The sequence below is a fragment of the Daldinia childiae genome (genome assembly GCF_008694065.1).
Source record: "Daldinia childiae strain JS-1345 chromosome Unknown Scaffold2, whole genome shotgun sequence".
NCBI lineage: Eukaryota > Fungi > Ascomycota > Sordariomycetes > Xylariales > Hypoxylaceae > Daldinia > Daldinia childiae.
Window position 1 is genome coordinate 3,966,804 of NW_022984643.1, and position 226,415 is coordinate 4,193,218.

At 44.0% G+C, this 226,415-nt stretch overlaps 55 protein-coding genes across 57 annotated transcripts; 32 read left to right on the forward strand and 23 right to left on the reverse strand.

The window, feature by feature from the left end:
• Positions 1-5,397: 5,397 nt before the first annotated feature.
• Positions 5,398-7,409, forward strand: GL218_01971 (Protein scd2/ral3; the record flags this gene model as incomplete). Its single annotated transcript, XM_033578459.1, has 3 exons — positions 5,398-5,562; positions 5,671-6,408; positions 6,471-7,409. The coding sequence occupies 3 exons, from the start codon at positions 5,398-5,400 to the stop codon at positions 7,407-7,409; spliced, it is 1,842 nt and encodes a 613-aa protein (XP_033438255.1).
• A 1,814-nt stretch (positions 7,410-9,223) lies between these two features.
• On the forward strand, positions 9,224-10,321 carry GL218_01972 (CENP-B like protein 2; the record flags this gene model as incomplete). The annotated part of the gene is made up of 1 exon (XM_033578460.1): positions 9,224-10,321. The coding sequence occupies one exon, from the start codon at positions 9,224-9,226 to the stop codon at positions 10,319-10,321; it is 1,098 nt and encodes a 365-aa protein (XP_033438254.1).
• A 1,552-nt stretch (positions 10,322-11,873) lies between these two features.
• On the reverse strand, positions 11,874-13,624 carry GL218_01973 (uncharacterized protein; the record flags this gene model as incomplete). Its single annotated transcript, XM_033578461.1, has 2 exons — positions 11,874-12,420; positions 12,474-13,624. The coding sequence occupies 2 exons, from the start codon at positions 13,622-13,624 to the stop codon at positions 11,874-11,876; spliced, it is 1,698 nt and encodes a 565-aa protein (XP_033438253.1).
• Positions 13,625-16,270: 2,646 nt separating this feature from the next.
• GL218_01975 (Calcium channel YVC1) lies at positions 16,271-18,753 on the forward strand (the record flags this gene model as incomplete). Its single annotated transcript, XM_033578462.1, has 6 exons — positions 16,271-16,407; positions 16,466-16,600; positions 16,770-17,593; positions 17,660-17,995; positions 18,050-18,229; positions 18,284-18,753. 6 exons carry the CDS (start codon positions 16,271-16,273, stop codon positions 18,751-18,753), a joined length of 2,082 nt encoding a protein of 693 aa, XP_033438259.1.
• Positions 18,754-19,371: 618 nt separating this feature from the next.
• On the forward strand, positions 19,372-20,358 carry GL218_01976 (uncharacterized protein; the record flags this gene model as incomplete). The annotated part of the gene is made up of 1 exon (XM_033578463.1): positions 19,372-20,358. The coding sequence occupies one exon, from the start codon at positions 19,372-19,374 to the stop codon at positions 20,356-20,358; it is 987 nt and encodes a 328-aa protein (XP_033438258.1).
• A 363-nt stretch (positions 20,359-20,721) lies between these two features.
• GL218_01977 (Pisatin demethylase) lies at positions 20,722-22,518 on the reverse strand (the record flags this gene model as incomplete). Its single annotated transcript, XM_033578464.1, has 5 exons — positions 20,722-20,859; positions 20,974-21,466; positions 21,533-21,658; positions 21,721-22,270; positions 22,335-22,518. The coding sequence occupies 5 exons, from the start codon at positions 22,516-22,518 to the stop codon at positions 20,722-20,724; spliced, it is 1,491 nt and encodes a 496-aa protein (XP_033438257.1).
• A 2,970-nt stretch (positions 22,519-25,488) lies between these two features.
• On the reverse strand, positions 25,489-28,669 carry GL218_01978 (DNA repair protein rhp42; the record flags this gene model as incomplete). The annotated part of the gene is made up of 4 exons (XM_033578465.1): positions 25,489-26,117; positions 26,179-26,289; positions 26,339-26,376; positions 26,427-28,669. 4 exons carry the CDS (start codon positions 28,667-28,669, stop codon positions 25,489-25,491), a joined length of 3,021 nt encoding a protein of 1,006 aa, XP_033438252.1.
• A 519-nt stretch (positions 28,670-29,188) lies between these two features.
• On the forward strand, positions 29,189-30,112 carry GL218_01979 (AN1-type zinc finger protein 1; the record flags this gene model as incomplete). The annotated part of the gene is made up of 1 exon (XM_033578466.1): positions 29,189-30,112. The coding sequence occupies one exon, from the start codon at positions 29,189-29,191 to the stop codon at positions 30,110-30,112; it is 924 nt and encodes a 307-aa protein (XP_033438251.1).
• Positions 30,113-30,412: 300 nt separating this feature from the next.
• Positions 30,413-31,370, reverse strand: GL218_01980 (uncharacterized protein; the record flags this gene model as incomplete). The annotated part of the gene is made up of 2 exons (XM_033578467.1): positions 30,413-31,091; positions 31,153-31,370. 2 exons carry the CDS (start codon positions 31,368-31,370, stop codon positions 30,413-30,415), a joined length of 897 nt encoding a protein of 298 aa, XP_033439320.1.
• A 1,456-nt stretch (positions 31,371-32,826) lies between these two features.
• GL218_01981 (uncharacterized protein) lies at positions 32,827-33,163 on the forward strand (the record flags this gene model as incomplete). The annotated part of the gene is made up of 3 exons (XM_033578468.1): positions 32,827-32,874; positions 32,938-33,062; positions 33,115-33,163. 3 exons carry the CDS (start codon positions 32,827-32,829, stop codon positions 33,161-33,163), a joined length of 222 nt encoding a protein of 73 aa, XP_033439321.1.
• A 1,357-nt stretch (positions 33,164-34,520) lies between these two features.
• GL218_01982 (DNA damage-binding protein 1a) lies at positions 34,521-38,083 on the forward strand (the record flags this gene model as incomplete). The annotated part of the gene is made up of 3 exons (XM_033578469.1): positions 34,521-34,615; positions 34,675-37,726; positions 37,784-38,083. 3 exons carry the CDS (start codon positions 34,521-34,523, stop codon positions 38,081-38,083), a joined length of 3,447 nt encoding a protein of 1,148 aa, XP_033439318.1.
• Positions 38,084-39,491: 1,408 nt separating this feature from the next.
• Positions 39,492-40,444, forward strand: GL218_01983 (Cytochrome b-c1 complex subunit Rieske, mitochondrial; the record flags this gene model as incomplete). Its single annotated transcript, XM_033578470.1, has 3 exons — positions 39,492-39,771; positions 39,913-40,152; positions 40,263-40,444. The coding sequence occupies 3 exons, from the start codon at positions 39,492-39,494 to the stop codon at positions 40,442-40,444; spliced, it is 702 nt and encodes a 233-aa protein (XP_033439319.1).
• Positions 40,445-42,673: 2,229 nt separating this feature from the next.
• On the forward strand, positions 42,674-44,345 carry GL218_01984 (uncharacterized protein; the record flags this gene model as incomplete). The annotated part of the gene is made up of 4 exons (XM_033578471.1): positions 42,674-42,806; positions 42,864-43,517; positions 43,578-43,643; positions 43,711-44,345. The coding sequence occupies 4 exons, from the start codon at positions 42,674-42,676 to the stop codon at positions 44,343-44,345; spliced, it is 1,488 nt and encodes a 495-aa protein (XP_033439324.1).
• Positions 44,346-45,444: 1,099 nt separating this feature from the next.
• GL218_01985 (uncharacterized protein) lies at positions 45,445-46,670 on the forward strand (the record flags this gene model as incomplete). Its single annotated transcript, XM_033578472.1, has 3 exons — positions 45,445-45,672; positions 45,745-45,863; positions 45,923-46,670. The coding sequence occupies 3 exons, from the start codon at positions 45,445-45,447 to the stop codon at positions 46,668-46,670; spliced, it is 1,095 nt and encodes a 364-aa protein (XP_033439325.1).
• Positions 46,671-46,861: 191 nt separating this feature from the next.
• Positions 46,862-47,929, reverse strand: GL218_01986 (uncharacterized protein; the record flags this gene model as incomplete). Its single annotated transcript, XM_033578473.1, has 3 exons — positions 46,862-47,098; positions 47,217-47,470; positions 47,599-47,929. The coding sequence occupies 3 exons, from the start codon at positions 47,927-47,929 to the stop codon at positions 46,862-46,864; spliced, it is 822 nt and encodes a 273-aa protein (XP_033439322.1).
• A 1,013-nt stretch (positions 47,930-48,942) lies between these two features.
• GL218_01987 (putative proline-tRNA ligase C19C7.06) lies at positions 48,943-50,690 on the reverse strand (the record flags this gene model as incomplete). The annotated part of the gene is made up of 2 exons (XM_033578474.1): positions 48,943-50,188; positions 50,257-50,690. The coding sequence occupies 2 exons, from the start codon at positions 50,688-50,690 to the stop codon at positions 48,943-48,945; spliced, it is 1,680 nt and encodes a 559-aa protein (XP_033439323.1).
• Positions 50,691-51,266: 576 nt separating this feature from the next.
• On the forward strand, positions 51,267-53,094 carry GL218_01988 (T-complex protein 1 subunit alpha; the record flags this gene model as incomplete). The annotated part of the gene is made up of 3 exons (XM_033578475.1): positions 51,267-51,354; positions 51,422-51,507; positions 51,565-53,094. 3 exons carry the CDS (start codon positions 51,267-51,269, stop codon positions 53,092-53,094), a joined length of 1,704 nt encoding a protein of 567 aa, XP_033439326.1.
• Positions 53,095-54,266: 1,172 nt separating this feature from the next.
• GL218_01989 (uncharacterized protein) lies at positions 54,267-55,493 on the forward strand (the record flags this gene model as incomplete). The annotated part of the gene is made up of 1 exon (XM_033578476.1): positions 54,267-55,493. The coding sequence occupies one exon, from the start codon at positions 54,267-54,269 to the stop codon at positions 55,491-55,493; it is 1,227 nt and encodes a 408-aa protein (XP_033439327.1).
• Positions 55,494-56,281: 788 nt separating this feature from the next.
• Positions 56,282-58,929, reverse strand: GL218_01990 (uncharacterized protein; the record flags this gene model as incomplete). The annotated part of the gene is made up of 5 exons (XM_033578477.1): positions 56,282-56,947; positions 57,074-57,315; positions 57,374-58,198; positions 58,249-58,285; positions 58,372-58,929. 5 exons carry the CDS (start codon positions 58,927-58,929, stop codon positions 56,282-56,284), a joined length of 2,328 nt encoding a protein of 775 aa, XP_033438315.1.
• Positions 58,930-61,348: 2,419 nt separating this feature from the next.
• On the reverse strand, positions 61,349-61,795 carry GL218_01991 (uncharacterized protein; the record flags this gene model as incomplete). Its single annotated transcript, XM_033578478.1, has 2 exons — positions 61,349-61,613; positions 61,677-61,795. 2 exons carry the CDS (start codon positions 61,793-61,795, stop codon positions 61,349-61,351), a joined length of 384 nt encoding a protein of 127 aa, XP_033438314.1.
• Positions 61,796-62,643: 848 nt separating this feature from the next.
• On the forward strand, positions 62,644-67,245 carry GL218_01992 (putative rho guanyl nucleotide exchange factor protein; the record flags this gene model as incomplete). Its single annotated transcript, XM_033578479.1, has 2 exons — positions 62,644-64,921; positions 64,973-67,245. 2 exons carry the CDS (start codon positions 62,644-62,646, stop codon positions 67,243-67,245), a joined length of 4,551 nt encoding a protein of 1,516 aa, XP_033438317.1.
• A 1,229-nt stretch (positions 67,246-68,474) lies between these two features.
• GL218_01993 (Importin subunit beta-5) lies at positions 68,475-71,991 on the reverse strand (the record flags this gene model as incomplete). Its single annotated transcript, XM_033578480.1, has 6 exons — positions 68,475-68,851; positions 68,902-69,020; positions 69,072-69,643; positions 69,758-69,907; positions 70,007-71,522; positions 71,660-71,991. The coding sequence occupies 6 exons, from the start codon at positions 71,989-71,991 to the stop codon at positions 68,475-68,477; spliced, it is 3,066 nt and encodes a 1,021-aa protein (XP_033438316.1).
• An 879-nt stretch (positions 71,992-72,870) lies between these two features.
• Positions 72,871-73,720, forward strand: GL218_01994 (DNA polymerase zeta processivity subunit; the record flags this gene model as incomplete). The annotated part of the gene is made up of 2 exons (XM_033578481.1): positions 72,871-73,458; positions 73,526-73,720. The coding sequence occupies 2 exons, from the start codon at positions 72,871-72,873 to the stop codon at positions 73,718-73,720; spliced, it is 783 nt and encodes a 260-aa protein (XP_033438319.1).
• A 281-nt stretch (positions 73,721-74,001) lies between these two features.
• On the reverse strand, positions 74,002-75,205 carry GL218_01995 (uncharacterized protein; the record flags this gene model as incomplete). The annotated part of the gene is made up of 2 exons (XM_033578482.1): positions 74,002-74,960; positions 75,019-75,205. 2 exons carry the CDS (start codon positions 75,203-75,205, stop codon positions 74,002-74,004), a joined length of 1,146 nt encoding a protein of 381 aa, XP_033438318.1.
• A 12,840-nt stretch (positions 75,206-88,045) lies between these two features.
• Positions 88,046-90,130, forward strand: GL218_01996 (uncharacterized protein; the record flags this gene model as incomplete). Its single annotated transcript, XM_033578483.1, has 1 exon — positions 88,046-90,130. One exon carries the CDS (start codon positions 88,046-88,048, stop codon positions 90,128-90,130), a length of 2,085 nt encoding a protein of 694 aa, XP_033438321.1.
• A 3,387-nt stretch (positions 90,131-93,517) lies between these two features.
• Positions 93,518-94,228, reverse strand: GL218_01997 (uncharacterized protein; the record flags this gene model as incomplete). Its single annotated transcript, XM_033578484.1, has 1 exon — positions 93,518-94,228. The coding sequence occupies one exon, from the start codon at positions 94,226-94,228 to the stop codon at positions 93,518-93,520; it is 711 nt and encodes a 236-aa protein (XP_033438320.1).
• A 2,795-nt stretch (positions 94,229-97,023) lies between these two features.
• On the forward strand, positions 97,024-98,146 carry GL218_01998 (putative serine/threonine-protein phosphatase C22H10.04; the record flags this gene model as incomplete). Its single annotated transcript, XM_033578485.1, has 3 exons — positions 97,024-97,039; positions 97,138-97,371; positions 97,434-98,146. 3 exons carry the CDS (start codon positions 97,024-97,026, stop codon positions 98,144-98,146), a joined length of 963 nt encoding a protein of 320 aa, XP_033438323.1.
• Positions 98,147-98,610: 464 nt separating this feature from the next.
• On the reverse strand, positions 98,611-99,834 carry GL218_01999 (Rho GDP-dissociation inhibitor; the record flags this gene model as incomplete). The annotated part of the gene is made up of 3 exons (XM_033578486.1): positions 98,611-98,741; positions 98,795-98,843; positions 98,908-99,834. 3 exons carry the CDS (start codon positions 99,832-99,834, stop codon positions 98,611-98,613), a joined length of 1,107 nt encoding a protein of 368 aa, XP_033438322.1.
• A 2,768-nt stretch (positions 99,835-102,602) lies between these two features.
• On the forward strand, positions 102,603-103,982 carry GL218_02000 (Bouquet formation protein 4; the record flags this gene model as incomplete). Its single annotated transcript, XM_033578487.1, has 3 exons — positions 102,603-102,666; positions 102,727-103,891; positions 103,949-103,982. The coding sequence occupies 3 exons, from the start codon at positions 102,603-102,605 to the stop codon at positions 103,980-103,982; spliced, it is 1,263 nt and encodes a 420-aa protein (XP_033439536.1).
• Positions 103,983-105,234: 1,252 nt separating this feature from the next.
• GL218_02001 (putative 3-hydroxyisobutyrate dehydrogenase, mitochondrial) lies at positions 105,235-106,520 on the forward strand (the record flags this gene model as incomplete). Its single annotated transcript, XM_033578488.1, has 3 exons — positions 105,235-105,342; positions 105,418-105,591; positions 105,801-106,520. 3 exons carry the CDS (start codon positions 105,235-105,237, stop codon positions 106,518-106,520), a joined length of 1,002 nt encoding a protein of 333 aa, XP_033439537.1.
• Positions 106,521-107,966: 1,446 nt separating this feature from the next.
• GL218_02002 (Sphingoid long-chain base transporter RSB1) lies at positions 107,967-109,253 on the forward strand (the record flags this gene model as incomplete). Its single annotated transcript, XM_033578489.1, has 3 exons — positions 107,967-108,201; positions 108,357-108,930; positions 109,070-109,253. The coding sequence occupies 3 exons, from the start codon at positions 107,967-107,969 to the stop codon at positions 109,251-109,253; spliced, it is 993 nt and encodes a 330-aa protein (XP_033439534.1).
• Positions 109,254-109,737: 484 nt separating this feature from the next.
• On the reverse strand, positions 109,738-112,219 carry GL218_02003 (AP-3 complex subunit beta-2; the record flags this gene model as incomplete). The annotated part of the gene is made up of 3 exons (XM_033578490.1): positions 109,738-111,894; positions 111,961-112,103; positions 112,180-112,219. The coding sequence occupies 3 exons, from the start codon at positions 112,217-112,219 to the stop codon at positions 109,738-109,740; spliced, it is 2,340 nt and encodes a 779-aa protein (XP_033439535.1).
• Positions 112,220-112,572: 353 nt separating this feature from the next.
• Positions 112,573-113,340, forward strand: GL218_02004 (uncharacterized protein; the record flags this gene model as incomplete). Its single annotated transcript, XM_033578491.1, has 1 exon — positions 112,573-113,340. One exon carries the CDS (start codon positions 112,573-112,575, stop codon positions 113,338-113,340), a length of 768 nt encoding a protein of 255 aa, XP_033439532.1.
• Positions 113,341-113,527: 187 nt separating this feature from the next.
• Positions 113,528-114,979, reverse strand: GL218_02005 (putative kinetochore protein nuf2; the record flags this gene model as incomplete). Its single annotated transcript, XM_033578492.1, has 2 exons — positions 113,528-113,647; positions 113,708-114,979. The coding sequence occupies 2 exons, from the start codon at positions 114,977-114,979 to the stop codon at positions 113,528-113,530; spliced, it is 1,392 nt and encodes a 463-aa protein (XP_033439533.1).
• Positions 114,980-119,369: 4,390 nt separating this feature from the next.
• Positions 119,370-121,772, forward strand: GL218_02006 (uncharacterized protein; the record flags this gene model as incomplete). Its single annotated transcript, XM_033578493.1, has 1 exon — positions 119,370-121,772. The coding sequence occupies one exon, from the start codon at positions 119,370-119,372 to the stop codon at positions 121,770-121,772; it is 2,403 nt and encodes an 800-aa protein (XP_033439530.1).
• A 1,915-nt stretch (positions 121,773-123,687) lies between these two features.
• Positions 123,688-124,395, forward strand: GL218_02007 (Thioredoxin; the record flags this gene model as incomplete). Its single annotated transcript, XM_033578494.1, has 3 exons — positions 123,688-123,815; positions 123,955-124,059; positions 124,194-124,395. The coding sequence occupies 3 exons, from the start codon at positions 123,688-123,690 to the stop codon at positions 124,393-124,395; spliced, it is 435 nt and encodes a 144-aa protein (XP_033439531.1).
• Positions 124,396-128,599: 4,204 nt separating this feature from the next.
• GL218_02008 (Manganese peroxidase 3) lies at positions 128,600-129,528 on the forward strand (the record flags this gene model as incomplete). Its single annotated transcript, XM_033578495.1, has 3 exons — positions 128,600-128,933; positions 128,999-129,386; positions 129,447-129,528. The coding sequence occupies 3 exons, from the start codon at positions 128,600-128,602 to the stop codon at positions 129,526-129,528; spliced, it is 804 nt and encodes a 267-aa protein (XP_033439528.1).
• Positions 129,529-129,997: 469 nt separating this feature from the next.
• On the reverse strand, positions 129,998-131,749 carry GL218_02009 (Kinesin-2; the record flags this gene model as incomplete). Its single annotated transcript, XM_033578496.1, has 1 exon — positions 129,998-131,749. One exon carries the CDS (start codon positions 131,747-131,749, stop codon positions 129,998-130,000), a length of 1,752 nt encoding a protein of 583 aa, XP_033439529.1.
• A 580-nt stretch (positions 131,750-132,329) lies between these two features.
• Positions 132,330-133,208, reverse strand: GL218_02010 (uncharacterized protein; the record flags this gene model as incomplete). The annotated part of the gene is made up of 2 exons (XM_033578497.1): positions 132,330-132,460; positions 132,578-133,208. 2 exons carry the CDS (start codon positions 133,206-133,208, stop codon positions 132,330-132,332), a joined length of 762 nt encoding a protein of 253 aa, XP_033438507.1.
• Positions 133,209-133,692: 484 nt separating this feature from the next.
• Positions 133,693-135,488, reverse strand: GL218_02011 (putative proline-specific permease put4; the record flags this gene model as incomplete). The annotated part of the gene is made up of 2 exons (XM_033578498.1): positions 133,693-135,240; positions 135,336-135,488. The coding sequence occupies 2 exons, from the start codon at positions 135,486-135,488 to the stop codon at positions 133,693-133,695; spliced, it is 1,701 nt and encodes a 566-aa protein (XP_033438506.1).
• Positions 135,489-142,007: 6,519 nt separating this feature from the next.
• Positions 142,008-142,918, reverse strand: GL218_02013 (putative endo-beta-1,4-glucanase D; the record flags this gene model as incomplete). The annotated part of the gene is made up of 4 exons (XM_033578499.1): positions 142,008-142,160; positions 142,237-142,580; positions 142,631-142,724; positions 142,796-142,918. The coding sequence occupies 4 exons, from the start codon at positions 142,916-142,918 to the stop codon at positions 142,008-142,010; spliced, it is 714 nt and encodes a 237-aa protein (XP_033438508.1).
• A 1,299-nt stretch (positions 142,919-144,217) lies between these two features.
• Positions 144,218-145,057, forward strand: GL218_02014 (SET domain-containing protein 5; the record flags this gene model as incomplete). The annotated part of the gene is made up of 1 exon (XM_033578500.1): positions 144,218-145,057. One exon carries the CDS (start codon positions 144,218-144,220, stop codon positions 145,055-145,057), a length of 840 nt encoding a protein of 279 aa, XP_033438502.1.
• A 942-nt stretch (positions 145,058-145,999) lies between these two features.
• GL218_02015 (uncharacterized protein) lies at positions 146,000-147,227 on the forward strand (the record flags this gene model as incomplete). Its single annotated transcript, XM_033578501.1, has 2 exons — positions 146,000-146,953; positions 147,093-147,227. 2 exons carry the CDS (start codon positions 146,000-146,002, stop codon positions 147,225-147,227), a joined length of 1,089 nt encoding a protein of 362 aa, XP_033438501.1.
• Positions 147,228-153,839: 6,612 nt separating this feature from the next.
• Positions 153,840-154,951, forward strand: GL218_02016 (uncharacterized protein; the record flags this gene model as incomplete). The annotated part of the gene is made up of 2 exons (XM_033578502.1): positions 153,840-154,001; positions 154,061-154,951. The coding sequence occupies 2 exons, from the start codon at positions 153,840-153,842 to the stop codon at positions 154,949-154,951; spliced, it is 1,053 nt and encodes a 350-aa protein (XP_033438505.1).
• A 317-nt stretch (positions 154,952-155,268) lies between these two features.
• GL218_02017 (uncharacterized protein) lies at positions 155,269-156,740 on the reverse strand (the record flags this gene model as incomplete). 2 transcript variants are annotated; one of them, XM_033578503.1, is made up of 5 exons in its annotated part: positions 155,269-155,857; positions 155,913-156,283; positions 156,342-156,412; positions 156,469-156,505; positions 156,564-156,740. In XM_033578503.1, the coding sequence occupies 5 exons, from the start codon at positions 156,738-156,740 to the stop codon at positions 155,269-155,271; spliced, it is 1,245 nt and encodes a 414-aa protein (XP_033438504.1). The 2 variants fall into 2 exon arrangements, with proteins under 2 accessions (XP_033438504.1, XP_033438503.1); XM_033578504.1 differs by lacking the exons at positions 156,469-156,505; positions 156,564-156,740 and having other exon boundaries at positions 156,342-156,437.
• A 2,897-nt stretch (positions 156,741-159,637) lies between these two features.
• On the forward strand, positions 159,638-162,129 carry GL218_02018 (Poly(A) polymerase alpha-A; the record flags this gene model as incomplete). The annotated part of the gene is made up of 3 exons (XM_033578505.1): positions 159,638-159,657; positions 159,750-161,353; positions 161,408-162,129. The coding sequence occupies 3 exons, from the start codon at positions 159,638-159,640 to the stop codon at positions 162,127-162,129; spliced, it is 2,346 nt and encodes a 781-aa protein (XP_033438500.1).
• Positions 162,130-163,572: 1,443 nt separating this feature from the next.
• GL218_02019 (putative zinc finger protein) lies at positions 163,573-164,602 on the forward strand (the record flags this gene model as incomplete). The annotated part of the gene is made up of 4 exons (XM_033578506.1): positions 163,573-163,791; positions 163,868-164,192; positions 164,263-164,334; positions 164,499-164,602. The coding sequence occupies 4 exons, from the start codon at positions 163,573-163,575 to the stop codon at positions 164,600-164,602; spliced, it is 720 nt and encodes a 239-aa protein (XP_033438499.1).
• Positions 164,603-165,637: 1,035 nt separating this feature from the next.
• Positions 165,638-166,968, forward strand: GL218_02020 (uncharacterized protein; the record flags this gene model as incomplete). The annotated part of the gene is made up of 6 exons (XM_033578507.1): positions 165,638-165,650; positions 165,740-165,978; positions 166,053-166,080; positions 166,212-166,242; positions 166,333-166,686; positions 166,752-166,968. The coding sequence occupies 6 exons, from the start codon at positions 165,638-165,640 to the stop codon at positions 166,966-166,968; spliced, it is 882 nt and encodes a 293-aa protein (XP_033439610.1).
• Positions 166,969-180,189: 13,221 nt separating this feature from the next.
• Positions 180,190-182,153, reverse strand: GL218_02021 (Exocyst complex protein exo70; the record flags this gene model as incomplete). The annotated part of the gene is made up of 2 exons (XM_033578508.1): positions 180,190-181,865; positions 181,943-182,153. The coding sequence occupies 2 exons, from the start codon at positions 182,151-182,153 to the stop codon at positions 180,190-180,192; spliced, it is 1,887 nt and encodes a 628-aa protein (XP_033439611.1).
• A 929-nt stretch (positions 182,154-183,082) lies between these two features.
• Positions 183,083-185,891, forward strand: GL218_02022 (DNA replication licensing factor mcm3; the record flags this gene model as incomplete). The annotated part of the gene is made up of 3 exons (XM_033578509.1): positions 183,083-183,155; positions 183,218-185,801; positions 185,858-185,891. The coding sequence occupies 3 exons, from the start codon at positions 183,083-183,085 to the stop codon at positions 185,889-185,891; spliced, it is 2,691 nt and encodes an 896-aa protein (XP_033439612.1).
• Positions 185,892-187,169: 1,278 nt separating this feature from the next.
• On the reverse strand, positions 187,170-188,595 carry GL218_02023 (uncharacterized protein; the record flags this gene model as incomplete). The annotated part of the gene is made up of 3 exons (XM_033578510.1): positions 187,170-187,483; positions 187,554-188,416; positions 188,480-188,595. 3 exons carry the CDS (start codon positions 188,593-188,595, stop codon positions 187,170-187,172), a joined length of 1,293 nt encoding a protein of 430 aa, XP_033439613.1.
• Positions 188,596-192,848: 4,253 nt separating this feature from the next.
• GL218_02024 (DNA repair protein rhp55) lies at positions 192,849-194,396 on the reverse strand (the record flags this gene model as incomplete). Its single annotated transcript, XM_033578511.1, has 6 exons — positions 192,849-193,175; positions 193,225-193,547; positions 193,613-193,864; positions 193,964-194,016; positions 194,076-194,286; positions 194,339-194,396. 6 exons carry the CDS (start codon positions 194,394-194,396, stop codon positions 192,849-192,851), a joined length of 1,224 nt encoding a protein of 407 aa, XP_033439605.1.
• Positions 194,397-201,356: 6,960 nt separating this feature from the next.
• Positions 201,357-202,622, forward strand: GL218_02025 (DNA-binding protein creA; the record flags this gene model as incomplete). The annotated part of the gene is made up of 1 exon (XM_033578512.1): positions 201,357-202,622. The coding sequence occupies one exon, from the start codon at positions 201,357-201,359 to the stop codon at positions 202,620-202,622; it is 1,266 nt and encodes a 421-aa protein (XP_033439606.1).
• Positions 202,623-213,376: 10,754 nt separating this feature from the next.
• Positions 213,377-216,700, reverse strand: GL218_02026 (putative lipase ROG1; the record flags this gene model as incomplete). Its single annotated transcript, XM_033578513.1, has 1 exon — positions 213,377-216,700. The coding sequence occupies one exon, from the start codon at positions 216,698-216,700 to the stop codon at positions 213,377-213,379; it is 3,324 nt and encodes a 1,107-aa protein (XP_033439607.1).
• Positions 216,701-220,353: 3,653 nt separating this feature from the next.
• On the forward strand, positions 220,354-223,030 carry GL218_02027 (uncharacterized protein; the record flags this gene model as incomplete). Of its 2 annotated transcripts, XM_033578515.1 has the most annotated exons (7): positions 220,354-220,426; positions 220,495-221,152; positions 221,216-221,316; positions 221,374-221,407; positions 221,481-221,993; positions 222,049-222,186; positions 222,244-223,030. In XM_033578515.1, the coding sequence occupies 7 exons, from the start codon at positions 220,354-220,356 to the stop codon at positions 223,028-223,030; spliced, it is 2,304 nt and encodes a 767-aa protein (XP_033439608.1). The 2 variants fall into 2 exon arrangements, with proteins under 2 accessions (XP_033439608.1, XP_033439609.1); XM_033578514.1 differs by having other exon boundaries at positions 222,049-223,030.
• Positions 223,031-226,415: the final 3,385 nt, after the last annotated feature.

Below are 226,415 nucleotides of genomic sequence, written 5' to 3' on the forward strand. Positions count from 1 at the left end.
TTTGATGAGGGGGGTTCAGAGTTTTTCGATGTTGGCGTTGGTCACGGAGACGAGGTTTACGGCACAAAGTCCTCGCGGACTCCGGTCATCATCGGTGAGGCGCATTTTGGTTCTGCTCTAAGCATGTAAGGAGTTTGGCGTTTCTGGACCGAGTGGCCTAGTTACTTTACCGATACCCTCATACGATAGAGACTGGTCGTGTGCATCAGTCACTCGTCAGCTTCCGTAAGGTTGGGATTGCACGGAAAATCTAGCGAAAAGGATCGACGATGGGAAGCAGTTGAGCCATAGATAAAATATTCGTAAAGCTAGCCTACGGAAAGCATTTCTATGCTGTCCATAATATAATTTGAGTTTCGATACATTGGTCTCTGTGTGAAGTATTGGTCTCTATCATTTCATAGTGTTAAGTGTAGGTGCTATTTGTGTCAGACCAGAATACCATAACTTTAACCCAAATACATGCCTTGGTATTCTTAGGTATTGAGTGTTCTTTACGGTTGACATCTTGAATCTGATAGTCCGGGAGGCTATGTGAAAGGAGGTTCATTAAACTTGGACCGTTTGATGTCATGACTTACAAGAGTACCAGGATAAACATAAATTACCGAAGTTCACGTATAACGAAGGTACGAACAAATAACTAGCTTACAAACCTACTCTTCCTGGAAGTTAGCACCTGGCATTTCGGGTAACATGGATATATGTTCTTGGTAGAGGTGGTTACCAAGTGAGTAACATATCGTATTATTGCACCGCCCTATTATCAGCCCATCCATTTATTACCTTTTGTCCACTCTACGGGGCTTCTCTTGGAACTGGTGGCGGCTTTTACACCGAGGGTAGCTGACGGAAGCTTTACAAACCTAAGACATGCAGTTTCGTCGTATGACCTTATCTCACGCGACTTGAGCTGGGGGGGTTTTCTTTTCTCTTCTTCTTTCCTGTGTGTTGTTGCCTGCCGGTGGACTTACCCTTTGGCCTACTCCCTTGGATGTAGGCGGTAGTAAATAGATTGGTAGAGAGGTAGGGTGGGAGAGGGGGAGGGAGAGAGGTAAGTGCATGTGAGCAGTGAACGTCGCATTACACAGACTCAGGCGCGAGAGAGACGATGACACGGCCTGAGCTAGAGGTAGAGGGCCCGATACGGGACCAGCGAAAGGCACCGGTTCGAACCCGCGGGTGCTCCCGTACCCTGGCAAATGGCGGCACAAGCGCGACGGGAAGGCGCACAGGCGAAAGTGCCCCTACGTACCTAACGTTTGTGCGCAAGCTAAGTTTCTTTTTTTTCTATTTCCTTTTTGCGCGGCTCGACCTGCCACACGGGAAGCTAGTTGGTCCGAGTACGATGTCTCGTGCGCCTTGAGTTGCTCGAGCTTGTGCTTCTTTCCGCCTGTGCGAGTGCGAGGGGCAGGTTGGCCGCCTCGCAGAGGCCTAGGCTGGGCTGGATGAGGACTCGAGCTTTAGGTGTGCGGGGGCCGGAGAGGGAGGGAGGGAGAGTCCCATGGATCCGAACTGTCGAATTTCAAGTTCTTGATATTCTACCTTGATATCTGCTTAGATGGAATCGAGGTCCGTGAGCTGAGGAGTAAGGGAAAATCTGGGGGCGGTTGCCGGATCGTAGCTTTGGCCTACGGCTAGATGGATCTCTTAGCATGAGTTTCCCTAGGGGAAGAGATCTGTGATATCTATCGCGTGGCCTGATAATCTACATCACATGCAAGTTGACCAAGATTTAAAATGTTGATCTCGAGGATACCTAGGGGTGATTTACCTGGCTGGAATGGGAGCACAGACGTGCGGCAGCCATCTCATCCCTAGATAGGATAGGGAACAAATGACGTGCATATCCATCCCTCACGTAAATTATTGCGAGGACGGGCCGTCTTTTTTTTCAACGCCGTCACTTTGTTTCAGTGCTTGGTCCAGTTTCACGATATCGGGGAATCGCTATCGGGACGAAATGATCCGTGCTTTCGCGCATCGCATGAAAATATTAGATACGGGTTAAGGCATCTATTTTCCTCCACGTTTCCGAACTATTCTCTTCCGCGTTTAGGAGCCTTTTTTTTTCACGTGTCCCTATTCACGTGTCTTTATGCAGCTAGAGTTGTTAAGGTAAGATATATCCGTGCTATTGCAAAGGATTACCTTCCTAGTACGTGTTGGTGTAAGTAGCTGTTGACCTAACTTGGGCATTCTGGAAGTATTCCGGAGGGGTCCCGGATTGACCGGAGCTGGTCCGGACAAGGGCTATTTTCATGCATTACTACATAGTAAATTAGAACGCTGGGTAAGGTAGTCAAGCCAAGGATATTGGCATAATTACCTATGTATGTACCTGTTGGCTAAGTACGTCATTTAATAACTAAATTATTGTGGCTAATATTCATCCCTAAAAAGCCTCAAAGTGTAGTCTCAATATGCGTGAAACCTCGAAGAAGATAATAAAATTAGGCCTCCTACGGAATTGATAACGCCACTTGTTTTAAGTAGGTGTATGTGTTTCTACCGAGAAGATCTGTCGGATCTAGCGAATAATTAGTAATGTTTCACCAACCAATAATACGATGAATTTGTAATTTAGCATTGCATCTAAGTGGCTGTTATAAATCGTAAAAAGTGTATGCAGGAACGGCGAGTGGGAGAGTGCGTGTATGTAGTAAGTCCATGTGCTGTTTCAGGGGCCGCCCTGCATATTTTATAGTCGCATTTGCTTCAGTCTCGCGTTTATTGGGTTGCATAAAAAGCATTACCGATAATCCTGATGTTTCTAAAGAAGTTGGCGATACCGATCATAATACCTACTATTCTCTGATAAGTCGTATATGTATTTTTATACCCATTGTAAGGAAGGATAACTCAATCCGGCCCGAGTGTTAGGAACTTGGGTCCCCAATGATGATTTCCGCCATCAGGACGCATATGTACTACATGTACGTAAGTGGCCATGCACGCTGCAAGGTACGATGTCGAAGTTCAAATGGTAGAAAAGATCTCTCCGGCCCGTGGAGCACGCACAGGGGAGGTTCCTGAAGCTCGGGCATCGAGACCAAGCCATGGGTTCCATTTACTGGGCGTGGAGCACGACGTCCCGGTAACGTTCTGATTGCGACGTCGTGTTTTGGGTTGAAGGACCAAGTTTGAAGGAAGGTTCCCCGGCTACCGGTATTGGAGAGATTTGGCTTCGTTTCTAAATGTTTGACTCCGACTGGCGGATTTAAAAGCAAGAAGAAAAAAAGAATAGAGGTAATTATTGTGATTGTGATAGTAGCAGAGCGGTAGAGCGGTAGAGCGGATGCTGTTCTAGGGTGCCCTGGCAATCAGGGCCTAAACAATGCCCAATGCCTAACCGATTGGAGACTGCTCCACGAAGCCACGATGTAATAAAAGCCTATCGGAGTTACGCTTTTCTGGTGACTAGGTGATGAAAGTAGGAATTGGTTGGGTTTGTAAGAAGCAAACAGGTTAAAAAAAAAAAAAAAAAAAGGAATATGATCTAGGATTATACACTAATTTAGTACGTGGATCTTGTTCGACAAGTGTATACGATTTTCGGAATGATTTATGCGATCTCTATGTGTCGTCAGTCGATCAAGCAGAATGGATTGTTAAATTGTTTGGGGCCTCCTTTTTTTTTTTTTCTTATTAGAGGGGAATGTGACCATAAGTGGCCATGGCGGGGTGAGGGGCTAAACGGAAGTGGAGGGGCAAACAACCTTGAAAACAAGCTCTAAAATATTTAATTCTAGGGTACCGAATGGAGGGTTAATGCCTCCTAGTTAAACTTAAAGGATCCCTTAAGTATAGGTAGTTATGCACTTATTAGAATGGATTGTTATGCGATGCGATAATCGGTTGCGGTTGCGTAGCGGACTTTTTAACCTGGAGACTTTTCTTTTGTCATATTAGACCTTGTCACTTTTCATCTTTTCTCTGTTCTATATATCTTATACGCTAATAATCATTTGATATATATATCTATACGATAATATGACTTATTATTCATCTTACATTTGCTATAGGTACCTGAAATTCAGGGCGAGCATGCGCTAAGGTTGTCTTCTAGCAGTACCCGGCAGTCCAGGTCGCCCTAGCTCTTTTAGTCGGATCTTTTTGAAAGCACCCCACCACCCATGCGTGAAAGTTCTTTCGAACATTGAATTATCCCTTGTCCCGTTTGGGCCATGGTTGTAGTAGCTAGGTACGTACCTTCGCTCTCTTGCTGCTCCTTCTTGTGGGCATGGACGTGAATGGCATGCAGACTATCCGCCCGTCCAAAATGCATTGAAGGGCAGGCATGTCCGTCAAGGGCCACTTATAACCCATGGCGCACACACCTACAAGCAACCCACAACTCAGCCTACCCAATCTGCTTAACGCCCGACTTAATTTATCCCACTTTTTCGACGTTTCCACCTTGTTCTCCCAGCCAGTCAGTCAAATCCACCCCATCCCAGTTAAGCGCAAAGCAGTCAGTCATTCTCAAATCTAGCCAGTCTTGTTCCTCTCCTCCTCCTCTTCTGTCCTCCTGACCTCACTCAATCTCTAAAAGATAGCCTGTCAACAACTTCTTATATTCCACTATCAGGACGATAAGGCGGCGACTGGACTGACGATATCAGAAAACACGATACTTAGCAGCATTAACGCCGGAGCCAAGTATATAACGTGCGTGTCTGCCACGCATATCAACCAGCAAAACAATTAATATCCGACCCACTATTGTGACTGTTGGGAAGGAGATAAAGAAACGGCGAATCCGTGAAAGAAAGAAATAGCGAAAAGGCCATCGCAGGGTAGGCAGTGTTATTGACTACTATCGGCCTAGGATAAGGAAATAATCGCATCGCTCCCTTTTTTTCGCTGCTTATTTGTTCGACATCGACTGGCCGACCAGTAGAACAAGCTGAAAATAAAAATAAAAATTAAGGGAACCTTACCTAACTTTTGAGGATTTGATTTATTTTTTTCCTCTCCATTCCGTTGCGAAAGGTCTCACCTTGACGCACCTTAACTACTCGATCCCACCGGCTGAACTCCCGCGACTCTCTTCGCTTCATTGCGATTACACGTTGTCGCACTGATTCAGACCCGCTGTCGAACAGGACCGCGAGACTCCGCTACGTTCGCGTAACCGTACCTAAACCTCGGGGATAGCCCAGTTTGCCATTTCTGGTTTCTGGCCTGCGCCCATTCCTTCTTGCATCCTCCTTCGCCGCCTCCGCCTCCTTCTGCTTGACTTCGCAATCCACAAGCTTCCGAATCTGTACAACTATGAAGGTGCGCCATTAAACCTAAGAACCCCTCCTCTGTTTGTCTTGATTTCATCGCATGAATTACCCTTTCCCTTCTGCTAAACATGCCTTTAAACGTGCCTGGCCATCGGTCGCAATCATGTCGCGTTCCAATCTACATGGCGACTTGGTCGCATCCGTAAATGCCGTGGCTAACGTTATGCGCTCTATTCAGGCTCTGAGAAGATCCATCAAGGGCGAAAAGGATAGACCTCAGGTTTCCATCGCTCCAAAGTCCGCAGTTGCCATTGTTCCCCCTAAAAAGGTTGGCGATACTCGCTCCTGTGCATGTTGTTTTCTTTCTAATTCTCATTTATTTCTTGACCCACTTTTGTCACATTGGACACGATGCTAATGCCCGAAACATCCATAGGTTATTCGAGCCCTTTATGATTACGAGGCAACTACTGCCCAGGAACTGAGTTTCTCGAGGGGTGATTTCTTTCACGTTATCGGTCGCGAAAACGACTCGGATTGGTACGAGGCATGCAACCCGGCGCTTCCTGACGCTCGAGGTCTCGTTCCGGTAGCTTTCTTCCAGGCCCTTGGGCGTACGGAAAGAGATAGTGGGTCATCAGACACGGGTCGCCCGTTGACCTTGAAGAAGGACGATCACGATTCTGGATTCTCCGAGACCAACGCGTCGACTATGCCTCCTACGCCGGCGTTGAGTCAGCGTAGTTCTAAGTCAGGCACTAAAAACGGAGCTATGGTTTATGGGATTGTGATGTACGACTTTCAGGCGGAGAGGGCAGACGAACTAGAAGCGAAAGCTGGCGAAGCGATCATAGTGATCGCGCAATCTAACCCCGAGTGGTTTGTCGCAAAACCGATCGGTCGCCTAGGAGGCCCCGGCCTCATTCCTGTTTCGTTCGTAGAAATTCGAGATATGTCGACGGACACGGCCGTTCAGAATCCTCACGAGGCTGTGAAACGAGCCGGTGTTCCTAAGGTCGAAGAGTGGAAGAAGATGGCAGCCGATTACAAGAATAGTAGCATCACGCTAGGCAAATTTGAAGCTGGTGGTCAACCGGGTCTAGAACAGGGCATGGAACGGATGAGCTTACAGCCGGGTCCCAATCGCCAGAGCCAACAGCAGAACCCTTCACTCGTAAGTAATCGTTTATTACTTAATGCACGTGCGCATCTGGATGTACTGACATAATTCAGCAGCAACAGCAATTTAACGGATATCAGCAGCAAGCCCAACAGCAAGCCCAAAATCCCGTGCAACAAAATCAGTACGAATCAAAATCGACTTCACAATTATACGCACCTTTATCAGCCCGGATACCGCGATACTGCTTTGCCGAGGACAAATATTGGTTTGTGATCGAAGCAACCTTAGAAGACGGCCGGCACTGGGAGCTTTCGCGTTATTACGAAGACTTTTACGATTTCCAAATCGCCCTTCTGACCGAATTCCCCGCCGAAGCTGGAAATACCGGCACGCATAAGCGCACATTACCGTACATGCCCGGTCCTGTTAATTACGTGACCGATGCAATTACGGAAGGAAGACTGCACAATCTAGATGCATACGTAAAGAACTTACTGGGACAGCCGCCATATATCTCGAAGTGCAACTTAGTAAAACAGTTCTTTGCCCCGAGAGAGGGAGATTATGAGATCGAGCCGAACGGCGACGAATATAGACTATCTGGTGGGTCCCGCTCGTCGGTAGATTCACCAGGAGATGATAACTCGCGGCAGTCGTCAAGGAACAACCTGAATGGGAATGGGTACTCTGGGTTATCGGCGGCCCCAAGACAGATGCAAAATGGCCAGCCCCAGATGACTCGACAAGCGTCATCGCTTTCCCAACCCTCACAAACATCGTTATCACCAGGGATCAGTCAGGGAGGACCATCTCTAAAGGTCAAATTACACTTCAACGACGACACGTTCTTAATACGTGTACCATCTGATACCAACTTTCAACAATTATATGAGAGAATTAAAGAGCGAACCAAGGTTTCCAGCCCAGACCAAATCCAGCTCTTCTACCGAGACGAGCAGAGTGGTGACAAGCTCAGTCTCTTGAGCAATAATGATCTTAACTATGCTCTTGAGCATAACGAAAAGCTAGTTGTTTTTGTTGAACAGGTATAAGGCTTTTAAGGATTGGTCGATACCCCCAGAATATTTCCATATACAATATACCCAATGCGCTTCGTTCTACTAGCATTTACACACGACAATTCGGCAGCAATTTTCGAATTGGATGCAGGATGTATCCTGAACCCTCCGGCAACCCTTAGCCGTGCTACCCTAACATACCTACCCAAACCTACAGTACACGGATGCTATTTGTGTTCTTGGAATAAGTAGCAATAGTCTACCTCATAGTGGTTAGAGTAGTGTTGTCTAGTGGTACGCGCATTCGCTTAAGGTAGTTGAATGACTGAATGGTTCGAGATGAGTTACTTTTACTGCGACTGTCTAATACCGTTTTCTATGTCATAACCCCTTACACATGGATCTTTTTTCTTCTGAAATCTTCAAAAATATTTCCTTTCAGCACCGGACTAGGTCGAAGAGGGTATTTTTAGGCCAACCTTTCTTCTATTTTTTATACGGTATACCTTACGGTTTGGCGTGGACACGATTGCTTTTTCTTACGGGGACAATATTATTCGGGCTTTTTATTCTTCTATATTTGCAACTTCTGAACTTCTTTTTATTAACCCTTCCCCCGAGTATTATCTACTGGTCGCGGAGATGGATAAATGATGGAATGGGATAATGGAACAGGCGATAGGACGGAGCTATCAGGTGGCCAAAAGGTGTCCAGTAGAACCTGGGGAGGAGGGCATGTCGTAGGACATTTACTCTTGAGGACATGGGGAAACTACAGGCAATCCCTTGGGCAAACGAATGGGGTGACCGGGGATCTAGGTAGCGAAGAGACATGAAGTAACGTGAATATTTGCTTCCTGCCTCGAGACACTTCTACGATAGCTCTAAAGAACGAATAAAAATGAACGTTAAATAATATTTATTTCTTGCTATTGGTGATGGTGGTGGTGATGGTGATGGTATTGACTATTAAAGGAGGTTACCTATATGATTTATGTTTCTTCGTAGTTATCCTACGAGCAATATATGTATTAATCTCTCCCTACAAAGATAATACATCTACATATAGGTGAGATGTATTCTTCTATTGATTCAAAAGATGCTAGCTGTTAGCTACTTACCTCGCAAATACCTTATAACCCTTTCGCACATGTCAAAATTGAGAATCATCAAATCATTCTAACCGTAAATATTACTGATAAACCGGTGCGTCTAAGTAAAATGCGAGGTGAATCATTTAGTCTTGCTTAATTGCACATTTTATCTTCAGATCAGGAGGCTACATTCGTGTTTCTTCTATGGCGATATTTTTATGCTAGGTTTATCTATTCCAATGTCCGGTGAGGTGAGCATTCTTGATAACGGTGTAGTGAGTTATGCATGGAGAATCCCTTATACCCACCTTATGTACAGATGTACAGTAGTGTTTATCAGGTACGTGACTAAGGGCGCATGTCCTAACTGAGGGTCCGTTCGGTGTAGCTTGACGGTGATTGCATAGGAAATAGCGCTCTGAGCGTTGGAAAGTTTTAAGCATAAAGTCGTTCAATGCAATGTATGCACAGACCATGGATTTTTATGCCCTATAATTCAGTAGACCCATTTATCAATTGGATAGAAAGCGCAGTTGGCCCCTGCCCCCCTCACACTTGCTTCGGTTGCTTGCACAAAAAAACCTCTCAAACCACAAAACTTCGCGCCCCGATTTCTTCTTCTTTCATTAACCCCCTTTACATCCAAAACCCGGGTTGTGCTTCGTTTACAGGATTAGCCGGCGAATTTCATTGAATCAATTGAGAATTCACATCATCAAACCCTTCTAAAAGCTGACTACCGATCTATCCAATATGTCGGACGTTCCCGCTGTCCCCGACGTCCCGGACACTCCTACCGGCGCGACCACGCCTAAGGAACGACATTCTCTTACCCTTGATCAACGTCGCGCTCTTCGTCGTTGGGCACACTCTCAAACTACCCGACCTTCCCACAAAGCCTGCATTGAATGGTTCTATAGTCAATACGGTCAGAACATTAGCCAGAGTACTATCAGTCATTCATTATCACCTAAATACGCGCGTCTCGACAACGATAATCAATTCAGCGGATCACGTTTGCGTTTCGGTAATTGGCCTGATGTAGAGAAGCTTGTTCTTTTATGGCACAGCCAAGTCGTCGCCTCTGGTCGCAACCCTTCTAACGAGGAACTTGCCGAAAAAGCAAAATCAATCTTTCAACAACTGCCCCGTTACAAGGACGAAACTCCTCCCGAGTTCTCCCCTGGCTGGATTCATCGCTTTAAGAAACGTTACGGCTTACTCATTAGACGCCAACGCCGCCATGGTAATGCCTCTAATCCTGCTGATGATATTCCCTACCTCATCGACGCGGTTCCACGTTTCATGAACATTAGTGCCGAGACCAGCCCAGCTGCCATTCGCGACGCGGTTCTTCGCGTCGTCGGCGTCGAAGCTAGTCTATCGACTTGTGCTCAGGTTCGTGACGAAGTTGTTCGTCGCCTCGAGAACCCCTCTCCGGCCCCTCTCCCCACCCTTGCCGGCGCAACTATCAACCCTGCCGAGCCCAACGCTTTTGCAGGCACCGAAGATCCTGAGGTGGTACTTCAGAACGCCCTACGTGCCATGCAGCAAGAAGAAGAGGACGCCGAGGCAGAGGCCGCTGCCGTCCGTGAGCAGCGCGAGCGACAAGAACAGGGTCTCCCTCCTATCGCGCCCAGCCTGCAAACACCCGTACCTCAGCAGCGCAATAGCGCACGCTTTACTCCTGCCGGACCTGAAGACCCCGCCTTAACCTTGACGCCTATCTCAAGCGGCAACGCCCTGGGTGGTGCTGATCGTCCTATTCGATGCCCCTTCTGCGTCAACCAGCGCATGCTTCGAAGTATCAAAGAGGCAGTAGAGCATATGAGTACCCATGTTGTCGTTTAGGAAGGTGATGACTATATGGGGTATCTTCAGCATTATCTTCGGCATTTTCAACCCTATTAGCATATTCCACTGGCATTATTATATCCCTAATGGGAGGTCCTTTGTGACTACATTTCAGAACAGGAATCCTTGTCTGTACAACTATGACCACAGTCACGAAATTAGGGACCATGAGGCGTTAGGGATTTTTCTTTTGCCTTTTCTTGTCGTGTAGGACGAGGCGGGCCTACATGATACGCAATCACACCGACATACAATCCACACACAAAGGTCTTAAGGCCTAAGCTCGTTATAGGGTACAGAGGGGGACATGGCACTTTTTGGCGTTCGGCTCGTCATTTTTGGCAGCACAAAGGGGGGGTTGCTTGCTTCTATTTTTTTTTTTTATTACACGCTCTGCTCGCGCGCATGCTAGGTGGTGGTGGTGGTGGTGGTTGTAGTGGTTGGAGGTGAAAGTGATATGTCTCAAAAGAAAGAAAGGAAGCAGGAGACGGCGGGCAGGGCGTGTGCATCACCGGTTCGGATAGGCTTTAATACCATTTGATTTATGCTTCTTACAATTTTCATGTTTGAGATCCTTTGATACCTTTGTATGTTCCTTTTGACTTCCTGTAGTTTAGGCGTTTATTAGTCTTACCGGGTGAGGAGTGCATAGGTATGCCCAACTTGCATGATGATCCTGTTTAGGGTACCAAAGACCTGGGAGCTTCTCTAATGGGGGTGAGGAGGGGAGGTTTGTTGGTTTAATGAATATTCAATATTATTATTTTTTTTATTGTGTATGGTTTACATACATGCATTCAATAATCAAACCCCAAACTACCTACGGAATAGTTACATAACCTTTTAATGTGTCAAGTGCCATTGCTTTATTCAACATAAGACGTAAGAACTTAAGCTAAGCTTTAGGTACCTAAGGTATTCTCTTCATTTCTATTAGTTATAACATAAGTTGCATAATTACTTGATAATATGTCCAAGATCCATCCTCTTCTCGATGGCCTCAACATTACCATTTAACATCGAACCGAACCCACCAAACTCCGTATCTAACCCAAACAACGCCGCCCGTTCGCGTATGGTATATATGTATAGGTACATAAAACAAGCAAGCAAGTAACCAACCAACCACCAGCCAACCTGATTCCCTCCCCCCCAATATCTTCCCCTTTTTAAACCGATGCCGCTATAGCCGCGACATATGTAGGTAGGTACCCAAGGTAGGTATGTATGTATGTATGCAAATCTGCCCCCGAAACGCCCCAAACATGCAAGCCGCAACACCCCACCAAGCGCCCACCCAGCCAGTATACCTAGGATCGTAAGTAGTTTCGTCATGATACCTGAGCCATCCCCCCCTTTACCCCTATCCAGCTAAATGTAGAACTCCTATATTCCGCGATGCGATGTTGTGTAATGTAGTATCGTGTCGTAGGGTAGACAAAGAAAAAAGTAAATATCCAATTCTTAACGAATGGGAGAGAAAAAAAAAAAAGACATTATGTATAGATACGCATGCACGTCGGCAGCAGGCCAATAATTACCGCCTCTATTATAGCCACATCAAATTCCTCCCCTGCTGCCGATTCTGCTGCCACAGCGGCCTATTCCCCATACCATTCCCCCTGGGTGGGCTCTGGCTTCCGCCCGGGGACTCGGCGCCGGAGCGCATCCCTCCACCGTCGGTAAGTGGTTGTCGGTCATCCTCGAGCTCCTGGGTGCCGATGCCCGCACTCATATACGCGCGCGAGAAGTCGTCGATCTCGGTCGGCGTGGGGCCTCGGTTGATACTATGGTCGGACTCGCTGGGGCTGTCCTGGTCGTATGGGTTCTCTTCTTCCGCGACGGGAGTGAGCCCTGTTCCTACGCCCATAGGGGGAACTAGGCGTACGGTGGGTGGGTGGTAGCGCAACGGCTGAGAGAAGCCACGATTTGTTGGGGCAGTCCTTGCGGGCGCCATGTCGGATTTTGCTTGTAGTGGTGGCGGCTCAGGGATCGAGCGGTATGGTTGGTTAGTGTATTGAGTTAGGGGTCTCCTGTCTTCCTCTTCATCTTGCCACGAGGGGAGCGGTGCAAACGCAGCGCCGTGACTTTTCGGACTGTATGATGGGTTAGCTAGGCTATTAATATGTAGTACAAATTAGAGACTTACCTGATATATTCCGTCCTGGGCGGCGCGTCTGTTGGTAAAGGCCCAGGACCTTCGCGGTTATTACCACGCCGCTTCCGCATGAAGAAGAGGACTATAGCGACAATTATCGCTACTAGAATTGCGGCTCCGCTGATGGAACCCCCGATGATAGCCCCCCTATTAGTCTCACTGGCTCCGGCTGCCGCCGTGGGTGAGCTAGAATCGGTGGGTGCTTCGGCGCCAAATGACGATGTTATACTCGGCCATGTAGTCGTGCCAGTGGTCGATGAAGGCGATATTGTGGATGAAGACGAAGATGTAAGCAAAGATGAAGTAGAGGTTGAAGATGTTGATGACGATGAAGAGGATCGTGAAGAGGATCGTGATGAAGATCGTGATGAAGATCGTGATGAGGAGGACACAGAAGATGATGGTGACAGTGAAGGCGAAGATTCAGAGGTAGACGAAGAGTCTGTTGTAACTGAAGGTGTTTGTGTCGTTGGTGATGTTGTATCAGACCCACTAGGGGGAGGATCTGAGTTAGGGTCCTCCGTTGCACTCGAAGGCTGGGACCCGATGGAAGTAGGCTCGGGAAGAATTGACGGCAATGCCGTTAGCGACACTGCTGTCTCTTCGAACACTAGGCTTGTCATGCCATCGACGGATGTTTCGACAGTAGTACCTAATGATGATGCGGTTCCGCAACCAAACTGGAAATACCCGCCAGCAAAGTTATTCCTGTAGCACACGTCCGACCCTTGGCACGTATACACGTAAGGATTGATTTCGGTTTGCAGATCGCTGTTACGGTCGACACAACCAGTAAATATACCCGTCGAGCAAGTTCCGCCGTCCGGACAGCAGCCCACCACACCATGATCCTGTTCCAATACGCAATGGGACCCTGCCAAACATGTCGCAGGTAGGTTTGGATTACCCCCGATGAAGCCACATACAGTGTTTTGTCCCTGTCTTCGCAACAAGTCGGAAAGTAAGACTGGAGCTTCCGTTGGTCGTGGAAAAGGAACGACATTCAACTCATGCAGCTCAACAGTTTTCGTCTGTCTGGGCAGCACATGACCACTCGTCAACCCAAATGCCGCGCTGAGAAGGAGAGCAGCAGTAGCCGGCGGAAGGCGTAGAAAGCCGGCGCTGGATACTGAGTGAGCCATGATTCAAATCCAGGACCAGAACCAGACGACCAGACGATCGGCCAAGTTGGGATCATAAGAGAGTACAGTAAATTTCAACCCAAATTGGCATCAAGATCAAGAAAGAACAAGAAAGATGAATGTTGATGAGAAGGGACTTCTTTAAAGAAAAAGAGGCGAAGGCAGACAAGGTAGCAGTCAACTACTGTACTGCGCATGGGTGACCAGGGTGTTACACAACAAGGCTGAGACCTGCTCAAGATTGCTTCTTTGTCTGCACGATCTAGAAATAGGTACACCTATAGCGTCGTGCTGTCTTACAGCATCTAGCAGTAGTTCCTATCCATAGCACAGGCGGCATAAGTATTGTAAGCTGTGCATGAAAAAAGGGTTTAACGAAAATAAAAAAGAATGTTTCGTTTTAGTAAACTGATACTTAGTTGATGGAAACATGGAAACATTGAAACATTGAAACATTTTCTCGGGTCTTTTGAAGAATGCCTATCAACGGTAATTGTGGCAGAAGCATTGCCACCGGCAGAATCAAGTTCCCTCTACATACATGTTCGCCAACATGCCAACACAATAGGTATACCAACGATCGGCGCATCTATGAAAAAGCCAATCGGTCCCAGGGTTCTTCGCTACACGCCGCCCGGACCCTGGGCCCTGGCGCCAGGTAGTTTATGGGGAAGGCTATGACGAATCATAAAGTGTATATTTGCTAAAATAGCTTTTTATAGATATGTCTGGCCAATTAAGGTAGATGTGGTAGAATGTACACAGCCACGGGCGGGAAGACGATGAATGGCTCCAGGGGTGAAGGGGTGACAGGGCCGCAGGGGTACTGCCCACCCTTCAACGACTTCGGTAAGATCTTTTTTGTGGTCTAGATTTTACCTTGTAGAAGTGGGCTTGCTAAATCAATGACATAGTGACTGTAACCCTGAGGAACGCACCCCGGATAGTTGCCGTCGTCACACTTTCTATGTGATTGAGCAACTTGGTCTTCGCTTCCGTGACCAAGAAAACGGCATTCAAGTGTAGTAACTGTACAGCTTCGGTGTTTGTTTGGATAACAAAAAGTGAAACAAGGTATACCTGTGATACCGACCGAACGGTATAAGAAGCTATTCCGGGCTGTTAGTTACCGCATACCTGCATCTCGGTCTCCCATTAAGAGCCAATCTAGCTGCGAGAACCGAGGAAGTTTTGGATTCCGATTGAGGCAACCTAAATCGGGTTGGGCTCTTCTGAGCAACTTTATCTTGGGCCAGCTATTTGTGCACAACGTCTGGCATCTCCCGGGACGTTAGACCGAATACATATGCTAAGTCGCCTAGTATAATGCAAGCAGATCGTAGGATGACTTTGTACCTGCATCGATTTAGTAGTACTTAATAGTAACAATATAGCAGAGGAATCCCGCCGTAGGTGACATCGAGTTGCTAGTAGCGAGAATCGGTGCACTCTAACCTGTCCTCTTCCCTCGTAGTGCATCTATTTAGGAGTGGGACATGCGATTTCTGGAGCCTATTGAGGGCCCACGCAATGATCCAGCTACCGTATCGCATATCATGCGTACATGGCGGTTATTCCTGTGTTTTCTTGACTACCTGCGCAGCTATGCGCAGCTAAACGCCGCTACTTGTAAACTTTGAGCATAGTGTGGTACAGCGACGTGGAGCGAATTCGGTGGGCCTTCGCGGATGTCCATTGGAGAAGAAACAAGGTCAACAACCGTGCTCGTGATCGTAAGTGACTACTAAGTCGATCAATTATCCGATTAGATGATAATTCATCCAGATGGGCGGCAGACAAGACAAGACCCGCAGACTTGACGCTATTATGAAATAAGCGGTGATGGATAATGGATACGAAGAATTCCGAATCTAGTGTCTTAAACCATTGGCTATCTGTAAACGAGTTCGAGGGATGCGGTCATTTTTATTTGGTAAGGTAGTTAGGGTTACAACTTGGGAAAATGTTATTCGTTAGTTAAGAGGCGAAAATGGTTAACCGAAGGATAGTTGTCGCCTTCTATTACGAGTTACCTGTGGAAAATGTAAAGTGTTGCAATGTAAAACAGGATTAGAGATTCATGATTTTGGGTACCGAAGCTGCAAAGTTTAGCACCGCCACAGATTGATAACGATATGTGGCGGGAGTGGCAATGAGCCTCGGTATAACTAACTGAAGTATCCCTATGTTTATGTAAGGTATTGAGGACCCTGAATGCTCAGTGAGGTAACCCTGCAGGGACAATGCATATTTTTATCGAACCAACAACATTTCATCTGATCACCAGGTGCTACCAATTTAGCTTAAAGGTCTTAGTGACGATACCTATTGCGATATCAGGTTTTGCGGGGAGTTTAAAGGATACTAAATTTTAGTTACAGTTGACCCCATCGTGAAAGCGCTTATCTCCCTTTCTAGGAAAGTGATGAGATATGACGAAGGAATCAAGCAAAAGCACGGGCCGTCGATATCTTGATCCCGCAACCACTCCGTACCCAGTTTAACCTCCGCATTTTTGCCCTTATACTCTTTTCACACATTAATATTCTTCCGACTTTCTAACAAACCTAACTCATATATAACGAACTTTTAACATTTATACGCTGTGTAAAGGGGTTGATTTAAGCATCTAATTATCCAGGTACCATGCCAATTCGCGTCAAGTCGCGTCCCTTGACGACCCCGGATCGTGCCTTGTCGCCTATTTCTGACCCCACTGAAGTTCCCCTCCCTGATATTGCACATGAAGATGTCTTCCGTGATGTCGTTAAGAAGCTTTCTATGTAAGCTAGATCTACTCGGCAACTCAGTTCAAGTTCTTCTCACTAATCAATATTGTAGATATGTAACTGGGGTAGTTTATTTGCCAAGTACTTTCGAACAACTAAGGACAACATCGGCCGGTGACGATCTACACGCCCTTGTTAACCATCTTAGCACTCGTGTTACCAATCCCGCAATCGTAAACGCTTTACTGTGAGATGCTTCATTAATATGAGTTTTAACTACCATGTCCAATGTTATTTTCTTATTCGATTGCTTAATTATTGCTAAGCTTCCACCACGGTGACGCATTGTAATGATGGGAATTCTCAAATAGATGACCAATTCACAAGCCATAGAATCGTTACTAATAGAAACATAGGGCACTGAGATGGCATTACGGGTCGATAAGCGACGGCCGAGGTATCAGTGAAGCTCGTGCAAATGCTTGCGAGATTGTTGCTTGGAGGTTTTTAACTCGTCTATCTGAGCGGGAAGCTGTCGAGTTTTGTCTCTACGAGATCCCGGATGGCAGCCAAAGAGATACATCCCCTACCGATGAGCCTGCAGATGGTGGTGAAAGCAATGAGAGTAGCTCTCTACTGCACCGCCCTTCTAGATCTCCCTCACCAGACCGCCGCTCAGACAATCGGTTTGGGTCTACGAGACGAAGCCAATTGTTTCAGTCAATCTCGAAACTGACTATAAGCCGGCATGCTACTGAGGTTGAAGAACTGGAAGATGACCCTACTGAACCTTTTACGCATTTGAATGGTTTAGAAATAGCGGCTATTGCTGACGCAAAGAGGTTTCTTAGCCAGCACGTAGTGCAGAAGATCATTACAGGCATTTGGAACGGCGAGATTATCTTCTGGGATCGTCTTTCAGTCCATTCGGAGAAGAAACCTCGATTTTACAACCCCAGCACGGCCGACCCTTTCTCGAGACTTCGAGTGCCCAAGTATCTCAAAGCTTATGAGGTTGCGTTCTTCGTTGGATTTTTAATGTTATACTATAGCGTGTTGATCGAACAGAATCGTTACGCCATTACACCTCTAGAAATACTACTCTACGTCTGGTTCGCCGCCTTCTTCTACGACGAGGTCAGCGAATATATCGATGCTGGATCGATTTTCTATGCGGCAGATGTCTGGAATTTATTTGATATGATCATGATTGCCATTGGAATCGTCTTTGCAGTTTTGAGTGAGTATCTGATATTCTACTCTTGCCGTTCAACATAAATCAACATGAGCTAATCTTCGATGATAGGATTTGTTGGCTTATATAGGGCTGATTATACCCTTGTGGATATTGGATTTGATGTCTTGTCGCTTGAGGCCCTCTTCATGGTACCTAGAGTCTGCTCGATATTTAGCTTGTCCCCATACTGGGGTACTTTAATACCTTGTCTTAAAGAGATGGGGAAGGACTTCTTGAAATTCATGGTTCTAGTAGTCATTGTATATGTCGGGTTTTTAACAACCTTTTCTCTCGTCGGGAGAGAGGCATACTCATTTTCGCACATGGCCATGATCGTTACCAAGATCTTTTTTGGGTCCAGTTACGTTGGGTTCGATATTATGGAAGAAATCGATCCTATCTTCGGTATTTTTTTTCCTTTCCACTTAATCGGCGTATCTCTTCTAACATTTTCTCTAGGACCTCCTCTCATGTTGATATTTGTCACGCTGAGTTCAATTTTACTTATGGGTTCCCTGACGGGTATGCTCAGTAATAGTTTCTCGAGAGTGATTACGCACGCTCGTGAAGAATATCTTTATGTCTACAGCGTATACGTTCTTGAGGCATCAACCAGCAACAGGCTCACGCATTTTTACCGTAAGTAGCTCCTCTTATTACATCTATATATACTGTGCTAACTTGAGTTATAAGCTCCGTTCAATCTCATCGCGCTGGGAATATTCAGGCCTCTACGTCTATTCCTACCCTCGGACGATAAGTTCCGGCAAGCACGTATCCTGCTTCTCCGGGCAACGCACGCACCAATCGTCGGAGTTATTCAGGTCTACGAGTGGTTCACTAATAAGATTAACCCCGACGGTTTCGATAACTTCCGCGGCCCACGACAGAATTCTTTTAAACGAAACGCCGCACCACCACCTAGTAGACCAGGGAGCAGACCACAATCGGGATATCGACCACGTATGCCAACACCGCGTGCTACTAGCGCGGAGGTGATTCATAAGCCGAGACCTCAGCAGCGAGTTCTTGAGGATTATGCTGGAGATGCACCCAGCGATGTGGAGGTTCGAATCTCAGAGTTGGCAGCCAAGATTGATCGACTTACTGCTTTGGTTGTTGCGTTACAGTCTGGTGCCGGTATCGAAACGGTCCGAACTTGACAAGTCTATGGCATATGGATTGCATACAGAAAACTTTGCTAGAGACTTGAAATCACCAATGGGTGACAAATATTGTACGGAATACATATACACTTTATGTATTATGCCTACATGGCTTTTCGCACCACTATCGTGAACCACCAACAGGTGTAAACTTGCTTTTGCATCTTTCGAAACCACGACATACAGAGCATATCATATAATGAACGTAATTGGGTCTGAGAGTAATCCAATCACTTGGCTTGAATACATATATAACTATAAATTGTCCTCTATTATAGGGGCTATAATCAATGAATATATTCGAACTCTTAATACTGAAATTAGTGGGTCTCCGCGCCCTTTAATCGACTTCATAATTAATACCATCATCTCCACACCCCTTAATAGGCAGCAGCTTATTAGCGCTTCCACCTATAAGACTCAGCAGCTCTTCCGAAAGCGGCAATTTTTCTTAATCCTGACTCAGCTCATCGAAGTCAACTTCATCATATAAGTACCTACCTAGGTACTTATAGTCTTTATTATCATAGTAGAAGAGAAGCTACCTATTTATCAACTATTTCTCGAGACTTGACGTATTGAATAGGTTACTATACTTACCCAGGCAGTTAAAAGATGGCTCTCCAATTCGTCACCCTCGACGTCTTCACGTCCCATCGACTTCAAGGCAACCCCCTCGCCGTAGTCACCGTCCCGGCAGCGCTCAAAGACAGCCTTACACAAGCCACCAAGCAGAAGATCGCGCAGGAGTTCAATCTCTCGGAAACGGTATTTCTGCACGAGGCAGCAGAGTCGGACGCTGGGAACCAAGAGCGCCACATCGATATCTTCACTATCGAGCAGGAGATCCCGTTTGCCGGCCACCCGACCATCGGCACCGCGGTATTGGCGAAATACCACCTCCATCCCCACGTGCACACTCTCGTCACGAAAGCAGGCCCCATTGGCATCGCTCCGCAGCCGGGGAACCGCGTCCGCGCTAAGATCCCGCATGACGTGCATCTGCACGCGCGGACGCTCGCGGACGTCGTCGGCGAAGTAGCGGCGGCGCCGGGGCTCTCGCCCGACCCGCAGATCCGGGAGGCGGAGCTGCGGGCCCCGGTTTTTAGCGTTGTTAAGGGCATGACGTTTGTGCTGGTGCGGCTGCCGTCGCTGGAACTGCTCGCGCGCGTTAGCACGGGGTACAGGCTCGACTTTGGTAACTTGCCTAAACCATTGTTGGACGAGGGGCCCTGGGGGGATAGTTTCGTCTGTCGGTATTACTACGTGGATGTGGGGGGCGAGGTGGAGGAGGAGGAGGACGGCGGCGACGGCGCCAGGGTTATCCGCGCGCGCATGGTGGAGGTGGGGTTCGAGGACCCGGCTACGGGGAGCGCGGCGTCGGCGCTGGCGGCGTATCTTACGCTTGGGGAGGGGAAGGCGGGGAGGAGGTTTAGGGTTACGCAGGGGGTGGAGATGGGGCGGAAGAGCGATATTAGTGTTGAGACTACGACGAGGGAGAGGGAGGGTGCTGATGGGGGGGTTGAGTTGGTGGATTTGTGGCTGGGTGGGACGGCGGTTGTGGTGTTGAAGGGAACTTTGACGCTTGATGGGGTTGTCTGAGTGAAGTGTTAGTGATACTTACTCTATCACTATACTATAGTTAGTCAGACTACTATAGTTAGACTTTGGATAACTGGTCTATTATTTATTAATAGGGGTTACAGTTTACTTCAACTTCAAGTCTGCTATGATAGAAATAATATATTAAGATTATCTATCTATGATTAAAGGGAAAGTAAATAATAAAAACTGCTGGTGGGTATCCAATGCTTGAGTCTTTCGATCCTGGGTATAATCATCGTCTTCATAACATCAACTGGGTATACGTATCTACAACTCTTCGAAGTATTATATGTTGTGAGAGATAACTCTTGAATCCAGAGTTCTCAATATCTGATACGGCCACGCCTAGAGTCCTTCATCTTATTCTATCTTCTCCTCGTGCGTGCTCTCCCTTTTCGTAACTCGCATCTTCATCTCGGACATGAGGAAGAACCCCGAGTTTATAATCTCTACCGGGCTCTGCGGGGTGACGATGGAGAAGTCGAAGCGTCGAAGTAACTATTAGATTAGGTTAGTTAGTGAGCTTTGTTATAGAAAGAAAAGATGTTAACAGGGTGGAAGCTAATGTTAGAGTTGTGTCGACTATACACAACTACCAACGCCAGGACATACCTCAACAAATACTTTGTTCAATTCCATCTGGGCGATAGTCCGACCAAGACACTTATACCGGCCTGCTCCCCAAAGAGTCTCCAGGACGCCCTCCATCATCTCGAAGGTACTCTCGTCGACCTCAAGCCACCTCTCAGGCCGGAAGACGTCCGCGTCGTCGCCCCAGTACTTCTTCGCTCGCATAATGCCAAAGACGTTGTGGCCGACTTCGGTACCCTCGGGGACAAAATATCCGCTGATGGTGTCGCCTCCCTTGGGCACTTTCTTAAAGAACGTGGCTGTTACGATGGGGAATGCGCGAAGACCTTCTTTGATGACGGCTTGTAGGTACGGTAGCTGTCGGGATTCGGTGTCCTTGATCGGCGAACCGATGTCCCCTTTCGCGATTGCGTCGTCTATCTCTGCCTTGAGCTTGTTGTATGCCATCGGGTTGGCAACGAGGAGTAAGAAAGTCATGCGGATACCCGCTGCAGTCGAGTCTGTTCCAGCAACACTATATCGATATTGTTAGTTCTAATAATCTTTGGGCGGGGGTTTTTTTTTTACTAGGGATACATACACCTGCAGCATCAATTCGTTGATAGCTTCTTCCTTAGTAACGCCATGCTCAAGGAAAGTGGCAAGGGCATCTCTTCGTCGGTCCTCGCCGTCACTGAGGCTTTTTTCAACTGCAGCTTGCGCGAGTCTAACACAGGAGTTAGTAGAATAATCTTATACGGTTGTGGAAGATATGTTGTTCAGACTTACGCCATGTACTTGCCAACGCCATCGACGTCGCGGGTTGACGGGTAAATCCTATTAAAAGGGGGCTTGAAGAAGATCTTGGTTAACCAGTGGAAGTTGGATACCACAATAGCGGTTGAAAAGAAGTCCTCGTTCCACTTTACAAATTTATGAACGTCCTCACCCTCGTCTAAGCATCCGAACGGTCGACCGTACGATATATCGCCTACGCAGTCCATCGCGAAGAAAAAAGTCGCCGCCGTTAGGTCCAGTGGCCGATACTCGCTAGGGGTTGAGATAAACTTGCGTTCGATGAGATCTACCAGTCGCGCACATTGTCGATCAACACAGGCTTCTACGTGAGAGTTACCGGCGTAGCCGAGTCCCAAGTTTGTTCGGCGGCGGGTGTGTTCCTTGTCGTCGATGAGTGAGAAGGAGTTGTCTTGCGTAGGGTTGAACCTAAACGTCTGATAGAACGCTCCTCTCGTATATTCCGACTTGGGATGGGCCATTCGACGGATAATATCTACATCAGTGGTCAAGATCTGGTTTGGGCCGATCCGGAAGAGGTCGCCTGGGAAAGTTAGTAAAATAGGGGGGGGTGGGGGAAAATAGCTGTCTGGCAATGATAAACGTACCGTATTGATCCCCAAGCGTTTTTAGTTCGAGATACCATTTTCCTCTTATCTGCGTCGTAATTTGCCAAAGCTTGGTAGAGCATATCCAAAACGGTCCAGGGATATGTCGAAGTCGATACCAGCTCCGGAGAATGTCCACGGTCCAGGCCCCGAGAAGTAGGGCTATATATGCCGTCAAAGACATAGCTAAAGTTACTGTATATTAGTGGACTATTTAAATTTAGAAGTGTCTATTAGATATCTGTTACACTGACAGCGTTATTGAAAGACCAGACATGTCTTGAAGGCAAGTAGGAAGTTATATTATGATTTATATAAAAAGCCTTCTTTGTCTTCGCTAACAATAGCACACAACAGCTCAGTATACAGGGGGAGCCCCGTCATAATCTGCGAACAGATGGCTTGTATGGTTGACTGAGTGGTTACTCAAGTTCTTGAACTACTAGATCGTTCCATTATAGTCACGACCGTAGTTTTGAATATGTATCTCACTAGGGCTGAGACAGCGAGGAGTGAGAATAGTTCGGGTGGTGTAAGTGGTCTATATGAGGCGGTGTGCATGGCGATAGCTCAAGCTTGCATAGTTTACCTCACAACGTCCTATCAGCAACCCTCTCTGTAGGTACCAAGGTCGTTCTCATGTATTTACTGCCACATGCATACGGACTTCTACCAGCGCTACTGGCTGGGTTCCTTGACAGGCGAGTGAAGAACATGATTCACCCCTGTAGTACATAATCGCTCATGGCACTTCTCTTTATCTTGGTGTGGCATTGGAGACGCTCAAACGGTACAGCAGGAGGATTCAACATAGTCATGTCATGAGGAGGCTTCTATGTCACCTCCATATTAAGCCTTAGGTTATTAATGGAGTATCTTTGAATGGTATCTGCAAGATTAGGTAGCTCTATGGGAAGTTCCGTAGTTATAAGTTCCCATAAATTACTTTGAAAGTTAATTATACGAGCCTATCAAGATATTTATCAACCTGGGCTAATATTAGTATGTCTTCTGTACTTTTATTTCAAAATAATCTCGTAGAAAGGCGCCTTGTATTTGCCAAGATGTACTTCCCAGAACGAGGAGAACAAGTCCTCTTTACTAGTCATGGATATCAACTGACGTGCGAAGGAAAGGGAGGTGTGATAAGATCATGTAGTGTAAAGCCTTGTGTATGGGCCAGTACAGAACTCATATATGCTTGGCAAGGTTCAAGGATATTTAAAGAGACACGGACTCAACCTTCTACGGATGTATCCCGTTACACTACACGAGGCCCAATCCACGCTGCTCTAACGTGCACAAGCCTCGTGGTTCGGTGTCACAAAGTGGAACTGGCCTGGGGAAGTCGTCGAGAGGAGCGCTCGGCTTTGACACGAAACCACCACATCCTGAAGTCACATCTCTTAGGGCTTTATAACGATACACTCGCAGTCAGCGTGTAGTACTTGATGGGGGCTAGCTGGAACGTAGTATAATCGTATTTTCGATATCGTCGGTAGAGAAACTGACTATACGGGTATATAATCAAAATCATCAGTATTATTCTTTTCCACTAGTGTCTACCGAGGGCTAGCTTGTCTCCGAGATGCTATTCGGAGAGTAAAAGGGTTGCGTCACATGAACTACGATTGGCTTTTGTAGATGCAGGCATCCGGCATCCCCATTCTAGCATCAATTACGAGGTCCTATGGAACAACCCGGACTTACGGTAGAGTATCTCGACGAAGCGGCATAGGAGTTATGCCATCTTCACGAATCAACCTTGTCTAAGGGCATATGCAAATGCGGCCGCTGTTATAGGCCCGCCCCTATTGATGCCTTCCGAGATACCCGAACGAAAAGGGGCATAAAGGTAATAAAATTCCAAATAAAGATACGATATACTACGTGGTATTTCTTCACCGTTATGCGCCACGTGTAGGCCTAACGGTTATCTAACTGGTACCAAGTGTCTGGCCTAAGTATTTAGGGGTAGAGAGATCTTCATCAACAACTCGACCTCTGAGCATGTACGAGTCCCCTAAGAGAGATAGGAACCTACTCAAGCGTAGTTCCATGACACACTAGCTACATTACCAAGGTATTGCGTGGAGCGCAGATCGTGCCTACATGGGTCTACATGCGTTGGACGCATTTAATATCGCCAAGCGAGATCAGGTATCCCTTGATGTCAGATTAGACTGATCTGTACTCCCTTCGTGTGTGACCACTACCGAGATCTGGGGGATGCCTTACTTCCCCCCCTTGCTTTTCCGAGATCTAAATATTCCATTAGTTATTAATCCAAATATACCGACCAGTCCCTTTTCTTCGAGATCCTGCAATTACCAGAGAGGCTAAGGCAGCTACCCCTTGCCTCTCATGGGACGAAGACACGATCCGACCTGCAACCACCCGATACGAACTAGGTCTACTGCTTAGGTACCCAACCTACCTAGGTACCTAACTTACCTATATATAAATTCGACGCCGAAGCTAGTGGCGTCGTAGAAATGACGTTTAAGGTAATGTACTCGTGGCTAAGGAGTACGGATCCGAGCAGACGGTTCGGCCATCTTGCACGCATATATCACATACCACATTATTATATCTCGGACAGGCACATCAAGATAGATACCCGAGGAATTATGTGCGCGCGATTAATAGATAAAGAATGTCAATACACTTAAATGCTCGTTACTATTCGCAGACTGGCTTTGAACCGTACTGAAATGACGTATCGTCGTCGCGGCCACCATCGCCTTGCGTTGATGACTTTGTAGTTACAAGTAATTAACTGCTCGATTTAAAAGACTCTAGCTAGGTAGTTTACTAACTATAATAACTAACTAGGTACGATTAGGTGTATTATAATTGTTAGGTGCGCAATACAAACATAGCAAGTGTGAATGTTTGTGTCAATGAACTTATCAGGTATACTTTGAAAGGGGAATAACAGGTATTATCACCAAATTTACCAATAATATTTCATTGTCCTTTTAGTTCTTCAAGTAGTATACACTAGTTACCTAGCCTGTCAGTGTTCATATTCCCTTACATATTATAGTAAATACATGTGCGCCAACTATCACACGGGGTATTTTTAGAAACAAGACGCAACAATAACTGCTGTATTGCAGGCCACGTATACTGTTCAACATCATTATATATATTAACCACTATCCTCATCCTCAGCCACGAATTCGTCATCCTGCTCATTGTCCTCGTCGGAAGATACCGCAAGCTTCCTTCGAGTCCGCCTTCGCGCAGGCTGCTTCGGTTTCGCTTTCGGCTTTGGAGCAGCCTTTTTAGGTGCTACTTTAGCTGGAACTTCCGGTTCGGGGGACTCCTCGATAGGAGGATCTTCTACGTCCTTCTGCTTCCCGTAGTCTACCTCAAAAGGATCGTTCCCGTCATCTGAATCTTCCTCTTCATCGCCACCTGGGAAGAACCCAGAGGTTTGACGAGGGACCTCTTTCTCTTCGACCGCGTCCTCTTCTTCATACCCCTCAGGTAAGAATCCGCCGGCCATGTCCTCGTCTCTCTCGCGCATGGCCTCGAAGCCCTTCTCATTATCATTGTCGGGAGCGTGGCCAAATACCTCCACCGACTCATCCAGATAGCCATAATCTTGCTTAAACCTTTCTGCGATTCGTAAACCCATTAAGAACCTCCGCCATGTATATAGAACCTCCTTGCGCCGCTTCTCATTTTCTTTCCTCGCCCGTTCTGCCTCGTCTTTCTCGAGTTGCTCCATTACACGCTCATAGTTTTCCTCGGCAATGACTACGCCTTGGATAACTAAGAATAAAAATTAGTAATCATCATATTGGGTTATATACCGAGGAGATAAATGGCATACCGGGCACAGCCATCCGATGACCAAATTCGAACCCAACAACCGCCTCCGCGTAATCAACTTCTAATCGTTTGCATACACGAACAACGCCGCGATATGGGACGTGAATGGCACCTATATCTTGTTAATTATGGAGCTCAGTATATTAAACGGCATGATTTACCTTCTGGACACATGTGCTCCGCAAACATATCGATATTCCTGCATCAATATTAGCCTTAGCCGTATTGTAAGCCAAGGGATTAACATACCCATATTCGTTCTTCGGAATGATGCCATTCTGAATAGGAGGAGGTATTATCCAATCTGTCTGGTCGAAGCTGTATAGGGGTTGCATGACTTTTTGGCCTGTTGCCCTTTCGGCCTCGGCAATTTCCCTTCGTCTATTGGTAGTCGCCGCCCTATATGGAGCATGCTTGAGTGGTTGGACGCCTTCGATGGGAGCTCGGCCTTGCTTGTGCCAGGTCTCGGCACTCTTTACTGTCACCACATCCTTTCGCAGATATACATTTTCCTCTTCAACTTTGGATGCCTTCCCTTTGTTGCGGAACACCCTGACAGGAATAGCATCGGGAAGAAGAGCCTCTTCGCGTTTGAGATGACGCTCCAAGGCGTATTCCTTTGAAGTCTTATAGTACTGTAATGTCTCTTCTCCTTCCTTAACTTCCTTCTTCTCTGCCTTCGCCGGCATGAGATCAGTGGAGTTTTCTGTCTCGTCTACTTCTGTGATTGGGTGTTTCCTATCGCCCCGGGTATAACCTCGCATAACTAATTTGAACCAATCAAACTGGTCGTAACTCTTGATCTTGCCATGCTTGTTGTATACTGGTATTTTCTCTTCAACTATCCTAAACCCTTTCGTTTTACCAGGGAAAATGTTCTTCTTGAGGTACCGTACCGTCACATCTTTGGCCGTGCCATCTTGAGAAAAACCAATACAATAAGCCATAACTTGCTTTGCTTTGTCGGCTTTGCCTCCTCGTGGTTCTAGGGTTTCGATTAGGTCTCTACTGTTAGCGACAACCGATTTCACAATGGGATCCACCGGAAGAAATTCCTTCGTTACCGGGGAAAGAACCTCAGTCCAATAATGAGGAAATTCAAGGTCCTTATCATAAACTTTTGTTTCTGCCCGCTTTGGACGAACAGTGTCTGTAACATCAACTACTGATGAGTCGTCATTACTTTCATCTGTGAGCGGATCGCCATATTCATCCGAATCATCCAAGTCCATCTTTAGAGCATTTTCATCATTCTTCTTTGCTCGACGGGTTGCTGGTTTCACCCTTTTCTTCTTTCCGTTCGGTTTCTTCGGCGTAGATTCGGTAGGCGTGCTTGTATCATCTTGGGCCTTTTGGGCATTGATTTCAGCATCTGCTTCTTCGACCCTACTCCAGCCAAATCCCAGTGGTTGGAGGTTTGCCACCATTCGTGCTTCTAGTCCAAGTCCTCTTAATAGCGCAGTGAAGAGTTGAGCTCCGACGTCGCGACTACCAGTACAATCCTGAGCGCGCTGTCTGAACTCCTCGAGATCCTTAATCCGTTCCCCAAACCGAATCGAATCGTCGCCTTCCTTTTCGAAGCTCGAAGTTAGTTTTCCTAGTCTTCTGGCGTTCATGTAACCGACTTTGCGCAACCCAGGGCTAATTATTCGAAATCTTTGCTTCCACCATGACACGAGACATTTCATAAGTCTTAATAAAGGATCACCATGACTCATGTCAGGGACGCCTTTTTCAAGTCTGTCTGCTGCGTTGCTCCAATTTCTCGTCGATACTGAAGCCCGTTGCTTCCCCTTTCCTTTTCCTTTTGGATCAGCTTTAGCCTTTGTAGGCTTCTTTGGGGTGTCTTCAGGTATGTCTAAGCCGCTGTTTCGTCTCCAGCGATCTACCTCGTCCCATAACCTCGGAGACAAGTGTGAAATCATAATAGCTTGGACTTCTCTATCACAAAGCCAGGAATTCCGGATCGCGTTATGCCAGAGTAGGAGTTGAATGTGCATACAGTGTATTGAAATACGGATGGCCTTTTCTTTTTTCGAGGGCCCTTTCTTACCCATTTCGCTAGTCAATGGAAGTTCATTTTCTCGGTTTAATGTCAACTCTAAATCACCCCCCAAATCTGGATCCTGCTGCTGAATCTCATGGGAAGGGACATCTTCAAACTCCATATCCTCATCTTCCGACTCCTTTGGATCATGATTCACTTTCTGTCGCTTAGTAGCCGGCACATCCTCGAAATCAGCATCTGAAAGAGAAGTGAGTGAACTATCATCACTATCATCGTTATCTTCATGCATTTGTTGTATAACCGACTTAGTCTTTTCAGCGGAGCCCTTCTTAGCGCTTGAATCTAGATCATCGAATAAAGTACTCTTGCGAGGCGGCACGGATGCTATCGGTGTGCTCTTACCCCTACTTGGCTCTTTTGTAACCCGGTTGTCGCGGTCTTGTGGCGGGGTGCGCAATCGCTTGCGCGGTACGTATGGAGGCATATTGATGATAACATTAAGAATGTAGTTAAGTTAGAATTAAACCGGACTTTACCTATACATGGGTATTTTACAACATCACGACACTTCGCTATGTAAGACAGAACCTTGTAAGGCACGAATTAATTGTCGTCATCGAAATGCGCCGAAAACACGAAACCCCGTGACTTATCATGGCCCTTTAAAGTTCAATTAAACCTTAACTAGGACTAGTTAGTGAACCCCGATAGCCCGAGTAGTAAAAGCTACCTAAGGAGGTATGTAGGTACCCAAACTCTAGCGTAAGCTTCCCACCTAATTCAGCCGCAGCGCATTTATAGCCCCGCCACTAACTTACCTAAAATCGGCCTCTCCCTAACTCACAGCTCCTTCCAGACTATTCCGCGACATCTTAATCATCAGCCTCGCCATCTTCGAGGCTTACGAGTCGCTATCTGCCTACCGTCTTTTTCTTTTCTTTTCTTCTTTTTTAATTAAATAGGGGAAAGTTATATAAGAGGATCTCGTTACCAATTTTTAAAAATGGCATCCTCATCAGCCGACGTTGAAGATACAAGCTACGTCAAAATGGATAAAGAAGCCGACGTATCTCTTGTCGGCAAGCACTGCCAACTCGAATACTGCAACCAGCTTGATTTTCTACCCTTCTTTTGCCAAAGCTGCAAGAAGACATTCTGCCTCGACCACCGAAGCGAGACCTCTCACAAATGCGCTAATGCCGGCGCCTGGGCCGAACGACGACGCCAAGCTCAGTTGGCAAAACCCTCCGTAGGCGAGGGGAAGCGCTTGCGCGACCTCGTTTCGCAAAAGCCATGCGCCGCGACGGATTGCAAGACTGTAGTCGGCACATCTCTAGTCCCCGGTGTTCACTGCTCGACATGCAATCGCGATTACTGTCTTAAGCATCGGCTAAAGGAGGAACACGACTGCAAAAATAAAATACCTATCGGCGCGCGCCCCCAGTTCGACGTCTCCGAACAAACGAAGTCCGCATTCGCAAAATTGAAGGCCTGGGGCGCCGCTAAGAGAGAGGTAGCAAGTCGGGCGCTTCCGAAACCCAAGCCTACGTCAGCATCGGCGCGCCTCGTCGCCGTTAATAACCTAAAGAAGGTTGCTAAGGGAGACGCGAAGCTGCCGCCTGAAAAGAGGGTATACCTATATGTAGAAGCAGAGGCCGAAACCACAACGGCCAAGAATTATAAGGGCGAGTTTTTCTTTTCGAAGGATTGGGTCGTTGGCAGAGTACTGGATGCCGCGGCCAAGAGTCTACAGATCGAGAATGTTAACAATCAGTCTTCTGAGGAGAGGGATAAGCTTCGGGTATTCCACGTTGAAGGCGGACGGGTATTGGAGTTCAACGAAAAGGTTGGCTCTGCGCTTGTGAGTGGTAATACGGTAGTGTTACTGCGAGGTATAGGGCCACCGCCTGATCTTATCGAAATGTAAACCTAACCTTACGAATTACGACTCATTGCATTTGAAATAGCGTTTCTAGAACTGCATTTTGAGCGGGATAAAGAGATACCTCAATTAATAGGAGCAGAGCATCTGATTTATATTTATGGATGTGCTATATAGACACAGCTCACTTTGAAGCACAATGTATACACGCATTCCATGGTGATCCCCCCATCACCCCTAATTCAGGCCTTGTAGTGATATCAAAACATGTCTCCAGAGAGTGGAGACGCCTTTCCTTACGCCGTATATGCTAGTTCATCTTTTATCTTGTAACTATTCAGTTTCCTACAATTCTTTTTCTTTCGACTGCGTATTTGGCCTCTGCGCCAAGGCGGCTTCCCGGCCTGTCGTTGGAGATTCGCCAACATACCCCTGCCCACCGTATGCCGCAAAACCCTTGTGGAACATCCACTCAACAGCATTTTCGACCGGCTTATCGAAAAGCGTCGGTAAGAATGGTACAATAGCAAGGCCAAGCCCTATAGGGCCCCATACCCTAACCGTTTTGTTCTTAGCATCCTTCAATGCCCTCCCCGAGTATCTGACAACACTGTGGATCGTGAAAGCAGGTAATCCCATCGAAGCCAGACTCTGGAAGATACCTCGTTGGACCATAACGGTGCGGTAATCCTCCAACGGCGATACGACTCCAGGCTTGGCATCAGCAGGTGCTACAGTCGATAAACCAGTAGCTTTCTGCTGCTTTTCTGACAAGACTATCTGCGGGTTTAACGTCCGCTGGTTCTGCCAGTAGGCCTTATATCCTTCATACGAGACATCACCTAAGATGTATGCCCAAGATACACCATATGCGCTTCTGACTAGCCACGGATGTGCGACAGGCCTGAAGGACTCTCCTATATCCGAAGTATATGCTACATAACGATGAGCCGAGAGCATAATAGTTCGTAGTCTGTTCGCGTAGGCGGCATATCGTAGGTTGGACTCGGTAGAATCAGGCGCACTAAGCAAAATCATATTAGCCCAACAATGTATCAACTGCATTTATACCATGCGCAACATACTATCCTTCTACGAGCTCATCAAAGAAGTTCTCATCTTTGTCGGCCTTATCCACGATGTTCTGTAAGTCCTTTGGCAGCTTGCGCTGCGTTGGGAGCTTATTGGGACCAAACTCGTTGACATCGCTGCGCGAGCTGGTGTTGGCTACTGCGGATGGCGGGGCTTCTGGTTTCTTATCCTTCGCAGCTTCAGTCTTGTCCGGTCCTTTACTCCAGAACATCGTGGCTACAAACCCAAGGGAAGCGATAACTAGGTAAATTATAATATATCTACCTAGGTAGAACTAGTTATTTGAGGTAATAGTTTACAGTTATAATACCCAATATCAAAGTTTCGCAAGAATGGGGCCTAGCATACTTAAATGTAACCTAAATCGGGAAAGTGTGGAAGCTTATCGACACTCTTGGTGACGTCGCTACCTATCGGCATTCGGACGGTCTTTCTTACTCGTTACCCCGGCTCAAAGCTTGTTGCTTACGGTGGACTATTAGTCCAACTGTGCCAAAATCAAGAAAATGGGTGGGAGCTGTCCAAAAAGGGTAATTTAATAAGCAACGCTAGGTGCACAGTATATTGAAATACATGAAATATAAGGTTTTCTATTATTTTTATTATTTTTTATTATTATGTATATATGGTACGACTTATATACCAAGATAACTTTACGAATATCTTGTCTCAAAGATTATAATTGGTATCATTTTATAGCTTCAATTGATGCGAAAATAATGGTCCAATTTGCATGTTTATAAGATACGTATTAGATAGTTCGTTTGTTGTTGAAATATCTGCGGCCTTTTCAAGATGTTGGTCTTGAAGGGTATCACGTGTTAGCCTCTCAACACCTATTTGATATTGATATAATACTCCAGCTTAAAGACATATAAAGATGCAACTTGAATAATTATTTTCGCATTAATTGAAGCTATAAAATGATACCAATTATAATTTTTAAAATAGGATATTCGCGAAGTTATTACAGTGTATAAGTTGTATCCTGTATATTTACGTATTTGTATATATTTAAGGTTAAAGTAAAGGTTGAATCTTATTGGTTATTATTTCTAGTTCGTGGGGAAAGCGAAAGTAGCCTGCAATGTATTGAATAATGCTTATATTTTTTAATATCTTTACGAATTCAAGGTCGAGTTATAGAAGACTTAGGTTAAAATTTTTGTCTTTTAATAAAAATACCAATACCAATTTTAAGTAATTCGAATATATATTAGTAAAGTTATCCTCATATAAAAGGTATGTATTACCTTATAAATTGTGTATATAGTAGAAATAGCCGAACTTATACTGTAATCCTCATGTTACTATTACCTTATTTGATATAGTGCGACTGACTTTTTTGATTTTGGCACAGTTGGACTAATAGTCCACCGTATTGCTGCTAGATCCGTTTGCCCAGGCCGGGTTTTGTCCGGGATATTTTTCATGGATAAACCTCGGCATAGGCTACATCGTCTAACGAATCAAACAAAGCGCCTTTGGACCCACTAAAGCTAACGTCTCTAAGTTAGATCAGATTTGGGGATTTCAACTTCGGAGCTTCTGAGCAGTATTTTGACGATTTACATACAAATACCATTTGGACACTTACGCCCACGTCGACTTGTATCGGAACCTCCCTATATCCATTCGCTCGTGGTCAATTCGTCAATACCGTCAATATGGTTGCCATGTACACTATCTTCGGCCGCCAGATCGGCTCCCATTACGTGCGTCGCAATATATATCTACTACAGTCGACATCAACATGCTAATTATCTTGCTCTCTCCAGCTCGCAATGGGTGTTCTCGCTACCCTATTCACCGGCAGCTACGTCGGGTTCAGCGGTGGAAGCAAGAAGACTACTCAGACCCCTCCCATCAACGCATCAAGCCCCGACGAGGCCGATTTCATCCAGTGCGCTATCCCGGATATCCCGCGACGAACCATTGCTAACTGACGATAATAGGAACTTCTTGAAACAAGCCGATGCGGACGAGAAGGCAGCGAAGCATTAGATTTAATCGGATGATTCAACCCGGTCCGGATCTTAGTCAATTGTACATAATAGATGCGATTACAATGAGAAGCAGGCAACCTGAGAGGGAACTTTGAAATCACTCGAGGTTCTCTTATTCTATACAAAACCCCTTTGTGATATTTTCAAAGCACTTAGGGCCTGTGAAAGGCATGCGTGAAGTTCAGCATCATTGAATCTTTGATCATAAGGTCCCTTGCTCTGGAAGAGTTGAACGTAAAGTACTTTTCTGAAACTTTCAGCAAGCGAGTCAAACTTAGAGGCAACAGAAAATGTCAGATACAACCAATACAATTTATACCCGTCGTCGCTATCAGGCAGGACATAATCATCATCATCATCATCATCATAGACTTTCAATGTATATCATCCCGTTGCGAGCCACAGTGTTAAACCACTCAGTAGGTTAGCTTCAGCGCAGGAGCTCCGCCAAGCATGTGAGCCATTATACCCTACGATCTATTACTGAAGAATTGCCAAAGGCTTATGCAAATTTTACTCGGGTCGAATCTCGGGGGCATTATTGTTACAAAGTACCTAATACTTCTAACCTTCAACTAGTCCGTGACTTGGAGTTCGATTACAGTCTCTTGCTCGGCTCAGAATATAACAGTCCGAACATCCTGACGCGTCACATATTCTGCATTGTATCTTATGCCACGAGATGTATGTTTCTTTAGTTAGAGTACCTATATTTATCTCATATAAGGGTGGTAGCCATTAATAGTCTATAATACCTACATGAGAAATTTATATAGAACTTAGACATTGATTCTTTATTAACTCACTAGTTAACTATCCGATATCTCTTTTATAGTTTAGTATCGAACTCTTCTAAGTTTATTGCTTATACTTATATGTCTTTGAACTTACACATTCGTTGTATAAGTTAAAGACTAATTAAATACTAATATTTGATGTGTTGGTTAAAGATATGCTTATAGCAAGCTGGTTCTAATATAATAAGAAGTAATCTTCTTTAACTCTATAAATCTATAACTCTAAAGCACTTAATATAATATTATTCACGTCGGTGAATTGCATTTCTCCTATTGCTTTCCAGTAGAATTTGTGATAACTGTTTATTTGCATTATAAACTGGCAGACTGGGACTTTATAATGTTATAGCGCTAATACTAGCGTTACGCTAATAATGCGGCAACCCCACATATAAGCTTTATCGCTTATCTCCAATCCCCGCGAGGCAGTTGCTTATTGCCGGACCTTTGCATCATATTATTTATTATTGAAGCTCAGAGATTCAACTTAAAGTAACGGTTAAGCTTCTCACATCTTGCCATGTTCTAGTCCCTGCAAACAATGCGAATTTCGCGAAAATGGCATACATAGCGCCTATTCACCGGCCTAACAGTGTGCGACACGCACTTCGTGTCAACCTGTTTCCTGGTGAGGATGAGTGCTTGATTCTTGCGTGGGTTTGCCTAAGCAAATAGACTGTTTATCGACCATGTGAAAGCTGACTTTTACCAGCAAAACTAATCGTCTAGAAATATGGAAGCTTCACGAGTCCGGCACTTTGGTGCATACCGACACGAGACGAGTAAATGGTACCATCTCCATATTACAGAAGCTCCAACCTCGAGATACCAAGACTGAGTTGGTCTTTATTGGAACTGATAGATTTCATTACTTCACCTTCGGATGGAATACTACAACTAAAAGATTAGAAACGGTCGACTCTTTCTTCGATATCCATGAGAAACACATGCGTGATGCCCAGAGCCAGGATATGTGTGTAGTGGACCCGACAGGGCGGTTTATGGTAGTCTTCCTTTGGGAAGGAGTAATTAATGTTTTACGAATGCACACTGTAAAGAGCAAGAGGCAAAACCTTCACTGGATGGATCAGGTCCGAGTATCAGAGCTTTATATCAAAGGGGCAACCTTTCTACATGTTGAAACTGGTCACCCAAAGATCGCATTCCTCTATCAAACCCGAACCGATATCCCCGACTCTCAGCTCGTCACATATCGTCTAACAGCCGACGACAAGAACACAGAGGTTTCTAGGTTCGAAGTCCGAGATCAGGTTGATCGTATAGATATCCCAGATCCTGGCGCGAGAATCTTGATCCCAGTTGGTAAAGGCGAAGAGGACCAAAAACGCTACATAATACGAAACGCCTCTACCGCGCGAGCTCAACTCGGCGGGTTAATTGTTGTTGGGGAGACCAGGCTAGTATATTACGATGACGCCGCAAAGAAGAAGGTTGAAACTCCATTGAAGGAATCATCCATCTTCGTAGCTTGGGCCGAATATGATGTTTCACATTACTTAATTGGAGACGACTATGGAGCCATGTGGCTTCTCGAGATTCTACTCGACGGACCTGTGGTAACCGGCCTGGAAATGACCAAGATCGGAGAGACTTCGAGGGCATACACCCTCGTCTACGTGGGGGATAATGTTTTGTTTGTCGGATCTCAATACGGGGACTCTCAGGTTTTCCATGTCGACCTCGAAGCGAAGTCGCTACGTTTAATCCAGACTTTGAACAATATTGCTCCGATTCTGGACCTCAATATTATGGATTTGGGAAATCGCGAAGGGGAAGGTCAAACTACTAATGAATACTCTTCTGGTCAAGCAAGGATTGTTACAGGTAGCGGCGCTCATAAAGATGGGAGCTTACGTAGTGTACGAAGTGGTGTTGGGTTAGATGACATCGGCGTTCTTTCCGATATGGAAAATGTTCGATCATTATTTCCCCTTAAATCCCACGAGGCATCCAAGACTGATACCTTGGTCGTTTCTCTCTTAACGGAAACTCGAATATTCAAGTTTACGCCTGGCGCCGAGGTTGAAGAACTAGAGGAATTCGGAGGAATGATATTTGACGAGCAGACGCTGCTAGCCCGAAATCTCCCAAATGGTCGAATACTCCAGGTCACTACGACCAGCGCACTGCTTGTAGATTTGGAGAGTGGTGTCGTTGTATCGACATGGAAACCCGCTGAAGGGCACATAACAAACGTATCAGCAAGTGATGAGTGGATTCTGCTCTCCGTTAACGGGTCGGCTCTTTTATCTATACGAATAGAACAAGACCTAGTCAGAGTCGAGTATAACGATCTAGAAGATAAAGACCAAGTTGCCTGTGTACACCTACCTCCAGACTATCCTTCCATTGGCGTTGTCGGCTTCTGGAAATCGGGCATGATATCCATTATTGATCTAAAGACACTACAGTCTATCCACGGAGAGAACTTGCGGCGAAAAGATAATAACGCTTCTATACCGCGAGGCATCGTGCTCGCGCAAGTTCTTCCCCCACACCTAGCTGGACCAACGTTGTTCATAGCCATGGAGGATGGTTTTGTTATCACCTTCAACATATCCAAGGCAGACTTTTCTCTATCTGGGCGGAAGAGTGTTGTTCTAGGGACACGACAGGCTGGGTTGCAATTGATCCCTCGGGCCGAGGGAATCTACAACGTATTCGCCACAAGCGAGCATCCCAGTATGATTTACGCGGCCGAAGGCAGAATAGTCTACTCAGCAGTCACGGCCGATGATGCAACCTGCGTGTGTCCATTTGATACCGAAGCCTTTCCAGACTCAATTGTTGTTGCAACAGAAAAAGAAATCAAAATATCACAAATAGATACAGGACGCCAAACACACGTGCAAACACTACCAATGGGAGAAACTATTCGTCGCATAGCCTATTCTCGTAGCGAGAGGGCCTTTGGCCTGGGCTGTTTGAAAAGGGAGGTTAAGAACAATGCGGAGATTCTCACTAGCTCATTTAAGTTGGTAGATGAAGTTGCTTTCAAGCAGCTTGGAAGTAGTATTGTTTTAAGCAGTTCGACACGGGTGGAAGCGGTAGAGGCTGTCATTCGAGCAGAGCTTCCCGACTCGTATGGGAATCCGGTTGAAAGATTTTTAGTTGGCACCTCTTTTCTCGACAGACCGCAAGGTACCTCACCAGAGGACTTTATCAGAGGCAGAATCTTAGTTATCGGGGTTGACAGTGAAAGAGTCCCCTACATAATAAGCAGCAAGGACTTGAAAGGTGCTTGTAGGTGTCTAGCCGTCATGGGAGATATGGTTGTTGCGGCCTTAGCAAAGACGGTTATCTTGTACTCATACGATGAGATATCTTCAACGTCTGTAGAGTTGAGGAAAGTAGCATCATATCGACCAGCTGCTTATCCTGTTGACTTGGCAATCGATGGCAACATCATCGCGGTCGCTGACCTGATGAAATCAATGACGCTAGTTGAGTATGTCCCACCTGCTGATGGCCAAGCGGCTAAGCTTGTGGAAGTCTCAAGACATTACCAAGCATTCTGGGCCACCGCCGTGTGTCATATAGACCAGGAATCATGGTTAGAGTCGGACGCGCAGGGCAACTTACTGGTACTAAGGCGAAACCTGGCCGGCGTCACGATAGAGGACAAACGCCGCATGGAAATCACGAGTGAGATCAACCTTGGCGAAATGGTGAATAAGATCCGAAAGGTCGTAGTAGATGCTAGCGAGAATGCCGTCGTCATCCCGCGCGCATTTCTCGGCACGGTAAGTTATCTTATGGTCTTTTACAAACAGCATTGTTACTAACAAATAAAATCACAGGTTGAAGGGGGCGTCTACTTGTTCGGAACTATTGCACCAGAGTACCAGGATCTGCTGATCCGATTCCAGATCAAGCTTGCAGAGGTCGTGGAGACTACGGGTAACATACTCTTCTCTAGATATCGATCTTTTAGGAACGAGGAGCGCGAGTCGGAAGGGCCGTTTCGCTTCATAGACGGAGAGTTCCTTGAGCGATTCTTGGACATTGATGAGAAGATACAGGAGGAGGTATGTGCAGGATTAGGCCCTGACGTCGAAGCTATGCGAAATCTTGTCGAGGAGTTAAAACGAATTCACTAAGAGATGGGCTCTTATCTACACGAATCAGTTTAGAGGGATGGTTGGTGTACTTGTGGATTGAAGGGGTTTGCAGGGTAGGCGTTTATGCAAAGATGGCTGACACGACTTTGCGAGCTTATGGTCATATCTGAGAGCTCTTACTTTGCATCTAGTATAAGACATGAGGATAATGACGCTGTAATCGCTAACAATTACACCTTATATTGTGATCCCCCCATCAGCTGAAAGCTGCTTTTCATCCAGCTCATTCTTAGATCTAACAGGTCTAGAGAACCTTGAAAATATCTAGCTCGCTTGATACATTAATCATAATAGTCCCATCCCCGGGAGTAGGACGATTCCGGTAGCGACTGGGTTTTGTGGATCACTTTCAAGAAGTGAGCAAGTGTATGATTGTTTTCCCGGTTGCAGGTTGCTTTTGTGCTTTGAAGGATCTCGGGTTTTACATGAATCTTGAGCCAAGTCCAGATATTCATGTAGTACCTTTTTACATTCTCATGGATACGGACGGCCTCCGTGTCTGATTGATCTAGGTACTGTGTACCTATTGACGATGATTGTGTTGAGGAGTTAAGATATTTAAGCGCGGCTTCATAAGGCTCTCGATCCATAGGTGCAAGAAAGTCTAGGTCATTGGTGGTGTTTTCTCTGGATACACGTGGATCAATGTTCTCCCAGATTCCCATCCTACGAGCCTCAAATTGTAGACCTTGGAACCACGTATCATAGTTGTACATGCTCGTCAAGACGACGTCCACGATCGGTCCGTTCGTGTACATGATGATTGTAGGGAGCAAGATATCAATCAGTAAAAAGGTCAAACTGTGGATATATGTAAATGTTTTAACTAGGATAAATTCAAGAATTGGTTGCAACTTAGATCTTCTGAAGCATCGGTCCCCAGAGTGAACTAGGCTTATACATTAGGTTGCTATGGAAATAGCAAAAACAACGCTGTGGTTGCTAACAAAAAAAATAGGTATGCATCATGTATCTTGTGACAATTGAGATCGGGTTTCTGTTGCTGAAGTAAGGTAAATGCCTAAGTACCTAAGTACCCTCACTGCGGGTTTGCATCTACATACTGGGTATGTACATATCGACGTCACTTACGTGCATGTATAAAATACTAGTCACATGACTGTTAGTAGAAAAAGTTGACTCAGCAGATGATATCGGGCTAACCCGAAGAATTGAACCAATCAATGGACAGGAATTTCGCAGCTCTTGAATTTTTCGTTGCCTGAGGCCAATTACGGAACGTTTTCGCAGAACCACATTTTAGTAGCTTTGGGGAAACATTGCCGAAGTCTTTCGATATCGAACGAAAAGAAAAAAAAAAGACCTCAACCTTTTATACTTACCGACTCTCCCTACGATTCCGATCAATTGATTCGTCCACAACGCCATGGCGCCTCTGACGATTGCGTCTCGTGCGCTCGCGCGAGGAGTAGCGAAATCCTGTAGTCGTGTAAATGCCGCCCGCGCACTCAGCACTACTACTCAGCTCAACGATGCCGCCGGTTCTTACTCCAGCCCGTTTAAGGGCGAGTCTAAGTCTACCAAGATCCCCGACTTCGGCCACTATATGGCTAAGAACAGCTCCAATACGAATCTGCTCTTCCAGTACTTCATGGTTGGAACTATGGGCGCTATTACTGCTGCCGGGGCCAAGTCTACTGTGCAAGGTACGCTGCGCGCCCGTTACTTTCCGTAGCTCCGTAATTCCGAATGTTGGTTGTGATTATAGTTATGGTTATGGTTATGGTCATGGTTATGGTTATGGTATAATTGAAGCTTGTCTAATAATTAACCTTCTCTCGACATAGAATTCCTAAAGAACATGTCCGCATCCGCCGACGTCTTGGCTATGGCTAAGGTCGAGGTCGACCTCAATGCTATCCCCGAGGGCAAGAATGTCATCATCAAGTGGAGAGGAAAGCCCGTGTTTATCCGACACCGTACCGAAGACGAAATCAACGAGGCGAACTCCGTCAACGTCTCATCGTTGCGTGATCCCCAAACCGACGAGGACCGTGTCCAGAAGCCTGAGTGGCTGGTCATGTTAGGTACGGCTGTCTTTTATTTTCAACTATGTTTTACACCGATGACTCGATACTCTAGTTGTTAAGTCTAGGTATCTATGGATATATATATGACTAACAATTGGTTATTATAGGTGTCTGTACGCATCTAGGTTGTGTGCCCATCGGCGAGGCGGGAGACTTCGGCGGGTGGTTCTGCCCGTGCCACGGATCGCATTACGACATCTCGGGACGCATAAGGAAAGGACCGGCGCCGCTCAACCTCGAGATCCCCTCGTACGAGTTCCCCGAGGAGGACAAGCTAATTATCGGTTAAAGCGAGCTTACGCTGTACAATTACCAATTACCTAGACTGGCGGCGGGTCGTGCCTCATTTGATAGACGTAATGGCAAGATCGTTTTGAGGTTCATCGTGGCATTCTTTAGAAGTTTCCTTGGCGTGGCTAAGGCCAAGGCCAATCTGTACAAACAATTCGAAACTTTGTTGAGATTAAAAGAGCATCATCACTTCTAAGACTATTATATCGTTTTTGCTTGAGCGAGTGGTTGAGACGTATTAATATCTTACAGCTGGCTTGCCATAGCACTACATTATAAGCAAACTTATCTGAGCCTACGCTTATAGGGAAGTAGAAAAATCTGTATGCTTATTTCTTGATAGGGATCTTAATGAGGACTAAGAATCGTTCACATTATATATATGATATAACACTGTGGTTAGAGTTGAGTCTTATGTTTGAGCCTGACTCTAAAGACATCTGGGTGTAAATATCGAAGTGGATTACCACAAGATGATTAATGCCATAAAGATAACTTCGTAGACCGCCTACGTAAGAGCCGCAAGATCCATTCGGATGAGACACCAAGAGGCGATCAATCAACGTCAAAGAACGAACCCTGTGTGCCATCCACATCCCACACATCAAAGCGACGTAGGATATTTATGCGGGGATGACGACCCGGCAGCGGCAATGGTGAGATAATCTATGGCCCTATGGATGGAACCTTATTCAACATCATAAGATTTACCTAACCCCGGAGGACATCGTTGCCGGGCGGTAATCTGATTCTTGAACTTGGCGTCGTCACAGGAGGGATAACTGCTTTGATAGAGTCGCGTGGAATGTCGGAATAGTGACATGTCTGTAAAAAGCAAAAAAGTATATGAAATATAATATTCGGACATTAGGTATTCTTAAGTGTTAGCTAACCGATCTAATAAGTCTTTAACTAACTAGACATAATTACAACTAGTTACCACCCCTTCAAGATGGATTCCCCCTATAATTTTTCAAGTTTAATTACTCAATTACCAGTACATGATCTAAGATCAGTCAACCTCGTATCGCCTTTTTTTAAATGAATTAGGAAGTGGTTTACACTTTGGAGATCTATATACAAATATGGATAAGTTGAGCCCCTTGTCCGAGGTCCTTGATAACCACACGACATCTAGGATATGAAAACAGAGCCCAGAATCGCATTTGTTGATTGAAGTCCCATAGCTGTGTGGAGTTGAGCCATGAGGCGATCCAAGTGGCGCCAGGGGTTTTCCTTTTCAAAGTTGTTAGTCTAACCAATAATAACCCCTGTGACCCCCGGACGCGGCTCGACCACTTTGAGACACTTCAAGTTGGATAGTCAGTCTCATCCCAACTTCGTCGGTCTCAAACCCGAAAATGAGTATTATTGTGTCCACTTAGCCCCCCCCAGCTTTGACACTGACATTACTGTTGTATGTTGTATTATCAATTCACTACCCGAGATGGGAAATTTCCCCCCTGTAGAACAGATGAGCTGATGACAAGGCTATTGATCTGCTCTTATTGACAGCCGCTTCGTAATTATGTACTATGGTATGTATGTAGTGCACATACCACGAACGGCTCACCGGCCCTAGATCCCAGCATAGATAATAGCATCCTGGGTCTGATCTCCTGCGTGCAAATACCATATGCAAAGCATTTCGTCCTAACCCTACTAACCCTAGACAGCTCATTCCCTCCGGCTTCTACTCGAGCCGATGCGAGCTATCCTAACCGCCTATTCTAGATTAAGACCATGGTGTTTCTACTCCAGTCCAACATCTCATCTTGGGGCGATTAGATCTATGGGGCCAGGGTCGATATACCCTCTTCTGGTGAGACAGTTAGTTTGGACGGTTCTTGGCGACAGGAGAAAAACCCGCCCGGCATGCCACGCTAGAGCTTCACCAGGGGCGTATTACCTTTGCTAGGGGTCATTCTTGGCGTCTATGATACGGCTTCGAATATTCTACGCTATTAGGTATATAGGGACATAGCTATCCTATACGATACAGATGTTTCTTCTTCTTTTCTTTTCTTGTTATTCATTCAACGACAGCACCGCTTTCTGACCCTGTTACATTCTTTCTAGTTCTGGGAACTAATTCTTTTTTTTTCGTTTATTCTAACGTTCTTTACTTTACGCTTCGGCAATAACATTCTTACTAGGCAGGGCCTCTTTTAGACTTTACGAATCTCTGTAGTTACGAACAATCGTTAATACCCCCAAATCCGACAATATGAAGGTTGAAACTAGTGCTGCTTTATTCGCTCTCTTGAGCGTGGCATCTGCCCGCCCTGATGCCGTCAAGATATTCAGGAAGACCCACACTCCTATCGGTGCATCTGCCAAGTTTAGGCGTGAGGTTCCTCGTAAGTTTCCTCCTGGTCAATGAATATAAGAGAAGAACAAGACTAACACAATTGCAGAGGAGCATTCCCACGAGAAGTTCCTTACGGGTGTCGGCCAGGCCTTAAATTTGAACAACGTTGACCAGGTCCAAGATCCTGTCTTCGCTCTCCTTGGAAACAAGGCTGCTGCTCAGGGTGCCGGCCAGGTTCAGGACTTGGACTGCCTCCAACAGCGAGTTGCCGACCAGGCTTTCACCAACGCCAAGGCTGCCAACGATGTTGAGGGCATGACCAACGCGCTGATCTTCCGTGCTCTCGAAAGAAACACTGGCTCAGTCGGTCTGGCCTCCGTTCTGTGTACCGAAACCGCAAAGAACCCTGAGATTGCTGCTATCCAGCAGCATCAGGACCCCGCCTCTTCAGGCGCTGCTGCTCTAAACAAGCAGATCACCCTCGACCTAGCTGTCCAGCTTGCCTCTATCGGCGCTGATCCCCAGCTCGCCCTTCAATCGGGAACTTTTGCTCCTGGTGATGTCGGAGATCAGACCGGTGCTGGTAACACTTGTGACGTCGCAGACGACGCTGAGGGTTGCATCTTTACCCAGAACCTCCTTGTTGAAGATGCTACTGCAGATGAGATTGATGCTGCCGTCGCTGCGGGTGGTGGCAATGCCGACGCTGGTAACAACAATGCCGATGCTGGCAACGCCGCTGATGATGCCGCTGATGATGGTGAGTAACACTTTACGTGGCACATTGAATATTAGAACTGGTACTAATAGGAATAAATAGGATGTGAGGCTGACGATGGCTCCGCTGATAATGCCGACAACACCGCTGACGATTCCGCTGATGATGGTGAGTAAAAATCTGCTTGATACTTGGAACATGAAGTATTAGAGCCAAGGCTAATGTGGATATACAGGATGCGAGGCTGATGATGGTGCTGCTGATGACGCTTCGAACAACGATGCCGGCAACAACAACAGCGGAAACGACAGCACCAACGGAGGTACCGCTACGACTGGTGCCAACGTCAACGCCTTCACCGGCAGCGTCGGCTCCGCCCCCGTCCCCGTAATCAGCTCTACAGCCGACAAGCCCTTCTCCGTCAACGGCGCCGAATTCCTCAACCTAGGCGCAGCCATCCAGCGCGCCTGCGACGTACAAAAGAACGCTTGCGCTAACGCGGCTAACGGCGGCGACAAGACCATCAGCGTATCCGACTGCGACGCCCAGCAGCAGCAGTGCGTTGCCCAGAACGGCAAGAAGCGCCGCCAGTCCGTCGACACCGGGTCCTGCGGCTCGCCCGCTATCTCCTTCGGACAGCAGGAGGACCGCGGCGACGAGGATGCGTTTGCCCCGGTCAACAGCGCCGACTTCAACCACGGATCCGCTCTCAAGCCCGCTGTCATCACCGACTTCATCTGCAGCCAGCTCCAGAGCAAGTGTGGCGCATCGGCTGCTGCTGTTGCCCAGTGCCAGGAGGGCGCGGAGGCGGCGGATTCGTTAAGCGGACAGGCTGCTGCTGATGCGTTTAACGCTGCGGTAGGTGCTTAAGAGAGAAAATAAAAATGAGAAGTCTATTTTGAGAATATAGGGGTTTTATGATGGGTCATATATATGAGGATAAGCGCTTTCAATTCAATGTGATGTCTGTTTCGTGATGAATATTTTGGGTTTTGAATGTGATATGTGTAAGTGAATGATATGAAATACTTATCTCTTGCTTTTATATAAGTGTATATGAGTTACTTACACTGATGTAATTATATCTTAAGTCTTGTACAATGGTATCAACTAGATTAGTCCATTTCCAATGTCAAACATTTCGTAGTATAGAACGAAGCTATTCAGCCTCTTGCCGTTTGCTCCCTTTTCACCGCCAAGTCAGTCGGGGTAATGTTGGACCGGTAATTTGCCACGACCCATATAGACATCGTATGCTAGTCGAATTGCAACTTATGTACATATAGACCAGGGACCCGGGACTAGGGGTGATATCATTGCCTAATGTGAAAGCCTCAATTGGGGGTGGTGATTGGTCAATACTGGCTTGTATATCTTATCCATTGATCCTCATGACTCCTTTACTATTATCTGACTGACATCTTACCCTAAAACCTCAGCTACCTATTTTATAAGACGAGCTTAACTTAATTATATATATATAACTATATTTTTCTTAAACTTATATGAAATCACACTAGGACTAATTCCGAGAATATCTCATCCCATTCCGTGGCAGGCATGCCCGAATTCGAATTCGTGAACGTGGCTCGTCCCGGTGACGTAAAACGTCACTCTACCAAGATCCGCCGCCACGTTATGAAAGACATCGGCAAGGCGCGTCGAAAACCACGGGCAAAAACGCAACGAGAAGTAGTTATCGGGGAAAGTAGTTTGCCCGCTGGTACGGACGGGGATACACCACAGAGAAGCAGCTCATCTACAACTTTAATTCTCCCAGATCCAAGGGGAGACAGTATATTGCAGACGCTACCGTATCCAATCGATATGAATGAAGAACGATTAGGTCTGATCCGATATAGTAAATAAAGAATCCATAAAAAAGCCACGGAGATCTTCAAGTCTAATGATACCAGTTGTCGACGAAGCAAGATCTCACTATAGACCATTTCGATTCACATGGCTGACAATGGGACTATCGGATACCGCCGCCTGGCATATCACTCTCGCAAATGCCGCCTCCTATCGTACTGCTAGTCAGCTACCACCGGGCTCTACAGCGGAATATAGCTGCAGCGTCGAGGCTATGAAGTGGTATACGCTGTCGCTTGCCTCCATTACCAAGAGGCTTGCGGATCCTAACGAAAAAGACAAAGAGGGGCTTATAATTGCTATTACTGGATTTATATGCCACGACGTACGTGCTATTTATTTATATTTATACCACGGTGTTAGATACTTGCCATAGGTACTAAGAGAGAGATTCTAGGCCACAATAGGTAACTTCGACCGCTTTCGTATTCACATGGAAGGCCTGCAGCGCATCATCAATAAGAAAGGTGGTTTGGACACTCTAAGCAGTCCCTTCTTGCGATTTATGATATCCTGGTAAGTCCTCTACACCCAAATATCCTCGCAGAGTCTACCTACCTCCTAACCTAACACAGGCTCGATCTAATCGGAGCGACATACTGCAACATCAAGCCTCGCTTCAGCCTCCCCCAAGGCTCCATCCGCGAAATCGACACGGGCAACGACTCCCAATACCTGGACCAGCTGCTCGACTCCTGGGACGCGGACTGCCCCGCCCTAGGCGACATCATGAGCGCCATGAAGGCCACCGCCGCCGTTGCCAGCTACATCAACCGACGGCCCGCAAGCGACGAGTTCTGGACCGACGACGTGACCATCGCGCGGCTGCTGGGCCCCGCCTTCCACGAGATCCTGTCGCTGGAAGGCCGCGCCCTGCCCGCCGACACCGCCGACCCGACGTACTCGGCGACCGCGGCGCGCGAGGCCTTCCGGCGCGCCGCGCTAGTATTACTCGCCGCGGTCAAGGTGAGGATGGGCGCGGGCGCCTTCGAAATGGCCAGACATCTCGACGCGTTCACGCAGATATCGCAGCTGCCGCTCGTGGACTGGGGCGTGGTGCCCGAGCTGAATCTCTGGGCCCATATCACCAGCGCGATGCAGGAGGAGAGTCCGAGTCGGGCCTGGCATGTCTTGACGATCGTGGGCATTATGGAGGCGATGGGCTTGCGGACGGGTGGCCAGGCTGTTGATGTTGCGCGGGGGATCATCTGGGTGGATGCGGTTGATGCGGGGAAGTCGGATTTGCTGTGTCGTGAGATCGATGGGTATTTGGAAGCTAGTATGTTGCGAGGGCTGGGGGATGTTGTGCCTTTGGGTTTCTAGGAGGGATGATGAAATAGTTCATGCGAGAAATGAGAATACCCCTATTCAGCTGATATTAAATATATTAGGTACCTACCTAGACAGAATACCCCCCTTTTCGCTTTTCCTACCATCGCTCTTAGGATCTATATCTAGCCCGGCTTAAACCACAAAGACTTTCCTCCTTGATATAATACCACGCAAGTTAACCCTCACCTACTCCCCGTGATCCCGGCATCAGCAGCGATAAACTGCCCCGTCACCCACCGACTCCTCTCCGACGCAAGCAGCAGCACCACATCGGCAATATCCCCCGGCATACCGCGGCGTTCCGCGCCCCGCTGCAGCAGAACCATCGGCTCGATGATTTCGGGCGAGTCCTTAGCCATGTCGGTTATGACGGGGCCCGGGGCCACCGTGTTCACCGTGATGCCGTGGGTGCGGCCGAGCTATAGATAGATAGGTTCATGGTCAACATCGTCTTTTATCCGGGAACTAAAACTACCTAGCCAGGTACGGTACGTAAGAGGTATGTATGTTGGGAAATTGGGATAAAGGATCCCTTACCTCGCCAGCCCACGACGTAGTCAGGCTGTCCTGCGCCGCTTTCGAAGCCGCGTACAGCCCGACTTGCGGCGGGTGCGTCTTCGACGCTATGCTCCCGATGTTGATGATGCGGCCGCCTGGCGGCATGCGGCCCTGGTCGACGACCGCTTGGGTCATGAATAGCTGGCCGTATACGTTGGTGGCGAAGGTGCGCTGGCATAGCTCGAAGTCGGTTTCTCGCAGGAGTTGGGATACGGCGTAGCCTGCGTTGTTGACTAGGGAGTATATCATATTAACATTAATACTAATATTTTTCATCCTGTATTTCTAGTGGGAGACTATTTGTCGTGCAGCAGACAATCTAGTAGGGGATATTATAGTTACGTTACGCGAGACTTCATACCAAGGATGTCAATATGGTTCACCTTGAGTTGTCCTAGTGTCCCGGCAACGATTCCCCGGGACCCTTTTGGCGTGGATATGTCTCCTTGTACACATGCTACGTCGACCCCGTACTCTTCCCGGATCGACTGGGCTATCTCGTACGCCCCCTGAGCCGAGCTCTCGGAGACGTAATGGATAGCCACGGAAGCGCCGTTACGGGCTAATGCCCTTGCTGTTGCTGCTCCAATACCGTTCTTACGGCCGCTACCGGTAACGATAGCAGTCTTGCCGGCAAGTGAAAAGGAGTCGGCTGTTGTATTCACAGCTGGTATATTCATAAGACTCGGCATATTAAAGGCGATATAGATAGACGTTTATTTCTTGGGTAACTAACTGTGTGTATGGCAGTAGAGACACTAGTAATGTTGTACCCAACCTCCTCGTCGGACACGATGTCTTCTTATACCATCGCCCGTCTCGCCGGCCATACACAATTGTGTCGTAGGTGGCGTATTTAATAGGATGCCTACTATCCCAATAAAGACTAACTACCGTGTATGACTCGTTGTGGACAAATGAAATGAGATTCCTATTAATATCTTAACATCAGTGTAATTACCTAACCTAGCTTAACTCTCGATAAACAAGCCTACCGAGTTCTCTAAAAACATGACCAATCAGATATTGATGAAAAGTTTAGTATCAGCCACTTTGTGGAGTGGTGTAAAGCTTACCAGGCCAATTGGACTTTAAAAGGGGTTTCAGTGACTCTTTGTGTAACCTCGGGAGTTATCACTTTGTGCTAACCCTATATACTTACCCTGGCAATGGATATATTCATGTGAGATGTGATATTCTTTAGCAAGTGCTAATTTTACATCTCGTCATGGTCGTTTAGGCGTCAATATATTACTACCTGATGATGTAGAGAATAACCGAAATCTCGGTCGCCTGTATAGATTCAACCTTACAAGTTGTATTATACATACTCGCTCGTAGTTGAGATTATAGCTTAGGTATACCATGAGGGTCTAGCGGCAGTTGCCGATACACGATTTAGATGAGATGTGATAATGGCTTAGATCGGAAGTCTAGGAACTCAGTCACATCCAATAATCTGGAACTCCGATTCTTTTTTCTTACTTTTTTAGAGGACATACATATTACGCTCGATTAAACGGAATGGCGCCAAGCTGTACATGTCCGACCAATAACATTTTATGATTCCTAAAGCAGAACTACCATACTTTGTAACTTGACAGCTCATGTCGCTGCTACATGTGATATCTTAACCCCGCCCACCTAACCGACTCCGCATAAATCTCCGTCGTGAGATATAAGGATTTCTTTCGCAATTGATTGCTTAGTAGCTTCGTCCAAACATGACAAACTTCTCAGCCAGCCGTTCGCACTCTGGGTTCAAACACTTGGTCTCCCCATGGACTAAGCCTTCTGGCTGTTCGAAAGGAATGCACAAGCTCTTCATCCCCATCGATGGGGCCTTCTGTGCTTCTGGGGTGTTAGGGTCTTCATCAGTGCGGCCGGTCGTAAGTTCCTTAATTTTGTCCTCGCATTTGCCATCGAGACAGAAGGGGATGATCACCACGTTCTTGGCATCTAGAGCAGGGAGAACGTCATCCCACTTCTTGACGATAACACGGTGCTCTCTGTAAGCCTTCTCTGCCTTGTTGTACATATCGCTCTGGATGGTTTCAAGGAGTTCTGGGACCTTCGTAGCAAGCTCGGTAAGAGGAATGGTACCTTTTTCACCGGTATCTCGGCGAGCGAAGCTGACAACCTCCTTGGCCGCATCCTTTGGTCCGAATTCTAGACGGAGAGGCACACCCTTTAGTTCCCAGTCGTTAAACTTCCAAGCCGGGGTGTATCCTTCTCTCGTATCGATCTCAACGCGTACACCTGCCGTCTTGAGGGTCTGCTTGATTTCGGCGAGTTTATCGCTGTGCTTGGCCTTGTCCTCAGGGGAAATGCTCTTGGTGATACCGACAGGGATCAGAACTGTCTGGATCTTGGCAATTCGTGGAGGGAGGACTAGGCCTTTGTCGTCACCGTGTATCATGACCATCACGCCAATAACTCGCGTTGATAGACCCCATGAGTTCTGCCAAACGTTGATGTGCTTTCCCTTCTCGTTCGGATCTTCGACGGTGATGTCAAACATCTTGCTAAAGTTTTGACCAAGACAATGCGATGTGGCGCCCTGAATACCTCGTCCGTTGGAAGGGATATAACCCTCTACTGTAGTCGTGTAGTACCCACCGGCGAATTTCTCATTTTCCGTCTTTCGGCCTCGCACAACAGGGACTGCCAAGAGTTGTTCATATATAGAAGCATAGAGCTCTAGGATCTGTAAGACTTCCTCGCCGGCAAGCTCCTCGGTTAAGTGCGCGGTGTGGCCCTCTTGCCACAAAAACTCTCGCGCTCTTAGGAAAGGGGTAGTTTGCTTTGCTTCCCATCGCACGACCGAGTTCCATTGGTTCAATCTAAAAGGAAGATCTCTGTGGCTACGAATCCACTTTGCGTAATAAGGGTACATGACTGCTTCGGAGGTAGGGCGAACTGCGACTGGAACCTCGAGGTTCTTATCACCACTGTGACGACCTAGAATTAGCTGCTACCCGACATAGACCATGCCCGTGATGATAATATTCTGACTCACGCTTTTGTTACCCATGCGAGTTCAGGAGCGAAACCTTCGACATGGCTCTTCTCCTTCTCTAGCGACTTCTGGGATAAGAACATGGGGAAGTTGGTCTCGTCAACGCCTAAAGCCTCGATGTTCTCCGTAAACCATTTGCGGATGACGTTCCAGATATACATAGTTGCAGGACGCATAATGTAGAAACCCGAAATTTCGGTATAGTACTCGACCATCTCGGCCTTGAGCACGACCTCTTGATACCATTGCGCGAAGTTGTCCGCCTTGGAGGTAGTAATTCCAATGATATCGTCTACCTTCTTTCCACCCGAGCCGACAACAGGAAGAGTGGCTTGCTTTGCTGCCTTTGCAGCTTTCTCGGCAGCTTTCTTAGCCTCCTTTTCGGCCTTTTTAAGGGCGCTCTTGGATTGTTCGACTGGCTTATTCTCCTCCATGTTTATCGTCTCCTAGTTTCCTATTCGGTGATACGGCGATAAGGTTCTCTTGAAATAATTAAAATTGCAAAAGAGGATAAAGTTAGTATCACAAAATAAAATTATTGTGATAAGTTTAAGAGCGGCGGATATTTGAGTCACACCGGAGAGATATACCTGGTAGATATGAAGGTGCCACCTGGATAAAAATAAAACAGTGTACCTCGTACTATGTTGGTAGTAATATTGGTAGTAATAACGCGAACTGGAAATTTCAATAGTGCCCCGCGATTTCCCTCTCCCAATAGAAAATAGAGGGGTCCGAGGGGTCCAAAATCTTTGGAGGGGCCTGAGGGGCCTGAGGGGCTGACTGACTGATAAGGGAAAATAGGACCGTGCGTTTATTATCGGACTAGGAATAACCATTACTTCCGCAAAAAAGTTCCAAGTTCAGGTGGATGCTAAGGACCTAAGCTTCACCTAACAAAATATCGAAGCAGCCTGGCAGCTTCGATTATATCAAATTCCCCTCTTTTCCCAACTACGCTGGAAGTTTTCTGTTATTTATAACAAATTATAATAAGCTTCCTTTAAAATATGGCTTCCATGTTTGAGCAGCCCTCAAATGGGACTCTGTTCCTCGGTGGTCAGAAGATATCCGGTGCAGATATTAGGGATCAGAATGGTAAGTAGCTCCCTATTCCTTAAAGTTGTTATTAATATTGGTATACAAAGCTAACCAAGTCATATAGTTCTTGCTACTCAATCTATAGCGAACGTTGTCAAGAGCTCTTTTGGACCTAGCGGTCTAGATAAGATGATGGTGGATGATATTGGAGTATGTAAACTATAGTCATAAATGTAGATACTTCATAACTGACTATATATATTATAGGATGTTACAGTAACCAACGACGGCGCGACAATCCTAAGCTTACTAGATGTCGAGCACCCCGCTGGAAAGATCCTCGTCGACTTAGCGCACCAGCAAGATAAAGAAGTTGGTGATGGTACAACTTCGGTAGTGCTTATCGCCGCCGAACTCCTACGTCGAGCAAACGAGCTTGTGAAGAACCGAATACACCCGACTACTATCATCACAGGCTACAGACTTGCTTTGAGAGAGGCTATCAAATACATGAATGAGAATGTCAGCACTAAAGTGGAAAATCTCGGCCGCGAATCGCTAATCAGCATCGCTAAGACGTCAATGTCCAGCAAGATTATTGGCGCCGACTCTGACTTCTTTGCCAACATGGTTGTTGATGCTCTCCAAGCAGTTAAGACAACAAATAACCGTAGCGAGGTGAAATATCCCGTCAAGGCAGTCAACATCCTGAAAGCACATGGCAAGGGCGTTTTAGAATCTGTTTTAGTCAAGGGATATGCTCTAAACTGCACCGTTGCGTCGCAGGCAATGACTACGCGGGTACAGGATGCTAAGATTGCAGTACTTGATATGAATCTGCAAAAGGAGAGGATGAAGTTGGGTGTACAAATCACTGTCGATGACCCTCAACAGCTCGAACAGATCCGCGCACGAGAATCAGGAATGGTTATCGAGAGAGTAGAGATGATACTCAAGGCTGGAGCAAATGTTATTCTAACGACCAAGGGTATTGACGATATGTGCTTGAAGCTCTTCATCGAGCGTGGCGCTATGGCCGTGAGACGATGCAAGAAGGAAGACCTACGACGAATTGCAAAGGCTACCGGCGCGACCCTATTGAGCACACTTTCTGATCTGAACGGTGATGAGCGTTTTGAACCTTCGTACTTGGGCCACGCCGAAGAAGTTGTTCAAGAACGTATTTCAGACGATGAGTGTATCATGGTTAAGGGAACCAAAACGCACTCGTCAGCCTCTATTCTCCTTCGAGGGCCAAATGACTTCACACTTGACGAGATGGAGCGATCTGTTCACGATTCGCTATGTGCGGTTAAGCGAACTTTAGAGAGTGGCAGCATCGTGCCCGGTGGTGGAGCGGTAGAAACCGCACTGCACATCTACCTAGAAGAGTTCGCAGGCACAGTCGGCTCAAGAGAGCAGCTGGCCATTGGAGAGTTCGCGCAATCGCTTCTCGTTATTCCCAAGACCTTAGCTGTCAACGCCGCCAAGGACGCAAGCGAATTAGTAGCGCAATTACGGTCTCGGCACGCTCTATCGCAGAGGACACAAGATGGAGAAGCCAACGAGGATGAAAAGACGATCGCGAAAAAGAAGAACTACAAGAACTACGGTTTAGATCTGATGAAGGGAAAGGTAGTCGACGAGATCAAGGCTGGCGTATTAGAACCCAGTATGAGCAAGGTTCGACAGCTAAAGAGTGCGGTGGAGGCGTGTATCAGCATAATGAGAATCGATACCCTGATCAAACTGGATCCGGAAGAGAGGGGAGAGCCGGATGATGGCCATGGACACTGATAGAAAATAAAAGAAAACATGGTGGGCGCGAGGCGTTCCTAATAGGAAGACGGTTTAAGACACAAGTTTAATTCTACAAACCAAATTCCGGATCCGAGGCAATCAACTCGTCCACTTACATTAGCGTCCAGTGGCATTCCAGTACGTGCACCATGCAGTGTGATGATGGAGTATAATATGTAGTAACCAAGGTCAGCAGAGCTCATTTGTATGTAAGTCGACCTATAAGTCCCACCTATACACCTAAATTCGATAAATTCGAGGCGGGTTGCATCGGCATGATGCCCCACAATGTTCACGATATAACCGAGACCCACCTGCCTTAAGCCCCATCCCGCTCAGCTTATCATGTATAGTCCGCCTTTTGTAGAGGTAATTGTAGACTTGCCAATTTAGTTTCACCGATTGTCGTGGACCTTCTTATAAAAGGTATGTATTTCATTTATTTCTTCTATTAAAACCAATTTACTATTACCTTCTCAAGACGGTGAAAAAGATAGGCATGATCCGATATCTAATTATTACCGTTTTTGATCAAGTGGTCCGCCGAACCCCGGTCCGAGATTAAGAGCCGGAGCGGCTCAAGTCAACCAAGAAGACCGGTAGATTCACCGGCTTTCTCAAATTTCTACATTTTGTTACATAAAATCTATGGAGTCTTGGCCTATGTAGTGCTAGGCTATTATGACCCCATTTTCTTATAACCGTGGTTCAAGATAATGGACTAGTCCTCCTGCGTGGTGATACATGCATGTCGACTGGTCATCGGGTTTCATCTTGGGAGCTCTATCCGTAGGGTTCATACGTCAAGATTACCTACCTAATGTATATACAGCGGGTATATATATATATATTGCAGGTGGCACCTTACCACGTTTTCGTAGTTATATTTTTTTAGGTTCTCTTTGTTCTTGCTCAGTAGTTTGGCGTTGGCATGTTTCTAACCCCCATTTAAGCTTTTCTTTAACCATCTGAGTGTTGCTAAGTCTTGCAGGAAACGTCATTCCTTAAGCTATACCGATTATCTTTACCACGTATATCCAATAAATACGCTTCGATCCCGGAAGTTTATAACGCTTACAGTCTCCGTGACGAAAGGCTTAGTTACCTACATACCTAGGTGTTTTATCCCGTACTGCTAGGTACTTCTTATACAAATAGTAGTCGACAATATGGGCTCTGCTTCTCAAGACGCTCATGTCTTCCCTGAGGCTACCGCTCCCTCGTTAGTCCTCGCTCATCCAACTGATACCGAAAAACACCGAACCTGGACTCTTAACCATAGAGAATGGGGTGGTGCTCTGACTCTCGAGGAGTACCTGAAGCGAGAGCCGTACCTCACTACTATTCCCTTAACACGCGACGGCGGTATGACACATTGGATTCTCACAGACTCGTCTTGGTCGGCAGATAGCGGGGGGAACAGGCCGGTTCTCGCATCTTGCGAGTCTATTAGAAAACGTGTGTTAATTGCTTCTCCAAGCGATAACACAGTACACGATGGCGTATGCCACGGTATCGGATCCGTCTTTACGTATCCCGAGTTCCGCGGGAACCGGTACGCAGCGCGCATGCTCAACGAGCTAGGCCCTGCGCTGAGGAAATGGCAATCTCACGACCGTGACGTCGTGGGCTCAGCTCTTTGGTCGGACATTGGCAAGGCGTACTATGCGAAAAAGGGCTGGGCCGCGTTTCCCAGTCTGCACGTCGAATTCCCAGTATCCACCAACCAGACTGAAGAAAGCGGGAAGGACAAAGTCTCGCCTATAACATACGACAACCTAGAGCCCCTCTGCCAGCGAGACGAGCAGCTCTTAAAAGAAAAGCTCCTACGCACAGCGCAAAAAACAAACCGCACAAGCGTAGCTTTCGCCCCCGACCACGACACCCTACGGTGGCATCTCTACAGAGACGACTTCATCGCCTCCATCCTCTTCAAATCAAACCCATCCCCACCGCAAGAAACCTTCACCAGAGGCGCCCTAGCCGGTCCCGAAGGCCGTCGCGTCTGGGCCGTCTGGTCGCGGAACTACTACGGCGGCGGCGGCGGCAGCAGCGGCGCGCCGGCTGATAACGTCGATAAAAACACGCTGTACATACTGCGGCTAGTCATTGAGCCTGAATCCCCCGAAGCGGAAAACGAGAATCCGAGCGAGGATATACGGGAGGCGTTTGCGGCTGTGATGCAAGCTGCGCTGCGAGAGGCTTCCCGCTGGCACCTGGGAAAAGTCGATCTATGGAATCCGTCACCGATTATCAAGAAATTGATCGATACTAGTGGATTACGGCATCGTTGGGTCGAAAGGGATGAGGATAGCATACCGAGCATGATGTGGTACGGAGACGAGGATGTCCGCAATATCGAGTGGGTTGCGAATGAGAAGTACTGCTGGTGTTGAGAAATACGACACGAAGCCAGGCGAGACGGGAGTAGAGACTAAAGAACGAAGAAACAGAACATCACAATTAGAGCGAAGAGGAGCATGCAGAGAGGTTAGCTTAGAATGAGTTCATTAAGTATCGGCAATAGCCATCTGGGGTATCTATAGAAACTTGCTCCGAGCAGACTTGGGACAAGGATATCATTAATAGGGGATGGTTAGAGTTGCTTTTCCAGTCAACCCGGGTGTGGATAGACTAGGTTAGCTTCTCAATCGTCAGCTCCCTATAACGAAACCTGTCGGCCATGTTGGGATATAGGCACCCGTGCCCTGCTATAACCTCGGCCGTCTGCTCAGTAATGTTGAATAGAAGAAAGAAGACGGCTCTTTGGTAGAGACCATATTAAAATACACACACATACACAACACAAACACACACACCTCCTCAAATCTCCTCCTTTAACGTCCAATTCGTATGCTGCAATGATGTATACCTTCCTCGACGCCAAGCCGGCAAAACTCCTAAAGGCGGAAGTGCTTGCAAAATCCCTAGACCGTAAAGGTAAACAAGGTCCATATGCACAAAATTCGGCGACCTCCCCTTGAACGATGTATCGAATGGGTACCTGAAACAAAGGGCAAAAGCTAAAGCAACCAGATGTCGGGCGGCGTACCGACTCCGAGAAAAACAAAACCCCCCTCCCCTCGGAAAATGCAATTTTGGTACTTGGACGTCCTTTCACGAGCGGGGCTTGTAAAGGACGAGACGTGTTATAGAACAATGTGTGGGAAGACGGTAGTTATAACTATCCGCGACGATGGAGGTGATTTTGATTCTGCCTAACGTGAAACGGACCCGGTGGTCCGTAGATTCGAGCAGGAGGCTCTGCAGGAGGCTCTTGGGGTAGCATGTCGAGCGCGCGTTGCTGCAATGCTTGAGGTATTGGTTGATATGGTGGCTGATATGCCGGTTGGTACATAGGTTGATATTGGGGTACGCCTCGGTTGAGAACCGGAGGAGCGCCTCGAGGGACGGGTCTGCCGATTTGAGGAGGCTGCATTAGAGGTGGCAATACGGCACCAGGTGCAGGTGGCACAGGTGGCACTCTACCTCTAAGCACTGCTAACTGCCGGTTAAACTCTTCCTGATACAGTACTCGAAACTGCGCTGGTAATTGCATCGGGGGTAACAAGGGTGGACCCCTACCAACCGCATCTTGACCAACAGCCTGGGGACCAACAGCTTGGGGACCGCCAGCCACGGCTACGGGTTGAGCGGGAGGTTGGATGAGGGGATGGGCCGCTTGACGCTCACGCGCAAGACGCTGGAGTTGGTCGATGCGATTGTTCATATTATTAAGAAACTCCGCCGCAGGGATACCTGGAGCGCCTTGTCCCAAATTACCCTTTCTACGCTTTTGATCATCTCGAAGAACTTCTTCTGAGATATTGATCTTTAACGCGTCCTCGGTCTGCATAGCACGAATATTAGACATAAACTTGGACCAACAGATTGAAGTTGAAACGGGTCGTAACGGGCCAACAATTAGGAGTAAACTATAAACCGAAGAAGTAATGGGGTAGAAGAAAGGACTTACGATATTAGTATTATCCTCCAACATTCTCTGGCGAGCTTTCTCTTCCGCTTGCTGCACCTCTTGTTGGTGACGCTCCTCGGTCTTATCGAATAGCGGGCACTGTCCATTTTTTCCGCCTCTTGAAGAATCATCGAAATGTCGATAGTCTTTAATAGTCTGACGACAAACATAACACTGCATTGTACGGCATTTGGTACAACAAATCTTGTTGCAGCCGTTTATCTTCAAATAAGGATTTTTGCCTATAGTTGAGGTGTCAGTTGAATGTATAAAACTTCTCGGAAACAAGGGGTCTTTTACAGTTATTGCAATTCCGGATTAATGCTGCGCTCATCGCCTCCTCAAGGACGTGTCGAGCGTCGATACCATGGTCATTGGCGGCTTCAGCGCATGTCTTTGGGATATGTGTTTCTTTACGGCATAGGCGACAGCTGACCTTTTCGCAACCCGGATTGACGCAGGTAAACTCCTTGTCGACCTCAACAGGGGGGTATTCTGCTGCATATGGACAGAATGGGCAAGTCTCGAGATTCTCGATGCCAGCCATACGCAACACAGCTTCCTGCTCAAGCCGCTCCAAAGCGACACGGAGCTTCTTGTTGAGAAATTGCCTTTTCTGGTCTACGGAGAAACCTGCCTCGCATCCGTCCATGGACATACACGATATTTCATATTTAGACAGGCCAATGTTTGTCTCCACCTGCGATCTCATGCAATTCCGACAAAACCAATGAACGTCTTCGCTATCGCAATGGATCATTCGGTTGAGAGGGAATTCGTCAAAACAACAACCGCACTCAACTACCTCGCCGATCGACTTTGCATGGGCAAAATTCTTCTCTTCTTCCGCTTTGCGAACAACTTCTGCGTCCTTAATGGCTTTCAAATCCCTGGCGGCACGTAGTTCGTCGATTGCTGCTTTCTGCGCTTCGTTATAGTTGCTCATGTCAAGATTCTCGATACGAACTGGTAAGAACGGTACTATTTTTCTTGATGCCCGTCGTTTTTCCGTCCAAGGAGGTTTTGCGTTATCCCAGTTGCGGATGGCCTCATCAATCTTTGTATATGTCTCAAAGATAGATCCCCCATTGGCGCGTAATAGGTTCTTGATCATTGGCATCGGGACTTTTGGGAAGCTGGGATATGTTAGTCTTAGGCCTAGAACTAAAATTTACCCGTGATAAGAGCATATTGGTAGAAAATTTCGACATACTATGACTATTGTTAGCTTCTGTAGCATAAAAAGAGACGGTTAAGATGTCTCGAAAAGAACGAGGGAAGTGATTTTTTAGACGCACCTCAGAAGCTAAAAAATCCTTTGCCATATTTGCATAGCATGATTCCTTAACAGTAATTCCACGGTAGTCAACCTGCTCCAGCTTCTTTCTGGTCGCTTCTATGACAGCATTTTCAGCCTTTATAGCATTTTCCTCCTCATCGTTAGCCTCGTCCTCAACATCTCTATTGTCGTCCTCCGCTCGCTTGCGCTTCAGATCACGGGACTGAACCGGATATTTTTCGCCTTTCTCCTGTCGATCAAGAATAGCGCTAATGGTAAAATCCGAATTGTACTTATTTTCAGCGACAATTTGATCCAGATATGTGAGGCAAATATCAGGGAACACAGATTTGACACGGTCTTTGCAGGTGTTCTGCTCTGCTAACGATGCTTCAAGGTTAGGACGAGGATCTATGAGATTTTCGAGGTCTTCAATATCTTGGTCATCTTCGAAATCTTCGATAGACCCAAGGGAATCGTCATCATCGATCTCCACCACGTCTTGCAGCATATCTTGGCCATGTACCTCGTCGTCTATGTCGTCATCTACTATGATGACAACCCGTTGTTCTGCCATTTTGGCGTTGGAACAGGTTTGCGACACAGGGAAGACGGGATTATGGCCGACCCCAAGTCGCTTGGACTTGCGACGACAAATCCGAGCCCTTAAGCGGCCGGCAAATACGGCCTTAGATAACCTTTGGCCCATACGGATTAGTGCTTGAGTAACAAGGCGGAAATTCATAGCGCTTATGATGTAAAAATGTAAAAATGTAAAGACAAAGGGAAAGAACAAGCCCGAGGAAGTTTCAAGGGGGTAAGTGTAGAAGGTAGGCAGTTGCCAAATAGAGAAGTAATAATCAACATTGGGCACATGTCTTAAATATCGGAGAAATGAAGAAGAGGGAAGGAGGAAAGGAAGAAAGGGGGGTGATGGGGATGGGGAAAAAATAGTATAAACTTATTAAAACGTTTAAGCACACAGGGCTGAGGTGTATGTACTTATATATGTACTTTACCTGCGCTCAGGTAGAAGAAAACAGTTTACTTACTTAGAATGGAAAGTTTGGCCAAGGTCAGATCAGACAAATGTGTATAAGTACTGTAAGTCTGTAAGATGTTTGCGACTTGGTACTGTAATGTCGAGATAGTACCTCGAGGTGAATGCTGAATGCTGATAGACTGCCGATGGTCTTGCTCTGGTCTTGCTCTGGTATTGCTCTGGTAATTCAGGTAACCTTTTTGAGGGGCATTTGAGTATATGCAAATACAGTGTGTACCTCTGTCAAGGTTGGAATTGGTAGACAAGATATAAGACTCGTCCGTGCGGAACACCAAGAACACGAATATTAAAAGAAATAGTTAATCAAAAAGAAAGTTTGTTCCAACTCGGGGTAGGATATTTCGCGCATACGCCCGCAGCCACATACGTACTTAATGGACAAAATAACTATGTCGGCGATGGCTCTAGGTAGTGAGCGAATGTGCTTGAATGTGCTTGAATGAGTAGGATTGTAGTGAAGGAGTGAAGGAAGAGACAAACAAAGTAGGCAAAATAAGTTGGAAAATTGGAGTAGCGCTACCAACAACGCAGACAAAAAAACATTAGTGTATGCAACTGCTCCCGGGCCGTTAACGTGGTGAGAAAGATTATTATTTCCTTGGTTGCTTGGGTGCCGAGTGTCAAGAGCGCCATTTCGCTAATTAGGTATGTATGGGTGAGTGTAAGAAAACGTCACTAAATCACTGTTGACGATGACTCGAATCAGCCTGCTGGCTGCTGGCTGTTGGCCCGCTGGCTGTCGAAAGGAAACCCCGCTATCTGAGATGGTAGTAAATGGCAATTTTTAATAGTATGTAATCTCAATAGAGTACATCTGCCATCAGAGGTAACCAGTTCAATACCCTTACTTCGATGATCCGATAATAGGATGATAATTCTGTAGTCTTACAACGGTACAGTACCTGCGCCTTGAGGGTAACCGGTCGCAAAACCTACACTTATATCATTTCATTGCTATCGGAATGAAGATGGTTTAAAATAGGTATGTTAGGTTAGGTAGATAATTATATACATACAAACAAGAACTGGCCAGGTATGCGAAACGAAGGTACGTGATACCACCGAGTTTTGGTTAGACAGGAAGATAGGGAGGCCAACTTAATTTGAGAATAGGTTGATAAGGGGCGGACTGGGGGAAATAAATTGAGGCTCTGGTAGGCCAGGCTATCCTTTTGTAGCCTGGTCAAAGGTTCAGCATCTGCACAATGCTTAATATTTTTTCACATCATATCGCCATATCGGAAACTTTTTGCCCGCTAAGGCAAAGCATATAGCTTAAAACCGATGCTCGTCAGGCATATCCCAAAATAAAATGACAATTGCTAGTTGATCGTTCTGTTATTACATGTAGATAACTACCTACCTTATAACTTAACGTTGATTTAGCCTTCATGCTAATGCTAACTTACACACCCAAGTCAATTCCTAGGTTAAAGCGTACCTAAGTACATACATAGAGTTATTTCTTATATGTAGTTACATGTATGGATGTACTTCCATTCTAGCCTTTCCCGAATCCTTGGACCCGATATATGTACCTAAGTAGCGTGGTAGTGCCGACAAGGTTCATCCTGCAAGATTGTAGATCACTTATATGTATTCTTCCAGTACTTTACATCGAGAATATTATTAGAACAACATATATAACTATTCCTTACTTATGAGGGAAGTTGTCTTATTCTCTGATTGCCTTAGTATAGCTGCAGTCGGTGTGTTTTAAAAAACTAGCGGCGAGAGCTCGGGCTGAGATGGATGTATTACCTACAAGGAGACCATGCTTCGGCTTGTTTAAAATCCGGGGATAACACACACATGGATATTGCTGCTAACGCATTGGTAGATATTAGGTAATAAATTGACGTCGGTTATAGTAACTAATTCGGCTAATCTCTTAGTTCTTATAGTCTCTTATTAGTTATTAACTACGACAAATCTATCTTCCCCGGGCAAACCTCTCATGCCATTTGCCCTTTGCAACAGGAGGTGCTGCCACTGCTAGTTCCGGGGCAAGCTCGATTGTATCGTGGATTGTTGCGATAGCATTTAAGCTTGCTTCTTGTACTTCTGAAGACGAAGGGGTTGTTCCCTCGGAAGTCTTAAGTAAGATTAAAGCATTCGATGTGTTTTTCTGACGGAGACCCCATGATTGAGTACCATTTTTTAATATTGCTGAATTCGTCGAAGACTCTAGTGTTAAACTATACAACATAAACCGTATTAGTAACTAATTGAGAAATCTTTTATATTTATGATTTACTAACACAGGAGGCGTATCTGATTCTAGTAGTGTAAGTAGCTCAGGGGGTAATTCTAATAGCTTATAGCCAACTCCGTCGGGAGCATGATTGAGTGATATGCCCGTCTCCCTTTGACTAGACATTATCAGAATATCGAATAGCTACGTCAAGGTAGCCTGCATATATTGTAATTATTTGGTCATTAGGTGGGTGGCGAGGTATGGCAGTGGACTGATGTGTATGTAATATAAAAACTGCTGTTTGTCAAAAGGACAAAGTTGGAGAATGCCCTGCTTAATTCCAATTTCGTTAAAGTAGGTACCTCTTACCTACCTCTTAGAAGTAAGCTGGTGCACCTTACCTAATGTAAGGTTGCTAAAGTTACCTTAGGTAGGTGGTACTTTACATAGGTACCTCATAAGGATTTCTTGGGGGAATAAGGTGGGGTTAAAAAATCGAAACGCGGTTTCAAATTGTCGCGTTTGTTCGGCAAACCTACTAAATCCCCGAGGGACCACAAAAAAATAGAAACCCTACCCACTTCCGGTCTGATCCTAGTCTTAGCCGTCTCTCGTCACTGACCGCAAATGATGCTTCCCACAATAGTACTACTCTTGGAGGACATCGAGGCAGTTGTTGTGCATTGCAATTATTAAAGATCCGGTTTTGGTCTTTGGCGCATTTATTAATTCTCAATTCTCATTATTCCCCTCTTCTACTATATTGCATGCATCATTTTTTTCTCGTCGCGGGTGGCCTTGTGTACTATCAATTTAGTCTAACTAAGTACTTTTGTTGCTTGCTTTCAAAGTAAACAATCAACTGCAGGTTTCGACGCGCACAAGAATCCAATCCAAACTTATTTACTAAAAACGAAACCTGGTCAGAAGACGTTTGCCTCGTTTAACTTGTCCCTCGGGTCTCTTTATCGACCTCCTCACACTCGTTCCCCCTGTCTGGAGCATGATGCGACAGGCCTACTGAGGCGGCCATGGTTCGCGTCACCGAGGAGCTGGCTCTATCGCCAGATCATCTCACTCTTTATCAAGCTACCGACCCCTTACTAGGTCATCTTCCCTTGCTCATACTTCACGGACCATCTACAACCGCAAATTATACCTTAAATAGTTCAAGAGTCCAGGTTCACGTATATACCCCGGCTGGTTTCCAATCCTTTCCCCGACTTACCATATCCCCGAACTCGCCTTTCTATAATGTCGTCAACTATCTACCCCGCGAGTTTCAGGGTGACGAGGTCTATCGAGCTTTAGCCTTCGGTTTATTCAAATATTTTCAGGAGTTGCCCGAGCATGTGAAAGCCCACGTTAGAAACCAATATCCCACCATTCGAAATCGCCGACCCGGTTCGTTGCCCTCGCTTTTCAGTGAACAACATGCCGCCGATATTGCTAAGTCAATGGTCAGGGCGGATACTGCCTTCGATGTCATTCAAAAGCTGCAGTCCGCCCTTCAGACGCAGCATATAAATAATATCGATATTGATCTTGTTTTACCACCTGGATCCATCAGTCCTCTCCAGCCTATTGACCTAGAGGACCTTCCCGAGGATGAAGACGATATTCTAGATCCAACATTGCGGCAGTATGGAATGTACACACCTATTGTTAAGTTATTCGGTGAACCCGTCTTCCTACCGACCTCGAGATTACGACGAGCCCCCTCCAAGCCGAGCGCGTTGAATAGAACAAGGTCTTTTTCAAAACAGCAGAAGGCAGAGTTGCGGCGGAAGATGGACGAGTTATTAGAGACTGAAGAACGCTACGTGGCGAAGATGGATGAGTTGGTGAATCATCTTGCACCCGAGTATAGGCAAAAGGCCAAGGAGCAACAACCGGGGAGTTTTAGTCCTTCGGAAGAGGATGTTGAGAAATTATTCCCTAGGTCGGCCGATCAAATTTTACAGATTAATACGGGTTTCATGCAGGCTCTACGACAGATCATGGAAGATACTGAAGGAGATGCTGTGAAAGATATGGAATCTGGTACTGCGTCCTCGAGAGTAGGCGTGTCTGGAAGTGTGATGGGAAAGGGGAAAGATGCAAGCGGAGCTGTGGCAATGGCAAAGGTCATGTTGGAATGGTTTCCAAAGTTCACCGACTGTTACCAGGACTATATTCGAGCGAGTCAAAACTTCCCTCAGCTAATTACATCCTTTATTAGCCAACAATCCAGCTTCTCGCAACGAGTAGCTGCCACTGGAGAGCAACACCTTCGATCTACTGTCATCGAGCCTGTTCAGCGGCTGCCACGCTATAGTTTGGTCATTGACCAAATTGTCGGCTCTTTACCAATTACCCATCCCGCGCTTCAACCTATGTTGAAAGCTAGGGATATTATTGCCAACATCTGCTCCATGGATGACCCGCTCACTGATAAGCCTCATATTAACACACGCCTACGACACATGATCGAGAGTTGGCCTATCGATCTCGAGCCTCTTGGCCGGCTAATTGTTGCCGCTGACTTCTCTGAGATACCAGCCCCTTACCAATCTGGCGCGGCTACACAGCTAGTTCCAAGTGACCAAGCCGGCATTTTTCTACTCTTTTCAGATTGCGTCGTGATCGTAAGAAAAGTTTACGGTGCCAACACGTCAGCACGCGACCTACTACGTGAGATTGACAAGCCATCGCCGGCCGGTTTATTGGTTTCCATGACGAACGCGGCTGGTGGCCCAGGTTCATACGAGCTAGCGTTTGCTGGTTGGCACTCTTTAGCCGATGTCCGGTTTACAGAATCTTCAGATGGGCGTATGGTTTGGTTGACTTCGTTGAACGAGATGAAGGGTGCCAATGCCGGTGAATTTGTCACGAACACGGCAACTACTTCGCGGTGCTTCGTGCTACAAGAATTGTACGAAGGCAAAGCCGCAAAGTGGAGCGAAGAGGTCGTCAAGGCTAGAGTAGAGGGCAGATTCTCCGAGAAGGAGCGTGAAGATCCTTGTTGGACTCTACGGTCTATAAGGATGTCTGATACTGGCCTAGGGTTGTTTGCCGCTGTCTTTCAGGAAGGTCTCGATCAATTGATAGAAGGTCGGAAGGAACCGGCCCCTGTTCGTATCGTTATAGACCACGAGAAGGGTACTAAAGGCGCGCCTGTCGGTCACTATGGCGTGGAAATATGTTCGGATGTAAAGACGGGGACGGGGAGTATGAGGAAGGTGATGGTCATCACAATAGGACTTAATGGGAAGAAGGCGACCGACGAGATTGGGCTAGATGATTTCCTCCCAACACTTGCTAGGAGAGGTATGTTTTTGTTGCTGGAGCAATGCGGAGATTTTGCTAATTGAATCGCAGTTATTCAGCTTCTCAGTACTCAATTCAACGTCGGAAACCCAGCGCTGACTGCTGCGATGGTGTCATTTCATACAAAGGTACTTCGGGGTTTAAGTGTCTCTAGCAAAGCAGAGAAAACGAGGTCCTTCTTAGCTACATCACCCGTGAAGTACCTCTCGAACTTCCTGAGCGGGAGCAGCAACTCGGATACAAGCAGCAGTCACAAGCATCAGCGTACATTGACGGGAGATGCTCCAATCCTTCTTCCTAGCCGACTTAGCAGGTCTAATAGCTCCGTTGACGCGAACTCGTTGCATGGCTCAACCAAGAGCAGGGATGGAATTCGGATTGGCGGAACCGATGATGATCGACCAGAAAACCCGTTAGTTCGGCTTGAGCAAACCTTCACTGGCTATATGGCTAGCCTTCAGGCACGCAAAGGTAACTTTATTGGCCGAACGCTGCTCAATAGGTCTACTGTTGATGAACTTTCCGTGAACGATCTCTACAACAAACTTATCGAAAGTCCCTTCGATATTGAAACTTCATCCGATTCGACCCCTGATGTCATTTTTGTTGCCTTCGAGAAGTTCGTGCGCATCGCTTGGGGAGAACAAATGGGCCCCATTATATCGCTTAAGACATTAGACGCTCTGCAAGAGAGAGCTTCAAAAAAGCTTCCTGGAGATTTCGCCGACTTCGTCCATTTCCTCTTTAGAGATATAGCACCTCAAAACCGAAGGGCCTTTACTGCTGTGATTAAACTACTAGCAGACCTCCTCGACGGTTGCGCGAATGATAGTGACAGGGGAGCTCTCACCTTGGCATTTGCAGAAGTCTTGGTTGATGATGGGGACGCGCATAATTACATTAACCTACTTGATAGGCTTGTCGAAGATTGCGACCGAATATTTGATGACGGGCCAAGCGGATTCAGTATAAGCATTGATCAGGCGGAGTCTATCTTCGAGTCTATGAACTCGACTACTCGCAGTGTGAGATCGCATACTGGATCGTTTGCTTCGAATACATCCTCTATAAGAAGGAAATTTGGGCTAGAAAACTTTTTATCAAGACAAAATAGCAAGAATGATTTGGATACCAGACCATCTGTATGGCGTACTCTGAGCAAACACAACAGGAATCCAGCCACCGGTGAGACGACACCAACTTTGGCTAGAAGTCCTGTGATTAGGACAAAGTCTGAAATTGGTACACCGTCTAGTCCGAATAGGATAAGACGACCTGGGTCGCGCGACAGACCTCCTATCACAGGTGCCTTCGACGATAGCTATTCACGGCCAAATAGTTCACAAAAGCTTGAAACAATTGGGGAACCTGAGACTGAAGAGAATTTCCTTAACACCCCGAGGAGGAAACGTCGAAGTTCACTATCAGATCTTAAGAGCCTTATGGAGGCAGCAACCCTCGAAGACGAACCGCTGCAACCTCTCTCCCATATGAAGCAAACTTCAGAAAAGTTCAATTCTGGGCCACGTATTCCACCGCCATCCAAAATTCCAACTAGCCCGCCCTCGCAATATAGCAGTCTAGCTATTCGCTCATCCCGCCAAAAGGAAAATGTTGAAGACCCTTTCCAATCGTCGAACGAATCGCCGAAGAAGGGGCATGCTAAGATGCTTTCAACTTCTAATATCCCAACTCTGAGACGTGATAATAGTTCGGCAGCTGAATCAACCTCTAGACCTACTTCTAGCCCAAGTAAGTCTCCAGGGAAGCTTCGATTGCAGTCAACGCAGAAACTTCGAGAACGGTTGCAAACGGAAAAGAGAGCTATCGAGGATGTAGATGCCAATTTGCAGTTGGAACTCTCAAAGATCGCTGCAGATATGGCTAAGGTCAACTCATCTCTGCCACGTACCTCGACAATTGACATGAGGAAGCTATCCGCCAACTTGAGAACCCTCGAGGACCGTGTTCCTATGCTTGTCGCGCAGTTGTTGGACCGACAAGACCAACTCCAGTATGATATGGACAACACTGTCAGGGCAGCCGAGGGGAAAGTCAGAGCGATCGATCAGTTGTACAAAGAGACGATGGCAGAGAACGAGATACTGTACGAGAAATTTAACGGCGAACTAGGCAAGATTGTCAAAGCGCTTAAGGGCAAAGGGCGCGATGATAAGGAAGATATTATAACGCGCATGAGAGACTACAGCGAGGAGACAGCCCGCGTGAAACGGGAAAACGCGCGCCTCCGCCGAGAAATGGCCAGCTTGCGGGCCCTCATGAAAGGCGGCGGCAGCAGCGGCGGAGGTGGTGGTGACGCCTAGAGGGACGTCATGTATGAAGCGGGCTCTTTAGGACGGCTGGCGTTCTGGCTACTTTGGGGGGTCATGACGAGATTCATCGCGGGCGTTGCGAGGTCGGCGTTGTCGTCGTTGTATAGGAGCTTTTATTTCTTGTTCTGGCAGAGCGGCTACTTCTACTACTTCAACTTGAACTTGACGATGCTTGTGGACGGGTATATGTGTAATGAGACGAGAACGGAAAAAACGAGAACGATTCCGGCACGACTGGACTGACTGAGAGATATGTACTTAGCTCAGCTCGGCTTGGCTTGGACTAACCTAACCTATGCTACGCGCTATGCCGGATAGACGTTACGAAACGAGATGATGCGAGATGAGATGGCGAAACCCAGACCCAATCCAGTAATTAATTATAGTATAGATGAGAAAAGTACGATTGTAATTGTCGAGTTTGTTGCTTCTTATGCGTCGTGTTTGAGGTCGAGTAATAATAGGTTAGGTAATATAGGACATTCTCGGTCGAGGAGGAAATGCAATGAAATGGTATGGAATGGAATGGAAAATGAGATAATATTCATTTATACGCTTGATCCGCATCGTGATGATATTGCTACGTTTACTAATTTTAGTTCCTATCCCGTATTTTCTTCACCTATTCTCAAGTTGTGGTAAATCATGTTTAGGTATGTAGTAGTTATAAACTACTTCTAAGCAGTATTGCACAACGAATATTTTAGGCCATCAGTATTTTCTCATACATGACTTTTCGGCTGACTACTCGTAAATGTACCATTTTCAACCTCCCCACCCCCCCAGAGCAACATAATAACGCCCAAGTTACTTGATATGAAGACTTGATGTTCCGCTACACGTCACAGATTAGACTTATCCATGAAGAAAATACTAACAAGTCAACGACAAAGATAAATGGACATAATCATCGATTCTCTTTAGTTACGGCTCATCTTTCCCCCCCGGACACCTCATCCGAGTCCCCCAAGCTGGACAGCCAGCAAGGTATTATTTACTAGTTGCTTACAGTACCCAGATATGCGCATCTCTCTACCCCAGATAGCTAAATCCATTATGCCGGGCTACAAAAAATCTTTGTAATTCTTGATATAGAACTGTATTGACCCTTTAGACTAGCACCGCTTAACTTCCAACGCGAGCTCGATTATCGACCATGAGATATCCTTTTGGAATTATTTCTATACTTTATGCTGCATGACTATCGATTACGCGCAAACCTATTGCGCAGAGAGTTCGTTTAGTTTTGCTTTCTCGTCCTCATTTAACTGGTTGTACCATTCTGCAAATCCGGCAATGTTGTCGCGTGCTGCTGCGAGGAAGAATTCTGTGAGATAAGCTTGAGTTTCATCATCCCGACGGCGCATATTGTTGGCCTCTAGGTAGCCCATTAGATCGTTCTTGACACTACCAAGGTTGAGGTCTAATGTGTCTGGGTCATCCTCCCAGCCATCGTCGTCACCTTCGTCAGCAAACTCTGCTGCCGCCGCCGCGGCGATATTAGCAGCGTTATTCGCGCCCGATGCGGAGAGAAGTTCTTCAATTAGAACCTTAAGGATCTTTAAGGGAGCAGGGATTGCAGTATATTCGTCTGGGTCTGGGTATCAGTGAGCAATAATACGTGAGGGGCTTGAAGAAGAGACTTACTTTGCCTAGCACGGGACCTTGTCATAATTCTATCACTTACAGTGACCAGGTCACCCCTTACTGTCGTCTGGAGAAGTCGGGGATCATTTAGACTGAATAGCTTAGAGAGAGCGATCACACTATTTTTAAATTAGTAGGGGCGTGGTTTCAGTCCAATGGTTTTCACTTACTTCTGTCTAATTTCATCGTATCCCGCAAAATTGACGGAATTTTCCAGCCACTTGCCTAAGACGACCTGTAGGCCACTCTGACCATTGATTTGAATCGTGCTGAGGAAGTCGACAACGTCTCGGGCACCAACCAAAGAGAGTCGTGCAAAGACTAGAATAAGGGACTGGATAAAACCAGCAGCCTCGGCCGAAGCTAATCTATTGGCAACCGCCTGTAAGAGCTGCGGTAAGAATGGACCAAGTCGCTCATGGCCTGCTTTTTCAACCAGCTCGGCTGCAAGACCACCAACTTCGGATGCCGCATTGTCCTCAATAGATGGACCAAGCAATCGATCAATGATATGTAAGCAAACCTCAAGGCCAGATCTATTGTTCTCGTCGTGGTAGTTGAGTACTTGTTCGTGGTCGTGTGCTAAGAGATATTTGACTGATTCAGCGCCTGGTCTTAGAATATCACCCTCATTACTCTCCATAAGTAAGCGGCTCAGCTTAGGCAAGGTAGCTGCTACAAACCCGGGAGGTAAGGGTTCTGAGGCATATTGAGTAAGGGCAGCCATCAATTCGGTAGCAAACTTTAAGACTAGTTAGCCCTACTAATGAATTGGACTGTAGGGAATTTTGAAGTAGATTTATCATTTCGAAAAATTCGACGATGAACTATCGGCTAGGGAATTTGCTAAGCTTACCGTAATGAGTGGATTGTCCGAAGTAATATCAGCAACGTTGAATGCGCCATTCAGCGTAGGGAGGACTTTTTGGCAAAGTGCTTGGTATAAGGCTGGGTCTGGCATTGTCTTAACGATGTCTTCAAACTCTTCGCAAATAAGCATAGTGACCTAAACGCCAGTACAAGTTAGCATTACCGATGAATAAGACATATACTTGGCAGCGTGCAAAAGGGATTTGGTATTTTTACAAGACCATTTGATACATACCTGCCAATTAGTTGAACCATGTTTGGCAATGAGGAAGAGTAAATCCAGGGCAGGAACATCGTTGGATACAGCAACTCGTTTGTCGATATTGATAGCAGCTCGGAGGGTTTCTGTAAGTGTAACAAGCAAGTCATCCGCCTGCTCAAGGTCGGACATGTCCCGTGCAGACATCCATTGAGAAATAGCGTTGACCACATTTGCTTGGACCTGTTGGCTATCGGCAATCCTTCCACCCTGGAGAAATCCCTCGACCGCCTTTATGCACGCAACCTGCACAAGCTCAGATTGCTCCACCGCAATAGCCTCAATTGTTCGGTTCAGTAGTGAAACTGCTACTCTGTCAAACTGAGCTAATACGCCAGCAACTAGATATCCACGGCCGCGTAGTAACGGTTCTCCGGGACGATTAATAGCATAGTTTACCAGTTCAAGATACGCTTGACTGATCTCTAGAGGGACGGCCTTACTACAGTCCAAGAAGTCATTCAAAAGCTGATTAAGCAAGTATAGAGCGGCTTCCTGTCTTCTCCACGGCGCATCCTGGACAAACAGACTCTTTGTATAAGCAAAGAGGCCTTCTAAGGCCTTCTGGTCCAACCATTCGCCGAGCTTGATTAAGAGGTCTCCGCAAGCAGTTCGTGGGGTGTAATTGGCGCTCACAGACTGCTCTTCTGCAAGATAGAGGGAAACATCTATGTCCCATAACTCTTCCTCTTCTCTAGTGATAAGAGCATAAGAAGTAGCGAGCTTCATCATATCTAGCACCCAAGGTGTCTCATGTGCAGAAGCGTGGGCCGCTAACTGGGCGTTTAGCTCCTTGCGAACAGGGTGGGCTCGCAGGCAACCATTCAAGAAATCTAGTTCTTCCAAAATAAGGAAATCTAGAGTATAGGGAAGGCCATCAGAGTCTTCCAGCCTGCCTTGAGCATCATTCTTAATATATAGCTCCTCATGCGCGGGTTCGAGGAGCAATAGTTCTTCCCAGATGGCCTGAAAGAAATGCGGCGTTTCAGGCAGCAGGAGGCTTGAGAAAACGTACTTCAACTTCAGAAGACATTTCACAACCTGGAGCTTGAGGGCAATTATACCGTTCCATGCATCAGGCTGTACATTTAACTGAGGTTCGAGGGCAGGGAGCCTTAGCTTCATGGCCTGGTGAAAGAAAGGAAACCAACCCTTCATTGCCTCGTCAGCAAACTTCTGCACTTCCTTCGGGTGCTCCTCCTTGACAGTATCCATGAGGTCAAAACAACCGCGAAAGACAGAGACGGCAAGAGCTCGCAAGATAGGTTTTCGGCCTTCATTGATGGCGGCATCGTATACGACCTTAACTATATCTCGTGCCATAGAAAAGAATTGGTCATCACTGAGGCTTTCGTCAACCAAATCCCGGAGGACTATCAAAGCACCATGGAGCTGGTTATCGTTTCCATTCGGGATTATCTCGAGTAAGGTAGGAAGAAGCGAGGGCCATAATTCGGGGAAGTCGACATTAGCAATTTTGCCTACCGAATAACTAATTAAATGATCAGTAATTGTTGAAATAGTAAGGTAAAACTAATATGCGCTGGAAATATAGCTATTTTACAAGCATAGATAGGTAGGTAATGAGGATGTAGGATCGATGCATTTTGTTTTATAAGGCTTTCGTACCTTGCAGCCGTCTTGATTTTCCTATCATCTTCCGAATTCAAAGCAAGATCAAGAACTAAAGGTCGGATCTGATCTTTGACAGAATCGGCGATAGGAATGGCGGGGCCATCATCGTTCTCCCCGCTCCAGTGTCTCTCGATGAAGAGTCGCAAAGCAGACAGAGCAGCTTGTCTGATTTCTACGGCAATAGATGTATGTCGGGCAATGTTTGCAAGAGACAACGGAAATGCAGGATTGCTAGCTGCATGTTTTAGGTCAAGTTCTGCTTGCTTTCTGGGACCTTCGGCAGCCAACTGGGTGTTGGCGAGGACCTGGACGAGTTGGTCCTCCATTGTTGGCGCTCGAGTTTTGTCGCCGATCCAGATAGTTCAAGCAGTTGTTGAACAAGCTCAAATATCAATATTGTTCCAAGGTTGTTTGCAAATGATGTGGGGTTTCTGTGGTCGAGATAGTGGCTTCGATAGTTGCCTCGACAGAAATATTTCTATTTTGTCTCAAAGCGGTCAAAATAGTTGCGGGACGAAGGTGGGACGGCCGCAGTGTGATGCCGATTTAAATAGGTATGTTGTGGGCAAGCACTGACAGCGGTAATTGGCAACTACTTAATCGCTTTAGCAGTTTAAAAACACTATAAAAAGTTAGCGCGACGCGTTGGTAAAAAAGTGATGTTGATCCCCAAGAAAAGTTTAAGTTTGGACAGTTCTTGGGGTAATCACATCACATAAATACTAAACTTGTAACATCAACACTGGAGATAGGTAATGTATAAAACGATTTAGATATTAGTACATATGGTACAAAACATTAAATGTAGTTATATTCTACTTTAAACTGTTTGTTTGTCGACCTAGGAGGTACCTATGTACATACGTAAGGTGACAGAAGTTATGTACCTAATCGATGTAGGTACGAGGTACATTACGTACCTACTACCTCCTACCTCCTACCATCAACGAAACCTAATATATGTACTAATGCAGGACACTTGGTGTTACCTAAGTTTTTTAACGGAACTCTCTCACCAATCATATGTATAAATAAACCTTAGGTACCTTGCTCCCACTTAACGCGTCTTAAATCTTGAAATCCTACCCCTCAACGCGTCTTCTATATGTAAGGTACCTAGCTAAGTACCTAACTTACCTAAACCACGGCATCTTGCGCCAAAGCCATAAAGCCTCTGAGGGGTGATGCTATAACTCCTTACACCAATGGCCTCTCTACAAAACCAACAGCCTCACGAAGAGCAGCAATCAGTACCTCTCAGTCAAGCTAACAATCTCTTAACTTCTTTCACTCAGTTCCTCACAATATGCATCCATAATATCCTCTACTATCGCTCTATCTACCCAACTCAGACATTTCTCACCAGCCGAGCATATAACCTACCAGTTCATCAGTCAAGACATCCGAAAGTATGCTCGTGGATCCGCGACGCCATAGATGCTGTAAAGGGACAGCTCATCCTAGGTGTTGTAGAGCGCATTGCTATCGTCATATATGACGGACAGGCGAGAGTAATGGAGCGATGGATGTTTGATGTCGCTAACTTCCCAGCATGGAAAGGTTTCAAGGAAGCAAAGGGCCCAAGAATAGAAGAAGAAGACGAACTTGTCGAGGGAGCTGTCAATATTGAGAGTGGCATAGAGGGAAGGGTGAATTGGGCGAATGTAGACGAACAACTACGTGCTACTGTGAGGAAGCTAGCATATGCTGCTGAAAAGATGGCACCACTTCCAAACGAGTGTACTTTTACTATCGCAGTGGAATTACGAGATGAAGGTGAAGCTCCAATAGGGGTGAGTGCTTATAATCAATATCCCAGCTCAAAATATCAATTAACAATAGGTAATTAACAAACATCAGCATCCGCAACCTTGGATACCTTCACAGTCAAACCTACAGACGAGATCCAGAGACAACCTAGCGCCTGGCAAAGACGTTGGGGGAGCTAAGACGACTCCCCTCCGCGCAGTAGAAGCCGGACCTCTGTTCTTTGAATGCTGGGTTGAAGAAGGCAAAGCTAAAGAGCAAATATCATCTCCCTCATCAAGTGAATAAAAATTACATCTCCATACTTTAATACTACTTATTTAGTGTGAGCTTACATTATTTTGGGAATGTTATATTAATATAAATAACGTGATACTATGGTCATATCGGGATAAATCTGGTATGTCTTCATTCTCATTTCGACAATCTCCGTGAAGCTACTAGCAATGATAGCAAGGGCTTAAAATTATACAGTCCAGTAATACAAACCCTTTTCCGTGGATGTCATGCCTTCGCCCAGACGCCTCACAAAGTCAACTCTAGCTGATCAACTAGTCCGTTGTAGCGTATTAGATAATATCTCCACCACCAAACCCTCCAAACCCTCCTCCAAACCCTCCACCAAATGGACCACTTCCTCCCCCTGGCCTGCGACCTCCCAGCCTTGGAAGGCCTCCCGGACCTAGAGGATCATAGCGAGCTCCCGGTGGTACCTGAGGGTCAAATTCACCATTGCCACCGCCAGGGCCTCCGAATAGAGGATCATCAAACGTTGGATGCATGCCTTGACCTCCACCAGGTCGCGGTAGGCCCCCTCCGATGCCTAATCCGGGACGTAGTGGATCATGCGGTCCGAGCCCAGGAGGGTGTAGATCATCAGCCCCGATATTTCCAAATGGACTTCGAGCAGGCTGTCGTAGCGGAATGCCCGCTGGACGGTTTATGTCGTAAGGGTCTTCGAAGCCCGGCGGTGGGAAATCGCCAGCCGGAACCGGGTTGCGGGGCGGTGGGTTAAGAGGGTCATTATACGGGTACGGCTGTGCCGGCTGGGGCAGTGGATCCGGTATCACAGGTTGTCTTGGCGGTCTTCGACCCGCTTCGTCGGCATCCTCGCGCGCGGCTCTATCATCAGCAGATTCCTCGTAGCCTTCTTTCTGCAGAGAAGGAAGCAGTTTTTGGACGATGTTGATCTTGATCAGACTAGCCAGATCCTCGATGCGGTTTCCAGAGATGAAAACATTCTGTAAGGTCTGCGGTAGGTTGGAGCGATCCTCTACGCCATCGCCATTGATGGTTATTCTAACAGGAAGAGCTGCGTTAGAGATGAAATCCTTGATGGTGACTTCGACACGCGTAATACGCTCATCGTTAATACCCAGACCGCGGATCTCAGCTTTGCCTCCCATCCGATCAGTTCTGATAACGAATCGAAGGGCTGATTGTTGATGCGCATAGACAAATGCATATGTGTTGAACGACGCATTCCAATTCGGTGGGAGTCGCGGAGCTAACTCATGGCACTGCGCTTCTATTAAATAATGTTTAGTATCATTTAAATCGTATAAGCTAGATATATCTTTACCTACCTTCAAGTTTATCTTCATCGAAACCAAGGAGACGAAATCCGAGGGAAGCCATGCAGGTGTGAGAAAATAAAGCTAGGGCCTCATGAGAACTACTCAAATCAGATGTGGTATCGCCTTGGGGATGAGTAGGTAGAGCATCGGCCATCTGCTGAAGGATGGCCGATGAGCTTAGAGGATTAATCGACATGATGAAGATAAGTTCATCCGACGCGTAGCTTATAATTTAAAGTTGTTGATTGAAGTTTTACATTTAATATCGTAAGAAGTGTGTAGTATGTAGGAAAAAACTGCCGATATCAGAAGAACTATTACACGGATTTGCCGCTTCTTTATGTCATTACGTCGTTGCCTTCAGCCCTACGAGGTACGCAATATGTATTAAAGCGGGGTTTGACAGGCGGGGTAGCTTTATCTTATCGGAGCTTATTTATGCTTATATAAAGTATATTATTAGTGCTATCTATACAAGTTCAATATAGCACCCTTAAGAAAATATTGCATATTGATTAAAAAAATAGGTAATAATTAAAGATTTAACCGGAGTATTTTTGTTTAAATATATTTCTTACTAAAAATTAAATAATATTGGTTAAAATAATATTTTTAACTATTAAATATAAAAACCTTAAAATTTATTTATTAAAATATTAATTTAATACTATTAACTTTTAAATCTTTTTAAATAATTAAAAAATCTTTATAATTAAAAAATTATTAATTATTATTAAATTTATTTATTTAAAGATTTATTTTTATTTGAAAGATTATTTAGCTTTTTTAAACTAATTTAAATTATACGTTTTAAGATTAAATTCTTATTAATATTTTTTAAATATTATAAAAAAGTTTTATTATTATTAATTAAAATAAATTTGTTATTTATAATATTTATTTAAATTAATTTAAAATAATTTAAATATATTAATTTACCTATAATTTCGGCGTTTAAATTAATTATTAATTTATAATATTTAAAAGTTAATAAAAAAGATTTCAAAGGTAAATATTATTAGAAAAGCTTTCTTAAATAATAATATTTAACAATCTTATTAAATCTAACTTTTATAACTTAAATATAACTATATATTATATACAATTTTAACGTTTAAACTTTAAAAAATATATTAATTTTATTTAATATAATTTTAAATAATTTTTAATTTTTGTTTAATTTATAAATAATATACTTTATAATTAATATTTAATTATTTAAAAAATTTCCCCTTAAACCAATAAATTTATTAAATATAATTATATTAAAACTATTTAAATTTAATTTATTATATATATTTAAAACCGTTTTTATACACTTTATATAAATAAAATATCTTTTTATAAATATATTTTTAAATATAAATATCTTTAATTCCTTTATTAATTATATTATTAATTTATTATAAAAAAAATAATTTATAATATTATTTTATATATTACCATTATTTTTTATAATATTATTATTATTATTTCTATTTTTTTATAATTAGATTAAATTTAAATTAAAGTTATTAAATTTATAATTTTAAATAATTAATAATTTATTATTTATATTTCCAATATTATTATTATTTTATAAAAATAATAATAAAATATTATTTTAAATTATTTAATAATTTATAAAATTATTATATAATATTAATAAATTTATAAGTTTATTTTATAACGTTAAAGTTATAAAAATATATTTATAATTAATATATATTAAATATTTATTAAAGAAAATCTATTATATTATATTTAATATATTAATTTTTAATAATAAAATTTAAATATTAAAAATAAATTATAATTAGAAAAAATAGTATATTTTAAATTAAATTAAAAAAATTAAGATTTTTTTTATTATTAAAAAACGTTATTTTTTTAATAATTATTTTTTTTATATAAAATTAAATTATAATAGGTGTAAAATAAGGGTAAAATTGTGTATATTAATATATATATTTAAAATAATATATATATTTCCCTTAATAATTAAAACTTTTATTATACCTATTATTCTTTTTATTTATATTATTAATTTTTTATAATTATTAATAAAAGATTAAATATTACTATTATTTTTAAAATAATAATATTATTTATTAATTAATTTAAGTATTTATATTTTATAATAACTTTTTTTAATTTTTTGGGAAAATTTTTAAGAAAAAAAATTAGATTTAAATTTTCTTCTTTAATAATACTAATATAAAATAGAATCTTATAATAGTTATATTATTTTAAAATTATTAATAACAATTTTTAAATTTACTATTTTTTATATTTAAAAAAGAAATGGGTAAATTTTGATTTAAAAGAAAAATAATAAAAAAATTTATTTTTATTAATTTTTTTTTTAATATATTAATAAAATATTTATTAATTAATAATTATATAATATTTAATAAAATATAATTTTATATAAATTTTATTTTTTATATTAATTTGTATAAGAAATGAAATTTTATTAAAAATTTAACTATTTTAAAAAATATTTTATTATTTAATTTTAAAAATTTAATAATATATTTTTAAATTTATTTTCAAATAATTAAATAATTTAATTAATTAATATTTTTTTCCTATTTAAAATTATTAAATTATTATTATTTTTATAAAATAAATTATTAAAAATATTTTTAATTAAAAAATTTTTTTATAAACTTTATTTCTTCAATTTAAACATATTTACTACCATTATTATTACCATTACTATTATTATTAATAATAATAGTAATAATAATAACGTTATAACCAAAATAATTTATAAATATAATATTTAAGATATATTTAATTTTAATAAAAAAAATATTTTATTATATACATTTATTAATAATTATATATATTATAAAATATATTTATATAATTAATAAATATATAACTTCTTAAATTATATAAAAAATAGCTTAAAAAGTTTACGTTTATGTTATTATTTTCCCATATTCTTTTCATAATAATACCTTTCTTTTATTAAACCTTTTTTCCTATTGTTAACTTAAAAAAAATAACCGTTATATTAGTTATACTAAATTTTTTTTAATTATTAACCAATAAAATAATTATAAACCCTATAATATATAATTATATTAAAATATAATTAATATAAATTTAAAAAATATTTTAACTTTATATATTTAAATTTGCAATTATTTATATATTAATAATTATTAATATAATTAATATATAAACAGTTACAATTTATAGTAAAAATATATAATATTTCCGGTAATAATACCAAATTAAAATATTAATTTAATAAATAATGTTTACATTTGCTACTATTATAATAATAATAGGATATATTATTTTTTTATAAATATATAAAATTTTTAATAATATAATATATTATATATATATATTAATCAAAAATTAATAACTCCACTAATATTAATATTAATATTTAGGTTAATATTTATTTTATTTTTTACTTTTACCTTACCTTTTATCCCTATTTTATTTTTTGCCTTTACATTAATAAGGTTTATAACTATTATTATCAGCCTAAAAATAACTTATTATATAAATTTATATAAATTTATATTTAAATAAAAATAAATCAACATTTAAATTAATCTTAAAAATAAATTAATAACATTATTTATTATAAAAAAAAAGAAAAAAGGCAATAATGCACGTAATAACCGCTTTTAAAAAAAAATAATAATAAAATTATTAATAATAAATAAGAAGTTTTATTACATGGCATATTTAGGTTCGCAAATAAAATAAATTAATTATAATTATTTACCAATATTTACAAAAATCTTTTAAATTATAAACTATAATTACATACACAAATATACATTTTAATAAACATAATTATAATTATTATAATAAATGTTTATAATAAATATAATTATAATATCCTCAAAATACGCAAATGCCTACTATAATTCAAATAATTATAACATTATAAATATACAAATACTTATTATAATTTAAATAATTATAATATTATAAATATACAATTATCCACTATAACTATAATTTATTTTTATACCACTTTTTTATATAACTACCAAATATCATTAAATCGAAAATATAATATTAAGATTTCTTATACATATAAAAATTTCTTAAAAAAATAATCTTATATTTATTATAAAATAATATATTAAAATATATATTTTAATAATCAATTATTATTTAATAATAAAATAGTTAAAAATATAATATATTACTTAAAATAAAAAAAAGAAATTTAATTAAAATTTTATAAGTTATAATAAAACTTTTAATTATATAAAATAAAAACTAATATATATAATTATAAATTAATTTTTAAAATTTAATATATAAATGAATTTATTAGGATATTTCCGCATATATAAAAAATATCAATACTATATTTTATACTTAATTAAATTTAATAAATATATAAAGAAATAAAATAAAATAGTTAAATTATTAAATACAAAATTAATAAAATTATTTAAATAAAAATAAATAATATTATTTATAAAATTTTTTTATATTTATATTTAATTTAATTTAATATCTATTTATATAATTTTACTCTTAACGCCTATAATCCTAACAATTATAATATAATAAAATTAACGTTAAAAAATTGTTTAAATAAATTTATATTTTATAAAAAAATTTTTAATTATTAAAAATTTTAAATAAATATTAAAAACTTTTAAAAATTAATTAAAGGTTATAATATTAAAAATTTTTAAAGGTTAATTAAAAGTTATAATATTAAAAATTTTTAAAAGTTAATTAAAAGTTATAATATTAAAAATTTTTAAAGGTTAACTAAAAATTATAATATTAAAAATTTTTAAAGGTTAATTAAAGGTTATAATATTAAAAGTTTTTAAAAGTTAATTAAAAATTATAATATTAAAGATTTTTAAAAAATTCGAAAATAAAATAAAAATATATCCATTAATTTTATAGCTTTATTATTAATTTTAATAATAATATTACTTAATTAAAAAACTTTATTTTTTATAAAAATTTATAAAAATTAAAAATAATTATATTATAAAAATATTAATAATTTAAATATTTAATATTTTTAATAGTTAAAATAAAGATATAAACTTTTCTTATTAATTTATTTATAATATTATTTAATTTTTTATAATTATATTAATTAAAATTCAAATATATATTTATTATATTAATTAAAATCTTATATTTATATATAATATTAATTATTAACTTATACCTTTATAAATTCTCTTATAAAAAATTATATTAATTTAATAAAATCCTACCGTTTTATGTAAACTTTACATTTATTTATACCATTTTTTATTACCTTCTTCTTTTTATTATTATTATAACTTTATTTATTTATTTTAATTATTTTTTTATTTTTATAATTAAAAATAAATTTACGTTATATATAATAACGTATAAATCTTTAAAAAATAAAATAAAGAAATTTTAACGTAATAATATTTATTATACCAATAATATAATATAAACCTAATTTCGTTTTTTTTATAAAATTCTAATATTATTTAAAAGATTTTCAAATATATCCGCTAATATATTATATTCTCTTACCTAAAAAATAAATATTTATTAATTAAAAAAAAATAAAATAATTACGTAGTTTAATACCTTTAACATTATTAAATTAAATTTATTATTATTAAAAATTTCTTATTTATTAAAAACCTTTGTTTTTATAATAGATTATTTATAAAATATTTTAAATTTTAAAACTTAAAACAATAAAATCCAAGGTAGTAAATTTATATACTGTATTTTTATTCTTTTTATTATATTAATAACATCAACTTTCCAAAATTATACGTTAAAAATAAATTTAATAAAATTATAAAATCTTTATTAATTAATATAAGAATTTTTTATTTAAATTAATAAAAAAATTAAAAAAATAATAAATAATATATAAAAATAAAAATTATTTAATAATATAAAAATATAATATAATATTTATTTTTTATTAACGTTTTTAATAATATATAAAAATATTATTTTTAATAATTTTAAAAATGTTATAAGTTTTATAATAATAATATTATCAATTATTATAAATAGTTAAACCTTATAATAGTAATAATTTTTATTATTTTTTATTAAAAAAGGTTTAATTTTATATAATTTAAAACTTAATTTATTTATTAAATATATTATTAAAATAATAAATTCTTTTTTAATAAACCAAAAAAATAGGAATTTTAATTTTTATTATTATATATAAGGTATTTATTTTATTTTATATTTAATTATAAAAAGTAAAAGAAATTTAGGTTTTTAATTAGTAAGTAAAAATTAAACTTTTATTAATGGTTAAATTATTTTGGATATAATTTAATTAATTTTTTTATTGTAAAATATAGTTTTTCTTTATACCTACTAACCAATATATATTTTAATTTTTATAATATAAAAATTTATAAAAGCTATATATAAAAAAATTAAAATTATTAATATATTAATTAGAAATCTTATTTATTATATTTAACATATTAAAGAATTTACTTTATTTTTATTCAAAGATTTCTTAGATTTATATTTAATAATATAGAATATTATATAATAGGAAGTTAATATATAATTATTAAATATTAAAAAGGGTTTTAAAATATAAAAATTTAATAATTTTAAAAAATATTTTTTTATATTAATTAAATGTTTTAGTTTAAATTATAATAAAAATATTGTTATATTTAAAGAATATATTATTATATCCAACAGAAAAATTGTAGAAATAAAAATCTTAAAGAATATAAGAAGTAAAGGTAAAAAAATATAAAATTGAAATAAAATAAAGTAAATAACCCCCTTAATAAAACGCATTTATATCTTATTTTTAATAATTTTTATAAAATTTATTATATTTTAAACCTTATTAATAACACTTATTTAATATAATTTAATTAAAAATTAATTTTATAAATTTATTTAAATAGTAATAAAACTTTAAATTTTAATTTTATAATTATTAATATAAAATATATTTTTTTAACATTTTATTTTTTTTATTTTTATTAAATATTATTATTTTAAATTATTTTTTTTTATTTTATTAATACTATTTTATTTAAAATATTTAGAATAATTTACGTAATTTATGTAATAGGTTTAATTATTAATATTAATAAAATATATATATATAATAATTAAAATAAAATTATAAAAATTTTGGAAAGTTATATAAATTATAATATTTAATATTAAAATTTTAATTATTTTTTTCTTTTTTATTTATATTTAATATTAATTATTATTATTTATCCATAAATTATATATTTTATTAATACTTTTTATATATTAATAATATAAATAATTTTAAAATTATTATAACATTTAAAGCAATAGTTAATACTTTTACTTTAACTTTAACTAATATTATTCCTACTCCTTTACCTATCACTTTTACTTTATTTACTATAATTTTTAATAATTTTATTAAAATTAAAATTTAGTTAATAATTTAGGTTTTTTTTAAAAATTAATTTAAATTGGTTAAAAATGTTATTAAATATTTTAATGTATTATATAAATATATTTTAAATTAATATAACGGGTTTCACCTTTATAATAAAAATAATAATAATAATATTATTTTTATTAGTTTTTAGGAAATAATTTTTTACATATAATTTTATTAATTAATTAAAATTGGTTATCATATTAATATAAATATTATTTAACATATTATTAATTAAATTATTTTATTTAATTATAATATATATTTCTATTTTAAATATATTTAATAATAATAAATAGTTTAATTTTTAAAATAAAATTGCTATATTTTTAAGTAAATTTAAGGTTAATTAATATTAATTATTTGTAAATTAATTTATAATATTATTATTATTATTTGCTAATTTAATAAATTATGTTAAATATAGTAAAATCACTATATTAAACCCTAATATATATATAATATAAATAAAATTAATATAAAAATTAATTATTTAAATAAAATATAATTATAAATTTAAAATAATTTTTTGGAATTTTATTTAATTAATCTCAATTTTAAGATACTTATTACAACAATCAAAACTTATTTTACTATAAAAATAATAATAACCTTATTTTTAATTTTATTTAATTGTTAAATACTAGAAAATTAAATATTTAATAGGTTAATTAATAATACAGTATTAATTACTAATAAAAATGGTTAAACTAATAATACAATTAATTTAAATTAATTTAAATATTTTAACCAATATATAATATTAAAAAATTTTAGTAAAAAACATTTTTTAATATTAAATAATTATAATAATTATTTAACAATCTAATTTTATAAATAAATTATTAAATTAAAGATTATTATATTTCTTTTACTATTTTATTTTATATATAAATTTTAATTATTTAATTTTAGATTTTTTAACATATTAAAGTTAAAATATTAATAATAATTTATTTAAATTATTAAAATTGGTATATATAATTATATTAAAATTAATTTTTTAATTAAATATTACTTTATTTATAATTATATATTTACGCGTAATAATATTAAGAATATTTGGTATAAATATAAAATATATTTTTATAAACTATAAATAATATTAAATTATTTCCAAAATTTATTATTATTAATTCCTATAATTATTTTATATTATAATAAACCTAATTATATAACACCTATTTTTAGTTAAAAAAATAAAAACCTAACAACTTTACTTCTACGCAAAAAAATTAATTAAATAATTATATATATATTAATAATAAATTTATAAATTATTAATAAATTTTTTAAATTTATTTATTTTTACCTAAAAATCTTAAAAATCAACTAAATACCAATATCCTTTATTATAATATATGTTTATTAAAAATTTAAAAAAATTATGTATATAATAGTTATAAATAGATTTATAACTATAAAAAAATTATATAATTTGTATATAATAATTATTAAATAATAATAACATTAATTAAAAAAATATATTTTAAATTATATTAAATTATTTATAATAAAAAATAACTGGTTTTATTTTACTATTAATAATATAAAGTAATATAACTATTAATATTAAATTGTTAAAAAAAAAGAAAAAAAAATATAATAATAAAAAGGCGCTATATTACATAAATAGTTTATTAATATTTAAATAATATTTAAAATATTTATAAACTTTAAAATATATAATTATTATAAATTCTTTTTAAATTATAATAACGTATTATAATCCTATTACTATTTCCAATGCAAACTATAAAAGGATCTTTATTTTTATAAAAACAGTATTATAAAAATATACGCTATAAAATTTAATAAATTTACCAAAAAATTAAGGATTAACCTAGGCAAATTAAATCTAATAAATAAAACAAAATTTAATAATTAATAAAAAAAATTTTTAAAAAATATCTTTATTTATTTACCATTTTATAAACTTAACCAATCTTTAATTAATAAAACTATTAAAAAATATTGCCAAAAAATAATTATTTATATTTATTAACATATTAAAATATTTTATTTTAAATAGTAAATAAATTCAGAAATTTTTAATTTTAATAAAACTAATTTAACTACGTTAATATATAATAATATTTAAATTATTTTAAAAATTTTAATAAATAAAAATATTAATAATTTTATTTTTAAAAAAATGTTAAAAAAGGAATTTAAAAAGGATTTAAAAGAAAAAAAAGCCTTAAAATAATTAGGAATAAATTTAAAAATATATATAATTAATTGTTATATATTATATAACCTTAAAATTATAATTAAAATTTATTTAAAACCTTTATATTATAACTAAAATTTATTTAAAATTTTTAATTTATAATTAAAATTTATTTAAAATCTTTATACTATAATTAAAGTTTATTTAAAACCTTTAACTTATAATTAAAATTTATTTAAAACCTTTAATTTATAATTAAAAATTTTTATAACTATATTATCGCAATTAAAATTTTTTTAAAAATTAACTATTAATTATTAACCTTTTATATATTTATTAAATATATTTAGGTATATAATAAAAAAATAAAAATTTAAATACGCAAAAATATTTTCTAATAAATTATATAATATAAAAATAAATTAAATTAAATATATAAATAAGTAAATAAATATTAAAATATAAACAATTATAGTGGATTAATATATAAATATACATTAAAATATAAAAGATTAATATATAAATAGGTATTAAAATATAAATAATTATAATAAATTAATAAAATATAAGGAATTATAATAGGTTAATGTATAAATACGTATTAAAATATAAGGGATTAATATATAAAAAAATATTAAAATATAAATAATTATAATAGATTATAATAAATTAATATATAAATATATATTAAAATATAAAAAATTAATACGTAAATAGATATTAAAATATAAATAATTATAATAAATTAATAAAATATAAAAAATTATAATAAATTAATATACAAATATATATTATAATAAAAGTATAACGTGGTTATATAATTATATAAATTATAAAATATTATTATAAAAAAAATATATATATTAAAAAAAATATATTTAAATTATATGAAGTTCTTAACAAAATTGTATATACAAAGTAAATCTCGGTTAAATTTTAAATCTTATCTATTTCTTTAATTAATATGTAACATCCTTTTAAGGGTGCTATGTTGAATTTGTATAGATAGCACTAATACCCCCTTAAGAGGTACTTAAATACCCGTTTATTCACTACCTCATATAGAACTTTCAAGAATATTTCCTTTTGGTTGCTATAAATTGTTTCTTGGTAAAGCGAGCATGTTTTACATTTACTTTCTTACGGAGTTGTATATAACGCAAAAGAGTATTAGAATCCATTAAGCTAGCATATAATCTTATTGCATTTGTATGACAGCAATACGATAGGTACAGACGCAACGTTAGAAAAAAAAAATGATATAAATGCTTCGATCAGTTATTCTAAGGTTATCGTATAGCATTGAATGAGCAGTAGGGTCCCAGCTACTAGTATATTAGTGTATTAGTGACTGTATTTATCTATCTCTCCCAAGAATAGGGGGAGGGCATGGCTTCCTTATATAGACCTAATAGCTGGCGGGTACCCTACGTAGTAGCCTTATCGTATCCTGACATTTTGATTAGTTTTATTATAAGTACGTGTACAGCCCGAAAGACTACCTATCATGGAATACCTTAGGTTTGCATTGAGCGATTTACTCGCAAGTCTGCCGTAGATATGAGGTAGTATCAGTCCCAGATATCTTTCAGGTTCGCAGAAATTCTTAAAAGACAATTCAATACGCAAAGGTCATAAATTATATAAAGTATCCTACACACTACAAAAACTACTGCTCTGCGTGATTTATGGAAGACATGTGCCATAAAAAGTATTTACATCTGGCATTCTGCCTTCCCTGTTTGGACCTTCGGCATTATAGATACAGAGCAATACAGACACATAGTGTGTGCATTAATAATGCTAGTGAGTATTACCTCATATCGCTAGATGGCAAGTCAACCAATGTATCTGAGTATAGGGATCGTAATACTCACTATTCGGCATAGTATTAGTACAGAAAACAGCACGACTTCAGCTCCCTCAAACAACGGGAATTGCCTCTCTTAAAACCCTTCAGGTAGATCATACCGACTATTTGATATTAAGACCATCACTGGGCTTCTAGGCCCTGATGAAGAGAGAATTTTGGGGGATTTGGATCTGCCTCGGCATTGCTCTCGAGGAAGACCCGCCCAGGTAGTTCTGTTCTATTAACGAAATATCTCGCTAAATTTTCGCCGTCTCTTCGGATAGACTAACTACAAACCTGTCTAAGGAACTTTTCTTCCGGATGATGGATAGTAATTACATAAGTAGGCATTTTGATTATTCTTCTATAATTTCCTGCATTTCTAAAAAGGTCCTGGATGAACGTAGAACTATGATCCAGCTCTTCCTAGTGGGCTTCGGGTTTTAGTAAACAACGGACTTATAAACGGAGCGAGCTTATAGCATCTAGCCTCCAGTGGAGTGGTACGATACGGTGCAGCTCTAATTATTTTATGACGAGATGCTTATTTAGCTCGTGAGATTTAGGTTAGTTATTGGTGATTGTACCTCACATTAGCTCTGCCTCTAACCCTAATGTTTTTTATTTTCTGCGATATGTATCATACATGATGAATTAATAAGATCTCTGCTATAAGCGGTTGTTATAATAATCCGACAACTATCGAGATGTGGTATATAGATATTCACTATATTTAAGTATATATTCTTATATTATAAAGGAGTAATTAATTGATCTATAGATCAATAAAGGAGGTATCACATGTGGCTTGTTAGATGTGATGTGATAAAATATTATTCCTCGGTTCTACCGAATGAGGGATGTAAGTCGTCACTTACTTACATAGTATCAACTAGAGCAAAATCCTATTCTTCTTTCTTTCTTTCTTTCTACAGTAAAATAGCCAATCGTAGAAAAGACTAGACTCGAGCTACGCACAACAGCACCGACGCTAGACGCTAGTCAGGGGTAAATCGCCTAGTCCAAGCTGTCGGTAATCTACCTTAGGTACTACTAAACGTTTATTGGCCGAAGCTCGATTATTTACATCGAAATATATAACAATTTCCACAATACTCGCCTATCTCAACCACGTGCGGAACGTAGCCGTTATCTAGCTGCTTAGTACCTGGCATATAGGTTAGTACAAGCTACTCGATAGTCGACGACTTGTGGCTTTCAGCTACCCCACAAAGAACTGACGGCTTGGTCTAGACTCTCTACAGGCTCTGTCACCTTTCGATTTTAACGGCAGCTCGTCCCTAGAGAAGTTAGCTTTCAGCCAGATGTCTGCTCTAGATTCTGCATCGATTGAGGATACTCGTAGGTGGCTTAATTAGTTAGAAGAGAAATGGAACTATCTAGCTAGGCAGTAGGCTACGCGATGGATAAGGATTCTAGTATTGGATTCCCCTGATGCCGGTCACAATGAGAAATGCATTCAAATAGACCACGACGAGACCGGTTTCTAAATTTCGATCATCAGCCTTTGTCTCTCGTCGCTCTTTACACACTCATTTAAAGTCCTTCGTTTTACTTTGCTTATCAGTGTGCCTTCGTCAACATGAGGTTCGAGACTGTCCTTGTAGCCCTCCTTGCGAGGGAGGCTGCGGCTAGGTGTAAGTCGGTTTTCCCGTCTAACTACCCTGGTGCCGGCGCTTCAAGCTCGTCCTCAGGAGCGACTGGATACCCCGGAGTTTCGGCTTCGTCGGGTGCTTCCTCGACGGGATCCTCGTATGGTGCTACCAGCACTTCCTCCAGCGGATACCCGAAGGAGTCGTCGTCTTCTTCCGGCGTTGTCTCTAGCAGCTCCAGCTACTCCCTCTCGGAGTCCTCTTCCGTGCCTGCGTCGAGCACTAGCTCAAGCTACTCTTTCTCCGAGTCTTCCTCTGTACCCGCATCTAGCAGCTCAGTAGACCCGTCGAGCAGCTCAAGTTACTCCTTCTCAGAGTCCTCTTCCGTACCAGCATCAAGCACCAGTTCAAGCTACTCCTTCTCCGAGTCTTCTTCTGTGTCTGCGTCAAGCGCTAGCTCGAGCTACTCTTTCTCAGTGACATCGTCCTCTTCGGTGCCTGCGTCTAGTTCTTCCAGCTTTTCTATCACGGAATCCTCGTCGGTACCTGCGTCTAGCTCTTCAAGCTTCTTTGTTACGTCGTCCTCGTCGGTGCCCGCATCCAGCTCCTCCTCAAGCTTCTCTATCACGGAGTCCTCGTCTTCCTCGCTCGTGCCAAGCTCTACCTCCTCGAGCTCTTCTTCCAGCTCTTCGGAAACTACTCCTTGCCCGACCCCGACCGACTTCGTTGTCGGAACCAGCTCTTGCGGCTGCTCTTACGATGTTTTGGATAACTTCAGCATCCGTGGTAACTGGATATCTATGCACGATTCGGTCAGCTTCGAGGACTGTCTCAGTAGGTGTGATGATACATCTCGCTGCGTCAGCTTCACTTTCAAGAACCGTATCTGCACAACCTACGGTGCCCGTGTTAACGAGGGTGTTTTCTCTGTTGAAGACACCGACGCTAAGAGTGGTTCATTGATCGTCGCAACCTGCAGTGGTACTTGCTCCAACCCTGGTCCTGCTCCTGGTTATGAGGCTCCTATCGTCAATGATCCTTCCACTTGCCAAACAACCTTTGCCCAGAAGCCTCCTTCTTTCATCTACACCACCCTGGAGACCGGTACTGTTACTCAGACCACTGTTGTAGTTGCTACCACCACTGAGGCGATCACCGTTACGCCCACCTCGACTACCACTACTACAGTTTTTACTACAGTCACTAATACCGAGACCGATACTCAGGTCACGGACACCTACACCACGACCACGACCGAGTACACTACATCCACGGAGATCGAGACTACCACTGATACTGCTACTGACACCACCACCAACACTATCACCGTGTTGCCCACCACAACCACCGTTGCCACGCCTGCTGGTTTCACGCCTATCAAGTCTGCCCTTCCTAACGTTGTGGCCCGTACTATCAACCGTGTTCTTGCCGGCCGCACCGTTACTGCTGGCTGCCCAGTTGCTACCCCGGTCTTGAATGCTGGAGATATCCAGACCTATGCTTCCCAAGTCGCCTGTGGCACTACAACTTATACCACATCGACCTCGACCGCTTCCGTCTTGACCACCGTTCAGACCCTCACTGCTCCTGTTACCACTGTCACGGATACCAGCACCAGCACCATCACCACCGTTACCACCGAGGTTCCCATCCCGGCCGAGACTACCGTCACTGCCGCTACTACGGAGACCATCCAGACCACCTCATACGTGCCTACCACGACAACGGTCACTGCCACCACCTCCACTACCCTCACCGTTGGTCCTACCCCCACCGCCTACGCCCAGTGTGCCAGCAACAACATCGCCTCTACCCTCAACCGCCAGAGCATCAACTACCTATACGGCTCCCTCGTCGACGAAGGCACCAAGTCTTCTGCCACCGACTGCTGTGTTCTCTGCGCTACTACTGCTCACTGCGGCGGTTTCGGCTACAGCAGCACCGGCAAGTGCTACATCGCCAAGGACTACGGCGTCTGCAAGGGCAGCAACCGTGTCGCGACCTTCGGCCGCATTCCTCTGGTCAGCACCAACATGGTGGTTGGCAACGGTGCCTGTGGCCAGGTCCGCAACTAAGGAAGAGCGCTTCTATACTCTCTACAGCAGAGTCTTCGCGCCTCCCCTAATATCCTGGCGGTCTGCCCTTTGGAACTCGCCGTTTAGGCTAGAGAGACAATACGTTGGGCTAACTGCCGGTTAATATGAGCTAATGACGATACATGTACGTGGATACTTGTGCGTGCAGCGTTAATAAGGATTGAGCGGCTTCATTGTTAAATGTTGGGGTTGCTGGTTCAGCAGCACCTTACTTAATATTCTCCGTATATAGGATTAAATTTAATAATTTACACATGTATCCCGAATAAAAAAGATATGAACTATTTCCAACTCTTGCGAATGTTCCATTTCGGCCATAACACCGACTCTCAGAAAGCCATATAAATCAAAATAATTACGACAAAATATAATTCCATATGACTCATCGAGAGCTAATCCATTTCTTCGTATTCAATATCCTATCAAGGTTCTATCCTGTAAAGTTCAAGCTTGTATATGAAAGTGTCTAAAACATCTAGTTAGTCAGTATCAAAACTACAAGACTATAAATCTCACAAAAGTCACCATGCACAACACGAAAAGGTCGGATACTATTTTTTGCTAGAGGTCAACAAATGAAAGTCTATTCATGCCTACTGGTCGAGTTTTATATAGATATCGTGTATGTGCTCAGGGTATGGGACGTCTAGGTACTTACTAGGTTAGTCTTCCACCAAAACGAGCGACTAAAAGAACAACAAATATGGCCTCCCAATTTACCAACTCCTTTCTCAACATTACTCCGCAGGATTTTTCTAGACGTCATTAAGAAGTTAACTTAGCACCTCCCTCTTCATCTTCCTCTTCATCTTCATCTTCATCTTCGTTCTCCTCCTCTCTCTCCTCATCTCCCTCCTCCTGTCCACCCTCGCCATCGTCATCATCAGCAGCAACAGCAACACTAACACAAGACTGGTACTCTCCAGAAAAGCTACTATCGCAGGACTCGCAGTCGGATTCGGCGTTGATCAGAAATAGTTCCTCGGCGATCTCGCACAGCCCGCACTTCTCGTCGGAATCCTTATCGTAGAACGTAAACTCGATGCCCGTGCGGCAGCATCCGCGGCTCCTGTTCCGTCGCGCGGCGTTGCACGTGTGTCCCGAGACGCTGGTGTCTTTAAGGATGGTGCCGCCGCATCGTACGCACTTGTATATCCAACACGTACCGGTACACATCTTGACAGAATTACCTTCAATCGGATTTTTTGGAATTTTAGACTCTTATCTCACCTCACTCTCACGGCTAAGACCTAAGGGGAGGGTAGAAAGGTGACTGAGGGTAAAAATGATGTTTAGCTGGTTTGGGATTGTTAATGATGGCACTGTTGCTACTGGATAGAAAAGATTTCGTGATAATTTTAGGGGGGGTATTAATATAATTAATTGTATTTGACATATAAAGGAGATGTGTGTGAACAGAGAATCACGGTTGTATAATACATTCATTATGAAACTGAAGGACAAAGATTAATGCAGGAGTCACAAATAGAAGAACCACGAACAATATCTACAGTTGTTACGACTTAAGACAATAAGAAGAAACCCTTTTAGAGTATTGCTACAGAGTATAGGTCTTCGTCGTTACAAGCCAATTGTAGCTAGTTGTTATAACTTTCTCAATTCATTATACCTGGGCTTTGTTCCCAGACTGAACTTCCAATGAATGCACAGCCCATCACCCATGGCCCTGTATACAGTATTGATACATCGTACATTCGCTGAAGTAAAACACGAAGGCTCCGGACGCCTTTGGGACTTTGCAGACCTTTCCCACCTTATCCAATGCACCTATAGAAAACGCCTTCCACTCCACTACTATTTACACCCCCCTAAGAATATGAACTGTGTTATGTTTTATGCATGAATTTTCAAGCCGTGACTTTAGTATACCATTGGTATAATATTAGAATCATTGTGTCAGTAAGCACTGGGTGCTTACTCATACCAAATCGTACCTCATACATCCCTATGTGCTGGTAAAGGACTTCAAGAAGCTTATAGCTCGCATTAGAACACATTGTCCTTAAATAAAATCTTGTACGGTCCTATGCTTTGTATAGAACAACTGTCTCTATCATGGTGAAACTCTTGTATCGTTACCAACGACGCCTAAGTCCTATTAGCAATTAAAAATAAACGAGGAGAGCGTAGAGACAACTCACGAGTACGCCTCCAGTATAGGCTGTCGACGCTTGAATTTAGGTGTTGTATCACTCAAATGCCTCTTTGCTGACTCCCCTCCACTATCAGTGCCACTGGTTGAAGGTCGCCCAAGCCCTAGTAGTTCGCGTTCGATAGGATCAAGTGGCGATCCTTGGGATTCAGATATATCGCTTCCGAATGAAGAACGTCGACTGGCTGGGCGGCTTCTATTGACGCTTCTAGAACTCTGTCTGCTCGATGGCCGACTATATGGCTGGGGTATGTCTGCTGGCTGCCCTGACGGTGTTGACGGCCGCGGATTAGCCTTACCCTGACCATCTGGTAGCGATAAGTTAATATGCTGGGCTACAGTTTCTTGATTTGATCCATTAGTCCTGTTATCAAGACCTTCGGGTCGCGATTGGCTATCCAAAGTTTCTCTTGGTCCTTGGGTCCATTTTCCATCATCCGTAGGTACAATAGGCGCCTTCGAGGGCGTGTAAGGAGGTTGCTGAGAATCGGCCTCGACTAACTCGCCGGGTTCGGGTGGTGATGTAGGTTTCAATCTCTTGTTGAATGGGTCATCGTACGGAGAATCACGGTGACGTCTCTCAAACTTGAACTCATCGGTATCATCGTGGAAATCACTCCATCTTCTCTTCTTTTGTTCTGCTTTATAGTGTGAATCTTGATGCTTTCCCTGGTGTCGACCTGATCCTTTCGAATTGTTGAAACGATGTTTATTAGTGTCATGTGAGTTTCCAGAGCGATCTCGACGACTACCCCTAGTATTCAGGTCTTTTTGAATTGCTCTATTGTAATCATCCAACTTCTCAAGACAAATTTCTGTCGGGTCTAAAAACAAAGGATGATGCTGCATTACCTGCCAATCTCTAGTTTCGCGGATGCTTTGTGCAAAATCATCAACGTTACGCGGCGTGATGTACCGCGACTTCAAGGCCTTAGCGTCGAATGCTGGAGGTATCATTATATCTTCAAAGTATTGCGTCGGTAAAGGTGCTGCAATCGGGTCTACCTTGCTACTTAGCGGGAGCTCCAGAAAGATAGTCCTTTCATCCCAACTAGAATCTTCATTACTCTCATCTTTAGTTGTGTCGACGGTTGTCTCTGGGTCGCCATGGTCGGACGCGGAAGCTGGTTCAGAAATTATCTCGCCAGGCTCACGTTCCTGATCTGTTTTGGCCGTTACTGGCGTTTCTCTATCTAAAGAGCTCCTATCGCGGCGCGCTGGTTCGCTCGGAGTCGTTGCTGGCTGGTGCTTTCGTCGGTGATGCCTGTCCCACTTGTCTGAATTCTTAAAAGGCTGAAACCGGTCTTGGCGATCTTGACGCTCCCGACGCCGCTCGTCTTGAGATTTACCATGTCCCCGCCTACGAGAATGTCGATCATCTCGGTATGAGGGCTTGCCATGCCAGTCATCACGGTATTCATCTCTATACGGTTGGCCATTTGATGGCGGTGAACTGTGCCACGCGTCTTGAGGATGCCAAGTTTCATTTGGATGCCTATCTTCATAACGACGCTGGTGATCCCGACCGCGCTCGTAGCGATTTCTATCATCTCCGTATTGTGGAGGATAAGGATCGAGCGGTGGATATGGTTGAAAGATAGTCGGAGGATCACGCTGAGGTAGGCTATACTCACTCTGATGATACCCGGGAGGCGGACCCTGAAACCCATATGGGGTAGGCGGAGGTACGAAACTGGGCGGCGGCGCATATTGTGGTGGTGGAGGCCCAGGTGGATATTGCTGGTGCGCGCCATATGGAGGACCTGGCGGACCTGGCGGACCCACGGGATGTTGACTGGGAGGGTATTGGTTAGGTCGGCTAGGAGGACCAGGGGGACCAGGGGGATAGTCATGAGGGAAATACTGAGTAGGACGTCCAGGAGGGGGAATATGATGGTGGTCATAGGGTCCAGGAATATGGCTTGGTGGACCATACGCGGAATTGTATGCGCCTTGGTAAGCTGGAGGATTTAATGGCTGATGAGGGCCAGGTGGCGGAGGTCCCGGAGGTCCATATCTATCATATGATGGGTTCGGCGGCGGATGACTAACGAACCCCGGACCGTAAGATGGTGGCGGAGGATAGCCCGGGATTGGACCCGAATGATAGGGTTGAGGCGGAGAATTCTCGAAACGAGGTAATGGAGGCGTCGGATGAGAAGAAGCGAGAGGAGGTGGAGGAGGATAGCGCGTAATTACTGGTCCTTTACTTCGCTTGTTTGGTACGAAGCTATCATTATGGGGACTATTGCTTGACTGTTGTCGCGCCCAGGAGGCCTCTAATCCACTAACATATTTTTAGTCGGCATGATCGTGGATATTGAGGTGAAAGGGGAAAAATCAAGCGTATGATCAAAATAGAGAGCCATGAAATACTTACGCCGGCACTTTCCGAGGCTCCTCGGGACATGCAGTGAACATATGGCCTCGTATGCCACAATTATAACAGGGGCGTTCGTTATGGTCTGGCACAAGACCCGGGGCAACCTGGGCCATTTTTTATAGAATAATTGGAAGAAGAATCGAGAGTGACAGTGCGCTAGTGAAAGCGTTTCTTCTTAATATAGAATGTAGTTGGCAACGAAGAGATGTTGATGAACTGCCAAGCGCCTGAGCGCAACGGCAAATAGCAAAGTTTATAAACTTCGTAAAGCGGACATGTACGTATCTACACAGATTGCGAGGTTTTGCTGTACTTGAGGCTCTAAGAAGCACTAGAATATAATTATCATGCTGAGATAGAAGTAAGTCTTCAACTTGATATAGTAAGGAAACGTGAGTTTGTCGCGACAAGACCTAACATACGCGGGGCAAGAGAAATTGACAGCTGGTAATGTCATCTGAGGTTCGAGAATAGAGTCAATTAGGCGCGGCTCATGGATATAAGAGAGATATAAAGATTATGCGATGAATAGCGAAGTGTCTGATCTTGGGTATAAGTTGCCTTGTTGAGCAAAACTTACGAGATCAGCTTCTCACCGCGACAAAGCGAAGACCACCACCAATACAAGTCCCTCCACTCCGATGACGCGGAAATAATTGTTTCAAATTCATCAAGGATGTTCTGTATTTGCGATAGAACTGCGATTCAAGCTTAATATGGCCAGGGGAGAGAGTATTGATGCTTGATATACCTGACATAAATATCAATGGTGATGGGCTGAAAGTGAAGGTTTCACGGGTGAGATTGAAATGTCCAAAAGAAAAGGTACAATGCATCGCGGCCATTAGGTACCCAAGGTACCACCACCAAGGCGGTAGCGGTTAAACTTCGGGCCGCGCCGTAGACTAGATGGAAATATTAGAAGTACGTTGGACGTGATTCACTTTGCTTCACGTTGCTTCACGACTTTTAGAATCTTCAGTTAGACTACGCACACAAGACACTACAAGAGAGAAGAAAAAAGTAAAGGAGCAGATAAATGGTTACTGTCTAAGATAAAGACATTAAATCTCAGATAAGAACAAAAGAGTTCTATTGTAAGACAACAACACAAAACACCATGAGGCTAGTGTTGTAGGCTCCAGACCAGATGATATCAAACATAAGAAAGTCTTGATATTAAAGATATAGTATTTGATGACGACTCTACCAACAGGTAGGTTTTGATAGATAGGAAATAAAACATAGAGAAGTCAACATAAGGCCCAAGCCATTTAGGAACCAACTTCGTGTGCCCCATCCATTGCCAACACCTTAACCTGCCGTAAGGTAAACTACCAATTATCATTATTCCTAATGAAGGCTTAAACGAAAAAGATTGAATACGAATCAGTATTCGGATATCAAACCGGAAAACCTTACTCCCCGAATGATGAAAATGCAAAAGTCACCGAAGGAGTCCAGGTCAAAAAAAGAAAATCCAAGCAGAAAAGGAATAAAAGCTGGGTTATTCTACTACGAACTCCCAAAATCAAACCATATAAAGCAAATGTATCAAGTAATAAGTAACCTGCGCAATTCAGCTACTTTTTTGTAGAAAATAAAACCGCTGCAAGACTCAGAAATGATAAAAAAAAAACCAGAGGACGAAGTTGGGAAAAACCATGGGGAAGGAAAAAGAAGAGAAGTTAAAAGTGCAGAAAATCTAATCGGACGATTTCAAGCACAGGTACAAATGTTATATATATATTGCATACGGAAGACAAGGCTTTGCATATAGACATAATATTAATATAGTAGGATTAAGATGCGCATGACGGCTACGGTATAAACCCCTAACCCAACAAGTCTAATCCGCACAAGCGCGGCTCTTTTTTTTTGCCATGAAGTGGCGTAGAAATGAGGGATAAGCGATAAGCGATAACGATAGCTTACCAACCAATTCGACATCGGCATCCGAGACTAGCAGCTGTCGGTTTTTGATTCAACACCAAAGGATTATGATATGTATTCATTCCTTGCGGAGGGTTTAAAAGAGTTCGCTTTTCGCTACGTACTCTAAGCTCGAATTTGCACGGCAACTCTTCAGCCCTGTCCCTCTCGCTTCCAAACGACAACTTACTTACATTCCATCCTCTCTCCCCATGCGAGGCGCCGACTACCCTGCCTCCTCCGAACATGTTTGCGGTTTCTTCTAGCTCCCCACACGACTTTGCCTTTCCCCGGAGCAGAAGGAAGCCCGCGCCCCACGCCCGCACAGTCGCCCACAGACCGACCTGCTGTTGTTGTCTTGGAGTTTGCGTCTAGCCGCCCAACATGCCTGGGCTTCCAGGTTGGTCCCGCCCATACATTACATTACATTATATTACGTGCATATATATATTTATATGCAAGCTGGGGTTTCCGTCTGACCTGTGCGCCGCCGTATAGCTTCAGTCGATCTGGATGAATGCATATCCCGTTTGTATAAGAAAGAACTCTTAGCCGAGTCCGTAATCGAGGCGATATGTGCCAAGACAAAAGAACTGCTCATGCGAGAGAGCAACGTCGTCCATGTCAGGGCCCCCGTCACCGTCGTCGGTGATATACACGGCCAGTTTTACGACCTCATCGAGATATTTAAAATCGGCGGTTGGTGTCCGGATACGAACTACTTATTTCTCGGTAAGTAACGCAACCGAACCACAATGAAGTTATTATCGTTCTAACTCTTGAGGGTATTTCAGGCGATTATGTAGACCGCGGTATGTTCAGCGTCGAGACTATATCTTTACTCGTGTGCCTCAAGCTTAGATATCCTAACCGCGTACACCTAATCCGAGGCAACCACGAGTCGCGCGGCGTAACGCAATCTTATGGATTCTATACCGAATGTTCGCGCAAATACGGAAACGCAAATGTCTGGCACTATTTCACGGACATGTTCGACTTCCTTACCCTCTCAGTCGTCATCAACGACCAGATCTTCTGCGTGCACGGCGGTCTCTCCCCCTCGATCCATTCCATCGACCAGATAAAAATCATCGACCGGTTCCGGGAGATACCGCACGAGGGCCCAATGGCCGACCTAGTATGGTCCGACCCAGATCCCGAGAGAGACGAATTTTCATTATCGCCCCGCGGCGCAGGCTACCAGTTCGGCGCGCGGGTAGTCAAGAAATTCCTTGCAGTAAACGGAATGAACCATATATTACGCGCGCACCAGCTCTGCCAGGAAGGATTCCAAGTCCTCTACGACGACCAGCTGAGCACGGTGTGGAGCGCGCCCAACTACTGCTACCGGTGCGGTAATATGGCTAGCGTACTCGAAGTCAGTGATGCTGGGGAGCGTTTCTTCAACGTGTTCGCGGCCGCGCCCGAAAATGACCAGCACAAGGAAATACAGCAGGGAGGAGAGAAGACAGCCGATGGAAATGCGCTGCCGGATTATTTCTTATAAGAATATATCGATCGGTCAGTCCAGATTTGTATAAGCAGGCTTATGAAGCAAGTGGTAGGCGTACCATAAAGATACCTTGATATATGTTGGTAGAAAGAAGGAGAATAAGAAAAATACCCCCTTTCAACCGTCGTATTCATCTACATAGACCCCTCGCCGTCAAAGGCTTGAAAGGAAGAAATCACTTTGTTGGACGTTGCATTGAAAAAAAGAACTGCGAGTTGCGGCATAATTGTTTAGTAGAGCAAATAAAATGCTCAAGAGATGAACTATCTACACTCAACTACCCGTCCCCTATAAGCACAAAGTACTAGTCGCCAGCTAGCCGAACCATCTAGGTCGAAGAGTACTATTCCTTTGAAATTTTTGGATGTTTTGTCTTCCTTCTATTGTCGTGGTCGTCATCATTCAGTCAGTCAGTCAGATAACACGTTTTCCCCTTGTAGAGTAGACGGTTACTGCATCTACCAGTCCTTGCCGATGTCGAAGCTCCATTCGAACTGCAGGTGAGTCTTCTTGTCGTCGTCGACAAAGCTAGAAGTAGCGTTGTAGTGGCCTCGGGCAAGCATGCCGGAAGGAGCCTCTTCCTCTTGAACTATAGGGAGGTTAGATCATCCAGAATCCTAATTTCAGATTAGGAATACTTACAGCGCTTGCTGTACAGGGGCTGCTTATCTGTGTTCGGGGCATAGCTTCCCTGTGATGCATTAGTAATTGAGCAGTGAATGTTAAGTTGAGAATAATCCTCAAAGTAGACTTACCAGCATCTCGGAATCCTTGCTGACTTTGATACCCTTGCGCTTGACAACCTGGACGTACTGGAGACCGCTGAGAATTTCGTGCTGGACTTTGAAGGTGGCAACCATGGTGAATTTGCTGCCCTCCTTAATCTTGAAGGGGCGATCCTTGAGGGTGCTCTCGCTACCGGGAGCAGATAGGTCGATAACGACAGGAGCACGACCGGAGGTCTCCATAGCTAGAGAGTGGATGATGCAAACACGAGGGTCGTTGGGATCGGATAGATCCTTTCCGCCGCTTAGACCAAGGGATTGCTTGTAGCGCTGGAGAGATTCGTCGTTGGCATCTGTATCAAGGTTATTCAAATTAGACGAGTCCTTTCTATCACTAATTTGTGTCCTGGTCTGTTGGAATGTTTGTGAAGTTTTACTGGACGTTGGTGAAATGGGGGGAGAATTGGTTGATGTATTTATAAGTGTGATCTCCTCATCAAGCATCATGCTCGGTAATCCTCTACATGTCATGGCCGGATCAAGTCCGCTCCCAGATGAGGATGCAGAAGGGTGTCTCGTGAACTTCAACGTGTGCTTCTCCTTAAACCAGTTCAACAAATCCGTGCGCAGACTGGGTTTTTTGTAAGACCGTGATGCACTCGCACCATCACTGGACTTGGTCGTGCTAATTTGAAGCTGGTCCTTCACGTACTCCTTGATGAATTGTTTGGTATGGGCATTGTCATACTCTGGAATAATGGGAGGCGTGGTAACCGGTGGGCAGTGGTCCGCGAAACGGTCATCTAGGTCTTCCTCTGAAAGTCGATGGAAACCAGACGAGAATGTTGTATCATGAGTTTGCTTCATGAGCGGCATCGAGACCATGCGTCGAACAAACCCAACACGCTGAGGGGCAGCATGCCCAAGTGGTCGCGGGCGGATCGCGTGTGCATCCATATTGAGAGCAAATATGTTGATGCATTGGATAATGTGATTTGATTTAGAGAGTTGAGTCTTGGTTGAGATCTTGGTGTTGCTGAAAAAGGGTCCTTCGGTATGGCAAACTTGTAGATAAGGACCGATCCGGTATGATGTGGGTTGTTGAAAATTCCCATAGTCACTGTCGATGATTGGAAATTTCTTAACAGTCAGGTGTCAAACTGACTGACTGGCTTAGGCTCCAACCTTAGGAGGCAAACATTTCCAAGACCATGTTTCTTCTCGCGTTTTTTTAAGAGACGCGTCTAAAGTCGGTGTCGTGAACTTCGTCTTATTTTCATCCCCCCTTTTTTTCACCTAGCCCTTACCAAACTCAATACCATCCCACCTATTCTGCGTCTATAAGACACAGACATCTCTGGAGTAACGTGAAGGGAATGATAGAAAGGAATTATGAAGGTATAGTAAGACTAAGGTAAATAAGGAAAAAAAAGCCTTTATACATACCCATATTCTGATATTCGGCCAAGCTCTGCTTAGGCTGAGAGAGCTTGTAACCCTGAGTCTCCTCGGGCAAGTGATCATTTTCTTCTTGAGATGCCATTTTGATGATACTCTACTACGAAAAAAAGTAAGGCAAAGTTACTATAAAAGAGTAAGTAGATTTCCAAGTATTGTTTTGGAAAGATGTAAATAACAATAACAGACGATGTCGACGTGAGATAAAATATTGGTTAGGAGGGGTAGACTGGCGGTGATGGCTTTGTACCTTGAGACTTTGTACCTTAGACTCTAGAGGGGTGTAACTAGGCTATCAGACTACGCTATGTAAGTACTTAAAATATATGTACCTAAGTGGGATTTCTATGTCGATCTGATATAAAGAAGGTGGGTTGGACAACGATGTTACAGAATTTGGGGCTTCTAGCCAATTTTGTGGCTCTTAAAAGCTGCATGTGCAGCTTAAGCGCGGCGGGGCTAAAAAAAAAGTGTACCAGTGGCTTTGAGAGGGGCTTTCCTTGTCTTGTCTTGTCTTGCTCCCCTGAGGCCAGGTCTAGCCCTTGTTTCCTTTTTAAACATAGTTAGTTACTAATTATTGTACTGCTTCAAAGCCGCGCTTTGCCTAAGATGCCTATACATGCGTGATACGTGCGTTAGTGATGTTAGTGATACCCCCCATACTTGATGATGCCCGATATCACAACTTGGAGTAAGGGTTATAATATCTGCCAAATCGGCTATGGTCAGCTATGTCAGATAATGGTACCATCGTGCTTCTTTCTCCATCCAACGACTTCGATACGCTCACACAATAGCATGCATGTCTTCGTGGCACATATGGTAATGGAACCCACTAAATATGCTATAACTATGGTTTATTAAAAGTGAAGACTTTTTCTAAGTTGCTAAGATTTTAGTTATTTATATTGATTCTTTCACATAGGCGTGATAAATCATCAAGCTAACTAAGAGTTATCTACCTTCGGTATGTAATCTAGTGGGGTAGAGAGTACTAGGTAGTTAAAGGGGTAGGTATCTTAATTTGCCTATAAGTTCAGTGATTTCAAACTTAACTTAATACTTATCATGAATATAATAGAAACAATGCAACTTGGAACTATATAGATCTAATCGACTACCTAAGGTCGCTTAGGTAAATATATAACTTTGTTATAAGTAACTAATAGTTTATCCATACCTGTTCGTTATAGGAGCAATCTAAGCTTTCTTTCATCCCTAAGCACCCAAGGGTAGCTAGACAAGTAAATACGTGACTAGCTTGGATTTGATATAAATTGTCGAACTAGAGAGCTTCCTTATTTTACATCTTTTGGTCCTCAAGCTCTCTGGTGCTCATAAAATACAATACACATGCTACCACGTATCGTACAAACAAGCAAGACAGTGCATAATTGGATCGAGTATTATTTCGTAGAGCAAACACAGTATCAACTTATACAGTATTGTATTAATGCACTGTAGAAAAGCAATTTCCTCTTCGGTGATACAGTGGGTGCATCCGTATGTACCCCGTACTGGTCTTCCAGAAAAGGTGTTGGTCCGTGCCTTTTTCGTACTAAGGAGGAGTTAATAGACCATGCCGCAATAGACTTTTCCTATTGGATTATACTTTATAAATATGGGTCCTCTAAACCTTTCGTGGTAATTCATCAATTCCTATTTCGCGACTGCTGGGCTGTCTTGGACAAATCACCGTTGCTGACAGCAGCTCTAACTTGCAGCGCGAAGTCGAACGAAGCCCCCCCCGGCTTTCTCCCCTTCTCTTCCTCTGACCTTGTCCTTTTTCCCTAACAACCCGCCTCAAATTCGAAAGAGAGGAACCTATTTTTTTTTGCGCCGGGTGTTACAGCTACATCAATCTGTCCCCTTAAATGTTTTCTGTGGCCAAAATTTCATAACCTATTATTTCAATTTCCAGCTAGGATTTCGAATATTGGTGTACCCTTTTTATTATAATAACCTTCTCTTCCTGACGCAAGTCTGCATAACGTGAGTGAGATCCATTCTGGCGACCCGCCTATTCGACAGCCCTAAGTTCGCGCTTCTATGGCGACGACCCGCGACATTACATCGCATCGCATCGCATTTCTGCGCGACTGGATAACGAGAAACTGCTAACCCAGCAAACCAGCCTCAGTTTTCATTATCTACCTCTTTTAATACTACCCTCATTTAAATCTAATCGCTTGTCGCGGTTTCAATCCACGCGAGGCTCTATCGCATACGATAATTTCGGTCGCGTCTTAACTAACAAGTCCCTAAAAATGGCTACTCCAAGACGTCTGCCTAACAAGCATAATCCTCTTATGACTGAGGACATCCCTCCTTGTATGAAGCATCGTATCTAGGTAGTTTTTTGTTAGCTTGCATCGCTTACCCGTTTTACAGATCATGAACTCGTTTCACGTCGACGCTTGGGCCAGACCCAATTGACCGCGAAGATGGTTGCAGCCGGCACCGCAGGAGATATCGACCCTACTAGTCTTGGGGTCTTCGACTATGCGCATCTGCGGGCTCCCTTGCCAAAGGGTATCATTTCGGGTATCTTCAAGTCTTCTCCGAACTCGTATTTCCTCATGCGCCGCAGTCAAGATGGATTCGTCTCTGCCACTGGTATGTTTAAGGCGACTTTCCCCTATGCTGAGGCCGTAGAAGAGGAAATGGAGCGCAAATTCATCAAGTCGCTACCTACGACGAGCCACGAGGAGACTGCAGGAAATGTTTGGATCCCTCCCGAGCAAGCCTTGGCTCTTGCTGAGGAGTATCGAATTACTCCTTGGATCTGTGCGCTCCTGGACCCGGCTGAAATCTCCATTACGAGTGCGCCTGACAGCCCTCCTAAGAAGATCGCCGCACCGCCAAAATTCGACGCTCCTTTGCCAGCCCAGCCTCTCCTTGCACCGCCAACTCCATCATCACTTCCTCGCAGCACGCGCAGTCGTCGCTCAGCTAGCCCTTCAAAGAAACGAGCTGTCGCATCTCCACGAAAGCGGGCTACGAAAGCCTCTACTCCTCAATTACCTGCCGAAATTCCGTCTTTGAAAGAAGAAGCTGAGCCTACTATAAACGGCTCGAAGACGGACGAGGACGCTGAGTCTACTGCTGCCACCGAAGAGGTATCTATTAAGACCATCGAAAAGGAACCCGCTATTGTCTTCGCGCCGGCTGAAGAGGAAGCCAAGGTGCAAATCAAGGTTGGCCAAGAAGTTGAATTCCATGGCGGTGTCGAAACGACACAAACTGCCGTCGAAGTGGAAATCCCCCTCAGTGGAGAACCTGATGTTGAAGAAGCTACTCGAATGATCGAAGAGGCGAAGGAGATGGTGAGGATCGCCGCTGCCGAGACTGCAGCGTCATCCGGCTCGAATAGCAATAAGAGCAAACGAAAGGCTGACGAAATCGCCGTCGATGATGAGGAGGAGGAACAAGAAGATGATGAAGACGAAGTATTAGAGGAACCGAGATCTAAGAAAGTGAAGACGGAGGTTCAGTTGAGAAAGGAGCGTGTTAGAAACCGGGCTCTCGTCGGTCTTAGCGCGACCCTCGCAGTCGGGTAAGTTTCTGGACTGGTGGAATCTGAACCGTTTCGTAAACTAACCATCTTCTCCAGTGCCCTAATCCCGTACGTCATGGGCGTATTCTAGCCTAGTACTGCCCTCGAACGTTCAGTTCCAGGCCCTGCAATTGTTTAGTCCCTTAGTATCCCCTCATATCGTCCTCACGATCCCGTCTCATCTGGATTATTTTACTGGGTTTTGTTGGTGGGGAAACCCGGTTTACTTATTTGTTTTTTTTTTGCACATACCCCCCTCGTACAGTTGGTCAGAACCAGCTGTTCAGATTCTGATTTTGCGTAGCTATATGAAATGGCTCATGTATCTATACATCACATCCCCTTTTGGTGGTCTCTCGAGAAAGGAGGGATCGCTTTGCTCCTACACTACAGGTCCCGAGAACTTCATAATGAAAAATCGAAAATTCACTCGTTCACTCGTGTTTGAGACATTTTTTAAGGTCAACGGCTCCTTAAGAGATAATGATTCAAATAGTTTGGAATAGAATTTCCTATAGAACTACGAAGTAGCGAGGAGGGTTCTTTTAAGTGCCTAACTCGACAAAGAGTCCTATCAACAAAGAAGCTTATCTCAATTTGACCGAATTTATAGTATTTGTGATATGGAAAGGAATGTGCCTCATCACCATAAATATCTATACTATATCAACCTACCTATTTACTTATATGTAGTTAAAGTAAATGTTGTACAACAACCCACTGGTGTTAGTTAACATGCGGCTCATCTGATAGTGACTTGATAATTGAAGTACCTAAGCGACTTAATACCCGTTCCGCGTTACGCCCAAAAAGGCCGATAAGAGGTATCCACCATCGCTAGCCGATGGCCCAAGCTTTTAATTATCTAAAATGAGAATAAAAATTTTCGCAATCTCATTTTATTCTCGTTTTTTTTTCCAATTCCAATTTTCAACCCCAGCAGAGGCGTAGCATTCAGACACTGAACTGCCAAATAATCGCATTAAAGACATCTAGAGAGATGAATATGATGTCTATAGGCTAAAGCTGGTGTAATGGATTGTTGAACAACAACGCATTCCTTCACAGAAGTGATGTGCGCGGCGCAGATTGTTTTTGGCTTTTGGCCTGGCCTATTGAGGTGAAGTAAGGTCACTTGACCTTCTAACCTAAGATTTTGGCCGGCAATGGTCGGTTCTGCGGTCCTCGGTACCCCGCGGGTGTTCAGGGCTTTGGAGAGAGTTGGAGAAATCGAACCCGTCTCCAATTGACTTTTCTACCACGCTTCTTATGTCTACCGTTGCAGCTACTAGTTGTCTTCACTTGGTGCTGGAATTGTTTTGCACATGCTACCTCTTTCCACCATGAGAGTTCACACTGTTGCACGGAATGCTTTTAAAGCCCAGAGACGGGCCTTTTCGGCTTCGTCACGACGGTTGGAGAGATATGGTTTCGTTGGGTTGGGGCAAATGGTATGTTGATGAGTTGGAAAGCTTTGTTTTGGTGGCTTGTGCTATGACGGATTAACTAATGGGATACGAATTTAGGGGTATCAAATGGCCAAGAATCTACAGGCGAAACTCTCGCCGAGTGATTCAGTCAGGTTGTTCGATATCAACGGCGATGCGGTGAAACGCCTAGCTGAAGAGATGCGGACGTCTCAGACTGATGGCGCTGTGGTTGAACTTGCGCATGATGTAAATGATGTTGCAAAGGAATCGGTATGTGGTCTACTATTCCCTTAATTCTCTATATCTCAATTTTCGTTCACATGATGATTACGTTCTATCTATGATCTAAGTTGGGGCCGGCTTGCCGGTTTCTTTTATGATTAATTTATTTTTTATAGCCAATCCTCTGAAGAACTTATCCCATATTCAATTTATTTTTAAGATCGTGTTAGCTCTCAATGCTAACTGAGTCTTGATAGGATATAGTAATTACGGTGTTACCTGAGCCGACACATGTAAAGGGCGTGTATCGAGAGATATTATCCCCGGATTTACCAACGAAGGACAGGATATATATCGATTGCTCAACTATTGATCCTTCGTCTTCTCGAGAGGTTGCAAGTTGGGTTACTAATGCAAACCAAGGCCAATTCGTTGATGCTCCCATGTCGGGTGGTGTAGTAGGCGCTGCTGCAGGCACTCTAACTTTCATGTTGGGTGCCCCGGATGCTCTAGTACCAAAGCTAGAACCGATATTACTACGGATGGGAAAACGAGTATTGCACTGTGGCGTGCAAGGCAATGGACTTAGCGCCAAATTAGCCAATAATTATTTGCTTGCCATCAACAATATCGCAACAGCAGAAGCGATGAACCTAGGCATCAGATGGGGTCTCGATCCTAAGACATTAGCTAATATCATCAATGTTAGCACTGGCAAATGCTGGCCAAGCGAAGTCAATAATCCGGTAAAAGGAGTTGTTGAAGGCGCACCAGCTAGCCGTGACTATTCTGGCGGGTTTGGCATTAGTCTAATGAAGAAGGATCTGAAGCTTGCCATTGTAGCTGCAAACGAAGCCAACGCAAAGTTAGAACTTGGCGATCGGGCGAGACAAGTCTACGAAGAGGCTGAGCAAGTAGAAACGTGTAAAGGCAGAGACTTCTCCGTCATATATAGATTCTTAGGCGGCAAGGAATAAGATCTAATTTGAACATACCATCTAATCTAATCTGATCCGATCCGATCCAATTCGATAAAGTGAATGCATTAATATACCTTCCCTGTAGTTATTAGATCGGTTATTAATCGCTTATCAAATATATCCATGAGACCAGGTCTATATTTTCTTGTAGTATGATAGATTAAGGTACGTCCCGGTGCAATGACCCGGGTGGCGCCCGGAGAATCGAACTAACGCCGTAGCGTCCCGGATGAGGTCTCTTCCGCCCAAAGATTGGGGAGGGGCCCATCGGACCCCTTTCTAATCTAATTCCATAGGTAGCTCTCTTTATGTAAGTAGTGGTGACTTAATGATGACGATACTTATTTACCTGACTCTGCTCGATCACACTTATACTTTAGAGCGAATATACCTAGAGAAGTAGGTGGTACATCTAGTTATCTTTGTAAGTGTAGAAGTTCTATTCGACAGTGTAGGTGTGTGTATGGTACATGACAGCGCAGCAGCACAGGCCTTGGCCTTGGCCTCGGAGCTGGGCAAAATGTCGTTTCGTCAGCTCGGCAGCGCAACCGAGCTCTGGGCATCGGCGTTCTAGAAGCCCACATGGGGGGGAGGGGAGGAGGGTTCTTGGTCAGATCGCTTAAACGTACCCAGTAAACCCTGCTGGGGGGACACCGGGGCACCTAGGTATGTATCTCTTGTCGTTTTTCCGCTTTTAGTAACCTTCTCGTTGGGTATATTACCTATCCGATCAAGATCCCGCACCAGATCCTCACGCTATCTTGCGTATTCGCTGTTTTTTATTGTTGTTTTTTTTTTCTCGGTCGGCGGCTTGCCAAGCTGTGAATAAAATCCACACACCCTTTGTTTCCCGCTTACAGTAACCTAAACCTCGCCTCCTCCCCGATGATGCCCGCGTTAAATCAGATTTGCCGTGCCCATGGCGCGAGATAGATCGTCTGGGATATGTAATATTCCCACGAGGCTCCCACGACCCGTTTTTTCTTTTCCCTTTTATATATCTGTAGTGCCGCGCTGCTGGGTTCGGGCTGATCTCTTGTTTCCCTGGATATACATATACATATACATACATACTTCGAATTTCGGTATCCCTATCCTATAGTACTCTTAAGCTATAGCGTCTCTCGCTAAAAACTACCGTTTCGTTTCGTTTCGTTTCGCTTCGTTTTATTTATTTATAGCTTACCTGCTGGCCATACGTTCCGGCGATTTGGATTATCCAAGCGCTTGCCCTTCCGAGATCTAGCTAGGTAGCCATTCAACAAAATCGAAATAAGTCAAACTCAACAACAGCTTGGACGTTGGGTAGGAGTTGTTGCTGTTGCTATCAAGGATTTATATAGTTAGAAAGAGAAGAGAGGAGAGGAGAAAAGAAGAGAAGAAAAAATAAAAGAGTTAATTCATATCGAGTTATCCTACGGCTTGTCCAGCTCGACTTACAAGATGTCGAATACTACGGATGCGCCGCATCGCGTATCGTTTAGATCTTGCACTGAAGTCGGCCCTTACTGCCCGGTCCAGGCTACGGTTCTGGGATACTATCCCAACCTCGGCGTCAATGCCTTTCTCGCCGCCGCGTTCGGTATATGCATCATAGGCCTCGTCGTCACCGGTGTTTGGAAGAGGACTTGGGGTTATTCCGCTGCCCTTACCGCGGGATGTGTTCTTGAGTTTGCAGGTATGTTTCGTCTTGTCCTTGCTCTATGAGCTTGCTTGCTTGCTTGTTTTTCTTCGACGCAGCATAAGAAGCCGTTGAGCAACCCACCCAGTCTCTCATATAAATAAATAAATATATAATATAATATATACCCATGCTAACACCCCAAACCCCAGGCTACATCGCGCGCGTCCTCCTCCACAACAACCCCTGGGACTCCGGCGCCTTCCAGACGCAAATCTGCGCCATCATCCTCGCGCCGACGCTAATCTGCATCTCCATCTACCTGACGCTCAAGCACGTCACGCTGTCCATCAACCCGGAGCTCTCGCGCCTGCGCCCGCGGCTGTACCCGCTGATCTTCGTGCCCGCCGACGTGTCCTGCCTGATCCTGCAAGCCATCGGCGGCAGCCTCGCCGCCTCCGCCGGCTACGACAACCCGCAGCTGCTGCTCTCCGGCGACCGCGTCATCATCGCCGGCATCGCCCTGCAGTCCGCCGTCCTGGGCGGCTTCGGCGTCCTGTGCGTCGATTACTACCTCCGCACCAAGAAGTGGGTCGTCGCCGGCCACGCCACGCCTCAGGCCCTGGCCATGTGGAACGATAGGAAGTTCCGCATGTTCTGCTATGCGGTGGCCGGTGCGTACGCGGGGATTCTGATACGGTGTATCTACCGAATTGCCGAGATGGCCGGAGGATGGGGAAACAAGATCATGCAGGATGAGCCGTCGTTTATTGTGCTTGAGGGATTGTAAGTGTTATCTATCTCTATCTATCTATTTACTTACCTACCTTACCTCCCTCCCCCCTTTTCCCCTTCCAATCCTACTTTTCTTTAAACTTTCTCTCCATGTTCTCCCAAGAGACGTCTACTAACAACACAACAACAGCTGCATCATCATCCCCGTCGTCCTCCTAACCGCCTTCCCGCCAGGCTTTCTGTTCCCGGCAATGGCCGAGCGGGAAGCCCAGCGCTTCAAGAAAGGGTCCAAGGGGGAGAAGGTAGCTGGAGAGGAGCCCATCACGTCGGGCGATGAGGGACACCAGACGGAGCAGAAGACTCTTAGCGTATAAGATATCAATGTTTCTTCGTTTTTATTATCTATTGCTGTTCTCCTTTTAGTTGGGAATTAGATGTACGACTAGCGGCCTCTTTTATTTTGCTGCCTGGTTCGTTTACCTTTTGCATATATATAGCGTGTGCGATGATATAGACACCTCTACCTAATTCTCTTAGATATCCACGGTTTTGCATACCCCCTTAATATTCTATACATATGACATTTATACATTGACTAGCTATCCAAAGTACTACTTTCTATCACGAATGAGACAGCAAGTCTCGAAATTGAAAAGTGCCAGGAAAATTACGCAGAATGATCCTTTGAATGATAAACGAATATATGGGCAATCTTTCTATTATTCTCTCTAGGCAGATAGCCAAAAAAGAGATCTAGCAACGCCTGGTTCTATCTAGCCAGTCCTAATGTCCTTGGTGTCTATGCATTTCTATTTGTATAGCTCTATTTGATATGCAAAGAAGTAAGCAAGTTCGATGTTACCTATTAAGGAACCCTTCTAACTCAGCTTTGGAATTGTCTAATTCCTCATCGGTCGCTTCTTCTTCCTCTTCTTCTTCAGATTCCTCCTCCGATTCCTCTTCTTCTTCGCTCTCATCTTCCTCCTCGGCGTCTTCCTCGCCTTCATCTTCCGCCTCCTCTTCCTCGTCCTCGGCAAGCCAATCATCTAAAGTCTTGGCCCCTGTCCCTGCTGACGTGGAGAGCCCATTGCTTCTACCTGCTTGCGCTCCTATTGAAGAGTCCCCAAGCATCCGCGCCGCGGGGATAGCCCTCTTCTCTTCACTATATTCGTTCGGGACGCCATCCTGAGCCCGAAGCTTCGGATCCGGCTCCCTGCCCTCTTCAACCCAGTCTGGCAGGGGCTCGTATCCTCGTAGGCCGTGCACGCCTCCACCTCCGGCAAGCACTAATGCTGAAGATCCTAGTAAGAACCCTTTCCGTGTCTCTGACGGACTTGGCGCTTGAGGTGCGGGTTTCGGCGCAAGTAGCATTAGCGTCGCTAATTGAGGCACGCTCAGCAACGCTTTATATAAGCGCGTGCGGTCGCGCAAATCGTACGACGTATCGTAACGGACAAGCAGGAGGACATAATTCCATAATCGGGCTATAGGATGATCCTCTGAGTTGGGTGGGGGGTCGTTGTTCTCCTGATCCGACTTTTGCGCTTCCGTTGTCCGGTTGAGATGATGTAGGTAGACTTTCGCTGCGAGTAGGACGATCTGCCGCTTAGCGATCTCGGATTCTTCCGCAAATGCTTTGAGAAGTATTCTCAGCACGTCAGCCGCGATATTGTCCTCGCCGTTTAGACCAGCAAATTCACCCACGAGCCAGATGATAGTTGCGCGAGCTTGCGGGTCGGTCGCGGAATCGAGATTCTTCGCCAGGCGCACAACGGTTCCCATATGTGCTTGAGGTTCTTGTTGGATAAGGTGACGGATTACCGTGAGGGACTCGGCAGCCAATGTGCCGTCAAGACTCGTTATTTGCCCCAGCAGTAGTCGCATACATCGGGGTGCAGTCGCCGGATCTGCTTGCGCGCATCGACCAATAGCTCGCACTGCTTCGCGAACAAGCGACTTATTTGTCCCGCGAGAGAAGTGTTCGAGTTCATTAAGGATGAGGCTTTTCGTTTGTAAGGGGCTATGGGGAAATATTAGTGCGAGTACCTCGAGCTTCAGCTCCCACACTGGAGCTGTGTCGGTAGCGCGAACGAGAAAATGAGAGGCGTATTTAACGAATGAGTCCGGGTGAGTAAGACAGACAGATACTATGTTGTATAGAGCGACTTGTTGAATGTCCTGTGCTCCCCTTAAAAGAGCGACTAATGGACCGACGGAGGCTTTGGTGTATTCGGGTGTACCTAGGTCCGCATAACAACGAGCCACAGCTACCACCACACCTGAGTTCCTACTTTGTAGAAGTGGTTTTATTCCATTAAGTAATAGGACAAGATCCGGATCGAGAATGACTACCCGTTCCCCTTCCGAGGTAGGTTCCGATTCACCCTCCCCGTAGAAGTCTTGCAGATCGGCTGATTTGTCTTTTGATCTGGCAGTCTTTGTCCGCCTTGGGAAGCACTTCCGTGCGTATATAGACATCATTCTTAGCACTGCCAGCTGACTCCACTCGTCCATATCTACAATCTTTTTAACGAGACTCCTGTAGTGCTTGTGGATTAAGTCAACCCTGTCGGGACATATTTCCATGTAAGCACTGACCGCAGCACCGGCGACAAAGTACTGCTTGTCGCCTAGGAGCGTTGTCAGGTATTCTAGTAGCTGGGGTAGGGTGCTCGGTTCTAGACGGTAACATTTCGGTATGGCGAGAGCGGCAGCCTTGCGCACGTGAGGGGACATATCTACTGTCCCCTTTTTGATAGCTAATGATACAATCTGACTGATAACAGGGACTCGAATGCCGGACATGGTTCTTAAGGCGAGTGCTCGTACTTGGGGATTAGAGTCTGATAGAGACTTTTGGATTGTATTAATAGACAAGAGGGCCATATCTGGTTCTTGTTCGGCATGGTGTATAAGGTATATGTATACAAGTTTTTTGATTTCGAGGTTCGGTGACGCTACATTCTTGACGATGGAAGAAAAGAATGGGAGAGTTTTCTGCTGGCGGTACATCATCTAGTTAAGTAGGATCGATCAGTCGGCGTGTTCTAGTAGTCGGCAAGGGGAACAGAGCATGCGTACAGAAATAACACGTCGCAGTCCATCAAGAACTTCACGGTCATTTCGGCTGTCGAGAAGCTTCTTTAGTTGCGCCGTCGGTAGAGATCGTGTAGTGCTACGAGAGCTACGGGCAGCTTGGGCCGCATCGAGGGTGAGCTCTCGAGCTATAGAAGGGAAGGTTAGTCCACCTCGGTCAAGCTATGTCAAGCTATCCTTAGAATTGAATATGGGGATTCTCACCGCTCTCAAGCAAATTAGATATTCGAGAGATAGACTCCATAGCGTAGGTGAAGATGCGCAGACAGCTCGTAAGCTGTTGCGTTAGTTGTGTGTTCTTAGGTGTGTGACGTCGGTGGAAGAGTTGCTGGGTTCAATTACAGCGATGTTGAACTTTTGGCGGGGCTTTTCCCCGGTGACCTTTTATGGGGCTATCTTCAAACTTAGTTCTATATTAAGTTAGTTACAGGTGGTAGGTGCAACGCACTTATAAACCTTTTCTGGGAAGCGGTTTCATTTACTTATATCATTTACTTATACGGACATGGTAATCGAACCTAGTATATGTACCATTTATGTAATTTGAATATTCATCATTGAGATTCTTGTAATGGCCTTTATAAAGTCCAAATATTCATGTCTTCGGCACCCTTTCTATTCCTCTCCCCGGCACTACCTTCTGAACTTCTAACTTATATCTTAACTCATCACGTCCATCCAACTACTCTGGTTATATGTTCTTCCCGCTTAGAATTCCTTGCGTCTCTTTCGGACGATGTGCTTCAAGGGACAGCTCATCCGGACGAGGTAGCTTCTGATAAACATCCAGTAGAAACTTCAGCATCTGCTGCTGCGCCAAAGATCCAAGATGTCAAACAAGAACAGGCCAGGCAACAACACCGGCTTCTCTCCTCTCCGCTATACCAAATAGCCACATCGCGGTACATCCGTGTCGTCTACATCCCCACAGTTACGCATCTCCGCGCATACTTGTCTGTCTTCTCACCAGATGACTCTGAAGTCCCAATTCCGCCCCCCGGCTTCAACTCTTTAGGGAAATGCACACCGTGTATAATACTATACGGATTCCTACAAGTGCATCGCGATACGAGTGAGTGGAGCGCCCAAGGTCTCGGCAACTCTGCATCCACGCTAGTAGAGCTAGGTCACCGGTTATCGTGGCAGACGATCGTTATCGAGCCCCGGAAGCATAGCTCTGCATCTCTATTTGAGGAATCACTAAGAGAAAATGTTCCCTTTTTAAGTGGCGGTGGGCGGAAACTAGGTCCCGACGCGGAGGCTGGCGGTTGGACTGGTCGGACTGTAGAAGTCGGAAGAGTCATGAAGAGATGGTTTGATTTCCAACTTGGGGAATGGGATATAAACTTGAATGAAGACAAGTAGACGCCAATAAAACATGGCGAACTTTATAAATAATATGGTATCTCTTCAGATGCCTAAAACACTAGTTACAATAGTAGTAAGCCCTATGTGCACTTTTCCGGCCCTGGTCGGTATGCAACACCTTAACGCCTACCGTGGTATCATCCTTTCATGGTCTCGTTATCGTTAAAAAGGTGAGAGACAATGGTCAGATGGAGACGGCCTGCTCCATCTCCGTGATGTACAGCTTGATGTGTGACTCCATCTTCAGATACTCATCATATGCGCTGTGAACCTCTCTCTCGATGTTCTCCTTGAGATCCAGCATCTATCTCATCGTTAGTACCAAGTATAGGGTAGTCGAGGGGAATAATCTGAGTATACGTACCTTCTTCTCAGTTTGCTCAATTCGGACCCTCCTTCGCTCGATCTCTGTGCCCTTCGTTGCGCGCTCCTCTGTCAACTTCTTGTGTAATGCTCGGAGCTCTTCCATCTTCTCCTTGGCTTCCTGGGCTTTCTCTCGACTATGGTCGCGGAGTTTTTCTGTACGCTCGTTCCACTTGCTTAACTGCCTCTGTAGCAATGCCTCTGTTCTCTCCACTTCTTTAACGTTGTTGCCACGTTCTGATAACGCATCTCGTTGCTTCGCGTTTCTAGCATTTTCCTCTTCCTCCTTGGCTAGTTCTGTTGAGATCTCATCGAGAAGTTTAATACAGGATGCAACATCCGTCGCCACAACACCGAAGGAATCCGTCGACGTCTGCAATGCTCTTGCTCGTCGATCTAGAGAGTCTATATGGGCTTTATCTGTGTTGAGAGTATTGCTGAGCTCCGCTAAACTTGTTTGCAACGCTTGGGGACTTTGTAGTGTGTATGGTCGTAGCTTGGCGCTCTCCTGCTTAAGCAGCATCTTCTCGGTTGTTTTCTGTTCGAGCCGTTGTGCCAACTCTCCCTTCTTTGCCTTCGCCTCTTCTAGCCGAACTGCGACCTTCTCTTGGTTCCGTCGTAGTTCCAACAGAGTCTTCTTTAGCTCCTCATTACGTTCCGTCTTTTCGCGAACTTGGGCTTCCATCGCCTTCCGGTTATGTCGCATCTCTTCTAATCTGGCTTCCAAGTCTTGGTTCTCGCCATATAGCGTCTCGATCCGCGTCTTGGTCTGTTCGGCCTTATTGAAATGCTCGTCAATGACATTGGTCTGACTTTCGCGGAACCGAACGAAGTTTATCAAGTAACTGAAGATCTTGACGAGTCGGGGATGTGTGGGTTTATATAGATCGCTAAAACTGAAGTCGGTAATACCGCACTCGAGAAGTAGTTTGCGCAGCGACACGTAGAAGCCTAGTAAGTTGCGAGTATCGGGAGGCACGATATCGGTGAATTCGCCGCATATATCCTCAGCTGCAGCGCGCATCGCTGGCTCGACAGTATCACGAGTCGCATTCAAAAGCAATTCGGCGAACCACTCGAAGATCATTTGTACTTGTAATGGATTCGGCTTCTGCAGGTCGGCAACGGTAAAAGGGATCCCGATGTCTGTTATACAACCGACGATCTCTCTGTCCGGCAACCGCATAAAGGCGTCAGCTTCCTCCTCCTTCTTTCGCGTGCGCGACTGGTTTTGCGTCGGCGGTATTATCGACATTCGCGAGTTATACGCCATAGTCACGCTATTTGATAGTTGTAATCTTCGAGGGGGTTATAGAATTCGTATGTTCTATAATATCAGATAGTACTATTTTTTTTTTTTTTTTTTGAAATTGTTCCGAATCGTTAAAATGTCGAGCTAGGTGATAGAGTGGAAAAGGCTTTAGAGATATGTTTTGATACGGTTGCTATGTGGGTGTAAACAATTGATTATGTCATCCTTACTGATTGGTTAAGCACTTTTACTATATCTTAGGTAATATATTCATACTTCAATCGCACCTAGACAGGTAAGAGGTACCTGAGTGTGTAGGTACCTACCCTACATGTAGTACAAATATGTAATTCGTAATAGAGCATTTCTTCTCGCATTTCCATGAATTCATCATTTCTTATTTCTTTCATCTTAAAGCAACAAAGCCCCACGAGTTGGCTACCTGAAATCTCAGCTACTATGTGGGCTGAGTGGCTTAAGCCACTATGTACCGCCCTTAAAATAATGTCCGACGCATGCAAACTTCTATGATAGGCTACCTACTAAGGTCAAATATCTTCAGAAACATTGGTATAGTTCTTGGCCACTACTGAATACTTAGTTCGATTTGCTAGTAGTCCATAGCAGATGAGAATAGAATTGAAACCTCTTCAATAAGCCTCATTTTTAGCTATTCAACCCAACCGTCCGGTAATAGACTCGACTCCAATAACTCAGGGTACAGCCACAATCAGGAATCTTTGTTGAATAACAGCAGGCAGTAAGTCAGTCCAGTCCAGTCCTTAGATCGCCAGAAGCTTCACTATAACAGACAATTTAAGTAAACATCCAATCAGAATTTTTCAATCCTAGATCCTATTATATGCATGTGAGCATTCCTATACTCGGATCGCTTATTTCCAGATCATCAGGGCTGCGGAGAAGAGACGTTTACATCCAATGAAAGTAGTTGTACGACAACTGCGCTTTTCATCCTCCTAGATTTTCTAGAGATCCACAGGAGAGGAGAGGAACGGCGGCTCGCGATGTAGAACCTTATCAAAGTCAAGCGTCCAATCATCCAATATATTTCTCACCCAGAACGGAGACGGTAGTAAACTACCTCAACTAGATTTGCTGCTCTGGTTAGAGCGATATGGCAAAAGAATCCAGAGGTGTTCTTATCTGGATGCACGTTTGGGACCGATCGACCATTAAGCTTCTCAGGAACGGTGCTCTTGCATAAGGACCCAGGGGAGATGCGTGTGTTAAGCACACAACCTTCTACGTGTCAGTCTTGAGAGGCATAACTACTATGTCTTGAGTTACCACCGCCGCCCCCGCATATGCAAGTACCATAGATCCAGATTTCCAATGAGAGCCGAACAGGCTATCGCCAATATCTACTTGCATTTTGCGTCTTTTTACATATGTGCGGGTTGGACAAGACACTTAAGCGTGAAACTCTCGGCATCTTCAAGGATGAGTTGCGGTGACGTATAAACCAAGGGAGACAAGGTAGAATGCCCTACAGCTATCCTTTTACAGGAACGAAGCGCCTATCATTTCCATTCGTGAGTTTACTACCCGAAGCTATGCCCTATTGCGATGTACGAGCCGTACTATATTCACAAAACAGAAGGCTAGGTAGTTAAACTACATTACCTACCAAGGTCTACTCATTCTCCTCAATAAGGAGATTTCTAGGTAGTGTTCGTAATGCTTAAAGGAAACTAAAAATTCAATATTGGCTGCAAGTAGCAATAGTTTCTGTTGCAAAAAGCGTGACAGCGTCCAAATCCTCCTTGGCAAGGTCATGAATACGAGACCTCTCCGGGTTTTAGGTATTCCACCGCCGAATTTTCTACTGGTAACATCTGCTACTGTACGGTATGGGGCAGCCCGCCTCGGTTACAGCGCTGGTCGACAACGGTGGATATCTGGCGCTCGCTAGCATGCGCGTAACAAAAATACATAGGGGATTTAGCTTGGCATAGCCATGGTCATTAAAAAGAGGCAAGTATTCTATTATAATCCTTCTGTGTGTCTGTGCCTGTAATTGTAGTTGTGTAAGCACTCTACGAAATCGTTTCGACATGGTTAATACCTACCTCAAGACGATGAAGGATGGATTGAAAAAAAAAAAAAAAAAGATATTGCTACAATTTCTATTAAGAAAAGGTTTATCTATTGCGTCCGATCGAACTTTCATTATGGATGTTCCCACGCAGCCTACGCAACCCGCGTCCGATTACCACGAGTCGGCATAGTAGCATGGGTCAAGCGGCAAGCCGTGCCGCCAAACGATCCGTTAACGCTATATATTTGGGGCTGCTGTTTCTACCTAGTAAAGCTCGGACGTGAAACTTTTCATAGTGCGTGCTTTCGGGATCGTCGAGTAAAGGATCGGATTATGGAAACAGAAATCATCTGTAGGTTAGAGAATTGTATGATGACATATTTCAAGTTTATTAAGTTCCAAGTTATGATAATGGGTCGACTTAGACTTCTGATTACATGAAGACATAACTATACCAGGTAGTGAATGAAAGTTTGGAGTGGTCATATGTCGTACCTTGCCGTTTTCCTTGTACCTGACATCACCGATTAAAGCTTAGCTGTACCAGGCCCGGCTTTCGCTTTCAAGTGCCGCCACGCTATGCAACGCCATGTTATCATTGATGGTTGCTAAAGATCGCTATCGATGGGTTAGCCCAGAGTCTTCACATCAAATGACTACCTACATGTAATCTTCGTCTAATATGTATACCTATCGCTAGGGTTATGTTAGGTACATAGTATGCGTGTAAGTGGACAGTACCTTAGGTAGCTAGACCTATGTAAAAAGCATGTACATACATATAGTGAGCAATATTATTGTAGGTAGATAGTTTGTCGATAACCTATTTTCATTGGCCGCGACTCATATTAGGAGGCCGTTTCCAAACCATCTCCACTACATGTAGCTTTAGTTCTCGAACCTTATGTAAGTGCCTGCATTCTTACAGTACCAAATGTATCAATAAGATTCGTCGTTTACTAAACTCACTTCTGATACATAACATATGGTGGTCCTGTAAGTCTTAAACAGAGACTTAGACTCTCTAGTAATTTGAAGGATTTTCGAGGGCCGGGTCTATCTCGTATCCTATCCCTATGTAGAAAAGTTGGGTGTATTGAGAGTTTGCCATTAACAGGTAGTAACCTCATTGGATGCTCATTAGATGCCTATTGGATACATACATACATGCTTACATGCCCTATGTACCTTCATATAAACCATGTACCATACTTCGTACCCAAATTCTTTTTTCATCAACCCGCACCCTGTCAAATGCGTGGCCCCTAATAGGACCAAGTTTGGCCAGGGTTGTAGCGATTCGGATGTTACATACATGATGTAGGTACAGGTAAGTGGCTAGGAAGAATGCGTCCAATAGGTATGCAAAAAGTAACTAGTTACTCGAATAAATGATTAAATTCCTACGAATCGCTAGATATTACGAGGTACTCATTACTTATATGCTACGTAACACAACCGAATTCGATATGTACAATAACTCTCAATTACTCCACTAAAAGGTGATTGTCTACAGTACCCGCGTACCCGTCAGCCCGTTAACATCCAGCCTGCTAACCCAAGGGTTCCCCCCCCTGTGTGTGACTTCATTTCGCAAAGTCCATTTAATCGCCCTTTCCCTGTTGTTCCTGTTGTCCCTGCCACACGCACTGACTGAAAATAGTAGTTGCCAACGACGCTACCCCCGTTTCTGATTTTTTTCTTTTCCCTTATGTCAAGTTCCTTGTAAGTGTTCCATATCTCCCCACTGCCGACCGCCACAGTCCCTCTATCGGTTCCCTCTAAACTTCTCTCCCCAAAAAAACTGAACCACCTCGAACCACTACCTATCACCACCACCACCAAATCTGGAGCCCAATCCAAAACTTGCAACATTCCAACACGAACGAGCTCCGTCCTCATGCCTGCGCTGGAAACGCATTGAAGCAGTTCGCGTCGACCACAATATCCACAACTTCCATTTTTTCAGTCATCGCTAATTGGTCTCTTAGTCTGACTAAAGCGATCAAAGTAAAAGGAGAGACATCAATATAATCTGCGTGTAATAACGTCCTCGGTTGCTGCGGTGCGACGGCGTTTTGGAGGTCCTATCAATTCGAGCAAGACGCAGTTAACAACTACACGAATTAGTTTGCGATAGATCTCGGCGAACCGAATCGGCCGGTGGCATTCAGTTCAATACTTTACTGATTATATGCATAATTCGAGTTAATCCGCGCCCATGGCGATAATCAGTCTGCGGCGACCGTCACCCAGCATCGTCGACAGGAACCCACCATCGCGCATTGCGATATAGCCTCGCTAATATTTCCTATAACCAAGGCCGACCAGCGACCATCAACCTTCGGAAATATGGCCATGTGGCCTTTCCGTCGCAGGGGCTCGCGCAAGCGATCTCGAACGCCGGCCCTCGGTTCCGATGCCGACACTTTAGAGCGTGGTCGTCAAGCGCAACCACCATCGCGAAGTCAGACCGAACCCATCGATACTACAATAGGCAATGAGTCACTAAGAGGAAAGCGAGATGGTCCTCACAAGTTGCAACGGCGTCAACGTACTTATAGCTTCTCTCCCGGGCGTCGAGACTCTATACGCGTTTCCAAGACGAAAAAGGGACCGGTTGCATCGTTACCTGCTGACTCTATACCGACCGTCGCAGATGAGGCATATAGGGGTCACGGACTGCCATCGGGATCCAATGACGATCTCGCGACTCGAGTGCCGACTCTGCATCATGAGAACTCACGAAACAAACGACGGGGCCAGCCTTTACCACGAAAAAAGTCCAGTAAGCGCCGGAAAGAGGACCATAGCCGGGAGGCTGAAATCAAGGCCATGAGCCAGTTTATGCCAGTACGCCCTGCCGCAGACGCATGGCCAGCTGGCCGCTTAATGAAAAGGGAAAGCAGACGGACAAGACCGGGTTCGAGTAGGAACTGGGATGAACCTTCCTCCGATATTTCATTGCCTATGCCTCGCTCTATTCATTCGACCATGTCGACGGACTCGGAACAACTCTCATGGAAAGTCTCTGTCTTCGAGTCTCTTGCACCTCGCCCGACACTACGATGTGCTGCCAATCCTGTTTATGGACCAGCAGCCAGCAGTGCGTTAACCCGATCCCAGTCCACAAAGCGGAAGCTCGCAGAAAGGAGCCCAATCCCTGAAGCTACACTCCGAGCTCATAAGAGGATCGACAATCTGGCGGACGACTTAGATGCATCAGATTTACGAGAATTGATGGAGCGAGATAGGCGGAGGAGAGAAAGGAAGAAAGAGAAGGAACGTGAAAGAATAGAGAGGCGTCTCGCTAGGAGAGCAGAGAAGCAGCGAGCAGAAGAAGCCGAGGCTGTTAAGAGCGGTACTCCACCACCCCAGAATCTGGAGAGAGGTGTTCTGGGCCGTGAAATAGCTGGCGAAGATCCGGCTTCAGTAGTTATTACATCATCGAGAAGGAGGCGCTCGGACGACTCGCCACGGAGACACAGCAGGCAGCAGGAGGAATTGGAAGCCCGTGGAGATTCACCAAAACCTCTAGATGAGTTTCATCGCACGGAAAGTATTCCCCTTGAGCCATCTACTCCAGCCAAGGCTCCAGAATCCGAGCAAGTGCCCGAGTCTTCCCAAAAGCAGCAGCAGCAGCCATCTTCACGCTCCTCGAGCCCGAAAATTTTAAGTTTTATTCGTACAAGGACATCGCGCTCGAGGTCACCCAAAGATTCCGCCCGAACTAGGACTGATGTTGAACAACCCTCGCCTTCACTAACTAAGCTAGACTATGCAGAGTCTGGCAGCAGGGTCTCCGACGCCGGCTCCTCGAGACCGTGGAGGTCATTCTTCAAATGGGGTAAGAATAAGCGCAGCTCCGGCCCGTCATCTTTTTCGAACACTTCGCGAGATTCCATGTCAGCAGGCCCACCGCCAACACATCATAATTTCGTACCGCGAAAAATCAGCTCAGGCGTACCCAAGAGGACTATGTCTCGTTTCCGAGAGGACCTCCCTGAGTTGCCTATATCTCCTCCGGACTCGCGAGTGGCATCCCCTGATGCCGATCCTCTACCTGTGGACCCCCTACCCGTAATCCCTGATGACGTGCAGATGCGCTATGATACACCAACATCGGGCCGTCGATCACACGACGTTATGCGGGCGACTCCTATTTCCTGGCAGCGAGATGAAATCCAATCGTCGCCGGCGCCACATTCTATGTCGCTCGCCTCTATCGATTCGGAGGCATCTTGGCTCTCGGGCCGCATTAATAGGAAGCGAGCCTCATCAGGTATGAGAAATTCGCTTCAACAGTACGCTCAACCTGCTTTCTCTACGGAATGTGAGGAACATGCTTCAGACGACGAAAATATTGTCGAGGATGAGTATATGAATAGCGTCGTCCCCACTCACTCACATGAAAAGTCTACAGGCGAAGCTCGTCCGAGCAGCGATGAGGAAGATGAAGACCGTGAAGCTAAGTGGGGTGCTGTTGGTCAAACACCTACCGTACACCACAGAGATACCATGCGAAGCAGAGAAGGCTTTCTTCAGTCCTTTGACGATGATGAGAAAGATCTCGAGAAATACAGCGACGATGAAGAAGAGGGTCAAAGTCCTGTCCAACCGCAGAGAGCAACTAGCGTTAACCTTGATAAGGGTCACGCTCGGAACTTCAGTGCGGGTAGCGCTAAACTGCTAGAGATATCCCCTCGAGCATCTGGTGAGAACAGGCGGAGTTTAATCGACCGCGGTACTCAGTAGTGCTATACACTGACTAGGAGCGAGTGGTTTGACACTACTTGGCACCAAATATTTCAACACGAAACAGGTGCATGATTTAAGCCAGGAGATACGATTGACATTCATTTTCCCTTCCCTTGTGTCTACATACGACCAACAACTACCAACTCAACCACATTCATTTGACATTTCCTTCCTCTCTCAGATACCGACCTTATTCGCTCATTACAACGTTTCTTTTCATGTTTCAACGCATAAAACACCAGAAAAAAAAGTTGAAAAAAAGAAAAAGAAAGTATCCGGTCTATCTCCTGGCTCAATGATCGGAATATTATACCCTTTTAGGGTCAACCAAGAAAATGGAAACTCCCAGCGTCAATGCGGTTCTAGCTTCACTACCCAGCGAAATACGCTACCCTCATTAAGCGTTTCGATGTGCATATCACTCCCACGATATGCCATGCGTCTCTATGGACTTCTTTGCTTCATATTTGCAGAAACATGTGGAGGAAGGGTAAAATACGGCTTGTTTTTTTTTTATTTTCTATTCTTGATATACTGCGATACCACAGGGGTTATGTGTTTTTATTTTCGCGTGGCTTTGTTATCTGTTTTTGATACCACTCATATTCTGCTGCAGCGCAGGGGTTCATGAGGCTTCCAGAGAGATGCCCACAGTGATGCATAGATGTCTTCTCACACACTGACCGACCTAAATTTCGATAGCTTGTACTTCGGTCTATTCGAATTGATACCTTTTAGGCAGGGCTAAGGATTCGTGCATGCTAGGCAAGCGCATCAAATCCACAATCTTCTCATGAGATTATTGATGTTAACTCACATGCTCGTATGGGAGACTACTGGGAGTTTTACAAGTTAACCCGATCGCGATGCGTTTTCCGGTTTCCGGATAGATATGCCTGGGTGAAGAGGACTTAGGTTGGCAAGCAGGCAAGGGAGCAGGTGTTCAGGATTGGGAAAAAATTAGATGTTCGAATCAAACTAGAGGTGTTTGGAAATATCTGCGAGGCCGACTTGGGCCATTTATACCCTTGCCTTGCCTGTAACGTCGGAGTTTAGGTTGGTCACGTTGTGTACATGTATGAAGTATAATGCTTGTAGACTTGCGAGCTAGAGAAGAAAATTTGTTTTCGATCAATTTCATAAAGGACCAAATTAGTTGTGATATGTGGTAGTCTTATATAATCGCCATCATATTCATGCAGACCCCTGGTATTCAAGAACTTGTAAATCCAAACACTTGGTTCCCGCACATCAGCACTTTCTTTAGTGTAACCCAAAAGATCACGGGTATGCAGTGAGATGATTTGGAATTTGGAATTTGGTTAACCGTGCAGAAACGTCATATTCAAATTGTGACGTGTCGAATGCTATTAAAAACTGATCATAGGTATTTGTGGTTATTTCAAACGCCGCGGACATAGCAAGATATAGTCCTTTACTAATACTAGGTATGTACGAGATATATGATTTGGAATATTTTATGGAATCAAATTAGCAGTAGTCGGGGAAATATTTTGAATCACCTATGAATAACGATTAAACGCCACAAAACGTAACCTAAAACACCTTATGAGCCACACTTAAAAAAGATAAGAATCGCGTCATAGGAAAAACTGACAAATCAAAGTTTACATCATCAGCTAGAAAGTAAGTACCTAACCTACCTGTTTGCCTTATTTGAACTGTAATACTCAAATCTATTCGGCAACGCATTATTGATCCGAATTAGCTAACTAATTCTAAGGGTACCTACGCGTCAATTACACATATACGAAACACAAGCTTACAATTCCATTTTCTTGGCACAGCCTTGCTTCCTTCCCATTCTTTAGAGCTAATAACTACCTCAGATATATAAAACCCACCAACACCCCGCGTCTTTTTCCGACGTACAATTCAATTTTTCCCCTCCATGTCAAGAAACTTATTCCGAACAGCCCAGTCTACTTTTAGGCAATCTTTTTACAGACCATCGCATATTTCATCCTTCAGACAGTTTAATACTACGTCGCCCAGAATGACTGTACACAACTACCAGACGTAAGTCGCATATGTGTTTTAAGCCCTTCCCGAGACAAAAAAAAAAAAAGGTGGCTGCATTGGACCCAATGTACCCCGCTCTATTATACGTTCTGTGTCTCTGATATGTTGACCGTATTGATGCTAACATTACGCAAAGCGCCGACTCCTTCAAGGAGGCCGTCAAGAACAACAAGATCGTCCTGCTCGACTGCTTCGCCACCTGGTGCGGTCCTTGCAAGGCCATTGCTCCCATCCTAGTGAAGTAAGTTCCGCATCTGAAATCCCTCATAAGCGAAGTGCTATGTTGCCGCGCGCCCAATTAGAGCTTATCTATATCATTATCGCCTATAATTCTTATGTCTAAGGTAATGCGCTGCTAACCACGTATAACGATAGCCACTCGAACGAGGAGCAGTTCAAAGACATCCATTTCGCCAAGATCGACGTCGACGATCTGCCCGACCTAGCCCAGGAGCTTGGAGTCACCGCCATGCCCACCTTCCTTCTCTTCAAGGACGGCGAGATAGAGCCTGCTGAGAAGCTCGTCGGCGCGAACCCCAACGCGCTCGTCTCGCTTCTCAGAAAGAACATCATTTAATCGATGACCCATTCGTTAGATGGGGTTGGCCGGTTGAGAATGAAGTATGAATAGAGGGGGGCGTGCGAACTTGGCGGAGGCCGAGAAAGGATATCCCACAGAGTTCGAGGTCGCATTCATCGGCATGGGTCGTCGCGGGAGAGGCTTTGTCATGCCCATGCGTATGGTTCTTGCTTTGCGAATAGAGTAGGGTTTATCCAAGCCTGAATAAATGAATAATTACCACTGCATAGCGTATTTCAAGCGTGATGTCTTGTGATATCCACGGAGCGGCGAACGTCTTCCCGGCAATCTTGGTAAGTTGATATTGTCGAAGACATCAAGTGACGGAGCTTAATTGCTTACTTGTAATGCCATATTCAAACCTTGGGATTGAAAAAAATAAAGGTAGGGAGTTGGTAGCTGTTTTTATGCATTTTTATATTGCTTCCGAACTAGAGACAAGTATCTATTCATCTACTAATTTAATATGAGTTTATTGCTGTATATTTTCACCGAGATGAACTGATTAAAATTAAACATCTGTTTCATAGCCGTTGCTAAAAGAATGATATAAGCAACTTCGATCAAGCTTGCGAATAGTTACATATCACTTTATCCTCACTTGATGATGTGGGTAATAGTCTTATATTACAAACTTGTCTTTTCATGACACATGATAACACATAAGAATAAAATAAAATACGTAGCTTTCCTTTCACTAGTCGAGTTCATAAGAAATTGGTTTTGCTCGATATAACTAACCTAGGTACCCTACCAGGTAGTCATTTGTAAGTACATTGTTTTTTACCCTATAGTAAGGTCTAAGGGCGGTTTACATCCATGGTGGTAGTTTGGGTGAAGGGAAGAACTGTAAACTATATTATAGATTGTACGCTTGAGAAAGTCGAACGAGTCAAACTTGTCTTAAGGTTGTTAAGAGACATGGAAAAGGTAGTTATGCTATTCCACAATAGACTTGAAACTCGATCTTTCGTTCTGGATAACTCATTTAGGCGTTTATCTCGTATTTGAAAAAAGTGACCCTGATATTTAACTTTTATGTTGGACACTAAAATTAAGACTATGTTTCTCAAGTTCAAATAACTAATCACTAACTTCTACTTGAGATTCCGAATTGTCAAGAATCTCAGTTTAGCTTTGACAATAAATATATGACAAGCTGGGTATCATATCATTTCGCTATGATGTGTTTAGAGGGATTTCTTAATTAAAAGTATCTCATCTCTTTGACTACAAAATCCTTGCTCCTCGTGTCTCCATGATCACGCGGCAAATCTTCTAATAGCGTTGTTGGACTTTAACTAGCTATTGAGATTCCAGACGAGACATCTATCTAGAACAAAGGACTTGTTTAGTATGGAGTACACTTTGTTTACCTGGTGCGAAGGCACTTTGAGATTGATGAAAATGTCTCTACTGGCGTCATTGCACGAAGTGGCTCGGAAAACAGGTACTTCATCATAGTAGTAGTAGTCTGTTTGGTAAACCACTGTTAAATATGAAATAATAAGAGTGCAAATAGCCGCAACTAAAATAGGTAATAGGTTAATTCGACTATTTTGGAGTCCGGTTTGTTGATCAATAAGATTGTGTTGCTAAGTCCCGCAAAATAAAATACCCCGTTGACTTCTAATATCGAAGAGCGGAAAAAAAAAAAAAAAAAAAAAAAAAAAAAAAAACACTTTTTCATATCCTAAAGACTCTGTAAAAAATAAAAGCTTAAATTTCCATTTATACTTAACGAACGGGATGACATGTAAAAAGATGCTACATTACAAGATATTAAAGGTGAAAGGAATTGGAATCAATTGGCTGCTGTTAATATGCGGCTCTATATGTGGTACCTGACTAATTTCTGCAGTGACGCGTACCACTTATATAGGTACGTAACAATTCTATAGGCTTGCCCCTGAATTGTCAACTGCACGCCAAGGACGAGAGGTCCCTTTTTTAACGTTACATAAAATAACTTCTCAAACTACCTACTTACATACGAGCCTCAAAATTCTTAGTGGGACTTGAGAAGATGTTATTTTTATAATATTAATGGTATTTATTTTATAAGGGTTGAGTGAAATTGTATTTCAAGTTACTAGGTTTAATATATTTATTTGAATTTATTTGAATTTATTTGAATTTATTTGAATTTATGCGTTTTGAACAAAATAATGCCTTGTTAGTTGCCTGCCGCGATATGATAATAACATGCCCTTTGTGCGGGAAGTGGTCAATTTTACCCCTCGACCTCGAACGATTCAGATGCATGAAGAGATCTACTTATGGATCGGATAAGAAATGATTGGTCGAGACCAGAGCTGAAATTAGGGCTGCCACTTCTGCACGAGCCATGGCACAAGGGGTCGGGACCGAAACTCTTCGCATTGGGCAATCAAATCGTAACTGATAATAATCAGTGCCGCCTCTGTGGGGAGAATGTGGGCTGCGGACCGCAGCCTGCGGTACCTAATTATGGACATAGTCTTCTCTATGCTTTGTTTGGCTTCAGACATCGGATGGTTTTTTGATTGGCTACCCTTTTTTTCTTTCTCTCTTTTAAACTTAATCTCGCGTTACATTGTTATAGCTAACTCTACCTATAATAGCAACGGTAGTTAAGAAAGTGTTCGTCAACTCTAATTCTATTTTTCCCTTAACAAGTCTATTATATGTAAAATATCTTTTCGGCGAAATTTGTAAAATCTACCCAGGATATAACTCGCGCAACTAAAGTCTAAACCCCCTTTCATGGCTTATCGAATTGCTATGTTCGGTAGAGGTTAAGTGATAAACAATATGATGACGACTACTCTGACCTTAAGGATATTAGACAACACGTCAACTAAGATCAGATTTCTCGTATCTGCTAAGATTTCCCCCATCAAATGTGATCTTTACGATGAGCCGTGCATTTCTCTTCTGTGCGTATACGACCTGTCGGGGTTATTTGCAGCTTCTTGAATGGAGTACCGGGTAAGACTCTCTTTGTCCCGGTTTATATATACCTATAGATAGGTACACCGGAAGTACGTAATGAGCCGTAGCAAAACCATAGAAAATTTCAACCGGAATTGGGGGCGGCTGCGAGGTTTAGCGCAAGCCCTACTGCTGACGGTCCGTATGTATGTATGTATGTATTGTCTCCTCGTCTCTTTAATGATCAGACGAAAATTCGTTTCATTAACACGCGTCCTGCTTTTGTGCGCTAGGGGAATTTTGACGATCCCTGCCTACTCCAGTTGACTCCAGCCGCGAGGTATCATGGCGCTGGAGGCTCTTAAGGGACCCTTGTGTGAGGTTAGAAACCCTTTCCCCACGTAGAGAGTCTAAGCGCAGCTCTGAGGAAACGCCGACAGCAGCATTTTATTCTGTCGTCGTAAGCACGTCGTATTGGTAAGAGCGTTTAGATATCCATTGCGCGCAGGTATCTACTTCTGCAATTGGCCAGGAAGCTGCACAATACAATGAGATCTCTTGGTGCTGTATTGCTTTTCCTATTGCAGCTTAGATGTCTCCTTGTGGATCGTTCTCACGATAGTGATAAGACTATGATCGGCCCTGGGATAAGTTTGACCATTTACATACACGGAAATCAGGAACACGCGGCTCGATAGTTCTACTTGCTCTACGCCTTCATTGACGGTTATATGTTAGTCGGATTAGGCTTATGGCTAGCAACTATCATTATGAAAAATGAGCGTATTGTACTGTATATTTTCAACTCCAAGGTTTATATAACTTAAAGGAAAAGAGACTACGAAGTAGAATACCTAAATTGCTTCGTAGTGGATAAGCTGTGTATCGTCTGAAGTCTTGGCTTGTCCCTTGTTGCGTGGCTCCATTTTGATCTGGGCAATTTGCTCCCCTTTGCGGATGCTTCCCGGGGAGATATCCTTGAAGGGTCTCGAGGAGACATGAGCCTAGCCACTTGTATGCAGGGTCATTTTGATACGATCTTAACAACTCCTAGGTCGTTGTATCACAGCTTTGACTAGGGACATACTTTGCTTGGGATATTTACATATAAGTATGGGGAGAATATCATCGATATCTCTTCAAGATGAACAGTATCTCATCAGCTTCTCCTCCTATCTATCCCCTTCTTCGAATCTCCCTTCGTATATCTCTCGTTGTCAGCAATTATATTGTCTTTACCAAACTATTAAACCATAGTACATATCTACCCCTATAAAACTTTAACGATATGGATTCTTTCAGGCTCAAAGCACTATTCGCAACTCTTATAGCCAGTAGTGGGTTTGCTCAAGCGCAATGCCCAGCTGTATGGACAGACGTTGCTACAGACTTAAAGGAAACCTTCTTGGACGGCGGCGGGAAGTGTACCGATAATGCTCGTGCGGCAATTCGACTTGCGTTCCATGATTGCTTTCCTGGTGCCTGTGATGGGTCGATCATATTGGCGAACGAATGCACCGATCGTGGTGAAAACACCCAGATGGTTGATATATGTTCGACATTAGGTGATAAGGCAACGCAATTCAGTGTTGGCACTGCGGATATGATTCAGTTTGCTGCAGGTAAGCTTTTGCCCAATACCTCCGTTGTTACTTACCCCTGGCTCACATATTTATTCAACCCATAGCATATGGAATAGCGTCTTGCCCTGGTCTACCTGCGATATCGGTGAAAGTTGGCAGAGTAGATTCATCCGAAGCAAATCCCACAGGCCAGATGCCCGGCGCCAATGACAACGCTGCATCGATAGTGTCCGCGTTCGCGGCAAAAGGCTTCTCAGTTACCGAGTTGGTCGCTTTGGTTGGAGCTCATAGCGCTGCCAAGGACCTGAACGGAAACGCGCTTGACACAACGGTACAAGAGATGGATACCAACTTCTATACTGAGACCGCAGAAGGAAGCGCGCCTACTAGTTTGAACAGCGACAAATTCCTAAGCAATTCGACAGAAACAAGCTCTGACTGGAATTCTTTTGGTTCTGATGCCGCAGCATGGGCTGCCGCTTTTGTGCCAGCGTAAGTTTCCTTCCTTTCTTCTATTTAGAGTTAATATAGTTGTTAATATTTCTTGTGTAGGATGGAAAAGCTAAGCCTGCTCGGTAACGACGAGGCCAGCCTAACAGATTGTTCTAGTGTGATCACAGAGGCGTTCGCCTAATCAATAATATCCGGTATATTTGACTGGCTTGGGCGTGTTGGTTGGCTTATAGTAGCTACGGAGTACTTGCGAGCGGTAACACGTTTTACAATGGAGGGATGGGATCATTTATAATGGGTTAGACAACAAAGGAGTTCAGTGACAAGGAAAATGTATTTAATATGTTGAAGGAAATAACCGAGTTATTATATATACTTAACTAAGAATGTGTAAGCTACCTAAGTTCCCAGGTTTGGCCTATTTCAAAACTGAAACGAGCGTAAATAAAATCATACCTAGAATGATCAGTGATCATTGGTGATAACATACCTAATGTTAGCTATCTACTTACTTAAGGTGCATACTTGATTTAGTATGCAAATAACTACCTATCATAATGTAGCCTTTTAGCAAGGCTATGAAACTAATTAATAGTCACTAGGTCTTGAATACGTGAGGCTTGAGATCAACCCGGGCTATTTGTTCCCGATTATCTCCGGCCGCGGCCTTGCCCGCCCCTCGATGTTGAACTTTGCCCACCCCTTGATGAAAGTGTGCCCCTTGATGGGGAATCACCACGCTGGGTATTCCTCGTAGATGGTCCCGGTGTCTTAGCATTCCCGCTAAGGTCGGCCGAAGCCATCTTTGCGGCCGAAGCTTCCCGCCCCCTTTCGAGAGTTTGGAAAGAGACCTCCTGGTCCTCCTTTAAGGGGCTGATCATAACAAACATGACAACTTTTGTCTGGGGCGAGAGAGCAGGTCTTAATGATCGTACGAGCTCTGTATCATAGACGACGGGATCGCCAGTCGCTATGCAACTAATTAGCTTAGTTAAGCTCATCAAAGACCTATTGATTTGGATTCCTTGCTCACGAACTTCGTTCGTCGATCCCATTGCGTTTGGCCTCTCACTCCCGGCGAGGTCGACGATATTAAGAAAGCCAGACCTAACTTCCCTTGCATTTCCTCGTGACACCCTTGTAATCTCAAATGTCAGAATCAGATGCGAACGAGAGCTAGCAGCATTCATGTCAGTTGCTGAAACTACTCTGTAGTTCATCGCAGCATCTATCACTGACATAGACTCTTCATGGGAATGCAAAGATTGCTTCCGAGCCGAGTTGGCTCGGACCTCGGATCCCCTCCTTCTCGCCTCAACTGCTCCCAAGAGGTCAAAAGTCTTATTCTGGTAGATTTCTTGGATGCTTACCGAAATCGTAAATTCGAATTCATCCGCTAGCTTTCGCTGGGTCTTAAACAGTAAATCCAAGGATCTTGGAATCACTCCGTTATGCTTAGCGTCTGGGCCTTTGTGACTAAGAGTAAATGTCTTTCCAGCACCAGTTTGTCCGTAAGCGAACATTATGATCTTTTGACCCTCCATTGAAGATTCAACGAGGTCGCTGATATGTTCGAAGACGTCCTTGTTTGTGTCCGACGTACTAAAGATACGCTCGAAATTATAGACTTTCGGTGTGTCCGGAACTATATCTCCCATATAGTTTGATCGTGTAGTGGCGATGGTCATTTTCCCCCAGTGAGAGGAAAACTCCCCGCTTTCTTGCGGACCAAAGTCTACAAGGTCTTCTTCTGGGGTGTCCTTTCCTGCGGGTCGAATTCTACACAATACCCTAATGTTACCTTGAATATCTCGAAGAGTTCCAACAAGGGCTCGGCTTTTTCTTCTTTCTTCATCAAGTAGCTTCCGGACTCTATTATAATTCTCCGTCTTCTCAAGCAGTTCGATCCTCATCTCCTCTGTTTTAAGCAGCTCGGCCTTCATATCTTCGATGTCTGCTTTATATCTGGCTTCATTGTCTTCGATTTCCGCTTTATATTTGGCTTCAATCTTTTCAATATCTGCTTTATATTTGACTTCAATATCTTCGATTTCTGCCTTATATCTAGCATCATCAAAGTTTTCGATGTTGTAGCTAGTGGCATTATAACTTTCAACATCCTGATAGGTGTTAATGAAACTTTCGGTTTCGTAACTACCTGTCTCATCGGAGTTTTGAGGGGGCCCGACGTAGCGCGTGAGGCTTTGGTTTTGATTGGAGTTTGTCACATCGTGACTTTTTTCCAAAAGTTTTAATATTAATTCCCTAGATCTATCGAATTCCTCAGGTACATTCTTCCATATTGCTGCCTGGGTTTCGGTAGAGATAAGAATTATCTTCTCAAGGTTCCTGGCACGTTCTTCGACTCTTGCGAGCCTGTCTTCTATAATTGAGGGATCCATTGGGACGAAAAGGTTAAGTTGAAGCGATCAAAATAAATAAAACAATACAGTTTACGTTGGTGGGTTGTATCTAAATTTAAAGATGATCTAATGATCTGTGAATTTAGTTATTGTACTTTTTGAAAGAGAATTTCTGATTATTTTATCCTTAGAGCAAACAGAACATTGTTCTATACGAGCTCGATTGTTTCTTGTTTTTTAACAAACAATGCTATTAATCACGTATATAATTAATGTTTTTATATATTTATATTATGTTAAATTTTGTTTTCTTTCGAAGCAGATCACCTATCCTTTTCAGACAAAGATCCTATTTGAATATCTGATCTGCTTTCTTAGTATATTAAAGTGCATGTGTACGAAATGTATTGTATTATTACTACTGAAAAGTACATTATGAGTAATATAGATAACTTAATTAACTAACTAAGCTTCTTTATAAATGAAGGGGGAACCTAGTTTATATACATGTTCTCGTCAGTATACCTTGTACAATACCTGACAGCAGTCCTTAGCCCACTTATTTCAGCAATTAAAATATCAGTTGAGGCAAGGGCGGAATTTAGAACGCATCCAACGGCTATTGGCTGATTCCAGTACGCATAAAGAGGTTGGGTGGCCTGTCTCGTGAGAGGAATTCGCTATCAACTTCGTACTCCATATCCGGCCCTTCGCCATGAAAGCCTAGACGGGAGTAGACATGCCTTCCCACTGAATAGGAGTTAGTTATTAACGCTTGAGAAGTCATATATGTTATTGAGTCTAAATCGAAATGGGGTATTGTATATAGGTCAAGGTACTTAAGTTATGGGATACGAAAATACTTACTACTCGATGCTTCGGTAACAGCTTCTAAACCGCCACGCCGTCGTGCTTCGTCAAGACCCCATTGGGCTAGTTTTAGTGCAATTCCCCTTCGTTGGTAAGCTGGATCGACGGAGCACGAGCGGAGATGCATCACCGCCGGTGGATGTGATGTTGCCTTTTCTTTGACAACCTCAACACGGCGCTTCACAAACGAACGCATAACCTGGAAAAGGTAACGCTGCTCGACTTCGTCACCTGGATAAAGTGACTGAATATTTGATAAGATATGTTGGTCATCAGACGGCCGTTCGCCATGACCTTCAACTATTGATAACTGATCCCAGACTGCCAGCCCAGCCACAACTGGTCGTCCTTGATTGGAAATAGTAGCCTTGAGAAAAATAGTGTTTGCATTTCCCTCGTTGTCGTATGTGACATTGCGCCATTTCTCGACCAACTTTGCTGCGGCACGGGCTCTACCCTCGGGAGTGTCCCATCCGGGATTCATAGCTATCCAAAGAGCATCGCGAACCTGGTTGCCAAACGCATTGCAGGCACAGTCAAATCCAGCGATGATATCTTCCTCGCGTTCAATGATCTCAACTCGAGGCTCTTCCTCTTGTGGTTTAGTTGGTGTAGGTTGGTGAGCCATGTCGTGAGAATAGGTATTATAATAATTATGATGAGGAAGTGGAGAGAAGCTTTATGGAATATTGAAGGAAATTGTGTCATCGTAGTCGGACCTTAAATATGAGCAAAATTCATTACCTAATAGTAATGAAGTCTCAAATAACCAATAACCAAGTTGCCAAGAGTATTATAGACTCACTAACGCTTATTAATTACCTTAATTACTCAGCAGGCATATAATATTTACCAAGTAGTTATTGAATAGTCGGAGACTCAATTCTAACTATTCATTTACTCGCTGATAGGCTACTATTAAAAGTGTGGATACATTAAAGACTAAAGACAGTCTACTTTAGGGATAACTTGATCTCTAGCGTTCTTCTCTTTCTTATTTCTTATTTCTTATTTCTTATACGCGTCCGGCTTCGGTTTCGGCTTCGGCCCTCGGCGTAGGCTGGTGACTACGGAAGTAAGTCTATACTGTTTTTGAGCAGGTGAATGTCACTTTAGTACCATCCCCATGCTGTGCCCACCTTCCTTAACCACCGATTTTGATTATGTTTTGTAGAGGGAACCGGCGTTTCAATGGTAGCATCGGCTTCTTCATCTGCTAATATCTCCGCTAATCCTGTTTTTAGATCAACCGAGTCGGGTGTCCTAATCCAGGGGTCTTTCCTAACCGAGATTCTGTGGCCCAGGTAAAACAACAGGAATACTGGAATCCCAATGTATGCTGTAAGAAAGCCTGATACGCTGAATCGACCCGGGAAGAATACTTGAAATCCGTTTAGCAGCCCAAAGATGCCGAATGCTACAATAGCAATCCACGCTGCCCATGGCTGTAAGACACTTGTATAGGGCAAATCAGAACCAGATATGCCCTGTGCGACACACGCCTTTTTGAAGCGAAAATAAATGAGGCAGCAACAAACCCAGCTTATGAATGCCGCCGTGTTAATGATACTTACAAACCAATTGAACACAACGCCACTAACAATACCTACATTTAGGTATGCCAATAAAGATAATAAGCTCGAAGCTATAACCGCATAGACTGGTACCCCGTGCTTGTTGCAATAGCTGAATATCTTTGGTGCGTTTCCGACTATGGCAAGAGAGTATAAGGAGCGGCTGGACATGTATAATACCGAATTCCCGCTAGACCACGCTGATGTTATGATCACGGCATTGATAATACTATCTAATGCATGGATTCCAGCGTTCTTGATAGCGATAACCCATGGGGATGCGGCTGCCCCCTTTCCACCGCTGGTTAACGCCGGCTCGTCACTTCGACATATGACACCGATAGCAAGCGCACCAAGGGCATAAAACAAGATTAAGCGCCATATGAAATGCATAGCGGCCTTTGGAAGGTTCTTTCGAGGAGATTTCATCTCGCCTGCTGTGATGATGATCAACTCGGGACTGAAGTTGAAGCTGAAGCACGAGTAGATAAGGGCGAACAAAAACGCACAGAACCGGCCGCCGGCACCTCCCACGAGGTACTCATTAGTCGCGCCAGGGTCCTGCCAGTACCAAAAGCCCAAGCGAGTATGGTTTGGTCCACCACCGAAGAATAAGACCACTGATAGAATCAAGAGTCCAATGATGGTGAAAACTTTGATCGACGCACACCAGAACTCTACCTCGGCGTAGACTCCGACAGGAAAGAAGTTCAGTGTAATAATTACTGCCAGCATTATCGTAATCCATACGGCAACTGGAACGGTGGTTGGCCAATAGCTAATCACTACTGCAGCGGCTGTGATCTCGTACGCGACACTTATGCCCCAGGTATACCAATACAGCCAACCTAAGGCGAAGCCAAGACTGGGTGACACAATCCGGTTTCCGTAGTATGCTACGGACATTCCCGACACCGGCAGATAGGTACCAATTTCGACAATGGCGGTGACGATGCCGTAGACGAGAAAACAGATCACTAAGTATGCAGAGAAGAGAAAGGCAGGTCCCGCGACTGCCAATGCCTGTCCCGTCCCGACGAAGAGTCCAGTACCAATGGTACCGCCTATAACAAGCATCTGTGCATGCTGTGATAATGCGAGTTAGTTATTGACTTCTCAATCAGCCTGGCTGGGGCACTCTAAGCCTCAAAAACTAGTGAACGAGGACAATAGAAACTTACACGCGATTTGATACCTCTTTTAGTGCCATGTAAGGTAACCTCAAGATCATCGTCCCCATTTCTCAGACTTTGCGGAGTATCTGTCAAGGACGAATTGAGTTCCTTTGACTCTTGCTGCTGTATAACCATGTTTTCTTTTGTTAGCAGCGCCATTACTGCTGTACGTGGTAGTACAAAAATGAGTCAAGCATTGGGAAGAATGTGTAGATATTCATTTTCAATTCAATTTAATTGAAATGTCGGATGTCCTTGTTTACTGATAACGGCTCACTCTACTAATCCACATGGGGTCCGGGTTTACCATATCATTAAGTTGCATTTTAAGTCCATATGCCGTGCTTATTGGCTCGTGGATTCAATAATGCAGGGACTGATGATTTGATTACTGAGCACATAAGAGATATAATACGAGCTTAATAAAAGTTTCTATTATAATAACTTGATAAGAGGGTATGGTATAACCTTTTTGAAGGTCAATTCAAGGGACGTTGCGGTGATTGATGTCGTACATAGAGTGAGTGTTTAGGATAGGCAGACCAAGAGGTAGACTAAGAGGTAGTAGGTATACCTCTCTTTTACGAGGGCCTTATCTTTCCGAAAGACTTGATATTTGTTCCGAAAGAATGTTATCTATCCGATTATCTTTTCCGAAGGAATATTAATCTTTCCGAAAGAATATTAAGTTTGATTTTTTTTAATTACGTAAGTAATTGATAAGGTCGCGCCCCTTCGGAAAGATGTCACGTGTGAGCTTGCGAGCGTTTTGATACCCCTTACCCACTTATACCCTAACAGTTAACACTTAAAGTAAAAAGCACTATTTTTACAGGCTTCTTGTCTTAAATTATATTACTGTTTATATAAGTGTCGCCACCTCGTAGTAATATATTAGAAGGTACCTAACTTAAAGATAAAAATCTTATATTATTTTATGCGCTACTCGATTTATCTAGATACTTCAGGTGCCTGTCGTAGGATGTCGTATCTATACACTGTATACCTATGTTGAAATATGCCAGTATACTATTGTAACACGACACAAGCCAGCCACCGGAATCGTACATTAGGCACCTAATTTATATAACTTGTTGTTGTACAGGTGTGGCGCTTCAGCTTTGCTCTAATTTTAGATAGATTGTACGACGAGATGACGAGTCCGCAAATCCAAGTATATTGTGGCCAGGTTGGGTAGGTATCGTCTTTAAGTAGGTAGGTAGTATTTCAACATTCTACTTGGTTTATAGACCTAGGAACTACCTTAATCTTTTTTTTTAATTCTTTATTTTGTGTTAGCCAGATAGCTACTATAGGGGCACTGCACAGACCCCTTAACGGCTTAACGATGCAAAACAATCGTAGCCACACGGGAGAAGCTGATATCAACATACCGGGTTACTCTTTAAGTTATGAAAGACTGAGTAATGACCCTGTGGTCAACCACACAGCAACTCCCGTTATAGAGGAAGATCAAGAACTTGAAGCTTCTCATGGCCTTACTTCTAGCCAACAAAAGCACGAAAATAAGAGGAAATGTTCTTTCCGCGGCTGGGGCCTCGAGATATTTAGCCTCTTGGTTGCAGTAGCTGCTTTTATTTCGCTTGTTCTGGTCCTTAAAGGCGCGGAGAACCAACCCTTGGTAGATTGGTCGTTCCCCATTTCACTCAACGCTGTGGTGTCAGCCCTATCGATCACTATGAGAACCCCGTTAGCTTTCGCTATCGGCTCCTGTCTTGGACAGGGAAAGTGGACCTGGTTTAAGAAACGGTCGGGCTCTCTATCGCGGTTTGTTGCTTTTGACGACGCAAGCCGGGGCCCACTTGGTTGTGTATCATTGCTATTAATTCTCGAATCACGGTAAGTAATACCCGGAGTTTCTGTTGATTATGTAGGACGCTAACACTCATATTTATTTATAGATATTGGGCTTCTCTTGGTGCCTGGGTGACGTTACTATTACTAGCTTTGGACCCTTGCATCCAATCTTTGATCACATACAAAGGTCAAATAGACACCACAGGGGAAAATAACTCGAGCATCGCAAGGGCTACGAGGTTAGACATTGGTGGCTGGAGGTTTGAGGATGCGATGTCACTAACAAATGAGGAATTTTTGCATGCCTATTATATATATCCGGATATGGGGATGGCTACCATTTCAGTACTTGGGTTTGTTAATACATCGACTTCACAACCTTCGCAACCTCCCTCGTTATCTTGCCGAACTGGTAACTGCACATGGCCTATATATTCATCTCTTGGGATCTGCAGCACATGTTCCGATATTTCTGAGCAAGTTATCAAGGACAAAGGATGGGGTATGCCAGACGAGAGTCTGCTCTCACCATGCCATGACTTCAGCTTTTCATTCTTTGATAATTACACAACATACTCTATCCCTTATAACGCAGAACGTCGAGCACTAATACAGAACACCAACGGCTTGGCAAATCGCAGTGCCTGTCTTCCCAGATCTCGTGTCGGTCTTTCAGCTGTATTTCGCCCTAACGAAACGTATAAGTTCGGTAACTCGTCGACCCTTCTAGCATCCTTTGTCATCCTTGAACTCCCGGCCGACTACTGGAACAATAAGATTACCATTGAGGATTCTACTCCAAAAGCAACCGAGTGTGCTTTGGAGTATTGCGGGCGCATCCATGAAGCAACAGTGCGAAACGGCCACGTGGTTGAGTCTACTATAATAGAGTCGACTTCAACTGTTATTAACTCATTTCAGCCGATAGAAGCCCTTTCGCAGGAAACTCTGGATATAATCCAAGAAGACTATGGAAATTCCCTCGCTGATAGAACCGTAAAAGCTTTTTCGGAAACAAAAAATGTAGCGTTCATCTTAGAAAGAACCGATCTTCAGGTAGAGATTCCTAGTAAAATCAACATCCCGGAGCACGTTCAACGGGTTTTCAATATTACGCAGAAGTCTACCGTCACATCGATAAGAAATTTGGCAGAAAGCAATACCTTGGAGTCTATACAATATGCTTTATCAAATTCTACTAATATCACAACCACGTTCGACAATGCTGCTCGTCTGCTATCGAACAGGATGCGAGAGATAGATGGCAGTATAGCATATGGGTCTTCGGAACAGTGGGTTGTTTATACTCGCGTGCAATGGAAATTCTTTGTGCTTCCTATTGTCGTTTTTGTTGCAGGTTGCTTATTTGTCATTGGCGCAATCATCGACTCTATTAGGTTACAGCTCGAGACGAAGAAGACCGACTTACTACCAACTCTTATCTCCGTTCTTGACCCGGATACAAGAGCCTTCCTTAGAAGCGAGCAACATCGCGAAGGCAAACACGAGGATAAGGTTCTAGCTAAAGTAGACAACGAAGTAGATGGCTTGGTATTGCGATTCTTTAAATGATATAAAATCTATGTCCTTAGATTAGAGTACATAACCCTAGCTCAGTTACCACATTAATCACATAAATCATGCTTGAAACAATTATGTCTTCGTATATCTGGCACGTATACGGTTAATTAACCCTCATACCTGAGGATGTAAACGAATACTATACCTTCTATGACCAAATATTGGACAGATTGTTTAGGTACTGAGTGCATACTAGTGACAATTAGATGCTTGATAATCTATACTAATCCTTAGATCTATATGTCCCTGCGGCACCTAAGACGAAGACCTTTAAGCTATCTCAGTAGTCTTAAGTACCTAACCTATCTAGTTTTAATTAAGTTTATAATTCTCTTTGCTTTAACAAAGTTATAATACCACTTACCGCTCGGGTCCTTATAATATCTAACTATAAAACTGCCCAAGGGTTTATAGGAAACCTTACTATAAATTAACAATTTCGCTTCCCGAATTTCACAAAAAGATCCCGTGAGGAATACGACTTGAATGACACTTTAGAAGGTGATTAAAATTATACACATGAAGTGAATTAGTTAATCCCTGCTTACCATCTTCTATTACTAAATTTAAATTTCCTTTAGGAGTGTGGTTTGCCTTCCGTTAACCATCTTTGAGTTCTCAATCCGTCTTTTCCTAACGCAAGGATAAAATTTTACCTGAGAGGTCTAAACTTTTGGATGGTCTTGGTAAAATATGAACCTTTTTTCGCATCTAATAATACTATATAAGACCCAGCCTTTTTACCTACTCTTCTCCTTTCTTCACAAATACTTTTCTCTTCATTTACCATTCAGAAACTTTTAGAGGTTTTTTGATCTACGAAATAATTCACAATAAGCCACCCAGACTCAAACAATAATACTACCAACATGGTGATCCATCTTCCGGTGCTGCCCTACCAGGCAGGACTCAGCAATATTGATCGGAAATGGGGCCTCTTCATTTACCGTACGACCTACGATGACCAAGCATTATGGGAGAGATATTTAAAATACGTTGAAGCTGCTGTAACGCATGCTATCAAATCACAACCGGAGCCTGACCTTCCAATTTCCTGGAATCCATTCACCTGCGGAATTCCTCGTCGTACAAAACTACATTCGGGATTCGAGCTTCTGACTAAAGAAGACAAGGAAAAGTTGAATGGCAAGTCAATATCGGAGGTTCGCGAGGAGTTCCGTCACTGGACTCTTACTATACCCTTAGAAGAGAAGAAAGGCATTTGTAGACCACGATACAACTACTTTCTCTATGTGGACAACGAGGTCTTGGATCGGTTTCAGAGACTGGAGGCTTCACGCGGCGACTGCGAACCAGGCTACGCATGGGAAGATGTTATAGCAATTGTAGTTGAAGCAGACTGGGAGAAGAACAATACCTTAAGCAACGACTACGACGACTACGAATACGATGATGACGTCGGAAAGGAATGGCAGTATCTGTAAGTTTCATTTCCCCCCCTTCTTAGAGTTGTTGTCAGCTAACGTTATACAGACGGGTCTACTCAATCCCACATCTTTATACCAGCCTAATTCACGGCGAAGAAGGATGGCGTAGATACTTCACTAAGCCACCATCTATTTATACTTTGTAGCCCAAGCCAAGAGGGTTTATGCTACTATCGCGCAATGATCCTATACGGTTTTAACCCACGGAATCTACACGGACATGGCAGTCATTGAGGTAGAGTAAGAAGGCAGGGAAATAATGTTGTTTCGCGAGGATCCCGAAGTTACCTCCGGGAGCCTATGGCTATGATATACTAATAGTATACTTTGTTTTAAATGTATCATCTAGAATCCTGACAGTGTCGGAATATCCTAGATAGTAAATTTTAGATAATAAATCCTGGATAGTAATATGAAAGTTTATAAAAAAACGACTATGCTAATACTCACGGACGGTGAATAAAAGCTACAAATTTTAGATAGACAATCAACACGGCACAAGCCCATTCAATACATACTACACCGCCCCCTTATAATCAAACTTAGCATTGGCAAGGTAGATATAGTTTAGGTTCAACATATGTCGCTAAGTGATACATACCTCTTTTAGGGGATTTGTATGTCTAGACACCATTGGCCTAGATTATATACCTTGGAATGCTCAACTGCCGACCATACGTTCCATGAGTGGGATTGTAGCGCATATACTAGTAAACATGTTAATTCTTGGATATGTTGTTTATTACACACTCGACCTGAAACATAGCACGAAGGGCCTTATTGACGCTAGACGGATTGTATAATTCAATTCATCCCAAGTCACCACATTCATGTCGGCTACTAGGTTTACATCGCTCATGCGCTCACTATCTTTAGTTTCTAGTCAACAGTGGGCAGAGTGTTACCGATGGGAGGCCTTGGTTTTACAATCGATAAAAGGGAACCGCCGGATTACAACCGAAGATGGATGGCTCTTAACAAAGTGTCCGGTGGGATATCATTAAATTCAAGAATAATGGTGCATTTCGTAAAGATTCTCTAATGGAGTAGTATTCTTCTACAACTTGTCGGAAACTCCCCTCTCTAATATTCGTACTATTGCTTATCTCCTTTCGAAACGTAATGAAACTATGCCCCTTACACACCTTCCTCCTAGGTACCTCAATTTCTTATGCTATAATATATGCTATTTCGTCGCTTGGAGAGAAGAGAAGTTTGGCTTAACATGATTTAAATGTAGATGGTTGGGATCGGATTATTAACCTTTGGGGTATCGTGGTAATTCGTCCCCAAGTTATAGATCATAAAGTTCAAGTTATAGAATAAAGTGCTATTAGACTGAGAGCTTAAGTTTTGATTAAGTTTTCGTGGCGGAGTAAGGAGATTTGTTTCATTGATAAGTCAACTATCGCTATGATCTACGCAAAGCTCTAGATACTCCACGTGTGTTATTTATAGGTGTTGCTCAGGCTTTATGGTATGGCTCTGTTGCTTTATAGATGTTCATAGAGGTACCTATTTTGCACGCGGTGCTCAGGTGAATATACTAATGAATACCGTCAATTTGCCGAGGCTATCTCTTAGCTAAGGATCTAAGTTATTGGCAAATATTTACGCTCAACATAAAGAACTATTTCATTTGCGCTGGATGCATACCGTAGTATATTGTACTAAGTATTTCTCGAGGCAACGAAGTATATATTGTCCAACGGTCTAATGCTTAAAACTCATACTTACATAGTTGTAAATGCAACTACATGCTCGCTACGACGCCATGATCCTATGCCTGTGTCTTCTCGAAACAGCGCCTCTTTGCCTTTGATATTTGAACCTAACCCTCGTACACAGGCGGGCCAGGAATCTTGTACTCGGTGAAGCTGTTGCCCCAGATATCGACCTTGATGCCAGGGTCGCTGGCGCTGTATGCACCGGGGAACTTGACTCCAGCTGGGTTAGCAGAGCCTCCACCAGTGACCGTGATTTGCTATTCACTCATGTTAGCACACGTAATATTACTTCCACAAATAGTTTTGTTAAGCATTTCAAAGGTTATAACTTACGTAGCAGGTCATGTAGAACTGTGCGCCGCCGGCCTGACTTGCGGTGTGAAGCGCTATGGTTTCGGCACGGAGGAGGTAGTCGCCAGGGGCGATATCGGACGGGATCTTGACGTCTTGTTTGCCGCAGCCCTTGTTGAGGAGGTCGTTACCCCATGTCTTGGTAGCAGGGTCGTAGCCGACCTCGAAGATCTTGAACCAAGACGAGGATCCGTCGGCCGAAGCAGCATCCGATACCTTGCTCAGGTATACCATGACGGGGCCGAAGTGGTTTCCGCCAAGGGCTTCCCTGGTGCAGTCACGGTCGCCAGGCTGCTGGTGCATCTCTACCGTCACGGTGTCACCGGCTAGAATGCTGTCAGAATGTGAAAACCACATGATCAGAATATATTCTTACCAGCTACGCTGCACTTAGCGGCCGCGGCTTTAGTGCCTCCAACATTACAGCGGATATCATTGGAAGCTACGCTGGTGACAGGATTGTTGTTTGCCTATTCTAATGTTAATAATCGGTCACCACTGTATGTCGTGCATTCTAATTAGAATGTTATGCGTAACGTACCGGAAGTCTAGCGCAAGTAGAATCTTCATCCTTTCCAGCAACCCATAACTCCTGGAAGGTGGCGTGCCCAGCAGCAGTAGCTGCGAGCGTAGAGAGGGCGAGAGCGGCAACAGCGGACCTCATTTCGAAAACTATTTGATAGACTGAAGGTATGAAGTCGACTCTCAGGTTCCTTGGGAGATGAAGAAGGGTTAGGGGAGCTTAAGGGGGGCCAGCTAGAGATTAAATATAACTGCGTCCGGTAGTAGTACCCGGATACGGGTCGCTAGGCATTATTCTATGCAAGACATGCCGAGTTCTATATGAATTTAATACACGTTCTATGGCTCAAGCACAAGCTAATTGCGGGTTGGTACTTTATGTTCAAGCGCCGGTGACATAGACGTCCTTTGGTCTTAGGGGGACGCAATTTGCCTAAATTACACATCCCGCCTTGGAGTAAAGCAAACGGCGGTCGATCTTATCTCGAAAGGACTTCTCGACGAGGATGAAGAGGTTTGGGTAGATGAAAAGTGTACTTAAAACCGCCGAACGGAGGAGTGGAGTGTTTCCCTTTTCGAATACTCTTCTAGCCTATCATTGGTTCGTTCGTGGTCGATCGTTTCCTCCCATCGGATTTCGGCTATATTATCCGCTTGGTCATGCAAGAGCATAAAGCTGCCTCCGTAAGAGAAACCGGACATTATAAATGGAGTATATGTGTAAGTCATGATAAAGGATAGCTAGCGTGATTGATTATCAAGTATCTACTAATCGAAGATATAGAGTTGAATTGAGAGAAATTGAGAATTGAATATCTAGACGACATCTAGAGAGTCTCATCAGAGACATGCATATATCTATAATATTTAGGAACTATACCTAGAAAACATATTGGGTATTATACTATAACATCTGAAACTTCAAGCTATATCAATATTACTTGCCACTTTGAGAAGAAGTATTTCTTAGAGCTTACAAGAAAGAGAAATTTAACGCGACTAGAACAAAATCACTGCGACATATGTGTTAAAAATGATAAACAACCTGTATATCTGGTGTCAGAAAGCACTGATCAAAGACCTAAAGCCACTGAGGCAGATTGCTTCTAGTTAAGTGAGACACTAAGACATTAAGCATGTTAAAGACCACATAGCAATGATACTAGGCAGCCCAGCACCAAAGAACAATATGCCATACCACCCCGTATACCTATATAATCATAATAATCCACCACTATCTACTACCATCTACTATCATTTCGGAAGACTATCTATACATCTAGTTCCTGAAACCATATTGCACAAACTTAGTGAATCAACGGGATATCCGAACCGCGCAAGCATGGATATGAACAACACAATTTCAGAAGGTGAGATTTATACATAAGTTAAGAATTTCTTAGGAAAGTCGCTAAAGCCGCAAGACGCCAACCCGTGGGAAATGGTAGAAGTTCGCCAGCTAGCTTCTATTGGCGAAGCGATATTCGCGAAAGTTAACATCTCCCGCGGAACGCGTATTGCTGCCGAGACTCCACTGATCACAGTACCACCTATCAACTCTATCGATGAAGAGCTATGGGAGTTGTGCAATGCCGTCGACAAAATCACTGATGGTAAATCCAAGGAGCTAGAAAAGTTACCTTACAGCTCTAAAGTGGTAGGTATTATTAAAAAAGGAGGTCATGTCGATAACCGAGTTTGGTGCTTCTACAAGAATAGGAAGTTGAAAAACAGCGACGGAAAGTTGCTAAAGGGGAAAAAGCTGGGGAGGATAGTTAACAGAACAATTAATCTCTGTATGATCTACCTCGTCAACAATGTTCAGCTAGGACCTGGTGGGAAATACGGCTCGGGTATTTTCCCCCTATATACCCGAATCAACCATTCCTGCGTCCCTAACGCCTACAACTCTTGGAACCCAACTTTAGAGCGGTTGACTATACACGCGATCCACGACATCAAAGCCGGCGAACAAATATTCGTAGATTATATTGGCAAGGCATGTCGAACTCGCAACCAGCGCAACTTCTCATTGCATACCGCATGGGACATTACTTGCAACTGCGCGGCCTGTACCGATGATAGACTTGACCAGTTACGATATCGCATGCTAGTCCTCGATCAAGCCCTAGCGGCATACGAGTGCGGCGCGTCCGAAGAAGCACATCTTGAGGGTATTCCCAAGCTCGAGACGAACGAGCAAGCCCTCAAGGCCGCAGAGGAACTTGTAAAACTTTTCAAGAAACAACGGTTATGTGGTATGGAGCTCTGTAAAACGTAAGTACCTAACCTAACTTACTTAGGTACCTGTCTTTGAAGTTTGAGTCTTCGATGTTATGTCTTATAGTAGGTACTTAGAGAGTGACGATGATAATAGGCTTCGCGAATGTTCGAGATACGCGCTTAACAGCGGGGCTTATCAAACGGCTGAGAGGTATGCACGTCTAGAGCTGAAATATGAGACGTTGCTTATCGGTACGGAAACTCAACATCTTAGAGAGGAGCTTTACGGCGCGAAATATTGGGTTGAATATATAGAGGAAGAAGTCAAGTCACGGATTTTCAACCTATGAAGGGTGGCTTCTAAGAATGAAGTTACGGGATTATGCTAAGAATGCCAAGAGTATACCTAGGAACTGCATATGTATATGTTAGTTTCTAGGGCTGTGTTTTCTATTTGAATAAGAGGTCTGAAGGTATAAATGTTATTGTGGCTTAGATGTGCTATCATTTCAGTCTCCATTACCTACATTAGGAGGTACCTCCTCTCTACTAGGCGCAGTGCTGGGCGTAAACACCGCCACGGGCGCTATTCGTAGGCAGCAGTTAATTCAATACTAGGTATCGCTAACGTCTAAGCAGGTATAAAGATGTACTTTGTACCTAATATGTAAGACCAACATCGAATCTTTGCTTTTTGCTCCGCATCGTCATTTCTACTGCGCCACCCATCCTAATAGCGATCGTCTTTCAGCTTTGACTCTGCAAAACATCTTTTCAATTGCTCAAATTCTCACCAGTTTCTCTTTTTTTTCTATTTCCCTTAAAATCAAGGGAGACCAAAGTAGTATATTTAGTTCATATTCTTGGCTATTTTATTTGTACTTTGCTACTACTCTAAGTACCTAATTCACCCCCTTTAAACCCCTGGTCTTCCGAGGCTTGGCAGTTCCATCAAATGCAAACACAATTATTTTCTACATAAGTTAGCAACATTACAGGAATGGATCGTCGCCAGTCTATCGTCACTGACAAGACCGCACGATCATCCGGTCCAGTCCACCGCCCGTCAGATCCCTCCGGAGCTAGTAGGGGTTCCTTACCGGCAGGAGAGCTTTCTACGGATATCTCAACGGAGCTATCGGTCGGAGATGATACGGGAAACGCGTCGCACCAGCCGCCGCCTTACTCAAGTCCTTCGGACACCTTTCAAGATCTCCAAGCCCGCTTACAATTACCGAAAGGCCCGCAATATTATCCTGGCCTGCCCATATTAGACTATCGCCAATATTTGCCGCCCTTGTTTGACCTGTCGCCAGATAGCATAACTATCACCAGCAAAGCCAATTATCTCTCTGAAAATGCTGGGGCTTTAGCTACGCTTGTGCGAAGCCTTGCTACGGTGCCTCCAAAGCCTCAAATCATCATACAAGGAAACCGTGGTCGCAAACTCGACTTCAGTATTAAGCTAAATCTGATGAACTTGCTCGTTCCTAATGATCCCAAGGACCGTCTTGACTATCTCCGATGCGTTAGTAAAGATGAAGTAGCTCTTCGTGGCGGTAGCGATCCCGGGCTGAAGCCCGACTTTGGTGCAGATAACGGACTAGAGGCGTGGTGTGACCGGTTCGTCAAAGATTCAACTACCATAAAGAGCTTCACGGTCGAGCGGGTCGTAGCAAACTTCGATACGAATTGGTTAGAAGGCCAGGTGCGGAGCCTTGTTGCCTCTACAGACTATAAAGGCCAAGTCACAGTGCAATTCCTCATCACACACGCCAAAGTCATCATCCAGAACCCGGACAAGCACAATAAATTCTTAACGAGCGTTACCTCTCTATTCTCGAGCAAGAGCAAATACGAGGTTGTTAAGGCCGTGTGGCCTTTCGCGACCAGTAAGAATGGCGAGCAGGGTCGAAAGTGTGTCGTGCAGAGCGAAAAGACGTGGTGGGAGGAGGTACGTAAACGCCTAGAATTTCCTTTTGGTCTACCCCGAGCCCAAAGCTTCGAAATCAAGTTGATTGAAACGTTTTTACTTCCAAAAGATTCGCAGACTCGTTAGTTGAAGAATAAATTACTGACTATCACTATTGTAGTGGCGTGACCCAATCAGATTTGCCATTGGGACGAAGCGTCAAGGTTGGGTTACAAATGAGGATAAACTTGAGTGCATCATGGAAGGCAGAGGAAAAGGTATTAAGTTGATTGACTGGGGTTCTGAATTCGATTAAATGAACTTGATATAGATGCAGGACGTCAATTCCTCGTTACGGGATCCGCCATATTGGCTCGTCTAACGAGAGTTTACTAACATATGCGACATATATTGCGCTTCATTTTTATTCTATATACCATGGAGATGGCACGATTGGATAGACCACTTCAACTTACTCGAGACTATCACTAAGTAATATAATATACAATTAGTGGACAAAAATACCGCACATTTTATTCCAACACTTACATATTTCAAAAATTAATAACTTTACAAGTAAATTAGCTAAAAATATACGGTTTTTAATTTAATATTATCTGGAATAAATATTTAATAATTATGATTTTTATTATTATTATATTTTATAAATGAACATTAAAATATATTAAATAAAAGTATAATAATTATATATAAATTAATTAATTTATAAATATTTCAATAATCGTATTATTTAATATTTACCATTTTCTATAGATATAATAGCCATTTATTAGTTTATTAATATTAATTATATATTTATATTATATAATTTGGTAAAGTTACGAATTTTTAAAATGTATATGTTTTATAAGGTTTTAATATAAAATTACGTTTTTTCATTAAACTCACTACTTTTAAAATATCATAACTTTACCAAATTTGATTGTATAAATATAAAAATGATATTTTTTATAATTAAATGAAATCTATTTTTAATAAAAAAATAGAAGAATTTGAAAATTAAACATTTTAAATTATAACGTAGGTTTAAAATGGTTAATAAACAATTATATAAACATGTATTTTTTACATTTTTAAATTTTACATTTTTAAAGATCTAAAATTAAAATTAAATATAATAAGAAAAATAAATATCAGTTTACATATATAATTTTTTTAATATAATATTATTAAACGTTGTAAATTTAAATGAAGTTTAATATATTAAAATTTAAAGTGTTCGGTTTTTTTGTCCACTAATTGTATATAATTGCCAGTGTTTAAGAAGTGGTTAAGAGTTTAGTAGCCTATAGGTTCGTCGTTTAAGGAAGGTAGTATAGACAATACATCACATTTCTGTGATCCGTTCACACGCTTTGGGCATGTTCAAAATGGTTATACATATGGCTCCTACGAAGTATTGAAACTTTTAAAGTCTCAACCTTTTTCGTATTATCCTACATAATCGCATAATATGTATCTAGCTCACTTATATATGCCTATAACAAAGATATTACAATATCGATTCAATTCCTTCTGACATATATTTACCCAATCCTAGCTATTTCAACGTATAATAGTAGCATTGGGGGCTGCAGATCGATGTCAGTTGGTCATCCTCCAACTCATCCTTGACAAATATGCGTCAAGAATTTGATCTGACATATGGCTACTCGTGGTAAGATTAACATGCTGTGCCTTGATCTTGATGATACCTGGGGTACCCCATCTCGACACCCAGCCGATTGAAATACCCCTACCAGCCTTTCATTAATAATTAAAAACTAATGTTCAAACTCTGGAGAGGATACCACTTTTCCGTTTTCGCCTGTGATGATGGCTGTCCTCACAGAAAACGCGCGCCAGAATTTTATCGCGTGTGTTGTTATGCTGTCTTTAACCACAACAGCGGTTCTTACGAGATTCTTAATTAAACTCATTCATCGACAGAGGCTGCATGGTTCCGACTGGCTGTGTCTTGCGTCACTGGCATTTTTAATCGCATACTGTTCTTTGGTTATCAATTGTAGGTATTTGAAATTTGTTTATCATCAAGTCCCACTAGACTTGACGTGGATTAAGATATTATTTATAACTATGCTAAACTACCTACTAACCTATAAGTTATCTTCAACGTTTCCCATTTCCACGCTTACGATGTCTCTTTCAACATATCGACACCTGAACAACTGACTGAGATGGTGAATCTCTTGAAGGTATGATAACCCCTTTACACATGTTGTTGCTCCAACAGGTACCTAACTATTGAGTAGTGCTCATATGCGACTGAGCTCCTATTCACCTTCGTTATCTCCTCGGTCAAACTCAGCATCCTCTGGTTTTATTATGACTTGTTTGCCGTCAATAATCGCCTCCGAATCGTAATCCTAGTAACAGCAGTCGCCTGTACTGTCTGGTTTCTCGTCGCTACGTTTGTTCTGACTTTCCAATGCAAGCCAATCCAGGCATTTTGGGAAAAGCTCAACTCAGCGCCTTGGTGTCTCGATACTCCGCGTGTTCTTCTCGGCTACGAATTGACGAATTTGTTCCTTGATGTTACAGTCTTATGCATACCAACTGTCACTATATCACGATTAAATCTTCAGACCTCGAAGAAGATATCAGTCCTCAGTATTCTTCTGCTAGGTGCGCTGTAAGTAACAACTCAATAATCTCAATTGACTACTCTCACCCAGATATATATACAGTGTATGCATTGCAAGTATTATCCGATTGACAGCAATCTGGAACCCGTCCGACATTCTAAGAGGCTGTGAGTCTCCCTTCAGTTTAGCTTCCTGGTATATGCTCATGATTTCCCAGACAATTTTGGTTCCATAGGACTCTGGTCTACAATACAATTAGGCCTAGCAATCATCTGCAGTTGCCTACCTACGTTTGGCCCTCTTCTTCCCATACTTAAGCAACTTCGATCCATCCGGGGTTTGCGTGAGATATTCAAACTGCGGCTCTCAAACTCTACCGGCTCAAGTAGAGCATCAAAAGTTCTCAGCACGGAACGCCCTTGGGCTAAGATAAAAGGGGGTCAGCATAACGTAACTTCGAGGACCTGGGCAGAAGGTAACAATGACGGTTCAGAAGTTGCCCTTGAACCAATACCTTCAAGGAGGATTTTGGTCAGTCACGATATAGAAGTAACCTAACATGTAAGGGGCGGCGGGGTAGGGGGTACAAGAATGGATGTTGGTTAGGTAAATTATACGATTACCAGCCGCTATTAATTCTAAACAAAGCCATCAACACGTTTTCGCTTTGAATTATCAGGTACCTAACATAACCTTAGCACCAATGCTCTTAAGAAGTACATTAGGTATGAATGTATCTTTCGGGGTAATCTAACAACAATCCCTCCAACATCTACAACTCTTCAACCTACCCATATACGGTAACTATACAAGATGTGCTAATCTTTCGATAATTCATTTTTATAACCTTTGTAGGGGTGTAAGGTACGTTTATCCCCCACTTTGCTGTAAATCCTTTTCTTTGATCTCTTCATATTAACTATCTACCTTCATTAGGAGGCACCTGGCCACCTAAAGCAATCATACATAGCACACACAACTCAGTCGCTTGTTCCTCCGGTCGCCGTTAAACTTCATATTTATCATGGCTCTCCTGTGGGCTGCCTAGCCTTTTAAAGCGATATATATTCTGTTGTTTACGTTGAAGACTACTTTATCCTTACCGCTGCTCTTAGCCTGCTATGCGTTCAAGTCTCTCCGCCCTGTACCCGAATGGAAACTTAGTGTGTGTGTTGGGAGGGAAGTTCTCTCCGGACCCCTTTCCGCTATATGACAGCAACACGGTATCAATATCCAAGGCAGCTGGAAGCTGGAAAGTCGGGAGAAAACTTTACGTTAACCCCTCCGCCCCGCCCGATCCAGCACTCTTTTCTGGGGCTTTGGCTTCTCCGGATATTAAGCCAACTCCCGTCGGGGCAATTTGGCATCCGACTCCAGTTCGGCAAGACCAGGGAAATGGCCAAAAGGTCATCATTCATCTCCCTGACGGCGCCTTTGTACTTGGTTGGCCTCCAAATGAGATGGCTAAATCTTTGTCCGGTTGCCTTGCGACATACTTCAAAACGGCCAAACTCATTTATGTGCAGTATCGCTTAGCCGCTCCTGGAATAGACTTCCCTGTTCTTCTTCAAGATGCATTAATAGTATATAACTACGTCCTCGGTCTAAGGGTTGCCCCCAAGGATATCATCATCTGTAGGGATTCGGCGGGTGGCAATATTGTCATTGCTTTACTACGATCCCTGGAGACGTCTCTGGGGAAGCTCCCTTCGCCAGGTACGTCATAGATATTGCGAATAATTTGATGCAATTACCTACAATGATATGTCGTATACGATATACTAGATACCCCATATGAGCTTCTAATAAACCCAATACTAATCCACGGATATAAAACAGGTAGTGCTATTATGTGGTCTCCATGGTTCACGTGATACCACATGCCGGCTAGGACTACGAGAGTTCGCGGAACTCAGACATTGATCTCCTATATGCGCCTCTACTGGACTGGGAGGCAAATGTATATATACCCAAGGGTGATCTGACCCTAGAAACACAAGCCTTGATCTCACCATTGCAGCACCCTTTTAAAACCAAAACGCCTATATTCATACAGGCTGGGACGCACGAAGAATTTCATGATGTGATATCCAGTTTCTCAGATGAAATGACAAATGTAGAAGGCAACCAAATTAGATTCCGCGAGTCAAAGTTCGCCCCACATGATATTCTGCTGGGCAACGATATTGTACATATGGATACAAAGGTGCAGGCTACTGTCAAAGATGCTCATGGTTTTTGGAGTCAGTGGATCAGAAAGATTCCAATTAATTAACCGATTATCTTCATCTTGAGGTTAGGATACTTATACTAATAGGTGAAATGCTCACTACTAGATATTGAGTGAGGTTCAAAGAGCTAAGATAGCAGTGATTGCTATTAATGAAGAAATATTTCCTAGTCACTTGGAGTCAACCCAACTTCTGCCGTAGACCTAAGTAACTAAGTAAATGTATTAACAATAAGATTTCTTACACCGAGTACTCTAAGGTCTATATTAATTCATCAATACGAGTAAGTTCCTATCGCGAGTCCAAAAGGTCATAAAGGAAAACGATGATGTTCTGGGTTCCGAGCCTTGCAGCTCGCTGCAAGGCTATATATACATAAGGATCCAGGATGCCTGACTCCTGACCGTGACAGTTCCTGCATCCATTAATTAATAACCGGGCTATATCATGTGGAACGGTCTTCATAAATTATCTCACTAAGCATAATTGTATGTGGATTTACGGTATTCTATATAATATCCTTTGACGATTTATATTATAGTTAACACTTGAGAGACCTAGAATTGTACGGAAGTTATATAAAATTAAATTTGTCATTGAACTTATGTACGTTGAGGGTTAGGGTTTAGAACGATAGCATTACTTAATAGGAGGGTAGTATGGCAACAAAACGGTTAGAAAAAGCTAAGTAATATAGTGGTCAAGGCCTATGATAGAGTGGAAACTTCAACCAGACTGGTTAGAATAGCCTATTAGAAAGGTATTGCTCAGGTAATTGAAATTGCCTTCTGTGTGAAGATTTTGTATTAGGTGTTTAGACAAAGGATACTTTCGGAGGTATGAAATTATAGCTACGGCTACCCAAGGGTTAGAGTTCCTTTCTGACCAATGAAATTGTTTTGTTGCCCCTTAGTCCACGTAGTAAATGCTCTAAACAGGGTATATCTACTAGGAGATTATAAGGAGGCTTGCCTTCCAGTAACGCTATAAAACTGATATTTGACTTAAAAATTATAAATTCGCCTCAAAGCCGAGTTCTCAGAGGCGGAAGAGAAATCAGCCTAGTATTCCGTACCTTGAAGTCTGTCAATTGATGACAACTCAGTAATTCTTCTCCCCTTAAAAGGGGCAAAACAATACCAAGTGGAATAATTATAAAAGGCTTCCGAGACAAATAATCATCTAGCTAACTGTATACGGAAAGGCAATTTACTATAATATGTATCTTATGGAGAATTTAGGCAGCTACATTAGCTACTTAGGTAGTCCAATTATACAATCTTTAAACGAGACCCCTAATAAGTGGATGATCTTAGCGACATCATATGCAGTCTCTTGGCATCTAGCTAAAAGAAAGTCCCACCAGTATTTTCTCTTACATAGGTAGAAAAGATTCACGGGTACAAGATCACGATACTTTTCTCGGAATAATAGCAACCGTTTTCTATTTGGTGCGCATTGATGCATAGGTACGCAAGCTGCAGCTCGTGATCGTTCGAGGCTCAGCGGCTTCATCTGAGTTGATAATGAGGCTAATTCTGTAAATGTGCATAGAAAGCTCTGGCCTTTTGATTGGTAAGTTGGCTCTCTATTGGCTCTAGGATTTGGTCTACCCCAAAGTCAACCGTATTAACCGGCATCACGTTAGCCGAATACCATGTTTTAAGTCCTTTCATGTCAGCCGTACGAGCGGGCTTTGCAACCGTGAGATGAGCGTCAGCAGCATGGGTTACATTGGGCGATGCGGGTTTGGTGGATAGCACCCAATAAACGGCTAGACTATATCGTATCCCGCGTATTGAACTGGTTAATTCGGCTGGACACGCCTATTTTTACAGCATCTGGCAGACATAATCTAGTCGAGATCTACAGAGCTGACGAGGGAACGGTAAGACTTTATCTCCGAACTGGAGTATTCAATTGACAGTTTACCCCATATCTTTCCCATTATGTTCCATTCTGTGCCTCAGATATTTTCTAGAATGTCTATTTTCTCTTTTGGTTCTTTGCTAACCGCCGTAACTGTGACCCGGGTATTTTCTTCGTCATCGCGATATGATGCAGTCGAGTTGGACAAATCATGGAACTACTATGCGGAATAAAAGATCTATAGGGTTAGCTGTTATACTTCTCATCTTAAGTCTATGGTTATTGCAAAGCCGGTTCGACGTCTATTCGCAGTTACACAATGGCCCGAACTTCCGCATCATCAAACAATCTCCCCGGGAGACAGCAGCGAACGCCACATTAGGAGTAAGCGATCTTTTGTTTACTTAAACTATTCCACTTTGACAATGTTAACCCGCGCATAGTTCCAAAAACTAGTAGCGCTTTCGAATAAACCGAGTTGGAGAACCCGAGGCCTTGAAGCAGCTGCTAAACTCACCGACTTGGAGTTTACAATTCCACCCCAGGGGCAGAATTCCGACGAGCTAGTCGAAGCTTTCCGGAAACTCGGTGCAGATAAGAAGGGTGCCAAGCTGCCAGCGCCCGGCTCGGCCAAAGCTTGGCTTGCGCATCTTGATCTACTCAAATATGTGATAGCATCAGGCTTCGAAACTGCGTTTATCGTAGAAGATGACGTCGACTGGGATGTTCGGATCAAGGCGGAAATGAGACTCGTGTCCGATAATGTTCGCGCCTACACGGGTGTTGCCGAAGACGATCCTACGCCCTTTGGGACCGACTGGGATGTCCTGTGGCTTGGCCACTGCGGCTCAAGCATCACAGACGACTTGCCCCCGCCTCGCGTTTTCGCGGATGACACCCGCTGCGAGACTCCACTATACTCGGGGTGGTCAAAGCGCTTTTTAAGGGACAAGCTGACTGAGGGCCATCGTCAAGTCCAAGCAGCCCACATGACTGTCTGCACTTTCGGATTCGGCGTGACAAAGCAAGGTGCGCAGAAAATGGTGCCTCTTTTATCGCGGGGCAGCAACGAAGCATTTGACGTTGCGCTGTCTGGATATTGTAAGAACGAGAAACTGAAGTGTATTGTTGTCAACCCACAATTATTCAACCATTACGAACCTCCGGCCGACTTGGGATATGTTAGTGACGTCCATGTTGGAGATGGGCATAGCGAAGGGAGTGACGATTCGAGCTTTGAGCATACTAAAGGAACGACAGGGAACATTATGAAGAGCGCTCGATGCGAAGCGTTATTCCACGACGTGTGCATGAGGCCTCCTTCAGAGATATGAAGTTACTAAAACATTTTCTTTCCTGTTCCAGGTAGCATTATAGACGGAGCGAATTGCTATAGAGATACCCCAGGGTTTGTGCTAGCTTACTTGTAATACTTCTCGAGAAGTTAAGCTCGAGAGTAAGAATACAATCACCTAAAAGTTTGTCCTATTAACCATGAAAATGTTCTCATAAGTAGTAGATAGAACTTCCTAGGCAATAGTCGATGTGACCCCCCATCCAGATTCATATCCTTAACGGAGCTTTAGGAAGAAAGCATTACTTTATTTGATTATATTAACTCGGAGTCTACCTACTACCTAGGTACCTATACTTACTGCATTACCACGTCACGCTGGACCTGGATAGCAGTGGTGGAAAGATTCTTGTTAGAATCTTGCTGGTTTTCTCGACCACCTGTGCCAATTTCCGTCGTAACGGACGACTTCATCCAATTGTAATAAGCCGTCGGCTTATGAGAAGTGCGAGTTGCGATATGAGCACACGGAGGCGGGGTTGGCGAACTTCCTCCGTAGCTAGACAAGCTTTCACGCGCTCTCCCAGCTTCCAATGAGCCGTCTGAACTTTCCAGACTATCACTAAGGCGTCCCTGCATGCCAAGGTAATAGAAGAATTCATCCTTTCCTTTCATGTTCGACATTCTGCTTGCGTCCGAGTTCCCACGCATATGTCCGCTCCCTCTCTCAGCGCCTACCATACACGAGTTCCTTGCCGGTTTATGTAGGCGATTCGAGAGGGCGGGAATCCACTTTGAAACTAGAGGTCGTAGTGTAGGTAGGCATGCACAGATGATGCCCGAGCATAACTCTGTGATAGACCAACTAGATCCCTCAACGTTTTCGTATGAAAAGTCACCTCCGAGCTGGAGAAATTTGATGCGGATGACGGAAATCGCACATGTGCTTAACCACGCGTTAGCTTAGCCCAACCCAAACATCAATTTGTCTTGCAACTTACAAGAAGCCGAAGCTAAAGATCCCAATAAGGACAAGTCGCTGAGCCTTGGGTAAATGTAGATGTCTGAGAACCGGCAATGGCAACACAAATATTGCAATATCAGTTGCAATGTTTCCCGCTGCGTTGATGTACCATTGAGGGTAGTTTCCTATACAAGACCCAGCCGATTTCTCCCAGAACCCGGAAACAGGATCGCAGATAAAGATACCGACAGCAATTTGGGACATAGACCAACAGCCAATTAATACCATGGCGATTATCAATGTCGTTCGCATCTTCTTGATAGCAAGTACCCGGTAGTACTGTGTCAAGAACGTCAACTTTACGAACATAAGTCCCGTATTGTAAAGCGCAATGGAGACATAAAAGCCCTAGAATATCTAGTCGTCAGTGGCAATCCTCTCTCACTGGGGAGAGCAGATAACGTACCTTTAGATAATTCCTACGTTGTACGTCGCTCTCCAGATCCCACACATGCTTACCAAGTCCGTTACGTGTGTCTATGAATAATGAGCAGCTATCCATTTGATCCCGAGGCTTGCTATTAAGTACTTACTTGTACATTGGGAAATTCCTGTTGCCAGAGCAAATACCTTCAAGTAGGAGCCGGGTCAGCTTTTGCTAGTTATAATATAATCATACAATACTGACCCATGCTGCTAATACCAGATAGTCGTCGACACCGACTTGTTTGAGCATACAGGAACGAGTATAGAATCGAAGTCCTATGGCAGCTGTAGCAACGGTGCATACAAGACAGACTACACCGATGAGTACAGTAGCTCTATCATCATGAGCTAAGTTTAGAGAACCAGCTGATGAATCCATATTAGCTATCTGATAGCTAGAGACTCTACAGTGTGATATAGGTTTCGAAGGTCTTATACATCGCACTAAGAAAGCAGGTCATAATCTGCTCGTTCTCGAGGAGCTCTTATAAATACCTGTCTTCGACATTTCAAGTATAGCATCATCGGAAGAGAGCTAGTACCATCCCGTTCCGGGAATAATAGCGAGAAGACCGGATGGTGTTCATCCTAATGAATATAGAATGATGCGGAGGGCGGGGTGTTTCTCCAAATAGATGGAAGAATTCTAGAATGGAAATGGATGAACTTTGGGGCGCATCAAGGGTCAATAATCAATATCGAAGAGCGTCGTCACTATTCAGCCATACTTCTTAGCCAGCCAATAATAGGAGTGCGGGGGGGAGAAGCACATGGCAAAGTGCCGGATCATACTATTACACATGGCGTTCGTCACTTATACGGAAACATCTACGCACGTCTCCGAGTCTATATAACCTCCCAGGAGCCCAATAGGGCAACTTCCAAGGACATGCACTCTCCGCACACGTGGCAGTATGTAGGGGACCCTAGTATGACGAATAAAGTAGAAAGTGGGAGACTAGGAGTATTAGGCGTGTAGACTGTGTATATACAAGTCAACGTTGTTAAGACTCAAGTGTTGAATCTCAAATTTACACAAGCTCATAAGATGCTGACTTGGAAGTTCGTCTAAGTTTTAATAAACGATATAAGTGCTGTATAAAGCGGATTGTCCACATCTTCAAGTTAAGGGTATGAGAAAAGAAAGATATGAAGAGATCACAACAAGTTGTAATTGTATGTAAGGACTTCATCCCCGCTCCACGTAATGGTGGGGTTATGAATTACCTCATAAGAGGTTGTTCACCCCCACCTCTCAATGCATTGCATATAATTATATGAGGTAGTCATACAATGTAACAAAGCTAACCGAACTACCATACCTGTTCACGTGAAGATTATTTCTTTGGATTATAAATAGAAGAGTAGAAGACACTTCATTAAGGCTTAATGCAGCTACCTTATTAAAAGGTACTTAATATAGTAGCTTCCTCATCGTATATTCTTAGCGGGGTAAACCAACGACGATTGGAAAGAACGATAATAGGTACCTAACCTAACCTACCTAGGTAACTAATTCCCAGCGGGTCGGAACGCTATTAGCGTGCTATACTAAATACCTTACTATGTATAAGTGTCGTACTTTCAATGTGTAAAGCCTAACTTAGAGTTGACTCACGCCGAAGAATTATTGATCATCCACAAATTATGGAATAGGTAATTGGATTTCAGGTATTACTCATAATGGGGAAATAGCGAATGAAAGTGGCGCAGCTATACCGCAGTGGTATGGTTCCATATCCCACCATAAAACCTCATTACTTCACTTAATACCAATACCGTACCTATATTCTTGAACTTCTTGAGAATATTAAGACCGATACAGTTTTCATTCTTTCAATATATAATCCTGACCTGTTCTATTTCATTCGCTTTGGCAATTATCATCCTTTTTTTCTCCCTTTAAAGTATCGATTGTTTGAAACAATTAGACCAAGCAAAGCGTGTTTATCCTTGATTCTGTTCTACGATCTATTGACATCCAGATAAATATCTTTTCTTTATTTCTATTAACCTCGATACCCCCTTAGCGAAGCCTTTGCGGAAAAGTTAGAGCCATGGATATTTCAACAGTCGCATTGGCCGATATGGGCAGTAGTTATGACACAGCGCTGTGTATAATTCCGCCGAAGCATTTATGGCCAGGGCTAGACCATTTGAGGATGATCCACGACCCAGCATACAGAAAATGGCCACCGCATATTAATCTTATATACCCATTTGTTTCGGTAAATAACCTGCCTGGTGCTTCAGAAATAATCATCTCCCTGCTCTTACGGCAGCGCCAAAATCAACCTTATCCACCATATATACAGTTGGATGGTACAGGTACCTTCACCAAGGACGCCAAGGACACCAAAGAGAAGAAGACAACGTATTTCTTATGCGGCAACACACCATTTCACTTTAGATTTTTACGGAGTCTTCTCCCATCATCACTAAAGCGAAATCATAGCAACGATGATCAATTACGTATGACCATTGGAAAAACAGACGATTTAACACACCCGCTACATAAATTTGCAGTACAAGTACTCGGCCCTTTCTCTGCCCTTCAATGGAGGGCTGAAAAGATTTATATCCTTGTACGAGACAAGGACGAGACCCGGATCGATCCCAGCGTCCCTAGCCAAATGAAGATATGGGGAGAAATCGATCTAGAAAGTTTTACCTTATTAACAATGCAAAATCCTGTTAGCTTTTACGGAGACGAGAACGCAGCTAGTTCCGAAAGTAACGAACAAAGTACTCGATTAGAATGCCGTCCGCTAACGCGCCTCCCATATGTATTTTCTAATGCGGAATTTAAATGGACTCAGAAGCAGAAACACCCTGCTGCTGAGCAGGTATCACCAAATCCGGAATCTCTAGTGGTTGCAAATTATAACGTCCACGCGGAATTTCAATATCCTCCAACTCGAGCTCGGTACCCTATCATAATCCAAAATCTACTAGATGTGCGAGCTCTAGCGGACGTTCTAGTACTAGAGGAAATCACAGATGACTTTCTTTCATATATTTGTAAAGATAAGAGGGTTCGGGAGATTTACCCCTTTATCTCTAACGGCCCCCCTGATCAATCCGATATAGGGCCACTTCCAAGCCGGATTAATATTGTAGTGTTGAGCAAGTGGCCTTTCTCTTGGGACTTGGTTTCGTTTTCCAAAGGTTGTAAAGGCTCTGTAATCATACAGTTCACCAACATTGGGAAACACGAGGGAGGGGTTTTCATACCAGCCATTCTATCTGCCATTCATTTTAGTCCAGGCTTCACAGATGCTTCAGTACAGAGGAATGTAGGGGAATTATGGTCTCTCCTCGGTCGCCTTTCCGGGGAATACCCTCGAAATCCTTTGGTATTAGTTGGTGACTTCAACATTCCGACCAGTGTGTATACCATCGAAACGGCAGTCAAGAGGAAGGAAATATCTTTACGTAGCAGAGATCTCTTGGATGCAGCTGAAAAAATACTCACTGAGGTGGGATTGGTAGACGCCTGGGCTTCTGCATGCGTTCAATACGGCGATCTGCCGGAGCTGGATCTGAGACAACCGGACTTCAAGAAATCTTTAGGAGGTGAAACAGGGGCAACTTTTGATCCAATAGTCAATCACCTTGCCGAAAGTACTACTCGCAGCGACTTTGACAAGAGGCCTCAGCGTTACGACAGGATTCTAGTAAAGAGAAAAGACTTTACTGTGACAGGATTCAACATGTTTGGCCAGAGAATGGGAGCATTGCAGACTGACTTTTGTGTTGACTCTAAGGATGATGACTCAAACATCCAGCTTTCATATGGTAGTGGTCATTGGGGGATCAAATGTTCGCTACAGGTTTCTAAAGATGCACCAGTTCGGTCAACCGGCAGTAACAATACCACCTTCGCTCCGATAAAAGGCTCGTGGGGGCAGATGTCCGTATCTCAGCTTGTCGCTTATCTTTCTGAGCAATCCGTACTCCCTTCCGATGTTGATATTGCGATGAGAGAAAGCGCGTTGTGCTTACTGAAAGAAGTCATATTGCAAGACGAGGATAACCTCGCTCGTGGGCTTCCAGCATTCGTGCTGGTACCTGTCGGGTCTTATGGACTGGGTGTCTGGACTACGGCATCAGATATCAACTGCCTTTGTATTGGACGTATCAGCGCAAAAACTTTCTTCGCATTAGCCATTCAGCGACTTCGTAAAGCTGCGTGGAGGGGCATTAAGATCTTACGACGAGTAGATGCCCACTCTGGCACAATCATCGGGCTGGCAATCGGTCATATCAGAATGGATTTACAATATTGTTCAGCAGTTTCTATCACCGAGACGTGGCCAGCCGCACTGACGCTACCACCAACCGATCCCATTTTCAAGCTACCACAAAATACCCTAGCGGCATTAAAGCCAGTGCGTGATCTGCATCATATTCTTGGGACGATTCCAGACCTTGCGGCTTTCAGGCTATCATACCATATAATAAAATGTTGGGCAAAGCGGCGTGGCATTTATGCTGCGCAATTTGGTTATCTTAGTGGTATCCAGATATCGATACTCCTGTCTCGGGTGTGTAAGTTATTGGTAGATACACATGGCCGTGCATCATGTATCCAAACGATATTAGTAAACTTCTATCATCATTACGCGGGATTCGATTGGGATAACTCCATCGTTTTCGATCCGTTCTTCCATAAAGGACTGAGCTATATGAGAACTGAACGGGAGCCTATGGCTATCCTAGGCTTTTATGGGCCTCGTCTGAACACAGCGCAGATTACCTCAGTTTCTACTGCTCATACCATCATTGAGGAATTGAAGAGAGCATACTCAATATTATCAGGAGCCGAGGTGATATTGACCGAGCTCCTCAATGAGAATACGGGTATAACGGAATTTCTGGGCACGTATAAAACATATTTCAAAATCACTGCTCGATTCTACGGTGTGTCTCTGGCAAGGATAAATACGGTATTGGAATGGCTAGAATCAAAATGTGCCTCACTCTTGGTCGGTCTGTTTACTCCCTCCTCCCCCAGAACACGACATAGTACTAATGCGAGTATAGAGATCGGTAAGGTATTACCTGACATACATCCCAGAATCTGGCCATCACGCTTCGTAAACCAAGACGCTTCTGAAGAAGACGAGGAATATGAAGGGCATTATCTTATCGGCTTGGAGTTAAAAGAACCTACCGGTCTGCCGACTGATATAGTAAGAAGACGCTCTATAGAAGCCAGTTTATATGCCTGCTGTATACGTATCTTTGAAGCACAGGCAAGCAAGGATGCGAAGTACATTGACCCTAATACATCCTGGCTACATACTATAATAACTCCGCAGAATGAACTTGGAGAACTACGATTGGACGATCGGGACTGGGGGAAATACATGGTTGAAGCTGAGGATGAGGACATAGGCGATTCGGAATTCTGGGCATCTATGGAAGCGGACGAAGCTAGAGAGCCACCTACGAAGAAAGAGACCCGTTTTTCGCATAAGCCAACGTACGAAGGGAAACTTCGATCTGCAGGTGACGTTCTAAATAGGCTTCGGTGGGATCAAGCCATGGACAGTAGCGACTACATAATCGGCTACGAAGATCGCTTCTCGGGAGCAATGGAGCGGTCAGTTGACTCGTGGAAGTCGGATACGACGCACGAGGAATTCATACCGGAGCACAGGATCCTATACTTCAAGCGCAAGAGCGACGGTACGATCGTGTGGGATAAGGAGGAGAGACGAGATGAGATATTCGGTAGCGGGGCCTCTAGTCTTGGGCGCTAGGGTAAAACATATGTAATTCTACGTGTTGTTTATTGGTTCTACTCAGCGTCAGATGCAAATAAATATCCGTCAGCGGCTTCCAACTTGGATCGTTGATATGTTAGCGCGCTTTGACAACTCAGAGAGAATCCTCCGCGCGTAGAAGGCATCTTACTGGTGCGATGGGCATAGTCGTATGTAAGCTCCCAGCCGTGCCAACAGAATGGTAGCCAATCCTTCCGAGTCAGGTGATGGAAATCTCATGCGCGTCGCGGGGGGGTCGTCGATGAGGTTTGAATGCGACGGTTTCGCGTGCTACCTGGAATATTTGAACCTATCAGCCTATGTCCCCATGTCTTCCCCCCCTGCTATCATAGTTCGCTATTCGCGACTTTCCCCGATCGAGTAGTAATTTCTGAGCGAACTGCAACCCCCTTTTACCTAGACCCCGGTCTGGCTTTTCTCGGTATCGTTTCCTTCTCGCAAAATAATCCGACTTTTGACATGTCGATTTTTTGAGGAGGGGGAGGATGTCGGCAGGGATGGCGGAGGAGATTTCTCCAAGTTGGGTGACGGGTACCGGTTTGTTGGGTCCATATCCCCCCCGCAGCTTTCTCCTCATCTTTGGGTGGTTTGGTACTGTAGGTAGGTAGTAGTTAGGTGCGTTTACATCTCGCTCTTGGGATTCAAAGTATGTACATAGGTAGGTGTAAGCTCCCGTTTGGGAATTTGTTTATGCGGTATTGAAACGTTGGCTCTTTTATATACCTATGTAGTACTTGGGTACCTCTTTAATATTATGGCTGGAATATACATAGGGGGTATCTTAGGGAACCCTGTTAGAGATCCATTGCGGGATCTAAGATTTAAACTGCCGGGTTTTATGGGGTTGTATTGCCTGGTTCGTTGACGCTAAATGAGCTGTGTATTATTAGGTTAGGTAGGTATTATTCTGGGTTGTCACAATAACTCAAGAAGCTCTCATGAAATTGTAATATAGCTTATTTATTGGTATACAGCTTTAATGGCTATGATACGGCTACACACTTTGGAAGCAAAAGATAGGTATTTTGCATAGTTAGTGATAAGTAAAGACTTGGAGGAACTTAAGATGCATCCAATAAAAATGCTTTAAACGTGTGCGCAGACGAACTTTGGGCATACGTACATGTGCGAAGTAGGGATATCCCTTTTACCTCTTACATGCCTTCCTAGTCGTTTGAGATGATACCTATCCGTAACTTTCTTAATATCCCATCCCTAGTTTCCATATCTTAGGTATGCTAGGTAGGTAAGTAGGTAGTTAGGCAGAACCCCCAATGCTTTGCTTTTTTACTTTTGGAGATTGTTTCGTCTGGTCCGTTTACAATCCATCAACTCACTCTCTACACTTGTTACCTAACTCGTTCTTTTGCATCTTCGCCTGACCTATTCTGTGTTGTTCTTTGGTGCGAGATAGCAACAATGGCCTGGAAATGTCGGGACTGTAATAGAAGCTTCGCTCGATATAGCGCTCGGGAGCAACACCTCAACGCATTAGACCACCGCCCTCTTAACTTCGAGTGTCGCTGCTGCTACAATGTCTCGAGCAGTGAGGAAACCCGCCAAGATCACGAAGCCGAGGTCCATTTCTACTGCCATGATTGCGACAGGGACTTCCAAAACTACAATAACATTAAGATGGTAAGATGGAGCATCTGTCCTTATAGCTAGGTACCTACCAGTTTAAAGGCATCAGCAAGATTAACTTAAGCTCCAGCATCTTAACTCCCGTTTTCACCGAAAGAGTAGGATTGCATGTCCCTTCTGCAAAGCCGACTACACCACCGCGACGGGCCTCACGCACCACCTCGAAGGCGGTCACTGCCCCCAAGCTTCATTCCTAAACCGCGATGAAATATTCCGGGTAGTGCGGGCTAAGGACCCCACCGGAATCCTCTCGAAGAAGCTCATCGGCTGGCATGGTTCCTCCACGTATGAGGCCTCGGACCAGACGTGGAACGGCCATGCCTTCGAGTGTTACTTCTGCCACCGTGATTTCGTGAATCTTCACGCCCTGAACCAGCACTTGAACTCCCCTGCTCGTAAGTAATAGTCCTAAGTCCCGCTACTTGTGGCTGGATTAGTATAACTGATATGTCGGCCCGTATAAAGACCAGCAGTCAATGTACCATTGTCCAAACCGTAATGCCTGCGGCCGCGACTTCAAATCTCTAGCCGCCGTTAGTAAGTGGTATTTCTAGCTTTCTCCTGCTTTTCGATCAGCTTATTTCGTCGCACACGTTGTCCCTTTAAGTTTATATATTCGTATGTGTTGTCAGGAGAGAGCTTCGCTACCGTACCTACCTATCTACGAGATATCCTTAAGTGGCCTCTCCTGACTTGTACAGTGAACCACCTTGAGAGCGAAAGCTGCGCCTTTACACGTTTCGAGAACGTGCAGAGAGCTGCCATCAACCTTATTAGCGGGGACCGACGCCTCACATTTGGCTAAACGCCATGCCGTGATGTTGATGGTGGCTTCGTCATGAGATGCTTTACTAGCCTGCCTCCTCGTCATAGATTCAACACAGGTCTCACATAGCTTTGCAACCATTATTTCATACAGTTGTCTATCTAGGTTATGTGTATAATTACATGCCGAAACGAAGTCAGCAGATAAACTTGCCATATTTAACATCTTAGAACCCGGAGACGAGTCCGCAGCTACTTATTCGCATATGTAGATGCTCCACTCGGCTTGGCACGGCTCTTCTTCAAGCACCGAAGGAACAAGGGAGGAATCTTGTCCCGGTAAGACCGGCCAGAAACCGGAATCGTTGTGTATGTAGTGTAAGGTATAGTAGTTAATAAACACGCTTGAGTAACTTAGCACCACGGACTGTGTTTACTCTTCCCACCTACATCATGATAATCGATACAACCGACGTAGGACTTAATTTTATTCGTTCTGGGCTCCAATCATTTCTTCACGACGTCAACTGTTATCTCTCCAACTATATAATTCCTATACAGGCAACTGGGCTGAGTGGGGTAACCAATCGAATATGTGCAGTGACATATAAGACGTACAGTAAATTTCAAAAGACAAATACCAACATCACGTATCCAGACCGGCCAAGGTCGCCTGACCAGTATTTATTAACTATATCTACGTCACTTATAACATACACCTCGGAATTTTATACTGTTCGATTATACGGCTCGAAGGTATAGACACCAATGCCGTAGGTCAAATAAGGAAATGATGGAGCTATAAGATCCCGTCTCTGGGCTGAAACAACGTGCCGAAAGGGGGCAAGGCGAAAAGACGGGAAGATGGAGAGAAAACCAAAGAAACTGGGACGTTTTCGTATATATAGATAGGTGCTTGGGCAACCCTTACAGTCTATTAATCGGCCTCAGCAATATAATAACCTAAGCAGAGGAAGCAAATAATCGGCTTGCGAACCATATCCTCGTTACAAGGATAAAAGTTTTCGACTTTCGAAGTATAATAGATTTTGAATATTTATTAAACACGGGGAAAATGGGCTTCGAGAGTAAGCCTCCGTCCTCTAGGAGCACTTACTAGCTAGGTCGAGAAAACGGAAATAGAGAGTAGAGTAGGCAATTCTGACTATTTCCGCAGGGCTTGTACGATTCATCCCGCGCGGGGAAGTCGACCGGGTGCTTATTGGAGAACCTATCATGAGTAACTGGGATATAGGAAATGCCGTACGCGAAGGCGATACTGTACAGGTCTGGGTGTTTAGTGGAACTTCTGTCTTAGATCCCGGGGAGCCAAACGGCAAGATCGAGATCATCGGCCGCCTCTTATCGCCGGTGTCTGCGGCAGAGGTCGGGACTATCAGATGTATCGGGCTGAATGTAAGTCTTACCCGTCGTTGTGGGCAGATGGAAGGGCCGAGAAGTAGGACCCTGGGACTAATCTTAACATACAGTATGTATCACACGCCAAAGAAGCGAATAGTAAGTGGATTCTTTGCGTTTCCACGATTTTGAGCCTCGAGGATTCTGCCAATAGAAGCTCTGCCGTTCTAGCTTCTTACTATTCCCTTTCCCCGTCCCTGCAGTAGTAAGTGCTAACGTAAGATCTATAGTGAAGGTTCCGGACGTACCTCTGTTGTTCATGTAAGTCGCGCAAGTTAGGCGTACGAAATCTAATTCAATATGCGCCTAGAATGCATTAAGGCAATCTCTGACCTGCATGCATTGTACTAGGAAGCCGGCTACGGCATTGGCAGATCCCTGGCCTGCACGTATCATCATCCCGAAGCACACGTTAAAGGATGACAGTGCGGACTACGAAGCTGAGCTTGCAATCGTAATCGGGAAGACATGTAAGAATGTGAGTGAGTCGGAGGCGCTGGACTATGTTCTCGGCTATACGGCCGCCAACGACGTATCTAGCAGGGTGGCACAGTTGGCACAGAGCCAAGCGTGCTATTCCAAGGGCTTCGACAGCGCCTGTCCGCTAGGCCCGGTCCTTGTCTCAGCAGCAGTGATGCCCGATCCTAGCACTTTCACCATTCGAGGGTTAAAGAATGGTGAAGTGGTGCAGAGCTCCAGTCTAAGGTGAGCACGTCGTCGTAAAGTAGAGTCAGGGGTATGCGCGTTAGGACCATGATAACTAATCTTAGTTCATCCAGTGATATGGTCTTCAACTGCGCGAAGCTGGTGAGCTTCGTATCGCAGGGGACCACGCTACCTGCAGGGACCGTCATCATTACGGGAACGCCTGCAGGAGTAGGCTTCGGGAAGGTGCCACCCGATTATCTTCACGATGGCGACGAGTTCGTGGTGGAGATATGGCCTCATATTGGAAGTTTATATTCTGTGTTCCAGACCGAAAAATAGTGGTGTTCAGCACGCATGCTATCAGCCACCGAGTTGTAGAAGCGTCGGAGTAATATGCAGTGTAAGGATGGCCTGGAAATAAAATGTCCGTATCACGGCATTGTTGGGCTATGAGGACTATGCGAATGATAGGGGTCAGACAAGCAAATGCAAGTTGTGTTGCCCAACAGGAAGTAATGGTGGGTCGTGAGATATCATCGTCCACATCTAGGAAAATTTTCGACAAATCTCGGGCATCACCGGATATTGTTTCAGCCTCGCGAGATCGAGTAAGACCTCCGACAGCGGAGCCGCATTCGATATTTTCAATAATTCCGTAATGACTTATTCCATCTCATGCTCGTAGTTAAATTTGTATGCCGAATATCGGGCAAACAAAGTTAGAATATTTAGTCGCATGTGCTGAAAAGCAATGCTGACTGGCTTATTCCGTAGTTTGGCTCAGACTCATTCGACGCCCGTGAACTGTAGCCTACCGCGTAGTATTTATTAAGATTGAATGTTAATAACCTGAGTCTGACAGGGGTTCATATGCAATGAAACGTCCGGAAAAGCGGATTTGATTGCCGCATGCAAAGAGAAGGCCACGAAACGACGTCGACTTTGGGGAGGGGAATTAAAAAAAAAAAAAAAAACACCATCCATTACCTCGGTCCCAGCCAAGTACCATGATGTGTACACCATCATGAGAGATATACCCCAATGCATAGTGAACACCATGCCCTTGCTTCCTGCATGACACCCTCAAGTCCACCGACTAGTCCTTGAAGTTTGGTTCATTGACGTAGTGCAACAAATACATATCTTAAAGCATTGGCCAAGGGATCCTTTCTGGAAGATGCGGAACCTATGGCTGATATCCCAATGGACAACAAATCCTATCGAGCTAGCCAGGTATGTATATCAACCTTATTATATCTGTGATTAGTATTATTTTTTCTTTATAAAATGTTCTTAGCTCTGGCCGCTAAGACTGCTAAGATACCCGTCTCATAAATTCCGAGACTAGGTAAACACTTCAGGAAGGCAGTAGATGGTTTTATTCGCCGGAATAGGCACTTCTGCAAATCTGCAACTTGGCGTGCCTGCAGAGCCTATCTGAAGTGAACCACGGTAGGTTCAGCCAGTGTCGTTCGAGCCATGTTCAGAACGCGCGTTAGTTGATAGACCAAGTTAACCAAATGATAGGCTGAGCAGGGTTTCCTTGGATGTCAAACAGCTCCTATTCATTTCATCAGCGGAGAAAATCGGGAAAGTATACAATAACATCCCCATCTTCAATTGCGCAAGACATCGACTTTCAACTGAGTTTGTTCGGTTCTCATGACCGACCATTAGTGCCGTTTATAGATAGTTGTGCCTATCAGAAATGGACACGCAGTCAGTATGCCCAGGGCTGTTTCCGGTGGAAGATTTTAGTGTCAAGCCTTCGCGGAGACGGTGTCAAATCTTGATAGAAAGACTATTTCGAAAGCTAGGTTACATATTAGTAAATAAAATGACGAATCTGCAATATATTTTTCATCGGGTACTGGCTTGCCTATTTAGACGATACCCTCTAAATGTAATAGAGGCCGAAACTCTCGTAGCGCTGTAGCTCGCTGTCGTAGACAAGGGTCTTAAACCAGATGGTCTTACTCAACCGGATTGGTCAGTCGTAGGTGCTGATTGTGCATTTGTTCTTCTCCTTGACCCCTGAGCAGGCCAATAATAGACGTTCATATTAAGTCCTGCAAGGACGGTCCTATCCGTGATAAACCGCAGTGGAGCTGGAGCCAGTTTGTACCGTGATAGCAATCTTTCGATGATGATGTCACTATGTACTGTGAATGCCTATTAGAGGGGAAGCGGGTTAGCGCCTTGCGCCTCTTGGCATCGTGGGATGCTAGGTAATAGAGTTGAGGGAACGGGTCCGTGAGCGTTAGATCACAGCTCTGGGGAATGCTGTTACACTCAAGCCGTTCCCCAATACCAACACAAGTACCTTGCGCATACTTGAGCCATTTGTTGACGCGGACCAACGGTTTGGAATTAAATGGAACGATTGGATATGGTTCCCCCGGAGGCACGTCGTATGAAGAACAAACAGAAAATCGTCAATGGCGCCTTATCCGAATTATTCAGGAGAGGGCATACTTCAGGTACCGTAGATGGCGGCTTCTTGCTAATACCCGCGAGAGCCAAGGGTGACCTCTTAAGAAAAAATCGATTATAGAAGTCGCTTTGATATCGAGTGTATCCCATTATAACTCAAATGACCCAAGCTCGCATAAGAGAGAGTAATCAAACTGCCCATAGTACCATTTGAATAGTATTTTCTCTAAAAGTACCTGGGCTTGGTATTTTCGTGAGGCTTTTCCAGCTGAAAGCCCCGGCAGCCCCAGTCTAGAGATAGCTCAGCGTTACTCGACGCCTCCGGCCTCTTAGCTGCAACCTCCATAATGGTTTGTGGGACCTGTCAAACGATCGAGTAAGATCGGTCGGAACCAAGTTTTGTGTGTGATACTAATCATTATTCTTCTGACATACAGTACAACGTACGTGAAAGGGCATTGGATGTGAGTGTCTTAGTCGTTGAATCCTGCAATCAGTATTGGCTCGGCAATCTCGCTTGCGATCGAAATTCGGTCTTGTCCCGGAACGCCGTATTTTGGTTGAGAGAACTGGTATTTTTTTCAAGTTTGACTCATCGTCGGATCTACATATACCAACGAAATCCCCGCGTACGGAGAAAATACCAAGGGTGTAAAGAAGCACACAACAGGAATCCTACGATCTTCCGTCTTCCGAGCGCCTCACACGCCAGCGGCGGTAAACCGACGATTTGAAGGGGTCACGTACTTCGTTGCGGAGATGGCGAAAGAAAAGAAAAACCATGCCTGCAGAAAGGATTCGATAAAGCAGCTAATATAGGCGGATCGACGGACAATTACATGCATCTTCATGCGGATCGTGCATGAGTATGTAAGAGTGACGTTGTAAGAACGTGGAGAGATAGATAGATAAACGAATATTTAAATCTGCAGTAAGGGCTCTAATGGCGTTTTAGTTTTTCTTTTTAGTTAATCATTTAATATTTCTTTTTCCTTATTATTTGTTGAAGAATATATGAGTACGTGAGATTAAGATGGATGGATGGCTGTTGGTGTAAAAGTTTTAATCAATGTTCTAAGCGGATTATCCTAGTTTTCAAATTGAAGCTGCGTAATACTGGATACACTTATGTAGATCACTAATGTTAGGGCTCTTACAAACCCCATGGAGGAACCTTCCATGTCAGCTCTAGGTTACCCGTCTGCCCGTTTCAGCGGGCTGATTCTCAGGCGCGGGGCGCCCCGATGTCTCATAGCTGGGGTTTTTAGGTTATGCATATATCCATCGGTTAGATAGGTGAGTTTATTATCATACAGGTATGTAAGGGTAAGGTGTCACCTTCCTTAGTTCCTTCCTTAGTTAGGTAGGTACGTAAGTACATATTTATATTATTGGATGCCAATTCAAGTTTACCAGGTTCAAAAATGCTTCCTTTTTCAACTTATAACCCACTTCCATAATTAAGATATCCAGTCACATGCAATGGTGAATGAGAAATACAGATATCAGCACATTCAAGTTGAAATCATGCTTAGGATCATGATCAGCAATAACCCCCCTCCTCATGTCCTTAATTCAGCCTGCTCGGCATCCCCTTGATAGCAATCCCGTTGAAATTCTGCTCATTGTGTCTCCTTCACCGCCCAAGAGGACAAAGGGAACGATGTCGTTGACTAGACCACTCGCAGCCTGCTGATTGGAGGTTGGCTCCATTATCAGAGCGCTAATTGTGACGACGACTAACATAGCGTTGCGGCGGTAGATGTTAGCTGGAGAAGTGGATTCGGCTTCTCGGCTTTGCTCTATTCTGCATCGTGGTCAGAACAGCAGGGTCAATATCTGATCACGATGACCGCTACACCTCTATGCAACTAAATGGAGAAGGATTGGAGAAGCGATAACTTCCATGGTTGCTCAAGTGACTACCTACATACCTCATACCTACATTATCTATACATACCTACATAACATACATATCAGAGCCTTATTGCCTCCGCTTCCCATAACGGACAGTCACATACTTCTGCTTCAAGGCAGCATCTCCCGATTAGATACTAGCCTAACCCACTACGTGGGCATGGATTACCCATTTGGGAACCTATCATAACTCATCAGATGCGGAGGGGGGGGTAGGATAGCTCATTCTTGTCCATTCCGATGGGACAAGGAACTGATTGGATGCCGTCGAGATGGGATCTGAGCACCATTATATACATGCTGTTTACGGTAGTTTTGTATGTATGATCACCGTCGCTCTCGAGTAGATGAAGGTGCTTAGGCGATTAGCAACATACTTCCCCACTAGATATAGACAGTTGCCTATATCCTACCCGTATCATCAGTCGCATTCAACGGTGTGAAGCTCCATTGCCCCCCCGCTTACTATCCGCGTTCCGAGCAAAGTGGGTTTACGAAAATAGCGTAGCAAAGCATATTGGTAAGAGCACCAGAAAATACAACGTTGATTCTGGCGACGAGACTACACTAGCAAAACCCTGGGCCTCATCGGTGTGGGTATTGTCCATCTCGTCACTTTTCCCCTCTGCACGAAGGGCCGAAGAGATCAAAACCCCGAACCCACTTTTCCGATGATCTTCAGGACAGAGAGACAGGCTTGATCAGCTCTGATCGACGACATGGCCTATCGCACGTAATCCTGAAACACAAAGTCCCTCGCCGAAGATTTGACAGTTGCACAACGGGCGGCGAAGAGACGCATGGCTCGAGATAGGGTTGTCCAAAAAAAGCAAAGTAGCAAATAATAAGTGAGCGCAAGTGCCGATAGAACCGAGCCAAGCCCACTTAGAAGACCCCGGGAACAAAGGGCGACAGAGGACTGTTGACGTAGAAGAATTCAAGATAGGGCTTACCATCGCCCTGCAGAATAGTGGCGCCAATAACCCCAAACTCGGTTTCGCTACCCACGTGCTCTACTCACGTCGCATCGTCGACTTTGTGAGATTGCGAAATAGCTACGAAAGGAAAGGACACGGGATAAGATAAGCATGAGGTGTCATACCGAATTTCGGACGCGTCGGGCCGTTGGGGGGCGTAGCTGACATCCGTTGATAATCGTTTATTGTCACTTATTTGGGGGTTCCGACAAAAGCCATAGGAATTCTCCTGATATGAAAATTGGTGGTACCTATATCAACATGTGCCGAGCTGATATTCGTTGCGGTGATGTCAGCTACTCGGTGGCCACTTCGTTTATCAAAACGAGGGGGGTTCTCGAAGGTCCATCCGCAAGTCAAGTTTGTGGCTGTGACGGTAACTCCCAATGGCGGCTTACTGCCATGCCAACTTGTATGCAAACAGCAAATCACTTAACTAATCAATCTTGAAGTGCAGCTCTTCGGGTTGCCTTGTGGCCTCCTTCACCGTCTCCAATTGGTTGGGGCATATAATTCTTACTGAGCCCACAGGCTACAGGCTACAGGCTATGTACCGAATGAGAGAGAACTCAGCTAGCTAGGGTCTCGCAGCAGACCTTGCAGCTCTGTCATATCGAAAGATTTCAGCGCATTGAACAGTAGTAGTAGTATGTGCGAAGAGACAGCTCGGATCTACCATGTCGTGAATTGCATTCACAGCAGGGCTTATCTTACTTATGACCTGTATACTCCGTAACGAGGACCTGGCTCCCTAAGCAGCGAGCGCCAAGAAGCATACTGTATGCATGCAGTCAATGCAGTCATCCCTTCAGTGTAGCATACAGCTCTCCATTTGGAAAATGGATACCTGGCTGTATGCAGGCAGCTGGCTTCATCAGACCTGAAATCATACCTTCGCATCGTTAGGACCTAGGGACATGTATCTATGGTGCAATATAGGCTATGGTATACCGCAGGCTAAGAATAGACCTGACTGGAGGTAACTGATTAAATTAGTATTTTTATTATACATGCAGCCATGCGTGCAAGCAGCTAACCTATAGCGATATCGACCGGATCCGTCAGGCTGGGCTAAGCTCTCAAGCTACTGTAAGTAGACCCCTACTTACGATCCTTTTCTCGTATAGACAGGCGATTCTAATATGGAAAACCATCGTGCATGCATCTTATTTCCCTTTATTCTCTTCGCCGGTTTCCATTGTCTCGATTTCTCCTCTCTTGTGCCTACCTCGTAGACGGCGCCTGTTCCGCGGGCTTCTGGCCGGTGGCCTATGGGTTTTTTTCAAATTTCCCCTCCTTTTTTTCAATTCAACCATCCCCTCACAACGTATGTGTTATACATACACGGAAGCATGTCGATGAGGTACCTTGCATAACATAAGGCTAGGTACAAGAGAGGGGGGGAAAGTAAGAGTGCAATGCAATTCTAGTCGCCCACCTCGAGTAGGGTTAACTTTTGCGTGCGTCTGCTAGTGTCTGAGCACCGGGGCACCTAGGCACCTGGGCATCTGGGCAGGGCAAGGTAGGGTAGGGTATTATTGACATTGACTGATACATACATCCATCTATGATGGACGGTGGATGGTGGACGGTGGACGATGGACGGGTGTAAGCGAGAGAGGCTCTGCCGAATTTAGGTTAGGGATTTGAAAGGCATCGTTTTGTTCTTACATAATATCATAATATCATCGGTTGTCTATCAATTTATTTACATGTCCATTTATATGGCTTAGATCGGTTGCACGTTAGCACGTTTTAATTATAGGTACATAAATCCCGATAAGTCTATGACCTAGGTAATTAGTAGTATGTACTTGGAACAAACAAGCAAACAACTCTTTGTGATAATGGGACGATGGAGGAATAGAAATTGGCCATCAAGGTTTAGAAATGTAGTAACTGTGGTAATAGCCAAGTAAAGTGCCGTATCAAGGTCAAGGGTTTATGTTTTTTACCATCTGCATCTGCGTATAAAGTATCGTACATTAAGTATGTTAGGTATGTACCTATATGTGTATGTATAGGCCATATGTAGGTATGTATGGACATATGGACAATGAGCAATGAGCAATGGGCAATGGTCATACATATTCATACATATAATAGGTCATACCAACATATAATCAATATACAGTACCTACATACCTAACATAGGAATTCGCTGTTAGCAAAAAAAATCCCGTTCCTAAAGTCCAGGTGCCTCGTGACCCTAAATCATGCCACACCGCTTGAATGCAACGGTATCTAGGTACCCATTTTCGAAATCCCATCTAGCTTTTTTTTTTTCTTCGTCAATTTTTTAAATTTTTTTCTTCTAACCCTTCGAAATAGTTAGCTCACTTTTTTTTTTTCCTCTTTCCTTTTCCCCTTTCTTTACTACTCCCCCCCTCTTTTTAGTGAGGTTATGCAAAGCCCACATAATATAATCTTAGGCTTTCTTTGATCAGATTGGGCAGCTTTTGGTGTAGCCTACCCACGATGGTGAAAGTATTAACCACCTAATTTATCGTTTTCGTATTTTTAACCTTTTTTCTTCTATTTTTTCATTTTTTCTTTTTTTTCTATTTCTTCTAGTTGCCTTCTTCGTAGCTCCATAGTTCATACCCCTGCCCCTGGCCTTAAACCCTTCCCCCCCTGTTGCCCTGTGCCCTGACAGTTGAGTCGGATGGCCTTGTCCTATCTGCCATCACCAGAAAGGGCTCAACTACTTTAAGCGTCCACCACCATGGGCACATATAAAGTTGGTCCCATCCCAACTTAAAATAACCCACCTTTCCTAGGGATATCAATAGTCTCACGTACTCGATAGAAATACTTAAAGGGCTCATCTCCCACTTCATCGTACTTTCAAAGCCCACACTTACTTACACAAACCTATCTTCGAAGGAGTAGTCTTACTACAATAGACTTCTTCTCATACGTACACGTACACGTACTCATATATACTTGTTGTTGTTGTTGTCTCTTCATAACCAAAGACATACATACCATACATACTTCAACGATCTTCCATCTCACATAAAACTCGTCTACATAAAAAGTGACAAGACTCTTGATTAAGACACCCTCAAGACTCAAGCTAAGCTTCAACTACTCTAAGCCTCTTTCGGCCAACTGTCCGTCACCATGTGCGTCAAGGAGCGTCAACCTCTCGTCGATGGCTGCTGCACGTTCTGCTGCAAGGCGGTCGACTTTGGCACCCACGACTACTGCGGGAACAACTATGCCTGCCCACGGTGTCCCGATTAGGAGTCGTCACCCTTTCCCTCGGATGCAAGCTACGGGGCTAAGATCCACGAGCTCGGCTACAGTCCTTCTCAAACCACACATCTCTATCGTATTCTCCATTCTCCTACCTGGCCACGACGAGATCCCCCGGTAACGAATTCTTGGAAACACTTTTGTGCTTCAGCGTTTTTATTTATTTTTTCATCTTCTCACTCTTTTCGGCTGAGCCTTTGGGTGGATGGATCAACCGTATAGGATTGCGAATAGGGAAGAACCGCTAATGGAGGGAAAAAATTATAAAAATTTCAAAGCAACAACTTACTCACTACTACGCCAGCATCACGCGCAAGTTGGGTCAACTAAACTCACTTACACTAGTAACTCAAACTTGCTCTACTGTCTTTACACATACATACATACATCATACCCACATACCGTATACAGAGAGTACCGATAACTCATTTACCTGGGTGGCCCCCCCGCATGCAAGGCTGACGATAAGACGGCGTCTGGTCAGGGTGTGTGCAACACCCTGTCTCGACAGTGCCTCTCTCTTAAGGTTGTCGTCTTAAACTAGGATATGAGAGAAGAGAGGGCCTGCTTTGGTTGTATTACGTATGCTGCATACTGCAAACTGCACTGTAACTCTTCGTTACCATACGTTTGACCATCCCCCCTCCTACTACTCCTCCCACGCACCTTGTTCGTTATGGCTCACCTCAACTCCATGCACCCTGACCACCCCCCCTCATGTACTACTTTCGTTGTTGCATGACCATGCGTTCTTGCGTTGGTTGCCCTTTTTCTATTATTGCTTTTTCTTTTTTCTTACACGCATCCTGATTTGGCATTCCTTTCTTTGTTGTTGGTTTGGGATGGGGCCCGGATGCGAACTGGAGTTCATATGGAGCAACGCGCAGGGATTCCGGGTATTGCTTTTTTTGTTTGGTGTGACATTTGGGCGCTGCAAAGAGTTTAGGAACTGAATATCATGTGTAAGGGCGCAGGGTCTACGGGCATATTTTCTCCATTATTCTAGGTATACGGTACTGATGGAGCTATGGTGTTTCTTTTTATTCCCCTCGCCGTTTTTTTTCCCTCCCTTCTACAGTTCTCTGAAAGTTGGCGGGTAGATCCCGGATTGATCCGCACAGCATAGCGGGAATCCTTTTGCTGGTCTCTGGTCTCTTAGTCAGGACGTGGTGGATATATCCCCTGATTATACCCACACTGGTTGGATATAAGATCTAAAAGCAGACAGCCGCGGGCTGGGGAATAAGTGGTGTTTCCCAGCCTTATTTGATATGAGAATTGTTATGGGGTTGGTACATTTTTACGGGAGAATTGGACAATGGCCAGGGGGGAAACGACTACTACCGCCCACCGGAGTGTCTCAACTTGCATAGGAAGTAAATGTCTAGGAAGGGAAATTGTTTTTTTCTTTTGCGGAGAAATGGCATCGAGAACATGTGGTTTCTATCTATTTTCCTATATTGATACCTTGTCACGCGGGCAATTTGGGATGATTATGCTTATTCTCGATGATACCAAGGCATGTTATGAGAATCAAATCAATCAATGAATGCATTTAGTTAGTTATGATACAATCTATCATACCCCAGAATCCCATCTTTTCTCCTTGTTCTTCCGTGATTCATCCTTGCGATTCAAGCCTTAGGATCCCCCCCGTCCGTCTGCATGTTCAAGGTCTCGCCTCCCAAATATGGTCCTAACGGCCCCCATCGATCATCGACTATCGATCATCGGCGCCGTAGCGCTTCGGTCCATTCGGCGACCGTCGTACCGGGAGTGGCAGGAAAATCCTTAGGCGGAGTCCATGCTACAGTAGCAAGGATGAATCACGTTGTTAACGTTGATTACTTCTAGTATTGACATTGGGGTCTATCTGACACGCGTCTCGAGTTTCGTCCATGACTATCACCGCTCCCGAGATCATGTTTTTGCTTACGGCGTTGCTATTCTATGCACGTGTGTGTAACGTGCTTACGCCGCACCGAAGCTTGCTACTCAACGGACCACCGTAGCTAATGAAGGACTCTAACCCGTGCCAGGCAGCCGCAAGGGGCTGATAAAGGACAGTCCCATGCTGCATTTTATTTCCCCATTTGGTTTGGGTTATATATTTCATTGTAGTAAGGATTACGAGACATAATATGACATCTATATCATACGTCTCGCGATAGACAATGCCATTATACCTGGGTGAACGTGGGCCACGTAGCTTCCTTTGCTTCAGGATTCTACATACATGAACATACGTGCGCGCATCGTCATATACATGAGCTATTAACCCACGAACCGGGATGGGTCATGGGAGCAACGAGTTACAGTAACAATATATCACCATTCCTCCTATATACCTCGGCATAATGAACCAGGAGGAAGTCGAAAGTTGCGTGAGGGACAAGGATGTCTAAGCAATGTTATGTTTAGGTAGGCAAACAAATACGGACAGCTCGGGACAGATCAACAGAAAGACCATGTAGGTCCGTCCATCCCGGAGAATAACTACATAAGTAGGATCGATAGGGTGCCCTGCTGTCCTGCTGCCCACCCTCCTGATGCTGCTGCCGCCACTCACCCGCGAAGGACCAACCCGTCACCCCATCGTCGACCGAGATCCAATCACCCCGAACACGGAGTCGAACCCGAATAGACCACTGTTCGGGTCAGCGGGGACAATATCGAATCATCGATGTGCATTCTGATATCTGATATATTCTTACTCGATGGTAATGAAACCCCCAGTGGCAAGAAACATCATAATCGTCATCATCATCATCTTGCAAAAACTTGGGTGGGCAAGCCTAACCTATCTAGCTAGCCTCCTACGGCAAGGGTCGGAAGAGGAGGCACATTACTTTGCGCTCCTGTTATCGTGAAAGTGTCGGGGTTTGCTTGTCATCATTGATTATTATAGTCTCTTTCGTTTTCTGGTGATAAGATTGGTCGGTCAAACAGCGGGTGCTCAGGGTTCATACATACACATGTAGGTACATACATGCTCGTGCCGCAAACAGATTCCAACCAAATCATGTCCGCATCACCTAGGAAGTGAATAGAACAACGGGAGAAGCAGAGCCTGCCGCAAACTAGATAGTCCCAGCCCTGTAGGAAGGATGCTAACGGGCTCGCTGCAGTATGCATAGCAGCTAGGGAGCAGACTTGGCGATGTTGTGTTGGAAGAGGAGTTGGGTGGTCCAGGTCGGTTCAGTGGAGCACAAACGGGCAGGGTGTGCGGTCAGTGCAGCGTGAATCGTTCCTGTCCTGTCCGGTCCTGCATGGCGGGTTGCAGGAGGGCATAACGCAGCTCCGTCTCTCATTCGCCGCCAGCGCGGTTTGTTCCTAGCTATCAGCGAACTGGCTGCAATACCTACATACTGGGCTACGGTTTTCCCCCATGGGGGTTAGGGATTGGCAGTCCGTGCTCCTAAACACCCATCATCTACCTGCTGTCGGCGCAACGGGCAAAGCAAGAGCAGCGACAGGTACGAAACGTAGCTATGTATGTGAATAAGTGCGCGTACGCGTGTGCCTGTAGGATGTACCCAACCAGGCAAGGCCATCCTGGGTAGATAGCTAACTAGCTCGCAACAGTGTCAAGTGTCTCCCAGGTTAGAAGAATCGGCGGATCTTGTGGAGCCAAAAGAGTCGAATTGGGCATCACTGTGTTGCGCTGTCGCTGTTGTGTAACGGGCAAATCGCCCGGGATATGTGCGACTGGAACTGACTGAGTGACCCACGGGCTGATTAGCCAGATATTCTTGTGTGGGTTGTGTGGCATGTGGCATACCTAGGTCAAAGTTCGCGGAGGACTGTAGACGATGATTTGAAAGCGATTCCTAAAGCAATATACCTAAATCGGCATGCCTTATTGGAAAGAGGGGTACATTTTGTCCAGCAGACATGGAGGAACTAGGGGTAGAAAGCCACATTGCTACTTGGTGGTCCACTTTGGCTAGGTAGGGATGAGTTACGAATATGGCTAACAGGCGGATTAATCAACTACACCAAGGCCCCGGATCCCATATTGCGGGAATGGACCGGACTGAGTACGCGAATGACGACGGCTCCTGGCGGTTGCCGCTGTTTCCTTACTCTGGAGAAGAGAAGGCCCAGAAATTCACCGACCTCACCTTGAGGGACCGGGGTTCTGCTAAGAGGCACCATCGATTCCCTGCATGCAGGTCGACCGAGAAGGGAAGACATTACTTAAGCAATAAATGCCAAGGGATAGCAGCGCAGATAGCCTGGCCCACAAGGATTCCCAGTCTTTGGATTATCTGGCGTAAGGAGCTTCTGCTGCTGAAAAGGCGTTACTCTGGGATGGGGTTCTCCATGACCTTGATGTTCCTTTGATCGTCGCTGCAGGCACGTATTTCTTGGTCCAACCCAGCATCCATTAGTCACATATCACATTTTGATATCTCATCTTCCCTCTGGGGATTCAGCCTAGTGGAGCTGGTCCCCACGGCCCCGACGACGGCAACATGGTTTTACATCGGATACAACTCATCAGGCCATTCTCGATAAAAGGGTACTTGAACATGACCAGGTCCGGCAGATGATCCCCCTGCAACAATCCCTCCTCCGAAACTCCAAGGCAGGCCAAAAGGGTATCATTTTCTAAACAACAAACAGGACGCCCTTCGCAGCGCGCATTTTGCGTATTTCCAAATTCTTGGTACCGTAACGGAAATTCGTAGTGAATCATTCCTGGTTCGGTCACCTTGGCCCGGTGACCCCCACTCCCATCCAAGCTTCACTCTCAAAATTTAGCTACCGCTTATATTGAAAGCCTGTCCGGGAATAATTAGATATTAACTTACAGCTGCGACCCTGCCTGTTATGCTGTAGCATCGTGAACAAATCATATGATGATCGCCACATACAAACCTGGTGTGAGGCCTGTTTGGCATATTTCGCGACGCTCAAACGGCTCGGCTGGCTTTAAGCTGGCCGGCAGATGTCTCGGCATTCTTTATCAATAAAGGCTTAGGAAGACAGCAGCGATCGACGACTTATCATACTTGACGTACTTGCCCTTGCCCTTGTCTATCTCGTGGTACCGGTCCCAGAAGCGATTGTAAAGAGGCTCAAGCATCTGCTGCATGTCCTTAGCCAACATTTGTCTCACTTCCCGTTCCATGCTGTAGGTCTTGTGCCGAGATACTAATTCATCAAAAGATGCGTTGAAAATCTGGAATTTTGCCTTGATACTGTCCTTGTCCTTGCTGCTAAGCCCCTTAAGAATTGATGCTGATTCGGACGAGCCAGAAGGCGGCCGTTGAGTCCGATTCGTGTGGATTACGTCAAATAAGTGCATCGATACATCTTTGCATGCCTCAGCATAGTAGGCCTTCGCTTTTTTGCGCCAGCCCTCTAAGGCGCCGAGCTTGCCTTCTAAGATTGGTTTGAGGTCAGAGTCCCGAATCATGCGTTCAATGATAGTGACACTGTTAGCTAAAAGCACACCCCAAATGGACTTTCCTTTTAGCAATGCCCTCGCTTTCTGCTCGAGCGCCGACATTAGCGCATCTATCGTATCAGTACAATAGTGCGCAAAGATCTCCTTCCCATCGGCGCCAATGTCGAACGATGCCAGGCTAGGAATTCCATCCATACTAGTGTTCGCGGCAGTAGCCGACCTCCAACCATTGTCCCCCAGCGAGATCATAATGCTGGATATTGGCCGAAGGAAGTCAACCATGGTTTGCAAGCGTTGCATCGTCTCTGATACAACAGGCACCGGCGAACCATCCGACGGGAGGGCTTGCATTGCCCCCACTCTCCGCTTCGTCTCCTCGAGCAGCTCGGCAAGTGAAGACTTGCCCGTTTCGCGTACTGGTTTCAATGCGGCGGCTAGGGTAGATCTAAGTTCACCTGTGCGCTCTTCGATATTGTTGGACAGATTAGACATTATCTCGATGACTTCATATGCAAGATAACAGTCGGTGTTGAGATGAGCCTTAATATGATTGTTGAGTTCTCGAATCGTTCGAGCCAATTCAGCCAGCGGGGCTTGACATGTCATTTGAAAAGCTGGTCCCCAGTCTTGTCGCATAAATATGTTACAGATATTGTCGTATTCGGCAACAAATAACCCTTCCATTGCCTGCGCGTACATGCCAATTCCATTGGTACCAGCCCGGTAAATGGCGTCTGGACTCTTTTTCTTTGCCGTGTTCACGCTTGCATATGCTAGGTTCACTAGGGTCTGTTGTAGATATTGTCCTCTTACTTCCGCATAGATTTTAATTAGCGGGTTCTCGGACAATGAGTTGCCAGACACATAAGAGTTCATTAGGCTCAGGCGCGAGATCTTATCCTGTGTCAATAAGGGGAACGGCGTGTTTTTGGTCGTATATTGCAGCGGTTCAATGGAGCGAGGTGTCTCTGCTCGCAACATCTTGTCAAACGAGTTCTCGAGTTGGGTATTTCCAGATTTGATTAAGCGTTGGAGATCAGTCATGGTTTGCTGATTTGCGCGCAGGTTTGAGGTCTTCATATCTGCCAACGCCTTATTCAACCGTTTAATGGAGTTTAGGTAGTTGGATAGACCGGCTTTCTCGGGCCCCTGGCGGATAATCGCTTCTTCATCATTCTTTGAATCGGCGGGCTGGCGAAGTCTCTCTATAGCTCCGATGACGGCATCGATATCTATGGAGGTTTACGGATTTAGTATAAGGCATAGGACACAAAGCTGTTGAGTGGTATATAAAAAGGAACAAGCTCACTATTCCCTAAGACCTGAAGCTTTTTTGTTTCGCCAGTGAGAGGACCTGACACATCTCGCACACTCTTGCCGGTAGCCTCCAATCTTCCTAGACATGCTTGGATCTTCTTGGTCAATTGGGTTGTCTTCTCTAGTCGCGAGTTGAGCACATCAACTTCAGCACGAGCTTCTTCATCAGCGGCATGGCGACTATTAGACAATCCTACGGCCATGGTCCACTTCTACTTTGCGACAAACAACACAAAACGCGAAATTCGAAAGCGACACGGATAATTCGAGGATTAGAAGGTCAATGAGTGTATCGTATTGGTGGATGCGAACGTTGATGTTTAGTTTAGGTTTATGGTGTCGGGAACTGGTGCGGCAGGAAATAGGGAAGTACCTAAGTAATACCATGTAAGGATGACGGCAATCTCAACTAGATGGTACCTAGGAGGTAGGTTTTGTGGCTGAATCTGGGGGCTGTTTAGACCGTTAAGGCATACTATCGGCTGACTCCGCAGGGCTTAAACCACTGAAGTTACGCGCCGTAGTTTGACCGCAGGCGCATGCCTACATCTGATATTCCTTGACCGGTGTCTCATCACGCCAATCGTTTGATCTCCAAAATGTGCTAAATGCGCTTAGGTTTCCCGAGCAAATGCATGAAACCTTCTATATCAAGTTAATTTGTTCTTTTTTATTTAAAATTCACAAACTTGTAAAATAAGTGACTTTTTGCATATGAATATCCATCTACCTATCTACCTATCTACCTATGTAGGTACATGAGGAGTTGCTAGTAAACGTTACTTGCAAACACTGAAGCCGGAGGTAATCGGAGGACTTATATTACTGGATCTGGACCTTAATTGATGTGGGGCATCTGCAACCACTTTACTTAATAGTAGAGACGCGTTCCACGCGAAAAGCGCGTTTAGAGACGCGACATGGATTTTTTACTTCCCCTCTGCCCCTTATCCTAAACAATCTGAATTGGCAACTCGACCTAGATCTTCAATCTTCCCCCCACCTATGTCACAATCGCTCTATACTCACCCACTAAGAACTATCGCGGCATTAAGCTTTTCTTTTTAATTACTATAATTTACTTTCTTTTTTTTCTCGTTAAATCGGAAGATTAGGAAAAAGTTGAGGCATCATGGATAGTTTCATGCTTCGAGATGAAGCGGCCAAGGAGCGTATTCGCCTGGCCGAGGAGTTTCTCGATCCTCGTAAGTTAGCTACCAAATAACCATAGCGTCAGTATGATACTAATAAATACTTCCATCGATAGATGACCAGCATGCGAGGAGTTATAGATCCGATATCATTCTAATGCTTCAGAAGAACCAGAGGCGGTTAGTAGTCAATTTAGACCACGTCCGTGACCACAACGCAGAACTCGCAGACGGCTTATTATTCGATCCCTTTGACTATACTCTTGCCTTTAACCATGCGCTTAAGGAAATCGTAAAAACTATCCCACAAGCACGACCCGATCAAACCGACCCAGATGTCTTATACTACTGCGCTTGGGCGGGCAGTTTTGGTCTAAATGCTTGCAATCCGAGAACGCTATCGTCAAACCACCTAAACCATATGGTATCGATAGAAGGAATCGTCACAAGATGCTCCCTTATCAGACCAAAGGTTGTGAAGAGTGTGCATTACAATGAGAAGAAAAATATTTTCCACTTCCGTGAATATCGTGATCAGACTATGACCAATGGTGTAACTACATCAAGTGTCTACCCCCAAGAAGATGAGGAGGGTAACCCACTTCTAACAGAGTACGGATTCTGCACATATAGGGATCACCAGACGATTTCCATACAAGAAATGCCCGAGAGAGCTCCCGCCGGCCAACTTCCCCGTGGTGTGGACGTCATTTTAGATGACGACCTAGTTGACAAGGCAAAACCCGGTGACAGAGTCCAACTTGTCGGTATTTTTCGGACACTTGGAAACCGAAACACAAATCACAATAGTGCACTCTTCAAGACCATAATCCTAGCAAATAATATTGTCCTTCTCTCCTCCAAAGCAAGCGGCGGTGTAGCGACAGCAACAATTACCGACACCGACATCCGTAATATCAACAAGGTTGCCAAGAAGAAGAATCTTTTTGAGCTTCTATCGCAGTCACTAGCGCCCAGTATCTTCGGTCACGACTATATCAAGAAGGCGATCTTACTCATGTTACTAGGCGGTATGGAGAAGAACTTAGAGAATGGTACGCATCTCAGAGGTGACATCAACATTCTCATGGTCGGTGACCCTTCAACGGCCAAGTCACAACTTTTGCGCTTCGTGCTCAATACTGCGCCGCTAGCCATCGCGACAACTGGTCGCGGTTCATCGGGTGTCGGTCTAACGGCGGCTGTCACATCTGACAAGGAAACCGGTGAAAGGAGACTAGAAGCTGGTGCTATGGTTATGGCAGATAGAGGTGTTGTTTGTATTGATGAGTTTGACAAGATGTCGGATATCGATCGAGTTGCTATCCACGAAGTTATGGAACAGCAAACAGTCACCATCGCCAAGGCCGGTATTCATACATCGCTCAATGCCCGCTGCAGTGTCATTGCAGCCGCCAATCCTATCTTCGGTCAATACGATACTCACAAAGATCCCCACAAGAACATCGCCCTCCCGGATTCACTATTATCGCGTTTCGATCTCCTGTTCGTCGTCACGGATGATATCGAAGATACCCGAGATCGCCAGGTTTCCGAACACGTCTTACGTATGCATCGCTATCGGCAGCCTGGTACTGATGAGGGTGCTCCTGTTCGCGAAAATGCCCAACAATCCCTTAGTGTTGCGTTACAAAGTCAAGACGCCACTCAGAAACCTACCGAAGTATACGAAAAATTCGACGCGATGCTGCACGCGGGTGTTACTCTTACTACTGGTCGCGGTGCCAACAAGAAGCGGGAAGTCCTCAGCATACCTTTCATGAAGAAGTATATCCAGTACGCAAAAACGAGAGTCAAGCCTGTACTAACCCAGGACGCTTCGGAACGTATTGCGGAAATATATGTCGGGCTACGCAACGACGAGATGGAGGGTAACCAAAGGCGGACATCTCCTCTGACCGTCCGTACATTAGAGACGCTGATCCGTTTGGCAACCGCGCACGCCAAATCACGACTCTCGAACCGAGTAGATGAACGAGACGCGTTGGCAGCTGAGGCTATCCTCCGTTTTGCCCTATTCAAGGAGGTGGTTGAGGATGAATCGAAACGAAAGCGCAGGCGTACTCAACGGCCTGAGTCTGACTCATCAGACGAGGATAGCGATGATGATGACGGCGATCGTGGTGATAGCAGCTATAGGGGATCGACGGCTCGCGGTAAGACTGCCTCGTCAGCGCGCACGAATGGTCGCAGCCAACCATCTACCAACGGCAGCCGTCGTCCTAACGGCACGAATACGAGCAAGACTCCAGGTACCCCCGCACGAGGAAATGACGACGACGATGAAGACGAAGATCTTTATAACGCCACGCCACGACGTTCTAACAGAACCGGTCCTACATCCTCATCAAACGCACTCGCAACATCCCAAGTCTCATTCGCCTCTTCCGTACCGGCGTCGCAACTCGAGACACAGGAAGAAGACACGCAAGAAGATGCGGAGCTAGCCGCCGGTGCAGCCGAGCTCAATATCGAAGTACCGATCACCCCCGAGAGGCTAGCGACGTTCCGAACGGCGCTTGGACAACTTCTCAACACGGACCTGTTCGAAGACGACTCGGCCAACGTGGCTCAGGTCATCGAGGCTGTTAACAAACGCATTGAAGGGAAAGAAGCCGCTTTCTCGAGAGAGGAGGCTGTCAAGGCGCTTAAGAAGATGGATGATGCGAACCAGATCATGTAAGTGGCTTCTCCTTTCGGAGTTTGGGCGTATCGATACTAATACGATGACACAGGTACACGGATGGCGATTTGGTATACAAGATCTAAGGCATGATTAATACGACGCGGGAGATATCGTTACCGCCTGAAATTGGTTGATTTATGGGGTTTGATGAGTTATGAAGGCCAATGAGTTTGGTGGTCACCATGATGTATCACGATCTTAGCATCTCCACTGATACGGCCTAGCCGGCATATGAAGCCTGCTATGGTATTCCAATACGAGTATAAACCAATCCGCTTATTAAATGGATATAGAGTGTTACGAAGAGACATAAGAGAGGGTTATGTAATTTGATGAGGCACGTTGTTAATGGATATCGATCGGGATTATTCGAGTAGGCTATACCAATAAATAGGCTCGATATCAGATTCCGAATGAGAGAAGATTCTGCTGTGATAATTTATACTTGGTATAGTATGCGAATCGTCAAAGAAAGAATCAAACCATCAAATGTTTTGAAGGCCAATAGTTTGAGGCTTTGATCCGTACCTATCTTAGCTAAGAGCTATATTATGAACATAACTTATAGCAGGCATCTAATAAAACAGGATGAACTACCTAACTAACTTACAATCAAGACCTTTTATACGTTTAGGAATGTCTTCCAGTTTGAGCATTCTCATTCATGCCTACATGTTAGGAGTTGCTGGTTTAACCAAGACTACCCAGGCTCTTAAGTTTCGCCTCTCCTACCATCCCTCATTAAGAGTTATAACTTTAGGTAGATATATTGGTAGGTACCTAGGTATGTAGTGTTAGGAATAGCTTGGATAATAGGTAATAATCACACGTTATACCGCTCAACATTCACAAAGACAAGCACAAGCACAAGCCCAGGCAGAAATAGCCTACATCGTAAAGAAATCAAATCAAATCCATTTTCGCAGGAAACCAGTCCGATATGAAGAATCCCTAAACCCATTGCCGTGCTATCCCTAGAATAAAGGGGGCAAGTATGGTTTTCTCTCTTCCTTGCAGAGACGCCGAGCAAACGAACACAACGACCCTCTAAAAGACAAAATGCGCTAGTGCTAAAATCGCATCTAGCCTGCAAATGCACATGCGTCGCAATGCCTCTATAACAGGCCATTAAGAGATCGGCTGAACGATCTAGGACTCAGGGTGCTTCATCTCACGCCTGGTTGCACGAATACGTGCCAACTATCCTATAATAATAGAACCTTTCCGCATAGACTCCAAACCCGTTCGTCCAAGTAAACTGGTCCGTCCATGCGTAACGGTCAAATCGTACGAGTGCATCTAGGCAATAGCCAGACCACGGCGTAACGAAAAAAGAAACTCTCCACCAGGTGGTGGACGCACTAAGAAGCTTTATCACCCAGCATCTTTGCAATCTCCTTAGGCATGTCTGCAAACTTCTCCTCGAACGTCTTCTCAAACTTCTCACAGTTAGCCCACATCGGGGAGCCTCGTTCGTGGTATGCGTAGCAGTTAGCGAAGATCTGACGAATATCGGCCGAGAACTGCTGGTCGTCGTGGTACTCTTTGCGGTCCATCTTACTTTTGATCGTGCTAAGATCCATGGGCACCTTGATCTTTGTTAGGTAATCCGGCACGCCATCTTCGACAGGGCGGACAGGTTCACGGAAAGGACCAACAAGACGAGTCCAGAAGCCTATTGATTCCCTGTTAGTATGAAATGACCAAATTGCAGATATGAGTAATTCATGATGTAGATAACTTACCAGGTCCAGATAGCATCTTACCCAATAGTCGCTCGCAGAACCATAGCTTATCTTCCGTGGAGTATTGCGAAAGGTCAACATTTAAGCTGGATCGCTTGTACTTGACGGGCTTGGGCGTAGGAAGTGATGCTCTCGGTGCGGGTTTCTTAGACCCGACCTTTCTTTCACCAGAGGTTAGCCTGTTCGAGGCCACATCCGAGTGACGATGTTTCTGTGGCTTGGTGTATACATCGTCTTCACTATCTTCCGGGTCTAAATAGTGGACATTCTTCCTCTGAGCCTGGCTAGCAGGGGACAGGACAGGATTAACCTGTATGACTGGTGAAGAGTTCAGATGGCTCATTGCGATTACGAGCTCACTGAGTACCTCTTGAGGCAAAGACTTCGTGAATTCTTGTCTGGATTCTGAGGATCTTATGTACTCTGCAGCCCAGTTCAGAAGGAGTGTGCGGATAGAGGAGCCCTCTGGAGCGTCTTTCCACGCCTGAACAAGTAGAGGCGTAGCGGGAATGTGCTGTGTGATACGTCTGCATTCAGCCATAGCTTCGAGGGCTTCGTCGCAGAGACCTTCAATACCTAGATCATTTCCCAGCTTCCAAGAGGCAATCAGAATTTCATATCCAGGGAGGGTGTCGGGGTCGGGAAAGAGGCTCCCGGTGTATAAGAAGTTCTGGACGAAGCCAAAGACTTCAGGGGTGGTTTGGGGAAGTTTGACAATATGCTCAAGCCCGGAATCTTCCCCCAGTTTGTTGGCAAACTGGATGCGATAGTGGGAAGACTTAGCGCAGAGGAAGTCCTTCTGGATACCAAAGGGGACCTCATCTTCACCAACTAGGATGACCACGAAGATGACATGGGGTTGCCTTGATGATAGAGAGGTGAGTAATAATGATAAATAAATATATCAGATAAGAATATTGACTTACAACCAAGAGAATTTGGTAGGGATGACAACATTTACTGCAGCATCCACTACAGTATCCATTACAACGTCCGCTCCTCCATTTACAACCTCTTCCATTGCTTCAGGCTCCGACGCCATGATTTTACCCCTATGTTAACCAAAGGTCAGATAGGAAATAATTTTAATGATCAGACAGGTTCCTCGGAGGTGATGATTTATGCTGATGAAGAAAAGACACCAGAAAGATGTAGTCAATGTGTAAGATGTAAAATGTAAAATGTAAGACAATAAAAGGGTGTAATGAAGAATGAAGCTTTAAGACCGATGCAACAGTTCGGTTGGGAATAGTTAATTCGTCGAGTTCAAGTTCAAGTTCGGATTGAAGGTGCGAGGCGGGGTTCTTTAATAAGATGCAAAACATCAATTGCGGAAGGAACGTACCTAGAATAGTGAGTCAGTTAAAATTTAAATATCCATAATTGATCATTTATTTTCCTACTCACTTAGATTTCTAAAATATTCACTTCATGAGATTCAATGGGCATCAGATCAGAAGCAGACAAGTGCCAAGCCACAGCTTTACTCAAGCGCTAAAAACTTTACGCCACAACTATCGCAATTTAGGTCGCGACTTCTTCACTGTAGATACAGCAAAGTAGGTTGTTTTCAAGAAACTTTGGCAGAAGTAAGATACCCTAGATAGTTTAAAGAGTGCATACATTCAATTCTCCATAGCATTGTTGAAATGGAAGGTGGAAAGAGATTGACTAAAATCTTGTTGATGATGAGTTCCAGCGCGATGTTAGCTTCGCAGCTGCCGTCAAGTCAAGAAAAATGCAAATGGGAAACTCCAAGTCAGTGTCAGGTCAGGGGTGACACCAGGTGCGGGTACGTACAAATGAGCCTCCACCCAGCCACAGCAACCTTTAGCTCTAATATATGCTTATGTAACCGTACGCTGCACAGTTATCTGTTATTGCTACTGCGCGTACAGCGGTTATCTACCAATTCACATACATATTACTACAATTCAATTACAGTTACACCGGATCATCTTAACTTTATCATCCTACTAAGCATTGAATTATCATTGACGCGTCTTCAGATATTAAAACGTACCTATATTATACCTACCTACAGTTACTTGATAGTCAACTCAAATCTGTATAATTATTTTTAATTACTTGCTCATTATGTTCAATTGTCTCTTTCATCACCCCAGTGTTGTGAATGTAGAAAATATGTTATATGAAGTTAATGACGTTATAATACATGTCTTAGAAGAGAAGGGTTGAATACCTAGTATTCATTCAGCTTGATCACTTTAAAAAATACTGTCTATATATTTAAAGTACCTTGCTTATTATAAACTAAATATGTAAGTAATTAACAACTATGTCATTAACTTATACTATAAGAGTTCTTAACATTTAACCAAATCTAACCACCTTAAACTTATGTACTTAGTTTAGGTACGTACGTGTTACACAAAGCATTCACTAATATTACCGCATCCACTAAGAAACAATTCATTCTAGGGCACGGACCACGGGCTTCAACTACACTATATTTGTAATGGCCTAAACCTCATCTGGCTTTCGCTAAAGCACCCCACAACAAGATGTGCTCAAATCATTGCCAAATATCGTATGGTTGATTACTGTGGTCCGTGCCCTAGAATGAATTGTTTCTTAGTGGATGCGGTAGTAAGAATCTGGTAGTCAAGCTTGGGCCATATAACATTAACTTGGCAAATACGTACTTCCTTGTGAATGAATTATAGCAGTTGATATATGTCTTACATTCAGCCTCTAGAGTTTCTCATATACTCATAGGAATATCATTATCTCCTTTCAACACTCTCCAAAAGCACCAGGGAATTGTGAATCGTATCAAGAGTTCTTGTGGCTCGATAGGAAAACACAACTGGAACATGCATCCGTTCACCCATGGGTTCCCACTCGAATCTGTATCAAGTTCCCGGGCTATCGGTTATTCATCGACCAACAAGCGTTCGCATTTCGATCCGTGACAACATGCTGTAGTCACTTTCCGTTCGCATGTGAAAACCTGCCTAATCCCATGCACCTCGATAAACAAACCCAAGAGATCTTTCAAAGGGTTCCGTCCCTTGCGTATTCCCTTATTTGTCGGGTTGCTGTGGAACAAGCGCTACCGAACTGGATCAGCTGTTGGTGTGGACGTACGAGTGAGCTATCACTTTGTTCTTTATATATTTGCGAATTATCGCAAGTTAAAAGAAGCAGGGTGTTAAGGGTGCATCTTGTCCGCTCGAGCGAATGTAACCGCCGCAGCGGTAGTTGCACAGTATACAGTCGTTCTCATTTAGACGCTTACAGGTCGCATATTTGCCGGACCTTACATATTACGTATGTACCTAGAAGATAACTCCTAAACAAGCTTTGATGAAGCTACACCTACTCATCTCGGAAGCTTACTACGCCGCGTAAATAAAGAAAACGCAATAATGTCCTAAATCGTATCACAATCGAATCAACCCATCGAGACATGTACATCAAAATTCCTTATCCATCTCCTGCAAGGAGAGTTCGCTCCAATATGGTCTAGATATGTTAACTTACGCTCAAAATGATTAATTTCCTACCTATGAACCTCTTATAAACGAGGCTATATTATGGTAGTTATTATACCCACCGTATCTCAGACACACAAAGCTTCCAACTAGAGTTGAGCTTTGCGTACTAATAATGGGTAGGTATGGTATCGTAGTCCGCCAAGATTTAGATACAATAGTATATTAGACCCCTAAAACTCTCATCATAATTGATGCCTTTTTTTTTCTCGGGGGTGCATGATGATTGTCTTTTGCTGTGGCGTAGCTGACAGACTGAATTTCCAGGAGTAACGGCACAATATTCCGAGGGATTGTGGAAGGTCCTCCCGAACTCTCACACCGGTGAGTCTAACGTCAGGCCGGCTGCAGGCGGTGCATATCCGGTTGCATTCCCGCTGCAAGTTACTCTTAAGGAACCAGGTTCGCCGATGAAGGGCACCGCGGCATGCATGTCCTTCTCCGCACTCGACCCCAACATCTGAAATCTGATAATCTGGCCAAGGCCCCTCGAACAATCTATAAGCCTTGCCGAAAGTGAGAATACTAGGTCGCAGGCGTTCGGTAGAGTCGATCCGTATAGCAGGGAATATAGTTTCTACCTTATTACTCCGACATGATCGTTTGCTAAGCACATTTCGCGAAATTCAATGGTGTGATCTGGACCGCCTCGACTAGCTTAGCCCCTGCAGTAATATGCCTATCTATCAAGACATGAGTTTATCATACTTGCTATCTGTCTTCGCGGATGCAGGTCAGCAGTAGACTTTTGCGGCTGAAATAGGTACTCATTCGCACTAGTATATCTTAAGTTAATAGAACCATCGATCGGGCGGGTTACAGTTACATGTCTACCCTCCCACGGGTATGAAGCCAGGAATCTAGGAGTGATATTGAGATAGTTGGTATATGGTAGCGTTCAATATAATGGCTGAAAAAGCAAACCTAAGGGTTGGAAGTATAGTCTAAATTGACATTGATTTCTTTCATAGTAGATGGTAGCGGTTATTCTATGGGGGCCCCGTTAGTAGGATCACTAGATTGAGTTGCGATAGTACAATGGATAGTACAATGTAACGGTCTTTGGCCTGTCTACTGCAACCTAGTGCCGCGACCGGCTAAAAAATTAGCTACAGCAGGACCCTGATAGATTGGAATGCTGCCCACACTTCGTGTAATAGACATGGCTCCATGATCGTTTCATCTTTGACGCCATCAATGACGGAATTATGAATGAATAAAATAAATATGGTAAATATAGTTCGCTGGATATTATATGGTGTTGAAGTAATTCGATACTGGCACTGGCAGGTGTGTTCCTATCAATAATAATTTCACTATTAGTGCCAGATATCATGTAACTCGTAAATATGTACCATTTAGTTAGTTCTATATCCTACCATGAGAAGGTAACGTTAGCATGTGAAAATTTTACCATGGCATCAGCTTGTACAACTTTTCTACTTCTTTCCGATAAGGGTAGTCCGGCAGCTCCGAGATCAATGAGAATGGCCGACAGGATGGAATTGGGCCGTGAAAGACCGAGGTGTGGAGTGGCGGTGGCCGACCGTTGAGGCTAGAGCATAAGGAGCCGACATTTGGCCGACGTTTCATGGTGAGAATGTTCTTTACTGGTGTTGAGCCGCAGTGGGGTTTCGCAAAGGGGCATGTTGAAGTTTAGGTACCCATAGTTTTTGAGAGGGATTTATCGTGAACTTTCCTGGCTCACACTTACTATGTATGCTTCACATTCATAACAGATCAGACCCAAGCCATTAAGGACCCATAAATATGGATATTAGCTGGGGCCGCTCTCCTCATCCCCGGCAAGATCCGAACCTAAACGGAGCGTAGTCTCTTCTAAATGTCCGAGTTGGTGTTCTGATCCGTCTTCAGTCTGGCCATCATCGTCTTCTACCTGTCCAAGAAGAATGTCCTCACTTCCCTGCCATTGAGGTGGCATACTTGGCATTTCTAATTCATCGTCGTCTTCCCACCCATAGTCTTCACCTTCGCTATCTGCAACCTCGAAATCGGTTTGACCTAATTTTCGCTTACGTCGCGAAGTTGGGGACAGAGGCAAGGATGCTTGGCTCTTATCTAGGCTGACACCAACAAGACCGTCCTAAGCGGGTCAATATTTCAAGTTAGTTGCGGGGCACGAGTTGACTTACGCTCTGGACATTAAAGGCAAAAACCTGACTGAGGCCCCCCGGGGTCGTCTTACCATTCAATTTCTGAATGCCAACAAAGTGGACGTCGTGGACCGTGTTATTCCCCATTATCCAGTCCCTAAATAGAACTAGCCGAGTAGCAATTCCCTGCTCCCAAGTGCCAGCATTAATAGCGGGGATGAGAGTAGCACCCTGCTCAAACTGCATTCGAGTAGCGCACTGGGATAAAATTACGATGCAAATGTCTCTCGTGGCGGAAAGTTTCTGAAGTGTCGAAATCAAAAACTGAAGGACTTGTAACCTTCTAGCCGAAGGTCCTGGCCCTGTACAGTATGTGAGCAAGTAACCCGAGATAAGGTTATGATATTACTGCGTTAGGTAGCATTACCTTTTTGAGCCTGTCGGATCTCGGAATTTTTAGGGAAAGCGTAGTTCACCAGGCTTGACAGGGTATCGATTACGACGAGGGATGTGTTGTTAGGAATTGCATTTGCTGTGGGTTTGCATAGGAGACCGATAAGATGCGCCAGGGTCGGTGTTTGGAAATGGAGGAAATTATCCAATTGATCTGCTGTTAATGATGTCGAAACAGAAGTGATCATATCATGAAGCCTACGGGAAGATACCGGATGGAACCCATCTGTGAGATGAGTTAATGACTCGGTAACACATAAACGATATTAAACGACTATAAACTTATAACAGACGACTGAATGAATATGGGCAAAACAACACGAACCTACCCAAACAACCTTCTCACCCTGTCGTAAGACATTTGCAGCGAGCTGGGTTCTATATTTGACATTTAGAAGATGCAACAACGGTTATATCATTTTGAAAGGCGTCTATACCCGAGGGAAGTCTTTCCAGATCCTGGGGGGCCCCATATTTCTATGACTTGGCCTTTCTGCAGACCACCAGGACGAGGTACCGCGCTGCTACTCTCACTAATGACATCATTGAGGGCTTGGTCGAGAGCCTCAATATTTGTCGGTAAAAATCGTTGAGGATCAGTCCCCAGATCCTCAAGAGCCTGGGCCGCAGAAATAGTTGGCAAGCGATCTATGTCTAGTTAGCACCAGTCTAAAGATATATGATGAGATGCTATTCTTACGAGTCAAAGTTAGATCGAAACTAGATATATCTTGGCCGTGGATGGACGGATAGTCCATTTTAGAATCTGGGGGTAAGCGAAAGAAGGGGTTAATTAATGGGTCGTTGCGTAAAATGATTTAAATTACGCAGGTCATATTATTCTTTACCTTTTTCAAGAATTAGGCGGTAATAAGTTTGTTGCTGGGGGTTGGAGATTGGAGATTAAAGATTGGAGATTGGGGTTGGAGTTTCCAAATCTCAGCAATGTTTGAGCCTCACTGTGACAAGCAGCCGCAACCTGCAGATCAACCGCTGATCATCTTAATGACCCTGAAGCAACTGTCGGCATTGGTGCACGTGACGTGGGGTCCATTAATTATTAATTACTAATTGTACCTACGTACCTACTTCATTAAATGTAGTGTCGGGTCCCGGTTGTCCTTTTCATCCATTGTCCATAGGACCTCAGGTACATGTATCTACCTATTGTTTAATTGGATTCGCCATCCATCAGTCACATTTTTTTTTTCAACGACGTCGATCAGCCACATAACGATTACGATGTTGGCTAGTTCGAAGCTAACAAGTTTATTACCAAGCTAATTGATGAAGAGGGGGGTTCTATTTACAAATGGATATAAACTACATGGAAATTATCCCAACCCGAATAGCATATCTGCCTAACTTGGATCGGTCCTACATATCGAACTAGTTAATGCTTGAGGCTTAAGGCTCCTCTCTTAACCATATCGGCAACGAGGCATTCCTAGCGGATCTTATGCCATACCTAGGTAGTTCTAGCCCAATCCTGAACGGGCCTTAGACTGCAGTTATTAATTAATTGCCCCCACGGAGAGCGCCATTCACTATGTGCTAACAACTTGAGAGATTTAGCTACCGTGGCTACTTCAAATAGTACTCTTGTACAATTTACTACAATCGTGGAACAATCCGAGTCGCAACGATAATTACCCCTTGGCTAGCGGGTAAGGAAAGCATAAACCTATCACTATCTAAAGAAAGCTGAGACGAGATATGTGGTTCATCTCGGCCTTAGTTACTTCGCGCAACCGGATAGAGAAATCAAGTAAACCTAAGCACTGAAAACGAAAAGAGATAACCTAAACCGGTCCCGACTAAGAGACTTTCTTTCTTTTCGCATTGATGAAGCTAGTCGATCCTCAATGCGGAGAGCTCACAACGGATATCTATTGGTTCGCGTACCTAACCTCCATGGTTACGCTATCAAGGCTATCTCCAGATCGCAGACAGGGGATTGATGCAGGTACGTGTCGTGTCGGGGAAAAGTTTCAACTCGGACCGGTTCCTGGGGTCTGGGCCTGTTGAACGCCACAGTCCGGGGTCCCAGGAAGTCAGCTTACTTCGGAAACATGGAACGGCACTCCTATCTTTCCTGAGCCGATATGATAAGGCGAATAAATGCCTCTCGAAGCGAGACACAATACAGTCACCCCGTAACGATCACATCTTTTTCTCTCAGAAAACCATATAAAGCTACAGGTAGTATCTGAATAATCTATGGCGTACGCTGTCGTAAACGAATTTAGGGGATATACTAGGTAGACTTTTATGATGTATTCGAATACACGAGTCAAGGGGCTCACCTCGGTTTAATGGCGAGCGGAGCATGCCATAGCGTACATCGGACCAGTTCGGAGCAACCGAGAGCAGAAGGAAAAACCGGGGAACGATTTACCCGCGGGTAATCCTAGTCCACGATCAAGGAAAGATGGATCTAAGGAGGTGAAACCCCCACCGAAAACCCGCACAAGCCTCATGATACCACTGCCGCCCCATGCGGGTTATAAGAATTCCGCAAAGCTGTTTTGTCACAAAGCGACCTTTTGAAATGCCTCCGCTAGCGTCTAGTTATGTATTATCTGATCGATGAACTGAGGCGTTGTGGTGGGGTAAATAACACACATCGTCAAAGCAAGTTTATAAGGTCGTATTATTGCTTTGAGGATTGGGAATCCTAGCTAGCTCGTTGATAAGACTTTCAGGACGAGACGACTCTGTGTCGGTCTTCTCGGCTACTACGTAAGCATCACGCACCATCAGCTTCGCATTGTGGCATAGTGTACTGGATGCCACCGGCCTGACTCGTAGGTTACTCGGGGTTCTCGCATGTATGTACATATGTTGACTGGTAATACATATTCAACAAGGTCGAGGACGAGGACGAAGACGAGCCTCTCTCTGCCGCACGATATAGTTAAGGGCCGACTCAAACATCAGAGGGTGGCCCGATTGACAGGAAACTCGTTCGGCCGTTGATTAATCTTGCCTTGCCAAGATATCGCGGGACCCTATGTGCGTTTGCTACCATTCACTTTATTTTTATTCTAGAATGTGCTCCGGAATATGTAACGGGAATTAAGCTGCGGAGAAAGCTGTTGCGGAGAAGCGCCGCCCTCCGCCTCCTTATATTACGTATGCGTAGATGAGTCTTCTATGAGAAAGGCAGGGTCCTCTGTTATCACTTACGAAGCAGGCTCTAGGAAGAGATTTTCTAATTCCCTCTTACGCCTGAATGAGCCGTGCATACATAAGTAGTAGTTGATCATAGCATCCAATGTTATGCATGATATGGTTGCATAGGTAGGTATCTAGTATTACTGTATTTATCATATAAGCCACTATACCTGTGGGAATGTTGGTATATAGAGCTATGTTATTTGATTGCTAGAATTCCTTCGGACGGGTCCCTGCATTAATCATTTAAGGACCAGATCTTCCTGTTTACTCCTTGCAGCATAGATATGATATAACGTCTATGTGTATATAACTGTTTGCTAACTTATAGTTATCTCCTAGTTAACTATATAATAAACACGTTAGTTATGATCGTGATGTCTATTCCAGATTTCAAATTAACTTGGCAATAATAAGGCTCGTTTGCGCAATTAAGATGGACAAAGAGGTGCTGTTCGGTATGCCTTTCTGGGAAATGAGAACATTGTCTAGACCCTAAAGCCTTAAGCCTAATGAAGTATAAACTTAGTTTATCTGTGGATCTACGACCCCGGATCAGTGGAAAGTTTAAGTATTATCTTTGTGGGGAAACATGTCTGTATAGCGAATTAAGTATTTATACTGTGCGTATCTTGCGTATCTTGATGGTTTACGTGCATGTGAGTTGCTCATTTTAGCACCTTTTGATAGTTTGTCTCATACGTAACTCCTCGTGTTCACAATGTTAATCTCAAATCCCCTGGATCCCGCCATCAAAGCTAGGTACAGTTATTAAATTATTTATTGGAAGTCGAAGCTATTGTATATTCCCCAGGATAAAGTGGGTTCGACCTCGAGGCTACTCCCGCCTTTCCCCAGACTTATTTCTGTGTCTACGCAATATCATGTATAGTTGCATACAAACTTAATGAATTGTTAAGACCAAACGAAAATAATAAAAAGCCTTGCTAACGTTTGCCAGTATTGGTATAATAGTCTTAGGCGGGTTGAAAGAAAACGTAGCAAAATCGGTCTGTCATTAGAAGAAGAAAAAATGACATGTCGAGTGACAATTAAACGCAAACCTGCCCACGAGAAAAGGATCTTTCGACATTAATATACGCGTAAGGCGACCAACTGATGAGCTATGTTCCATCTTGTACTTTCGGACGTATTCTACGACGCATAGCACACATCCATTATTATGCGTTGCCTTGCTACCTTTTATTTTATTCATACGGCCCCCCACGTTTTGAGAAAGGCTTGGCACAGACAGTGCTTTCGGTAAACTGGTACGGGGATTCAAACATCAATTACATCAATATTCTGCTCCTTACCGAGGGATACTGCAGAAGGAAACCTGCTTCATTCATCGACATCTTTCATCAACGCCAGTTTTACCGAGACTTGGGGATTATTAACTTTGCGATCACGCTCATGTTAGTTGTCGTCAGCACGTGTAAGACCTTATCATCAGCCACTTTCAAGGGAGCATGTGCAAACCGTGAATCTGGTGATAACAGGTCCCGGCCTACGTATTCGATAGTCAAAACTATACTATTTATTGAATTTTAGTGGAATGTTGGCCTTGTGAGATGGCAGCGTACCTGATAAGAAGCAAGGCTAACCCAGTTGTAAAAGAAGTAGTATCTGGAACAAGGCAAATCTTGGCCTACACGCTATCTATCATACAAGTTGCACTTGGCATAAATGTCTTATAATATGTATATACAGATCTTACTAGGGTAGGTAGATAGCCTGCGGGGAGAAGCTCTGGGGTACGATGTCTAATGAGATGATGGTGACTTTTCCTAACCCCTAACCCCAGATTTAGAACGAGTCAAGAACGAAGAAGAGAGAAAGATTGCGAAGATCAAACCCCGAGTCGCCTATCTGATATCTTGAGAGCCTCTGTTTCGTACGAATATATTAAGAAAGCTACGCAGTGCTCTCGTAATCGAGCTTGTACGAGTTGGTTGGCTTACTTGCGTTCAGGGCTCAGGGGCTGGGCTTGTTTTTTTTTTGGTCATCTACAAATTGTCTAGGTGTCATGTCTGCAAGCCTTCTTATGTCAGCCAGCATCTTGCGTTCCGTTAAGAATTCTAGTGCGATTCTTGATCCACTCATCGGAGTCCATCTGTACTAAATTTCTTAAGTGTACTGCCGAGTCGACGATGGCAAGATAGCCCTTATCTATCACGCACTAAGAGGCATAACCCGTCGAATGCGGCCGAGCTCGGCCCCACGTTCTCCATATCTTTTTATCGCGGGCCTTTGCAATAATTTTTTTTTCTTCTTCTCGTAGTCTCCGGAGAAGGTATCATTGTAGTCAGCTCCCACTTGAATGACGGGGTAGAAAGACAAAATAAGTTAATGATTTACTTATTTTTTTTTTTTCAACGAAGATCCTTTGTTAGTCTAGTTTATTTATTCATTTTATCTTTTTGCCCCCTTTCCCTCGCCTCAATAAAAAAAAAAGAAACCGAGGCAGTTTTCGGGGCGCGAGAGAATTATCAAAAGTAGCTAGTCGTTGCCGTACAGCCAGCCGCCTTGCCTTTTATCCCCACACATCTCGGTCGTACTATGCCACTACCCAGGCCATCCAGGTGGATGACTTACATTGAGGCTAGTAAGATGAGAATGAATAGTACGAGCTTGGTACGATGGGCTCCTGATCCATTCAGGTGGGATTCGCTTGCGGCATATGCGCTTATTAAGTAATCCAAATAATGCACACCGGTTACCTTTCATCTCAACAAGCCTCAAGTCTTCTTATTAGTAGCAGCTAATGATAAGATGAACGGAACAAATAGCCCGATGCTAGACATAATAGTAAAAGACGGTGGAAAAGACGAATCTTAATAATACGATCAAGTATAGTCGAGGCCACTAGAGGTGGTCTGCGGATTATGCCATAGTACATAGTAGTTAGGAATCAATGAAGATAGGAAGATAGAAGTGAGGGAAGACCATGTGTTGTGTTCATTAAGGGCTATTCGTGGCTTGATTGTCCCTTTTGTTACGTTTGCTAGACGTACCCCCATGTTACTTACATCGTCTATGCAGTAATCTGTGGGCTTGTCTGGGTTGTCTGGGTTGTCTGGGCTCCTTTTTTTTACATACATAGTAACTGCTTTTCCGCTCCCTTAAGAGCCGGGGGGCTCTAAGTAACGGAACTCCTAACCACATGTCCACACGTCCACACGTTCACACATGAAATCCTCTGACCTTAACACGCGGAATAATCTCACACACCATCTCTATCTTTGCATACACCCCGTCCTATGAAAGATGCATATACTGGCTGCATACACTGCATAGACGACATAGACGACAAGTGGGAGGACATCTCGCGAAAGAAGATAGCCTAAGATTAGAGTATTTGAGGCTTGGTCCAGACCACCCAGCTATTAGGTAGAGTACTATGTAGGTAGGTAGGTAGAAATAATAACAACAATTTCAATACCGATAATATCGATGCATAATAGGTAACAAAAAGTACCTCAGCCAGCCAGGAGGTAGCACATTGATGATGATGATGATTTGACTTATTCTAATTTTTATTATTTTTATTTTTTTACTATGTACCCCCTTGTGCAAATCTTTCCAGTAGGTTCAGCGGCCTCCACGTTTCTCCTCCCCCTTCCCCAATTACCTCAAAATACAAATATGGAATACGTACTATTCTATATAGGGTACTTAGGTACGTATGTATTATCGTATCGTGCGCAACTATGGCGAAGTAACGTGCGATGTACCTACTCCAGGGGGGGCCCCTCTTTCAGGACTTGTCCACTGCCCACTGCCCAACCGACTAACCAACAGGTAGCCTGAAAACTGACCAATCATATAATACATGGGCGCCTCCTTCAAAATGGAGCTTTCAGGGTTCCAACTCCCCCAGGCCATATTCGTCTGTTTACTGGCTCCCCCCACACTAAAGGGAGATTCTGTAAGGCAGGGCCCCGGAGGGGTGAAATGGGTGAAATGGGTGAAATTGTTACAAGTCTATAGGTACCTACAGTTCCAACAATTACACTGTACAGTACAGTACCCTACTCACATTTTTACTCGACTCGCCCACTCACCCACCGCCCCAGTGTAGCACGTTTTGGCACCTTGCAACTTTTCCGACCCGCCCGCTCTTCGTAGTTCATTTAAAATCATACCAGTGCCCCCATTCCCCCAAAACGGCCTTCCCTTCGAAATTCTACCGCACCAGTACCACACCTGCAACCTACACCCGGCTTTCGACTAAAAAAGGCCGTTATCAACTTTGCTGTTGTACGTCCTCGAAATACCACCACCACCACAACAACAATAACCACAACAACAATCACGCACATCACTGCCATTACCACTAACAAAGACTGACGACTTAATAATTTTCAAAGGAAGCATCAAGGAAGAAGAGAAGAAAAGAAAAAATAGAAGACTTCAATATATCAAGAATTTGTGTCAAGCTGGCTATTACGACATACAGCTTGCCAGTATATACGCAGTACTTCCTTGAGAACCTATTATAGCAAGGAAGAGGCAACGCCCACTTGGCTGGCGATCACATGCAACGCTCACAGTCAGCGGTGGATTTTTCCAACCTGCTGAATCCTGAGTCTACCACCACAACCAACGACAGTAACTCGACTGTCGGACATAAAGTGAATACGGACGGAGACGTTGATATGGCTACCGTTACTGTTATTCGACCGAACGGCCCTCTGCCCGGTGGTCAACCCGCCGAAAACACAAACGAATTGCCACGACCGTATAAATGTCCTTTATGTGATAAGGCCTTCCACCGATTGGAACATCAAACTAGGCATATCAGGACACATACTGGTGAGAAGCCGCATGCATGCCAATACCCTGGGTGCAGCAAGAAGTTCTCCCGCTCAGACGAACTTACCCGTCACTCGAGGATACATAACAATCCTAACTCGAGACGAGGAAACAAGTCGGGACAGGCTACGCATCATGGATTAGGTCACGCATTAACGCCGGACTCTATGATGCCTCCCCCTTCTAACCCAAGATCTATCAAGTCGGCCCCTAACTCTACGCTTGTTTCTCCCAACGTCTCGCCGCCTCATTCTTACTCTGCATATACCATTCCGCATCCGGGGCCTCTTCATCATTACAACCGAAATATGAGTGGCAATGGCTCGCATCATGGCCATAGCATGGACATTGGCATATTAGCTAATGCCACAAATCAGATTGAGCGCGAACATATGAGTGTTCATCACCACTCAGCGAGATCTCACCCCTACTACTCTAATAGTCTCCACAGTTCGCGTGGCCATCTGCCTTCGCTCTCTGCCTACCATATGTCGAGGTCTCAGTCGCACGATGATCACGACGACCATTACCATGCTCTTCGGCATGCTAAGCGGTCAAGACCAAATTCGCCGAACTCTACCGCGCCGTCATCGCCAACTTTTTCCCATGATTCTCTCTCCCCCACCCCGGATCATACGCCACTAGCAACACCGGCTCATTCGCCGCGTCTTCGGCCGTACGCTGGTATTGAGCTACCAACGCTACGTAATTTGACGTTGGGACATACACCGGCGCTAGCACCGATGGAACCGCACCTCGAAGGGTCCACTTATCCACCTACCTCGCAACCGACTAGCAATGGTCCTCGGCCCAGCGGCTTATCCTTAACGGATATCATCAGCCGTCCCGATAGCAGTAGAAAGCTTCCTGTTCCTCAGGTACCAAAAGTCGCAGTTCACGACCTCCTATCTAACGATGGGTATAATACTAGCGGCCGAAGTTCAGCAAGCGGCAGCCTGGCAGGTGGCGACCTAATAGATCGGATGTAGGGCTGTCGATTCAAAACACTGTTACTATCATTGCGGCATGAATAACGACTTTAATTATAGAGGTTAACATAGACAAGAGGTGGCGTTCTAGTGGCGACATGTTTTTTATTTTGAGAGTAGCGGTTGCTATTCGGCTTGTTTAATTAACACTACCTTTACGGTAGTAATACAAGCAGTTTCACAATGGACGGACGGCGGATTTACATTTGGGCTTCCCGTGTTTTCAGGCGAATTCACGAACTTTAGAATTGAGACCCTCATCGGCGGATAGATCTCGTGTTATAAGTTGGTTTTGGAATGAAGTTTCTTTACTCTTAGGTTTTCGTTCCATCGAGCGGAATCGACAGAAAAAGAACTACACGGATTAACCACGTCTCTTTTTCCTTTACTTATCATATTTCCTCTCAGTTTCACAGCGTTGGCATATCGGGTTGATTCTCGTTCCTCATAGACGACGGGTTAGGCGAACACAGCGAGTTGCGTGTTTGGAGCATTGCGGCGCTTAACTGGATCGGCAGTCAAAAAACTCGGGCGATCTGTCTACTTCCTCTCTTCTCAACTACGAGCGTTCAGGGGGTTCAAAGGAGCTATTTGCTGAGTGTGCGCGTTTCAACTCAATCTCGGGCCAATATCTTGGTACAGGCTTGGCGGTTATCTGGTCACAAAAAGACAGGCAGCATGTTCTCACAATATTGGTAGTTGATAATGGTAAATGATATAAAGCACAGACAAATAAGATTCGGTCAGGACCTCTGAACACCTAAGAAACCTTGTTCTCCCACTACTTTGTTGACTTCGTAAACCTATGATATGCTTGATCATCGTGACAAATACCCAAATTGTCGGGTCCAAAAATTACCCCGTAGTAGCAAATCCCGTATGTCCCAAGCCCAGGTCGAGGAGACAAATGAGAGCGGGTATCGACATGCATTGCCCGACATGTACAAATTCTAAAAAAAAAAATTTCTAAAAGACCTAGTGGCCAAGATTTCAAAGTCTCCCCCTCCACTAATACAACCTAAGCAAGTTATTTTCTATGTTTTTGTTACACAAGTAGGAGTCACCTATAATTATCGAGAGATACCGACACAAGTGACTAATAAGCCTACTGTCGCCCGTATCGCAGATTACTACGCGCAGCAGAGCCCCCCCCCCCCTGTAGTAACTCACTGGAACACCCCGCATACCGGAGGCAAATAAGGGGACCAGGCTTAAAGACATGGGGAAATTAAGGGAGAGAATGATAGCCTAGGGGAGTCTCGGCTCGGGGCGGACTACTGGAATCTTTGCCAAGGCTCTTCTCCAGATCGCCTTTAAAGGCACGGCTTATTACAGCATAAGACGGCAAGGCGGACAAGCATTTTATAAATTTCTTAGATGTATGGACGTGTGCCTTCATATGTACATGATGTTGTAGTAATATTTTCGATATGAAAAGGGCACCCGCATATAATGACTGACACACCGGACAGAAAAGAAAAGAAAAAATAGAGAAAATATGTTTTTTTTTTCTCTCTTGCCTACCTACCTACCTACCTTAGGTAGTTACTTGCGGTATTATTAATATATTCATGCTCACCGCCGAATAAGTAAACGTAAAAAAAGGAAGCTATTACTATAGTTAATGGGTTTAACGTATGAGGATGGAATGGGGAAGAGGCGTCCCCCCACAATAATACAATCTTGGTAGACCTTTTACATCTTTTTCTCTCGTAACAAGCAGATATAGTAGTGTATGTATGTACAGTTAGTTGCAGAGGGCTAGAGAAGATTTTAGTACCAAGTGGACCACCGGGAATGACAAGCAGGAGGCACAGCGGCAGTGCGTCACCGTCAGCCCTGCGAGCAGTACGTATGTAGGTAGGTAAGTAAATACCTAAGGTATGGTATATAGAAGGGGAAAGAAATTTTTTTTATTACCGGACGTCCCCGAAAAGCTGTGGTCCAATCCTGGGGTTGCGCTGAAGAAGCGGTGGGAGGAGGCATCATCTCTCTCTTATGCAACCTGCCAACGGTAGATGCGCGAGCTCCAATGAATGACAAACGACGTTTCGTAGGGTAAGCAGAAGAAGAGTTAGCGTAGCCCCGTAGCCTCTTCCTACCTTTTTGTCTACCTTCCTATTTACCGGTTTCTTACATACTTACTTGGTATGTAAGGTATGTATGTGTCTGTCGTGAACGCGAGAGATAGGGGGGAGGGGGCAGACAGCCTGTTTGGGGGCGTTTACGTGTAATTGCTCAGCCTCGAATCCTAACAAGGCGACCTGAATTCCAAAATACGCTTCTACCTGCTTCCGCTGACGTGATATTTTTCCACTGTGGGCTAAGTTAAGAGTTAGGTACCTAGTCTCGTCTTACATAGTGCGCGGATACCATAGGCGCTGAACTAGTATGTAGACAGCTGGTACGGCTGAATGTAGGTAAGTTTGGGGGTTCTTGATAATCGCGGGTTAATAGTTTAAAAGGGTAAAATTATGACGTGAGGAACATTTATTTATCGCACATGTTTTTTTTTATTATGCTTACTTACATTATATTATAATATTGTATGTATATTTATGTATATTTTGTATTTTGTTGGGCCATGTCTCCGGTTCCTGGAATTCCCGATTATCATATCCGCATGTGAAAAAAGGTGTGAGGTGAGGGATAAGTGAGCTCAGAGATATGTCATAATGGATTTAGAGCTTCGCAACCCCAGACTTTTCTTTTTCATTACGCGTACAATAACCTTAAGTCTTGCGGGGCTCCGGATTTATCATTAGACACTAAAACTTTAAGACTACCTACCACCTGCCTTACCTACCCTAACTAACCTAACTAACCTAACTAACCTATGGAACCTATGGAACCTCTACCTAAACTTGGATAAACTTAGAAACTATTCCTGTTGGCTGTTTCGAATTCCTTCTGATAATGCACAACTACGTGTATCTACCTTGTACGTAACTATTTACGTGTTTTTCAACCATAGTTCGCCTACGAAAGATTTCCGAAGTCCAATAGAATGTAGATTCTATCCCGGAAGTTTAAAGGGGTAATACAGCTGGTATGAATGATTGGCCCCCGCACACCCCGGGTTAGGTTATCGCTAGCCTTTAGGTGACCAACCTCGTTACAAGGACCATTTACAAGGACCATTTTTCTATTTCGTCTCGTGTTTGCCTTCCTAATGTATACCTATCTATGTACCTACCTACCTAAGTAGCTAAGGTAGGTAGGTATATAAGGAATTAGGACACTAAATGAGATCTTACCTTGGCCCCCCCGACGAGGACATCTTATGCAGGGACGGGCGATTACAGGAGTCGAATTTCGATACGTGCGAAGGATGGAACCCGGCTGCAGGCCTAATATCACACAAGACTGGCGCCTATCCTCGAGCAGCCCGTGAGCAGGTTTCTACAGTAGGCGGAAGCCGATCAGCTGATTTACATACAATTGTGTTGCCTGATGATGGTAAGAGTGAATTTGCCTGCCAACTGAGGCCGTGAACGCCGGTCGGCGCCGAGAAGGGTGAAGAGGAAACAAAAAACCCCATCTCTAAGGAGAATCGGAAAATCAATGGGATAATGCAGCAACATGTGAAAACCGCGAAGCGCGAATCGGATCGAATATGATCGACCGGGCGCATTCTCCGTCAACGATTTCGAGGGGTCCAAGAAGGGAGAAAAAAAAAAGAGGGACATAAAGTCGACGAATAGTTATCCGTTCCAAGGGTTGCAATTGCAACAGTATCGCGAGCCTTGTGCTCGATGCCTCCTACACCGCAACTTCTACGAATATGTCGATATGACGATGTGGTATGGTTGAGAGGGCGATGGTGAAAATGCTGAACGAATAAAATAGTGTAAGTCGTGCTCTTGCGCAACCCGGTCTGGTGATTGAATAAATCGAGAGATTACTGATTACTGAGATGGATGATGTGCACTGCCTAATTTGGCCTTTAGGGGCTAAGACCAAAGACCCTAAGCGTCACTTTCAAGTGTGACAACTCCGCGATACTGTCCTGTCTATTTCCTTTTGTGTGGAGGGACTGTGTGGGGTGCGGACAGGAGAACCCTTGCTCATACCTATCTCCGCCTTAGCCCTTAGCAATACGTACATATCGAGTTATTATTACTTTGAAACCCAGGCTTGGCCTTTATCTGCGCCTTATGGGCTGTTTGCTTAGAGGTTAACCATCAGCATCCTAATATGGCGATATATTTATTGGACAAGGTAACCCCAGCGGCGCGACCCTTTCAAGTTCAGTTTGGCGTGTGATAGACATATGAAAGCTCTAGTGTAGAGTTGTTCATACGTTCCATTGGGTGCCAGGCAAACCAGTCTAGCCATGTGTTACTGTACCGTCGATAATGAAACTGTGAGCCCAATAGCATAACTATACGTGCTTGATATGAATGAGACGCGTGGGGTGGAGCAGATCCTTGCATTAGCTGATCCAACCAAAATAGCAACTAAGACGTAGGGTCGGAATCGCGATTTGAGAAACGCCCTTCACACCTATCGTTTAAAGGGGGGGGCCAAACAGGATGAGAAGAGTCATTTGCCACACGTTGCTAATCGTCTATCCAAACACTACCATGCTCAAGAGCCCGCAGACGTGGTAAGCTGCCAGATCTCTTTTTTTATCATGTCCGTGATACGAACCTACGTGTTAAAAATTGTAACTTCGGCTGATTCTCAACCAACAGAGAGGGCTACCATATCGGAAATAAAAGGAGATATGTAGGTATGTATATTACTTACATACATACATACATACCTACGTAGCGTATGTAATGTTACAGGGTGGTCGAGATTCAGGAGAGAAGTATGCCCTAGAGTTACAAGATCATGTGTTGTGTTACACGCAAGAGTCTTAGACTTGTGTCTTACATATCAGTATTAATGACTCTAAGTTCTTAAACAGCAGGTCCTAGACTCCGTATGTATATCGTACGTCTAGACGTGGGGGTTGCTCAGCCGATCCACTCCACGGGGTTGAATCCCTGCTTTCATGTACCCCAAATCCCCACAAGAAACCTTCTCTCAAGTTCGTATGTATGTACATTACGGGGAGAGATGCCGATAATTATCCAGGGCTACCGTGGCTGAACACCATCGCGCGCTAAGGGGAAGGGGAAGGGAAGTGTAAGGGGGTGGAGAGAGTCTCGGTGTGCAAAGAGCCGACTTCTCGAAGATCGATACCACCTACTGTAACTGTGGTTGGACGGGGATTTACATACACTAAGCGCGCATATGAGGATGTAGACGCCTTCGTCTAGGGCGTGTAACGTTTAGATCAAGATTTCCTCTCCATGAAAGCTCCTTAGCTACGCTTCTGAAGCGATACAGATATCCGTGCCCGAGAGACACGAGTTTCATAATACGGCAAATGAACAGCTTTGACTTTTGTTTTCATCCACAGGTTTTGGGAGAGAGATATCATATCTCATTATGGTCCCCCAAACCGGCATTTTCGGGTGAACGCCCCGGATCGCCAGGACTTTTCAAAGTTTTGATAATCAACCTTTACAGATTAGACAGCCCACGCTCCGTTATTGCTAGTAGTAACAGGATCCTATCCTATTGGTTCTCCGCATTGTGGCGTATGCAAGAGTAGTCGAAGATATTGGACTCCGCCTACTGTGTAGGTACTAGACTCCGCTGTCTGAGCACCAGCCCGATCGGAACTTCACAATGCAGCAAAAACGGTAGACGGCGCGCCGTCGTGACTTTTATGTGTGAGATAGATTGGCGAGGTGACGAGATCGCAAGGATCTGGACTAGCTAGTTACCTCGCAGATCCCCCTCGATTAAGGAAAAAACCTGACGATTTCCCCGGGATATCGCTACTATTTCGAGCTCGGGGGTCGCCTACCCACCATCAACGTGTAATAGCGTCGTCTTATGTGACAATTTATTAGCGATCCGTGCCCCACGGATGCCGGTATAGTGGTGTAAATCCACCCTATCTCGAATCTCGATACTACACAAGTGTATGGGGGTCGAATGGGGGGTCGAAGATCTCGACTAGTCCATCGAAAAGTTGTGGGGGAATTATGCGGCCTATTAGTGGTTCGGCACTGTCTTGAGATATTAATTATTTGATTAACTACGCATCTAAGGGGTATCTTATTACTAGCTTCTTAATGCAGTTGGTGCATATACGATATACATAGGTAGCTTAGGGGGCAGAATCAAGACAGGTTTAAGAAAAAGAATAGGAACAGGAACAGGTCCAAGCGATGCCGAGGAAAAATGGCCGCGTAGGCATGAAGGTTTCTGCCAGGAACAACATCGCCGTATTCTCAGGTACGGTGTATAGCCTATGAAGGATCTTGCTCGGAACGAAGGAAGCGAAATTGCTCCAGTCAATGCGGTGCATACCATTCCTCTGGAGCCTAAAGAGCCTATCGGAATAGATGGTACTTGTCATCGTATTCATCGTGAATGTTGCCGTCATCCTTACGAAATACTAGACAAAACAAAGTATTACGGCGGCTACTTGGTAAAGGAACCCCTTACATTGCCGTCCGCAGTAGCCGGAGCTAGATGGAATCATCCGGAGCTAGACGCCGTTGATGAACATGTCGCCATTTTCCTTCTTATCCGCCAATCCTATGAGGCAACAAAACTCCTGCCTTTCTGAGATATGCTTCGACTACCTAGTCTGAGTATGTTGTCGCCAAGATATCTATCCATAGATCGCTCCACTTCACCACCGTGCTAGATCCAGCCCTTATCAACGCCAAGTCTATTCTAACAATGTCTCCAAGCCGGCGGGCGAAGGGCTAGAGCAATGTTCTATTCTAGATCAAGGACTCTTTAAGACTCTATGACATCAGGATTCGTAATCTGTAGCCTCGTCATCAAGCCAGACCTTTGATGCTAAAGTAAAATATCGCTCGGTAATCAAGAGACGATGCAGGTAAAATTGGTTCGGAACAGGTACATGATATAATCTCTCAGGTTCCTCAGCTTGGCCTGGCCTTGGCTGCATTGCTTGGGAATCTGGATCGACGTGAACCATCTAATCATGGCTTTCCAGTTCAGCTTCCATTCCTGTCTTCCGGATAGACGTACCGATGCCGGGACTTGGAGAACAAAGGGGTAGAGAGGCTCTTCGTTCTCCGCTTTGTATAGATGAGGGTGAACTTGTTCTAAATTGAAAAAGTTGAAAAAAGCAACCTCCATTCGACTTCGCAATGTCAGAAGCAAGCTGAAAACGTCCTAATCCGTCGGCATGCATTCGGTCAATGCAAAGGCCGTATGGGTATTATCTGATCTTATCCCCCCCCTACTTCGCCTCCTTACTTCTCCCATCCCACCCATCTCTGCTGCATCATCGGCGCCGGACGACACGGTTATGCCGATTTGCGCGGTCGTAAGCCAGTGTAGCGGCTACGGGCGTTACGGGGTGCATGTAATCATGCAGTTAATCCCCAGATAAATAAATATCTTGCTCAAGACGAGCCGCAATCTATTCCACATGTCGGCCCCGAGACGGGAGCCTACCACAGATCTATCTCCGCGACGGCTGATTCGGACTTTCGAGTTTGCCTGAGGGGAAGCCTGTCGATGTGGTATTTGTACCCCTTCTCCTCACCCTGTATTCCGGGTGCACTTATCACTGTTGCCACCGGATGTTCGTCTACATATATAACTTTTGGTCGCCCTCTGCCGTGTAACCTCCACAATACTATACTGCCTGCCGTACATCCATGTATTACTACTGCTCGTCAATCAGGGGCCAGCACGTCTCGCTTGGGGACTACAGAGCAACCGTCCCGGATATAAGGAGAAACATACGCTCCAGTGGGCTACCCCGACGACACATAATGTCGCTCGCTACGGTAAGATGTTGAAACCGGCGAAAGGGGGCTCGATTCTGAAGATAGATGTGGTGGCAACCTTCAAACGGGGGTTATTTCATCTCGGCAGCCGGTATTTTAAGTTGCACGGCGTGTGCAGCCTATGCAAATCATATACCATCTCGGCTCGTACCGAAGTGTGGCGCCAACAGGACGCCAATCCCGTGTCAGAATCGAGACCCCTTTACGTCTTGACCGAGTCTGGCCGCCGCAGCCAGAAGAGCTTTTCTTCGGTACAGTAAGCCGAATTGATTTGCTTCCTTGGCTTTAATCACAGGGATGCCGTGCTACAGCTGGAACGCCGGTCCGGTAAAAAGCTTTCGATGACGCTGTCGCGGTTATCTCCAGAACCTTGAAGGCTTCAACCCATCTTAACTTAGTAGCCATACCTACTCCTAATTCATAAGCGCTTGCCTACGGGTGGCTACGGCTACAGATACCCTATCGGTCCTGACGATTCGATGTACGGCATCCGGTCCTCTAGGAACGGCGCCAAGGTGCCATCTTCATAAACCGCTACACGAGGTTGCTCACATAGTCTCGGCGCGAAATAGGGGCTCGGAGTTGCAGAAACGAACAGTCGCTAACGAGTGTTAGGATATCTAAGCGAGAAAGACGTGCAGACATAGACTTCGATGGGCATTCGACTACGCAAGCCGAGGCGGGAAATCAGGCCCGGAGATGTACGACTTCGTCCAGAGTTCATGATGCTGAGAAGGCGTTTGCATAATAGCTCTACTGTGCGAACATTGATCTCGACCAAGTAGTCGATACAAGTCTAAGATGATAACAATATCAACATTTTAGCACAAGGCATTACGAATTCTTTTGTCGAGATGGAGGCATCCATTGCCGGGCGAGGGCGAGGGGTAGGGGTGAGGGTGTCGTTAGAACTATAGAACCTCAGATACTATAGCAAGTAATGTGAGGATAGCGCAATCACTTCAGTCGAAGATAGTCTTAGGTAGGCTTTAGGGAGGTGAGTCCCCCCTTTTTGTTGGGCCCAGGGAAGATTATCCTACTTGATGGGTACCTAAGGTTATAGTGGAAAGCATTAACTGTGTAATGTTATGCAACTATGAAGGTAGAGTATGAATTATCCGCTTAAAACTAGATGTCTACAATTCCTATTGCAGCATATATGAGAAATGCAATAAGATCAAAGCGACGGAAGAAGGTCTGGCCTCAAGAAGAGGGGCTTTACAACGGCCTAGGTAATTAATAGCTAGGGAGCAGTATAGGGTTTGTTAGTTCGATATTTAACAATCGCAAGAGCTATATCCTTCATATTATAGGTTAGGTACCTAGTATGAAGTCTCGAGATTAAATGTATTCGTAATCGTACTTAGTTTAAGATAACTACTGACTTAAGGATAACCAACTAAACTCTCATAAAAGTAATTCAAGACCATGTATAATAGTTTATAGTCCCGTTAAATAAAAGCTACATGAGAGCCAAATCATAAGAATTTGAGAATGATTCGCAATATTTTATCTAATATTATATGAACTGGGATCGTCTTACCTCTACTCGACGTCGGCTTGGATATTAGCGACGGAGAAGTGAAGTATCATAAGTCTATTTCCTAAGTTACATATAAAGATGAAGCTTAGTACATAGCCAGTACCCAGTTACCTATATACCTACGTCACATCACACGAATCGACTTTATATGAGTTTGTCAAGATATCTAGGTAGTTAGCCGAATTAGTCTAAGAGAGCCGGAACAATTATGTATGAGTGCATTAAACGACGGCTTATATTGATTAACTGCTTTGTATACTCTGGGTGATATACGGCTCATAAACAACAGTAGCAGGAAGCCCCCGAGCTTAGAAGGGGACAGTTAGACAGCAATGGCCCTCATTCTTATGGACGATTAGGTAAATAGGTTGAGATACAATGAACTGTTCATAGTTAAGATCACGACAGCCGTAGCCGCGTTTGTTTGTATTGTTAAAAGTGAATGTTTGATTGTAGAAGACATCTTAGATTTTATTAATACTCCTATAGGTATCAAATCAACGGGATATAAACTCACGCCGACGATTCAGACGTAATTGAATCCCTCGCTATAAGGCCTGTCGACGAGATAAAGAAACGATTGCAACGACCGCCATTCCCTAGCTACGACGTCGTTGTATCCCATAGTATCATATTCGAATAACAATTACTGAAGCTATTAGCGCAAGAGGAAGTGGCGATGACTACTTTCACTTGCCTATGCCACAATGAATTGCTTTGAAGAGCGGTAGAGATATCCGTGATGAACCTAAGTGACTCGGAACCAGCGAGAAGGGCTCAAATTTATTATATGAGATGAGAGTTAGTTGACAAATAGAACAGTTGTTGATCATAGTGATATTTCTCATCCCGGATTTCTATTACAAGGTATTGATATATCTACGGTTCGGTTACGAATCTATTCCTAGCTCACCTGGACTAACGGTGTCTTTTGAATGAATACAATATCATTGTCAACCTGGGATTTCGAACACAACCCTAGCACCGTTACATATGGGCCAGTTTGGCCAACGATAGTACGGGCTGCGGATGCCATACTTATGACTACCTTGATGTAAGACCCATTTCGGGCTTGAGATATTGAAAAGAAAGCTAAGTTACTTATATATTGCTATATCGTAGTTAATGGAATGATATTTGGTATGTATTATAATTAATATATGTATGAAGTCGTTCGGTTCATATAGCTCACTAATATCAAAACAATATAGTATGGTATCTCAGAATAGGCCTAGTCCTGTCATTCCAAACTGATGAATCAAAGATCTAACATGCTATGCCCAATTGCCCATGCTCCTCTATTGAGACTCCCATGCTAAATTGGCAATCCTATTCCCAGGTTTCAAAAAACACTTCCTGGAGAGGCTCTATTATTTTATATCTGAATCGGTAGGCGTGTTTCCACTCCCGCTTCCGCTCTCCGGCTTTGGACTTGTGGGGCTTTGAGGGCTCTTAGGACTCTTTACTCTCTTTCCGGCACCTTTACCCACAATCTTCTCTGTCCAATTCCAGCTCGGGCTGGCAGCTCTTTGCTTGTCGCTATCCTCGTGCCCTTGTGATGACTGGATCTTAGGCCTGCCATAAGCCATATCCATATCGATTTCGCTATCATCCCCACTGTCCGCAAACTCGCGGTCGCTCCAGCTTGCAGAGTCGACTCTTTCATACGATGAACGAGGCGGCGAATCTCTTGAACTGTAACGAGTAGACTTCCTTTCCTGGGCTAGGGATGGTAGATCTGGAACAGCATCTGTGGCCTCAATAGCTTCACTTGCAGTATGTTTGTGGACCATTGCACCATTTTTGCCTTTCCGGGGTTGGGCGTCTTCTTGTGTGTAGGTCTCAGCGCCAGTCTCGTCGGGTCGCTGGTCCATAGATTTTGCACGGTCACCAGTTTGCTCGGCTTCGTCTCGCATGCGAGCAGCTGCGCTGTCGCTAAAGTGAGCATCAACTAAGTGTTTGACAACAGGCCAACCAAAAGCATTGGCGAACTTGCGACGCACAATGATATTATTGTGCGCATCTGGCTCTAGCTTGACCAAGACTTTCCGCCAGCTCAAACCGCGGTGGTATGCACGAGCAATCTTTTCCTCAACCTTCATGTTAGAGCTGTCAACGACTTCATCAGTATCCCTACTAGGGTCGGTATGCGCAGGATCATCGTAGTCGTGAGTTGAAAGTTCGGAATCAGCATGCTCAACTCCGGCTTTCGGCGAAGGGAGATTCATATTATCATCTTTAGAAGATGAAGAGGCGCCATTAGTGTTTGACTTGTGCCGGAAGCTTAGTGTCTTGGCCGGACGTTTCTTGAGTGGTGGTGGTGGAATATCGGACGGATGATAGACGCGATCATGAAATATGGTCCGTGGACGCTTTGAAGGATCAATCAAGTAGTCCACCGTTGGTAACTTGGGATTAAGAATATCGCCCGCGGACTCAAAAAATGTCGTCCTCGGAGGAGCAGATACGTCATTTGCTGGGTCTTCACTAAGCTCATGGCCGGAAGACACCTTCGACTTACTTGACGATGCCGAGTCCGTGGCTGCGTCTATCTTCAATGTTTGACTGCGCTGATAAATTTTGTTCTCCCGTGGAGACGGTGGAGGTGTTTTACGAGTTGCTGCTTTCTGCGACTCGCTGGATTTGAAGAAGTTGAAAAATCCCGAGAACGCAAAGTCGTTGTTTGTCTGTGAGTTTTGATTTGCTGGACCCGTCTCTGAATGGGGAGTGGTTATATTAAGACTGCGCCTGTCATCCTCTACAGTTGCGTTAGTTGGTGGCTGAGGTACTTCGTGAGGGTCGCTATGAGAAGACTCAGACTCGACGCCGGATTGTGATAACGACGGTGGCTCTTCAGTTGTCGGCGACCAGGGACCTCTTCGTGAAGACACATTGGCACCTGTTAATTCGGCCCAACCGAACCCGACGACGGTTTCAACCAAGCCGGCTTCACGTCGAGCCTTTTCCACCCGACCAAGTCCTTGCCAGTCTAGAAATAATAGGCAGCTTGTGCGCAGCGGTACAATTCCATCGTTTACCACATTTGAATAGACGGTCCGGTTGCGAAACTTCTTCAACGCGGTGTGTGCTGGGCCGGTTGGTAGGATACGCAGCAGCGGTTTTGACTCCGGTTGTACCTCTCCTATTACCTTCTTGTGGGCACTCTCTCCGAGTGTACCTACTAATGCGCCCCATCCGCTTCTGGCAATAGTTGGTGCCCGCCAAGTAAGGCCTAGATCTTGCCCAGTTCTCCCGACGAGGCCAAAGTCCAGAGCGAATTTGACATATAAAGGGTTCTCGTTGCTAAGACCTAATAACGGAGATGCAAGTGTAATGAAGTTGATCGGCCGTATCAAGTCAAAAAATTGAGGTGAGTGCTTCTGGATATATGCTATAGCATACACCTGAATAAGGCCTCCTAGAGAGTGCCCAACAAAGCTGATGCTGGTAAACTGAAACTTGCGGGTTTCCTCGTGATGCTGGCCCCTGTGTATGGTGCTGTTCTTATGAGCAGGTTTCCCCGACGCATCATCACTCCCGCCATCACTTTTGAAGGCATTAGCAATGCTTCCAGTCGCCACCTTTTTCCTCGATGGCAGGAAAGGCTGGTCTGGGTAAGTCATAGAGAGCACCCAACGCGCCAAACGTTTGCCAAGAAATTTGATGCCCCTTTCTGTTCGAGTAGCATTTCCAGAAAAGCCTCTTACTACGACTTCTTCTTCGTCATATTCGTCGTCATTAGCATCAGGAGGATCGCCTTTTTCGGCCCTTTCTCGTGCTTTTCTGGCTCTCGCATCAGCCTTCGCTTGTTTCGCAGCTGTATCGATACTCTCCTTCATGTATAGCATATCAGCTCCAAGGTTACTATGCAAGCCATGCGTTACAACGACTAGATGTATTTTCTTTGGAGGTTGCTTTTTTGCCTTATCATCTTCCGTCTCCGTCGGCTCCGCAACACTACCGGTTGCCTTGCTCACACCCGATGCTTTGTGGTTTCCATGGTCCCACTCGTCCCAGCCAGGAAGCGGTGGTGTATTCCAAAGACTTGCCGTATCCTCAACTTTTAAGGCAATGGCCTTCGAAAAGACACCCTTCGGCTGGGCGGGGTGATGGCCATCTTTTGCGCCTATACTCTGTTGAAAATCGGTTACCTTGCCGGGTTGTGGGACCTGAGCTTGACCGCCGATGACTGGCACGCCGCCGAGATTTAGACTCTTTTCGTCGCGCGCAAGCAAGACCTCGTAGCCCACGGCCGCACTGTTAGAGAAAATAACCTGGCTCGTAACCTCCACAACCCAGCTCGCAGTCTTTGGAACCTCTTCGTTTGTAGTGTCATAGCCAAAATCACCCCTCGCAGCCCCCGTTCCGGCGCTCTGGCGGATATTGTCTGGTACGATCAACTGGCATGACCACGTGCCTCCAGCTTTGAGCATGGGCTCAAATTCAGGGACTCCATATCGTTGGGGATTCTCGAACTTGCTATTCGGATCGTAGTGAGCGGGACAGGCGGAAACGTCTAGAGTATATGGTCCGTGGATAAAGGCGGCTCGTAACGGTATGGGGGAAGTATTGCGGATTCGTAGGTATAGAACGTCGGGCGAGGGTAGTATTCGGTCGTGTGACGGCGCATAAGTTACGGTGTAGCGGATGACTTCACCAATTTTGACGCTGCCAACCTGGTGCAGGAGAAGCATGTTTCAGAGGGGTTCCCCGCAAGAACCAATCATCAACCTGGAGACAACCTGGAGACACTAGGTACGGTCAACGGTCTATGACGAAATGTAGACGATTGGTTAACATGAGAAGGCGAGCTCTAGATGGTAGAAGTAGGAGGATCGGCAGGGTACATTGGAGAATAGGGTATCGACATATTATAGGTGCATTTACAGGTGCGTAAGGAGATGAGCGGAAATGAAAATTTAAAAGATAATTAGAGTGATCATTGCGTGGTTTTAGTGGAAGTCAGCGTCGATCGTAGGGGATTATGAATTGTGTATTGATGTAAAAAAGTAGGGTCTAAGAAAGAAGCACGCGGACAAAGTTGAACAAAGATCTATGGATCCGCAGGGTCGGGCAGCTGTTGCTACCGATAATGTGGCTACCGATAACAATGTGCTGCAGTATCGACGTCACAGACGCTGCACTGTACTAAAATAGCGCTGCCACGCTTTAAGTTACCGCTTTCTAGGAGGTATGTACCTAAAAGCTACCCCCCATACCACTTCTACATTTCCCTTTTTAGTAATATTTAAGACCTACATCGTGGCGTTCACTACATACACTACATACATGTAAGCAGCTTCGGATATGGGTTGTGTTTCTCATCCGCACTTTTATCATCCGAACTTACTCTTAAGCCAAAGGATCATCCTTGTGTCTTGGCGAATATAATATTCTTATCGTGTACCTGATGTCTCATTTCTTGATGCGCTATGATGAGTTGCTTAAGAGGTATCTAGGTACCTAATTCGTTCAATAATAATCTATAACTGCAACTAGAAACTTATGAGTTGCCTCCTAAACAACAAATGACTCAAGCACTAGTTATCTACCACTAGTTACCTACTATACAGCCTAAGGGGAAAGAGCGCACTTGGAAAATTGTTCCAAGGAGCTTTTTATTAAAATGTAACTAATAGTTATAACATGTCAGTGCCTTTCGTTCGTAGGTATTAAACTTTATTCTTTGTTTAGTTAGTTATTAGTTAGTTAGTTATTCATTTCTTGTTAAGTACCTTAGGTAGGTAGTTATAGTATTAGCATACTGGTAATTGGATTATATTCTTTATAAAAGCTACCTATCTGTATGTTCTCCAACAGATTATTGGCACTTTCCACCTACAAACCATTCAACCGCTTGAGTAACTCCCTTTATCACTTTAAAATTAAAGTTGGACTTAGCTTAACTATCTTAATATTTTGATGCGTACTAAATTCAATGTCTATGTCGAGTGTTTACTAAGAGTACGATGGTAGAGTTTGTACTTAGTATCCACCCGGTAAACTAGAAGTAGAGACAAGGTGAGGAGTTAACCCTCGAGATAGCCCGCGTATAAGATATACTTGGGAGTGAATCTCTTATTGTTTTATTGCCTGGGAGATACACTTATTAGAAAGTATCCTAAAGGCAAAGCCCCGAATACTAAGATATGATCGTAGGCCTGTGGAATATCCTATATCAAGAAGAGCACCCAAGCTGTCTCGGGCGGAGTTTTAATGTTCCGCAATTTTCTTAAGAAGCTCATATTAAACAAAATTTAGGAAGCAAAAGGTACGATCAATCTCTCAAACTTGCTGATTTTTGAGGAAGCTTTAGATTATATAGAATACTTGTTGTTGAGAGCTTCATACTTACATCTCAATGTTAAGGCATAGTCTTGTACGGTTCTTTTACGAGTTTCTTCAGTCTCTTCAGTTTCTAAAGGATAAAAAGATTTACAATAATTACCCTTGAATAACTTACGAGATGCCTAATTGTAATTGTTCTTCAATATGCATAAAAGTATGAACGGACCGGCAGCGATATCGCCGTGTCTTATTTGGGCTTAGTATTGATTGATCAGTCTATGTAATTGCGCGGCCGATGCCGAAGGGCAACGGAGCTCATTTTTATATCTGATTTACATCCAGTTACTTGGGAAGGATATAACTTCCTTATTGATCAATCTACTGCAAACAATCTAAAATTAACCAAATAAATATTCACTTGAACCAGAGAACGATAAGTTTAGGTTACCGGGCTGGTATGGTGTTGACAACATTGAAGCTACCTACCTGCCTACCTGACATATGCAAGCTAACAAAGCTGAAGTATGTATGTAGGTAGGCTAGGGAACAATGCTACTATCAACACTCAACACAGCGAAGCGGGCTCTGGGGCATGTATTCTCTCCAGCATACTTTCGGTTAAGATTCACGGGATGGGCCGTTAGGCTTGAGGCTGCACAGGGCTGGTTGGTCCAGCCAGCTTTACATATGTAGTTGGGACTTTCGAAACTTGCTGTTGTTGTACAGCAGCATTCTTCTGCTACCTGATGTAGTAGTACTGACCGGCCGAATAGGCAATGTTGTGTCAGATACGTAGGTAGGTATCCAACTTAGTAACACTAGCACAGGAATCGAGGCAGGCTGCACGGCTAAACGCCCTACCACCTGGATCATACCTCAGGAACCATGGTAATCATTAATATATAGGGACGAGTAGCGAACAGTGAACAGTGATCTATCGTAGGATACGGTTTTCTTGTGTAACTTACTACCTGCCTGCGTGCCTGATGACTGATCATCCAACCACCCCTTTTTAATGCATTGGAAGGATGATTTCTTGGAATATTGGAATAAATGACGACGATCAGGAGGAGCTAACGCACTCGTGACGAAGGATTTTCTGTTTTCAATGGTATTTAGTCCGAGTCACTTGATTGGAATTCTTCATCACAGAAAATGTTCCCCTTCTAAACATGTGTGCGACTGGAGAGGTTAGAAGCTTCTATTATTTTTTTTATTTTTATTTTTTATTTTTCTCAACGTGACGAACGGGCTGGAACTTGACATGTGTGAGGGGCATCTGGCATGGAGGGGACCAGTCAGGAGCCAGGTTTTTAGTCGCGCTTGTGCCGCCAGAATCACTGTCCAACCAACGAATGGTCGTTTTCCAGGGGGTTCCCGGCCACTTAGGTCCACTCAAACAACCATTCGGGCCATTCCCCAAGGACCCCCAGGTGAAGATCGTAGGTGAGGGTCAGAACAGAGGGGTAGGGGAATAGCCAGCGAAGGCGGAGACAGTGATAGGTTAGGTAGCAGTAATAGTTATTCCTTACATATCGTACTGTATCAGTATCATGTTCGGGTTAGAACCGATATTTGCCCTGACCACCTGTTCTCCCTTGTCTCACCTCCACAGCTTTTTCCATACCCATACCCATACCTCACCTCTCGTATCTCTCCCCACGACAGCGCGATCCAGTTATCGTGTAGGATCCCGTAGACGATTAAATCGTAATTAGGTGCCATCACACATCATTGTCCTACGACTTTGACGTCTATTGGGGATGTTTTCGCCCGATACTGCACATCCCACTCCTAATGCAGACTGCAACCATACAGCCCAATCAGCACTGAATTGAGTGCATGCAACTAGCCATTCAGGAGTAACCAGCTGTTCATTTCCCACGATACCGGCAGGACTCCTCAACCAACCGAAGGAGTAGAGCAAAGACGGTCTCTTCTACGAATCCGTAGGTACGGGGCTGATACAACGGACGAATGGCACAATCACAGCATGTCGCAGCCAAGCAGCGGGCCAGACGTCGACACCAGACACGCAGTCCCTCCCCATCTCGCCACCATGATTGGGACTCACGACATAATCCCAACCCCCATTCGCTGCCTTACCGACCCCGAGGACCTGAAATACACAGGTTTGCCGGTAGAAATTTAAAAATTTATTCTCAACAAGGTGCACCGCTGTCCGAAGACGACGACTCAGATGCTACCGACCCAATGCCTCATCCACAACAGCAACTGACCCGTCCCCGGTCGGCCACCGTCGGGTCTCGAAATGGGAAAGGTCGGGCAGTGTATCTCGAGGTAGAGGATGGTGACGACGATGACGAACAGGCGAAGATGATTTCGAGACTTAGGTCTAGATCCAGACCCAGGACGCAATCGAGACACAGGACTAGGAGCATGACCAGGAGCGTGACCAGTAGCAGCGGAGATGATGAGACCTACGAACTTTCGACGCCACCGAGATCCACCCCTTTGTATCGATCCAGGCCTACCTCGAGGATTCCATCACCGTCTTCATCGAGAAGTTCAAGCGTTGACACTGAGTCATCGGATTCTACAGAGGATGAAAGACTTAAGCGCCGAGCCCGCAAAAGACCAGTCCAAGTCCCAGTAACCCCGCCTGCACCCCCGGTCGACCGGGTCTCCCGTCGACGACAACGATCAAAACATCGAGAAAGACCTGCTTATGAAGAAGATACCGATGAAGAACCCGAATACGAAACTACGCTCCGTCGTTTACGGGAAAGGTCCAAATCAGTACCGCGATCAGGACATATCGAGTCACGAAGCACATCCCGGATTCGTCCTCGCCATCGAGACCATTACGACGAACCAGAGGCTAGTTCATCAAGACGGTAAGCATGCAAATAATTTAATGATGAATAATGCTCGGCAGTTGATACTAACGATCCTATTAGACCTCATCGGAGGAGGTACTATGAATCTGATGTGGGATACACTGCGAAGCCCTCGCTTCCGCGGGCGCATACTGCTCCCAGCTCACATGTAGCGTCCCAGAGTATGAGTTCCTCCTCAATATCTTCTCCAGCTTTTCTGAATAGGTTTGTGGGTTCAGGACTCCAGTCGCCGCCCGAAAAGCACTCGAAGATGTAAGTTTGTCAAGCAAATCTAGCAACAAGTCACCGGTAAATGATGCAAATCTAATTAATTGCCTTCAAACAGGGTGGAATGTGTTGTATGCCTCGACGACCTACCGTCTTCAAAGACGGCCAAGCTGAAGTGCGGGCATCGGATGTGCAAGTCATGCCTAAAGCGCAGCTTCAAGCTCTCCGTCAAAGACCCAGCGCAGATGCCTCCGAGATGCTGCACGTCAGATTGCATCCCGCTAAAGCATGTCGATAACCTGTTCGACATCGATTTCAAGAAGACATGGAACCGGAAGTTCCACGAATTTTCTACTCGGAACCGTGTGTACTGTCCGGGTAAGAGATGCGGCCGATGGATCAGACCAGACCAGATCCAGCAACACCGCAATGGTCGTAAGGTGGGTAGATGCGGTAGCTGTCATACTCGCGTATGCTGCGACTGCAATAACAAGTGGCACGGTTCTGGCCCGTGTCCTGCTGACGAAGAGACAAACCAGATTTTACAGCAGGCTAAGGAAGAGGGATGGCAGCGTTGCTTCAACTGCAGAAATATGGTAGAGTTAAAGGAAGGTTGTAATCACATGACATGGTAAGACATCTTTCTTTATGACTAGGACTTTGCGAGGGTCTAATGAAGAATTTAGTCGTTGCGGAGCGGAATTTTGCATGATTTGCGGCCTGAAGTGGAAGACTTGTGAATGCCCGTGGTTCAACTATGATGGCGCCGACGCGGACGGGCTCGAGCATATGCAGATCCCAGAACCGATGATAGACCGCGAGAGGTTAGGCCTCAGAAGTGCCCCGCCTGCTCAGGGCTTTGCTCAGGCTTTTGATGCTAGACGCTCGCCTGGTAATGGACTACGAACTCGACCAAATACCTACGATGAAGAACTTATCCGTAGACGTCTTCAAGAACAGCGAGACGAAGAATTAGCACGGCGGCTTCAGTTCGAGGACAGCGAAGATGAATATATGGATCCAGCTGATGATATTATGGGTCTCGGAAACAACGCCGCCACCAACAATACGGCGCACTTCAATATGAATAACCCCTATAGGCGTCGAGCACAGACTGTAGTCGCGCCGCCAGCACCTGCGCCGCCACCAGTAGGACCATTTGAAAGGACAGCAGGTTCAGTTGCAGACTATGTCACCGGGGTGAACAGGGCACGCGGCCTTCGCGCCAGCTCGATGGAACGCCGTCTCGCCGACCGGTTCGAACAGCGTCAAAACCCCAGCCCGGCCCCTCAAGGCTTCGGACAGGGCATACCACCTCCCCCGGCCCCTCCCCGAGCGATGGGCCCGCCGCCGCTACCGTCTCAAGCCCCTTTACCGACACCTCCTATGATGCGTAGACACACCGTAGACGACGAAGACTTATACGAGATTCCACGGGCCAGTCGAGTTCCCGAACGGATGCTCCCCAGACGAGCCGCAACGCGCGGCTACATGGACGACTCGGCTCTGTACGAACCCGGACCCCGGGTGCGGCACCGCCAGCGAGCTGCGTCGACATCGCCCAAGGACTCCGTTCTCGCCGGCCTCACCGGGCCCGGACGCGGCATGCACCGCGTATACGAATGGGTTGAGCACGTCGAGCAGGACCCGCACACACTCGCTGCGTAGAGATTCGATCATCATTATTACTATCATCATCATCATCATCATCATCATCATCATAATGTTAAGGCAATGGATTATTTATTATTGAGAGGAACGTTTTCCCGTACTAGGGCACATATGTTTTTTTGACGATTTTGTTCATGAAGATGCATGAAATGACAATATTGGTTTGCTAGGATTTTCTACGCATCTCCTTTTGTGGCAAGTTGTATCACCATCTACATCAATACGTTCATGCAGCAGCATTATTACACGAGTTAATTCTATTCGAGTGGGCTCTGCATTAATATTACTGGGTATGGTATTTAAAGTCTCAGGACGCTTTTTTGTAACTGCACCTCGGGTCGGGTCTAGGATCAAATCAATCAGGAGTTGCGGTAACGACATTATCCATCGCTATTATTTTTTTACTTTTTTTAAGGGGAATTTTTATTTTTACAGGCATTTTTTTTATAAGGAGAAACAGAACTATCGCTTTTTTTTCTTCTCTCTTCTACTGACATAGAAAAAGCCAAAAAAATAACCTATTATTGATTCTTCTGTGCCACTCGCTCCTGAGCAATGACATCCCTTTCCTAATACGAGTACATGGTAGTAAAAGATAATGAACTTCTGAATATTAGGGGATATCTACAGTACAATTTCAGAACTAGAATACCTTGCCTGCGGAAATGACTGATAACCTTGCCTAGACCCTTTACATTCTCCCATCATACAATCATTCTTTTTAGTATCGGGAAATTGGTTGCCCTTTCATATCCATAACGGCGGGTCCCGGTGCTTCTGTCAGATGGTACATCGGCGGTTCTAATGGCATGGGGGTCTGGCCCATCTGGTACGCGCTCGCTTCGGGTTGCGGCTCGGAAGACTGGAGGGCTGCTACCGCTGCGTATGCGGGAGGCTTGTCGCTTAATCCGTGTGCCGGTACTGGGGACATTGGAGATACAGCACTGGATGTAACCGATGGGGAATATGTAAGTGCCGGAGTTGGTAAAGCCAGACCAGACATCGACGAATTTGTCATTGACGGAGATGAGACATCACCCGGATAAGGTGTACGTTGGAACCTGACATTATGCTCGGAGGGGTTTTGACTTCCGGGCATGGATCGGGTTGGCGGAGTTGGTAAATGTGTGCCCTGGGGAGAGAATTGATAGTTGCTCTCAAGCTCATCCTGCTTTCTGCGCTGCTCTAGTATACGCTGTCTCCTCCTAGGTCGGATACGGAGGAAATACCATACGGCCAGAAGGAATAAAAGTGCAATAAAAGCGCCTATTACAGCTCCTGCTATCATCCCACTGCCGTGATGCTTCTCGCCATTGCCATCTTCATCGTCATCGTGTTCCTTCTCTTTCTCTTGTTGTTCTTTTATATGCTCGCGAAGCTTGTCACAAAAGGGAAGATCAGGCTCGTCGTCATCAGGATCACATCCTGGATTTCTAGAGACAACTACTCCTTTATGATTTATGTCGACTGAAGCGACCCTTGCCGCAACCGACTGAGAATTTTCGATAGATCTTCTTGATTTAAGTGTCAACTCCTTTTCATCGGACCGTCTCGTTTGCGCCGTGTTGTCCGCGGTGACGCTGGCTACAAGCGCCAGTAACATATAAGAGAAACGCATAACGAGTGATGTGACGGTACACGTCAAAATCGATGTCTGGAACCCAAAGCTGACCACAAGATAGATGAAGAGTATAACACTACTAAATTCATAAAGCTAAAGACTAGCCTATTACAAACGAAAGAGAATGTGAAGAGGGTAGTTGGCTAGCTAAGTGGGAAGTAAGGATAGCGGTCTATCTTGGACATCCGAGCGCTAAAGGACTTTGCCCGGGTTTACCAAGGGGTGTTTGTTCCAGCCACCAAAAGCCCCAAGAACCGCAGCTCGTTGCAGCAGCTTCACGGGGTTTACTTCGTACTAGCTTAACCTATGTGTTGAAAGGATTGATAGGGCGTACATATAACCAATTACGAAGGAACAAAAACTGCACTGCCCCGATGGTGGAGGATGCGCGAATCAGCTCGTTCTAGTGACACGTCTTACACGGGGCTCCACATAAGAAATAGAGAATACTATAAACCCATAGCCCCGAAGGATGGGAACTACTGGCGCGAGCATTGCTTACTATCTAGCAAATCTGGTAAGTTTGGTAAAAACAATTCTCCTATTGTTTCTCCCCGGACGTGGGGCGGCGAAGGCCGGGACTGATGCCGAGACTCGCACTGGGTCGTGCGTATTGGGGACCGAGAACTTACGTCAATATATAAATCGGTCTTTAAGTCCCCTCTCAGTCTTGTCAATATTAAGACTAAGATAAGTCTATACTTTTAAGTAAGGCCCTAGTAAACCACACTTGACTCATTTAACCTAATGGGTAAGTCTAGGAGTTTAGATATTACGGTCTTTATGCAAGCGGACGGCACTCCCCAGCCGACTTAGAGCTAAAACGCGTGCACACCGTGGCTGAGACCTCGCACCGCAGCATCCGTAAGAAAAGGAACTCTTATCTAATCCGGTCGATAATCAATAACCGTCTACGGTTTAGATGTTGTGACCGTTCTCTTCCCTCGTGCTCATGGAGGGTAGGATCCTTTTAGGGCGGCTAGGGTGCAGCAATAACAAGATACGCTTATAACATTTCAGATTGGTTTCTTCTTTAGCACTGTAGATCGTTTCCTCTTGACGTCGACCATCTGGCTTCTCTTAGGGCCAATAGCCCCCACGTCCAAATGGAAGCCAAGAATGGCTGACAGTTTCCACCTTTTAGATTCCATGCCATGCTATGCACAAACATGCCGAACGATGTTCGTGAAAGGCAGTTTTTTTTTTCTTTCTTTCTTGTTTTCATGACGCTCACTCCCTTTGGTTACTCCGGATGAGAGTTTCTACTGGGCGCCAAGCACCGAATCAGGGCTTCGGTCAACTGTGTAATAAGTGCTGACAGCGCAGCTAAATCGATAGTGTGCGTTGGGCATCTAGAGAAATGGTAGGCCCATTAGGCATAGTGATAGACAATGCAGCGATGGTAAGAAGTCGGCCCCGACGAGACCGCCTCTTTTCCATCAATAGCTTGGATGCTACGAAACGTTATAAGGGCTTTATTTTAATTAATTAAACCACGAGGCTGGACTGACACTGGACCTAAGGTCGTACCAAGCCACTCCATGACGAGCGAGGAAATATGTAGCGATGCCTACATCAAGCAGGCTTGAGTGAGACCGGAACTCGCTGCATTTTGAAACATCGTTTGGCCTCCCACATTTTTAATATGCAATGGGTACACTGTCCCGATTATTGACCTCTTGCCGGGTAAGAAGTTTAGCCTTAGACTACACGGCCGGCGGCCTCATCAACGCCGCCAGAAGTCCTTAACCAAAACACAGT